Source organism: Capra hircus, chromosome 27 (genome assembly GCF_001704415.2).
Source record: "Capra hircus breed San Clemente chromosome 27, ASM170441v1, whole genome shotgun sequence".
In the NCBI taxonomy this organism is placed as follows: domain Eukaryota; kingdom Metazoa; phylum Chordata; class Mammalia; order Artiodactyla; family Bovidae; genus Capra; species Capra hircus.
In genome coordinates, this window is record NC_030834.1 from 7854857 (window position 1) to 8079547 (window position 224691).

Genomic DNA, 224691 nt, shown 5'->3' on the forward strand with positions numbered 1-224691 from the left:
AGAGCTACCCCTGCTCTCCTTTGGCTTCCATGTGCATGGAATATCTTTTTCCATCCCTTTACTTTGAGCCTACGTGTGCTCTTAAAATGGAAGTGAGTTTAACACAGCAGAAAGCTGGGTCTTTCTTTTCCTCTTATGCTTCTGCGGTTCTGTTACTGAAGATAGAAACTGAAGGGCCAGGGCCAGCTTAGCGCCTGGCACTGGCACGATAAAGCATCATGGAGAACTCAGAGGAGCAGCAGAAGCTGGAAATGCCTCGCCGACTCTCTCACTTAGAAATACGTTTGTCTGAGACCACATGTGAGTCAGAGGCAGAGCTGGAACAGACGTCTTCTGATCCTGGCACTGTGTCCTTTCCAAATACCATGCTGTTCATTTTAGCTCTATCATCAATATTTAAACAGAAATTCATTTGAAACTGAAAGTTTTGTTCTAATGCAAAGTCCCAAAATCTAGGAAAACCCTCAATCCAGAATTACAACATGAAAAGAGTAACATCAGCTCAGCAGCTCCACACAGTAACTACTTCATCAAGTTTAAAAAGGGTCATGAGAGATACACGGGCCTGTGCAGAGGTGGGGTTTTCTCCCCAGCTTTATTGAGATATCATTCACAAACCGTAAACTTGCCCCCTTTATACAGCTCAGTGTTATTTAGTGTATTCAGAGCTGTGCAACTGTCACCATTTCTGGAAACTTCCGTCTCCCCCGAAGAAACCCTGTACCTATTAGCAAGCCCCAACTTCCCCCCAATTCTTCAACTCCATGCCCCTGCCAGCCCCTCTGGAACCACTGGGTTATTTTCCGTTTCTGTGGGTTTGTCAATTCTGGACATTTCCTACAAATGGAATCATACGGCACGTGGTCTTTCGTGACGGCTTCTTTCACTTAGTACCTTCATCCATGCTGGAGCACGACTAAGCGGTGCACTCCTTTCACGGCTGAATGTTACCCCTTTGTACGGAGGGACCACATTTTCTATTATCTGTTCACCAGCAAATGGACATCTTCACCCTTTGTCTATTATGAATAATGCTGCTATGAATATTTGTGTCCAGGTTCTTTTATGGACATGTTTTCAATTCTCATTGGTAAATACTGGGAACTGGAACTGCTGGGTCAAGGTAACTCTTAACCTTTTGAGGACAGTCAGACCGTTTCCCAAAGCAGCTGGGCCATTTTACGTTCCTACCAGCAACGTATGATGGCTCCAATTCTCTACATCCTTGCCGACATTTGTTACTATCCATCCTTTTGATTACAGCCATCCTAGTGGGTTCTGGCAGCATGTTTATAACAGACAACAGCAGTTAATATACTCTGGGCAAGCATATTCTCTGACCAACCATAGGACCCAATCACCATGGGAGGCAGAACAAGGATAATACTGACCACACTCCCTGTCTACTGCCTGGATAGGTAAGGACACTGGTTCTCAAAATGTGGTTCCCACACCGGCAGCACTGACTGGAGGGAAGCAGTGAGAAATGCGGATCCCACCCAGACACTGAGTCCGAGACTGCAGGGCGGGGCCAGCTCACTGTAATTCCAAGGACCACCAGGCCTGTGCACAGCCTTTCTGCCCTCAATGCCAGCTTTAACCCCCTTATTGGTAATGATGAATATGCACCAAATCCTTCCTCCCCTGCAAACAAGGATGACAAGGACCAAGAAAAGCTCTCTGAAGGATTCAATCATGCGACTCAAGTGGAAGGTCTTCAACGCCTTCTAGTAATGAGTGAGTGACAGACACTGTTGGCGTAAAATGTTCACGATAATTAACGCTGAGCACAGAATAAATATCCAGCTGGAAGGTAAAGGGGAATTTCACAAGCACCATCCAAGGCAGTAGTAACACAAATGGGATTTCCGTCATACATGATATTTTCAACGTTCCTTATCCACTCAAGGTTTCAGAGAGCATGCGTGCTAGCTCGCTGGGATGTGGATGACACAGGTGTGTCCCTGAGCAGTCACTTGAAACACAGTGGCGTCTCCCCGGTACCGTGAAGCACACTGCAGATACTCACCTGAGTATCTTCCCCACACTGCCACTTAGAAGCCTCTCCAGCACGTTTCTCATGAGCCTACAGGTTAGGCTGTTAGGACGCCTCTGTGTGGCTCCATGCTTGTTACTTCCTTCAGATACTCATCAGACTCACTGCTTCTCTCCGCCTTTGCTTGCAGTCAGGCTCACGGCAAGGCCGTGTGCTCCTGCTTAGCAACTCCCACCAGGCGGTCAGGAGAAGAATAATCTGGGGCAGAACCGCTAACACCTTCCATCAGCACAAAACCAGTGCAACTCCTCCAGCTGTTCCCTGACTCCCATCCGTCAGCGGCCACACTGGCTTTCACAGCATCTCTCTTGTCTGAGATGTCGCGGTATCTCTGAGGAGATTCAGAACCTTCTGGTAAGTGTCCAGGACTGCCTGAGCGGTGGGTCTCTCTGCAGGCACCTGGCTCTTACATGCCTTGTGAATGTCAAACAAGTGGAATCGGACCATGTCGCTCCCTTCCACGTGCCCCAGAAGGAAACTGGAGACGTCGGGAATCTTCCAGATGTCACTCTTCTCGTCATACGCGGGCATGAGGTCGTCCTGGAAGGGCACGTCCTCTCCGAAGGGCCACAGCTGCTCTGGGGCCACGAAGTCCCCACGGAGCTCCCGGTGGCCACACTTTACCAGGGCCCCGGAGCTGCGGTTCACCAGGGGCAGGGCGTCCAGGTCGTTGAGCACAATGCTGAAATTGGCGGTCAGCAGGTACTGGGACAGGGTCTTGGGCAGGTCGCTGGAGTCGCACATGACCAGCGTGCCCAGGGGGCTGCGGTGCAGGAAGTCGAGGATAGCCACGTAGCCCAGGGCCAGCTGCAGCCTGTGCTGCCACGTATTCAGGCTGCGGTACTTGGCGAGGTTCAACGTCGCCTCCAGGTTGCCCAGGGAGCCCAACGGGTGGTACTCGGTGAGGATGGTGTCGTCATCCTCACAGTAGCCCACCAGCGTGACCACGTGCTCGCTCTGCAGCGCCTGCAGCATCCGCAGCCCGTGCAGGAAGTCATCTCTCACCTCCGGCCTGGTGAGCCGCGACAAGGCCACCTTGCGTTCCTTCCACTCGGACAGAAACACCTGGAACAAAGCCACAGAAAACGTCAACCCGGAATCCTCGGCGGCTGGTGAGCCACGAAGCAGATGCCTTGAGGTGCTGGCTGCGGGGCAGAGGACGCACAGAGCCAAGCGTGGGCTGTTCTGCAGACTCACTTGGGAGCCAGAACAGATGCTGGGTGAAGGCTGGGCCTGCAGGCAGCGGGGCAGCTGGCCTGGGAGTGGGTCTGTGGGATGACGGGCTTGCAAAGCGGATGTGGAAAAGGGGGTTCATTCCCCGGAGAGGGGGCTGCACGTGCAAAGACTGGGAGGGAGAAGGCCAAGGACGGGGAGAGTGGAAAGCTGGAGAACCCCAAGTAGGGAGTGAGTCCAGCCAGCCCATCGCACACACCAGCACTGCCACTCGCTTTAAAGGTGCAGAGGAAACCACGAATAGCAACGGCTGTACGTAGGGAACACACTTTAACGTGGCCATGGTTTTCCGTGACTTTGGCTGCAACAGCAGGAGCTGAAATGACGCACACCTAGGCCAGCCGTCCTGACACCGCCAGCCAGCGAGCAGCTGCCCTGCACGGCTGTACACTCACACGTCTATCACGGGGAAAGAAGTAAGAACTGCTGACCTGCTGCTCGAGTCCCCAAAGGGAAGGCAGGGGTTGGAGAGGAGAAAACAGGCTCCAGCTCAGGACCCGGCTGCCCGGACCATGCTGGACCCCGTGGGCTGTGCCCCTCTGGCTTCCATGTCTTCACAGTTAAAATGAAGGTTATGGAAGCAACTTGGGGTGTAATTCTCAAGAGACTTTGGCACTTAAATCTAAGGCAATAACCTGAAATATATAAAAAGCTCCAGAAATAAAAATCTAGCATCATTTATAAAAGCCTAACTGGAACCTGTCCACCCATCAACAACTGGGAAGCAGTCCAGCTATGCAGGGCCACTCAGGGAAGGTTATGGGTGCAGCCAAATGCAGATGCTATCTGACGGGGTTTTCACAGGTACAAGCAATGTTACAGATGAAAAGGACACACAGTGTTTTTATATTATTGTTCTAACTGCATAAAACAAAACTACATAGAAATCTAAGGATGTTTTCTGTTCTCTTTACATGCTTCCCGCCCCCCCCCCCCTTATACCTTTTGGTATAACAAGAAAGAATATATACTAATCTAATATTTTAAAACATTTTTTTAAGAAACTAAAAAAATACATCAAATGGAGGAGGTAGGCTGGAAGACTATGAAAATTTACTGTGGGCCTGAGAAGGAAGGTTCATTAACAGAAAAACCCACAAAACTGTCGCTGTTGATCATTTATTCAAACAGTTGTCTTTCAAGACATTCTCCAAAACCCAAATCTGAGAAATTTCACTATAGATAATTTCTACTAAGAAGTCAAGTTGCCCTTGCTGCTGGAATCATTGTACATTTTGTGAGTACATTTCTTAGATTTTAATATGGAACACATTTTATTCTCTTCACAGAGCTATACAAGCACTGAATTTGATCTCTGACTCCAATAAAAAATCCTGTTTCTGTTGAGATCCATCACTCCCTTGGGCTCCCCTTCCCCTCACCGGCACTAGCTTTTTTTTCATATAAAATGGGGATCACTAAAGAGAAGCTGCTATGGTTTTTTTACACATTTATTCCACAAGAAATGCGGGAGAGCTTCAGCCACAGGCCTCATGACTTCCCCTCGAACCTCGCTTACGTCTCATTCACTTTTGTGCCTCAGATAAATGAAAAGATTAAATACTACTGATGTTTATTATCAAATATTATTAGTCTCTGGGATCTCTCACACGTATCTGAAACCTCCAATATTGCATATTTGCAAGTCAGGGGTTAAGAATCATTTCTCAGCAATCTACCTTTTTAAAAAATATTATAAAAATAATCATGAATACTCTTCTTGATAAAAGTTCAAATATAGAGGGAGTAGAACTCTTTCCTCTGAATTTAATCCCCAGCCCAAAGGAAACTAGTTAACTGTTTGACTAATAATGTTCCAGACATTTTTCTATGCTTTTACACGTATTAACATCCATTTATAAAACAGCATTTGAGTTATATAAAATGGGACTATAATATATATATGTATGTATATATATATGTCTCTCTCCAGGTCATTCTTTTTAAAGCTTCATAACATTTCATAGTATGGGTGCACAACCTATACTGGTGTATGTTAGGTAAGATTTTACAGAAGATCTTTGCTTTTTTTAAAAACTGAAGTATAATAAAAATTCATTAAATTTGGGACAGATGCTGTCAGGGTGGCTTAGGTTCACTTTTCTACACAGCTCTGTAATTTTACATGGGGCATTTAATATGACCTAATGTGATCTATTTTTAAGGAGTTGATGTATATCTAAATTATTTCCCACTTATTTCCTATTAACAGCAGTGCTACAGTGAATAGCCTTATATTCACATCTCTGTGCACATGTGCAGATGTTTTCGTAAGTTAGGGAAGCAGACGGATCACTGAATGAACACTATGTACCATCGGACCCTTCAGAGTCTGGGCCAACACGCGCTTTCACCAATCGTGTGGGAATCTTACGTTCTAGCCTCAGCCACACTGCTGCCGCTGCTGCTGCTAAGCCGCTTCAGTCATGTCTGACTCTCTGCGACCCCACAGACGGCAGCCCACCAAGCTCCTCTGTCCCTGGGATTCTCCAGGCAAGAACAGTGGAGTGGGTTGCCATTTCCTTTGCCAATTGCATGCATGCATGCTAAGTCACTTCAGTCGTGTCCGACTCTGTGCCACCCTATGGACAACAGCCCACCAGGCTCCTCTGTCCACAGGGTTCTCCAGGCAAGAATACTGGAGGGGGTTGCCATTTCCTTCAGCCTTACTGTTACCATTTCACTGGATGAAAAACCTTTCCCTGTTTTCACCTGTATTCTCCTGACTACGAATTCATCCCTGGCATTTCTGTGTGTCTGCTGTGGAAAGTCTGTTCACTATCCTTGATACCATCTCCTCTAGGATTGTTTGCTTCGTGCTTATTAATTTCTAGGAGCTCTTTATATATTATTCATGTGATCCTTATTATAAATGTAAAGACAAATTTTAGAAAATAGTATACGTGGTCCCTTGTAGTACAAAGTCTAATCTGTCTTCATTCATTTGACAAGTTACTTATGTCAATTAAAAAAACTGAAGTAAATCCCTGGCCACGTGAAATCTACATTCTAGCGCAGGAGGCAGACGATAAGAGAAAATAAACGGAAAGTGTGTAAAGTCCACTGGAAGGTAAAATACGCTTTGGAGAATAATTAAGCAGGGAAGGGGGAGAATTTACGACTTTTATTAGGGGAAGCTCTCGCTGGGGTGATGCTCAAACAGGAAGCTGACGGAGATGGAGCAAGGAGCCAAGGGGCTTCTGTGGACCACATCCCAGGCAGGGAGGACAGCGGGGCAATGGCCTCTGGAGATGCATCCACAGCCTGCAGTGGCAGAGCAGAGGGGGGGTCAGGGGGTGGGGAGTGGAGGCTGGGAGAGGCCTTCAGTCACTGAAAGGGCTGGAGAAGGACACAATGCCCTCCACTGAGGAGCCAGAGCAGAGGAGGGACACCGCTGCACGTGGCCACACACACGGCACTCCAGCTGCAGTGAGAGCAGCCGAGGCGGGCCAGGGCAGAGGCAGAGAGCCCCATCTGGAGGACATGGAGACAGGCAGGCGCTAGGCACAGAGCCCCGGCTTGAGAGGGCACAAGGCAGAAGCCTCGGAAAGGCCAACTCCTAGCTCTCTCCCATGTGCAGAGACACTGCACCCTGCTGAGGGGCTGAGCATGGGCATGGACGAAGGGGCACGACAGGGCTGCCTCCCGGGCTGGGGAAGAGATCACCTCTGGGATTAACACACATGTGCCACTAAATATAAAAGGGATAACCAACAAGACTCTACTGTAGAGCTCAGTATTCTGTAAGAAGCTATATGGGAAAAGAATCTGAAGGACAGATGAGTAACTGATTTCACTCTGCTGTACACATGAAATTAACACCGTACTGTAAATCAGTAATACCCCAATATAAAATTAAAGTTGAACTTAAAAGAAAATGGAGGCCTCCTGGCTGTGGTGTGAGTAGCTGGGTGATGGGGAGAGGGAGGAGGCTGAGGGGATGGTCTGCGACACACCTAGTGTGAGAAGTCTTTCAACAGCCAAGATGTGGGGGAGGCAGGGGATAGAAAAGTCCAGAGTTCACCAGGGGATAAAGGTAGGGACGGGGCCAGATGAAGCCACCCAGGCATCGGCACAGAGGAGAAAAGAGGTCCTGGATGAGGAGGTGGCCGAAGGGTGGACACTGCTTTTTCATACATCTGCGCTCCAGCCAGCCTTCCACATGGAAAACATCACCTCCAGCCCTTTCTGGGGTTACACAAAGCCAGAGGGCGACAGAGGAGGAGAAAGAACCGAAGCAGTTCTTCTGACGGGCACCAACCCGGACGCTCTGCCTCTGTAGAGGACCTTTCCGCACCGCTCGTGGGGTCCTCAAGGCAAGAACACTCAAGTGGCTTGCCATTCCTTTCTCCAGCGGACCACGGTTTGTCAGACGTCGCTACCATGACGGTCCGTCTTGGGCAGCCCTACACGGCATGGCTCATAGCTTCTCTGGGTTAGAGGCGGCTGTGGTCCATGTGATCAGTTTAATTAGTGTTCTGTGATTGCAGTTTTCAGCCTGTCTGCCCTCTGATGGAGAAGGATAAGAGGCTTATGGAAGCTTCCTGATGGGTGAGACTGACTGGGGGGGAAACTGGGATCACAGATAAAGCAAGGAAGTTCCAGATAAATATCTACTTCTGCTTTATTGACTATGGCAAAGCCTTTGACTGTGTGGATCACAACAAACTGTGGAAAATTCTTTAAGAGCAGGGAATACCAGACCACTTTACCTGCTTCCTGAGAAATCCGTATGCAGGTCAAGAAGCAACGGTTAGACCTGGACATGGAACAATGGACTGGTTCCAAACTGGGAAAGCAGCACATCAAGGCTGTACATTGTTGCCCTGCTTATTTAACTTATATGCAGAGTACATCATGCGAAATGTGAGGCTGGATGAAGCACAAGCTGGAATCAGGATTGCGGGAGAAAGATCAATAACCTCAGACATGCAGATGACACCACCCTTATGGCAGAAAGCGAAGAAGAACTAAAGAGCCTCTTGATGAAAGTAAAAGAGGGGAGTGAAAAAGTTGGCTTAAAGCTCAACATTCAGAAAACGAAGATCATGGCATCCAGTCCCATCACTTCATGGCAAATAGATGGGGAAACAGAGGAAACAGTGGCTGACTTTATTTTTTTGGGCTCCAGAATCACTGCAGATAGTGACTGCAGCCAAGAAATTAAAAGACACTTGCTCCTTAGAAGAAAAGCTATGACAAAACTAGACAGCATATTAAAAAGCAAAGACATTACTTTGCTGACAAAGGTCTATCTAATCAAAGCTATGGTTTTTCCCACAGTCATGTATGGATATGGACCATCAAGAAGCAGGAGCGCCAAAGAATTGATGTTTTTGAACTGTGGTGTTGGAGAAGACTCTTGAGAGTCCCGTGGACAGCAAGGAGATCCAACCAGTCCATCCTAAAGGAAATCAGTCCTGAATATTCATTAAAAGAACTGATGCTAAAGCTGAAACGCCAACACTTTGGCCACCTGATGCAAAGAACTGACTCATTAGAAAAGACCCTGATGCTGGGAAAGAATGAAGGCGGGAGGAGAAGGGGGCAACAGAGGATGAGATGGTTGGATGGTATCACCAACTTGATGGACACGAGTTTGAGCAAACTCTGGGAGTTGGTGATGGACAAAGGATTCACCTCTGACTCCTTCCTTGCATCCTGCCTCTGGTCCCCAGACAGCCAGGCACAGCCTCAGCTCGTCCCCGGGTTTCCTGCTGGACCCTTGTCCCCAGATACCCACTATCACCTTGACCCTCTGGGATGAGAAGCCCACGGCTCTCTTCCTTGCCCCAAGGGCAAGTTTCAGCCAAAGAAACAAAATCTCAGGGTAACAGCCTTTTGGTCGCCCTTCATTTTAATGAACAAGCCACACCCTTAACTGACTTCTAGAGTCATCCTGCCTCAGTTAACACGGGCACAACCGCTGCTGAAACACAGCCCATGAGATGGGGCTCTGGAGGCTTCTAATGAGAACTGAATTGGCCCCTTTGGTTTCTCTTTTTAAAGTATAAAAAAGTTTCTTAATCAATGTAATAGCATGCTGATATAAATCACAGCAATATCTTTTTCCATCTGTCTCCTAGAATAATGGAAACAAAACAGAAATAAACAAATGGGACCTACTTAAACTCAAAAACTTTTGAATGGCAAAGGAAACAATAAACAAAAGGAAAAGACAACCCACAGACTGGGAGAAAATATTTGCAAATGATATGACCCACGAGGGATTAAGTCTCCAAAATTTACAAACAGCTTGCTCGCATGACCGCCTAACGGCATCAAAACAAACCACCCGGTCCTCCTGGTGAATCAGTGGTAAAGAATCCATCTGCCAGAGCAGGGGACATGGGTTCGATCCCTGGTCTGGGTAGATTCCACAAGCCTCGGAGCAACTAAGCCCGCTGCGCCACAACTGCTGAGCCTGTGCTCTAGAGCCGGCGTGCCCAGACCTCTGCTCTGCAACAAGAGAAGCCACTACAAGAAGGCCATGCACCCCAACCAGAGCTGGCCCCCTCACCGGAACGAGAGAAAGCCCAGGCCCTGCAATGGAGACCCAGCGCAGCCCCCAAAATAAACAAAATGAATTTTTAAAAAAAGACATAGATAATAAACACATAAAACGGATAACAAGGACCTCCGGTCCAGCACAGGGAACTCTGCTCAGCGCTATGCGGCAGCCCGGACGGGAGGGGGGTTGGGGGAGAAGGGAAACATGCCCGTGGGCAGCTGAGTCCCTTTGGCGTTCATCTGAAACTGTCACAACGCTGCTAACTGTCTATACTCCAAAGTAAAATAAAAAGTTTTTAAAAAACAGCACTGTACAGTTGGAAAAGTAAGAACCGAAAAATGTGCCTCCTTCAGCATTGCACGATTTCTATCATTTTTATATTTTTTACGTATGTAATCTTGCAGATAGGAACAGCCTCTGGCACAGGTTTCCATTTTGCTTTTCTCCTTAGGGCAGCACTCTCAGGCTGTGACACAGGCTTCCTAACGACCCCTGCTGACCGCGGAACACCCTACAATGGGTGGGCCGCCCTTTACCAGGGTGGCATCCCTGCAGTGAGGTTTCTGGGGTGACGCCGGCCCTCCCCCGGGCCGCCCGCCCCCTCGATGGCGAGCGGGACTCACCGTCTTCACGGCTCCCTCCCCGACGCGCTTCAGAGGCCTCACTTCCGCCCTCAGCTGCTCGCAGGACAGCCACGGGGAGCAGGTGGCCGCCTGCCCCATGCTGAAGTGGCCGGGCGGGCAGCGGCCGGGGTGCGCCGTGGGGCTGCGGGGCGCGGTGACGAGCCGGTCGAGGCAGAGGTAGAGGAGGACGTTCATGAGCGCCATGGACAGCAGCAGCCCCACGGCCGGGGGCAGCTCCCTGGGCGCAGGCCCCTTCCTGCCCTCCGGGGGCCTCGTCTCCATGGCACTGCGCTCCGCCAGCCCCTCAGATGGAGACATGAGGCGCAGTCACAGCCCGGGCAGACTCAGGAAGGACGGAGGGGCCCGGGGCCGCCGTGAGCAGCCGCGGGCCGCGTGCCCGATGCCGGCTCCTCCCGGAGCCCCGGCTTTCGACTGCAGGGTCGAGCAGAAGGCAGTCTTGGGCCTGTCCGGCCGTGTCTCGTCTCCCCCACGGCCACCTGCAGTGAGGAAAGGCAAGCACCGCGCAGCTAGCAATGCTAAGAGGAAAGCAAAGCGCGGCTCTGGGAAGGCAAGGGAGAGAGAAGCTGGGCTGGGGGCCGTCCAGGATGCTGAGGGGCTGGGGTGCTCCTTGGGAGGTGCTCAGAAGCCCCCTGATGCTTTTAAGAAGCAAAGGTGTGAAAGGGTGCCCCGGGGGGTTGGTGGGGGGGCGGTGGTGGGAGAGGCTGGGTGGGGGCCCAGGCCAGAATCCAGGATGAGTGCTGATGAGAAGGCAGGTGGCCTGACAGGGGTGAGGTGGGGGGCGCAGGTGACTCTCAGCGGCCAGGGAGCAGGTGCCGGGCCGGTGCGAGGCAGGGGCTGCTGCCTGGCCACAGAGGGCTGGGAGGAACCTGGATGTCGGGCCCTCCAGGAGCCCGGGGTGGACACTGGTTGCCACCCACAGGGAGCGGCCAGAGCAGAGGGCACGGGCTTAGCCGCAGCACCGGGCACGTGAGACACAGTGCCTGACGGACCATGTCTCGGGGCCGAGGACACGGTGACACAAAGCCTTACCTGCCGGGAGGGCCTTCCTTCTCGCTCAGGTTTCTGGCCAGACTCCTGGATTGGTCAAGGCTCCAGCTGGCCCCACGTGCTGGTTTCAAACCACTCTTCCTCTAAGTACCAAAGAGGAGGTCTGTTGAATAAGACTTGTGACTCTGCACACAGACAAACGGCCACAGTCCGAGCAGCTCCCTTTCCCAGGCCCTCCCGGCTAGGGATCTCCCAGGCTCCCGATCTCCGGGTCGGTGCAAGCGGGCCGGGAGCCCAGGCCTCCCCGCCAGCCCCACTTCGCCCCCGGCCACCCCCATGACCCCCATCACTCCCTCCTGGAACCCACTCCTCCCACACGTCTTAGGCAGCCTGTACGTGCCCTGCTGCGGGCACTGCCAAGCGCCAGGCCATCCTCTTTGAAGGACGCCTGCCTTCTCACTGCAAACTGCTCTCTGCAAGCACAGACAAACAGAAAGTCTGCAGCCCCAGGACCTGGCGGGGAGCTCGACGCCTCCGCTCTTGTCTGGAGCAGCTAAGTCGCTCTGCCTGGAGAAGCCACTTCTGTCTCTGACCCAGAGTTGAGCACAGGGAATACAGCCATTATTTTGTAGTAACTTTTAAGTGGAACATAAGCTTTAAAAATACTGAGTCACCATGTTGTATGCTTAAAACTAACAAAACAGTGTAAATCACCTATAATTCAATTAAAAACTTAGGCTGAGATGTAATTCACACGCTGTAAATTTGAGGTTATCACCTCACACCTGTCAGAATGGCCATCAGCAAAAGAGACAAGAGATAACAAATGCTGGTGAGGAGGTGAAGAAAGAGGAGCACTCTGACACTGTTGGTGGGAACGTACATTGGCGCAGCTGCTAAGGAAAGCCAGGTGAAAGTGCCTCAAAACACTAAAATTAGAACCATCATATGATCCAGCAATCTCACTCCTGGGTGCATATCCAAAGAAAAACCAAAAAACCCCTATTAATTTGAAAAGATACATGTACCCCTATGTCCATAGCATCATTATTCACAATAGTCAAGACATGGAAGGAACAGTGTCTGTCAACAGAGAATGAATGAAGATGCTGTATGTATTTATGTATATACACACATATATATATATATATAAAATCTTAACACGAAAAGATAAAAAAAAAATACTTCCCAAACTCAACCCTCCCCCCTCAAATCCGCTCTTTTCAGTGCTCGCGATCTCAGAGGTGCCAGCTGTAATCTCCCAGTGACCAGGCTGCAGGGGTCAGCAGTGACAGCGCTTCTGCTGAGCAGGGACTGTCAGAGGGGAGGGACTCGTCTCAGCCACACCACCCTGGACACGCCAGACCACACCTCCCCTCCGAAGCTAAGCGGGGTCAGGCCAGGTTAGTAGGTGGATGGGAGAAGGGAGGACTCTTCCACGGGTCAGTGTACTTTGCCCTTATCGGAAGAGAACGCAGGGCTTTTATCATCTCTGCCGTCACCGCGAGGAGCTCAGGGACCCCCTCCTCTCTGGGACCAGGTGGGGTGCTCACCCATGGCCCAAGTCCTGCCAGCAGCACCCAGTGACGGCCTGGGTGCTGTCTGCTCGCCGTCCTCCAGATCCCAGGCCCGCATCTTTCTCTCCGGCGCCCTCCCTCCAGGCATCTCCCAGGACTCTGGTGGACGCAGCAACAACGTTCACCACTCCGGCCTCACAGTCTCCAGAGTGTCTTCCCCCAGTGCCTGATTCTTAGAAGCTGACCTGCAAGAAACAGGCAAAACTCCTGCCGTCTCTCCTCTGTGGCATTTAAAGTGACCAAGAGTGTCTCGACTTAGACCTGAGGTCAGAAGAACTTCTTCCCATAAAGGGCCAGACAGTAAAAGTTCAGCTTTAGGGGCCAGAGCAGTAATCGAGGGGCCACAGCACTGAGACGTGTGGGGCGTGCAGCGGCCGTGCAAAGCGACCGGGGGACGGTCACGGTCCCTCCATCCGGCCGCCAGAAGCAGCCAGGCCCTCCTGCACCAGTGGGGCGAGCACGGCTCTGCTAAAGCAAAACTCTGCTCACAGACACTGGGATTCGAGCCTCACATCACGAAAGACTGTTCCTTTGTTTCTTTCCCCCAGTATTTAAAAATGTGAAAGGGATCCTTAGCTCACGGGCCACCCGAGAATGGGTGGCGGGAGGAGCGGCTGGCCGGCCCGCCTCGGGGGATGGCATCCCTCGGGTGATGTCACGGGCTCCTCTTCCATTCCACGCCTTCCACGTGGTCTCATCCACACACACACACGGCTCAGGTGGCCGCGTACACGCCAATGGTTTCCAGTCTCTGCTGTGACCTGGCTCTTTCTCCTAAAGCATCACTTAGCCGGGGACCCCTCAAGGTCTGGGACGTCCACACCTGAATTCCCTCTCCTGTCGCCAGCATGCCTGCCACGCAGGGGTCCCCACTGTGAGGGGGACGCAACCGGGGAACTTGATGTCTCCATCCCCTAAGCACGACCGACCAGTCACCATGGACAGTCGCTTCTCCCCCTGAAAGCTCCCAAATCTGCTCACTCTCCGCTTCCCTTGCTCCCCGACCCCAGCCTAAGCATCTCCTACCTGCGCTTCTGCGACACTCTCCCACAGCCTCTACCACTGCTTTCTCTTTTCCAATCCATTCCCCACAGCAAACAGGATCTTTTTTCTTTCCTGAAATGCTGCAAGCACAGAAAAAGTGACAACGTAGACCACGAGCAGCTATCCAGCTCTGTCAGGTAACACTGCATCCCCCTTTGTAAAGAAATAATGCCAACAGGGTTGAAGCCATGCACCCGTTGCAGTCCTGTTCTGCTCCCTCCCAAGAAGTAACCCCCATCCTCAAGTGGGTGGGTCAGCGGTTCTTAAACTGTGTTCCCTGCACCTGCAGCAGCAGCAGGAGCATCTAGAACTTCTGAGAAACGCAAGTTGTTGAGTCCTCGCCCTGGACTTCCTGAATCAGGAACTCTGAGGTGGAGTCCAGACATTTGTGCTCACAAAGGTGATTCAGGCACCTGCTAAAGGTTCAGAGTTTCCACGCATGCTTTTTATTTTCACCACATAGATGTGTGCTCCTAAGTAACAACCCAGAACACACAAATGTTTCCAAGCTTTACACAAGCGGTCCTGTCCTTGTAACCACAGGGGCCTGGTTCCAGGACTCCCATCAACATCAACGTCTGTGGGGGCTCAAGTCCCTCCTCTGAAATGGCACAGTGTCCCCGCATCAGGGATGCAGAATTCAGGGAGCGCTGAGAGTATATCCTTGTAAACTTGCTTCTTTTAAAAGCCCAGCTTTACATTTCTGAGGTTTTATCCAAGTGCATACATGAAACTCTAGTTCACTCTTTGGACTGACTATACAACTGCTGGCGAAGCAGGTTTTGCACACACTTCCCGTGCCCGCGTGGAAGACGTCCTCTCTGGTATACACAATGAAGCACAAATTCTGTCACTCTTGGCTTTAAAAACATTTGACAGCCCTCTCTGCCCTCAGGGGTTTCCCAGGTGGCTCAGACAGTAAAGAACCTGCCTGCAATGCAGGAGACCTGGGTCGGGAAGATCCCCTGGAGAAGGGAATGGCAACCCACTCCAATATCCTTGCTGGAGAATTCCACGGATAAAGGGGGCTGGCGGCCTAGAGACCAGGGGGCTGCAAAGCGACAGACATGAGTGAGCAACGAATACTTTCACTTTCTCTGCCCTCAGGATAAACTCGACTCTTGATACCTACCCCGAAAAAGAGCAGCCTCAGTGCCCCTTCTCCAGACCCAGCCCTGCCCCGACACTGCCGCCCCCGGCTCTCCTCATCCCTGCAGGCCCCCTTGCAGGATGCAGGTTCCTTCCTCCTTGACTGTGAGGTCGAAGACCCCCTGCCTGCTGCGTGTACCCAGGTATCCCGGCGGCTGGGGGCGGCAGGCGCTGGATCCCTTATTCCCCGGTCCTCACGGGCTCAGGCGCCGCCTACCTCTTCTGCGTCACTCCTCCCGTGTCCGCGCTCGGCGCCCTGTCGCTCTCACTCACCACCCGCTCCGCGGAGTGGAGCAGCCCCTCACCTCCCACCAATCCTACCCTGCACCGCCAGGGGTAGAGTCAGATCTTACAAGGTCTGAAGCTTACTTTGTTTTCTTTTGGAGGGACGTCGGTTTCTTCCCTGCCCCTCAAGGCTGCCAACCTCAGGACACGTTCACATCTTCGAATCTGCGCTGGACTCTCATCATTACCCCTTTAACGTATTTCTTGTCCGCTTGACAGCCGTGTGCCTCAACAGCCTTTCAATGATCCCGAAGTCCCCTCAAGCACTTCTGAATCCCATCTCAGAAAGACACGCACCCCAAAGTTCAGCTACCATTTACAGTGTCAGTCTGATACAGATTCTGTGAGCTAGCTAGAACCGCTATTATTCCCATTTCACAGATAAGAAAAACTGAGGCAGAGTGAATTACCCAAGGTGACTTAAACTGTACACAGAGAAGTCAAGCTTTCTGGCCTCAAATTAACATTCCTCCTCTAAATCCTACAGCCTCAGACAATGGACTGAACTGAATACAGCTAGGTCACCGCAAGGATTAGGGGATCCACGCTGAGACCCTGAGACTGTCCATCCACTTATTAAAGAAGTCTTTTACTCACCCCATCACCTGATTTTTTTGTTTGTTTTAAACACATATTTCTGGAGTAGGCTGCCCAGAGTTAAGGGATAAGGTTGTACGCCTAAGGGAATGTTCTTGCCCAGAAAAGAGCAAACTGATACCGAAAGCGACTGCTTAGGCACTGCTTAAGACACACTGGATTTCTGACAATAATAAGAAAACACTGGTAACAGGAAAAGTGGAAACTACTGCTATACACTCACAGCTTAATTTTTAAAAAAGAGAGAGAGAGGGAGAAGCGTGAAGAAAAAGAAAAGCAATGGAACAAAACTGGTTTCTGCCATCTATAGAATATCTTTTACAACCAGAGAAGAAACGAATTCGTGCTCCACAATACAACTCTGGTTGTACCCCCACGTTGCCAACGAAGCACAGGTACATTAATTATTTTAAATATGCTGGATGCCTGCTTAGCCTTAAGGTTCTAAAGCAGACATCAAGGGTGGAGAAGACGAGACCACCGAAGAACACGGCTCAACCCTGTTTTTTAAAAGTGGGGCCAGCAGACGACTGCACCGGACCCAGAGCCGCCCCCGGAGGCAGGGGCAGCGCGGCGCCGACCACCTCCGCCGGAGGTGTCCGTCCGGGCGGAGTGTCCGTCGGCTCCAGTCCGGCTCCAGGCGCCGGGCAGTACGCGGACCAGCTGCCCTCGTTCTCGCCCGCAGCCCCTAGCCGCTCGCCGGCTGCACGCGCGGCTCCGAGTGCGGGCTGGCGCGGCGCCTCTGCCACCCTACCTGCGATCCCCTCCCCCGGCCCGCCGCCGCCCCTACCTGCGGTCCCTTCCACAGGCACGAGGGCTCCTGCGCCTGCGTGGCCGGAAGCGCGCCCGCTAGGACCAGCGCCAGGCTGCCCCCCGGGCTCCGTCTCCCGCTACGCACGCGGAAACGCCGGAGGCCGGAACGCAAAGCAGGAGTCGGAGCGCACCCGGAACCAGCCCCCGCGCACTGGGCCGGCCCTTGTTCCGGCTGGTACTCTCAAGTGCGCGAGGGTGGTGATGAAGCTGCGGGCCGGTGGTGCGAGGGCGGGGCGGGGCGGGAACAATGAGGACCGGTACGCTCTAGACCCGCCCAGCGAAAAGCCTGGCTTCCAAAGGGTGGTCCTTTAACCTGGTACCGAAGCTTCACGGCTCCAGGGAACTTTCTAGAAGTGCACATTCTGGCCTGCATCCCAGACCCAGGGCTGGAGCCCAGCGCTCTGGGCTTTGCAGGCCTCCGGGGATGCCCATGCTGGGCGGGCACGTTTGTTAAAGTGTGGCTTCATCCTGGAAAAACCCTAGGTGAATGCAGAAAAATGCACCCAGCTGAGCCGTGCACAGGAACGCACAGAACACACATGCGCACACACCTCAGCATCTCCCAGTGTCCTCAGTTCTTGTGTTAGGAGCCACACTTACCCACATCTGGGGTTACAGCTTTGCAATGGATTTCAGAGAACTCTCCATCACTTCACAATAATTAATAAGCTGCAACCCTTACAATGCCCATGTCTAGAACTGAAAAATAATCAAACTCACCGGAAAGGTTCTATAGCAAAGTGCAGATGACAGAAAAATGTCAGTGGACCTGGACAGATATATAGAAATGAATAGATATACAGAAATATAAATGAGCTAAGGTGACCAATAGAGAGAAAAAAAAATAGAAAAAAGAACAAAAGCCACCTGCTGGACAAGAACACTCTAACCTTCTTGCCATCGGAGTCCCACAGAAGATATTATTTGAAGGAATAATGCCTTAAAATAGCCTAAGTTTGGTGAAAATCACAAATCTACGGAGTCAAGAAGCTGAGCAAACAGAATGAACCCAAAGATCTCCATTTCCAGACACAGCAAAGTGAAATTGCTAACACAAACTAAAGATTTTGTAAGCAGAGAAAGGACATGTACCTGAACAACCATTCTAAAGACACAAGGTGGCATGACATTTCTTAAGTGCTGAAAGATCTGTAAACGCAGAATTCCATACCCTGAAAAAATATCCTTCAGGAATGAAGATGAAATAAAGACATTCTCAACTGAAGGAAAACTAAAGAGAATTTGCAATCATTGGAACTAATCTGAAAGAATTGCTGAAAGAAACTTCTTCAGACAAAAGAGAAATTATACCAGAAGGAAACTTGGAACATCAGGACTGAAAGAAAAATAACAAAAATGTTATGTCTTTGGGTAAATGTAATAGACTACTCTTACTGAGTGAATCAAAATATGCTTGGTGGCTGAATGCAAAAAGTACAGAATTATCTGATGGGGTTCTCAATGTAACTATGTGTAATATGGGCTTCCCAGGTGGCTCAGTGGTAATGAATCCACCTGCCAATGCTGGAGATGTAGGTTTGATCCCTAAGTTGGGAAGATACTCTGGAGAAGGAAGTGGCAACCCGCTCCAGTATTCTTGCCTGAAAAATTCCATAGACACAGGAGACTGGTGCACTACAGCCCATGGGGTCACAAAGAGTCAGCCACAACTGAGCAAGTGAGCACGCACACACGCTCGGTCTCTCTCAAAAGTTGGGGTCCCTGAGGTCAGAGATAGTAGCATCTTACTCGGTTTTCTAGGTCCAGATTTCCTTTAATGGGCATCCAAGCTAGTGCTGTTTACCATATTTGAAGTTAAAAAACTTTGTTCACTCATTAATAAAGCAATAAACCCGTCACACGTTGACAAAAATAACATTTTATAAAACTTACATTTTCCAAAAAACCAACCAACCAGGAAAATGGCGTTGCTTTACATTTTTGTGAATCTCTTTTGTCGGACTTAATAGAAGATACCCAGATTCTCCTATCTGGTGCTATATTCAATCTGGTGCAATGTGACGTTTTGGGTTAAAGTACATGAAGAAAATTCACTCATACACACATACATAGTCAGAAAGGCAGTATTTCCATAGTCTTTTATGAAGCTGTATATATCTTTGATACTACACCAAAACTTGACAAGTGGTAGTTTCTCAAAGGTTAGTTGCAGTGTGGAAATCTGCAACCTTATCAATGTACCTTTTGTGTTGTTACAGCTTGTAATATGAATGGATTGTTTACGCATGTGCAATATCATAGGTGGGTTATTGGAAAATGTGGGGTCTGTCGAGCTGTATGGACCCACCAATTGTTGACACGTTTAACTATTCATTCTTGACTCAACAATGAATTAATTCATTAATATCACTTTGATTTCATCAGAAGGGTCTGTAGGTACTGGGAAGCTGTCAGGCTCACTGTGGTAGATTACAATTTTCCCTTGAAAGCACAAATTTTATGATTGGCAGCAAACAGTTGTTCAAGTACAAATGGTGTAGCAAGAAGAGTGGCCTGTTTGGGGCCACAAAAAATGTTTTTCTTCAAGAGAACCAAAAAATATACCTTAGGCATGCTTCCATTCAGTCACAGAAAATACCTAAGACAGGAGTATTGTGAATAAAGTCTGTAATTACTGATGCATCAAGTACATTGTTCAATGAGTGCAGGCAGGGAAGAATACGATGACGACTCAGTGCCACCGCCTTGATGGAAGTTAAGGCACCAGCAGTGCAGATGGCAACACAGTCAGCGTATTACTGAACAATGAATTCTGAGCTAGCAGGCCCCTTAGAGGCTAACATGTTAATTGTTAATCGTCCAATGTTTATTAACATGTTAACAGTCCAATGTTTCATTGGACTAACATGTTGTCAGTCCAGTGAAAATGTACCCCCAGGTCTCTCTATCCAGCTGCCCATGAGGAGATGGCCCTCGTGAGGATTATCAAAATAAGTCACTGTACATTTTAACCATGGAGTCTCCTCACTTGACCCTATATTCACTAAGCAACCTTTTGATAAATGAATTGCCATCTAGTTAAACATCAGGCAGGAAATGCCAAGTGGCTAGGCTGATGGAACTGCTTGGTCTGCCTGTTACGTTTCTCAAAGTGAACTGCCATTATGCTTTTTATTAAAATCTCTTATGAGGCTGAGTCAGCAACCCTGAATCCAATCCATCTGGGGACACTGATGAGGTAGTTTCTGGGAACTTTTCTATACTTTTGTTCCTTATGACACCTTTGACCAGCATTCTTGCCTGGGAAATCCCATGGACAGAGGAGCCTGGCTGGCTACAGTCCATGGGGTTGCAAAAAGCCAGACACGACTTACTGACTAAAGGACGACACCTTTGAAACTGTCTATATAGGGATGATGCTTTATGAAAATTTCAAATATATCATCAGGGACTTTCGGAGTCTAAAACCAAAAACTGACAATAATACCCACAGAGTATTATTTCCTCCAGCAATTATGAAAATACTGTTATTGGCATTTCCCTGGCAGTCCAGTAGTTAGGACTTGGTACTTTCACTTCTGTGGCCAGGTGTAATCTTTGCTTGGGGAACTAATACCATACAAACTGACCCTTGGCCAAAAACAAAAAAATTATTTAAAAAAATATAGTTATCTTCTGAATTCTAAAGATGACTGTTCTTTTAGTTCTTTTGGTCATGCCTTGCAGCTTGTAGGATCTTAGTTCCCTAACCAGGGACTGAACTCAGGCCCCATTGAGTGAAAGCACCAAGTCCTAACCACTGGACCACCAAGGAATTCCCTGTTCTACACTATATAATTTCTTTAGTTTTAGTTTGGTGCTTTCAACACTGATCAAATTATTCTTTATTGGTGAGGTGAGATTTAATTATGTGCAGCTACAGAGAACTAGCTTGTTCAACTTTCAGCTCCTTTCTAGCGTGTCTCCTGAACTGTGGCGACTGCCTTCCCCAGATTCCTTTGCAGTTATGGGTGCTGGATGCCCTTTAGGTTCTTTCCAATCAGATGCACTAAAGGGAGCCTTCACGCTGGAGCTGCGTCCGTGGGAAGGGAAGCAGGTGAGCTGATGTGGAACGTGGCAGGGGTGGACACGGAGCTGGCTCCCTCACCCAGCAGTTCCGGATCCCAGCACAGGTACAGCAATGTGACGGCCCAGCTCTGCAGGGGGTGTGCTGGGATATATTTCTGAAAGACCGGGTGTATTCTGTGAGCTATCTATATACCTCAACAAACTCTATGAGTTTAAACCACCTTGAGTGAATTTTGTGGCTTGTAGTTGAGAACTGACCACTCCCCATTTTAATTACATTTCTTCTAACACAGTCATACTTCTGGTTTCTTCAGGTTTATAGCAATGTATTCTCTGCTTTTCTTAGCTGAGACAATGTGCCTTGTATACAGTTAAATGCTAGTTAAAAAATCAAACTACTATGGCATTGTTTTAGGATACATCTGTCATTTTATTACAAAACCATTCTTTTGGCATTAGTTGGTTACAGCGAGAGCATGATGCTGTGTGTGGCAGAGCAGCTCTGATCTAACAACTGCATTCCCTGTTTTCTGAACCGGAAGGTAAGTTACTTATATCCTTTACATACCTGCAAACATTAACGCTGCAAATCCTGACACACAAACCACTCAGGGAGGAGTTGATGCTAAGGGATTAGAGTAAATGTTGATAAGACTACAAAAGTTCCTTTATGTGACTTTCTGTTTTCTCTCCCTCCCCCAAATTCCCTGCTTAAAAAAAAATCAAGTTACTTGGAACTAGTCTGAATAGCAGCAGCACCCAAGGAGCATCACACTTAGTTCATGTTAAAAAGCAGTGCCTGTGCGTCGTATGCTTTACACCACAGGCCAAGGGAATGATCACTCTAGTTTTTAACTCCTTCATTAGAGTCTCTTAAAAAAATAAAAGCATCCCATCAAGTTCGTCGAGATGGTGTTATTGCTGTACGTTTGTAGGCGGGTCACTTTCTGTGCTGTGTTTGCTTTGAAGGGATCTTCCAATGTATCTCCAATATTCCTTTCTTATAGTGTCCTTTTCTTTAGCTAAGATTTCACATAACTAAAAATGAAAAACAAAAATTCATTAAAGGGAATGTGTAATTCAGTCCCTAGGGCAAACAGGGATTCTGGGCTAATACAGCTTAATTCAGGTCACGATCAAATGAAACAGACCATAGACCACGTGCACTAGTGATGTGGGTGTAGCCCTGAACAGCAAAAGAGCCCTACACGGAGTTCTGAGTAACCGTATTTTGAAAAGGGCATGCGTACTGGGGCACTGAGATTCCAGAAGAAAAGTGCTGTGTCCTGCCAGCTCACCTCTAACGCTTTATTAAGAACGTCCTCCTTGTTGTCACATTGGTTTTCTAGCATGTCTTCATAGATATCCACGAGAAAGGCAATTAGGTAGGGAGAGCTGTGACTTGGTTGTAAGTCAAGTAATTGATTTAACAGATTGGGATATTTGGAAAGACCACGATCCTGCAAAATCCTAAAAAATAAATAAAACTATTCTCAATTTCAACAAGGAAGAACAAGAATAGTAGAAAGATTAAGAGAAAATGAGCCCTGAAATATAAGCAAAAAAAGTATTTTGAGTGGGGTTGAAATGAAATTTTTATTAGAGTATAGCTGATTTACAATGTTGTATTTCTGCTATACAGCAAAGTGAATCAGTTATACATACACATATATCCATTCATTTTTAGATTCTTTCCTCATAGGTCATTAAAAGATTAGCAGGGCTCTAAAATGAAATTTTTAAATTAAATCTGAGCTTTATGATGGATAATTAAGAGCAGAGTAAAATTAGCTAAAAAGAATAACGAAGTTTAAAGATAATCATTTGTAACTCAAACTGTAACACACAAAACTAAAGGAAAAAAACAAAACAAAACCATCTCAAAATTTAAAAGCAAGGAAAAAAAGACAGGAGAGCTGTCTCTGTTCCCTGAGATGGTCGCGCATCCCTTCAGCTCCCCAGCCATCGCCGAGCCCGGCCTCTGACAGACGCAGACGCCACTGGGCTCCATACTCTGTGCTCTTTGGGCCTAGTGCCCTTGGAGACCTTTCAGTTCAACAAACGGCCTGCTGAGTCAGAGGCCAGGCAAGAGAGAGCATGCTGGCTTAAGGAGTGAGCTGTGTTACAGGAAATCTCCAGAAATGCAACAGAAAGAGTGGGTATGCATCTGTGCAATCTGCTTAGAAATGATGTATCTCATGTTCCTGTGATCCTGAGCTGAACAGAGACTGGTGTGTGTCTTCCGTTCTGTGACATAAAGACACAGGATTCATCAATACAGTTAAAATGGTACTACTGTTTACTCACGGACTACTCTAAAAACTGTGCTGGGATGTGCTTAAGAGGTAAAGAAAAGGGCAGAGGGCACTGTTCCTGGGTGCTGTCACAACACTCTTCCACTTACCTTCTTAGAGACAGAGAACTGGAGAATTCTTTAGTATCCTTCTGGATTCTGATGATGGAACACATTTTATGATCTCTCATATTAGGAGGTTAAAAAATAAAAGCAAAAACAACCTCTTACCCTTTCAAATAATTCCACGCACTTTCATTATGTGGGACTAGTTTGATCATTTCCAGAGTGTACCTGTAAGGAAAAGGTCACAAATAAACATGTATCACTTTATAAGAGCAATGACAATAATGAAGAACAGCTTCTGTACAGCTGCCTCACAACGCGGCTGTATGCTTCCACTGACCTCTCCTGGTGGACCTGGGACCTCCCTCGGTTATTGTATCTAAATTAGAGACTCCCTGAGGCTGCAGTGGTCAATGCTTATTTACTAGTAATATGAAGGCTCAATTGACAAATGGAAAAGAAGTTAATGTGGGAGATTTCCTTTCACTTAGGTATTCCCTATGAAGGAAATGTCAGCAAAATGACGAGACTTTCCTTTTTTCGCTAAAGCAACCTTGGGGAAAAAATCTTGTCTAACATCTACTTATACCAGAAAAATCATTACTCACTGAGAAAGGAGAACTAAATAATCTTCAAAGCTATAATAAAAAAATAGACAAGAAGATTATATAGTCAACTCCAAAACAAGATTACTAGTAAACTATCACTAGTGGTTCCCATTCCAAATGGCCACTCTCTACTTTTCTCTTCCCCTTAACAAGATTATTAATTTAAATCCAATCAGACAAAATTCCAAGGGAGTTACAGAACTCTGCTTCATTACATACTTGCTCAAATGAGTAAGTCACTGACTAAAGTTTAGTAATCTTAGTTTTGCTGCGGTGCAGTTTTAATAGCATTTTTTTCATAGAAAGTAATAAACTCATTCATCATTATGAAAATTATAAAGAAATCTGGAGAAGAGAATTAATGTAGGACACTGGATTGTAGACTCTGTGTGTGTGTATTAATTTAAATCACCAGACCCAGCTGCTTGGAACAGGTAAAATTACTGCCAGCTGCCCTGTTTCAAGTAGAAAAAGGGCAAGGGAGAGGCAGACGTACCATAAAATCAGCTCTTCCTAGGAGCTGCTCAAACAAATTTCACCATTACAATATGACTATGGTCTCATCAGGCTATAAAAACAATAAACTTTTTCAAATTTTAAACAGACAATGAGATAAAGCAGACAAAGACAGAAAAGATGGTTATGGATAAAATATAGAAATTCATGTCAATTCAGAACTTTGGAGATCTTCTGACAGGATTTTGTATGCTAGAGCATTTTTCAACCGGAGGTGATGGGACTTAGGATGGGGTTTACTACTGAGATCCAGGGCATCAAGGCAGAGAATGCGGCCACACAACGCAGAATGCACAGGACAATACAGACGCACTGGGCCCCAAACCCTGCACCAGAGTAAGTAACGGAGCATCAGGGACTGTTACCTAACGTTTAATGAGACAGTTTTAAAAAAAGCTCCTCAGACACTATGAAATATGATTTCTCCTCAATCTACAGTACCAACAATATTTCAAGAAACTTAAGACACTAAAAGTAAAGGTTTCCTATACACAGTATTAATTGTATATTTATCATTATAGGTTTCATCTAACTATCCTGCCCTATTTGTTCCATGAAGGGTAGGACTGGGGCAGTCTTCCTCTATGCTGTATCCTGATGCGTGAGACATGCAGGCACACAAATATTCTTTTAAGGAGTGAACAAGTGAAGATTACTAACTGGACTTCTCTCTCCAATATAGCACGATCACTGTAGCCCGTAGTGTTAGAAATTACGAAATATCTTTGGTTCCAGACAGAGTTATTTCTCACATCCTCTTTGAGAAGTTGGTCTACATACTGCAGCTCATTATCCCAAAGTTTAAATTCCTAAAAGAACATAAAAAAATAAAACATTCAATTAGGAATATCTTATTAGTTATAAACAATGAAAAGAAATAAGTAAGGACTTTCCTGGTAGCGAAGTGGACAGAAATCCACCTGTCAGTGCAGGAGACATGGGTTTGATCCCTCGTCCGGGAATATTCCACGTGCCACGGAGCAACTTAATAGTCTGTGCTCTAAAGCCCACAAGCCACCACTGCTGAGCCTGTGTGCTCCAACTACTGAAGCCCCCGAGCCTGTGCTCCGCAACAAGAAGCCTGCACATGAGCAAGACTAGCCCCTGCTAGAGAAACGCCCTATGCAGCAACAAAGACCCAGTGTAGCCATAAATAAATAATCAAAAATTTTTTAAAAAAAACAGAAATAAAATTTTAACAAAGTTAAGCAGGTAGAACTGAAGACACGGACTCATTACGTATTTGGAGGGGAGTGATGCTGCAGGTCAAGGAGACGGAGGGGAAGGAAAAGTCATCAAAGACAGGGGCATGGGGGACTTCCCTGCTGGTCCAGGGGTTAAGACTCTGCCTTCCACTGCAGGGGGCACAGGCTTGATCCTTGGTCTGGGAACTAAGATCCTGCACGCTTCATGGCGCAGCCACAAAGAAAGATAGGAAGGGCCATGAGGAATGAAAAATGAGGGAGTAAGAGTTAGCAGCCAAAGTGGCTGCAATTCAGTACCATCCTGTGGAAAACAATCTAGATACCTAGAAGGATGTTTTAACTACTTGACCCAACTTTTTAGAACGATTCTAAAGATTAAATCCAAAGGGAAAAAAAAGTATATCTAACTAAGTGCTTATGTACTGCTTTTTGGTTTGTTTCGGCTGTGTGGCTCTTAGCTGTGGCACACAGGAACTTTGGCTGTGGCATGTGGGATCTACTTCCCTAACCAGGGACTGAATCCAGGCCCCTGCATTGGGAGGGCGGAGTCTTAGCCACTGGACCACGAAGGAAGTCCTTATGCATTCTTTAAGCTGAAAATGTAGAAGAAAAAGCCAAACTCAGTAATAAGACAATGATTACCTATACTACTGTATATTAATTTTATGTGATTTGATATTATTACATATATTTAAAAGTATTCAAAAATGCACATATATGGTAATATTATATTAAAATATGTGTAGATAAATATACACAATTGGATTTAGATATAAATTTTTATGTTACAAAGCTGTTTTAATTTTTAAAATTATGGAAAGAAGAGAACTAACAAAGACAACTTGAAAATTTTTGGTGAAATACTCATGGTATAATAAATAGTGCAGAAAGCAGCAATCACTGGAAAAAATTCACAAGACACAACACTACAATTGTTTGATGGAACAAATAAAAATGCCCAGAGTGGGAGTTGTAACTATTTTCTTCTATTCAGGATTTAGCATAAAATTTTAACAAGTAGGCAGAAATAAAATACTCAATAGTTACTGTAAAATCAGATTACAAGGTTTATGTATGCAATACCTTAATACATAAAATGTCCTTGTTAATGAAAATAACACAGCTGTATTAAAACTTCACTGCCGGCAAAGACTGAAGGCAGGAGAAGGGGACGACAGAGGATGAGACGGCCAGATGGCATCACTGACTCGATGCAGATGAGTTTGTGCAAGCTCTGGGAGCTGGTGAAGCACAGGGAAGCCTGGCGTGCTGCAGAGTCGGACATGACTGAGCGACTGAACTGAACTGATCAAAAATTTACAACTACTTTTTCTATTCAATTTGCTAGCAAATATAATATGTGATGTAAACTCAATCAAAAACTATTTAAAAGTCACTATTATTATTCTTTAATGTGAAGTTACTCATCAACATATCCCAATAGATCATGAAAGTTAACCAACATGAAGGATGTCAGGTTTAATTAAGTATCTTGATAGTTCTTAATCATCTTAATCATTATTGTGTGTAATGATCTATATGTGTTTCAGTTTAAGTATACTTATAATCTGATAGTAATTTAAATTATTTGTTAAAAAAATTAAAATGTGAGTAACACTGTAATAAGAAGATGATACCTGAATAACCCACTGTCGGTGTTGCCAGGCATGGTAATTCTTTGCATCCTGAGTAAGAATATCCGCAATAAACTCAAGCTCCTGTGATGGGTCTCTCAGCCATTCCACCAGCACCCGCCTATGATGCCTGAATTCAACAGAAGGAAGTTTTATGTGAATTTACCCCAAAACCAAAGTATCAGCTGCATGTGTTGTACTAGGTGATGCAGAGGGACATGCAAGAAACTGAAATTCACCTCTAATTCTCAAGACTCTACTGGGGAGAAAAGGTACCACAGGGGAAACTCTAAGAGAAAAAATTTCAGAACGCTGAATAACAACTGAGAAACAGAAACAGTGATTTTCATGTAAAATAAATCCATGTACCAAGGGCTTAAAGGTTTAAATGCAGCTAAATCTGGAAGAACAGTAATCTCTCAACAACCACAATATCCTGTGAAAGACTTTTCAACATGCCCAGATGTCACAGCCTGACTATAGGGAGCATGATCCTGTCTCATCAAGTATGGAAGCCCCTCTGTGTACCAACAGACCGCCGGTTTTCCTTAAGGCCGAAGGGTGACCATTCAAGCAACTGCTTATTTCACCAGCTCATGGGCAAAACAGAATCCACGTCTACTCTGGCAAGCAGCTGTGACAAGTTGGTCAGAAGAGGAATTTCTGTACTAGGAAAATACTTTAAGAGTTCTCTGTTGGGTTCTATTTGTATAATTTCTTTTAGCTGAGATATTTATAATAATCTATTAGTGAAAATGTTCCAAAATTTACTGGACATATATGTAATGGCTGGACATATATACCCCTTAAATGGGTAAACAGTATGATATGTGAATTTTATCTCAATGGAGCTATTTTTAAAAAACCATTAATATTCATTATATTAAAATGACCAGAGATGATGGAGAAAATGGCTAAAGAAAGATTTAATGCTTAATGGATGACCTACTCTACATGCATGGAAAATTTAAAACTTCATCTTAGACAATATTAAGAAGCTAAGATTCTACCAAAAGGAAGATCCCAGAGGGAAAGTTTTCTACATAATTTATTTAAGAAGACTTATAAGTCGGTGAACACTAGTAACAATTTATTTTTCCAGGTTACTGATAAATTCTGCAATTCAGGAAAAACTTAAGAATTAGGTCCTCCACCATGTCAAAATGATTTATCAGAGCAAAATACTAAGATGTTCCATGATTTAAAGATTATTAATTAAATACAGGGGTTGATCTTACAGTGTAAGTTTTCATGGTGAAAATTTAATAAAAAGTGCAATTAATTGGCATACATGATTTGAATTACTTGTACTATCCTAGTTATGACAGCAACTAGTGGAGTGGGGAATTTAAAACGCACTGCAGGACTTCCCTGGTTTTAGAGTGGGTAAGAATCCGCTTGCCAATGCAGGGGACACAGGGCTGATCCCTGGCCTGGGAAGATCCCACATGCCGTGGAGGAGCTAAGCCTATGAGTCAACTATTGGGTCTGTGCTCTAGAATCCAGGAACTGCAAATATTGAGCCCTCCTGCTCGAGAGTCTGTACTGGGCAACAAGAGAAGCCACTGCTATAAGCCTGCACAGGGCAATGAAGAGCAGCCCTCGCCTGCCACAACTACAGAAAGCCCATGTGCAGCAGTGAAGACTCAGTGCAGTCAAAAATAAGTAAATATAAATTTTTAAAACTGAGTTTAGAAAATTAAAAAATAAAATGTACTGCAATTAAGAGCTCCTGGGTTTCCAAGAGCACTGCTCTGGGTAGCTCTGTATTTTGCTTTTCATAATGATAGATGGTAATGTGTTAATGAGAGTCTGCAGTGTCCAGAGAAGGCAGCTACTTCTCTTCAGCAAAAGCCAGATGCAGTCAAATCCTGAGAAAGCTTGTGATGTCTGGACACTTCTTTTTTTAAGATAAAATAGTACATAGTTTATACATCTCTTCAGGTAATTTTCTGTATTTTTTTTGGGGCGGGGCCATGCTGTATGGTTGTGCAACCTCAGTTCTCTGACTAGGGACTGAATCCAGGCCATGGCAGTGAAAGCCCCAAATCCTAACCACTAGACCACCAGGGAACTCCTGTCTGGACTTTTACAGCTTTTATATAAAAACACCTTATTACGAAGGATATAATAACTTTTAAAAGAGGGACTAAAACGGTCTAGTCACTTTTCTACTAAAATAACTTTTATAATGCAATTTCTCAGGAATATAACCATCATCTACTCAGAAAGAAAGAAGTGACAGAGGCAAAGCTGTTTAAAATTCTCCAGATGGAAATCCGCAATAGCTATCACTTCCATGCCTTGCCAAGTGCTACTTCCTCTCACATCTATTATGTTGTAACTGTTTGAGAAGATAAGTATCTATTTAGGGTTCATACTCCTTCTTAAGGACAGTATTGATTATGCAGATAATCATTATCCAATTGGGCCAGAGAGCAGTCCCCTCCACCACAGGTCTGCAGCTGAGAGCTGTTCCTTCTCCAAAGGCTAACCTGTGCACTGGGTCCCTTCCCAACTCCAAGCAAGCCCTGACTCTGTTCCCTTTTTCTCCAGATTTCTCGCCTTTTCCCTTTCATTAACACTTTTCCCCACATCATAAAGTCTTTACCGCTTGGGGAAAATAAAACCCAAAAGACACAGCCTGACCAGCTGCTTCCTCTGTCTCTTTTCCTAACAGCCTCCTGCGTCCCCTGTAGGTGCTGCGTGCTCGTTTCCTCTTCCTGCCCCTGCCACCCTTCCCTGACACCTCACCACCGCCCGGCTGCCCACCCCACCCTAGCGGGGGACTGCTCACTGACAACCGCCTGTGGAACAAACCCATGGGCTGTCTCCAACTCCTGCTCTCCTGGACCTCTCAGCAGGAAGAGATACTCTCATCTACTCCTTTCTTCCTGAAACTCCCTTCTCTTGGTTTCTGTGAGCACACTAACATCTGGCTTCCTTCCTCTGTCATGCTGGAGCACTTCTCTGCCTCTCGAATGCCGATGCTCACCTGTGTTCTGTCCCCAGCCTCCTCTAATTCTCCCAGAGCATCCTCATCCGAAGCTGTGACTTCAACCACAGGGGAGCATGGTTCAACCACTCCCTGGGCAACTTCAGCCAGGTTTTCTATAAGCACATCAAAGCCCACTTGTCCAATCCTGAATCTACCCTTCTTTTCCAGAAATGTGCTGCTTTTTTCCCCCAAAATTCCCCAAGTGGCTGGCACCACCATTCTCACCCAATGGTCAAGCCAAAATACAGACAACACTCTTCGCCGCTGCTCCCCTGAGAAGTTTAACTTCTGTCTCCAAAGCCTCTCTCACATGTATCCCTCTACCTCCCTGGCCCTACCACACCCTCTCCCATAACCCCCACATGGCAACAGCCCGCCAGGACCCTGGGCCTACTCTGCTATCCTCCACCTGCTGGCAGAGTAAACCTCCTGAGACACACACCTAACCTACATTAAGATGTGTCAGAAGCTCTCCACTGCGGCTAAGGTCAAGTCCAAACCCTTGTCAATGTCCCTGAGGCTCTTGATGCTCCTACTGCAGGACTCCCCAAAGGCCCACCAGCCACATGGAACCACATGCAGCTCCCTGAGAGCATCACGCCCTTTCATGTTTCTCCCCACAGTCCTCTCTTGGCCTCAGCAGTCTTTCCTTTCAGAAATCATCCTCAACTCCAGGCATAACGATGGGGCAGTGTGTGTGCGTGTCGGTCACTATACACCGAGCGGTGGTGACCCTGAGGAAGAGCAGGCAGCCAGTGGTGCGGGGTGGGGACAGCTCCGGCGGGCGCCACGGGCCGCTCCTCCTGCACCAGGACCCGGCAGCCCGGTGCCCCCCACCCCCCCACAGCCGCCTCCCTGCATGCTCCCTGCATGCGGGCCCACTCAACGCTGGGAACTGTCCAGACTCTGCCTTTCTCTCCTATTTGTTCTCTGTCCTGCTGCTCCAAACTTCTCTCCTCCCTCCTTAATAAAACCCATACTCTTGTCTAAGTCAGGAGCTTCATTTTTAGAACACACACTGTAAGAGCCCTACTATCACACTTTCCACACTGCTCTGCAAAATAACTGGTTTCACTATCTGCTTTCCTTTTCAGACTTTCATTCATCTTTGTATCTCCAGCATCAATGAAAAAATTTTTAATAAACAAATGAACAAAAGACCAAATACCAGGGACTCGTTTTATAACACACTGAATAGAAAACTGAAAAGATTTTCTGCTCAAATTTTTTCCTGATTCTAGCAGTATTACAGTTAATGTCAAAGTCTTAAATCATATGGTGGCAAACATTTGTGTGTCAACTGTGGGTCAAGTGCCATTTCACACACTAAACAAAAAGTCACCTCAGTTCTAACAACACGTAAGACAGGTGACATTAGCTCCAGTGCAGCAACTATGATCATAAATGAAGGAACAATGCCTCATGGTTCGTCACCCACTGGCAGGCACCAACTGACTAGCACAGCAACTCATTTCCTTCTTGTGTTCATCTTACCACACTTGATAGTTTTTGGGCTGTTCCTCAATTATTGCTGAGATGTAGTTCATTTCCTCATGTAGATCCTTCTGAAGCGACTTTAAGAGAACTCTCCGGAAATGCCTACAGCAAATAATAAGTATTCATAGTGTCATTACTCCACGTACATGGCCAGGCACAGCATCAGATGAAGCCAGAAGATAACAACACAGACACATTTCTGGTAAGTATTCTATGTAACCAGTAAGGCAGGGATTTAACTGCTTGTGGTTGTCCAAACTTGTACAACTGGTGACTGGAAGAATCAAGAATTTTGAAGTAAAAATAGTGAAACGCAGCAAGTGTGAGACAGAAGAAAAGACAACCAATCAGTGATTATTTTCAGGTAATACTCTGGTTACTAGTTTCTACTGCACAAGCATCAACAACTTCTTTCCTCACATGGTATAACTCGCTCATTTAGATACATTATTCATATAATACACAAATTTCATTACAAATATTACCAAGTATTTTACTTTTAAAACCATCATAACAATGCTACTTATAACTGAAACAAGTTTCTCTTCAATTTCTTCATAGGTAAAGTCAAACCATTAAATAACACCTTTTCTCTAAAGACACAATTAGTTCTGGTCTATTTTTACTTCAAAATCTCAAAATATTTCAACTCAGTATATAAGAAGGGACAAAAAAACTATTCTAAGTTACCTTTTAAAATGAAGTGCTAAATAGAAGAAATGACAGAATTTCTATTATAATTTTAAAAATTAGGTTTCACAGAGCACATACATATTCAGTTTGGTTTATAAGGTAATTTCAGGTGTACTGTTTTTAAGAAAACAGCAAATAAGTTTAGGGATTTTAAATAAATCCTAATTTGTTCTGAGCTGTATACAGTAAAGAATTTCTTACAAGCTAAGAAGTGCGTATTAGAGACACAAAGTGAAGGAAGATGACACTTACAGTTCCAGACAAACTTCACCCTCTAATAAGGATCCTACTAAAATGACAATAAAGAAAAAGCATGCATCCACAGGGATGAGGGGATACCATAGCAACTGCAAGAGATCAACAAACTATGGAAAATGGCAAACTGACAGTTCTGAGTGACTTATAAAAACACCAAGTTCTCTTGAGGCAACTCTGGATGGGCTTCTGGTCCCCTGAAAGACCAGCTTTGATTCAGAAGCTTAGAACGTTCAGGCCCGCCTCCCGTACTCCAGACAGGGGAGGGAGAAGGACTGGAAATGGAGTCCCAAGCAATCATGCCCACATGAGGAGGCCGCCATCAGATCCCAGCAGGAGGGGTTCGGAGAGCTTCCACCTCGGTGAACGCATCCACACACCGGGAGGGTGACACCCCCCACTCCGCAGGCACAGAAGCTCCTGTACTCAGGACCCCCGCCCCCCGCCCCCCCGACCTTACCCTATGGACTTCTTCCCCTGGCTGCGTGTCTCCACCTTTTATCAGACCCTTTAATCAACTGGTGAACCTAAGTGTTTCCCTGACTTCTGTGAGCGGCTTTCAAAAATCAGTCGGCCCCAGGAGTGGATGCTGGAGCCTCTGATTTACAGCCCACCAGGCAGAAGCACAGGATTTGCGATTGGCCCCGGGTGGGGGTAGCTTGTGGAGCAGAGCCCTTAACCTGCGGAATCCAACACTACCTCCAAGTGGATAGCATTACAGTTAAGTTAAATTACAGGACACCTGTGGGCTGTCACAGAGAAGCACCTGGTAGGGGAAAATCCCACACACACTCGGGGACCAGAAGTGAAGTGCGCTACGCGCAAGTGAAGAAAACGTGCAGGAGAAGGAGGACTGGGGTTTTCCTAAAAAACCTCGACAACACACAAGTGGCTTTATTTTCTGGAAAAATCGGAAGCAGAAAGAAATATCAGACACAACGCAAAGCAGGGTGAGGTAAAGGCTGGAAACAAGGAAATTTAAAACAGTAACACAAATAACAGGCCAGAAACCCCACCCTACCTGACTTCCCTGCCAGAACTGACCCCCAGAACTGAGGAGCCAAACGGACACTCCTCTGATAGCTCTTCTTCAAAACCACAAACCAGCCAGGAGAAAAGACCCAGAAATGCTGACATACGAAGATTTCACACAGAACAGCCACACCTCCACTAACTTCACAGTGAAGCCCTCTCGGTGAGCAGTTCTGCAACACGCAGAGATGCCAAAGCAGGTTTTTCCTGCTTCCACTGTAGGTGTGAAAGGAGAGCCAAGAACTACCAGTCATTTGAGAGCAATGTGTACATGGAGGAAAGAGACCAAAACAAACAAATAGAAAAATGAAAATATATCCCATCCATGAAATTTAAAAAAAAAATGCTACTAAAAAGGACTACCCAGAGAACAGAAAAAGAGCTCTTGTAAAATAAAAATGAGTGCAGGGACTTCCCTGGTGGTTCAGTGGCTAAGACTCTATGCTCCCAATGCAGGGGGCATGGGTTTGATCCCTGGTCAGAGAACTAGAGCTGACATTCTGCAACTAAGACCCAGTGCAGCCGAATAAATAAATACATGTTAGGGAAAAAAAGAGTGCAGACCAAAGAGTTAGAAGATAAAGTTGGGGAAGTATCTCAAAAGCAGATAAAAAAGAGTTGAAAATAAGAAAAGACAAGTCTCAGAACTACAACATGCAACTAAAAGACACTTCAGAAAGAACAGAGGAGAGAAGTAATTATCCAAAGAATATAAAAAAACTCTACCCCCAAAGTTAAAGAAAAGGTTAAAATGAAGGAACAGGAATCTTCTCAACAGAGGCTGAAGGAGAGAGAAGGACAGTTTTGAAAACCTGAAGGAAAATGATTTCCAATCTTGAATTCTATTAGTAAAGCTGAGAAGGACTAAAGACACTCTAAAACATAAAAAAAAATCTCAATAACAATTTCCCATACGTCCTTTTATAAGTTTTCCTCTATTCGAGGATCTGATCTATAAAATGAGAGTAAATCAGGAAAGGGACAGGTGTGGGATCTCAAAGACAGGGACGAGACACAGAGGAGAGCTGCAGGCCTGACGTGACGGGCCCAAATCTGTGGAGAAGAGAGCTGAAGGGTCCCCACTGTGCTCAACAGGAACGAGACACTCGACAGGAACAGAGTTTGGAAGACAAGTTATTCCTTGGTAAAGAGAAAACAAACTGTGATGGAGACAGAATAGGAGATGGAATTCTGTGTCTTCCATGGCAAGACTAATATCTAAAATTAAAAAATTAAAAACAACCAAGTATGTTATTTATAGAGGAGATTTTAAGGAAAAACACCGAGGAGTTGTTACCTCAGGGAATGGGACCGTAAGTGAGAAAGAATGGGGCAGAGATTGCTATTTTTCATTCAATGTGACCTTTAAACTCACATGTAACTTATTATTTTGATAAAAATTAAAGTTAAAAAAAGCCATCCAAATGAAAACCTTAGACATTCAGACAGAGAATAGTGATGATGTGTCTTACCACACTGTGTAGTTGGCTGCATTTAACTCAATAGCATCTCTGGTTAATTTAAAAGCCCGCTCACTTCTCTCGTCGCGCTGCAGGACAGCCCGGAAATAATCATAGACGTCCTGAACTAAAAATGGAGCACACAACTGCATTAGGACGGTCTTTCTTGCTTAGAACTACCACTACAGTACAAAATGTTGTTTGTTTTCTATGTCTAGGAGGAAGATATCTTATTGCATGTATACGATTTACAACAATAAGCGAAAGAAAGCAAGCCCAGAGATGGTGACCACCAACCTGGGAATTTGTCACAGCCACAATGCATGTTACCGAGCTTACTGCACATTCGGGGTTGATGCCAGACTCCAGATTCCCCAATGATGTTGTGTATTAAGGAAAAACTAAGCATGCATATACTCAAATATTCACCTGGCTATTTTTTTCACATTTTATTTTGATCAGTTTCTTAAACTGAAAAAGGAATCCACACCATGACAGAAAACTCAAACAGTATAGAAAGTTCACACTAAGCTTCCATTCCACTCAATTTCCAGTCCTTCTCCCGAGAAGCAACTGCAGAGTGATTCTAGTATAGCTTTCTAAATATATCCTATCAAATATTAGGTGATTCTAATTCTAATTCTATCCTTTTTTTTTTTTTAATACAAATGAGTTCACATCACACTCTTATGCTCTGGGCTGTCTTTTTTTCACTAATACATATTCAGTTCAGCTGCTCAGTCGTGTCCAACTCTTGGCGACCCCATGGACTGCAGCACGCCAGGCTTCCCTGTCCATCACCAACTCCCAGAGCTTGCTCAAACTCATGTCCATCAAGGTGGTGACGTCATCCAACCATCTCATCCTCTGTCATCCTCTGCTCCTCCCGCCTTCAATCTTTCCCAGCATCAGGGTCTTTTCCAAGAAGTCAGTTCTTCACATCAGGTGGCCAAAGGATTGGAGTTTCAGCTTTCAGCATCAGTCCTTCCAATGAATATTCAAGACTGATTTCCTTTAGGATGGACTGGCTGGATCTCCTTGCAGTCCAAGGGACTCTCAAGAGTCTTTTCCAACACTACAGTTCAAAAGCATCAATTCTTTAGCACTCAGCTTTCTTTATAGTCCAACTCTCACATCCATACATGACCACTGGAAAAGCCATAGCTTTGACTAGATGGACCTTTGTTGGCAGAGTAATGTCTCTGCTTTTTAATACGCTGTCTAGGTTGGTCACAGCTTTTCTTCCAAGGAGTAAGCGTCTTTTAATTTCATGGCTGCAGTCACCATCTGCAGTGATTTTGGAGCCCCCCCCCCAAAAAAAACATCTGACACTGTTTCCACTGTTTCCCCATCTATTTCCCCTGAAGTGATGGGACGAGATGCCATGATCTTCGTTTTCTGAATGTTGAGCTTTAAGCCAACTTTTTCACTCTCCTCTTTTATCAAGAGGCTCCTTAGTTCTTCTTCTCTTTCTGCCATAAGGGTGGTGTCATCTGCGTATCTCAGGTTATTGATATTTTTCCCGGCAATCCTGATTCCAGCTTGTGCTTCATCCAACACGGCATTTCGCATGATGTACTCTGCATATACGTTAAATAAGCAGAGTGACAATATACAGCCTTGACCTATACTCCTTTCCTGATTTGGAACCAGGATGTTGTTCCATGTCCGGTTCTAACTGTTGCTTCTTGACCTGCATACAGATTTCTCAGGATCCAAGTCAGGTGGGCTGGTATTCTCAACTCTAATAATTTTCCACAGTCTGTTGTGATTCACACAGTGAAAGGCTTTGGTGTAGTCAATAAAGCAGATGTTTTTCTGGAACTCTTGTCCTTTTTCAATGATCCAACGGATATTGGCAATTTGATCTCTGGTTCCCCTGCCTTTTCTAAATCCAGAACATCTGAAAATTCACTAATACATTATTCAAGGTCATATAAACTAGTACATATCTCTACAGAAAACCACTTGGTAATTTCTATTAAAAATTAAAACTGACTACTCATTGACCCTAGTTCTTAATCCAGTTAAGTTTTCTTACAAATAAACTCCTGTATGTACCCAAAGCATCCAAGGACATTTATGAGAGTATTTGATAATATAAGAAATAAAAAGGCAAGAAAACTTGGAAACTGAAATTTCCATTAGTAAAGAATGAGGTAAGTCCCTCACGGTACACCCATACAACAAAACCCTGTGCAGCTATCAGTAACAATGCTGCTCTGTAATATACTGAAGTGGAGTAATTACTAAGATGCTGTTGAGTGAAAAAAGGAAGGTGTATAATAGCAGCTATTCATTTAAAATACATGCTTGTTAAAAAAATATGCTTGTTTATTTTTTATGGCTGTGCTGGGTCTTCACGCGGTTATGGTGCATGGGCTTCTCGTTGTGGCTACTCTTGCGGTGGAAGCTGGGTTCCAGAGCGCAAGGGCTTAGCTGCTCCATGGCATGCAGGATCCTCCCAGACCCACCTGCACCAGAAAATGGATTCTTATCTACTGGACCACCAGGGAAGCCCAATATATGCTTATTTATGAATGATACCAGTTGGAGGAACAAGAATGGGAAGAAGACATAATTTCCCACTGCATTCCACTACAAAGTTTACTGCATTTTTGAAACAGCTGCACAGCACTGCGTTGTATGGCCTCTGTATCTAATTCACCCTGTCAATGTATGTTCAAGTTGCTTTCCTTCTTTCACTGTCCTGTCACTGTATTCTGTGCACACGTGCAAATTCAGCACCTCCGTGGGCTGTACACGTGGATCAAGAGTACGTGCATTGTTGGTGCTGACAGACAGTGCCAGGCGAACCTCTCAAGAAAGGTCTGATCAACATGCAGTGCCTCCAGGAAGGCATGAAAACACCTGTACTTTCCACATCCTCACTGAGACAGTATCAGACTTTCTGATCTTTGCCATCCTCTCAACTGAAGGAACTTTAGACTGACAATTTTTATCCTGTTTTATTCTCATTTCCACAAGAGAAACTGAGGCTTAGAGAGATTCACAAGTTCACATGGCCCAGAGTACTTTGGAGGTAGAGGTTAAACATACAAATCCAGTCTGATACCCAAGACCATATCGCTAGTCACAATGAACTAGGTAGGAGGCACTGCAGTTGAACTGCCCTCATGTCACAGCACAGATTAATGTAAAGAACAGATTAAGGCCCCAGACAGACTGCTAAAATAACTCAGACATTAAATATTCCCATACTTATTTTGCCACAATTAAAAATCTATGTGGACATGCTATGCTATTTTTCTTATAGCATACAATTTTCCAGTTACTGACAAGAGCTCACAAACTTTTAGCCGGCTGCATGCAGTATGGATGTCAGTATATCCTAATCTGCCTAACCATTCTGCTGCTACTGCTGATGCAGCTTTTTTTCAATTTTGTTTTATAAAAATCACTACTTTAAGCATCCAATGACTTTTCATTAAAAAATAAACAATACACATGAATGTGTTTATGTGTGTGCCTTCCCCAGTGGCTCAGTGGTAAACAATACACCTGCAACACAGGAGACACAGGTTTAATCCCTGGGTTGGGAAGATCCCCTGGGGAGGAAATGGCAACCCACTCCAGTATTCTCGCCTGGAAATTCCCATGGGCAAGGAGCCTGGCGGGCTACAGTCCATGGGGTGGCAAGAGTCAGATGTGACTCAGCACGCACACCACACACAGGTATGTGTGTCCTTAGAATACAACCCCCAAAGTGAAATCAGAGGAGAGCATGAATAACTATAGTTCTTTCCAAGCATACATAGATCATCCTCCAGGGAATCTTCCCAACCCAGGGATCGAACCAGCATCTCCTGCGTATCTTGCATTGGCAGGTGGGTTCTTTACCACGAGCCCCACCTTGGAAGCCCATAGCAAGCACATGATACTTTAGAAAGCACCTGAAGTTTCTGGTATCCGGTGCCGCTGCCCACTGCACCAGATCTGTGTCAGTGGGAATGGCTGCTACCAGTTCAGTTTACATGTCTCTCCAGACATTTTTCCAAGCAGATAAATTGTAGCTCTGTTCTTGTTTATTTTTAATGAAGTTGGTATAACATTTTCATTCTGCTTTTTGGCATTTTCCCCCTCTGTGATGTGTCCTTTCATGCCTGTGTATATACATCTCTGTCATTCTTTGTTCACTTTTCCATACAGTGGACATGGCATAATTTACAGGTCAATGCTATTTTTTTTTAAAGTGGGACTAGGATACTCATTCTTAAGGTTATATATTTTAAATCGACAGAATCATAAATAAATTTTGGGTTAATAAATAGAATTTTATATTCATTAAATTTTTGATATTAAAATTTTTATATTAAAAGTCTTTTAATTAAAAATTACAAATTTAATATACTATCATACTCAAAGTTTCTAAAACTTATGTGCCCCCTTTTCACTCAATATTGTTTCCACAATCTGTCCCTATTATAACAGATCTAAGATCCTCTTAGGCTTCCCTGATGGCTCAGTTGGCAAAGAATCTGTCTGCAGTGTAGAAGACTTGGGTTTGATCTCTGGGTCAGGAAGATCCAATGGAGAAGGGGATGGTAACCCACTCCAGTATTCTTGCCTAGAGAATTCCATGCACAGAGGATCCTGGCAGACTATAGTCCATGGGGTCACAGTCGTACACGACTGAGCAACTCTCACACACACACTCACACACACACACACACACACACACACGATCCTCTTACTGGTTATACAGCATACAATTGTATGACAATACATTTATCTATTCTTCAAAACACAAATATATAGTTGGTTTCCAATATTTTCTTTTTTCAAAAATTACTATAAATTATAATAGTTATCAGCAATATTTCTTTATTTCACGTGCATAATTCACTCACTTATCTTCCCTGGTGGCTTATAAAGTAGTTATCTTCGCTAGTGGCTCAGATGGTAAACAATCAGCCTGCAATGCAGGAGACCCAGGTTCAATCCCTGGGTTGGGAAGATTCCCTGGAGAAAGGAATGGCAACCCACTCCAGTATTCTTGCCTGGGAAATCCCATGGACAGAGGAGCCTGGCCGGCTATAGTCCATGGGGTTGCAAAGAGTCAGACATGACTGAGTGACACACACACACACACACACACACGTGGTTGTAGTGTTCGGGCTATTCATCACAGGGGCTTCTCCTATTGCTGAGCTTGAAATCCCATGGACAGAGGAGCCTGGCCGGCTATAGTCCATGGGGTTGCAAAGAGTCAGACATGACTGAGTGACACACACACACACACACACACACACACACACACACACACACGGTTGTAGTGTTCGGGCTATTCATCACAGGGGCTTCTCCTATTGCTGAGCTTTAGACACAGGCTCAGTAGCTACAGCTCAGGCCGGGCCCTAGAGCGTGGGATCAGTAGTTGTGGCACATGGGCTTAGTTGTTCTGAGATATGTAAGATCTCCCTTGCACTGGCAGGCACATTCTCATCCACTGCACCACCAGGGGAAGTCCAGGGACATGTCTTTGAAGCCATAAGCCAGAGTGAACCCCGAACGAATCATGAGAAGCAGCACTTAAAGGTTGTAAGATGTGAGAATTTCCCACTTTCACTAAATATATACATGACAGTGCTTTCTAAAATGGCTAAACATACAAAAATTTCCAACTGAACACTATAGATCTGTTCATACTTCTCAATTATCTGACATCACAAAATAGCTTAAATTATTTTTCATTTCTAATGATAATGGATTTTTTCCCCCTTATTTAATGGTCAATGAAATTACGTCTTCTATGAAGTGCCACTTCACACCCTTTGTCTTTTTTTGATTAGTCTGCCAGTTTCTTTAACTTTCTTTAGAAATTCCTTATAAGGTTCTGAGTATCAACCTTCTGTTTATACATCTTCTCTCACACTGCTGACTGCCTTTTAACTTACTCATGGTGTCTTCTGTTGCACAAAGGAAAATATTCTGATACACTCATAGATCAGTTTTGATTGATGGGTCATTTTCCTCTTTTCCTTTGTGCTTTCTAATAATGATATATTTAAGAATTAAAAATGTTATCTTTTTTAAACCTGAAAAAAAGATTTTATTATTTTTAACTGAAAGAGAAATGTATGGCTTTGTAAGTTTCCATAAAGTGCCTTACAAATCTGGAAAAGTTGCAGTTTTCATTTATCTGATCACTGGTGAGGTTAATAGCTCTTCACCGACATTTCTATTTCTTCCAGTTAATTATCTCTTCACGTATAAGCCCTCTCATAATTTGGAAGCTTTTCAGTTTCATACCTTCTGATCTTTTTCTCAATCAATTCTGGGTTTTACATCTTCCCTAATAATTCTTTCTTTACCCTAAGAATGAAAGATTACACTATTTGCTCCTAGTATGTTTACAGTTCTGTTTTAGAACTTAAATCCACATGTAATCTATTTTATGTGAGATATGATACAGGGATATAACTTTATTTACAGCCAAATGCACATCATTATTTGATTAATCCATCTTTCATACAGATATGAAATGTCCTTTTTATCAAGTATTAAGTTCTTACCTACATTGATAATTTTTAATTATTTATTAATCTATTTATTTCTACACCAGTTCCACATGTTAATTATTAAGTTGAGTAGTACACTTTCATATTTGGTAAGGCAAAGTCTCATACCATTATTCTTTCTTTACAAACATTTCTTGACATTATCTTATAATCAGAAAAAACAAGTGGTTTTTGTAAAAGAGGAATGACTTCGGATAACAGAGCCTTAACTGAAAGAAACATACACACATACACACACACACACACAAAACTACAAAACAAGCATTCTCTCTTGTTTATCCTTTCCTTGAAGAATAACATCTGCATGATCTTCAATTTACAAAGCATTTCACATTCATTATGAAAGAACACTTTGTCAAAGAAAATAATCCACTCACTTTAATATCAGAAATGCATTCAAACTGAGTCAAACATTTCATAGTTAAAATATAGTTTAAAATGCTCATGCTTCAACAACCAAAGTTTATTCTAAACGAAACAGTGAATCATTTATCCACATGTAATTTATTTTATGTAAGATATGATATAGGGATACAATACCAATTTTATGTGCAGATTAAATAGTAAATGAAAAGCACAATCACATAGTAACCACTATGTATTATAAAACAACATTTAGGACTTACATTTACACTATGTCCATTCTTAAGACAAAATGAAATTTGTTATCATGAAAGTAAATTACAAAACACCCACAAGATTAGTTTAAGTCATTTATACTTTTATCAGACAAAAATCTGTCATCTATCTATAGTTGTGAATTTCAATTTTGCTACTAATTTGACTTACAGGCCTTTTCCCAATAAATAAACTTACATTTCTCACTATAAATGATCTGGACCACTGGATTTGGGCCATCATTCTGCGGCACTGGATCTATATCAGCCCATTCTGCTCTGTCCCTGAAAATATAGATATTTTTCAGTGATTATATTCAAGCATGTAAAGAAAAAATGAAATTTGATGTACTTTAAAATGTCAATGATTACACTTTAACAAAGCTAATGTAATCATGGTGAGATTCTTCATGAACAAGTCTATCACTTTGTTTTACAATATTAAACTTTAAAATAAAGTGAATAATTTTCCAATTAAAGTAATTTAAATCAATAGTTTTCAAATCTAAAGTTTTACATAAATGCAAAAGTAGGTTTCTGTAGCAAGTACCCAATAGTTTTAAATTAGAAATCAATCCAATTCATTGGTCTAATAAGACTCTTTGGAGTCAATCAACATTTTTTAAAAATTTAAATAATGCTTTTTTATTTGAATAATCTGAAAAACTAGAAACTGATATTTAAAATAAAAGTAACCACTATCATTTGCTTGTACACGGAGAGGTGGCCCAGGTGGTCAGTAGAGCTTGGAATCTGTGGAACACTGGCTCTACCACTAAGCTAGCCACTGTGACCTTGAGAAAGTTACTTACACTCTCTGGGCAGCAATTTTGTCATTTATAAAATGGAGATGATACTATTACCAACCAACTTTAGAAGGCTATCTGGAGGTCTGAGACACTGAAAACGTGCATAATAGTAAGTAATATGCCTATATACACTATACAATTAGCATGTATTATACACTAGACACACTAAATGTACCATATAATATTACTATATGCTTAAGTATATATGCTGTACGTTATAAACACAGCACCTAAAAACGCATATAGCAAACATTCAGTGACTACTACTTCTCATTATCAAAGCTAAAACAGATTATAGTGGCAACAATGGGTGCCTATAGACACTTCTGTGTAAACTGCTCAGTGGGACCAAATTTTCTTTAACCACTCTTTTACTTACATTCTTACCCTATTGCCCATTTCTCAGTTCTGTGTACTCATCAGCTATGGACAGCAAAAATTCTGTGGTATGTAGACAAATCCTAAAATTGTGTCCATTTTATAAGGAGAAACGCAGGGGAAAGCATGCATTTCCTGAGGTGTGAGACCTCGGTGTGGAGCGGTATGAGAAAACTATAGAGATTGGGGGCAGGAGAAGGGGACGACCCAGGATGAGATGGCCGGATGGCATCATGGACTCGATGGACGTGAGTCTGAGTGAACTCCGGGAGATGGTGATGGACAGGGAGGCCTGGCGTGCTGCGATTCATGGGGTCGCAAAGAGTCGGACACGACTGAGCGACTGAACTGAACTGAACTGAGGCCTTCGCTGGTACCTCAGCTGGTAAAGAATCCCCCCGCAATGAGGAAGACCGGGGGCTGGATCCCTCCATTGGAAAGATCCCCTGGAGAAGGCACAGGCTACCCACTCCAGTATTTTTGGGCTTCCCTGGTGGTTCAGCTGGTAAAGAATCTGCCTGCAATGCAGGAGACCGGGGTTCGACCCCTGAGTTGGGAAGATTCGATGGAGAAGGGAAAGGCTATCCACTCCAGTACTCTTGGGCTTCCCTGGTGGCTCAGCTGGTAAAGAATCCGCCCGCAATGTGGGTTCGATCCCTGGGTTGGGAAGATCCCGTGGAGAAGGGAAGGCTACCCACTCCAGTGTTCTGGCCTGGAGAATCCCATGGACTAAACAGTCCATGGGGTCGCAAAGGGCCGGACACGACTGAGCGACTTTCACTTTCACTTCACGAGAAAGCTTCGGGGGCAGGGGAATCTGACACAGCTCAGGGAGGAAACCCGACTATCGCACGGCTCGGGGAGGAGCTCTGAGGGCTGTGGGGGCCACCTCCACCAACGGAGAGCTCGAACACATTAACTTCGAGGACGCAACCTGGAGGGGTGCCTTTCAAACTCGGTTCGTAAGATCTAGGCAAATCAGCTATCGGATGGGGTTTTTACCTAGAATTACGGGAGGGAAAATAAGACACGCGAGCAAAGTTAAAAATTTGTCATTCGACTCTGCAGGTTCAAGTGGAGTTTGGAGGGATGGAATGAGCATGTCCGATAGAAAGCGACTGATGCGGATGGGGACGGACCGAGTGCCAGGCAAAAGTCGGGGACGAAAAGGCGAGAAAGTTGCGGCAGCGCCTACACCGCGCGCCGCTGGCACCGCGGTCCGGGCGGCGAGGGGACGCGTAACGGGGTTTGTTACCCTCTTTTCACCCTCAGAGCCTAACTCGGCGCTAAAACCGCTGAAAGACAACGCTGAAGGGAAACGTCCCGGGGTCCCTAAGATTTTCAGGCGAGCTCTCTGCGTGTCGGCAGGACAAAACCACAAGGAAGACCCGTCCCCAAATCGAGCCAGCCTGGGACTTTGAGGAAATCACTCCCTGCCAGCAGCCCCGCCGCACACGAGCCCTCAGGCTCGGGACCACGGCAGGCCAGCGCCGCGGACAACCTCTGCCCGCCCGGCGCAGGGCTGGCGCGGGCCCCACCCCCGCCGCGGACTCCCGAGGCCGCGCCACAGTGCCGGCCGCGGCCGCCCCGCCAGCCAGCCCGGCGCGGGCGACTGGGGTCTGCGGCGCCAGACGGCCTGCCGTGGGCGTTACCTGTACAGGACATAGGTGGGCGAGTCCAGGCTCAGGAACCCGTCGTCCATAGGGGACACAGCCGCCGCCGCCGCCGCCTCTTCCTGCGGCGCCTGGGGAGGCGGCGGAGGAGGATGAGGCTGAGGAGGCGGCGGCGGCTCCGGCTGACCAGGCTCCCCGCCCTGCGCTGCCTCCCCAACCCCGTCGGCGGCCGCCATCACTGCTCTACCCCGAGCTGAGAAGGTGGCTGAGGCCCCGCCCCCGGGCCCGCCCCCAGCCCCGCCCCCTCAACAGAGGCCACTTCCGGTGTCCCGCGCCTACCATAGAGACGCGGGCCAGAGGGCCCCGCGCCCGGGCCCGGCGGTCTTCGGTATACGGCGCTGCGCGCCGGCGGCTCTGCGTCTCGCTCGCTTGGACGTTGGTTTCCCCCACGCCCGGTCCGCGGGTATGACTGAATGCCTGTGGGTGGTGCCCCGAACGTGCTCGTACTGTTCGGTGGTTGTTGGTGCCGCCGGGGGAGCCTCGGAAGCCTGGATGAGCGGCTGGCGCCCATGCTCCGCGTTAGCCTTCCAACGGCATTGGCATTTACATTCCTCATACACCTTTTTTTTTTTTTCTTTTGGATGCTAAGAGTTTAGACTGAAGAATTCCGGTAGACCAGGGCTTTGTCTTTTGAAATTAAAGTTCTGATTATACAAGGAAGATGTGTGTACGTTATAGGAAAGGTAACCATTCATTTAACACACACTGACTACCAAGTGTAGGCAGGGCTTGCTCGTGATCAAAATAAAGTCTCTGCTCTAAAATATTCCTGTAAGAGAAGTCCAGGACGAGCCACTCCACAGATGGTGCTTTCGTGTTTTGGTTGTTTTGAGCTGCAGGCACTTAAACAGCAAATGCGGGAGAAGCTTTCCCAGAACTCCCTCACCTGCCTAAACACAGACCCTCCAAAGAAGAGCTCAATGAAACTAAGCCCTCTCCCAGGGAGTTTCAAGAGTAGGAGTGGATGCCACACCCAGACAAGTTTTGTTCCACTCTCATATCTCCAACCTATTCTTCTAAGGGCCCATTCGTCCACTTTCATTGTTCCTAAAAACCTTTTACTCTCCCCACAAGAGGTCTTCAACTCTCCTAAGCCTGAATTCGTTTTTGTTTCTTTTTGGCCATGCTGCCCAGCTTGTGGGATCTTATTTCCCCCAGCCAGGGACTGACCCATCCTCTCAGTGAAAGTTAGGTCCTAAGTCTAGAGCTCCAGGGAATTCCCTAAGCCTGAATTCTAAGCCATCTCAGTTCAGTTCAGTTCAGTCGCTCAGTCGTGTCCGACTCTTTGCGACCCCAGGAATGGCAGCACTCCAGGCCTCCCTGTCCATCACCAACTCCCGGAGATCACCCGAACTCACGTGCATCGAGTAGGTGATGCCATCCAGCCATCTCATCCTCTGTCGTCCCCTTCTCCTCCTGCCCCCAATCCCTCCCAGCATCAGGGTCTTTTCCAATGAGTCAACTCTTCGCATGAGGTGGCCAAAGTACTGGAGTTTCAGCTTCAGCATCAGTCCTTTCAATGAACACCCAGGACTGATCTCCTTTAGAATGGACTGGTTGGATCTCCTTGCAGTCCAAGGGACTCTCAAGAGTCTTCTCCAACACCACAGTTTAAAAGCATCCATTTATCGGCACTCAACTTTCTTCACAGACCAATTCTCACATCCATACATGACCACTGGAAAAACCATAGCCTTGACTAGATAGACCTTTGTTGGTAAAGTAATGTCTCTGCTTTTTAATATGCTGTTTAAGTTGGTCATAACTTTCCTTCCAAGGAGTAAATGTCTTTTAATTTCATGACTGCAGTCACCATCTGCAGTGATTTTGGAGCCCCCAAAAATAAAGTGTGACACTTTTTCCACTGTTTCCCCATCTATTTCCCATGGAGTGATGGGACCAGATGCCATGATCTTAGTTTTCTGAATGTTGAGCTTTAAGCCAACTTTTTCACTCTCCACTTTCATCAAGAGGCTTTTTAGTTCCTCTTCACTTTCTGCCATAAGGGTGGTGTCATCTGCATATCTGAGGTCATTGATATTTCTCCCGGCAAACTTGATTCCAGCTTGTGCTTCTTTCAGCCCAGCGTTTCTCATGATGTACTCTGCATATAAATCAAATAAGCAGGGTGACAGTATACAGCCTTGATGTACTCCTTTTCCTATTTGGAACCAGTCTGTTGTTCCATGTCCAGTTCTAACTGTTGCTTCCTGACCTGCATATAAGTTTCTCAAGAGGCAGGTCAGGTAGTCTGGTATTCCCATTTCTTTCAGAATTTTCCACAGTTTATTGTGATCCACACAGGCAAAGGCTTTGGCATAGTCAATAAAGCAGAAATAGATGTTTTTCTGGAACTCTCTTGCTTTTTAGATGATCCAGCGGATGTTGGCAATTTGATCTCTGGTTCCTCTGCCTTTTCTAAAACCTGGTCATAGCAAACACCCTCTTCCAACAACACAAGAGAAGACTCTACACATGGACATCACCAGATGGTCAACACCGAAATCAGATTGATTATATTCTTTGCAGGAAAGATGGAGAAGCTCTATACAGTCAGCAAAAACAAGACTGGGAGCTGACTGTGGCTCAGATCATGAACTCCTTATTGCCAAATTCAGACTTAAATTGAAGAAAGTAGAGAAAACCACTAGACCATTCAGGTATGACCTAAATCAAATCCCTTATGATTATACAGTGGAAGTGAGAAATAGATTTAAGGAACTAGATCTGACAGACAGAGTCCCTGATGAACTATGGATGGAGGTTTATGACATTGTACAGGAGACAGGGATCAAGACCATCCCCATGGAAAAGAAATGCAAAAAGCAAAATGGCTGTCTGAGGAGGCCTTACAAATAGTTGTGAAAAGAAGAGAAGCAAAAAGCAAAGAAGAAAAGGAAAGATGTAAACATCTGAATGCAGAGTTCCAAAGGATAGCAAGAAGAGATAAGAAAGCCTTCCTCGGCGATCAATGCCAAAAAATAGAGGAAAACAACAGAATGAGAAAGACTAGAGATCTCTTCAAGAAAATTAGAGATACCAAGGGAACATTTCATGCTAAGATGGGCTCGATAAAGGACAGAAATGGTATGGACCTAATAGAAGCAGAAGATATTAAGAGGTGGCAAGAATACACAGAAGAATTGTACAAAAAAGATCTTCATGACCCAGATAATCATGATGGTGTGATCACTCGCCTAGAGCCAGACATCTCAGAATGTGAAGTCAAGTTGCCCTCAGGAAGCACCACTAGGAACAAAGCTAGTGGAAGTGATGGAATTCCGGTGGAGCTGTTTCAAATCCTGAAGGATGAAGACGTGAAAGTGCTGCACTCAATATGCCAGCAAGTTTGGAAAACTCAGCAGTGGCCACAGGACTGGAAAAGGTCCATTTTCATTCCAATTCCAAAGAAAAGCAATGCCAAAGAATGCTCAAACTACCACACAATTGTACTCATCTCACACGCTAGCAAAGTAATGCTCAAAATTCTCCAAGCCAGGCTTCAGCAGTACATGAACCGTGAACTTCCAGATGTTCAAGCAACCTCAGGGAGTTGTTAGTTTTCCTTTGGGTATCTATAGGTATTTCTGTATTTTCTCTAGGTGTACACAAGATATACATATTAATATATACCATGTTTTTCTCTTGTTAATTGGTCTTTTGTTGCTGGGGGTCTCAACCAAGAACTCAGAAGGGTGGAGGAAAAATTACTCTTCACCCTCCACAGTAGATGGTCTGGAGGCTTTTCAGGGGCTGTTTGAGCAGAGACCTGTGAGAAGGAAAAGCACAGCAATCAGAGAACAGGAGTGCATTCTTGGTCTTGGTTCAGAAAGGATGCCAGCAGGGCTGAAGGCCTGTGAGTGAGGGGAAGGAACTGGAGGTGCTAAGTCTTGCCCTAGACCTGATGCTGGGGAAGATTGAAGGCAGGAGGAGAAGGGGACAACAGAGAACGAGATGGTTGGATAGCATCACTCATGTCCACCTCAATGGACATGAGTTTGATTAATTTCCAGGAAATAGTGAAGGACAGGGAAGCCTGGCACACTGCAGTCCATGGGGTCACAAAGAGTCAGACATGACTGAGCGACTGAACAACAAGGACTGCAGCAGCAGCCGGGGACTGTGGTAAGAATTTGGATTTTTATTTTTATTGTTTTAAAATAGTTATAGCATAAAACTTACCTTTGCCCTCATTTTTTAGTGTGTAGTTTGGTGGTGGTAAGTGCATGCACACAGCTGTATAACCATCTCTACCATCAGCTTCCAAAACTTGATCATCCTCCTCCCAAACTGAAACTATCTCCATCAAGTGCTCCCTGTCCCCCACACCCAGCCCTTGTAACTACTATTCTACATTCTTTCTCTGTAACTGTGACTGTTCTACATCCTCCCACAGAAGTGGAATCATGTAGTATTTGTCCTTTCATACCTGGCCCGTTCAATTTGTGTAACAGCCTCCAGGTTTATCCATGTTGTACTGTGTGTCAGAATTTCCTTCTTTTTTTGAGGCTGAATAATATTCCATTGCGTGGATGGGCCACATTTTTTTAATCCGTTCATTTATTAATGAACATTTGGGTTGTTTCCACCTTTTTGCTGTTGTGATCAATGGAATATCTGTTAAGAGTCCCTGCTTTCACTTTTGAGTGTTTACCGTGGGTGGGATTGCTTGACATCCGGTAATTCTTAGTTTTTTTGAGGAACTGCTTTCCACAGCATGTGTGCAAGGGTTCCCTTTCTTTGCATACTCCCACAGGCTTGTTGTTTCCTGGTTTTGTTTTCATAACCATCTGAATGAGTGTGAACTGGTATCATCACTTGTGGTTTTGATTTGTGTTTCCCTAATGTTTAGTGATGTTGAGCATTTTTCACGTGCTTTTTGACCATTTGTGGGACTGGATTTTAAGTGGAAATTAGTGGACGGTTTTGAGTAAGGGAGAAACATGTGATTTACGTTTTTAAAGGACTCCTTTAGCTACTGTGTGTGAAATACACGCAATAGAAAGGCAAGAATGGAAACAGATGAATGTAAAGCTATTGTAGCAGTCCGGGCCAAAGGTCAGAGTGTTTAAATTACGGTTCACAATTCACCAATAGATAATATAATCATTTGAGTGGATCCTATGAGGACAAGGTGACCCACCAGTCTCCTCCAAGTAACGACTTGCTGCCCAGCTTTGGGGAGTGCAGTCAGCGGTCAGCCTCCTGCATCGTGGCCTGAGGACAGCCCACTGAGAGAGGCAGAGCCAGGGAGGACTGGCCATTGCAGCCTGACGGGGAACACTGACAGACACCCCCACACTCGCAAGGCTAAGGCTGCCCAGTGCCTGCCTTGCTGTTTGACCCTCGGGTATTTGTCCCTAATCTTACATCCCAAGGTCCCTCTTGGTATCTGATCCCACGACCAGCATTTTTTGGTGTGTGTGACCAGCATTTAAAAAAATGAAACATAATGGAATGGGAAATAGTGCACAGTGCACTTAGAAAAAGAAAGTAATTTGGGGGTGAAGTTTTGTTAATTTCTACATGTTGAGGAGTAATAGATCATGTTGTGAAATGTACTTCTTACCCTGGGTCATGATTAACAGTTTTGGAAAGCAATGGACTGTATCAGTTGAGGTGGAGGTGATGAGTAGTGGATGGATTCTGGATGTTCTTTGAAGGTTAATCTGATAGGATTTGCTGACGGCTTGGATGGATTAGCTGGATGGAGAATGCAAGACCCAAAAATAGTTAAGAATGACACCAAGGTCAGTGTTCCTTTTGATCAGAGTAGACAAAACCCTTTGACCATCCAGTCCTGTTTTAGTTCAGTAGTCCACCGTGTTCTTTCTCTATGGTTCTACATCCACACGTAAGTATTTCTAATGACTTAAAAACAAAAGTCATTTTTATATGGCAGACTTTAGTATTGAATGAAAAAATATATATATATATGTGGTCATAATATATCCTCTCTGTCCTTGATCCGGTGATATGTACCTCTCCAAACCCCAATAAGGTAATGATTCCTCCAAAATACAATGAATTACAGAACATATTGTTTCAAGTTGTTAGTCATAGGAAGGGAAAATCAATGACTGTTGCCACTCTTTCAAGGTAGGTACACTACACTCTATTAGCTCCGCCCACAAATCAGTCCAAATAGGAATACAGTCTGAGTAAGAAGACTGGCTGAGCCTTCTTCAAGACAGCTGGATGCCTGGCAGCACATGGACCGTCTCAACATGTCCTTGTCTTCTCGATCCTTGCAATATGCTTGGAATTGTGCACTAACAATATCCACTAACACCCCCTGCCTTCATACCAGTCCCTGAGGTTATATGAGAAGCAGCCTAAAGACGCTTGGTGAAAATATGATCAAAGAGCTGGAAGTCAGAGAAAGGAAGCTGTAAGACGGGGTAGAAGAAAGTCATCACCAAAGAGGAGGAGGGACAGATGGGATCCGGACGAATATCCGTAAGGACAGGGGCTTGCGGGACACACAGACATCTCAGATGAGAAGAACCCTGGGGAGAAGCAGGGCAGTTGTTGGTCCCCCACTTTACAAATGAGAACCTGGGCCAGACCTGATGCACTTGTTACAGGACATGGAGAAGGTCAAGAGTAAGGCGCCAACACTCATGAAACCCGGCCAGCCAACCCTGTTTCAAAGGATGCCTTCTTCAGTCCAGTATTTCTTTTTTTTTTTCTTAAGAAAAAAAAAAATTATTTGGCTGCATCAGGTCTTAGTTGTGGTACCCAAGAGCTTCCGTTTCCATGGCAGCATGCAAACCTTTCATCGTGGCAGGCAATCTTAGGTGTCCCGCGGCATGTGGGATATTAGCTCCTTGACCAGGGATTGAACCTGTGCCCCAGCAGTGGAAGCACGGTCTTAACCATTGGACAACCAGGGAAGGCCCACCTGGACAGTTTTACTCAAACTCCAGTGGCTGAGCCCCAGCCTCAGGAATCCTAATTTCACTGGTCAAGGGTGAGGGCATGGCATCAGTGTATTTTCAAAGCTCCCCTCATGATTCTGAGATGCAGCCCAGGTTGAAAACAACTGCCCTGCTGAGTCCGTGGTGCAGTCTGCTACTTTGTTGTCAGGTTTCCTGGGGATGTTAAGATGCTGTAACACTAGGGAGAGTGTCTAGGCAGGGTTGCTTAGCAACCAGTATGGTATTCTTGCCTGGAGAATTCATGGACCAAAGAACCTGACGGGCTGCAGTCCATGCGGTCACAAAGAGTTGGACACGACTGAACAACTTACACACACACAGCTGTGCTAAATGTAGAAATCAGCCAATCAATAAACAACTTTAAAATAGTTTTGTTGTTTTTGTTTAATCACTAAGGCGGGTCTGACTCTTGGCAACCTCATGGACTGCAGCATGTCAAGCTTCCCTGTCCTTCACCATCTCTTGGAGTATGCTCAAACTCATGTCCATTGAGTCGGTGATGCCATCCAACCATCTCATCCTCTGTCGTCCCCTTCTCCTCCTGCCCTCAACCTTTCCCAGCATCAGGGTCTTTTCCAAAGAGTCAGCTCTTCCCATCAGGTGGCCAGATATTGGAGTTTCAGCATCAGTCCTTCCAATGAATATTCAGGGTTATTCAATGAATATTTAAGATTAACTGGTTGGATCTCCTTGCAGTCCAAGGGACTGTCAAGAGTCTTGTCCAACACCACAGTTCAAAAGCATCAGTTCTTCAATGCTCAGCCTTCTTTATGGTCCAACTTAAAATGGATTACCATTTATTATATAAATAAACTAAGTCACACGTGTGTGTAAATAAAACTACTTAAGTGATATAAATCGTGCAAATTGTTCATCAGTTCTTTTATTATTATTACTAATTTTTTGGTTGCATTGGGTCTTTGTTGCTGCACTTGGGCCTTCTCCAGTTGTGGTGAGCAGGGGCTACTGTTTGCTGTGGAGTGCAAGCTTTAGGCAAAAGGACTTCAGTAGTTGTGGCTCATGGGTGCTAGAGCTGGGGGCTCAGCGGGTATGGCCCATGGGCTTAGCTGCTGTGCAGCATGAGAAATCTTCCCCAACCAGGGATTGAACCTGTGTCCTCTGCACTTGCAGGCAGATTTTTATCCACTGTGCCATCAAGGAAGGCCCATCAGCTTTTTTATTGAGGTATATTTTACTTGTTGCAAAATTTACTTTTTTCATATGTCCAATTCATCATCAGTTTATTTCTGACTTTTAGGGATTGTTCATATGAGCTTTTCACTGGTATGGCTAAATGACACTCTCACGTATTTTCGGTTGTGCCAGGTTTAATTGCAGTATGCGGGATCTTTAGTTGTGTCATGGGAAGTCTTGGTTGCCACATGTGGGATTTAGTTCCCTGACCAGGGATCAAACCTAGGCCCCCCTGCATGGGGAACTTGGAGTCTTAGCCCTTGGGCCACCCCAGGAGTCCTGATGCTCTCAGTTTTATTGCACTCTTCCAGAAGTTTCCCCATCAGTTGGATAGTCATTAGGTGCCCGGGGACTGTGTTAAATGCTTGAGCTTTCAACTTCCCCAAGGCAGTGACCAAGTGGAGCCCAGTCACTACATGAGATAGTGACCCGGGCAGGGCAGGATGTCCTCAAGGTGCTGAAAGAGGACCCCTGCTAAGGTAGAAGTCTGTGGCCAGTAGAAGTATCCTTCAAGAAAGAAAGCAAAGTAATGAATTTTCAGATAAGCAAAAATTGAGTGGTTTGCCACTAGTAGACACTCAAAAGTAGGATTTTTTTAAAAATAATTTTTAAAATGTATTTATTGGCTGTGCTGGGTCTGTGTTGCCGCTCGGGCTTCTCTGTAGTTGCGGAGCGCAGGGCCACGCTCTAGTTGTGGTGCGCAGGCTTCTCACTGCAGTAGCTTCTTTTATTGCTGAGCACAGGCTCTAGGGCGCTTGGGCTTCAACTGTGGCTCCCAAGCTCTGGAACACAGGCTCAGTAGTTGTGGCCCGTGGCGCTTAGTTGCTCTGCAGCATGTGGAATCAGCATGTGGGATTGATCTCGTGTCTCCCGCATTGGCGGGTGGACTGTATACCACTGAGCCACCAGAGAAGCCTCTAAATGTAGGATTTTCTAAATCGTGAATTTTAGGCAGAAGGGAAATATCCCCAGATGAAAGTATCAGAGATGGAGGAGGGAAAAAAGAGCAAAGAAAACGCACTATGTGAATACTGATGACATTAGAGTCATGGTATTAATGGTAAAGTATTGTGCAATTTACTAATATATAGACTTAGAATGCATGCAAACAATAGCATAAAAGTTCATTAGGGGGTTAATAGACTCTTTGAAATTCTTACGCTTCCCAGGAGAAGGGTAAAGGTATTTAGTTTGTATGTCTCTCCCTTTCCATCTGACAGCCTATCAACTTCTCAAATCAAAGAGCAAACCCAAAACCCAGCATCTCAATGAGAGCTTGATTGGGAGTGTAATAAAGCTGTAGATCAATCTTGGGGTAACAGACAATTCTACTACGTTAAATCTTCCAGTCCATGAATGTGGCATATGTTTGCTAATTTAGCTTTTTATTGTCTCCCATGAAGTTTTATAGCTTCTGTGTATGTTGTTAGATTTAGAGCTCTCTTTTCTGTTTCTGGGATATAAAAGTAAAATTGACTTTTATATGTAAGCACTTTGCTGTTGCTGCTGCTCCTAAGTCGCTTCAGTCGTGTCCGACTCTGTGTGACCCCATAGATGGCAGCCCACCAGGCTCCCCCGTCCCTGGGATTCTCTAGGCAAGAACACTGGTGTGGGTTGCCATTTCCTTCTCCAATGCATGAAAGTGAAAAGTGAAAGTGAAGTCGCTCAGTCGTGTCTGACTCTTAGCGACTCCATGGACTGCAGCCCACCAGGCTCCCCAGTCCATGGGATTTTCCAGGCAAGAGTACTGGAATGGGGTGCCATTGCCTTCTAAGCACTTTGCTAATTTTTATTAATTCAAATACTTGAAGAGATTAAGATTTAGAGATTAAGAAATAGGCAAATCAAGAGACAGAACATGGTGGAGAACTCAGAAGAAACCCATGAATATACATGGATGCTAGAGACATGATGAAGCCTTCGCTGCAGAGAAGCGAGAAACCAACAGTGTTCTGAATAATGGTGAGTGCGTGCTAAATCGCTCTCAGTTGTGTCCAGTTCTTTGTGACCCTATGGACCATAGCCTGCCAGGCTCCTCTGTTCATAGGATTCTCCAGACCAGAACATTGAAGTGGGTTGCCGTGTGCTCCTCCAGGGGATCTTCCAGACCCAGGGATCGAACCTGTGACTCTTACATCTCCTGCATTGGCAGGCAGGTTCTTTACCACTAGTGCCACCTGGGAAGACCCTGAATAACGGTACTTGTTCAATTAGGCATCAACACAGGAAAAAAAAAAAAAAAGAAAGAAACTGTATCCCTGTGTATGTGTGTATGCTATCTCACATCTTACCCTTTGTTCTTAAATGTGAGATGCAAATGATAAAGCTCTTAGATGATAATATAGGTGGAAATCTTCAGTCTTTAGAGTCAGAAAAAATTTCTTAAACAAGGCATAAATATTATAATTATTATAATAAAATATAATAAGAAAAAGTAATAAACCTGATTATGTTAAAATTAAGAACTTTCTATTCATCAGAATACACCCTGAAGAGAAGACAAACTACAGAGGATTTAAATCCAAAATAGCTATTCAGTTCAGTTCAGTTCAGTTGCTCAGTCGTGTCCAACTCTGCGACCCCATGAATCGCAGCACGCCAGGCCTCCCTGTCCATCACCAACTCCCGGAGTTCACTCAGACTCACGTCCATCGAGTCAGTGATGCCATCCAGCCATCTCATCCTCTGTCGTCCCCTTCTCCTCCTGCCCCCAATCCCTCCCAGCATCAAAGTCTTTTCCAATGAGTCAACTCTTCGCATGAGGTGGCCAAAGTACTGGAGTTTCAGCTTCAGCATCATTCCTTCCAAAGAAATCCCAGGGTTGATCTCCTTCGGAATGGACTGGTTGGATCTCCTTGCAGTCCAAGGGACTCTCAAGAGTCTTCTCCAACACCACAGTTCAAACACATCAATTCTTCGGCGCTCAGCCTTCTTCACAGTCCAACTCTCACATCCATACACGACTACTGGAAAAACCATAGCCTTGACTAGACGGACCTTAGTCGGCAATGTAATGTCTCTGCTTTTGAATATGCTATCTAGGTTGCTCATAACTTTTCTTCCAAGGAGTAAGTGTCTTTTAACTTCATGGCTGCAATCACCATCTGCAGTGATTTTGGAGCCGAAAAAAATAAAGTCTGACACTGTTTCCACTGTTTCCCCATCTATTTCCCATGAAGTGATGGGACCGGATGCCATGATCTTTGTTTTCTGAATGTTGAGCTTTAAGTCAACTTTTTCACTCTCCTCTTTTAGATTCCTACAAAGAAAAATACAGTAAGTCTAAAAATTGATTGGAACAGATCCTGTACAAAGGGAGAAACCCAAATGGCAAGTAAATACACGACAAAGTAACCAATCTTATTAGTTACCAGGAAAATGCAAATTAAAGACATGTTTATATAACACCCCAGTGACTGATCTGCTCTGGGAAAAGTTTGGCATTAACTAGGAAAGTTGAACTGTGGTGCTGGAGAAGACTCTTGAGAGTCCTTTGGACAGCAAGGAGATCAAACCACTCAATCCTAAAGAAAATCAGTCCTGAATATTCATTGGAAAGACTGATGCTGAAGCTGAAACTCCAGTACTTTGGCCACCTGATGCAAAGAACTGACTCACTGGAAAAGACCCTGATGCTGGGAAAGACTGAAGGCGGGAGGAGAAGGGGATGACAGAGGATGCGATGCTTGGATGGCATCACCAACTCGATGGACATGAGTTTAAGTAAGCTCTGGGAGTTGGTGATGGACAGGGAAGCCTGGTGTGCTACAGTCCATGGGGTCGCAAAGAGTCGGACATGACTGAGTGACTTAACTGAGGACAGCTGAAGGTGCCTATCCTACTGACCCAGTAATTCTACTCTTACATCCCAAAGAAATGCAACTCCTATGGATCAGAATATATGAACGCTGTCTGCAGTTGCCACAGACTGGAAACAATCAAAGTGCTCACCAACGCTGTGAAGTGTATGGTATAAATGGAATGCTATGGGCTTCCCTGGTAGCTCAGTGATAAAGAATCTGCCTGCAGTGCAGGAGACCCTGGTTGGATCCCTGGGTCGGGAAGATCCCCTGGAGAAGGAAATGGCAACCCACTCCAGTATTCTCGCCTGGAAAATCCTTTGGACAGAGGAGCCTGGAGGGCTACAGTCCATGGGGTCGTGAGAATTAGACACGACTTAGTGACGAAACCACCACCACCATTCAGAAATTAAATTAACAAGAGCTCACATGATAATAAGGATGACTGTATAAACAAAATGCTGAGCAAAGGAAACCAGACTGTATAGTTCTATTTACTCCAAGTTTGGAACAAGCAACATTATACCATCTTGTTTTTACTTAACAGTGAAACTATAAACAGACTGGGAATCATTACCATAGTCAGGCTATTGGTTACCTCTGGGGAAGGAGGAGATTGAGAAGGGACATATGTGGAGATTCTCAGGCACCTGCAATATTTAATTGCCCTGGGATCGGGACGATCCCCTAGAGAAGGGATGGGCTGCCCACTCCAGTATTCTTGCCTGGGGAATTCCATGGACAGAGGAGCCTTGTGGGCTACAGTCCACGGAATCACAAAGACACAGACACGACTGAGCGACTGACACTTTCACTTTTTTCTGGGATGTGGTACATTGGTATTCACCATAGGACAACTTGTAAAACTGTACTCTGTACTATAGTAAGTATATTTTCAACCTATGTATTTTTATGTTTTTGTATTATATTTTAGAATAAAAAATATTTTAAGGAAACAAAATTGGAGTAAAATGGTGAGAAGCCCCAAAGGAAAACAAATTACATTTGACAGTTGAAAAACCCAGGGGTTGGGGTGCCAACACCTGTGCAATAGAAAACCTACATATAAGTTTACAGTTGACTCTTGGCATTGGTTCTTTCTGCATCTGTGGATTCAACCAACCATAGATCCCATAGTACTGCAGTCTCTATTTATTAAAAAAAAATCTGTGTATAAGTGGACCCATGCAGTTAAAACCCTGTCATTCAAGCATCAACTGTCATTCAATTTATACACATACAAGTGTGACGAAGATGGTGCTGGGAAAAAAATACCAAAGGCGAGGAATGTAGAACCCTGTTTTTCTGGAGTTTCATATAAGTCAAACCAACTCTAGCTAAAGGTTTTGTGCTAGGTTGATTTGAAAGTGATGACTTTTGTAGAAAATTGTGTAAAAACTGCACTGTGTTAAAACAATTTTCTGTTATGCAAGAAAGCTGTACCTTGCCTTTTTGTGAAGGCTGCATGAAATTATGTGAGGGAAGAGACACAGCTTTAATTTAATTAAGGCAGCTTGCTTCTGTCTGAACACTCAGACAACTGTTAAAATACATTGGCCAAATATAATGTATAACTTGGCTTCTTCCACGGAACAGAGTTTTTAATGAATGATATTCCTTTTAGATATTATACTTTATATAATACTTAGTAACTTATCCATGGTTGAGTATTTAACATTGTTTATAATTTTCTCCTGTTATTTCAGTCAATGAATATCTTCGTTTTAATACACATTATCTAGTAAATGTTCATTTTGTGACTTCAATGGACCAGTTTCTATTCTCAACTGCAAGGGAAAAAACTCAACAAAATTCCTGCTCTTATGGTATTTTCATCCTAAAGAGAGAGATAAAAAATGATAAACGTAATATTTATTGAATAGTGATAAATGCAAAAGAAAAAAACTCAGGCGAGGGGGTACAGAGTGTAGGGGTGGGTTCTTATGGATGTTGCTAAGGAAGCCCTCAGGTCATAAGTGACGTGTGAATAAAGAACCGGGGGAAATAAAATAGTGGTTCAGTGTGATTGTGTGTGCAGAGGACCACTCCTGGCAGAAGTCCAGACTCCGAAGAAAGACAGGCTGATGGGCTGACCGGCCTGGGAGGCCAGCGTGGCTGGAGTGGAGTGAGTAGGTCGGGTAATAAGCGAGGAGTCAGAGGGTTAAGCAGAGCAGAACACGCAGGGGTGGCGGAATTTTGGCTTTCACTCTGGAGTTGGTTGAGAGGTCCCTGAAGGATTCTGAGGAGTGGAGGGCCGTGACACAACCTGTGCCTTCAGTGATGAGAACGGGCTGTCTTTCAGCTCTTCAAAAACAGGGGGAGAGTGGGGCGAGGTAAAAGCAGGGAAGGCCAGAGAGGAGGCTGCTGCCTTGACTAGGAGAGAGAGTGATGTAGACTAGGGTGGAAATGGAAGAAGAGGTCAAAATCTGGCTAAAATTTGGAGGGAGAATTGTTGAGTTGTTGACCTATTGGATATGAGAGTGGGATGACCAAAAGGGCAGGGCAGGAATGACGCCAAGGCCTGAGCAGCGACAAGAATGGAGCTGACGTGTGCAGACGTGGAAATTCTGCTGCGACAGCAGAAATTCTGTTTCTTCACGTGTACACGCGCGGTGACTGGGGTGGCGATGGTTAGGAGCTGTTTCGGAGGTGTTAGGATTCAGAAACCTCTTACAAATCCAAGTCTATAGACTGAGTAGGCATAGGAGTTCTGGCGTTCTGGTCAATGCTGGAGATTCGAATTTGGGAATCTTTAGTCCAAAGATGTTATAGAACTGGCATGAAACTGAATGAGATCCCCCGCGGAGAGAGTAAAGAGAACGGGGCTAAGGGCCAATACTGGGGCATTTCAAAACTGGAAGCTGAGGAGAAGGGGCAGCTCCAGTAAAAGAACCAAACGAGAACCCTGTAGACGGGGTATCAGTGGAATAACTAAGAAAACATTGTGTCCTGATGGTCAGTGTTTGACGGAAGCGAGGGTGATCCACTGCCAACAAGACTGACTTCTGTGTTTTCCTTCTAAGTTTCACAATGAACTCCTAAATTTAGGTGTATCATTGAACTTGATTTCATCTTTATATATGGTGTGAGCTAGGGGTCCACTTTTACTAAAAAGCTTCCCCGGTGGCTCAGATTGTAAAGAATCTGCCTGCAACGCGGGAGACCTGGGTTCAATCCCTGGGTTGGGAAGATCCCCTGGAAGAGGGCATGGCAACCCGCTCCAATATTCTTGCCTGGAGAATTCCATGGGCGGAAGAGCCCGGCGGGCTACAGTCCATGAAGTTGCAGAGCCGGACATGACTGGACGACTAAGCACAGTACGGGGGTCCACCTCCTCTCTTCCGCATGTGTAACCGCTTGTCCTAGAACACTTTGTTGAAAATAATTTTCTTGCCCCATTGGAGGGTCTTGATACCTTTGTCAAAAAGCAATTAACCATAAATATAATGGTTGTTTCTGGACTCTCACTTCTATTCCCTGATGTCTATGTATAACTTTTCTAAGTATCACATTGGTTTGATTACTATTGATTTGTAGTAAATTTTAAAATTAGCATGCATGAGTACTTTATTTTTCATAATTGAACATTTCAAATATACACAAATACAGAGGAAAAATAATACAGCGGAACCACCATTTTTACCTGTCAGGCAAATACTGAAATCATCCCCTCAGGGAAACCCGTTTCATCCATATCCCTCATTTGATTTCACAGTCTAGTGGATCATTTTGAAGCAAATCCAAGCATCATATAATTTTATTATAACATAAAAAATACAACTCTAGTGCAATTATCCTGCCTACATTTTTAACAGTGAGAATTTCAGCTACAGCAAACACAGAGTATCAGGGACTGGATTTACCCTTCAACATGAAACAACTAGAAAACTAGGTCAAAAAAGTGAGGCAAACGGTCCTCAGATCACTGGACCTCAGGAAAATGACCATGATTCCTGGGTGATGGGAGACACACAAGGCAAATCCAGTGACTGTCCCAGCTTCCAGGCCAGGAAACACCTCCAGGTCATGGCGTGGTGAGGGGAGACCAGGCCAGCTTCCAGGCCAGGAAACACCTCCAGGTCACGGTGTGGTGAGGGGAGACCAGGCCAGCTTCCAGGCCAGGAAACACCTCCAGGTCACGGCGTGGTGAGGGGAGACGAGGCCAGCTTCCAGGCCAGGAAACACCTCCAGGTCTTGGCGTGGTGAGGGGAGACGAGGCCAGCTTCCAGGCCAGGAAACACCTCCAGGTCATGGCATGGTGAGGGGAGACCAGGCAAGACACAGTGGTCATCCGGAGACGAGACGCTCAGTTTTGCAGAGCAGAGTATCTGAACAGAAATACTACAAAGAGAGCTCTGAAGCCTTGCAGAGGATCTGTGTATGCAGATATAGTGATCAGTGTATGCATGAGAGGAAAGTAACCAAAGCTGGACAAGGTGTCACACAAAAGGTTCAGTTCAGTTCAGTTCAGCCGCGCAGTCGTGTCCGACTCTTTGTGACCCCATGGACTGCAGCACGGCCTCCCTGTCCATCACCAACTCCCAGACCTTACTCAAACTCATGTCCATTGAGTCAGTGATGCCATCCAGCCATCTCATCCTCTGTCATCCCCTTCTCCTCCCGCCTTCAATCTTTCCCAGCATCAGGGTCTTTTCAGAAGAGTCAGTTCTTCTCACCAGGTGGCCAAAGTACTGGAGTTTCAGCTTCAGCATCAGTCCTTCCAATGAATATTCAGGACTGATTTCCTTCAGGATGGACTGGTTGGATCTCCTTGCAGTCCAAGGAATCTCAAGAATCTTCTCCAACACCACAAAAGATAAGAGAGAATTCCCCAGGCAAACACAGGCTCAGAAATACTACCTGATTTCCCTTTCTAGAGTAAAAATCTCATAACCCACAAGGGCACTGGGTGGGGCACTCAGAAGGATCTTGCCTTGAAACAGCACTGAGACACCAGTACACACCTACTAGAATGGCCAGAATCCAGAACACCAACACCATCAAACATTGATGAGGGTGTGGAGCCACAGGAACTCTCATTCACTGCTGCTGGGAATGCAAAACGGCTCAGCCACCGTGGAAGACGAGCTTGGTAGTTTCTTACAAACTAAACATACTTTTACTATATGATCCAGAAATTGCACTGGATTTACCCACAGAAGTTGAAAACTTAGCTCTATACAAAAACTTGCACAGGACTGTTTATGCGGCTTCCCAGATGGCTCAGACGGTAAAGCGTCTGCCTGCAATGCAGGAGACCCAGGTTCGATCCCTGGGTCAGGAAGATTCCTTGGAGAAGGAAATGGCAACCCACTCCAGTACTCTTGCCTGGAAAATTCTATGGACAGAGGAGCCTGGTGGGCTATAGTCCATGGAGTCGCAAAGAATCGGACACGTCTGAACGACTTCACTTTCTTTCTTTATTCATAATTACCAAAGCCTGGAAGCAACCAAGATGTCTTTTAGTTGGATTAAATGAATTAAATGTATTTCAGATGGATTAAAAAAAAACTGTAGTTCATCCCAGACAATGGAATATTATTCAGTGCCGTAAGAAACGAGCTATCAAGCCTTGAAAATACAGAGGAAACTTACATGCATATTACTAAGGGAAAGGGGCCAGTCTGAAAAGGCTACATATTGGACAACTCCAACTATATGACATTCTGGAAGTCAAACTATAGAGACTATAAGAAGATCAGCGGCTGCTAGAGGTTAGCGGGGGGGAAAGGGAGAACCAGCAGGAACACAGAGGAGTTTTGGAAGTCAGTGACAGTACACTGTATGGTACCACACCGTCATATACCCATCATGACACGTTTGGCCAGACCCATAGAATGTACATGACCAGCTGGGAGCCTTGATGTAAACTGTGGACCTTGAGTGATAACCCTGTGTCAATGTAGGTCCCTCATTTGCAACAAATGTACCCTCTCGTGGAGACGTTGATAATGCAGGAGGCTGTGCATGAGTGGAGACAGAGGGTATATGGGAAACCTCTATACCTTCTGCTTGGTTTTGCTATGAACATAAAACTGCACTAAAAAAGCCTGTTTTTTTTTTAAAAAAGGTTCTTGCCTCAGTGATGGGACAAAATGATCCTAGACTAAGCTCTGCTCTGTTTGGGCAAGACCCAAAGGGATCAAACTGTTTCCAGTGAACTTTACCCATAAACAAATTCAACAACTGCTACAGAAATTTAAAAAATATTCAGCACTCACCACAATAAAATTCACAGTGTATAGTATCCAATTAAAAATTAGCAGGCATGCAAAGAAGCAGGAAAATTTGACTCATAATGAAAACAAAAACCTATGAATTGACCCAGAACTGACACAGATATTATAATCAACAGATATCGATATTAATATAGGTATAATTGTGTTCTATATTGGTCAAGAAGCGACAGGAGAGATTAAACAGGTAGAGACATGGAAAAAAATATATAGTATATAGAATAATAAAAACATTAGAGCTTTTAGAAATGAAAAGTATACTGTATGATATTAATGGCAAATTAGACATTACAGAAGAAAAGTGAATTTGAAGACACAGCAGTAGAAACTACCCAGAATGAAAGAGAGAGAGATTAACAGCACCAATGAACTGCAAGGACTTCAGCTCACTAATACATGTGTAACTGGGGCTCCCAATGGGGAAGAGCAGGGAGACAGATAAGTATTTGCATAAATAAGGGTTGCAATTTTTATAAGCTGGAGGAAAAGTATATACTTAGGGATCCATGAGGCTCAATGAAAGCCAAACTCAAGAAATGTGAAAAAAAAAAAAAGACATAATGGCAAATCAAAGTCAAGTTGCTTAAAACCAGTGATGCTCTTAAAATTAGCCAGAGCAACAAGACACACCACATGCAGAACAAACAGGTTGAGCAGATGGCTCACTGGAAGCTGCCACCTCCAGATGGTTCCTAGTGACCCCACCGCCTGTCACTCACTCCCCGAGCTGGACTTCAGGACTAGCTTTTTAGAAGTAGAATAGAGGCAATAATGATAACTTGTTTTATTGCTCTTTGCTCTATTGCACTTCATAGATACTGTGTTTTTCACAAGTTGAAGGGGTGTGGCAACCCTGTATTGAGCAAGTCTATTGGCACCATTTTTCCAACACTATTTGCTCAGTTTGTGTCTCTGTGTCACAATTTGGTAATTCTCACAATATTTCAAACTTTTTCACTCTTATTATATTTGTTATGATGATCTATGGTCACCGATCTTTGGTGATATATATATATATATCAGGTTTTGAAACACCATTGAAGTAACACGAAAAATGCCCACATAAATTAGTGACCTTAATTGATAAATGTGTGTGTTCTGGTTCCATCAATTGACTGTTCCCCCATCTCCTGGGCCTCCCGGTTCCCCAAGACACAACAATTTTGAAATTAGGCCAGCTAGTACCATACATTGATCTCTAAGTGTTTAAATAAAAGGAAGTGTTTAAGTCAAAGGATGAGTCATACATCTACTTTAAATCGAAAGCTAGAAATGATTAAGCTTTGTGAGGAAGGTATGCTGAAAGCCAAGACAGGCTAAAAGCTAGGCCTCTTGTATCAGTTAGCCGAGTTGTGAATGCAGAGGAAAGCTTCTTGGAGATCACAAGTGTTCCTCCAGTGAACACATGAATGAAAAGACAGTGAAACAGCCTTCCTGTTGACGTGGAGAAGGTTTAGTGGTCTGGATAGATTGTCAAAGCAGGCAGAACATTCCCCTAAGCCAAAGGCTAATCCACAGTAAGGCCCCAATTCTCTTCAATTCTGTGAAGGCTGAGAGAGGTGAGCAGGCTGCAAAGGAAAAGTTTGAAGCAGCAGGGTTTAATCATCAGGTTTAAGGAAAGAAGCTATTTGTATAGCATAAAAATGAAAAAGTGCTGATACAGAAGGTGTAGCAAGTTACCAGAAGATCTAGCTAAGGTAATTCGTGAAGGTGGCTGTGCTGAACAACAGATACTCAAGTGCAGACAAAACAGTCTTCTGGAAGCAGATACCACCTAGGACTTCCATAGCTAGAGAGAAGTCGGTGCCTGGCTTCAAAGCTTCACACGACAGGTGGGGGCTTCCCAGGTGGTCCAGTGGTTAGGAATCCACCTTGCAATGTGGCTCAGGTAGTAATGAGAAGGAAATTTTTTAGCATTAAGGGCCTATATTAGAAAAAAGAAAGGTTTCAAGCTAATTACCTCAGTTTTTACTGGAGAAACTAGAGAAAGAAGAGCAAATTAAGACCAAAATAAGTTTAAGGAGGGAAATAATAAATATCAGAATAGGTATCAATGAACTAGAAATCAAAAGCAAAAAAATAAAGAAAATTAAGCATCCAAGAGATAGTTCAAATCTATCTCTATGTGTCAGCATGGAACTGGAAATTCAAACGGAAAGATAATATTGTTTATAAAAGCATCAAAAAGATGACATATATACTTAGGATAAATCTGAAAAAAAAAAAAAGAAAAAATGTACACTGAAAACTATAAAACACTGATGAGAGAAATTAAGGAAGACCTAAATAGATGAAAAACTTGAGGTGCCAACTCTCCCAAACTGATCTATAGATTTAATACTATCCCAATCAAAATCCCACCAGGCTTTCTTCTGTAGAAATTGATGAGCTGATTCTAAAACTCATACGGTAGGATTTTCCTGGTGGTCCAGTGGTTAAGACTCTGCTTCCACTGTAGAGGCAGGGTTCCAATTCCTGGTTGGTAACTAAGATCCCACTTGCCACATCATGGGGCCAGACAATAATAAACAAAATGGAAAAAAAAAAAAAAAGAGTATCAGGAAAAACTAACATTTAAAAAAAATAAATAAAATTCATATGGTAAGTAATGCAAAGGACCTAAACAGTTAAAGCAACTTTGAAATAGGAAAAAGATGGAGGGTTTACATTATGTGGCTTCAACACTTCTTATAAAGCTGCAATAATCAAGATGGGGTATTGCCGGTGTCAAGACAGACCAATGTAACAGCTGACATCCAGAAATAAGACACATATAGACAACAGATGTTCAACAAAAGTGTAAAATGCATTTCAGTGGAGAAAAGATAATTTCACCAAATGGTGCTGAATCATTCTATCTGGCTATCCAAATAAACCAAAAACTCCTACAATTCATACCTTGCACTTGCACTATATAAAAAAACTAAGTCAAAATTGGTAATACGTATATAGTATCTAAACCTACCATATGACCTAGCCGTTCCACTCTAGGTGTTTAACCGAGAGAAATGAAGCATGCATCCAGAGCTTCACTTGGAATAGCCAGCCGCAAATTGGAAACATTCAAATGAAATGAACAGGTGAATGAATAAACTAATTATAGCGTATCTGTCCAATGGGACACCACTCAGCAATAAAAAGAGCTATGGGTACACACAATATGGGTAAACCTCTAATTATGCTGAGTAAAAGTAGCCAGATAAAAATGAGCAAACACCGCAGGATTCTGTTTACATAGAATTGTACACTATGCAGAACAGGCCACAGTGTCAGAATGCATAGGTATCGTCGAGGGATATAGAGGGATGGAGGGGAGCTAGAGGGCTGGGAGAGATCACCAGGGGGCCTGAGAGAACCTTCTGGGGTGATGGAAGTACTTGGTCATTATTTTGATCGTTGTGATCAAAAATTATTGACCTGCACACTTAAGAATACACAGTTTAAAAATGAACAATTCATTAATAAAGACAGGCTGGAGATATGAGAAAAAAAACAGCACCCTTGTATGTTAACAGGAAGGATTCAGGAGAGTGGAAAACACTGACAATGCCAGCCTGGGACATGGGGGAGGTGTCTGAAAACGTCCTTTAGGAGGAGCCACTGTGCAGACGAAGGACTCCGGCAAGGAACACGGACAGTTCCTCACCTCACAGAGGCATTCATATTTTGGGCAGATTCCTTAAAATATCATCCCAGAAGTTAACTGTCAAAGTAGGGAGTGGAAACATTTTATAGCTCATGGTACATGCAATCTGCCTGCAATGAAGAAGACTGGGGTTCAGTCCCTGGGTCAGCAAGATCCCCTGGAGAGGGAAATGGCAAGCCACTCCAGTATTCTGGCCTGGAGAATCCCATGGACGGAGGAGCCAGGTGGGCTACAGTCCATGGGGTTGCAAAGAGTCAGGCACGACTGAGCAACTAACACTTTTGACTTTTCACATACAACTAGATACCTTCAAAAGAAGTCTGAGTGTTTTTTTGTGGCTTCAAGCTTTGCAGGTATTGTTCAGTTTAGCTACACACCTGCTGGTTCTGCACCCCTGGAGATGCATTTGGCTCAGGGATTAGAAAACTGGAAAATTGACTTCAGAAGTATGACCTTCATAGCAACAGTCTTCCTGCTCTTTGACTCCAGAACAACGCAGCTAGAGTAACTGCGAAGTGGAGGGTCAGCCCCTTGGACCTGGTCTCGTTCGGGACAATTCTGACACGTAAAGGAGAACTGATGCTTGCAGTTTCGGAGGCTAGGTCCTGACAAGCTTCGGAGCTCTCTCTCGGGCTTCTCAGGCCTCCTGCTTGCGGGAAGCAGCTGCGTCATGCAAGTCCCTCTCCCCCCGAGACTCCACCGGGTGAGTGGCCCTCCTGGCCACGTGAGGAGTTTGTGTGAGGAGTGGTCTGATCCCTCCCGGGTGCTCTGTGCACCCCAGTCTGGGTGCCACACGGGAGAACAGTCTGCAGACATCCCTAACCATGGCCATCACCAGAACTGTGAGTGAGCGAGGGGCTCCGATGGAGACAGGCTGGCCTGTCCCAGCCCCGGGGAGGGCACGGCATTGCCAAAGCCACGTGGTCGTGCTGCACTCTGCGCTTCAAGGATGACCGGATGCCGCTAACCATCCCCACGGCTGGCCGGGGTCTGGCGGCTGGACCATGCTAGGTGGGAAGTTTCCTGTTTTGGGCCCCATTTGATCACACAGCTGTCTGAAGGCAAAATATATATATTTTGCTTCTAGTTTTGTGATTCAACCTACCTTCTTACTCCCTTCACCTTTGCTTCAATATTCAGTCCTTAGGGCAGACAGTCAATAAAGGCTAAATTTAACATGGTTGCATCCAGGCTGGTAAAGGAAGAACACTTTTATTTTGCTTTCTGACACTTGTCATATTTAAATGCACATAAAATGGGCACTATTCTGGCCAGGTGCAGAACAGGGTTTGTTTAATTCTGGTGCTAACTTCACTTTGCTGCTGCTGCTGCTAAGTCACTTCAGTCGTGTCTGACTCTGTGTGACCCCATAGACGGCAGCCACCAGGCTCCCCCATCCCTGGGATTCTCCAGGAAAGAACACTGGAGTGGGTTGCCATTTCCTTCTCCAGTGCACAAAAGTGAAAAGCGAAAGGTGAAGTCGCTCAGTCATGTCTGACTCTTAGCGACCCCATGGACTGCAGCCCACTAGGCTCCCCCGTCCCTGGGATTCTCCAGGCAAGAACACTGGAGTGGGTTGCCATGACCTTCCCCAGGGGATCTTCCCAACCCAGGGATGAAATCCAGGTCTTTCACACTGCAGGCAGATTCTTTACTGTCTGAGCCACCAGGGAAGCTCAGGAACACTGGAGTGGGTAGCCTATCCCTTCTCCAGGGGATCTTCCTGACCCAGGAATCGAACCAGGGTCTCCTGCATTGTAGGTGGATTCTTTACCAGCTGAGATACCAGGGAAGTCCTGCTACAATCTACTTAACACTGAACATGCCACACAGTTCAGTCATGTTGAGGGTGGACGTGGCGGACAGGGTTGAATTTTAAAGGTCTACAGGCAGGAAAAGGGACACTTATGGTCTAAATTTTGGTGTTGCTGTTGTTTAGTCACTAAGTTGTGTCCGACTCTTTGCAACTCCCTGGACTGTAGTCGCTGCCAGGCTCCTCTGCCCTGGGGTCTCCCAGCCAAGAATACTAGAGTGGGTTGTCATGCCCTCCTCCAGGGGATCTTCCTGAGCCAGGGCAAACCCACGTCTCCTGCTTGGCAGCTGATTTCTTTACCAAAGAGCCACCTGGGAAGCCCCATGGCCTAAATAGGATGCTTCCAGAATAATATATTGTGAAAGAAGGTAAAGTACCTACTGTGGTTCCTCTTGGACTGTCTGTGAAGAGGGGAGAAGCTAGGTTTTTCTTTTATCCCTCAGAACTTTGGACAGTCAACTTACACACGTTATGTACCAGCCTAAATCAAAAGAGAACCCATCCTAGGTACTGCAAAAAAGTTCAAAGAACATTCCTGATATACAGTAAGTCAGTGGCATAATATTTAAATTGACAGGACATGAATACTATTAAGACAATTATTAAACATGTTTGTGTTGGGGTTTAAGAGAACAAAAAATAATCTAAGCTGAATTTTTATACAAGTCTTTATTTACAACTTGTTTAACAACTGTACACTTTTTGCAGCCTTGAAAACATTTTTGTACTTGAATGGGAAAATATAGTTTGACCAAATCTTAACTTTATTCTTCATATACATATACATATATTATATGCATACATATAAACATATACATATAATTAATACCATAACAAGTTGGCAGTCATAAAATTAAAATGAATAAGTGACATCAAAAGGAAATACAATATAAGATTTCAAAAAATTAAAAATCTGTCTTCTGGTGATTTCTTGGACTTCATGTTTTTGTGAGTTTGGTGAAAATTTCTCACTGAGGCTCTCTAACAAGCCATTTATCTCAGAGAAACAGTGAGAAAACTCACGAATCTAACAGAGTCAATGACTGGTAAACAGGTGTGACATTGCTTGGATGCATTTTTGTACGAGGTTGCTAAAACTTGTGAGGTGAAAAAGTTAGTCCTACATGGGTTTCCTTTTTGGATTACAATGACTCAGAAAGAAATTGTGAAATTACAAATTCAATAGTCAACCAGAAATAAGAACATACCTAGCAATATCCTTTTTGCAAAGGCGAAACTGCAAGTGGAAAACTACAATGTCAAATGTCAAACTAACAATTCATAGAACAATCAGTAATACTTAAGACATGAGTATAAGGCTATAGAGCTGGGACTGTAACCAATACAACGCCAACTCCAATGTACTAAAGTGTTTTCCAGCTCATCTGAAAAGTTTAAAAAATACTGTAGAAAAAAAAAAAAAGCCTCTTTCCATCCCCAAATCTTTGATAGAATTTGTTAATCAAAATAAAGCAAATTATTAAACTATTAGATATGTTTGAATTTTACCATTCATTACACAACCAAAAATTGGGTGCTATAAATGGTGGGGCAAATTTCAAACCACAAAATTGCAAAACAAGATTAAACTTGGAAATTATTCTTCTGAGCACAAAGCATTATGAATTACATATAATCTGTAAACAGCAAAGTTAGTGACAGCAATGGCATATTAGTGCATCTGAATTTTAATAACTATTAAAAAAACAAAAGACTACTATCAAAAAAAATTAAAAGGCCCCAAATCATTGATTGGCATTTGTGTACAGTCACTTCCTGTATTTATACTAGCATGTTCTTTCTTATTTCAAGCATCTTGAAAATTTCCCTTAACTAAGAATATGAGTCTCTGCAGAATATAGAGTTAAATTCTGCCACCAAAAAATAATAAACTCAAATCATGCCATTTACTCATCGTTACTTGAATAAGAATTTCTTTACAGTTGTTTGTAATTTGACACTACTGGATCAAGTCTGCAGCTTGATTAAAAAGACTGAAAAGGCAAAGGAAAGTATCTGACTTCCTGACAGTACAGTTTTCACTAAATACCAAGCTGACTCCAAAGAGTTACAATTAGTCTCTTCTATTCATTAAAAAAATTCAAAGATGCATTTGTATAGATCTGTTTAGTCATGCTAAGTGCTTTAGTAATAAGCCAAGGCAATTAATAAACCTTAAAAAAATGTTTCATTAACTAAGTCGCTGGAATAAAATCTGCTTCATACTTGATTCGTAATCTAAGTAGTTAAGAGCAAGAAACTAGGAAGAAGATCAAAGAAACTATTTAGATCTTGATATGCCTTTCAGGTGACAGATGATCAAAGGTGATTTTGGGGGCAGAAATGAAAAACTGTTGGCAAATCTCCTTAGATCTACATAGATGTAAAAGAAACAGAACAGAGATTTAAAAGTAACAGAACAGAGGACTATGATGTCTATCGACTTTTACTTGTAAATAAATAAGCATTCATCAGTTTCTGCTGGGTAAGTGTTAGAAACTATCATCAATTTTAAGAGACTGCTTAAAAAAGGGAAGAACCTGAAGATACTAAGTTATGATTTATGGAGTTATTTAATTATACCACTTAAAAAGTAAAGTGCTAAGAATCTGTTCAAAAAAATATATTGAAAACTCGTTTCAAAGAATGGGGTTTTGATTTTTCAAGGTCTTTAAAAAGGGCTGGTATTAATTTTTATATAAAAAAAATACCTTTCTTTAATGATGCCAGAAAAATCTATAAGTGTATCATAAGTTAACCGAACGTCTTTATTTCATCCTTATGCTCTCTTTGGGCACCAAATGTCAAAAGCGCCTTTTTCAATGACAGACGCATTCTGGATCTGTGCTGCCTGGTATGGTAACTGCTTTCCACGGGGGGCTTCTGATGAAACATGGCTGGGGGACTGGGGAACTGGATTCTTAATTTTACTTGAATTTAAATCAGCACATGTGGCTGTGAATTGGCTAGTGGACTGGACAATGCAGGTCTAGTATCTGCTCTTAACTAGATCATCAAGAAGCCAAAGGATGCTCAAGACATTTAGAAGGTGATTTATCCGTTCAACGTTCTGTCCCCATGTGTGAGAGTGACTGTGTTTAATTTTTTTACTCTGGGAGGATAAAAAGTGGCTCTCCTCTCACAAGTTAGAGTCTGGCCTTCTCTACTTGTGCTTCTGTCTTCCAGGTGACCTGCCTATGCCAAGCACATCAGCAGAACAGAGGGTAACATGGAAGAAAGCACTGCAGAAACTGTTCACACTCTAAAAGCCCTCCTCGCATCTAAACATCAGACAAAACTCTTAGGAGCATGTTCTTACCGAGCACATCTTCCTGTTCTTTGGCAGTAATCACTGTGTTAATGTTTATGTAACAACAAATATTTCAGTATGTTTTGACTATGATTTGAATACAAATATATTCAAGTACAAATGAAAAGAGTCCTGACTCCCCAAAACATCTCTCAACAGAAAAAGCGGAAAACTTTGCCATATTTGAACTTAAGAAAACGGCCAAGTTCATAAGGCATACGTCATAGTAAAACTAAGACCACTTTTGTAGCATCCTGCCAAGGTTGGTACCTGCTTTTTCCCATCACCTCACCCCCAGCGTTTTCCAGATTCTTGGACATCACCGCTCCTGGAGTCTGGCTTGCTTTCTCCTGTGTCTGAGTACATGCAATGATGAAGAAGCTGTGAACGTGGAGGAGAGTTTGCCAGTCTGTATTTTAGGAGACAGGTAAATGAAAGGGGAGAGCATCTTCTGATTAACCAGAAGACTGTTCATTTTTTATTAATGCAACTCCAGGAAACAAGGAGTTTACAGTGTGTCTGTATATGAGAGACCTTAGCTTTGTAAGTATTAACTTCATGAGTCTTATTAACATGACATATAAAGTATAATTAATGACTCGCAGCCACAACCCAGCTTCAGATAGAGTTCTAGACTCAGAACTTCAAATCAGACTTTAAACATTTCAGGAAGAGAGCACAGCCCATTTATTTGGGCTGTCTTGTACGGCTTCCTTAGTGAGTCTTCCAAAATAAGGAGAAGAACCCCGGTGGAAAAGATGTACATGGAAAATGCCACAGAAAGGTAGAAGGAAAATACTTATCTAATGTTAGTAAGTAAAGTGCTGTGACTCTTGCAGTAAAGTATAAATTATACACAAGTGAGTAGAAGTAGCAAATAATATTAAGACATTCAACTCTAATACTGACATATATAAAATACACACACTATATATATATTCTACATATATAGAATGTATATACAGTAATCACTGTCCACAGGCTGACAAATTACACCGAGAATAAACACGAGTCCCTTTTATAAGTTTTACAGTATCAAGGCTAATCTAATTATTTTCCTTTGTCAGTTCAGAGATCTCTAAAGCAATGATGACTGCTCAGAAGTCTCCCACATGCATTAAAGCCTCAGCATGCTTTGGTGAATTTCTTTTTCTCACTCTGAGCTTGAAACTTACTTATCCTTTTAAGCTCTGAGTTGATATAATTTAGGGTATTTGATAGCCCCATCGTCCTTACATTCCGAGGCTACCTACACACCTTCTCTGATGATTTCATCTTCAGACCCTGAACACCTAGTTCAGAGCCGGGCAGTCTGGTTACCAGGTATACAAAGGCTCTCCTTGAATACACACACATAGGAAGTCTACTCTTGCCTTCATTTTAAACAAGATTTTCTGCGGGGCCACTATGTGTAATTAAGGCAGACACAAAACTGAGTGTATGGTTTGTAAATCGCACACAGCAGCAGAGCCACGTTACTGCTAGGGAGCTGGTAGTGAGTTTCAGCCACCAGAGATGTCTCATCTCATCACACCATCCTATCTTCACAGTCTTAAAAGATCTATCTTAGATTGAGTAATGGGTTACCAGTTTCAAGATGAAAACTGATGCTTTCCTCTCCACTCACAAACATGTACAGTTAATCTATGCCCAGTGAGTGCCCACTGAAAGGAAGGACGATTAGAAAATAAATTATTTTTGTCTACTCTTTTTTAACAGAATGACCATGTAATAAAGTCAGATTTTATGTAAACTATTACTTTAGTATTACTATTCAGACCAAGTGTAGGCTGAATGGTGTCAGCACTTCCATCTTGTCTGGATGTTTGTTTATAATTAGGTCTTTTCTTCTTCCAATAATCGATCTACTCTCTAGGAATGGATCTGCCTTGGCAGCCTTAGATTACTTTCTCAGAGTTCTATGCAGTCTTACATGTAGCATTCAAATGCATCTCATAGGATATTAATGGAAAATGTTAGAAGGCAGAGAAGTACACAAGAGAGGCATAATTGCTGAAACAGAATTCTTGGGACACACTGACAGGCCGCAACTGCCAGACTCATATGCTTGCCATAATTAGGTTCGGGTCTCTTGTTTCTCAAACAATGTCCCTTCTCTATCATTTTAGGTTCAGTGTGAAGAATCCAAGTATATTTCAGGATAACATTAAATACAAATTTTAAAGCTTTTATATTTATAAATACATGGGAATTGGGTTGATAAAAGGCTGTTTTAAGACAAATTATTGGTACATATTTCTCAAGAACATAATCAGTGTCTGAAAAGAGATGGCGGTCATCACACCTGCCCTGTCCTTTACTTTATGAAAAAAGGGAGAAAAATTTTTGACCCTTCCATGATTTAGGGGAATGGGGAGGGGGAGCTGTGTCAGTAGCAAATTATTTTATGTTTTTTAGGCTTCTGAGAAATAAACATTATTTATTGCACAACTGAAGAACAGTAAAATTACCGTGCTTAAATTGGTCACTAAAACATTTTCAAAGTTTTCAACAGAATGATCATACACCAATTATTATTTAAATATGCTTTATAGAAAGTAAAAAACTGGATGACAGAGAACAGCCTCCCTCATATAAAAAGCATCATGATACAAAATATTCGAATCATTATAGTTACAAAGAATAAGCTCTGAAACTGCTTTCTCAACGTAGTGAGACTGGGCTGTACAGCTACTAAGATGAGCTGCCATTCTGACAGCTGGAACTAGGGGAACAGAGATGATCACTACAAAAAGGGAAAAAAATGGAAAAAGCACGCTAAAATAATTTTCAAAGATTCCGAGATCCCCTCTTAATTTTGTTCCTACCCTGTGGGGTACCACACAGACATCACTGCTGAGAAATGCACTTCATAGTTCCACAGCCATTTCTAGGCAGAGTCACTTTGTAATTTGAGGATAAAAAGTCAAAACGTGCGCCCACAGCTTAATGAACAGATAACAAAACTCATGTTGCTGTTTTGCTCTCAGCAAAAAAAGGAAAACACCAAACACTGTCCTCTCCCTTTAGGGTCACAGAAGTTCTTATCTAGGTGGCTCTGAACTAACGAGGTTTACAGTATCTGGGTTATGAGTGCTTTGTCAGATAAACCTCACGTGTTCCAACTGGGGAAAAGTTCTAATACTCCCGGAGTCTGAGATCTGGACCACTGGAGATTCAATGCAGGAAGTTAGGATATGTTCAAAAATTTAGAGTTTTGCTTCTAGACAATTCTTATATTGGGAAAAAGATTTTCAAACTTTTAACAGGGTGTTATCTTTAAAAGAAGAATGCTTGTCGGAGAGCAAGAGTCCAAAAAATATCTTCTATCATTAGATGTGAATAAATAAAACTGCAACTGAGGAGGAAGTGTGAGTAAAAGAATTCATAAATAAAAATGTCCCTCTCCTTCAACCTAAACCCCGCTTCCCTTCACATCGCTTACTGCCGCTTACTGCTGGTCTGTCCTTAACAGCACAGAGTCGCATGCCTTCCTGCCGCCTGCTGATGGAATGTGGGCGGATGCTTCTGAGTGGAAACATTTAGCTTAAATTTGTGCAGTTGAGCTGTTACTATACGGACAAAGCGCTTAAGACCTCAACAAAACAATAGCTGACAATATCATCCTTATTATAAAGAATCATCTCACTAGCCAGTTTTATCAAACAGAAATAATCCAATCCTGATTAGTGTTTAGAAAAGGAGACTTGGGACTACCCTGGTGGGCCAGTGGTTAAGACTCTCCTGCTCCCAATGCAGAGGACACGGGTTCGATCCATGGTCGGGAAACTAAGATCCCACATGCCATGTGGTATGGCCAAAAAAAAAAAAAAAGAAAGAAAATGGAGCCTTTGAGACTTCTTTTTTTCTTGGTTATTAGGTAATCAGACAAATACTAAAAAGATATGATGGAGTTTGTATGAGTTCTTGTAAGATATGTACAACTCTATTTTTTATTCTCTTTTAAAGATGCGGTAAATTGTAATATTTGCTGGATTTTCTCCCCCATTACAAACTTGTTAAATACACACTGCAGAATATAAAACTTAAGCTTTTGTGGTCTTTAATTATTAACTTTGTATTTTCTCACCCTGGTTAGAAGGAAAACAGAAAATAGTGTTTTTATTTAGAAGAATTCAGACCTGGGGTGACGCCTCGCCCCACCCTTAATGCAGTAACGCTGTGCTGACTCTGGTGCGTCAGGACCGGCTCCACTGCCCCAGAGCGCGCAGGCTTCAGGGAGCCACTGCACATGGGCATCCGTCCAGCACGGCCCAGCCCAGCTCCGCCCACCTAAGGCACCCAGTGTCTTGCAACCTGCAGAGAGACCGAGCGTTGGCAGACCTCCTGGAGATTAACAATCATCACTGAGGAAAGAGCAATTCATAAAACCCTGCCCAAAAGCTGGGCCAAGGAAAATAGGGTTCTTACTGGGACAGTGCAGTTTACTCCTGCTTTTCAAAAAACATCACAGAATGTTCAGAAATAAAATTCCTGCTATGGAATGAAAGCAATATGTTAAAACTTTAGGATACTATAAAGGTGAGTGAAGGTTATGAATGTAAACACCAAAATAATGGGATGCTCAAGAAAAATGGGACGAACATTTCCTTCCAGGAGCTTGGCTCTTTCCCATGTAGAGAAACAAATCTGGGTAAGCAGGTGGGTAGGAGGCCAGGACGGGGCTAGCAAACAGAGAATTAACATGACAACTCCTTATCTCATGGGATAGAATCCATGTAAGAAACAGCTCAGGGACTCTGGTTTTAGTCTATCTTATTCTGCAGGTGTATTTACCAGTTTTTTTTTTTTTTTTTTTACCAAGGTTAGTGTTCACGCCTTATTTTAAAACAGTTGGACCCATTCTCTAATTTGTAAAATGAGGGGATGGGAAGTGGTGGGGTGGGCGAGGCTGAACCATCTTAGATTTTAATCTTTTATTGTCAAAACAGTCTATGGGCTTGGGTCTGCCCAGCCTCCGGAAGCCCCAAGATGCACCTACTCACATGGTTCTGACCTTCACTGCCAAGTCCTCCCGCTTTTCTTCTTACCAGGTGCAGGCAGTCACACTGAGCTCAGACTTCTGTACTTAATGTAAAAAATTAGCTCAACGCATGGAGTCATTCCTGCACACTTTCTAATGCCTTTCTTTAGGTACAAGTTTCCGAGGACAAATGAAAACACCTAAAATAATTTTAGGTCCATTTTCTTAGAAAAAGGAAATAAGGATTTAAAATCAGACATCCAAATATAGTTTCTGAAAATTCTTAACTACATTTAGCTTGACTTAAAGTTACTCATTTATATTTAATATACAAAACTAAATGAAACCTGAACTTCCAAACAGCAAGTACAAGAAATACAATCTTCTTAATAGGTAACCTATCTAAAACCAAAACCAAACAAACAATCAACCTAATTTCAGCAAATTTTTGCTTTTAAAAAATGGGCTGTGGTGCAAAAGAAAGGCTGGAGGGGAATATATTTAATATAATTTGGGGCCAAATATGTAAGCCAATATGGAAAGCGAGCCAGAGACATTTCATGTTCAAATGAATGATATTTTGCATTTATAGCACCTTATACAGTCAAAGTGCTGCACAATCTCTGTTACTTGACAGCCATTCATCAATGTAAATAAACAGTTTATAATCTGTCAACAAATGTAAGCACTTTGGGGCAACCAAATACCCGAGAGAGAATCTGCTCAGCAGCAAATTCTTAGACTCGTCCACAGAATTAGGAAAGAGACCTGTCATAAACGTCACACACAGGAAGTCACTTACTGATCTTAACGACTGATATTAAGATGTTAAGTATTAGGAATTAGTAAGAAACAGAAGGGTCTATATTAAGGAATAAGTAAGACAAATGAGGTGCAAGTCAGCAAGGAAATTACCCCGAAGGTAAGGCTACCTGTGACTCGTAAGTATATAAAAAATAAATCATTTAGACGTGGAAGGTGGTTGAAATTCAGTGTTATCCCCATTGCTAGAATCTGATCCTCAGTTACTGTGGTATTCCAAAACAAGAAAAAAAAAATAAAGAATGTACTGCCTGATTTTTTTTCTTCTGTAACTTCTCCCAGAATAGCCTAACCAACACATTCACTTCTGCCAGCAAACAATATAGCAGGAAATAATGAAATTCTATTTATGTTTTAAAAATAGTTTCCAAATCTTCAGACAAATTTAATTTCCTATAAAACAATGTGAAAACTCATTTTTTCCCTCTAAATAATTCTCTCAGGTGCCTTGGGTGAGAGCTGATTAGCACCTCTGCCGATGTATTTATGTCTTTGCAAAAAGTGCACTTGCCAACCATTTTATATAGTAAATATGTAAGTTATTTGAAGTGCATTTGGAAAACAATTGAAAACACAGATTAATACATCATAAAAAGATTAATTCCCTTTAAACAAAGACATTCTTAGAAAGCATGGTAACACAGAGGCACGATAAAGAATATAAATTGTATATCAATTATTGGCAGAAAATCTAATTCATTACAAAGCCTACAACGTTGGGGAAAGGACATTTTCATACAAAGAAAAGTACTACACTAATATACAACACGTTTAATTGGGCATTTAAAAAGTTTTTGGCACATTAAAAGGAACTAACAGGACTACAAAATAAAGGACTGAGAAACTAAAGCATCATAGATACAGAAGAGAAAGTCCTCAAATGAGACACGACTAAATGGTAACATAAAATAGAGACGAAATACAAGCTGGCTGAATTTCCTGAAACGCCGTGACATGTAACAGAAGTGTGTTGAACGCGGGTGTTTTTATCCCAGCGGCGGGACTCGTCTACCTTGCGGTGGCCGGCTGGACGTGGCCCGGGTAAGACCTCCGCGTGCTGGTGGCCTGCCTCTGCCTCGCCAGGAATGACTGCCCCGACCCTGTGCTAGCAAGCCTGTCTTCAGCCGCCTTTTTGTGCAGAGTCATCCCCTACATCACAGGGAAAAGAAATCATCAGAAAACAGGGGAACACACTTTCACAGGGGAAAACGATCATGCAGAATTTGTTACGTGGGGTCAAAAGGCACAATTTAATCTGCAATTCTGTTCATTACAGATTAAGGTCTTAGACACATTTGAGTTCCAACAGTTAGGTACAAATCTTCCTGTGGAGAAATGAAGGCTGAATTTTCTGAATTTACAAATAATCCAGATGATAGATAATAAGAGATGGATCTTTGGAATTACATCACCCACACGAAATCATACACCCTTCCCTTTCAGATCAGATGTATAAAGTGATTTTCCAAGGCAGAAAAAGGGCAGTTGATTGGTAGCGGCTGATTCAGGTGGGGGGACGGAAATCACAGGGTTCAGGGAGAACTGAAGACCACACAGCACTTGTCCTTTGTGAAGGCGGAGAGTCACACCAGGTACAATACATACCACTGCGCTGCTTTCTTCCCAGGCAGACTTGCGTTCTCAAGTTAAGGGAAGCTCTTGACGGCCCCCGACAGAGGGCCCACTGAGCGCAGGGGGCTTTCCTGAGGACTGGAGAGGAGCCCACCCGCCGGGCCCAGGACCTCCGAACAGGAGGGAGGCAGGCTGCGGCCCTCTCTAAACTGGGATGAGGCAACAGTGAGCACTCTGAGCAGATGGGGAAAGACGGCTTCGGTGCTCATTGAATGAGCCGGAGAGAACCCTGGCCAGAGAAACGGGAGGAGCCGAGGGCGGCTGGCTCCTCTCGCCAGTGACTGCAGACAAGATGATGGGAGCAAGTGGACGCTGGCGACAAGGAGATGGAAGGACCAGGGCCAGAAGGAGAGGCAGAGAGACGCCCAGAGGAGCTGGGCAACCAGCACAGAAGACGAGATACACCTCCCATCACCGGTCAGCTCCATAGAAACAGGGGTCAGGGCTCAGCGTTTTAGGTAGGCCCAAGGACACAACATCCTCCATTTCCCCAATGAGAAAATCCAGGATGTGCTTTCCACTCAGTTTGAAACTAAACCATTTAAGGATCTGAAGAAAATGGACAAGTATCTATTGGCAATATTTAACCTATTGATTTGCCTAATATATTAATAACTATATTTTATTTAAAATATACCTTTTTTAAAAAAAAACTTTCATAATCGAAACAACTTATTCAACTTCTTGACACAATGTTTAAGATCTCAGGATCCATCACAAGACCATTCTCTGAGATACTTAATACCTGTCACCAGGTACTAAGCTACTCATCACCTTCATTTCCATTTCAGTTGTCTGAGATGCAGAACTTTCTGAATGTATTTATGAAGTTTTTATTGTTGTTGTTGCTTTAATCACTTAGTTACATCGACTCTTTGTGACTCCATGGACTGTAGCCCACCAGGCTCCTCTGTCCATGGAATTCTCTAGGCAAGAATACTAGAGTGGGCTGCCATTTCCTTCTCCAGGGGATCTTTCCGGCCCAGGGATTGAATCCTCGTCTCCTGCGCTGGCAGGTAGATTCTTTACCACTAAGCCACCAGGGGAGCCCTATGAAGCTTTCCCAGCTATCTTATCTGAACGTAACTTGTGAGATCCTACTGGGAGATATCCCTTCATTCTCTGTGGAGTTGAAAACTATCAATAGGATTCTTTTTTAATACCATATCGGAGTAAGTCAGTTTGGTTCCATAATATGCAAAGTCATAAAAATCAATCAGCTACATGAAATTACTAGCAAGGACTGAAGAACCGAGCTCCAAGGCTGCTGCTAACTAACCCTGACGGAGGACAGAGAGGAAATAGCACGGGTGGAGTCAGGACCAGTTCCCAGAGACCTCCCTTAAATACAGTTTTTTCTTGTTTTTTTTTACATTTTATTTTCAATTAATCTGTGTTAACAGTAGCGGTACCATAAACCCAGTAAGATTCCCTCTTTTCTTTTTTAAAATTGGGATAAAATCTTAAATATGTAGCTTTAACCAAGGCAAATAAATAAAAATGTGGACATGGCATAAAATTGTGTGAATTTCTGACAAAAGCTCAAATCACACTATTAGCAGACCTGGGACACTAACCTTTAAGACACAGTACCAACTGTAACTGTGAAATGGTATCATTCACAATTATAATTGTAAAATGGTATTGTGTTATGAACCCAACTACAGGGTCAAATGGATATGGGGGAAAGGAATCTGTCTCAGGCAACTAACCTCACATCTTAAAAAGGCAGAAGTAGTCGTGTTGGGAAGAAGAACAAGAAAAAGATGGGCTGCCCTGGTTGGCTCGGTGGTTAAGAATCCGCCTGTCAATGCAGGAGACATGGGCTCGATCCCTGGTCCGGGGAGACCCCACATGCTGCGGGGCAACTCAGCCCGTGTGCCACAACCGCTGAGTCTGTGCTCTAGAGCCCGGGAACGGCAACTGCTGAGCCCACGGGCCCTAGAGTCGGTGCTCCCAACAAGAGAAGCCACGGCAGTAAGAAGCCTGCACACCCCAACTACAGAGAGCCCCCCACCCCCCGCACTGCAGCTAGAGAAGAGCCCACACCGCAACAAAGACCCAACGCAGCCCGAAAGGAAATAATAAAGTTATTAACAAGAAGACGAAAAGGGTCTAGGAAAAAAAATGTTGAAGAAAAGTACAGCATTTGTCAAAATCCATAGCTCTTCATATCTGGAAAAATCTCACTGAAAGTCAAAATGCTGGTGAGCATTTATTTCCCCCTGCCATACGTACATTTTTTATGTGTTGGAAAATTCAATTTCAAAGCCTGCATTTGTTCAGGGTCCCACACTGAACATTTATCAAATCCTGTGAGACAATTAAACTATCTTTGTTATAAGAACCAGTCCTGCAAAGCCAGTGAAACAGTCCCACAAAAAAAACCTAGTCCATCTGTATTTAGGTATGACTGAAGTCACTATGCCCAAGGACAAATGGTTCTGAGAGAGAGAAATTTTTCCATCCTTCAGGACAGTGCCCACAGTGTTCTAACCCCGTTTATGGGGGGTTCTCGTATCTGCTGTCCGGCCCTAAGATCAGCGTTAGGGTTTTGTTAGTGTGTTAGGACGGCAATTACTTTTCAGATTCATTCGGTAGAAGGACTTCTACACTAAAGGGAGTATAACAAATAATACATATTCACTGAACTTTGCAAAGTGCTTTGATGTGTTATTTTCTTACCATGTTGTACCAGGCACTGACAATGTATTTCTCTTCCATCTCTCTTTGACTCTTTGTTTTCTCATATTCTTTCTAAAAAGCAAGCACATGTAAGCATGTAAACATGAAAAACATTCAACATTAGTAAAAACCTAGTTCATGCCCATCTAAATTCACGGGCACAGCTGTGCAGCTGGCCCTCTATATCCACAGGGTCCACATCCACAGAGTCAACCCACTCCAGGCCCAAAACAGTAAACACAGGGCTTCCCAGGTGGCTCAGTAGTAAAGAACCCTCTTGCTAAGGCAAGAGACACGGGTTCCATCCCTTGGTTGGGAAGATCCCCCTGGAGAAGGAAACGGCAACCCACTCCAGTGTTCTTGCCTGAGAGATTCCATGGACAGAGGAGCCTGGGGGGCTACAATCCATGAGGTCAGGGGCCACAAAGAGTTGGACACAACTTAGCGACTAAACAATGACAAAAGAAACAAAAAGCCATATATTCCAAAATAGAAAAAAACACAAAAAAATCCATAGCATTTACAGTGCATTAGGTATTACATTGCAGGCAGATTCGTTACTGCCTGAGCAACCAGGGAAGACCTTGCATAACTAATCTGGAGATGGTTTAGAGCACATGGATGATGCGCAGAGACTGTCTGCAAATAACCACATTCACTACTGTCTACAAGGGACTTACGCATCCACAGACTTTGGTAACTGTGCCTTACAGATGTGGAGACTGTACACAGCAAGGCTTCTAGAATCAAAATTAAAAAATCAAATGTCTTATCATATTATAGTAAACTACCTCCAATGAATGGAACTGCCGGTCCCGCTCCTGGAGCTGATTTTTAAGAGCTTGTATTTCTGGTGCTGCTCCTTGATTTTGTTTAGGATCTAAAGTACGGATAACCTGCAAAAAGGAATAAAAGAGAAAAACTTGAGTCTCAAATCTACAGTGTGTAACATCTACGGCAGCAGTTATTAAAAAAAAAAAAAAAAGATAAACATTATGAGAGTCCAAAACTATCTCATGAGGATACATTAAAGTTTGAATGTATGAAATGATGTTCTGTTGTTACAACTTTTAATTACAGAAAAATTTAAAATTAAGTGAAAGAGTCCATTACAAGAAGTAATTCTGGCTTAAAATTCATCAACCACAGTACAGTAGACACGACTAACGGCAGTCTTCCCCTTTCTGGTCCTCTGACTTGATTCAGGGGCCTCTGCCTCTGACCAGGTGTGTGAGCAGGGAGCAGGACTCGATGTCCACATGCTGGTCACTGTGACCGTCTCCTCTGCCAGAGGCTGGGGTTTGTACTTGGGCGGGGGACACAAGTCTAGCAGGGACACCTGCGGGCTTCCGGGAAGGGTCTTTTTTGTCCAACAGTTTTACTATCAAAACCAGTCAAGCCTGCAGAGAGATGATCAAGTCTACAGAACACTGGAAAGAGCAGGACAGCGAAACCGCATTTCCTTTACCACAGACTTCGCAGGCTCCCCTCCACTCTAGTGGCTACTTCTACTTTTCATAACATGGATTTTCATCCCCAAATCTGGATTTATCTGATGACTTTCTAAAGGTAATCTATTTAACTGGTTCCAGTAACCTCATTCTCCCTGGGAACTGCCAGCTAGGCCCAGAAGCCAGTTTAGATTCAGGCTGACCATAGCTGAGGCTCTTCGGGAGGCAGAGGTTGGTCCTCCTAGGGCGTGCAGCTCATCTTTTTGTTTTGGCCGCACAGTGCGGCATGTGGGATCTTAGTTCCCTGACCAGGGAAGGAACCCACGCCTCCTGGCCTTGGAAGTGTGGAGTCCTAACGGCTGGACCACCAGGGGGGTTGCTCATGCAGCTAATGTGAACTATTAGGCGAGGTGAGGACTGTCCCTCCTCTCCTATGTGGAAAGGTGCTTTCCTCTTGATAATCGGAAGTAGCCCGGGGCTGGGGCACATTTCGGTCACTGCCTCCTGCTCGGGCGCTTCTGGTCCGGTCTCCTCGTGGTCTGAGAGGTCATGGTTCAGGCGTGTATCACGAGACGTCACTGAACCACGATCGGAAAGCAGTGAGACCCGCCGACTCACACTTACACTTTTGGCTTTCTCCAGGTACTTCTTGTACCGTTCTTCCATTTGCTTCATCTCCTCCTCTTTCTTCCGTAAAGCTTCTTGTAATTCTTCGATTTTTAAGGCTATTGATGAGATAGTAGACCATAACAACTTTAAAAATACTTCAACTGACAAAACAGTAAATAGTTTAACAGCTTTGAGAGACTGTTTGGTCTATTCTTATATATATAATTTTATTTTTAAAAATTCACAATCTTTTTTTTTTAACAGAAAGTTTTTCTTAGAAATAAAAACTACACTATGGAAGTACACAAATTATAAAAAGCATTCATTGAAGGCTAAAGGGATAACAAAATGCGGTCTATGTATACGAATAGTTGAATATTATTCAGCTTCAATCCTGATACACGCTACAGCATGGAGGCATTATACCAAGCGAAAATGAAAGCCATTATGTGAAGTGAAATAAGCCAGAAAAAAAGGGACAAATATTGTATGATTCCACTTATACGAGTTGTATACAAAAGTCAAGTGCAAGGGACTGAAAGCAGAATGGAGGAGACCAGGGGCTGGGAAGAGAGGAGGCGAGGAGTGGGTGTTTAATTAGTAGAGAGTTTCAGTTTAGGCAGATGAACAAGTTTGAGAGATAGACAGTGGCTGTATGACACTGAAAATGTACTTATATGTCACTTAACTGTATACTTAAAAATGGTTAAAACGGTCATTTTTATGGTATGTATATTTCACAACATGAAAAAAGTAAAAGTCTGTATTGCTCCCACCTCCACACAAAAGAACTGATAAAGTCAAGTTACCTACATGTGCAAATATCGACAAAAGTGAGAAAAGTCTGGCTGACATACCGCAACTGCGCTACGAAAATGATTTCATAAAATACACATTAGCATTCACAGTTAAGGGAAAATCACAATGGAATTAGAAATCTAAGCACTAATGCATAGATGACCATACACACACACACACACACACACACACACACACACTCTCTTTCTGTGCTTTCTGTGAACAGGGCACATTCCTTAATTGCTAGAAAATATAATAGGGCCTATTTCTAAAAAAACAAAATTTTACATAAACTTAATTACTATGAGAGTAATGCATGGCGAACCAACTGAAAACTGATCATCAGGAAAAACTCACAGCTGTTGTTAAATCTGGGCTCAAGATCTTCGATGATGGCCCTCTTCTTCTGCAGCTCGTTGTTGGCTTCGTGCAGCTTCTCTCTGTGACAAAATATGTAACTCTGTCACCTACTACTGTACTTTCTCCACTTGGAAGATGTAAGTTCCTTACTCTTAGGGTACGGTAGCATATAGCACACAAAGGCTATGAAACAAAGATGCAAAGACTTAACCAACATAACCATATTCATATTTTCTACACTAAAAATAGAGACAAAAATCCCAGAGTCTGAGATAGCAGCCATCCTTTCAGATAAACCTTCAGCCCGGGGGGCCGAGTTCAGCTCGTGGCCCGTTTCTGTGTAGAAAGCTGTTAGGACACAGAGCCTTGGTTTACATACTGTCTACAGTTGCTCTCAAATCAGAACTCAGTGGTTGTGACACAGACTATGGTTTGTAAAACCTAAAGCCATTGCTTTCTGTTCCTTATAGAAAACGTTTCTGATTCCTGACCCTGAGGGTCGCAGAGTCTGGGACTGTAAATACTACTGTCAAGACTGTTGTTTTTCCCCTTGCAGCTTGTGCTAATTTGTCATGGGAGCCATGGGGAACTAAATACAGGCCTCCCCTTCACTAATAAGGTGTTTTTGATGAAGACTTTCACCATGTAAATGACTGAATACAGAACCATGGTCAGACAGTAGTTTTATGAAACAACAGGTATTCTATTTTCTGCAACAAAGGGGTGGGAAATGACAAAAGGATAGACTTCAGCATAAAATTCTCCCTGCAGGTAACCTCCCAGTGGCTGGGAGGCGATAGGTGCTGTTCTAGAAGTTTAAGAACTGCCCAGGGTTAGACTTGCTACCAAGTGTCAGTGGCTCAGAGCACTCGCTTTCCCCACGTTGAAGAAGGAAATGGACAGCACGCAGCAAACTGCCAGCCCAGAGAATTCTTTCCAATCCCCTCAGGACAAGCACACGAGCTCTGTGGCACCCAGGGTGTCTGGTTCACCACAGCCCACCAATGGAACACTCCACCAGGCTGGCAACCCATGGGCACCCACACTCAACGTCTGTAAGGACAGAGTCTGGCCAGGGTACGACAGAGAGAAGGACTCAAGTTGATACTAGGTGTGAGAGAAATCACAAAACACGCCTAACACTGTCAACCTCCGATAAAGAGGGGCAAACACTTCTTCATGAGAAAACAAATGTATTTTAAAATGGAATCTTCTAGATTAAAAAGTCGTGTTTGGGTATGCTTGCAATGCAAGCAAGTGTTTGAAAAGCTGCTACTGTGACAAGCTTAATGATACTTTAAAACATTTATATAAAAAGAAAGGTTCAGCTGGCCACAGGCTCCAGAGCTGGCAGAGTGCAGTCTGGGGGGCCAAATTCAGCCTGTGGCCGGTTTCAGGGTAGAAAGCTCTGGGGACACAGTCAGAGCACTGGTTTATATACTATCCACGGCTGCCTTCGAACCACAGCTAAGTGGCTGTGGCTCAGAGCATGGTCTGCAGAACCTAAAGCAACTGCTCTCTGTTGTTATAGGAAACACTTCTGCCTCCTGATCTGGAGGGTCACACAGTCCTACCTGGGACCATAAACACTACTGTGAAGACAGAAAACTCTGGAAGCTCACGTGTGAGTGTTAGTCGCTCAGTCATGCCCGACTCTTTGCGACCCCATGGACTGCAGCCCACCAGGCTCTTCTGTCCATGAGATTTTCCAGGCAAGGATATTGGAGTGAGTTGCCATTTCCTTCTCCAGGGGATCTTCCCAACCCAGGGACTGAACCCAGGTCTCCTGCACTGCAGGCAGATTCTTTACCGACTGAGTTACACGGTCCTAATGCAGCAACTGGTTTGATTCAAGGACCTTGGGTGCAGATGACCCTTCAGACCAGGAGACCCCCAACCCCGGGGCCACAGGCTGGCACCAGTCCGTGGCCGGTTAGGAACCAGGCGGCACAGCAGGAGGTGAGCAGCCAGCGAGCAAGCTTCATCTGTATTTACGGCCGCTCCCTGCTGGTCGCATCCACACCTGAGCCCCGCCTCCCATCAGATCAGCAGGGGCGTTAATAACTGTCACGTGCTTGAATCATCCCGAAGCCATCTCCCCTGTCTGTGGAAAAACTGTCTTCCATGAAAAACAGTCTCTATTAACACGTCTCATGATTGTCTCTACCTTGAGGGCCACCCAGGCCCCCACCTAGATGCTCTGTAACCACCAACACAAAACACTTCTGCTTCTCTGGACAACCCGACAGTGGGCCGCAACAGCTTTGATACTCACAGATGCTCTTCAAGCTTCTTCTTTAGAAGGACTGACTGAAAATGGAAAATAGAAAATAGTTTATTACTTGGCATTTTAACGAATACATTAATTACTTTTTTTTTTTTTAATGAAGAGTACTTGTTCAGGGTAGCAAGTAACTCTGAGCAAGCCCTCAGTAAGTTCTCTGGCCAAAGTCTGAAAATACATGATGTACCCAAGTTTGTTTCTCTCTGATAAGGGAGACAGCAGCTCATAAGTGATAGCAATCAGTATAAAAACCCCAAAACTGCATATCTGAATTCTCTATTTATAGCCAGGGAAATGAATAAAAAAGTCCTTCAGGTACAGACCCAATATTCCTGGACACAATAGGCAGGTAAAGTCTCATAATAGCAACAGACTTTCCCTAAGACTTTTTGGGATTCCCTGGTGGCTCAGACCATACAGAATCTGCCTGCAAAGCAGGAGACACAGGTTTGATCCCTGGGTCGGGAAGATCTCCTGTAAACGGCAATGCACTCCAGTATTCTCGCCTGGGAAAATCCCATGGACAGAGGATCCTGGTAGGCTACAGTCCAGGGTCACGAAGTCAGACACAACTAAGTGACAAACACATACACAAGATACTTTTTATCTACTATATTGTTTTCTGTGTCATGGGATCAACTTATGCAAACAGTGACTTAATCAGAGATTTCTGATATGCACAGGCTGCAAGTAACATATGATGGAATGGGAAAATGAAAGAAAAGTTAGCCACAGCATTTAACATGCTGGGGAATGCAGCTTTGACTGGGTATTAAAAAAAAAAGTCTCCTGAGATGCAGGAGATCAGAACGTACGCAAAATAAGCAACGAATAATGGCATTCCATACAGGACTGCCAGGTTTCATAATCAAACCCACCACTAGCGGGGTACACATTATGAATGAATTTTATGAAGCATATGTTGAGATACATGGTCACATAATTAATTCGGCCGAATTCAAATAATACGGACTTAGAAAACAGACTGTCCAATTAGTGCAGAGCCGTACGGGGGGACACACCCCTCACACCGGGCCCTTCCAGTTTCAGCCCCGACTCAATAATGATTGCTGTAATCGCTTACTCCAGCCCATTCCGAGCCAGCCCTGGAATATTCAGATGCCCTGCTCTGCTGAGTGTGTCAACTGCAGCCAGGTGAATGGGCCACAGCGTTCTCCACCACTGCGTCCCCCAGGCGGAGAGAATGCCGACAATCCTGCTGGCTTTTGATTACTGCTGTCCCTTATCCAGTGCCAAGGGTGAAATGAAGGCATTTTTAAAAAACATCTTAGTTTTCATTTTGCATTTATGTTTTGATTAGGCTCTAAGCAAAATTCATTGTCAATGTTTATTCTGAGACAGTATGCAGGAAGTAAGATGATGATTTAATGAGCGGTTACCAGGCCGGGCAAGGCACTGAAGCTTGTCGCGGGCATTGACTCACCACAGTGGGTGTTAACCTCACCACAGTGGGTGCCACCAACCCCTCTCAGGGCTGAGGAAGGTGAGGCTCGGGGGACGCCCAGGCGTTTCCAGAGGCCAAGCCTGCACCAGGGCCCAGGCCTGCAGACCCCAGCGTCTATGCACGGCCTTCATGCCCCTGCATCCTGGGCCGCAAGCCTCCCCAGCTGAAGACTGGTACTCTCATAGCGTGGCAGGAGGGGGCCAGACTGTGGCAGCAAGCTCACATCAGAACACTTTATAAAGACAAACTAGTTATGACACTGGGGTGGGAGCGCAGTGGGGAGAGAAAGGAGCCAAGTTCCTTTCAGTCTGACTTGTTAGGTTTTTGATATCCTTCAAGTATCTTAATTGTGAAGGACATAAAAGCCTGTAGGTAATATTGGTTATCTTCATTTTGCATAGAAGCCCCGTAATTTAAAACTCCAACATTGTCAACTATGATGGCAGATAATGCATAAATCAAAACACTGCTCAATATATAGAAATGAATAGGAAGCCATACTTACAATAGCCTTGAGCAGAGACCATGCCAAGAGACAGAGAGGACACATTAGTATGAAGCATACACAGCAGCCAACAGGAGGAACGACTTAGTAATTCGTGAACAGAAGTAAAAGACATGCATTTTGTTCAAAAAATGTACATTTTCCTTTCTTCTATGATCTCATCCTGTCCTGTTCTCTGGAGTTTTATACACTGTGGCTAGCTCAAATTATCCATATGCCTGGATAGAACCAATGCTTTTCTGCTTCCACGCTAAAAATAAATGACATAAAAATACTAATAAAAATGTGCAAACCATGCCACTCTGCCTTAAGGTCACACGCCTGCGCTTTTGATAACAGAAATGGGGGGAAATTGTTTTGGGTCTTCAGAGAGGACCCATCTCACTCGGCAGGTGGTTCTGTGTACTGCACGTTTGTTGAGGCAACGCTGTAGGCTGAGAGACAGAGGCAAATGCATGAAACATCTGCTGGGGAAGAACCGCACGGCGGGGACCGCATCTTCCTCCAGGTCGTGAGCAGCCAGCCTATCCTCAGCGTGAGGAAAGCTTCTATCTGAATCTGTATAGAGTACAGAGCTCTGAGAGGAATTTCAGGAATTTACAGCAACACGTCTCATTAGCACCTCAACAGTCAAATAAACTAATTTATGCTAACAGTACTTTTAGGGTTGGCAACTCATTTCTGAAATATCATCTCTTGAAGTAGTGACACGCAGCATATTTAATTAGAGTTCATTCCCACAGCGGTATCTAATCAGGCCACGTAAAACTATTTTTTGTCTCTTTCTGTATGTTTTAATATTAGAGAAACAAGTATAGCGGTGATTGCTCTGAGGCTGAGCAGATACTGATGTTATACCATGTTTGCTTCCAATGACCCACACATTCTTCTCCCCTGTGCAGATCAACAGGAAATCTCCTCAAAGTTTCCAAGACCAAAACCAAGACTACATTTACCTCAGTTTAAGGGACCTAGTGGTGCTGAATGTCACTTCGGCTCGCCTCTAAGATCCTCTTGGAGAGGTTTACTAGTACTCTCACAACTGAATGGCGGCTCTGCTTGGCACTTAGCCTTCTGGATAAAGGCATGTGTAAAAAGTAAACTAGTTCCATTTTAATAAGGGAATGAGGTAGTTTAAATGCTGGTGAGAATCTGCGGAACTGGGAATCCACGTGGGGAGCTAAGAAGGACAACACATTAGAGAATAAGCTGCAACCTGTGACCCCAGAGGACACGTAACCCAGACGGTGATTAAGGAACCCAAGAAATCAGGTCACAGATGAGCTTTCGGATCTCACACTCTTAGGCCTTGAGCAATATTGTTTTGTCTTCACACTCTGTTACATTACTAAGGCTGGATGGAACTGGATGGGTCTACAGTTTTGATGCGGAGCGCCTAGAGCGACTCCAACAATGAGAACAACCAAATAGGTTTATACTCAAAAGCCAGCAGATTACGCTGGCAATGGGGAAAAAATCACTAATTGACGGAAGCAAAGATTGGTCATGAACATTCAGTTTTTATCCCCTCTTCACGTTAGTTTTGAGCACTCTGCAAGTGTAGCTCTATTGTACACAGCTCATTAAATGTACAGGATTTGCAAAACACGACTGCTGCACTCCTTCATCAGACCCTGATGGCCGGGGAGCGGGAGGAGGTGGAGGAGGAGCTGTTTCTGCCTCCACATTCGTGCTGTATCCTAGGCGAGCAGGCAGGGGTGTGACAGACGGGCAAAGGGAAAAAAGGTCAGTGAGCTTCTATCTGAGTGTGTGTGTGGCCAAGGGCAGGGGCAGAAAGAGGGACTCATAAACCTGGAGAGGGTAGGATTCTAGGAAGGGCATTATTTTCGTAAAACCAAATTTACATCAAACAGTGCTACTTGAACAGGCTAAGATTGTGTCAGCACTTTTTTTTTTTGACCAGAAGGAAAATCAATACTCTGAAAACTGAGCTGAGCATTCGTGGAACACAAAAGCCCAATTCCTTAGCTAAAAACTACAAATGAACTTCTAATTCCTAGCAGGGTGGATCTGAGACAAAAAGCACTGTCTGGTCTTTTTATAAGCGATGTAAGTAAAAGGAAAACAGTTTCTTTTCTATAACCAATATCATCACAATTACGTTGATAGAGACCATAAAAAAAAAGTCACAGCTTTTCTAAACATTATGAAACTACTGGACCATCACTGTATAAGTAAGACTTACATCTTCTGCCTTTGAGCCTTGATCTTGTAAAGACTTTTGCAGTTCTTCCACTTGTGACTGTACTTCTAGGAGTCTTTGATTCACCAGCCTAGAAATCAAACGTACATTAATTTTCCAAGTTCTGACTGAACTTATACCTTTTCCCTTAGGTTTTCATATAATGAGCAAAACAAAGTCTCACATTACAGTCGGAGCAATTCACTTTTCTCATTATTTTTTGTGTAGCTTGAAATTTTGACGATGACATCCAATGCAGTGTTTTTGACAGACACATTGTGTTGAGCTGGTATACCTGTGCACATATATTCATTTGAAATTCACTTCAATATGCATTTATTTAAATGAGTGCTCAGTGTAGTGCTAAAGACCCTCGTGGGATGTCCCTGGCGGTCCAGGGGTTAGGATTCAGCACTTTCACTCCCAGGGACCCGGGTTCAGTCCCTGGTCAGGGAACCAAGGTCGGGCAAGTCTCCGGGTGCAGCCAAAACACAAAAACAAAAACACTGCACCTGGGGAAGCAAGCTGTAAACAAATAATATACGAGATAAATACTTCAACACAGCAGACAGAAGTACAGGGAGGAGTGAGAACTGCTCAAAGAAGCGAGGACCACACCTAATAGCGTGGAGGAGTCAGGCCTCACCTGAGCCGAGACCAGAACAAGAAATAAAATGCTTGTGTGGTGAATGGTGGAAAGGGGATCCGAGACCGAGACTTCAGCATGTAAACAGCACACAGAAAGGGAGCAGGCACGATGAGTTTGGGAATGATATGGCTGAATTCTACGTTATGAGGGGAAGGAGGGCTGCAGAGGAAACCAGAGGAGAGGCTGGGCCACCCTGTGTGAAATTCAAGTGTGTTTTCATTTATCCTATGCTCAGTCGCTCAGCTGTGTCTGACTCTTTGCTATCCCATGGACTGTAGCCCGCCAGGCTCCTCTGTCCATGGGATTTCCCAAGCAAGAATATTGGAGCGGGCTGCCATTTCCTATAATTGGGCCTAAAATTTGGTTGCAAGGGAATAGCCCAGCCAGCCTCTAAAAATGCTGACTCTGGAGCGCTGTCTCCATAAATTCTCTATAGATCATTAGGCTGCAAGGGTCAGGGGACTAGTGGGTCTTGGGTGATGCTGAAGGAGCCGACAGTATTTCAGAAAGACCACGGTGCTGTGCTAGTTGAAGAGATCATTTTGGAAGGCGGAAAGCGGCAGGAAAGCAGGAAGCCCGGGCGGAGGCCACCGCAGTGATGACCCCGCTTCCCTGAAACAGAAGGGGTCCGAGGAGGAGACGTGCAGAAAACAAACGAACAGAAGGAGCAAAAAACAAGCGAGGATTTTACTCTCAGTGACCAAGAGCCATTCACCGCGAAAGGGAACACAGGAGGAGCAGGCTGAGCCGCAGCACAAAGAAACCTGCTCACTGTTTGTTGAAAATGGAGCGACGGGAAATGCCTGTTACAACGGCTGGACCCGTGCAACTGGTGCCCAGCAGGAGGGCGCAGTGGACCCTACAGACCCGAGGGCCGTCTGGCGACGACTGGAGCCGTGAGCATGAATGACAGTGGCTGCAGAAAGTGCGGCCCGGTGCACGAGAGACCAGGAAGGCCCCCGGCAGATCGCCAAGCAGAGGGCGGAAGGGACGGCTCACCCTGGAGAGGAACCAGGGACTCAGAAGGAACGAGCCAGGGCTGCTCCTGAAGCCGAGAAGAACTGAGGAGGGGGAAGTGATCAGCAATGAACACGGTAAAAAGGGGAGGAGGAGAAGTCCAGGAGGCTCCCACGGGGCTGGCGGGTCTAGTAATAAACATTTTATGAAAAGACAGATGCCCCCCAATTAAGGACGAAACAGGGCAATGACTATTTAGAATCCAAACGGCCAAGAATTTCAGCATGAAACTTTTTACACTCAACAAGAAATTCTTACTATAAACCTCCAGGTGCTATAATTTAGTGAGAATCACAGTAAAGATATAAGAAACCCATAGTTATAACTGATATTTTTCACACAAAGGAGTCTGCTCTTACACTCAGTGAAAGAATTATCTGAAAATTCATATTCAACAAGGGAACAGAGGGACACAAGTACATTACTGACTGTAACTTTCTTTCATCTTCTCAGGAAGCAATACGGAAAATACATCAAACTCTGAGACTATTTCAACCTCCCATCCTAGCGATTTTTGAAATTTATTTAGTCAACAATTATTACTACCAGTGGAGGCCACTGTAAATGTCGTAACACATAGTCTAAAATACTGGTTAAAGTACGGATCAAGCATGCACACACATGTACGAAGCTGTAACATGTATGTGAATACACATGAAAAAGTTCACCGCAAAAGAAGTGAGGACTATAATGCCGACCTCGTGGGTGAGAGATTCTGATGTGGCTCTACTCCAGATCCTTTGTGCCTCTCCTAACAGTCAGAGGTCAGCAGGAAGGTCAGGAGGTATCACGGATTTTAACAAATGCCAGCTTACTGGAAAAACCAACTGGAAAGGACTTTGGAGGCTGAGCTCTCCTTCTAAGGTGAGGTATGGTGTGAGCAAATTGGATTTACGGTCACAGAGCTGTAAGACTCAGCGGGACTGAAACTCTGCTTGCACGGTTCTAGTCCAGGGCTGTCAACTACTAGGAGGTTAAGGTAGAGACCAGGTAATGTAAGTACTTATTAAACTCAGCAAGACAACATGATAATCCACCTAAGAGGAAAAGCATCCAGTGAGGGGGAGGATGTGAAAGAAAATGTTTTACAAATAGGGCAGAAGATAAACTGGCTGACTAGAGGCTTTGCAGTCAGGTAGCCTGGGTCTCAGTCCAAATTCCTCCATCTGCAAAACTTTAGTAAGTAAGACCACATGTTTAAAATACTCAGCACAGTGTTTGGAACAAACAGTGGCTTAAATAAATGCTAGCTGCTATTATTATTATTATTACTGTGGCAGGTCATAAAACCCACAGATGGCTATGACCTACAGGTAAGTTATTGGTGTTGCAATCTGATAAACCAACACAGCGGTAAAATAACAGGCACTTGGGAGGTAACCAGTCATCTGGACGTACAAGTGCTATAGTACGAGTGACAACTAGGTGTTCTGTTTTTAAGGAGAAAAGGGCAAAAGCTGTAGGAAGGCCTGTGAAAGACACGGCAGAGTGTTATAGATGTAGCAGGTGCTGATTCCCTGACAAGAAATTAGTGTCGGGAGTAGGCTCTCCTGACTAAGACGCTAAGATGCAGCGGAGGCCGAGGATGGAGGGGTAATCCCCGGTGCCCTCACCTGGGCTCTGCATGATTGCCACCTATTTTCCACTGTTCTTATTCCTCTCCCTTCTCTTTTCCCACTTTTTCTAAGTATTTTTTTAATAAAGTACTCATTATCTATGCTCCTGAGAGCTGATGTGCAAATGTCTCCTTCTGTTTATATTCAATTGTGCTCTAATAAATCACCCTACTGTGCACACTGTTTGCTGGGTCTCCCTCAGCAGATTTAAAAATTAAAGTCACAGGAAGAAAGGTGGAGTACGTAAAGCTGTCATAACAATTTTGACTCTCCAGACTGACTCATACCTGGAAAATGCCAAATCTATCAGGCATAATAAGCAAAGAATCTGTAATATCATATAAACTATGAAACTATTTATAAAAATGTCAAATCCCTCAAAAAATGACGGAATATCACAGCTCTAAGAGAAAGAAAAGACACCATATGTTTGGGATGTAAGAAACGTTTCCAAAAAGGAGAAGAATCAGAAGACTGTCACAACAAAATATAAAAGTAATCCTTGCCAGAGTAAGAACTGCTTTTAAAAGTAGTTGGAATGACTGCCTACTGCAATACTCTGAAAACTTACAAGCAGGAAAGTGATGTGCTTATTAGATTTGCAGATTCTAAATTCTCAAAATAATTGAATTATTCATAAGATGGATGATTTCCAACTAGAGTAGCAAGGATTAACAGATTAAAAAAAGAAAGCTCTATCAATTCATTATGAGGGTTCCCACTATTTTCCTTACACCAACTGATTCTTTGAAACATCAGCTTGTCTAAACAAGGCAAACTTATTAATCTGATCATGACGACAAAGTAAAAGTGTCTCCAAAGACTGTCAATGAATGGTGACATTATTTTATCCTCTAAGTTTTTTTTAAAGATTTTATTTATCTTTAACGAATTAATTTTGCTTTCGGCTGCACTGGGTCCTCGTTGCTGCGTGGGGGCTTTCTCTAACTGTGGCGAGTGCGGGCTACTCTCCAGTTGTGGTGTGTGGGCTTCTCATTGCCAACCTTCTCTGCTGCTCTGGGGCGTTCGGGCTTCAGTAGCCATGTCCCCAGGCCCTAGAGCAGGGGTTCGGGGGCCGTGTCCCCCGGGCTCTAGACCATGGGCTCAGGAGTCACGTCCCCCGGGCTCTAGAGCACGGGCTCAGGAGCCACATCCCCCGGGCTCTAGAGCACGGGCTCAGGAGCCACATCCCCCGGGCTCTAGAGCACGGGCTCAGGAGCTGTGCTGCACGGGCTTCACTGATCCTCAGCACATGGGGGCTTCCTGGACCAGGGACTGAAACCATGTCTCCTGCACTGCCAGGCTGTTTAAGCTTCTAGTTTTAATTAGTGATTAGGAAGGGGGAATGGCAGGACTTTGGTATCGTTTTGCCTGAAGAACTGGAGATGGGGCTTCTATCACAGAGACACAGCCTTTTTGGGCAAATCTGCCCGTAAGTGGGAAAAAGGACTCATGAAATGCAATGGAGGAGAACGCTCTCACTTGCGCCTACAGCTCGGATCTGTGTTTGAAGGGATCAGATCACAGCGAGCGGAGTGGCCGCCGTGCCCTCACCTGTTCTCCGTCTCCAGCTCGTTCTTGCGGAGGTTGGCGTCATCCAGAAGGCTCTGCAGCAAGGCGATCTTCTCGTTGTCGGAACCCTCCTGGTTGATTTTCAACATCTTATTCTCATGCTGAAGACGAATGAGCTTCTCCCTGAGAGCCGAAGAAAAACTGATTAACATGGTTATCAAAATCCAGCAAGGCACCATTACAGATTTAATACATAGAACAGAAATGAAAAAAAAAGAAGAACCTGCAAGAAATTTAGCTCCTAACTGGCTGAGACAGCACATCTCAGGTCTCAAGCTCTTTCTTTTTATAATAGAATTGATGGTCTGAAGATAAACAATCTCCAAATATCATGATGTGTAATGAATGAGGTTTCAAAATCCTATTTTCTTTCTAATTTAAACATTTACACATTCTGCCAAACTGCTTAAAAGAAAAGCTGTATAACTGCAAGAAAAAAAAAATTTTTTGTAGTTCTGTGTGGCGATGGATACTAACTGAACTTACTCTGGTGATCATTTCCCAACATATATGTATCCTTCATTCACAGGTCAAATCATTATGTTGTATACCTAAACATACTACAGAGTTATATGTCAATTATATCTCAATTAAAAAATTGTATCTCTTTTATTTTTAGTTTATGAGGTTTCTAACTTTTCCACACCCTTAACATTAGTGAAAATTATCACTTTTAATAGATTTTTGCAAACTGGAAAAGAAAATCTCACTATGTGTCAAGAATACTGACCTATGTCAATACTGGTCTATTAACGTATTGAGAAGTTTCACACCTTGCACTGTTTCACCTTGGTAGCTCTTGTAGACACAGAGCATATTTTAATTTGTACTGAGTAATACTCAATAAAAGCCATTTTGTTGAATTTTCATCATTGTTCTCTCCTCTCAGTTTAAAAATCCAACCTCATTACCTACAAACTTCCTTAAAATTTGTTTTTTGGACATAACCGTTTATTTACAGGGGCTTCCCACGTGGCACCAGTGGTAAAGAGCCTGCCTGCCAATGCAGGAGACATAAGAGATGCAGGTTTCACCCCTGGGTTGGGAAGACCCCCTGGAGAAGGAAATGGCAACCCCCTGCAGTATCCTCGCCTAGAGAATCCCATGGTCAGCCTGGTGGGCCACAGTCCATAGGGTTGCAGAATCGGACACGACTGAAGCGACTTAGCATGCAGCATGCATTTATTTATAAATATTCATAAAAAAGTATTTATTTGTGAAACAAATTTTATTGGTCCAATAATAAAGTATCATATCAGATGGCAAAAAAGTAAAAGGTATCCAAGATGCTTCCAAAATTGGTGTTGCATTACACACCTTCTGTACTTAAACAATTGCTAACCATAATAAATACTGTCTTCCTTTATTCAACAAATGTTTGAATGCTTATGGCAACTTTCACAGTTTATAAAACTTTTAATAACTGTTATTTTAGCTAATACCTCCAAGGATGCTATCAAGAATCAGGGCTGGTGTCAACTTAAAAAGGGGGCAAATTAGCCCAAATAAGGTAAAAGCAATATTGAGGATTAATCATTAACCTTTTGCTGAACAGCTGATGCTTTCCAATCACTCATTCGTATACATAAAGCCAGGCATACACTAAAATAAACGGAATATTTAAAATACAAATGAAAGGAACTACGGAGGGAAGAGCAATAGAGACAGGGCGATATTTCCTGCTGTCTCTGCTTCTGTCTTCCCCAGACCATTCCTTGCACTTAGGTAATAAATCTCAGCGACTAAGTATTTTGCAGGCTGAAGGCTAAGCATAACCTTTGTCTTTGGGCCAAGTGGTTTCACGGCTAAATGTCTGCTGAGGATACCCAAACAGAGATGTGTTTGTCTGCTGTGTATGTGTGAGACCCTGTCCTCCCCAAGAGAGAAACCAAGCTTCTGTATGGCCAGCTGAGAAGGTCTCTAAGGTGCTGAAATCAAGGACACAGAACCTTGAGTTCAGGTTGAAAGCGTTAGTGATAAAGAGTAAGGAACTGGTCTTCTATATCACAGAGGAGAAAGGTTTCTACAACAGTACTGTGAAGTGCGACTGGACTTCACCATCTCCTTACCTGATTTCCGGTGTGACGATCTCTGCTGCAAGACTGTCTGAAGACTCCTGACTTCCCAGAGGCATCAACCCTATAAACACACAAGCATTGACTCAAGGTCAAGAGAGACCACAACTACCTCCTTTAGTCCCTATATGAACCCTACTTTGAGCATTAAAGTACAAAAACTACATCACAGTTGCCTTCCACCATCATCATCATTATCATTTTAACATTTTTAAGTGTACAGTTGAGTAACGCGAAGTCCTGTGCTGACACCAAGGCACCATTTTGTGGAACCATCACTACCATCTATTTCCAAATGCTTCCATCACTCAATACACAAAATCTGTAACCATTAAGCAGTAACTACTCCCCAGTGCTTTCTCCTTTAGCCCCTTGTAACTTTAATTCCAATGTCTGGCCATTCTAGATACCTCATATCAGCATCTGTCCTTTGGTGCCTGGCTCACTTCACCTAACATGCTGCTTTCAATATTCATCTACATTGCAGCATTAATCAGAATTTCATCTCTTTATACGGCCCAATAATATTCCATTATACATACATACCGCGTTTTCTTTATTCATTTATCTGTTGACGGACACATGGGTTGTCCCTGCCTTTTGGCTACTGTGAATGATGCTGCTGTGAACACTGGCGTACCAGGATCTAGTTGAGTCCTTGCTTTGATTCTTTTGGGTGTATACTTAGGAACAGAATTTTTAGATCATATTGTAACTTTAACTTTTTATTATAAAGAACCACCAAACTCTTCCACAGTGGCTGACCCATCTTACATTCCCACCAGCAGTCTCTCCACATTCTCATCAACACTTGTTGTCTCCCTTTTCCTTCTTTTTTGATGACAGCCATCCTAATGGGTATGAAGTGGGACCTCACTGTGGGTTTGACCTGCATTTCTCTAATGACTAACGATGTTGAGCACTGTTTCATATACAAATACTGGCCATCTGGATATCTTCTTTGGAGAAACGTGTCCTTAAGTCCTTTGCTTGTTTGCTGCTAAGTTGCAGAAGTCCATTATACTCTCTGGACATCAATCACTTGTCAGATAAAGGATCTGCAAATATCCCCTCCCATCTTGCACACCACCTTTTCACTCTACTGACAGTGTTGTTTGACACAGAGAAGATTTTAATTTTGATGAAGTCCAGTGTACCTGTGACTCCTTTTGCTGCCTGCGCTTTTGGTATCAATTCCAAGGAATCCCTGCTGAATCCAACAGCATGATGATTTTCTTCTTAAAGTTTTACAGTTGTAGTCCTTACATTTAGGGTTCCATTTTGACTTCTTTTTCGTATATGGTATAAGGGTGGACACCTTCCTTCTTCTGGATGTGGACATCCAGCTTTCCTAGCACTATCTGCTTGAAAGACTTTCCTTTCCCGCACTAAGTTGTCTTGATGCTCCTCTTGAAAATCAACTGTCTGTCCATGGGAAGGTTTATTTCCAGGCTTTTTATATTCTACTCCATTGGTCTATACATCTGTCCTTGCACCTACACATGCTATTTGGATTACTCTAACATTTTACTAGGTTTTACAATCAGGAAGTGTAAGTCCTCAAGCTAAATTTTTCCTTTTTCAAGATTGTTTTTGCTTTTCAGGATCCCTTGAAAGTCTATGTAAACTTTAGGCTGGGTTTTTCTATTTCTGCAAAAAATACTATCAGCATTTTGATAAGAATTGCACTGAAATCTGCAGATTGTTTTGGTGATGTCATCTTAACAATATTAAGTTTCAAATGAACATGGATATCTTCCCGTTTAGGTTTTGATTTTTTTCAGCAGTGTTTTGTACTTTTCAGGGTACAAGTGTCTTCCTGGTTAGATTTATTCCCAACTATTTTATTCTTTTTAATCCTATTATAAATCAAATTGTTTTCTTAATTTACTTTCCATATTGTTCACTGCTAGTGTGTAGAAATGCAACTCATTTTTGTGGTTTGATTTTATATCCAGTAAATTTGCTGAATTCATTTTATTAGTTCTCACAGTTTTTTTTCCTGTGTGTAGTTTTTAAAGGGTTTCAACATATAAGAGCATGTCATCTGCAAACAGAAATATTTTTGGTTCTTCCTTCCCAATTTAGATTTTTTTTTTCTTTGTCCAATTGCTCTGGCTAGAACTTCCCGTAGCATGTTGAACAAAAGTATAGAAGTGGTGGTAGCAGGCATCACTGTCTTATTTCTGATCTTAGAAGAAAAGCTTCTAGTTCTTCATCACTGAGTGTGCCGTTAGCTGTGGGTTTTTCGTACGACCTATCTCATGCTGCGGAAGTTTCCTTTCTAGTTTACATTAATTTTTTAAAGAAAGGGTTTTGGACTTTGTCAGTTGCCTCTTCTGCATCAATTGAGACGATGATGTGGTTTTTTCCTTCATTCTATTAATGTGGTATATACTACACTGATCTCTATGTCTCTATCCTATGCGAGTTTCACCTTGTTCAATTATAGCAGTTTTACAGTAACTCTTTTTTTTCTGTTTTTTGACATGGACCATTTTTATAGTCTTTATGGAATTTATTACAATATTGCTTTTGTTTTTTACGTTTGCATTTTTTGGCCCTGAGGCATGAGGGATCTGAGCTCCCTGACCAGGGATTCAATTTGCACAGCCTGTGTTGGAAGGTGAAGTCTTAACCACTGGACCACTAGGGAAGTCCCTAAAGTAACTCTTGAAATCAGGATGTGTAAGCTCTCCAACTTTTTATTTTTTAAGGTTTTTTTTTTTTGGTTATAGTGGACCCTTTCTTTTTTCATATAAATTGTATCAGTAGAATCACCTTGTCAATTGCTACAAAAAAGTCTGCTGAGACTGATTGGGATTGTATTGAATCTTTAGACCAATATGAAGAGAACTGCAGTCTCTCTCCACAACTGAATGTGGAATGTCTTTACATTTATTTATATCTTTATCTTAGTAATGATCCATAGTTTTCAGTGTAGAAGTCTTGCATTTCTTTGCTAAACTTGTTTGCAGTTTATTCCTTAAGATAACTACTGTAATTTCATTTTCAGATTATTTACTAATAGTACACAGAAATGTATTTATACACTGATCTTGGACATTGAGACCTTGCTGAACTCAGGGGTCAGATCTCCTTTCCAATCTGAATGCCCTTCATTTCTTTCTTCTTTTTCTTCCGTGACTGCACTGGCAAGAAACTCCAGGTTGAACACTGGTGGCTAGACTGAACAGCCTTGCCTTGTTCCTGGTCTTAGGGGAAAAGCACTTTGTCTTCCATCACTAAGTATGAGGTCAGTTGTAGGATGTTCACAGATGACCTTTACTAGGCTGCAGAAGTTTCCTTCTATTCCGAGATTGCTAAGAGTGTTTACCATGACTTATTTACAAAATGGAGATAGACTCACTGACACAGAAAACAAACTTATGGTTACCAAAGGGGAAAGTGGGTGGGTGGGGGGATAAATCAGGAGCTCAGGATTGGCAGATGCAAGCTACTGTGTATAAAGTAAACCACAGGACTTCCCTGGTGGGTCCAGTGGTTAAGAATCCACCTGCCAGTGCAGGGCACATGGGGTCGAGCCCTGGTCCAGGAAGATTCCACATACTGCAGAGCAGCTAAGCCCATGAACCTCCACTACCGAAGCCCACATGCAGAGAGCCCATGCTCTCCACCAAGAGAAGCCACGGCAATAAGCAGCTAGAGCACGCTAACGAAGAGCAGTCCTCGCTCACGCAACTAGATAAAAGCCCACACGCAGCAACAGAGACCCAGCACAGCAAGAAAATAAACAAACAGAGAAAAAAAATTATAAAAACAAAAACAAAAAACTGAGCTAGGGTTTGACAAGCTGGTTCAGAAACAGGTCAAGAGGATATTGAAATGCAGGTATGCAGGCTGGGTGAGCTGGGAAAGCAGGCGATCAGTATGGTCATTAGAGATCACAGAGGGGGCTGAAGGAGGATGGAGCTAACGAGCAGGTTTGGCAGAAAGAGGGCGCAGGGAAAAGCAGGCTGTAATCAGAGGAAAAGAGAGAGTCTAGTCTCTGGTAACAGGAAAGCCAGGGGCTGGAAACATGAGTGGGAGTGAACAGATGGTGAAGTGTACGAGTCCTCAGCCAGGCTCACGTGCTTCCCAATGGGTGGAAGGCAAACTCTCAGCAAAGCGCAGCTCCTTTCCTGTGAGGAGGAAAAGGTTTCTACTTTGGACGTTAAGCTCCCAAGTAGCGGGTGTTAGTGAACTGGTACCCACCTCACATCTCAGCTGAAAGAAAGATCATTGATTTAGAAAGTCTGATACACTTTTAAAGAGGTCACTAGAAACTTTTCAGGTTTACGATTAACACAAATGATTTAACAAATGATTTAATAAAACCCAAACATTTGAATGCATTCCCACGTGGCACTAGCGGTAGAAAGAACTGCTCGCCAATGCAGGAGACACAAGAGATGAGGGTTCAATCCCTGCGCTGGGAATATGGCAACCTACTCCAATATTCTTGCCTGGAAAATTTCATGGACGGAGGAGCCTGGCGGGCTACAGTCCACAGGGCTGCAGAGAGTTGGACACAACTAAGTGGCATATATATATATGTTATATATGAACATTTGAATATAATTAAAATTAAAAAGAAGGTAAATAAATTTGGTCTCATAACTATCGTCCATTTTCCATAAAATCTGGGTAACAGTTCAAAATTTGTATCAATCTCATGGCCTCTTCTCCAACTTGAAGTTCTTGTTTTTTTGGTGCAATCATCTTAAAATGAATCTTAACATTTTTCCTGATACTACCGAAACAAATAGTCTTGTTTGGGCTTTTGAAACATTAGTTACCTTGAGTTGTGAGCTGTCCTTCCTGAGCCTGAACACAGCGAAGCTCTTCAATGGTTTCCTTCAGAGAATCCCTTTCCGATCGCAACCTCTGGAGGGACATTAAGAACAAGGGAAGTCAGCTTCAACCTCCATGAATTTGCTCATTAGTGGTCTCTGCCTTACCTGACAGAATGATAAACAGTGCGGAACATGAACATGTTATAGCTTTTAATCTTTTACAGAACAATCACAGAAGGAAAAGATTAGATTTTTTCCAGTTTAACCATACTGAATATATTATATGGGCGAGGCAGTATTTTATCTAGTTAACTGTAAGAAACAAAACTATCTACTCCATTCTTAACAATGAGCATCTTATCATGTAAATAAAGTTCTTTTCATGAAACATAAAAATCACACAACAAAGACACAATTCATGAATTATGACAAAGTAAAAATATTTTTTTTAAAAGCTTCAAAATGTGCTGAACAACAACAAAAAGAATTGTGTCCTCTGTATTAAACATACAGGAAACAGAAAAGCTACATAAATTTATAGCAAATCACAAGTAAGATGATGGAAAAGAAGCAACAGTGGTATAAAAGTTAAATATATAGAAAATAAATTAGAGTGAACAGTCTCTCAATCTTTTATTTTAGATCTATTTCTGAAACACAAATATAAATCTTCTTTAATTTAAAAATCAACAGGTGCAGGGAGCTCAAATCCAATGCTCTGTGACAACCTAGAAGGGTGGGAGGCGGGAGAGAGGTTCAAGAGGGAGGGGACATGCATATACCTATAGCTGATTCATGCTGATAGACGGCAGAAACCAAGACAGTACTGTAAAGCAATTATCTGCCAATTAAAAATAAATAATTTAAAAAATCAATAGGGTCTCTAAACTTTAAATTTATAAACAGAAGAAGAAATTAACATACCCAAAGTAAGAATTAAATATCATTTTCTTAATTTCAGCACTGATCAAAACCAAAATGCCCATATATATACTCACATCCTTTTCTTTTTGAAGACTGTCAACTTTTTCTTTTAGCCGCTTATATTCAAAATCTAATTTATCGGCTTTCTTCGATTCTTCAGATAATCTATTTTGCAGTTCTACTACCTGGCATAGAAAGGTATCATTAATTTTTATAATTTGATACATTAGAAATTATCAAATGTTTTCTACGGATCTATGAGGATTATCTTCCCCATAGATACTCAAAAAAAAAAAAATAGATAAGTTACAGAAGCCTGACTCAATGGAGAGAACCTAGGTACAGAAATCTGCCTAGATACTGTGGTTCTAAAACCAGATCATCTGGAAGAACAAATGCTCAAACCTAGAAAAACCTACAGGACTTTTGTTTCCTGTAACACAGGTAACTGGGCAGTCTGGAAGTCCTTTCAGCATGAAGCAAAAGAAATGCTAAGGGGGGAAAGAGTCCGACGGCATTGCTGAGTTTATAAGAAAGTGTGGGAGGTCATCAGAGGCTAAAATTGGAGTGGAGGTTTGTGAGGAAGCTAAGGGCACTGTGAGATGCCACCAGAAGTACCAGGGATCCAGAACTTTAACATATGGGGAGACAGGTGGTGGTTGTTAAACTACCTTGGGTTTTGAAAGATGGTGAGTCAGTAGGTTAGGAAAAAAACCCCATCAGCTGGCAAAGTCAATAAGGAAACTTGCCTGCCTTAAAGTGAGTATAACTTGAAAATGTGTAACCATAGCCTGTGGATACATGGATTTGTGTTAGAATTTTTGCCATATGTCTTGTCTGGCAAACCCTAAACCAAGCAATTAATTTAAGTCACTCTGGTTGGTAACGCAGTGGTAAATCTGGCATACTAAACACACATATTGCCTGGAGGAACTCAGCCTCAACCAGGTCCCCGGTACTCTCAAAGCTAAAGATGAGAGCAAAACCCCAAATCACAAAAGTGTTAAAGAAATAAACCACTAAGAACAACAGTCAGCAGAAAAACATTAACAGTACGAACAAAAGCAAAACAGTAGAATAAGCCCTCCAAGGAAGTTAAATACTTAAAGAAAATAAAGAAAGAAACCTAAATTATAAAAGGAATAAAATACCACCAAATATGATCATGCAGGTGTGAATACCCACCAAAAGAGAAGTTGCAGAAAGAGAAGTATTACAACAAAAAATAAAATGACATTAAGCTCCAGATCAGAAACTAGTTCATGGGGTCGCAGAATTGGAGACGACTTAGTGACTGAACAAGATCAGAAACAGAGAAAACGAGTGTAATATTTCTATATTCTATAGCGCAATTTCACCATAATAATTATAGGTGTAGGATTCTTTTCTATTTATCCTGTTTGTAATTCATGGTTAATACTAAATCTGATGTCTTATGAATTCTGAAAAACACTCAGCCATTCTTTCCTTCAAATAATGTCTCTCTATAATTCTGTTCTTCTCTCTGGAACTCCGATAAAATCATTTCTTATTTTAACTTAATACCCTTTAATCCCATTTATAGCTTCTTTGGACTATATTTAACTTTCAGTAATTCTTTCAACTTAGTTGTATGTTGAAAATTTTCATAATGAAATGCGGAAAAATGTATTCACCAAATAACCCCACCAGCCATACATGGTGTACAGGGTTGGGGTGTTCTACTAAAACGTCTCTATTATATTAAGTGAATATAATTTTGATGCCAAAATCAGAAGACAAGGAAAGCACGAGATAGAAAACTTTGAGTAAACAAATTGTAGAGGTAAAATATTCCAAGTAAAATAAACCAAGTGAATCTAACAATGTGAAACAGCAAATAAACCTGCTGTGACTAAACTAAGCTTATCTCAGGAATGCAAGGATGGTTTAGGCACAGAGATCTACTAATATAATTCATCAGATTAACAGAAAGGAGAAGCAGCACAGGAGTCTCTCAACAGGTGTAGCTGATTAAATTCAACATCCGCTTACAAAAAATACCCATGAAATTAGGAATACAACGAAATTTTGTTACTCTTAAGAAAAGGTGGCTACCAAAACCTAAAGCAATCCTTATAATACACTGGCAAAACATTTAAAGTACTGCATGAAAAATCAACAACAAGAAATGGTTGTCTATTATTATTGCTTCTGTTCAAGACTATAGTAAAGGTCAGGTGCGCTGATTAAGAAGGAAAAAAAGGGCATGCTGTAAAAAGAAAGAAACAAAAAAAGATTTTTATTTGTGTAAAATATGGCTTCTGACAAGAAAACTAACAGACATCATTAGAAGTAATATGGGGGATTTCCATGGTGGTCCAGGGATTAAGACCCTGCCTTCCAGCGCAGGGGATTCAGGTTCCATCCCTGGTCAGGGGGCTAAGATCTCACATGCTTTATGGCCAAAAAGTCAAAGCATAGAAGCAATATCAAAACAAATTTAATAAAGACTTTAAAAATCCACCCCCCCCCCCAAAAAAAAAGTAGTAGTATGGGAATTTGACAAGATTGTAAAATCAGCATATAGGACTTCCCTGGTGGTCCAACATTTAAGAATCTGCCTGCCAACGCAGGGCACGTGGGCTCAGTTCTTGGTTTGGGAAGATCCCATACGCTGCAGGGCAACTAAGCCCATGTGCCACAACCACTGAGCCCAGGTGCCAGTTACTGAAGCCTGTGCTCCTAGAGCCCAGGCTCTGCAGCAAGAGAGGCCACCTCAGGGATAAACCTGTGCACCTCAACCAAGAGGAGCCCCCGACTGCTGCAACCAGAGGCAGTCTGAGCACAGCGGCCAAGACGCAGTGCAATACATTAAGACATAACAGAAGCATCTGCTGCAGGGACCCATCAATAACCTCCGGAGAAGAACCAAGTTTCAGAGGTGAAAAACCGAATACTGTGAAAACAAGTCGGTGGACTCTGGTGAGCCGGTGTGACTCCGGGGAATTCAGCTGCAAAAGACGTTAAGAAACCACGCCACTCTTCTCACCTGTCTCTTATACGTCTCGAGTTGACTTCGAGCCGCATTGGCTTTTCGCAGCTCCTCCTCCAGACTGACTGTGTTCTGCATATACATAGTATTCTTTTCTTCTAAGAGCTTAACTTGCCGCCTCAAATCGCCTAGATCTTCTAGCTTCTTCTTATATGATTCTACTTGGCCTTCTAGTTTAGAAACTTTATCAGAAGAATGTCTAGAACGAGATGGGAAATCAGGAATCACAAACACACCCACAGCTGTAGAGCTGCTGCAGACAGGGCTAAGCCAGGAAGGTCGCCAGGAAGTACCACGTTCTAATGAAACGACAAGACCAAAGGTTGAGTCCAGCTTAGCTTTTTGGGCAGGTTCAAAAGTGTGACCAGAGTGACAGCGAAATTCGTAATGAAGAGCATCACATAAAATTTGAGGAATGCAAGCAGGAGCAGGTAGTCACAGAGTTCCATGCAGCACAAAAGCAAAATAAACTGAACGATGTCCAAATAATTTGGCAAGTGGATGTTATCAGTGACCAGAGGAACAGCTGTTTCAGAGGAGCAGTGGGGGCGGGCGGTAGCGAACGCTAGTGGGCGAAGGAGAGAATGTAACTCTGACCCTGTGTAATCTAAATCTGTTCTGGAGAGAAGCAGAGAGTCGTACTTCTCTCACGATTTGTAAGAAGACAGGGACTGAAACACAAATAGATGCTTGGGGGTAGCGGGTGGTGGGGGGGGATTCAAATGGGAAGAGAGGTGATAACTGGTGCGGCACTGGTCCCTGCAGAGCCAAGAAGGGCTGCGACCAGAGCACCAGGAGTCAGCAGTGGACGGGGCGATGGGCACCAGTCTGCATGCAGGCAGCAGAGGCCAAAGACGGTGGGGATGCGGGAGACAGCACGCAGCAGGTCCACGGGTCACGACCCCGCCCCTCGGTGCAGGGGGCAACGTCATCCACCGAGACTGCAGCTCAGGAGGGGTGGGGGCGGGGGGACAGACAGGTGAGAAGAGTCAGGAAAACTCAGAGCAGCGACAAGCTAAGTGGGGACAGAGCCGTTCGTGGGTGGGCAGCAGAATGGGGGACCAGTGGGGGGAGCCCAGAGGAGGGCGAGGATCGTTAGTTAGTCTGTGGGAGGACAAAAATGACATCACTATGTGATTTTCTCTATTCGTTCTCAGCATTTAAGCGCCAAAGGGTAAGATACAGATGGTTGGAATGATCCGACGGAGGACAGATCATACAGGCAGAACGGTGGAGAACTGAAGAGGCAGGGAGCAAGAGGCCTGGTGAGAGCGCAGTTGAATCCAGCGAGGAAATGAGCCTCGTGGGGAGACAGGATCTGAGCAAGCAGACAACCGATCAGCCGGACGACGCAGAATGACAACCCAGGAGCAGCAGAGAGAACGCTCACAGCTACGCAAGCAGGAAGTGCTGGTCAGAGATTAGTCCTACTTAACCAGCATTCATATGCAGTGCTGATCTACCAGATACTGTCCCGAGGGCCTAGAAACAGACTCACCCAGTTCCACACGTCAGCCTCAGTGGGCGTGTGTGCTGTTCCCACTCTACAGATGAGAAATGGTTCCGTGGAGGTGAACCCCGGGGGCCTGGCGGGTCTGAGATCCCAGGGGGATGGGGGGTCGGTTACCTAAGAACATCTATTTCGTCCTTCAGAGACTGAGCATCGTCTGCCAGAGTGGTCAGCTCGTCGTTCTGCTGCCGAAGTTCAGAGATCTCCTTCTCCAGCTCTTCGCAGCGTATTCGATAGTCATCTTTGGCTGCCTCCAGCCTGTCATCGAAACGAAACAGACCCAGAAAGCTCTGCTGTCTAATAATTCTGCTTAGAACAGCAAAAGTAAGTTAAAAACAATGACAGTACGTTCTTCTTGAACTTGCCTCCCACTTTTGTGACCGTATGCTGCATTTCCAAGTTTTCACTATCCTGGAAACAGATCCTGCCGTTCTAAGACTTGAAGAAAGACAACAACCAACTGCCATTCCTCTACTCAGAAAGTCAGACACCAAGTGGTATGCTTCAAAATGTATCAGCTATTAAGTTTTATTTTTAATTAGGAAATAAACATACTCCTTCTGAAAGCTTAAAAAATGCAGAAAAACAAGGAAGAAAAAAATCACGCATTATTCTCTAGATGGGTCCCTACTGTTAACACTTATGGAGTGTATCTTCTAGCCTGACTTCTTTTCACAGATCTTTTCACCTCTAAAATATGGATAATATGGTTCCTAATTTATTTTAATTCGTTGTTGCTTTTTTGGCTGAACCTCACGGCTTGTGGGATTGAACTTAGCCCCTCTGCAATAAAAGTGCAGAGTCCTAACCACTGGGCTGCTGGGGAATTCCATGTATGAATTTGTTTTGCTTAATACATACACCTTTCCTTTGGATTTACAGGATTCTCTCTCACGTCACAAATCTTTATCACTGGTTATTTTAATTTTGTTTATGTATTTAATGTATAAAGATTCTTAGTTTTTATCCAATTCAACTAATGAATCTTACACTTCATAGTTTTTGCTTCTAATGCACAATTAGAACTTCTTTCTTCTAATTCATTATTTTCTGTTAGTATTTATAGGGTTTCATTTTTTAACATTAAAGTTTTCAATTTCTCTGGAAACCATTTGGGTATATGATACAGTGCAGGAATCTAACTTTTCCTGTCATAATACCTACCAATCTTTCCCAAACTATTTAACAAATAACCTTTCCCTATTGATTAGAAAATGCCACTTTTATCATATTACAAATGTTTACATATGCTTGGACTGGTTTATGGATCCTTTGTGTCACCGGGTCTGTATTTTGCTGCACGGGTGCCAGGCTGTTTCCATCAGGGTAAGCATTACAATTCTTTCTTCATTTATACACTTATAAGCAGAATGTTCCCGGTGATACTAGTTACTGTTAGAGAGGCTTGCAACATAAGCAAAGGTGTCACATAACCCTCTCTCTCTTAAATGTTTACTGGTTCTGAGGACTTCTCAGCTGGTTCTCTTCTAGCTTCTGGATGGACACGCATTATCTATAAATAATGATCATTTACTTTTTGTCTTTCCAGTATTCTCATCTCATTTCTTTTTCTTATTTCATGTTCTAGAAAAGTAACAACAGCTAAATCTTATGTAGCTTCTATGTGCCAGGAAATATTCTTAAAATACTTTACATATGTTAAATCATTTAATGCTCACAAAAATTCTAGACGGTAGACAAAACTATTAGACCATCTTAGAGAAATGGAGGTATGCCGAAGGTTATACAGCTAGTAAGGGGCAAAGCCAGGAATTTTAGAGTATCAAGAAAAAAGTCAAATAATATTAATAGATTAACACTCATCTTCATCTTATATTCTTAACTTTACTGATAATTTCACGTACCAAGCTTATTTTTTATTCTTCCTTCTTTAACTTATGGATTGGAGGCAGCATAATACATTTATCTACTGTAATAGATTTAACAGTTACTATAACAGATTTAATAATATTTCTGGGATAAAGCTTATTTTTACTATAGCACCGGATTGAGTTTGCTACTCTTCTTTTCAGAATTGTTTAAAGAATACTTATAAATGAGATGTTAGTCATTTGAAAATAATAGTAATAAACCCATTATGTTAATACAATATATAGTTTATGAAACACAACCACTTTCTAAAAACGGTGATGGCAATGTTTTTTACATTCTGTGATTCAAATCACTGGTTTACTAGAAGACAGCTGGGTTCTCCTGTTTCTACATGCGTCTGATGTGAGGGTTTTTTTGGCTGAGGTTCATGAAGGAAATTTAGTCTAACACAGATATGCAGCTGGAAGAGAGAGGGCCTGAAGACTCTCCGAAAGGGTCCTCAGATCACAGTCTAAACTGCAGTTGCAGACCATAAGCAATGGACTATTTGTCTTAGGTTTCTGGGAATACTAAGATAAAGTGCACTTTTTTCCGGTCAAGGCAAACAAAACAAAACAAAACATCACATCACTGGAGAAAAATAAAGACTGGTAGATATGTAACCATATTAAGTTAGTGGATAAGTAATGATACTTAATTTTACCCACAGTTTTAACACTGAAAATCTATGGCTAGGTAAGAAATTGGTCATGATACATTTTCTAGAAATTCGTAACATAGTATTTTTATCACCCTGCCAGGTCCTTAGACTTTGCCGCTCTGTTCTGTCTTGCAGGACAGCTGATTTTCTTTTTTACCACCCAACTGCTCGTGGGCCCTCTTCCTTTTTGGCCCTTTCCTCCTTAAGAAGATGTGTTAAAGGAGGACTCCTTTACATCGGCTTGCCCTTTAACTACATCTGTCTCTATAAACTTCACCCCGGGCCTTTCTCTTATGCCCTTAAACTGTGCCCTGGAAGGCACAATCGCTAAATTCCACGCCTGGTTAAATTTTTTTTTTTTTTTTTTGCATCTGGCCCTTTAAGAAGATAGACTTAATTTGAAACCCTATCCCTGCAGTTTGTGATCTAACTTCCTTTTTTTCGTTTTAAATTTGATTTCCAGTTTTGCAGGAAGTTAATCTTTCCAGTGACTGTTCCAACTCACCCTCAGGCCCCTTTGCTACTTCTTCCTGGTGTTTTTCTCAGTCTGACTTTAGCTGTCTCCAGGCACCTGGTGGGGTGGGGGTGGGATGGTAAAGAATGCTCCTTCCCTTCATCCACACTCAGGGTTCAACTGGGGCGTTCTGTCTGCAAGTCAGGTTGAGGGCGAGAACTTTCGTGGACGTGTGCTTATTTCACGGTGTGTGGGAGGACTTTTGGGAAGTGGCTAATCACAGAGCCACCTTGGTCTGCAGTTACCCGGAAGCCCTAACACTATATTCTTAACTGCAAAAGACATTACCAGATTTTAAAGGATTAGGTCTGAGTGAGGGGTCCTTTACCTGAATGTTTCTTCCTGGAGCTGCTCTAACTGAGTCTGGAGCTGCAGATGCCTCCTTCCTGCTGGACTGTTAGGATCTTCTATAGAATCTGACTGATTAAGTCTTTCCATTAATACCTGATTCTCTGCCAACAGACTGCTTTTCTCCTCCTGCAGTGCTGCGACCTGTTAGAACGTAGGAAGACAGGAGCTGTTTTTTCCAATTACACTGGAATCCGCATTAACCACTTGTAAATTACCATTATGAATTGTGTGTGTGTCAGTCGCTCAGTTGTGTCCAACTCTTTGTGACCCCGCAGACTGCAGCGTACCAGGATCCTCTGTTCATGGAACCCTCCAGGCAAGAGATACTTGAGGGGGGTGGCCATTCCCTTCTCCAGGGGATCTTCCCAACCTAGGGATCAAACCCAGGTCTCCTACACTGCAGGCAGATTCTTTACCATCTGAGCCACCAGGGAAGCCAGTATGAATTAAAGCCTGTCTTTAAAGAAGTACAAGTAACCTCCACTTAAAACATTTATATTATTTAGGAATATTGCATAGACAGAGCAGTATGTAAAAGCAAGCAATAATTCATTTTAAAAATTTCAGATTTGAAAAGATAATTCACCAAAGAAGACATGTAAAAGGCTTCACAGGTGGCTCAGTGGTAAGGAATCCACCTGCCAATGAAGGAGACACAAGAGATGCAGGTTTGATCCCTGGGTCAGGAAGATCCCCTGGAGTAGGAAATGGCAACCCACTCCAGTCTTCCTCCTGGGAAAATTCCATGGACAGAAGACCTGCTGTGCTATGTACATGTGGCCGCAGAGAGTAGGGCAGGACTGAGTGAGAAAGCAGATACACACCCAATGGCAACTAAGTACACAAAAAGACACTCACGATTATTCACTAAGGAAAAGAAAAGTGAGACCATAATGTTATAGCCACACACCACTCCCACTAGGAGGCCGGACATTAGAGAGACTGGCTGTACCAAATGCTGGCGAAGATGCATGCAAGTGGGATTCAACACACCTGGTGAGAATGTGTAATGTTCTGAACGCTGTGAATACCTCGTCTGCATTTTCCTAAAAAATTAATCATGGAACTACCACATGACACAGGCAGTTTACTCTTAGGTATTTATTTACCACAGAGAAACAAAACATATGTTCACAGAGATGCAGAATGTTAATAGCAGCTTCGTTTGTAATGGCTTCCCTGGCGGCTCAGATGGCAAAAAATCTGCCTGTAATGCAAGAGACCCAGGTTCGATCCCTGGGTCGGGAAGATCCCCTGGAGAAGGGAATGGCAACCCTCGCCAGTTTTCTTGTCTGGAAAATCCCATGGACAGAGGAGCCTGGCGAGCTACAGTCCACGGGGTCGCAAAGAGTCGGACATGAGTGACTAACACAAACACAGAAAAACAAAGATTTATCGACAGGTGAACAGCTAAATAACAGCACATCCATTCAACAGAACACTGCTTGACAGCAAAAGAATCAACTACTGCTACCAGCAATATGAACGAATCTCAAAGAAAGAAAAAGAGGCCAGGCAGAAAAAGGGTACAGTGTGTGTGACTCCTTTCATATGTGATTCTAGAAGATACAAGCTAATCCAGAGACAGAAAGCAGAGCCGGGGCTGGAGGAAGATGACAGAGAACGCGTTATCCTGACTGTGGTGATGCCAACAGGCAGCAGAATTGTACACTTCAAAAGTGGGCAGTTTACTGCAGGTCAACTACATCTCAAGAACCTGGAAAAGCAGAAGCCGCCTCCACTTCCAGTTCTCCATCTCCGCCCCCATTTCCTCTCGAACCTGTTCCAGAAGGGCTCCTGCCCCACTGCCCCCAGGACCAGCAGAGCTCTGCTTCCTGCAGCTCCTGGAACACCTCCCTCTCCTGGTCCTCTCCATGGCCCTGCCTTGGGGCACCCGCGGCTTTTCCTTCCTAAATACACTGATGTCTTTCAGTAGCTGGGCTGTAAACACCACGTATTCACTGAGAGCTTGCACGTTTCTATTTCCAGCCTGGGATCCCAAACTGGGCATCACGCCCACGAGGCGTTTGACTTCAGCCTATGCAGGTGGGACTCTCACCTGTACCCCGGCCAGCCCGCCTGCTGTCTCCGCATCTCAGCAGTGCTGACTCTGTCCTTCCACTTGCTTGGTTAGGACCTGTCACAGCTCATCCTCACATCCACTCTTTCAGCAAACATCAGCAGCTCTGCCTTCAAAGAGATTCCCGCCACTTCTCACCACCCCTCAATTCTGATTTAAGCCAACCTAAGTTTTCACCTGATTGTCCCAAAGGCGTCTGAATCAGTCTCCATGAGTTGGCCCTCACCCTCAGTCTAGTCTCCACCGAGGAGCCATCAAAACCCAAGAAAATAAAACTCGGATCACAGGATGACTCTGCTCGCAAGCCTGCAATGGCCTCCCCCTTACTGAGCCTTTCCCAAGGCCTCTGTGGACAGTTCCTCTCTCCAGCTCCAATCAGGTGCGCTGATCTGGATGCCCCTCTGGGGAAGACTGGGAGGCCAGCTCCTCCACGTTCTTAGGATCTCTTACAAACTCGCTGCCTCCGCTGGCAGGCTTTGCTGAGGACCCATCAGAACAAATTCCTCCCACCTTGCTCCCCCGAGTCTCCCTCTCTCTAGAACCCTTATCGGTACACGACAGACTGATTCTTATCCTGTTTATGGTCTGTCTTCTTCATGTGCACCTAAGCACCTGGGGGCAAGGATATTTTATCCAGTTCTGTGTCTCCCCTCAACTTCACTGTATCCACAGCAGCTACAGAGCAGGGGAAGGTCTGGAGTGGGTGCTCCATGTCTGCTGAATAAGCAAATGAGTCTGAAATGCCAGCTCTCTCTCTTGTCAGATTCCCATAACCGCATGGGTGTTTTCTCAGAATAGAGCAACAGCTCAATTCTATACTGTGGGTCTATTTCTGTTCTTGTATTCTTTTTAAAGTAAATATTTAAGGCTTTAAATCTTAAAAACTCATTTCTTTGTTGCTAATTTCTTTTTATTTATGTACTCATTTTAACTGGAGGATAATTGCTTTGCAATGTTGTATTGGTTTCTGCTATACAACATTGTAATCAGTTCATGAAAGTAAAAGTCGCTCAGTCGTGTCTGACTGTTTGTGACCCCATGGACTATGTATGGCTCGTGGAATTCTCCAGGCCAGAGTACAGGTTGCGAACAGCTCAGCCCTTCAGAGCCACGGGGCTCACCATGGGTCCTCAGCCCTGATTCCGCAGCACAAAAGCACCACAGACAACACACCGAGCAATGAGCCGGCCTCTGCCGCCACTTCACTCCTGAGACAGGGGGCCAATCCCAGAGCACGACTGAATGCTATGCTCTGCTGCTGCTGAGTTGCTTCAGTCGTGTCTGACTCTGTGTGACCCCAGACGGCAGCCCACCAGGCTCCCCCGTCCCTGGGATTCTCCAGGCAAGAACACTGGAGTGGGTTGCCATTGCCTTCTCCAATGCATGAAAGTGAAAAGTGAAAGGGAAGTCGCTCAGTCCTGTCCGACTCTTAGCGACCCCATGGACTGCAGCCCACCAGGCTCCTCTGTCCATGGGATTTTCCAGGCAAGAGTACTGGAGTGGGGTGCCATCGCCTTCTCCGGTTATGCTACCAAGGATACTACTTACATTCTGCTTGTAAAAACAACCAATCTTATTATCGTGAATAATTTATGCATAGCTAAATTTTAAAATCTGAAAAGCAATTAACAACACTTACACTGTGTGCACGCTCAGTCGCTCAGTCATGTCCAACTCTTTGCGACCCCATGGACTGTAGCCCACAAGGCTCCTCTGTCCATGGGATTTCCCAGGCAAGAATCCTGGAGTGGGTTGCCATTACCTTCTCCAAGGGCACTTACATTTGACTAGGTATTATTTACTATATAACCCAACAAGTGTGCTCTCATCACAATTCTACCTGCATCCAAAGCAATGACCAACTATTAATGCCTTCAGAGTAAAATGCTTCTGGCGGAAAATACCATGAACTGAGTGCCCACTACCCAGCTTTAGGAAGTATCAATATGCAGCCAATCATGCGCCATCTGGACCTCGTGCACTCTCTCCTCCCCTATGGTTTTGTTGTAAATCCAAGACAAATACATTTTATTTCTTATTCTCTTTTTATCTATGAAAGATTTCTCCAACTTCTTTTTTAACTATTCTACTGGATTTTTATTTTGACAATTCTAATTTACTTAAGTGTTTCTCTCAGTCTGAGGGGCCTCCCTGGTGGCTCAAAGGGGAAAGAATCTGCCTGTAATGCAGGAAACCTGGGTTTAATCCCTGGGTCAGGAAGATCCTCTGGAACAGTAAATGGCACCCCACTCCAGTATTCCTGCCTGGAGAATCCCATGGAAAGAAGAGCCTGGGGGACTACAGTCCATGGGGTCACAAAGTGTCAGACATGACTGAGCGACTAATACTTCACGTGTTTCTTCATCTCTGACTTTTTTCTTTTTAAAACAGCATCTTGCCCTTACTTTAGAGATGCAGCATCTTTGCCAGTTTCACAGGGGCATTAAATAATCAAAGAGAAAACTTTTTTACTACCCCAATTTCTCCACTTCCTCCAGGGCTAGTTTCCTGTTACCTTGACGCTGCTCTTTTTCGCTTTGCATTTTTCCTTCCTTGCTCTCTGTAAATTTGAGAACCTGGAAAGGTCAAAATGCAAATAGCCTAACCCTGCGATACTAACACTGAGTCTATCCTCCCATACTTCTGTTTGCTTAACTCTTTAGAAGAGAACTCTCCGGTAGCAAGCCCGCTTCAGGTCAGGGTGTCTGCAGCGGGTGACGGGCGCTGGGGGCACTCTCCTACAGGAGACCCCGTTGCACCTTGCTGCAGCCTTCTGCCACGTGGGGGTGGGGGGGGGCTCCCTGCAGTTCTCTGGGTTTAAAACTATTTATTTTTATTTTGGGGGCCACTGGACCTCTGTTGTTGCGCTTGGGCTTACCAGTTGCAGCAAGTGGGTGCTCCTCTCCAGTTGGGGTGCACGGCCATCTTATTTGGTGGCTTCTCTTATTGCAGAGCAGGGGCTGCAGGCGCCCAGGCTCAGTAACTACAGCCCTCAGGCCCTACAGTGCGGACTCAGAGGTTGCGGGGCACAGGCTTAGCTGCCCCGCAGCATGTGGAACCTTCAGGGCCAGGGACTGAACCCACATTCCCTGGGTTGGCAGGCAGATTCTTACCTATTGGAACACCAGAGAAGTCCCCATCCCCTTTTATAGGAGGTGTGGTCACTGCATTCTTTACTCCTCTTAGGCCATTCAGCACTTTTCCCAACTGTCTTTGGCCTTCAGAAGTGGATAACGAGTGTGGTGTGCTATTGCTGGCTGAAACCAAGCTGCTTGTTAAATACTCAAGAGACAGGTGAGCCGACTGTTAAACCGTTAGCAACTGATACTGGTCACTGGGAGTGTGTATACCGTGGAGACTGGCGAACACTACAAAAGTCAGGACTTTTAAAAAAATCTCCCCCAGTCTCCTGAGTGCTGGTCTCCCTCCTCTTTCTCTTTTTGTGGGCTTATCCCATTTTAAATCATTTATTGTGAATTTAATAGAGTTGTGAGAAGCAAGGAAAACTCTGATCTTTGCTAGGTCTGCACTCTTTTTCCAGGATTTTTCTTCTCTAATTAGGCTGTGTTATAGTCAAACTGAACTGCAAGCGGGACCCGCTGTGTGTGGTGGGACTCACAGAGCGCGTTTCAGACAGGTGGTCCGGGAACAGCCCTCTTACCTGCAGATCCAACTCATGGCACCTTTGAGCAATTTCTTCCTTGGCCGACAAAGCTTCATTTAGTTCTTCTGAAGTTTTCTTCAGCTGGGTAGAAACAAAGAGCTACAGTCAACACTGGAATATGACAGGGCAACAGCTAGTAACCACACATGTAGAGCACAGAACTCCCTTCTCTTTCTGGGGACAGCAGAAATCAAGAACCCTCTTGCAGGAGTCAAAACAAGACATTTCTTTTTTTTTTTCTGATGCTTGATAAATGCTCAATGTACAAATTTGCAAATTTATAAATAAACTTTGCGTTGCTTGGAAACGATTTAGACCAAATTTCTGTTGTTACGGCACCACTTCTAACTGTGAATATCTTTTAGTCCTAAGCTTTGTCTTTTCTGAACTTGGAATTTGGTTCTCTTATACATGTTTTCTTATCTGGGCTACCTGGTTCTTGGTAATGTTTTGATTCTGTAATAACTGGGAAATTTTACTTTGGTAAAATCTATACATGCTAGAACAGGGGTTCAACTGTTAAAATAAACAGCTAGTGTATTTCAACACAAATGTTCCATCATATTAAACCTCTGTGTTAATTTTGTTTATCAGTTTCAAAATGAAAGGTTTTTATTATTCTGATTCTCAGCACAAACCAAACAGTCCCGACCTGGGTCCCAATTAACTCTGTTAGCTGTGTATGAAAACATTAAAGTTAACTGACTTTTTAGAAGAAAAAAATTGATGAAAATAAAATTATATTGGCTTTTCATTTCATGTGATCAAATCTCTGTGTAATGGATACAAAAACAAAATGTGCATTCAAGGTAACAAGTTTAAACTCAGATGCCACAGAGTCAGGAAAAGACAAATTACAATTTGGGCTAAAATTATAGCATACCCGAAGATTTTCCTGCAAAACACTTAGAAACCATGGGGAAGAAATGAGAGAAGACAAAGAACACAAAGATTTCTATTCATGCTATGGAACAGATGTCCCAGAATAGCAGAATACAGCAATGACAACGTAACAAAATTTTATTAAAAAGCAGTAATTAAAATTACAAATCAACTTTTCTGTTAAAAACCATAAGAATATATTGCAGAGTTCCTTAAAAAAATATAGTAGCTCCTTAGCGAGTTTAAATATCTCCTGACAGACTTTACATCTTCAGAAAGATGAAAGGAAAAAGAAACTTTTTCCATTGAAGAGTAACATGAAATAAAAGGCAAAATATCTTTTGTGTTCGAAATAAATCATAGGACTAAATGCATGCCATGTTCCAGGACTGCGTCTGTTTTCTTAAATGTGGCATACAGAAAGCTATCACTAACAGAAAAAGAAAAACCATGACTAGAAAACACAAAATATAATAAATTACAGAAGCTAATTTATTTAATAAATTATGTTAGTTGCAAGTTACAAGTTTTATTACAAATGTTTACTGGTGGGCTTCTGTCTATGGGGTCGCACAGAGTTGGACACGACTGAAGCGACTTAGCAGCAGCAGCAGCAGGAAAGTGGCTTTAAAAAAAAAAAAAGTGTAATTCTTGCATGTTAGGTAAAAAATAAAGAATTACACCAATATATTTCAAGAGTTGAAACACCCTTTTCATTAACATCCAAAGTTTACCCTTTAACCTCCGCACATAGAGAAACAATGTAAAACCAGGTACCTGGCGATCAAGGTCAACATAGGCGTCATTCCCAGCAGACACAGGGGACTCTTTACTCATCAGCTGAAATCAAGATTTAAATGATTACAACCAGGAGACAAAAATGACATTCGACATAATACACTTACAATAAACGTGAACGCCTGGCTGCCGGAGAATTGTAAAAATTACAATGACAAACACAAATGTAAAAGGAACATTTCCTTATGCATCGAAGCTTTGTTTTGCAGCAGGATTAGCCTTCACCTAAAATTATACGTGTGCAACTTCAGGGCGGGGCCAGTCATGAGAATCAAGTGTTACCTATCCTCACCACGAAAAAAAGACAAGGCTTTAAGCTGAAATGTGGCTAAATATTTTAAAACATTGGCTTTTCAGTACAAAAAAATAGCATTGCTGGGGAACTATTTCTGAAGAATAAATGTGGGTCAGATCAGTGTCAGCCCAAATGAACTGCTGATGCTCAGAGATGACACGCGTACAAACACAAATCTACCTCTCAGCCTCTCCCACCCTTGTGCTGCTCACAGAGAACACCCAGGCGGTGCGAGAGGGTTTGGGGAGAAAGGGTAAAATTCTGACTGTGACAAATGTTGGGGGCAGACAAAAAATGTCCCCATTTTCTCCTGTTTCCTGTCTTACATTCTGTAAAAAGGACAAAAGAGAGGGATGATTAGAAAGGTGGGAACATCTTTTGAGAGATCTTGTCACCTCAGCCTTTATCCCACTCTTTACAGAGCTGCTCTGCTCTGCTCCACCTTCTTCTCTGTATCAGTGTTTCTCCAAGTGAGGTCCCCACACCAACACCAGCAGCATCCTAAGAACTTGCCAGAAACGCACATTCTTGGGTCCCCAGCTCAGATTTACTGAATCAGAGACTCTGGGGTTAGGGTCCAGGATGCACACTGAAGTTTGAGAACCACTGCTCTCTAATCCTGTCGTGAGAAGAGCCAAAGTCCCTTAGCATAATTAGGGGAAAAAAAAAAAAATCCCAGGTAGTATAAAAAATATTGGCTTCAATTTTTTTATGCTTTCATGGTAAGAATATTAATAAAAAGATGATCCAAAGGGCTTTCGTCCAATTGGGAAAAAAAGAAACAACCCAACATAGAGAAGATTAAATTCAGAAAAAAAATATATATAAAAATATATCCATTCTTCTACCATCTGGAAATAACCACTTCTGTAATTCTGAACTATGTAAGAACCCACCTGTACTACGGGCCACACACAGCTCACGTAAGAAAGGCAGCTCAGTGATAAGGGCTGTGAGGGATCTGATTCAGGGCAGGGGCAGAGGGGGTGGCTAGAAGCGTTTTCCTGCGGTCTTCTTCCCGTCCCCACTGTTACATGTTAGTCCACGCCTGGCACCCCACGCCCAACACCGCCTTCTCCAGGGCACTCACAGACAGGGGGCCCTGCGCCTCCGTACTGCCCTCTGGTTTTCACTCTTACAGGCACTTCCCACCTCGCTCTGCTCAGGCTCTCCGGTGAACGTCTCTAATGTGCCTGCCCAGAGTTTACTCTTTTGTCGCCTTCTCTTTGGCAATCGCCTCACCCCGGACGTCGGCTGACACAGTTCAGTTCAATTCAGTCGCTCAGTCGTGTCCGACTCTTTGCAACCCCATGAATCACAGCACGCCAGGACTCCCTGTCCATCACCAACTCCCGGAGTTCACTCAGACTCACGTCTATCGAGTCCGTGATGCCATCCAGCCATCTCACCCTCTGTCATCCCCTTCTCCTCCTGCCCCCAATCCCTCCCAGCATCAGTCTTTTCCAATGAGTCAACTCTTCGCAAGAGGTGGCCAAATTACTGGAGTTTCAGCTTCAGCATCATTCCCTCCAAAGAAATCCCAGGGCTGATCTCCTTCAGAATGGACTGGTTCAGCATCTGTTTAATCAGTTACCTTCTCCTTCTGGCCTAGACTTCGTGGTCTATTATTTGGTTTTAATATAATCAATTCTCTTACCTTAGTACCTTCTCCTGAGGAAAATCTCAATCCAAAACCAACCCAACCACCTTTCTCTTCTGGCTGTAAACCCTGACCGCTAAGTACGGAGACAGTTAAGATATTTTTTAAACCACAAAACATGACGTACAGTTTCCAGGGTCAGCTAGGCCTTCAAAGTTGCCCCAAAGTACAGCTGCTTCCCCATCAGCAGCCTCTTTATTCCATTAGAGATTATTCCAAACCGTTCCTGTTTCTCAAACCTCAGCAACTCTCCCTACTCTTTATGACCAGACTTTGCCTTCAGGTAAGAAATTCCTCAGTTTCCTGTAGAACAGACAACATTCATGCCCACCCTTCCTCCTTCAATCTGGTTAAAATGGAAGTGCTGTTCCTCCCACTCCAGGCTGATCCCTCTACTTAACGCTCCCAACCCTGTCTCTTCCCAGCTTCTCAGACCATGGACCACTTACCATTCTCTTGTGTTATCTCAACCTCTCTCTTGCTCTCTCCTGTGGCTTCCTCCTATTAGCATTTAAAGAACTGAAGGACCATTATGTATTTGACTACCATTCACATTTCTCCAAAGAAGATACTATAACACGGCCAGGAAACACATGAAAAGAAGCTCAACATCACTAGCCTGGAGGGAAATACAAATAGGCCACGATGAGAAAACACCTCCTTATCCACTCGGATGAGGGGCAGTTACAAAGGCCGACCATGGGGCAGAGGAACCAGAATCCGCGGCACTGCTGGGGGGAGTGGACAGCGATGCCAGCACCCATGGGAAGCACCCTGGCACTTCCTCAAAGTTATACACAGGGTCACCACATGCCCTAGCAATTCAGTTTCTCGGTATAGATTCAGAAAAATTAAAAACAGGTGTTCAAAAAAAAAAAACCAACCCCATACACACATTCATAGCAGCACTACTCACAACACCCCAAAGGTGGAGACAGCTCAAGTGTCCACTGACAATGCATAAACATGGTGAGGCCCACCCGCACCGGGGACGACCATTCAAACACAAACGGAGCTGAATATTGAGACGTGCTACAAAATAACCTTGAAAATGGCAAAGTTTATAATTATGTGTATTTTACCACAATAGAAAAACAAAATCGCCATCAGCAGCACCTGAATAAAGACAATACAATCATCTTACAAAACTCCTTCTTCAACTCCACACATCTGTCCAGCCCCCAGGCCCTCCTCCAAGGCCTGATCAGCCACCAGGCCTGCTGACCACAGCTCTGGTAGCACGCAGTCAGCCCACGCTCAACCCGACCCTGTAACCCAGGTCAGCTCCCATCCTTCTCAGCAGACAGTTAACTGAGGTCGAGCCTGCTCTCCTGTTTCTGGCCATGTTTTCCTCCAATCCATCCTTTTCATTGCCTAGAGTTTCTCAGATACAGACTTCACTGTGTTTTCTCCTTGAAAGTCTATTCACTGGTTTCCAAAATTCCAACTCATTCAACATCCTACTGATTTTAGGGCTCTCCTGCCTCACCTCCAGCCCCCGTCACCTCCCACGTCTGCTGAGCGAAAGCAAACTTTCCAGAATGTTAACAGTCTCTGGATGGCTGGAGGCTTTCTCTTCTGCATTCTCCTATTTCTCTATAACAAAAGGTACTGTATCTTTAGCCAGGTTTGCAGCTCCTGTGTCCACCACTCCCCCCCCCCCCCCCGAGGACTGCACCTCATCTCCTCCCACAGGGCTCAGCTGAGATGCCACGTCCTCTAGTAAGCCCTCCTCACTGTCCCCATACCAACTGACTTTTCCCCACGACGGTGATTTTCACTCTGAACACTGGAGGTGTCTGAACTCCTTGTCTGGCCAGCTCTTCCTCTAGACTCGTGCCCTTTGTGGCAGGAGACCACGTCTTGGCAGGCTGCTACTGTCCCTCTGCATTCTAAACACCCAATGGGTATCTGCTAAGTGAACAAGATGAATATGCACAGAACAGATATCACCTGAACATCCACCTGTACATACCTTTTCATACATTGCTTCGTTCACTTGACGTTTTAAAGGTCTTCCCTTTGCCGGAAGATACCTTTTTTTTGGTGACAAATTTTTATCAGTTCAGTTCAGTCGCTCAGTCGTGTCCGACTCTTTGCGACCCCATGAATCGCAGCATGCCAGGCCTCCCTGTCCATCACCAACTCCCAGAGTTCACTCAGACTCACGTCCATAGAGTCAGTGATGCCATCCAGCCATCTCATCCTCTGTCGTCCCCTTCTCCTCCTGCCCCCAATCCTTCCCAGCATCAGAGTCTTTTCCAATGAGTCAACTCTTTGCGTGAGGTAGCCAAAGTACTGGAGTTTCAGCTTTAGCATCAGTCCTTCCAAAGAAACCCCAGGTGGAGGTGCTATAATGTCACCTTCTTGCCAATGGAAATACACTATTTTCACATTTTCGTTAATATAAAATAGGCTGATAAAGCTGTGCCCAATCATGGCCTGAATTTCTACATAATTCCTTGGGATAAGATTCACAGAATGAAAATCACTCAGTTACAGATTTCAGTGAAAAAGAAAAACCCAATTAAAGATACCTTTTATTACAGAAAAATTTTAGAATGCAGAATAGAAAACATCCAACCATGTGGAGACAGTTAACATTTTGGAAAGTTTGTTCTCACACATCTTAATTTTTACCGTTTAACAAAAATGAGATTATACTGCTTGCGTGTTCTGTATACTACCTTTTTAAACCTAATATGTTATAAACTTGGCCCATGTCATTACTTTTCAAAAAATATGCTTTAATGCTTACATAAAATGCCAACATATGGTTGAATCATACTTCATTTGTCCTTCCCTTGTTGCCGGGCAGTGAGGTTATTGCCGGTGTTTCAGTCCCAGAAAGTAAGGCTGAATAAACAGACCTGGGGTGACAGAGCACAGCCTACGGTGTGGGCTCTGCGTTATCTGAGTTCTAACTCTGCCGCTGCTTCTGGTGTGGACCTGAGCTGGTTGCTCACACTGTCGAGGCCTCTGTCTCCTCTCTTCTAAAATGGGGACAGTGACAGTACATACTTCAAAGGATGAGATGTAACCTTTTAAAAAGGCTTTAAATTGTGGTAAAATATCTATAACATAAAAGCTGTCATTCTAACGACTGTTATGCGCACACTTTAGCAGCATTAATCTCGGCTGCAGTGACTGTTGAGTGAGTTAGTATTAACAGATGTGACGTGTTTACTGAGTACCAGCAAAGAGCGGGTGTGGATACACGCTTGCTATTACTATTATCGCTGTCTATCTTTGTACTTCGGACTTCCTCAGGATAAATTCCTAACAGTGGAATCACAGGATCAACCACAGGAAGGCAGGACAGTTAGCGACCCCCCCTATTATTTCTTCCTGTTTTTGCTTAGTAACAGGACCCTCACGTTCTGACTCAGTCCGTGACCACCTGGAATAAAGAACACATTCTCCAGCTTCCCCGAGTGCCAATGCGAGAAACAGCTGGATAACAAGCGTGAGAATTCCTAGATGTTTTCTAAGAGGCGGTGGAGAACCATCCTTCGGGCCCGGCTGCTGGCCAGGATGCGATGTGAGGACTGGTGCACACGCCGCCAGGGCACACCACAGGGATGGAATTACATGTTAGGGATGGCAGACAAGGAGCGGCACAGAGCCGGGCTCCTGACGCCCACAGAGCCAACCCGAGACCACTTAAGGGCAATTCAGATTCGCCTCGCTTTGGTGACTGCCGCTGTGTTATCTGAACACCCACGACCCTGAATCTTACTTTCCTACCCCGATCAGTGCTAGACTGCCAACCGATCCTTTGTTAAAAGCTTCACTTTGTAGCAAGGTCCTGTGTAATAAAGAATACTCTGGCTGACCTCTGTCCCCACGTATTAGAGGGAGGGTTGGGGCTTGGAGCCCCTGGGTATCAGTCTGACTTCTGGGGAGGAGGGTGGGGGGAGGGGGCTGGAAATTTCATTCAACCTCATGGCCAACGATCCAATCATTCATATTTATAAAACGAAGCCCCACCAAAACTCTGGACACGAAAGCGCAGGTGAACTTCCCCGGTTGGCAGCAGCACTCTGCGTACCGTGACACATTTATGTGCCAGAGGTAACAGCCCTTGATTCCACAGGGAGGGACAACAGGGACTGAGTTAAGGACCCTCGCAGACCTCCACTGTAGGCAGTCGTCATCATCACTGAGCTCTACAAGTCATTCCAGCAAATGATCTCATGTGAAGGTGAGCGGGAACCTCTGCATTCACAGTCGGTCAGCTGGACTGAATAGAAGGTACTTAATTTGCATTTAGCGTTTCTCCTGGTTGCTTGCTGTGTTTTCTCCTGTTACTTACTTACATTCTACAGTTCCTTTAAAAGTCTCTCCCGTTGCTTTTATGATTAAAAACTTCTCCCCTCCTAAGACCCACCAGTTATTAATCTATATTTCATTTACAATACTGCAGTTCTATGTTTAACATCTGATGGAGTTAAGAACATGCTGCCCCAAAATATGCACCCTGACCTGTTGACTACTTCAAGCTGAAGGAATTGAGAAAGAACAGGGACAGGAAAGATTTCCTGACCTTCCTCGGAAGCAGGTCTTAAGCTCCTCTCGGGAGAGGTACCCTCCCAACGTCAGAGGAGATGTATCCAAGCCTCCAAGGTCACAGGGATGCGAGAGGAACCTGAATACCAGGACCCGTTGCTGCCCTTTTTCCGCCCTGTCACACTTTCCCGCAAGACTCTCCACTCTTTCATCAAATCCACGCAGGCTGAAACACTTCTTCAGCCTTCATTTCTTCACAAAGCTTCTTGTGTTGTGTAAAACTTACATTAAATACGGTTGTATGCTTCGCTGTTGTTAATGCTTTTGTTGTTTTTTAGAGGCCCCAGCAGACAACTTGGAAGGGTAGAGGAAAGAAGTATTTTTCCTCTCCTACAGCTGCAAATAAACATTCATCTAGAAATTGCTTTGAGTCTGGCAGGAGTTGAAGACCGATTTTCTTCCAAACAAGAGACCCATACTTAGGTGTGAGGCAGTCTGCAGGTTAAGACAGATACTACCTAAAATGGTTTTAAGAATCAGTCAGTCTACTATTCTTAATTCATCAGTGTATTAAAAAAAAAATTAAGAATAGTTACCAAATATCTGCACCTGCAAGAGGAATGTTTACCATTTAAAACAAAAATGAGATAAGCCAGAGCATAAGTATAAAGAAAAGATTCTCAGAAACTAAGTAGGAGAACGTCTCTAAAATTTCTAACTCAGACACTCAAACTGAGGTTTGCTCCTTTAGTTCCTCACGAACTGTAAGCACGAAGGTCCACGTACCTCCTGGATGGCTGTCATGACAACGTGCTGGACAGACTCCTCCATCACCATGATGGCTTGGATGTACTCTGAAAGCAAGAACAACCTGGAATGTCAGTGTTCGAGTGACAGACGACCAAGGGAGTAAAGGCTAAGACTTCATCAGTTCTGGTGAGAAGTGTCCCGTGTTTTGATTCTTCCTCAGGATTTCTCGTATGTGGTTAAGTACATGTGTTGCAGGTAAAGTGAAAACTGAAAATCAGCACGTTTCTTTCCTGAAACTGACTCTCCCCTTCCCCATAAAGTTGAGGCTGCAGCTCAAAGTCCCAGGAATGGAGGATTTCAGGATTGTAAAGCAATGAAATGGTAAAGCCTAAGGCCAAGAAGGAAAGGACTCTGAATTCTGTTCCTAAAATTTAAACATCTTTCACATTGTTCTGTGTTACATGTTATAAAACTTTGATGTCTATATTTTATTCTTATGTGACATCAAAGTATTGTATTGTATTGAACTGTATAATTTCTTGTTGTTGTTCAGTTGCTAAGTCATGTCCAACTCTTTGCGACCCTATGGACTGCAGCATGCCAGGCTTCCCTGTCCCTTCACTATTTCCTGGAGTTTGTTCAGAAGCGTGTCCGTTGAGTCGGTGATGCTATCTAACCGTCTCATAATGGTAATTTTTACCTTAATATTTTCTACAATTAAAAAAAAAAACAAAACTTAGGGAATCTGAGAGCTGCTTAGAACAAAGAATTAAGATGGTTTTAAGATAGAAACTGATATCATAGTTTAAAAATACTGTATAACCCTGGGCTTTAAATTAATGATCCACATCTTTAAAAAGCGAAAGCACCAATTTCATCAATCTTGTCCTCACCACTGCCAAAAAAGAGAAGAATCCCTGAGTTGTTAGTAGTGACATAGTTGGAAAAAAAATTTTTTTTCTTGCCTTGTAAAAAAGCCCTGAAGTAGTTTTATTTTCAGATCCAATAATAGATGAAAAAGTGAGGATGAAGCATAAAAAACCAATAGGCCAGGTGGGTTTCAACAAATATGGTAAATATATTTTAATAAGAAATGTTTCAAAAATTAAAATCATTAGGAAATTTTAGCCTTAATCTGCTTCTCTCCACTTTATATCCATAAAAACACCAAAAAAACTGTCTCAACATTCTAATATGAGATAAACGGAGTCCGACCGTGCAATTGTTATAGTGATCTTTTGGCAAGAGACTCCTGGATCTTTAATGCCAAACTATAATCCTTTGCTTGACAGGTAACTTGTTTTTTTTTTTTAATGTGACCGCATTATTAAATCATGACATTCTAGTTGTTAATGCCGAAGCTTCTAGTTAAACAAAACACGTTTTTAAGGAAGTACTGCCCTAAGGATACTTGTACTCCAGCAGATGTGCGGCGGCGCACTCAGACATACACAACACCTTACATGCGTAAACCACAGGCGCCGTCAGAGGCAGGAATCGTGGACGTCGTAACTGAGTCACTCTCTCTGGTCAAGAAAGAAATCCCTTTAGTCTGAGCTCAAGATTTCGTTCGTTTGGTTTGTCACGAGGCACTGTCTACGAGCGCTGGGAACAAGGCATGTTATTTCCCGGCTACGGGGCCGCAGCCGCGCGGCTGGGAGCAGAACGGAAGGCTGAGACTGGGGGCGGGGCCCAGTCGGTGGGGAAACGGGCGGCAGCCCCGGGGGGGCGTGCAGAGGGGGCGGGTGGGGGGTTAGTCAGGTGTGAGAGGGGAAGCGTTAGTTAAGAAGCGGTGTTGCCACGTCAAGGCCCTTCCCCGCGAACACCGTAAAATGCTGGATGACATAAAATGACGTGAGAACCAGGTTAGTGCACGCTTTTTCAAAAGTAGAAAAAAAAAAACAAAAAAAAAGGAAGTTAAATCTTAAAAGTTAAAAATCCAAGCATGTACGATTGCTGGGCGCAGACTCAGGAGCAGTGGAAAATGAGGCGGGCTTTATCAGAGAGCTTATCCTGAAAAGCGAGTTGTCTACGTCCAGACCTTACAGCGCAGTTTAGCACAAAGAGTACCAAAGTCTCATGTGGACGAGACACAGGGTTTTGTCCTCACTGTCCTCCCACGAGCAAGAGATCTGGGGTGAATAATACTTATGTGAGTCTCGGTTTCCCAGTCTACAAAAAGTGTTCTTTGTTGGGTTACCCGGCAGAAGGGAGACATTCAATTAAGTATTATTATTAGTGTGTTTTTACTGCTAATCTTTGCTTTTTCAAATCCACCACTGTGTATTTGCCCTGGTTTGAGAAGTCAGGTAGCCGAGATAAATGGATGCTGAGCAAACGCTCTGAGCAGTGGCTCTTCACTCTAGGAACTGAAAAACATCCTCTGAACAGAAAGCACGTGTTTCTGCCACGCTTTACGGATTACAGAGCAAACACACACACACGGATTCACTGACTCCTCACAACAACCGGGTGTCACGCCCTCACTTTGGCCACGAGGAAGCAGGCTGAGCACCGAATCCCGGAGCGGGAGGTAGACGGCAAAGCCCCCTGGCCAGCCTCACAGCCTGTGTCCCGCATGCTCAGGACAGGGACACTCAGCAACCCAGAGATTCACAGCATTTGATGCAAGCTCTCAGCTGCACTCCTGAGGACAGAGAATGCCCTCCGGACAGTGGGGTGTTAAAATCCTGTTCAGAGTGTTCACTGCTCACATAAGTTTCAGGGAAGTACTCAATCTAGGTGTTACACAGAACACGTGGTCTGTGTGAGAAGCTCAATGAATGCTATGATTTCTTTCCCACAGACTACAGATATAGGTAACATTTTCATCTTTTCCTATTTGGACCCTGTAACCAGCCACTCTTGATGGTTACACACTTCCAAGAGCTGAGAACGCTCCTAACAGAATTTATCTGAATTTAATGAACTATGCTAAATAATTTTCATCTGCCTTTTAAAATCAAAGCGCCTTAGAAATGCCCGTCCCACTCAACTTAGAGTTCTATGAGGGCAGGTACTCGGTCGACTGTCTGACACTGTCCCAAACCCGAGCATGATGCATATATTCAGTTAAGTGTCTATGAAATAAATCCTTCAATCTAAATTATCTAATTTTAGGTAAATTATATATCTTGCCATCTAAAATATCAAATTTTAAGTTCCCATAGCTGAACTGATCATAGGTATTAATTACTATTAATCAGTAATTAATTTGGCTGGACCTTGTCCAATTAACAGTAAATTTCATCAGACTTGGTGTAGTTAAAAATAATCTACTCAAAGAATTAGGCAGCCTTGCAGAAAGGGGAAGGACATCATTGTAATCAAATTTGTTCTAACCTGTAAAACTCTTTTTAAGCTTGAAAACAGATTACTGGCAAAATCACAGAAAAGGGCATTCCTCATGAGTGGCCTTAAGATGTTCTCATTTGAACATGTGATCTGTATACACGTATGATATGAACTGCTTTCCTCGGTTATTTTACATGCATGCGCTAACTTCAAATATGTTACCTTGCTTCTGTTCGCAGTTCACAGCACAGCCTAAAATGAGCTGAAGCATCCTTCCCAGCTCTGCGGCGTCGGAGTGCTCCGCAATCAGGTTCACGTCGGGAAGGGTAAAGTCATTGATCTGCTGCCCTAGAACCTGGCCAGAGAGAAACGCTTGAAAGATGCAATGACATCCACACGGCCAAATAAAATATCAGATGAGAGAGCAGTCGTCACACCAGAAACTCCCAGCTCAGAGCAGAGCTGGCTGGTCGGCCTCACTCCCAGTGCCTAGTTCTACCTCCCATGCGTAAGTTAATAACCCTCCTGAGTCAACTTAGTCTCTAATCTCCTATGTGGTGTGGACACTACTGAGCCCCCCAGCTCCCCCAGACGACTGGCTGTGCACTCTCTAGAAAAGTGGAGCCCAGGAGGCTCTGAAACCTGGGGAGCAGCGGAAAGAGCAAAAACTGAATATAGGTTCTTGCCGGCAGCAGCAGGATTCCCCTGGTCACTTTCACTCCACGTGACTCCAAAATGCTAACAGCAAGACGCCCTTATCAGGAAAGAGAAGGGAGACTGGCCCCAAATGAAGTATCTGAGGACAACTGGGTAGGTTTCTGTCCGATGATGGTATGGTGAAGAAGACCCTAAAAGCACGAAAGCAAGACCACTGTGGCCGCAGTTGGGAGGTGAGCAAAGAGCTGTGAAAGAGGAGGAGAGGGGGTCACGTGGCACCCGGCGATTCCTGGTGAGAAGTGAGGGTTTCATTTTCAACACAACAGGGAGACCAAGGGGGACGATGTGGGGGATGAGAGTGATGGAACTGAATTTCCATTAAAAAAAAAAAAAAGCAGCCTGGCTTGAGAGTGGAGAACAGATGGCAGAGGGGCAAGAGTGAGGCCAGCGCTGCCAGCTCGGCTACACCAGCGACCCGAGCAAAAGCTGACGACGGCCTGGTGTAGGGCGCTGGCAGCAGAGACGGAGAAAATGGCATTCTGGAGAGTTAACCAACAGGCCTTGCTGAGGGCATCAGGAGGAGGAGGACTGTAAGATGGCTTGCAGGGCTTGGACTCAGACAGGAGGGTGGATGGCGGGGTCACGTGCTGAGATGATGAGGACAGGTAACCTAAGCACAGATGTAGGCTTAAATGCAAGTCGGTTTGTGGAAAAACACAGGAAGGAAATAACAGGTGTTTCTAGGCTGTGCTGTGTTCATTTTCTATCTGTGATCACGAAATTTAAAGAAAAACTAGTTCCACTGCCTGATTCTTTTCTCCATCGATGTCCTGACTATCCTGATACAGACTCAGTGGATAAACTGAGTTAATCTTAGGATGGGAGTCTGCCAAGGAATAAGACGGAAGCAGGGAAGGGACTTGTGAGTAATTTTGCACCTTCATGAGTCAGGAAAGTGAGGAAAGAGTTAACATATAGAAGAAAGGAATGCTTACATAAATGAGTAAACCCTCACAAACTATCCATATTACAGTGAAAAACATTATTTATATAAAAATCTAGCTGGTTTCCTGAACCAACATCATAAAGACTATACATTGGAAAATAAAGCTGATTATTAATTCTGAGTTAATTTTTCCTTTACCTGAAACTATTTTCAAGTACTGTAAAATTAAACTATCCTATAGTAATACTTCCAATGAAAATGAAAAAAATGCCCTTACCTCATGATTGTAATCCAGGATTCCTTTCAAAATTTTCTTTAAGTTGCTTATCTGTTTAAAGAGAGAAAAAAATCAACTGGGTAAAAGCCAACCGCAGATGAAAACATACTCTGAGCTAAAAAATTTCTGAATCAACCAGTCATTCTTGTTAATCATAAAGTAAACATAAAAAATAAATTCAACAGTACATCTGAATCACCATCATAAAAAAGGACTCTGGTTTATTTGATCTAAGAGATTTATAAAGCAAATTAATTAAGCTTCCAATTATTAAATTTAATTTTCAATGTTCTGACCACATTGACAGAATCAGAAGGTAATTGTAGAAGACTTAACAGTAGGATCAGAGTATGTAGATTTTCTGCAGGGAAATTAAAAAAAAAAAAAAAATGTGGCATCCTTACTGAAGACTTGAGTTCAGGGCCGTTTTCCCCAGAAAAGCAGAGTTACATCTTACACAGAGGTTAAGTTCTAAAGTTAGAGAATTAAGCAAAAATTATAGTCAAAATTATCCTCGCAAAGCAACCTATGAAAGAATGTCTCAAAGCAACCTATGAAACAGGTTGTCACCTATGAAAGAATGTCTCTAAGCTTCTCCATCGGAGAAGACAATGGCATCCCACTCCAGTACTCTTGCCTGGAAACTCCCATGGACGGAGTAGCCTGGTAGGCTGCAGTCCATGGGGTCACTAAGAGTCGGACAGGACTGAGTGACTTCACTTTCACTTTTCACTTTCATGCACTGGAGAAGGAAATGGCAACCCACTCCAGTGTTCTTGCCTGGAGAATCCCAGGGACGGCAGAGCCCAATGGGCTGCCGTCTGTGGGGCTGCACAGAGTGGGACACGACTGAAGCGACTTAGCAGCAGCAGCAGCAGCAGCAGCAGCAAGCTTCTCCATGGTCAGAAAAAGAGTGTGTTCATTCAGCTGAGACCAAGGAAATATTTAGGAGCCATTAAGTTAAAAAAAAAAAAAAAAGACTGTATCTTTAAATGTTTGTACAATACTCAGCATTGCAAGACAACAATGCTATCAGGAGCGTCTCAGAAACAAGACAGGCTGAGGGACTAACAGCCACTCAGCTCCGGGTGTAGGCTCCTGCTTTTGCCGCCTGGGTGAAATCACAGGCACAGTCACCTGCACTATTTCCTACAGACTTGCATTTCCCCCCTTGTTTTTTGGACCCAACTCGTACGGCTGGATCTGTGTCGGGACGCACATACAGCAGGATTCCTTTGATCATCCACCTGGCTGCCCCTGCTGGATGCTCCTAGCGGAAGACATTCTAGGACAGAGGGCAGGAGCAGGGGGCGCCATCAAAGAAGATTCCACAGCAGTGGGGTTCGGGGTCATCGAAGCCATACTTAGTTTTAAGGGAAGACAATAAACTGAAAACATCATCCTTAAAAAAAAAAAAAACAACTCATAAATAAAACATGTTCGCATCCCTAAGAAAATGTGGAGTCATGGGAAATATATACTTTCTTTGGTTCTATGGTGTTCATTTATCTTTTAACATTTTAACTTAGAAAAAGTCTTAAAGATCAATGCATTCATTTAAAACGGTAGTTTATTCTCCACTGGAAAAACTACAAGTCTTATTATTCATTCATCAACGGTATCGTAAAATCAATGGCATCTTAAAATTGAAGAAATACAGCTGAAGAAATAGACCACAGGATGTGATACAGAGAACAGGAATGCAAATCGCAGGGGCGCCGTTCAGTTCTGAACATGGAGAACGCGCTAAACACTCCCCCTTCTCTAGGTTTCTGCCCTGCCACCCTCCCGACACTGACGACCGTGTGGGTTTGTGTGTGTGTCTGTGTACAAACCATGTACACAGGCGTGGGGCACACAGCTCCTTCAGTAGCAAACATGAGCTGATGAGCAGCCTGATTTCTATGTCATGACACTAAAGAGCCACCTCTGTAACTGCCTATTCTTCAAAGGCTATTTCGAAATGAAACCAGTGCCATTAAACAGCATCCGTTAACTTGAGTTTAGTGAAAAAGAGGAATTAGATTCTGTCACACCCAGTGTCTAGTCAATGAATAAATATTTTCCTCAAACATGTGCTTTATGGAAAGATAAAAACTAACCAAGCTTGGCCCATCGTTAAGTCCAGGGATTTCACAAGCTCATTCATCTGCATTTGAGTCCCTACTAAGCTGTATCACGGGCTTCGTGGCTCAGGGGTAAAGAACCCGCCTGCCAACGCAGAAGATGCAGGTTTGATCCCTGGGTCAGGAAGATCCCCTGGAGAAGGGCACGGCAACCCACTCCAGTATTCTTGCCTGGAGAATCCCATGGACAGAGGAGCCTGGTCATGGGGCTGCAAAGACTTTTAGTGGACACGACTTTTAGCGAGTAAAAAACAACAAGCTGTGTCAAAAATAAATGATTCTAGAGTTCTCCACACTGCCAGTTACGACCACAGAATGATTTTGTATAACAAGATTAGAGATGGACAGGGAGCAGCAGTAGCCGAGGGCCCGGGTGATGCGGGTGGTGTGTGCGGATGTGGGGACATGCACGTGGACAGAGGCAGGCAGGGCGGCATACACTGCGCAGTACACCCACGTCAGTCCTTAGGTTTCACAAAAACCGGGGGATCAGTATGTGGAAATTCTCTGTACTTTTCTTTTCCCAACCTATTATGAGTCTATAATCATTTCAAGACAGAAAGGTAAAAAAAATAATTTACAGATGGGCTGCGATCTGTATTTTTAAAAATAAAATAAAAACATTACTGCATAGACCAAGATTACATGCACATACACTTAGGCGGGTGGGAGGCTTCCCTGTGAACTGCATTTCTCACTGTGGGTTTCGGTCAAAGATGCTTAAGAAGTACTGAAAACTAAGGTTATTAGGGTGGAAATAAAAATAATTCATTCTCTGAGTGCTGTGGACACAGTTAATAGTGATCACTATTTTCTCATCTTTAATAACAATACTAGTAACTAACATGACTGTCCTAAGTACATTACATGTGTTAACTCATTTATTTCTGTGGGGTAGACCTTGTCACAATCCTCATTTTACAAACGGGAAACTCAGGCTCTGGAGGGCTGAAGACTTGGCCGGGGTCGTGAGCACTGGGCTGGGCTGTGGACACAGGCAGCCCGGCTCTGGAGCCTGGTCACGGTGCTTCACTAGACGGCACTGTGGTGAGCTGTTTCAGCTCACCCCCATCTTTAGTTCTAGATTATTCACCAAACGCTATTTCAGACACATCAGATCAAAAGTCAACAAGTGTCACAGTCACCCAAGCAAAAGACATAAAAATAAAATACCTTTAGCCTCCAGTTATCTCCTACTTCAGTTTTGATTCTGTTTAACCAATTTTCATCAAAATATGCAGGATCTCTGCAAATAAGAAAAAGCTAGCATATTAAGATCATGTAGCTCTCAAGCTAAAACAAAACACACACACAAACACAACTGAAATTCATTTTGCATCATCACTTAATTGCTGTGTAAAAATGTATTTGACACATGTAAGTTACAAAATAACTCAATACATGAGACTGAATGCAATTACAGTAAGTTTCTCTAAAATCAACCCTTATCAGCTCGTTAAAAACATTTTTTAATCAAAAACAAGCTAAAAGGTGAAAAGTGATAACATAAAGTTAAATATATTTTTAAAATTATACACTAATCTGGAATTAGTAGATACCACACTAATATCTAAAAGCAGTCAAAGTTACTGACGATTGTTTTAAAAAGGTCAATGAAATATATTAGGAAGAAGGTTAAAATAAGCTATTCAGTTAATATTTCAATGTCTTTCATCCCCTACTACTTTGAAGGTCACCAACAACATTACTAAAGTTTTAATGTGCTTAAATAATATAAACAGAGACCTGTTTATGTAATAGTAGGCATCAGACAAAACTGGATACTGTTTCTGTTTGCAGAAGCCCTAAATCTAAGATAACACTTGGATTCGGTGTGGACAAACAAACCGAAACAAGGATATAACCTGAATATACTTATGTTTATTTTTCTTAGGAAAACCTCCAAAACTTCTATAAATACTATAAAGAAAGAAAGAAAAAGTTTTAGCCTGGCATGATATTTACCTTGAAGTTCTTGACACAGATCCTCTAAGAAATTAGATTGTAGGTTGAACACCTCTGCCCTGCTCTAGCAAGTGCTGAGTTGAAAGATCTATTCACAACATAACTGTCTCCATTCACCCAAAAAATGTAACAGCAACCAGAAAAACATGTTAGGACAAAATCAGCAGTCTCAGTTTAAACTATCACTCAAACTGATAATGCACAATCAGTACTAAATTTCAAGTTACCTTTAAATGAAATAACATGCTCTCTAGAGTTTCAAAATTTTATTATTAAAAAAGAAAGGTACTTATTTAGGCATATGTATTTATGAGAAAAGTTACGGATAAGTTATCTCTACAGAAATCTACTATGATTATTTTTGAAGCTTGTACCAAGGTTAACATATTCACTTTACTCTCTTTAATTTTTTTAACTGAGATATAATTCACAGACCATACAATTCACCTGTCTGAAGTGGATTTTAGTATATTCCATTACCACAATCGAATTTTAGAACTTCTCCATCATCCCCCAAAGAAATCCTTTATTCATTTAGCCATCACTCCTGTTTCTCTTTTTGGCCGCTAGGAATCACTAATCTGCTTTTCACCTTCGTGAGTTTGCAGTTTTGTACGTTTCACGAAATTATGCACTGTGTGGTTTTTTGTGTCTGCTTTCCTTCATTCAGCACGTTTTTTAAAGTTCATCCGTGTTGCAGCATGTGTCATCCCTTCTTTCCTTTTCAAGGCTCAATAATATTCCATTTATGGATGCACTATAATCTATTCATCAGCTGATATACACGCTTCACTTGGGTATGTGCCTAGGAACGGAATTGCTGGGTCCCCTATCAACCCTGTTTAACACGTGAAAGATGACTAAACTGTTTCCCAAAGCAGCTGTACCACTTTACATTCTCAGCAGCAGCACACATCAGCCCCACTTTTTCCAGTCTTGCTCTTTGGTGCTATCCCTCTTTTTAGCTACATCTGTCAGAATGGATGCAAAGTACTGTTTCACTGTGGCTGTGATCTGCATCGTCTTAATAACTAACAATGTGGGGCATCTCTTCACGTGTTTATTGGCTGTCTGTATATCCTCTTTGGACAAGTCTATTCAGAGTCTTTCCAATTTAACAACTGGGTTTTTGGTTTTGAGTTGTTAGTTTTGGGTTTTGCTTTTTTTTTTTTCAGTATTCAGGATAAAAGCCCTTTATCAGACATAAGATGTGTAAATACTTTCTCGCATTCTGTGAGTTATCTTTCTACAACTTCTTGATGGCACAATTTGTGGCACAATTGTTTTTTAATCTTGCTGCTGCTGCTAAGTCGCTTCAGTCATGTCCGACTCTGTGCAACCCCAGACGGAAGCCCACCAGGCTCCCCCGTCCCTGGGATTCTCCAGGCAAGAACACTGGAGTGGGTTGCCATTTCCTTCTCCAATGCATGAAAGTGAAAAGTGAAAGTGAAGTCACTCAGTGCTGTCCGACTCTTAGCGACCCCATGGACTGCAGCCTACCAGACTCCTTTAATCTTGATAAAGTTCAATTTCATCTATGCCTACTTTTTGTATTATATCTAAGAAGCTTTTGCCTAATTCAAGGTCAGGAGGACTTATTCCTATGTCTTCATCTATGATTTTCAACAGCTTCAGTTTTAAATGTAGGTGTGTTTTCAGTAGGATATGACCCATGTGCGTAGTGTTAAGTAAAGGGTCTAACTTCATTCTTCTGCATGTAGATGTTCACACTCAACTATTTTTCTTCCAAGCTTAATGTAGCTTCTTTAGTCGAAACTAATTTGAGTAAAACTGTAAAAAGAAGGAACTTGCGGAGGTACGCTGCAGTACAGAAAAGCAGTGGGGCCTCCTCGAGAACTAGACTGAGGACAGGAAGGCTGTTAGGAGTCTGGATGGTACTCGCCTGACTTTCCCCTTCGCTTCCACCCATCCATACATTTTCTCTCTGAAGACCAGCTTTTCCTGTGTCTCCACACATGCTCCAAGTCTTCACCATGCCAGTTCAAGGAGTGAGTTTTGATGAGCAGCCCCCAGCCAATCCCAATTCTAAATTCCCAGGAAACTGCAAGCAATGAAGCCAGAGTCTGTTTCCATCCCCAGTCTGACTTTCATGTGACCAGAAGGATGGAGTGGGACACACACTGGGCAGACAACCCCTCAAAAAAAAGAGGGGCCTTTGGGCTTAAAACCTCTTGCAACAATAGATTATGCAAAAAAAAAAAAAAAAAGAAAATGTAAGTGAATTCTACTAAAATATTAAAGAATTATCATGAAAATAATTCAGAAAATAAAAAATTCTGTATTTTTAATACTTAAATCATTGAAAAAAACATAGTCTAAAAATCATTATCACTGCCAGCCAAGTAACAGTCTTTCCAAATAAGAAGGACTCATGAGCAGGGCAACTTGTGAGTCTGGTGCTAAGTGGGGGATACTCACCCAAAGCCAAAGGCACACTAGACTTACTGGTTGAGTTGTGATTCAGGGTCACACAGCTAAAAGAGACTTCCATCTCAACAGGAAATCCCTTAACTTATAAAAAAGATCGCTTTACAATGCTTAAGAAACTATACACTCTGAGGACTCCAAGACTATGAAATACTTCATTTACAATTTAGAATAACACAAATCGAAGAACTTGGGAAAATCTGAATAAAACGTTTCAAGCCAAGCACTATGACACAGTTTGTTTCTTCCTAAAAGGACCACCGCATCAGAACCCCGAAACGGTGCCTGAGCAGAGAAGGACAGCCCAGGCGGCTGTTACTACCCCAAACAGCACCGGGAGCGTCCGCGTTCACGGTGACTCTGCAGGAAGGTCATCAGCGCCCCCGCGTGGCACTGCGGAGCATCAGACGCAGGAGGTGAGTGACCGCCCCCCATTCACGCGGTTAACGTGCTGGTACTGACATGAGTAGGCCCGGCCACGGCTGTCCGCCGAGCACCTCTGACACACGGCAGTCCCCAGCGATACCTGTGCACCGAACATCGCTTGGAAAAAGTCGCAGCGCTTTTACTGAATAAGCTTCCAATCTGCCACTTGGGTGGAACACAACAACAGGAGCCCACAGATCTAAACTACGACACAAATGAACAATCCGTGAAACAGAATGGAACCACGGAGGCAGAGAGCAGACTGGGCGGGGCGGAAGGAAGTGGCGGAGGTCGGGGTTGGCGAGGGAAACCGTTGTACAGAGAATGGATAAACAGCGAGGTCCTCCTGCACAGCCCAGGGGACTGTATTCAATATCCTGGGAGAAATCATAATGGAAAAGAGTGTTTTTTTAAAAAGAACGTGTATGTAAAATGAATCACTTGGCTGCAGAGCAGTAATTAACACCACCATAAATCAGCTATACTTCAATTAAAAAAAAAAAAAAAAAAGGAACAGTGGTCCCCAGCCAGCTTCCACTTAAAGTGACATTTTGTAGTCATGAACTTTGACTCAACGTGCCGCCATCTAGCCACAACTCTGTTTCTCTATGTAGTTGACAATTTCCAGTGTTTTCTTAAAAACCCTAATTAACGTTTTCAGGCTAGGATCAAAGAACATAAAGGCAATCTTCTCTAAAATCGTTAACAGATTATAGTTCTGCATAGATATGTAACCAACAAGGGATAATCTTACTGGGAGTGTTCCTTGTGAGTAAGGGACTATCTTTAGCTTCTTACTACATTCTGACTCTGCTAAGAAAACACAAACCAACCACAAAACATACAAAGCCATTTCCTCGACTTTTCCAGTAACACATCTACTTGGCTGTAGCTTCTTTGTCACAGCTTAAGCTAAAGGAAAAGCCCATTAATTTTAATCCTTCGTGTAATTCCACAAATAACACTGCCTTCCTGCAGTCAACTGCCTCCACAGAAACCAAAACACTGAATTTTATTTCTACCGCTGCAATTATTAAAGTACCATAATATTCTTCCTGAATCTCCCAAATGAAGACGAGGTCTGAAACAAACACTGCAGTTTGATTTCTTAGTAAGGCATTTAAAAAAAACGGGGTACAGTTCCTTTACAGTGTGTCAGTTTCTACTATACAACAAAGCGAATCAGCTACATTACACAAATATCCTTGATATGGCATTTTTAGCAGCAAACTTTACTATTTTTTAAAACAGATATGTTGATTCTTAGGTCTATTTTCTCATCATCTTTTCATTACATAAAACAATCATTCTGGTCCTCTGCCATTAAATGGATATTGAAGAGTTAGCTATGATATTTATATTTGACATCCTTAATGACAACAAAAATAAAGTGAACTATGCTTTAGCCCTGGCTGTGTCCGAATGAGCAACACAGGCTCAGAAGGGACAGGCTCTATCTAAACTAAGGCAGGCGATCCGGTCCCACAGGCCCAAAGAGCCCTTCCACCACTGTCCACAGCTTGACCATCATTTCACCTCCTTCCTTTTCCCTCGTTCTTGGTCTCTGAAATATAAAACCTGGTGGCACTGAGCGGCACCTCTTACAGCTTCTGATCTGGCTCTTTCACCCAACATGTGGCTGCGGCAGAGCAAGAAACAGGTTTGGTCTTTGTCTCTGATTCCTGGGGCTGAACTCCTAAAACCCTGTGAGTTTCCTGAGTGATGCGGTGTCTCTCACAATTCATCATGAGCTGTTTCCAGCCATACTAATGCTAAGGGGGTGTCTCACTGTGGGACCCCTAGACAGCTTTAGGACCATGGCTGGTCCCAGAGGAACGTACAGCCCCATGCCCATCCTCCAGGAAGGAATGGAGATAAAGTTCAAACTCCCCTGAGGCTAATGACTTCACTTACGGCTCTGTAGTGAAACCCCCAAATAAACTCCATACAACAGGGTTCAGGAGCCTCGGGGTGGGTGAGCACAGCCCTGTGCTGGGAGGGCATAGGGCCGGGGGCATGGAGCTCTGCCCTGCCCTCAACCCCACGCTCCCCTGGGTATCTCTTTCATTTGGTTCCTGAGTTGGATCTTTTACAATAAAACTGTTATCGTAAGCACAGGGCTTCTCTGAGTTCTGTGTCATTCTCGCAAATATCAAACACGAGGGGGTTCATAGGAACTCCAGCATTTGCAGTTGGCTGGGCAGGAATATGGTGCCCCAGGACCCCGCCCACATCCACCTGGTGTCTGCAGTGGGGGCGGTCCTGTAGGACTGGGCCTTAACGCTAAGTCTGCCCTAAGTGTCAGAATCAAAGGGGTTCAGTCTCAACTTGTGGGGCCTCAGTCTCCTTGGGGTGTTGGCATCAGGGAAACTTGATGGAAAATGACATAAAAGTGGGGAACTCTTCTTGGAGATAAACAATAAAAGAAGATGAAAGTTGCTTTCTTTTCTATTTCAAAGTCAACGTTTGTAATTCCAGATTCATTCATTCAGCTAACGTTTACAGAACTCCTACTGCAGAGCCGGACAAGTGGGTCTGGAAGGTGAGGGCAGCAGCAACTTAAACGGCTGGTGGGGGGGCGGGGGTGGTAAATGGGGAGACGGACGGCTATCGGGGGGCCTGGCGGCTGGTGAGGAGGAGCGGCATTTGGAGGTCTGGCTGATAAACACTGGAGGCAGTGGCCCGGCCGTGCAAAAGCCCTGGGGTGGGACACACGTGAGGATGAGCCTGGAGCCGGTGCGGGAGAGAACACAGGGAAGTGAGGTCAGGACGGTGCCAAGTGTGCAGGCCACGTGGGCTCTGATGTGTCACTGTGGGCCCGCGGTGTTCACCCCGAGTGACCTGGGGCGCCAGGGCCGGCCTGAAGCTGGACACCTGACCAAGAAACCCTCTGGCTGCTGCACGCACGTCAGCCTGCAGGCAAGCAACTGCAGAGACACCGACGCTAGCCTGGAAATTAACACGATCAGGGCGGCTAGACCAATAAATACAGTAGCGGCAAACCGAATAATTTTCATCATAAAATTTCTAGTCCTAAAAATTCCACAATACACCTCTGATAAGTGAGGCACTTACCTGCACCTCACCCACCACGGTTCTGATGCTACACCTAACAAAGAAACGCTCCCAGAATACCATCTGATATTCAGTCTACACTCAAATCTCCTCCATTACATCACTGAGGTCTATTTGTTCAAACAAAACCCAAGAGTCATGCACTGCACTTGCTTTTTTGTTTTTGAAGCTGTGGTAAGAACACTTAACATGAGCTCTGCCCTCTCAAGAGACATTCAAGGTCAGGGTTCAGTCCTGTTGGCCGCAGGTGCAGCGCAGCATGGCAGACCTAGGGCTTGTGCGTCGCGTGGAATGGAAACTCTATACTTGCAGAATAGCAACTCCTCGTTTCCCCAAATCCCAGTCCCTGGCAGCCACCGCTCCACAAGTCTGACCACTTCAGACACCTCCTGGAAATCACGGGTGGAGTCTGGCCTCCTGGTAGCCGGTCGGCTATCGCCTGGCACAACGTCCTTGGGGGTGTCTGCGCTGCTGGCCACGGTAGGTCTTCCAAGAAGAGTCATCGGACGTGTTCGGTCAGTGTCTATCTGTCCGGGCTCTCTGATCTAGAACCGTTCCCCCCTTTCTTGCGGAACAGTCCACTTTCTGGATTTGTCTGGCCCTTTACTTGTGACTTAGTTCCACCTCTTCCTCTGTAGCTCTCTGTAACCTGGAAGTCAGATCTAAAGGCTAGATATAGCGACAGTTTAAAAATGTAGCCATCAGTATCTGCTATGGGTTGGATGTGGGATGTGGAGAAATCCGAGAGGGAGGTTTTAAGGTCTGAGCAGCTCAAGGCCAGCAATGCCAACCACTGAAACGAGAGGACGTCTGACTGAGTGGGTCTGGGTAGAAGGCAGGGCTTAGCTTTAGATGTGATGACTCTGAGATGTCTTTCAGATCTGACCGGAGATGCTGAGCCTAAACCAAGTCCGGCTGCCAGAGGAGAGATTCACGCTGGAGATAAAACCTGAGCATCATCAGGATAGGGATGATATTCCAGGCTGTGAGACGAATCACCAAGAGGTGAAGCAAACCAAAGAGAAGGGAAGAGGGGTGAGGCCTGAGTCTAACGCTCTGCACCCCAAGGAGGGAGCACAGGAGAGGGAGACCAGCCCAGGAAATGCAGACCACCCAGCGAAACAGGAGAGCAACCCGGCGGCCACAGTACCCTGGAGGCCAAATGCGAGGGAGTGTCACAAGGAAGAAGCAGTAAGCAGATGAGCAGCTGTCCCTGGAGCGCTCTCATCGGTCCCGGCGAGGACTGAGAGATCCTTGGAGCGTTCCTGCTGGTCCAGGCGAGGACAGAGAACGGCATCAGCAGCACGCAGATAACTGATGTCCCCAACAAGAGCGGCTCCAACGTGATGGTGGGGACACTCTGCCGAAGTGGATGTGAGAGAGGTTGGCGGGGGCGGGGGGGTGGTCCGGGACAGACGCTCCGCCGGGAGGACAACCGGCATGCTAGGGGACAGGAGCAGGGCCCTGCGAAGTCTGTTTAAAGACACAGAAGCCTGTTGGTGGATGTGACCTCGCAGAGCAGGGGAGAGGTGGTGGGAGCCAGCACAGGGTCCACAGGGGTGGGCGAGATGGTGGGACTGCAGGCCCCAGCCCAGCCTGCAGGTGGCCATGGGCAGCGAGGCGGCCACACGCGTGCTGGCGATGGTGGTGGGGGCGGGGATGGAGTCGGGGATGCCAGGGAGATTTTCCTGTGTCTCAACTTTCTCAGAAGTATGGTGGCCCCTACCTTGGAAGGTGATCAGAGGAGAGGTGAGGGTGCAGTGCTGGGGGTCTCCCAGAAGAAGGAGACGGCAGGGCTGGGGCAGCACCGATACCGGGTGATCAAGGGCTCGTGCCGGGGAATGCAGAATGACGCATCCCAGCATGTTGGTGTTTTTACCAGCCAGGTTCAGCTGCATCACAGACCTAAACATAAGCACTGAAACTATAAAACTTCTAGAGGAAAACACAGGAGAAAATCTTAGTGACCCTGGCTCTGGTAAAGGTTTCTTAATACAGTTTAAAAAACAAAACAAAACAGATGAACTAAAAAAATATTATTATTAAATCGTAATTATTTAATAATAAAAAGTTCAAAAACATTTGCTCTGCAGAGACACTATTGATAAAGTTAAAAGGGAAGCCTCAGGCTGGGAGAAAATATTTTAAAACCTACATCTGAGAGAGAACATGTATTTAAAATAAAGAACTATAAATTCAATAAGACAGACAATTCAATTAAAAAAATAGGCAAAAGGGGCTTCCCTGCTGGCTCAGTGGTAAAGAATCCACTTGCCAAAGCAGGAGACATGGGTTTGATCCCTGGGCCAGGAAGACCCCACATGCCGCGGAGCAACTAAGCCTGTGCACCACAACTAGTGAGTCTGCACTCTAGAGCCCAGGAGACGCGACTCCTGAGTCCACGGGCCGCAGCGACTGAAGCCGGCAGGCCCCAGAGCCCGGGCCCCGCAACAGGGAGGCCACCGCGGAGAGAAGCTCCCGCACCGCGAGGAAGAGCACCTCCTGCGCTCCCCAACGAAAGAAAAGCCTACGCGGCAACAAAGCCCCAGCACAGCCGATAAATGAATAAAAGTATCAAAAAAAGAAAAGGCAGACAGGAGAGGGGACGGAGAAAAGGGAACCCTTTCACACTGCTGGTGGGAATGCAAACTGGAGCGGCCCCTATGGCGAGGAGTATGGAGGTTCCTTAAAAAACTAAAAAAACACAGCTACCGTATGATCCTGCAATCCCATTCCTGGGTATGTATCTGGGGAAAAAAAAAAAAAAACTCTAACTGGAAAAGATACACGCAGCCCAATGTTCACAGCAGCACAATTTATAATAACCAAGACATGGAAGCAACCTGCATGTCCATCAACAGAGGAAAGGGTCAAGAAGATGTACATATATACAAAGTAATATTACTCAGCCACGAAAAGGAAGGAAATAACACCATGTGCAGCAACATGGATACTAGAGATTAATTATCATACTAAGTGAAGGAAGGCAAAGAGAAAGACAAATACTACATGCTATCACTAATACGTGGAATCTAAAACATGGCACAAATGAACCTGTCCGTGAAACGGAAATGGATGCAGACACGCAAAACAAACCTATGCTTACCAAAGGGGAAAGAGGGTGGACGACAGATAAATTAGGAGTTTGGGGTTAGCAGATATAAATTACCATATGTAAAATAAAGTCCTACTGTGTAGCACAGGGACTTATAAAAACTGTAATAAACTCTGATAGAAAAGAATATTTTAAATCTATGTATAACTGAATCACCCTGCTGTACACCAAAAGCTAACACAGCTTTGTGAATCAATTATATTCAGTTTTAAAAAATTTAAAAAAGACTACCACAAACTGTTCACCAAAGGAGATACAGACGTGTGTATACACACACACACACACGAAAGACGCCCAACGTCACTAGTCATCATATCAAGAGAAATACAAATAAACCCTACAGTGATGTACCCCTAGACAGCCACTAGAATGGCTATAATGAAAAATACCGGCTTCAGCAAGTGTTGCTGAGGCCGCAGGGCAACCGGAAGACTCACACACTGCTTGTGGAAACATGAATGGTGCACTCACTTCGGAAACAGACTGGCCGCTTCTTGAACATTAAACATACAACCAGTCATTTCACCATTACATGGAATTTTGCCCAAGAGAAACGAAAGTGCATGTGCATACAAAGATGCGGACACCAGTGCTCCCAGCATCTGTGATCGACTGTGATGCTAACAGAGCCTCACTCTACCTGTAACAGCCTGGACTACAGTAGCCCAGGAGTGGAGGGACGGACTACAGCGTGCCTGAACAACGGAACGCCGTGCACTCCAGGGACACGGGCAGCAACACGGATGAATCTCAGATTGCGCTGCAGGAAAAGCAGCCACCACCTCTCCCTCTCAAAGCAAAACATACTATCAGCCTATTTACATAACTCTCTATAAAATGCAAATTAATTGACAAGAAGCAAATCTGTGGTTGCCCTGGGGATGTGGAAGGGTGGAGGGGGGTTGCTGGAAGGAGGGGCTCAGAAAAATCTTTTGAACTGATTGATATGCTCATTATCTTGACAGTTTCCTGGGCATCTCCATCAGTTAAAAAAAAAAAAAAAACCATCAAATTCAACTCTACAAATGTGTGATTCAAAGCATGTCACCTTGATTTCAACAAAGCTATTTAAAAAATGAGGGGTAAGCCCTCAAAAGAAATGAACAGATGAGCCAGGAAGAGACAAGGAGGAATCTTAAATGCGCATTATTAAGTGAAAGAAACCAGTCTACATCCCGTGTGACCAGAAAAGGCCAAACAGTGGAGACAATAAGATCCGTGACTGGGGGGTGGGGGGTGACTAGGCAGAGCTCTGGGATTTTCAGGGCAGATGCTATTCTCTGCGCTGTAATGAAACTCAAGAGTGCACGACATGGAGTGAACACTGCCGTAAACTCGGGGCTGGGTGATGACGATGCTTCCACGCAGGCTCAGCAATGGTAACAAACGTCCCACGCGGTGGGGACTCTGACAGCCGGGGAGGGTCTGTGTGGGGTACGGCACGGAGCAGATGGGAACTCACCAGACTGTTGGCTCAGTTTTTAAAAACTTCTCTTATTGTAGTGAAATATACGTATGATTTATCATCCAGACATCCGACCATCACCACCATCCACCTCCAGAACTTTCTCATTGTCTCGTACTGAAACTTTCTTCCACTCAGTTTTGCTGTGAAACTAAAACTGCTCCAAAAAACAAAGTCTACTGATTAAAAACAAAAAACAGGGAGAGGTGAACCTACGTGGGCAAACAGCGAGAGAGGAGGCAGCAACAAGATGCTGGAAGCAGAAAAGCCGATGAGCAGAAAATGACTTACAAGAGGAGAGAGGAAAATAAGCTGTACTAACAATAAGGATACTATGAATATATTTGATAAAATCTCTACTAAAACAACAGGAAAGATCCATGTTTTACCGCTCAGCTCAGACAAATGAAGAGACCTGCCCTTTCTCTGGGCACCCACATTTCACGGGCATTCCTGGGGTCGTCCTGGTCCCTCTGCTGGTAGATGTTCTGACCAACAGCTGAACATCGAAGGTCTTCACGGTTCATGTACACGTGTTCTTCTTACTCCATATTCTTCCCTGAGTGATGTAATTAATCCACACTCACGGCTTCCATTGAGAGACACCCAAATGCACATCTCCCTCTTGGACTCTTCTGAATGTGAGCTCTGCTGAGTTGCCTGCCTGCTAACTTCGAAACTTTCACAACTTTCTCTGCAGCGCTTGTTATATTAGCAAGTTTGTTTCCATAGTTATTTAAAAATCCGTTTCTCCGCAGGTTATAAACTCTCAGAACACAACTACCCTGCGGTCTGTGCTTTGCCCTTGTGTCACCAGCGCTGGACACAGAGTAGCTGTTCAGGAAGTATCAAACTGACAGAGGAGGAAGCTTCTGCGAAGCTGTATGACGCAATTATTTAAAACAGATAATACAGAACAACATGGATGAGTCACGCAGACATTATGTTGAAATAATCAGGCACAAAACAGTATCAACTGTAAGATTCCACTTGTAAGAAGGATGGTGTGGAACTCAGAATCATGGCTAACTTGGAGACAAGAGGTTACTGATTACGGAAGGGCACGCGGGGGAACCATCTGGGAGCCTGAAATGTTATACAGTTCTACCTGGGAGGTGGGCACACCGATGTGTGCACACATCCATGCATACCCATACAATACATACAAACACACACACAAAATGTCACCTTTTTTTTGGTATGCTTTTTGCTCTGTGTTATACCATAACAAAGTGACAAAAGGGATTCAGTTTGAGAAAAAAAAGTGAAATCTTGATGAGAAACACATCTACAAGACTACAGTAAACTAGAACCACCACTTGGCAGAACAGCGTGTATGTCAGGATCTTGGTTTGGTAAAAGAATACGTACAAACAGGCTTTCTCCTGGTTTCTACAATTGAGAGGAATCCTACCCAAAGTAACTTAAACAAAGAACTCCTTTACTGACACCGACTTGGAAAGCTCACGTAGCTATGCTCACTTGCCCACAAATAAATCTTACCAAGAATTTGAGTGAAACCCTCACTATTAGGGCACCACTTAAAGGTGACCATGGAAATCACAGGCCCCACTCCTCTCAGCATCAGAACCAGGGCTGGTCAGGTTTTAGGCAAGCCTCCTGCAGTTCCACCAAAAAGCCTACATGCCTGTGTATCAGGAGGGATGTGCCACGTGAGTGCAGAAGAAAGACGGCAAGCTATAGTTCTTAGGCACGGACCCCTAACGTGAAAGGCAGGCAGATTCCCTGAAATGCAGGCATCTGAGTTGCTTCTCAGACAAGCAGCTCTACACAGCTCCCTGCAAGGCGAGCATCAGCAAGACGCCTTCAGTGATGACACTGGTGCTCAACCCAGCTGCAGGAAACCTCAGCAAGTCACCGGCAAATCTCTGTCTCAGGCTTCAGTAGACAACCGTGTCCCCCAGATCACGTCACACTTAATGACATCGTGAATTCACAGGTAACCCTTTATTTGAAAATTCCTAGGTCAAAAGTTCCAGACAACCTAACAATATCAATTTTATAACCAATTTGCTTTCAAAGTGCTTAGAAGGAAAGAACTGGGATTATTTTATATCATATATCTCAAACGAGTATCTCACTCCTTCCATGAGTCAGTAAACAGAGCACCCGTGATACAGACGGAACCAGAGATGCTGACATTTGACTATTTTAGATCCACAAAGAAGGGCATTTTCAGATGGCTTACTCCAAAACCAGGTACTGTCGTAGGTGCCAGGATACGGCAACAAACAAACGAAACCTCCCACCTCCAAGGGGAGCTTACGTGTGTGTGTGTGTCTCTACAGATGTGTGTCTGCATGTGTGTGTCTCCGCAGACGTGTGTCTGCGAAAGCAGCAGATAACAAATAAACAAGCAAAATACATGGCATATGAGACGGTGCTACCTAACTCTAGAAGCAACCAGAAGGTTAACAGGGACACAGAACATGGGGCATGCCTTTCCTTTATTCTATAAAGGAAACATATTTATAAAATATAAAAATATAAGCCTTGCTGATGAGACATCTGGGCAGAGTCCTACAGAAAGAGGAAGCCTCTTAAGAGCGTTCTAGAATGGCAAAATTGGGATGCTTACATGAAAATGTCTGCCATACTTGCTGAAAACACACACGAAGAATTCCAAACCTGCTGGAGTATTGTAACATTGCAGCCTTAACTGCCCTGCAGCTGAAATAAGCATGGACCACCAAAACCACGTGCTGCTCAGTTCTCAGGCTACAGGCAACTCGTGTGTCATGCGAACACTTTATTTTTTGGCCATGTTTTCAATCTAATAAATATCCATGTACATAACACAGAAAAAGATAAAGCAATTTATTCTTACATCTTTTGAAGAACCTGGGCCATCACAACCCCATTTGTTAAATCTTCCACGGTCTGGCATGGCGCGTCCACGTTAAACGTCTGGATCTGGAAAAAAGGGGGGAAAAAAAGAGAGAGAGAGAAAAGAAAGATTTCACGGTTAACCATACAGCAGAATTCTCAGGATTCTTTACCTCATCTTGGAGTTGAATACATTTTTAAAAAGCGGAACAGATCTTTCCTTCTCTCTGGCATTAGCCGCCCTGAAGGTGGAGCTGGGCCATTTCAGCGGGTTCAAGATCTACCCAGGGCATGGGGGGGGGGGGGGTGCTACGCCTGGACTGATGGGAAGGTTTTCCAGTTTCTTGATGCAAAATGTGAGCTGGCATTCCTCTCCAAGAGGAGTCCTCATCAGATCAACTGGACTGTCCTCTTCAGAAGCAAGCACAGAAAGGGACAGTCAGAAGAAATTCAAAAGAAAAGAACCTGCTGTGCACTCAAATTCCAGAGGGCTGAAACGGGTGCATCTCTTGCTGATGTGATGGCCAAGAGGAAATCAGAACCTGAACTTCGGAAGGCTCAATGAGAAGAAACCAGCAGGGCCGCCAAGGAAGCAAAAAAGGCTCAGCAAGCATCTAAAAGGGCAGCGATGGCTGCTGCAAAGGCTCCCACGAAGGCAGCCTCTCAGCAGAAGGCTGGGAAGCCTGTGAAGGCTTCTGCTCCCTGAGCTAGTGGAAAACACTAAGCTGGCAGATTGGAGTTTTAAATAAAGATCTGACTATTAAAAAAAAAAAGGCAGAACAGTAAGAAATGTTTTCCCTTCTGGGGAATTTACTGCAGGCTGCACTGCCAGTTTTTCCTTTTGGTAAAAGGAGCTGTGGCGGATGCTGGCCAGCTTCCCCACATTCAACATCCTCCCTAAGAAAGTCAGGGCACCTGCACTCACTCTGCCAGTGACTGGCTCACAGGCGCTCAGGCAAAGACAATCTGGACCAAACGGACGCAGAGAGAGGCTTACGTGGGCTTCCAGGGAAGGAACGCCAACCTCCCCTGGTGTGAATAAGGATGCTGGCGGCCTCAATGGCCATGAGCAGGCATCTTGTGACTGTTAGGATGAGGCCAACGCAGTAAATGGCAAAGAAGAGGAACAGAAGAATGAGGTCCTGCAGGCCAAAACTGAGCAACCGAACTAAACCTCAGAGTCTCCTGTGATGCGAGATCCATCTCTTCTTTACATCTGGCCAAGCTGAGATTTCTTTTACTCAGAACCAAAGTATTGTGGGAGACTTCCTGGTGGTCCAGGGGTTAAGACTCTGCATGTCCACGGCTGGGGGCACGGGTTTGATCCCTGATTGGGGAACCAGGATCCTGCATGCTGCAAGGGGCTCAGCCAGAAAAAAGAAAGAACCAAATCAGCTTTATACGTATGTAGAAATCACAGCTACAGCTGAGTTATATCCTCAATTCACTTTGATTTGAAACATATCATGAATTACCACTAACATGATGTAGCTGAGAATCAGTAGCCACATTTGTTATTTCTGAGCAAGATACCACACTGAGCCAACAATGACTCTACTCAGTAGTGCAACCAGGACTTGGAAAGAAATAATCTCTAAGAACAGATAAAGGCTGTGCTCTGCAGTTTATAGGTTAGTAAAATGGAAGAGTTCGGGCATCAGAGGATAGAACAGGGAAAAGGGTAAACGGTGGAAGACACGGTTAAAGAAGGAAGCATCATCCTGCAAATCCTCACAAGCCACGTTAGGATTTTATCCTCAGAGCAAGGGAAACAGGCAAAGGATTCTAAGCAGGAGAGGGAGGCTGAGCCATCTGCATAGTACAAGGATTGCAGCAGCTGCAGCGTGAAGAAAGGCCTGCACGGAGGAGGCAGGGAGGCCTGTGTTAACATAACAGGTTTATATGTTCACACAGTTCAATTCAGTTCAGTCACTCAGTCGTGTCCAACTCTTTGCGACCCCACGGACTGCAGCACGCCAGGCTTCTCTGTCCATCTCCAACTCCCAGAGCTTGCTCACACTCACGTCCATTGAGTCGGTGATGCTATCCAACCATCTCATCCTCTGTTGTCCCCATCTCCTCTGGCCTTCAATCTTTCTTAGCATCAGGGTCTTTTCCAGTGAGTCAGTTCTTCGCATCAGGTGGCCAAAGTATTGGAGCTTCAGCTTCAGCATCAATCCTGCCAATGAATATTCAGGACTGATTTCCTTTAGGATAGACTGGTTTGATCTCCTTGCAGTCCAAGGGACTCTCAAGAGTCTTCTCCAACACCACAGTTCAAAAGCATCAATTCTTCGGTGCTCAGCTTTCTTTATGGTTCAACTCTCACATCCATACATGACTACTGGAAAAACCATAGCCTTGACTGCATGTTAACACAGCTGAGGTCAAACCAGGTAACGACCATGGAAACAATGCAAATAATGTTCAGGGGACCATCTGCCTCCAATATGTTTTACTTATGGGGTCATATTCCTAGAAGTAAATTTGCTGGACAAAAGTGTACGAACGTTTTAAAGTTTCTGATAAATATCGCCAAGCTGCCCCTGACGAATGCTGCAGCAATCTACTGTCCCACAGCGGGGCAGTGTCCACGTCTCTGTGCCGTGCCATCTATCAAATCTTTAAACCAAGAGCTATGAACAAGTGCAGTCAGTAGCTTCTTCACATTTTCTGCAAAGTCTGGTGGGCGGAGATGGTTACACAGTGGGAACTAAGGAAATGACTTAAAAGATCTCGTAGTGAGTGGTTTTCACTTGGATGTCTATTTGGGAGAGGTGATGAAAGAGCGCCTGCCAGGCCCCCTGACATTAATCCTATGGGAGGCAGAGGCTCAATATGTTGTTAGTAAATGAATAAATGGACCCGATAAACATCACCTGTAGGAAACGACACTGAATTTTACTCCACGCCCTCAAGTGCCTGTCGCCTTCTCAATGATAATGTGGTGGTAACAATGTATTGAATAGTTTAAAAAGAACTAAATACGCACTGTCATCCTACAGTTGCTGAATACATCTCTTTCTTGTAGGCTTACAATAAAAAAGAGCAGCGGGTGAGTGCACACCTCACTCATCTTCTGACCCCCAGTCTGACCCAGAAGACCTCTCACTGAACATGCTTGGAAGGTAAACAGTAACTACAGCGACTTCACTGGCAGTCCCGCGGTTAAGGCTCCACGCTTCCAAAGCAGGGGGTGCAGGGGGTGCAGGGGGCACTGGTCTGATCCCTAGTTGGGGAAAAAGGATCCCACCTGCCGCGTGGGCGTCCCCCTCCCCTCAAAAAACAAAACAACTAACTCCACCTCCAGGCTGGCGCCTAATCTGCTGGCTGTGTGACCTTGGATATGCCAGTTTACCTCTTGTAATACCAGGTTTTCAACCTGGGAATTGGGGAAAATAGCTTCTGGAGGGATGCGGTAAGAATGAATTAGAAAACAAGCGCACATCAGGTACCTGTAAAAGCCTTAAGCAATAGTTCCCAGACCTAGGTGTACACTGAATCAATTGGGAAGTTGGAGGGGACTGGGAGTCTTATTTTTAACAAGTTCATCAAATAATCTTCGTTGCTAGAGCACCGGTTTGGCAGGTGGAGCCCTCTGATCCAAAGCGTTACCAAATGCAAAGGATGAAAGATCAGAAAACTGCCACTGGGCAATCAGAAGAAAAAAACTCAATAAAGCAGGCAATTCAGTAATGCAAGTAATTTACTTGTAAGACTGTATCTGTTTCTCTCCTGGGACTTAAAACTATTTTCATTTTAATTTTTTAAATGTGGCTTCCAAAAAATTATTTTCTGAGTTGGCTCTTGAGGTTTTTTAGCTGCTTGTGAAGGTGTCCATCTCTGCCTTGAGATAAAATAATGCAGGTCCCAGACAGACTCTCTCTGTGGAATTCCCTTCAGAGGCGATAAAAATGTTCTTGGAATTAGATAGCAGTGATGGTTGCACAATCTGTGATCACACCACAGAGCACTGAATTGTGCACCTCAAAAGAACTTTGTGGTATGGGTATTTTAATTAAAAAAAAAAAAAAATCTGTCACCTACCAGTTCTCGTAAACTCTTGAGTTAACATCTGCAGGGTGTTTCAGGATAGTAATAGACTAAAATTTAAAGGTAATTGCAGTCAACCACATTAGGGCATGAAACTCTGCCTCAAGGGTCATAACCTCTCTTTTAATTCCAAGAAGCTCTATTAATACCAACTGGAGCTCCAACTCACCACCCCCACAAAATCATGAGAAGGGGAAAGCTCGAGCTCACCTGGAATGACTGTCTCCACAGCAGTGATTCTCAACCGGGGGAGATCTCGCTCCCTATGAGAAACTTCTAGTTGTAACAACTGAGTGGGAGCTATTGGTATCCAGGAGGTACACACCAGGGATGCTACTATCAAACCTCCTGCAGGAAGCACAGGGCAGTGCCCACAACGAATGTGATCCAGTCCCGACCGGCCACAATGCTAAGGCTAACAAACCCTGCTCTGGAGCAGTGGTTCTCAGTGTGGGGGCTCAGGTCACTAACAGCACCACCTGGAAACCTGTTGGAAATGCAGAGCAGCAGATCCTAGCCCAGCCCTCCCGAATTACAGGCTCTGGAATCCAGACCAGGCAACCAGTAGTTCGACAAGCCCTGCAATTATGCTGATCCATACTAAATGCATAGGAAACACTTCTCAGTGTCACCCTGAATATAATCTGAACACAGGTGAAGTTCCTCGTCCAAAGTTACCCACAGTTAGTATGCAACCAAGTCAGGATTTGAAGCCAGGTGGTCAAATTTCAGAACCTATACTCTAAACAGGTTAAACTGGCCCTCGACTTAGGAAGAAAGAAAATAAGAAAGTTAAAGCTTTTAAAAACTATGTCTTTTTGTACATCTGACTCCTTTATTCCTCCAGTAGAGGACACCAATGGTAAGTAGAACAGAGTTAGAAGGGCAGAGCGAGTGGAATGGGGGAGAGATCACCACAGAAACACACCCTTCCTAACTGTAAGCACCAGTGCACTGTTTCATAGGCCACTGCATACGAAAATTCACAAGGGTGTGTGGATGTCACTGTGTGGGGTGGTTCCTGCTCCACTTAGCTTCCTGCCATTAATTGGGGGCATTCCTGACTCTTTCTAGTTTCTCAGTCTCTTAACCCTAGGAAAGAGCAATAGTTTCCTGCACTGGTTGAGAAAGGAGGCCTGACAGGTGTACCAGGTAGGGCAGACTTTTTCTAACAGGTAAGAGTGCATTTTGACTCAGAGGGTGGGGAGACAGGGAGAGTAGAAATTTTCCAGCACGTCCTGCTGAACTTGCTTGGTGCATCCACTTTGATTTGGAATTTAAGCTTCAACTATTTTTCCGAGGTAGGATGATACTTTGTCTCTTAACAAACATTGCTCTTTCAACAAAAATGTGGAACGTATGGTTCTGGGACTAACCTCTCTGATACAACAGTGAATTTAGCCAACATTTGGGGCAATCAGACGTCCCACAGAATTGAATTCTGTACAGGTGGCTACAGTTATCCTTTCAAGTGCCTTGATGCTATTCAGTTCAGTTCAGTCGCTCAGTCGTGTCCGACTCTTTGCGACCCCATAAATCGCAGCACGCCAGGCCTCCCTGTCCATCACCAACTCCCAGAGTTCACTCAAACTCATGTCCATCGAGTCAGTGATGCCATCCAGCCATCTCATCCTCTGTCGTATCCCTCCCAGCATCAGAGTCTTTTCCAATGAGTCAACTCTTCGCATGAGGTGGCCAAAGTATTGGAGTTTCAGCCTCAGCTTCAATCTTTCCAATGAACACCCAGGAGTGATCTCCTTCAAGATGGACTGGCTGGATCTCCTTGCAGTCCAAGGGACTCTCAAGAGTCTTCTCCAACACCACAGTACAAAAGCATCAATTCTTCGGCACTCAGCTTTCTTCACAGTCCAACTTTCACATCCACACATGACCACTGGAAAAACCATAGCCTTGACTAGACGGACCTTTGTTGGCAAAGTAATGTCTCTGCTTTTAAATATGCTATCTAGGTTGGCCATAACTTTCCTTCCAAGGAGTAAGCATCTTTTAATTTCATGGCTGCAATCACCATCTGCAGTGATTTTGCAGCCCCCCAAAATAAAGTCTGACACTGTTTCCACTGTTTCCCCATCTATTTCCCATGAAGTGATGGGACCAGACGCCATGATCTTAGTTTTCTGCATTAGTTCAACTATTTCTGGTGGAAGAACTTCTAATATGTACTATATACCTCTAGTCTCAACCTAAATGCTGTGGAGTGAAAATAAGCTCTTATTCGATATTCGGGACCATAATTACAATCTTCAGTGATTGAATGTGGAGGCTGTAGCCATATATGAAGCTCAAGGACTGAATGACCTGGGCTGAACTTTCAGCTCTCTGTGTCACTGAGAACAACTGCCTGCATCTTGCTGAGCGGGGCAGTTACCTTTCCACCTGCTGTGCGCGGAGCAATTGCACAACCAGGTTGGCTAGAACTTTGTACAAAATAGAGCAAATTATTTCAAATGTCAGGGGAGGTCTTTTCCGGGGAATGAACAGTATACATTTTCTTTCCTCACTTTTCATTTTGGAATTGTCTTTGGCATTAATCCGGCCTTCAGACAGGAGGGGAGCTACTGGAGTAGATGCACATTTTCAGCTACTTCAGACATTTTCCACATTTGTATTAACAACTAGAAGAACAAACCCAGCGTTTAAAACTCAACTTTACTCGGAAAGGATTCAACCGTACCATGTTTTCAAATGTTTCCAAGTCTTAGAATTGATTATCTTTGTTTGGACTCTGCCCTCCAGTTTTGTCATTGATTATCTCTTATCTTCCCTCTAGAGACTTTCCTTGATGAGCCTTCCAGTGAAATTTCAAAAAGGCTCTTTTCTACAAAGCCAGATCCCTTGACCACTCTGTGGAGCTGATCACCTTGATGATCTGTTTTCTTAACAACTTACCAGATTTTAAACAGATGCTGCCATGATGTACCCCTTCAAACTTCTCTCTGTGATTCTTCTTCTGTTACTTTTATTAGCACTTCTCACCCAAATTACTGCACTGATCACCGCCTTTTGGCAGATGCCCTTCAAACACACCTTTTCTCCGTGACTTGTCTTTCCAAACTTTAAACAATGTAGCCCTACTTCAGATTTAATACCTTTCTTCATCTTTGCCCTCTTGGCTTTTTTCTTTCTAGCACTGAGGGAGGCACAGACCAAAAATGCTCATTTTCAGATCCTCTACCTTCTGTTTACAACCTCTGCCAAATCCAGTCCTTCCACAAAATCAAAGAATGTGGTGATTCTTTCCTTTATCTCTGTCCTCCCAGTCAAACTCTGGCCACATTATACACTTTATCAGCTTTGTCTTTGCCCTAAAATACGGCTGTGAAACCCATTTCCCCAAGTGAAGTTGCACCTCACTCTAGCTGTAAGCTGTGTGTTAACTAGATACTACTGCAAACAATTTGAAATTCCAAGAATGGCCTCATGCAAAAGTCACTGAACAGACCCCTCTATCGCGGTACATACTGTTTCAGAAAACACAACTTGATCTGTGACGAAAGACAAATTATGACAACCTCAGACGATTTTCACTACATTTGTTACAACCAGCCTAGGGCAGTGTCCCAGTAACCCTTCCGCTCAAAGGTCCCACGTAGGAGACTCAAGTCCACAATCCAAGCTCGTCACCCAAGGCACCGCTAAATATAATCCGTTTGGCATCTGTTTCTTACCTTTAGCATTAATACATATGCTGTAGTCACCTCCATAAATGTTAGTGCTTCTTCTAAAAGTGATACTGAAAGTGATAGTTAACGTTTTTTAGCAGTGAGTGAAATAAAATCTCCCCAAAAGAAGCACCGGGTTTATCCCGTGGCTCTGCAGATACACACACACACGCACGCACGCACAACCCAGGTACTGACACCACACTCAAGAGAAACACACAAGCTTGGGTGTTAATGTTCAGCTGTAGAAAAGGCTGCTACAGGCACGGTTTTTGGCTTGAGAACGGAACACCTTTACAGGCACATGTAAGAATTTCCATCAACATTTAATAATTGAAAATTGAGAATGCCACAGCGTGGCGCTCACCCCCACCCCTCCGCAAATGTCGACTCCCACTACTGACGCCCGGATCCCCCAGCCTTGCGGATTTATTTCCATCCCAAGCACCTTCCCCCGGCACCTCTCCCTTCCTCCCGGATGCCCGGAATGGGCCTCCGTGGAAGCCCCCCTGCCCGCCTCCCCGCGCGGCTCCGCCCGCCCCGCCCCGCCCCGCCCGGGGCTGCGCCGTCCTGCCAGCGTGACAACAAAGGCGGGAGCTTCGGGCCGGGGTCCCGGGAGCCCCCCCACCCCCCGTCCCCGCGGCGGGCCCCGGCCTCCGCCCAGCACCGGGGGCCCCGCGCCCCGGATGTGACGGCAGCGTCGGCCGGGCGCGGGGTGGGGGGGGTGGGGGACCCCGGGACGGCGGCCTGGCGGAGGTCGGGGCCCCCCATCCGGAGCGCGTCGCCCACCTACCCAAGTGAGGAGGCTCTCGCACAGCTCCGCCCGCTCCAGGGTCTCCACGTTGAACATCTTCCCGCCGCGGCTCCGGCCGCCCCGCCCCGCCTGAAGGCCCGCGGCGCGGCCCGGGCTGCGTCCTCCGCGCGGCCGCCGACTCCGCCCGGCGCTGGAGGCCGCCGCGGCTCCCGCAGCGTCACCGGCGCGCCGCCGCCGCCTCGCCCGGCCCCCGCCCCGCCCGCCGGCCCGCGCCGCGCACGGCCCAGCCCGCCGGCCGCCCCCGTGCACGGAAGCGCGCAGCGCGCGTGCGCCGCGCCCGCGCCCGGGGCCGCGGGAGGAGGAGGAGGCGGGGGCCGCGGCCAGTGGTGCCCGCGGGGGCGGCGGGCGGCCCCGGAAACACTCCGCGCCTCGGTCGCCGGGAGCTGCGAGGCGTCCCCGGCGCTGCAGAGGTACGCGCGGCTGAGCGCCGGCGGGGCCCCGGGCCCGGGCGGGACGGCGGGCGGCCCCGGGCGCCCGCGCCGGACGACCGACGTGGCGAGCTCGGGGCGCGCGGACCTCGCGGCCTGGGGAGGCGGGGGACTTGAGGGGCGGCGGGGGGCGGGGAGGGTGGTGCCGCCGGTCCCCCGCACCCTGCCGGAGCACCGCGGCCTGGCCCTCCTTGCCCAGTGGCCAGGGGACTGGCCTTCACCCCCACCCCCCGCCCCGTTCCAGAGCATGCACCCTCTGCAGCGTTACCGATGAATCATTAGGCGAGGCGTGTGCAGGAAAGCGCACACACAGTGCGTGCCTGAAGACTAGTTAGTAATAAACAGGCAGGTGAAAAAACAGCATTGCCTCCCCCACCTCCTGTTCCCTTTCTGAGCACCTTCCCTCCTCCGTCCACTGACTTCTGTGATACTCACTTTCTTACTTTTCCTTATAGCTTTCCCACCGGCGTCTGCATGCCTAGACCACGCCGTTTTTACTCTGCCTGCTTTTGAACTTCTGCGAAATTGTGCGTGTCATTTCGTGGCTTTCAATTCCTAGTAAGTTTGTGTAGATACATAGATAGTTTTCACTGCTGTCTAGTACTCCGCTGTATGAATATAACCGTCTGTCCGTGCTACTGTCGATGGGCAAATTTTGCTTTTCTAGTTTGCGGCTAAGAACAATACTCTAACATTCTTATCTCTATAGACTGATGCCACGTGTAAGTTTTTTGGGGGAATAGATGCCTTTGGCGGAGAAGGCAATGGCAACCCACTCCAGTACTCTTGCCTGGAAAATCCTATGGACGGAGGAGCCTCTTAGGCTGCAGTCCATGGGGTCACAGAGTCCCCCACGACTGAGTGACTTCACTTTCACTTTCCTGCATTGGAGAAGGAAATGGCAACCCACTCCAGTATTCTTGCCTGGAGAATCCCAGGGACAGAGGAGCCTAGTGGGCTGCCGTCTACGGGGTCGGCACAGAGTTGGACACAACTGAAGCGCCTTAGCAGCAGTAGCAGCAGATGCCTTTGAATCCTAGAATTTTTGAGGTATAGGGTATGCATAACTTTACTGCATGATGCCAGACTTTTATTTGTGGTGCAGCAAAATTAGCTTCCCAGCACACACCTTTCTTTGGTTTGCAGTTCCTGGAGCCCCCTTTTCCCATTAAGACTAGGTTTTGGAGCCCCCTTTATCCATTAAGACTAGGTTTTGTCATAGAGCTTTCAGAACTGCCAAGACACCATTGAGTTTGTTTGTTTGTTTGTTTTCCATATATGTAGATTTGGCTGCATCAGGTTTTCGCTGCAGCACAGGGAATCTTGTTGAGGCAAGCAGGATCTCTAGTTATGGCACGCTAGTTTGTGTTAGTTGCCCTGTGGCCTGTAGTGTCTTAGTTCCCTGACCAGGGATTGAACCAGCGTCCCCTGTACTGCAAGGCAAATTCTTAATCAGTGGACCACCAGGGAAGTCCCAGCATTGAGGTTTTAGTGATGCTTTTCAGAGTACCGGTTATCAGATTTTTCATTTTGTGAATGTAGAAAATCTTACCGGAAGTCTTCTCAGCGGCCTTTTAAATATTCTCCCCTACAGCATTTTATTTTAAAGGCAGAGAAACCTTTAGAAGTATAAAATGTACCTCATCTGCCCTTGTTTCCTCTGTTGGTACCTCTGGACCTTTGTGGAACCAGAGTTTCTACATTCTGAGCTAGGTTATTTCTGTAGGCTCCCTGGCGCTTTTAAGTGACCGTTTGCCTTGTTAGGCAAGTGAAGTCAGCAAGTCGGTCTGCCCTCCCATGCAGCCGATTCTTGGAATGTGGATCCTTTCTGGAAGGCCTGTCCAGTGTGAGCATCTTTGCTCCACCTGCTCCCTTTCTCAGGCCTTTGACCTCGGCCTCCCAGGTCTCAGGTTTGAGGGCTCACCCACAATGCCCTTGTGTGTGATGTGTTCTTGAGCTTTCCATTCGGTAGCTGCAGTTCCCCTCCATGAAGGAAATCGTATTAGAAACTTCTCGCATGTGAGTAGTTGTCTGCAAAAGCCGTGTTTCTACATGAATTTGGGTAAAAAGGCATTGAGTTTTCTCCTTTGAAGTTATGGAATTTCCTACACTTCCTCTGTTTGTCTGTGCTGGTTTTTTTCCTGAAAGCTTTGGAAAAGACGAAAGGGAAGCGAGTGGGACTTGTCTTAGCTCTCTCCTTTCTCTGGTTACTTGGAAGTTAGTTCTCATCTGCAGCTGTTTTATCAGCTTCACGTAAACACGGTGGTGTCCTTCGTGGCAATGTGCCAAGTTTATCCAGTCCTCCCAAGAAATACATACTTAGAGCTCTGATTAAAGAGGGCTTGGATGCTACTTAATGCAGTTGTGGGGAAGGCGTGGCTAAGTTTTATCATGGTTCCCTGGACTCCTTGAAGATGGTTAATAATAGTAATCAAAGTATCGTAGCTTCCATTTATTGAGAGCCTGCCAACATGCCACATGTTTTTCCTTTATTATCTCATCACCTCCACAAACCAAGGGTTGGTTTTTTTGCCAAAAAAGTTCAACATAGTTTGTTAATTTTATGTATTTTATTTACGAGGAAGCTGAGACCCAGATTTTGCACGAGTACGCAGTTGTCTGACTGCAAAACTCGTTCTTCTTCAATATATTAAGCTACTCGATAAGACTTGGCCAGCTAAGCAGTAATGAAGGCCAGTGCGGAAATCAGTTCCTCTTCTATCACTTAGCAACACCATTCCCAAGATCAATGTGTTTTGTTTCTGTAAATCTCAAATAGTTAAAGACAGGGTACTAATTGCTTATTTTCATTTAACAGGCTCCTATGAAATAGATGAGATACTATGTTTTATAAATTTCATACCCTTTCCTTGGGGTTTCAAGCAAGTGGTGCGTTCAGTGCATTTAGTGTGAGGCCCTGCAGTGCCAGTCACTGAGGTCTTCAGAAGGTGCCCACCTCCTGGAAACCAGCAGTCTCTAAGGTGCTTGGTAGGAATGGTAGCTGTCTTAAATCTTTGCGCACTTAAGCCTAATTTTCATCCCTGAAGGAAGGAAGCAGGCACTGGCCTTTGTGTTTATTGTTAAAGTAATACATCCTGGGAAAGATTTCAGACTGTAGAATTTTATCCTGGGAAAGATATGAATCTGGCTCTCCCAGGCCAGCTGCCCACTTGTAAGTGTTTTAACCTTTGCTATTTACCTTTCCTGCCTCTTATTGATTTTTTTTTTTTAATTCCAAAAAACTCTGAATCAGAGAAGTGTGGTGGTAAAAGGAAATTAAGAAATCCTCAAATCCCAGCCTTTTCCTTTTGCAGAAAATGAGCGGTCCTGAGAGATTTAAGTGACAGCAGAATCGGAGCCGAACTCTGGGCCGCCAGGCCTCCCCACGGTGCCTGGGCTCAAGCTGAGAACCCGCGCCCTTGGTCACAATCAGCAGCACCGTTTTGTCTCAGGCCAGTAGAACCTGGAGGACTGGAGTTCAGGTTGACATTGGAACTCATTTTCAAGTCATCTCTTCAAGTAGATAATTTCTTTTTATTGTTTATCCCCTGTAGTCTTAGATGGGCCTCTTTCCAAACTGAAGTGGTGGTATCAATACCTCATTTCTGAGCCATTAACTCCTACAGGTCCTTTTTTGACTTTGATGATAAGAGAGGCTGCTGGCGGAAGTTAACTATTGAAACCCCCAACAAGCCAATCAGACACCGTTAGGAGTTGTCCGTTCCAGGGCTGGGGTTTCCACATGACAGGGAAAGGCAGCCGAAAGGACCACAGGTTCCTCTGTGAAACTTCCCAGCTGTCTCTGCCCTTCCCACCGTCTCTCAGCCCAGGCACCTTCTTCAGTAACACTAGAATTTGTGGAAATAAAAAGTGACTCTTCGTTTCAACAACATTGGACACTTTTGCTATAAGATGGTGCAAATAACTTTACAGGATCTTGCAACACGCAAAGTATCCTGGATCTCTGAGCTCTCGGAAATGTGAAGAAAGCAGTATCTTAAGAGTGTCATTGGTAGAAGGCATGTATTTATTCGGTAGAGTGTGTGCATATATATACATTTTTTATTGAACTGTAGTTGATTTGCAGTGTTTCGTTAGTTTCAGGGGTACAGCAGAGTGATTCAGTTATAGGGAAGAGTGGGATGAGTTGGGAGATTGGGCTTGACATACATACACTGCTGTGTGTAAAACAGCTAGTGGCAAACCTGCTGTATAGCACAGCCGATCCTAGGGCTTTGTGATGACCTAGAGGAGGGGGATGGGGGTGGGGGGAGGGAGGCTCAAGAGGGAAAGAGGGAGAGGGTATAGGTATGCTTATAGCTGAGTCACATCATTGTATAGCAGAAACTGACAGCATTATAAAGCAGCATACTCCAATAAAAAAGGGATATATAGTGTGTGTGTGTACATATATACACACAAATATATATGTATAGTTTATACAGTAGAATTTAGTCACATTATCACTGACTACACCTGGAAGAACACAGAAACAAATGCAACCCGTATATATATTTTTCTAAGTACAAAGTAATAAACTCTCTACACGTACAGCATATGAGGGAATCCTCGCAACCTGATTGAGTAATTAGAGGCTGGGAATCTTGACGTGGGATAACATTTGCTTATCTCTGAGCAGATGTGAGTCATCCTTACTGCCCTTAGGACTTATGACACGGCCCAGCATCTCAATTTAAACAGAGGCAACCTGACCATAATAAAAATGTAAATTGTCCGCATAATTTTCCCGAGATTGTTGGAGGCTGTTTTCTTCAGTTGGCTGTTTATCTGAGTGTTCTTTTGAATAAAATCCTGAGGTGAAAACTCCTTCTCTGAGTTCGTGGTGTGTGCTTTCATTAAGGGTACTCAAAACCTGTCATTAGAAAGTTCCTGATGCATCAGGCCATTACTATGTGTAAAGCCAATGAAAGCTGTCTTTGATCTGTTTGTTTGCTTAAGTTTCTTCCATGAGAGGTCATTCATTTTCTTACTAGTTTTTCAGGTCCTTTTCTAAAGTGTTAAGAGTTTCACACTCAAAGTTTCCTTTTAACAGAAGCTCACCTGATTAACGATGACATTGAATAAAAGCTATTTTCAGGGCAGTACATTATACAAATAGAGGATTTTATTTATAAATAGTTGTATATATGTCATTGAATATTTATTGCCTTTATTTCCCTTTAGATGTCTTATAAGATTTTAAGTAACTTCAGTGTTTGTCATCTGAAAGAAATAGGAATTACCTGTGATATTTGAACTCTGATGTGGTCTGGCTAATTTCCCTCATACTTACAGAAATCAGGTATTATTTTCCTCCAGTTGAGTGATAACTTTCTCAACTGGGAAGGACCCTTTCATATGTTCCCTTGTCTCCTCATAAGGAAATTCAACCTGAGAGTCATTCTGACTTCAAGCAGTTCACAGAATTCTGAACCATAAGCTAAGCTTAGTCCCAGGTGAGACCAATAGTTTTCCCAGCACCAGAGTTTGTATTAATTCAAGCAGTCTCAGGATAGCTATAAAAGGTCATATGTTCAATGGTCTTTTTAACTTTTCAAATTACTATCACCGTAAGTAAGGTAAGTTGCTCCTGTTTATTAGGTCCTGCTGTGTACAGCACAGCGTGCCAGGTAATGCAGGAATGTTTGCAGAAGCAGACTGTCTTTCCTCCCCTGTCCGTGCGTGGCACATTCCATGATGCACATTCAGTGGCGTGAGAGACAGGATGGGGTGTGATGTATGGGGAATGCATGTGGTGTGCAGGAGTAAGCAAAGAGCCTCTAGGCATGAGGAATGTCTTTTATCCCTTAACAGTTTTATTTTTTATTTTTGCCTGTGCTGGGCCTTCGTTGCTGTGTGCGGGCTTTCTCTGGTTGCAGCAAGTAGGGGCTACTCTCTCGTCGCAGAGCACGGGCCCTAGGCTCGCGGGCTCAGTAGTTGTGGCTCAGCGGACTTAGTTGCCCTGAGGCGGGTGGGATCTTCCCAGATCAAAGATTGGACCCCTGTCCCCTGCATTGGCAGGTGGATTTTTAACCAGTAAACCAGCAGGGAAGTCCTATTCTTTAATAATTAAAAAAAAAAACAAAAAACACCTCATTGCTGGAGTTATCCTCTAATGCAACCTACTGCAAGTGGGCACTAAAAATAACTATATCAGAGGTCAGCTACATTTGTGTTGTTTTTAATGGATATATTTCATTTTCACTGTACTGTTTGTAATCTTCGTCTTGTTTCTTTTCCTTTTAGACCTGGAATGGCCAGATACCAAGGTGAAGTTCAGAGTTTGAAACTGGATGATGATTCAGTCATAGAAGGAGTAAGTGACCAAGTACTTGCGGCGGTTGTGGTCAGTTTCGCTTTGGTTGCTACCCTGGTATATGCACTTTTCAGGTGAGACTAAAGGACAAAAAATTGAAATAATGCATATTTCCAAGGGCAACTGACTTGCTGACTGTGCCTAGTAATGTTTAATACTTACTGTGAAAAGGAAGTACTAGACTTCAGTGACTGTGAATATGTATTAAGGTATTTTATTTTCCTGCCATCAACGTTTTCCAGTCAAAAAAAAACATTTAAATTTGTCATCCATATTTTGAATGAAATGTTAATATTTTCTGTTGGACTGTCACAGTTTTAACATGTAATTTTCATAATTGAATTCATCAACTTGCAGCTGATAATAATAGGCGCAAATATATTTTCATGTTTAAATGAAAAAACCTGGGGCCAAAAAATACCTTGGACAATGTAGAGGGACTTAAAATTAGAATTAAAGTTACTGTTGTAGAATCAGGAATAATACTTAAAAGATCTCAGATGTCTATATGCCAGTACAGAGACAAGGTAATAAACAAGAAATGTAAATACTGACAAATAGAGGTTAATTTCATATGTATCACTGAAAACAGAAATGAGCAAAAAAGTATAAAATAGAAAAGAGATTAATTCTAAAAACTACAGATCTTTTTGTTTCTTATAAAAATTAAGAAAGGATTATTGAACAGGGTGTGAGCATTCTCTTCTACTTCCGCATGGTTAGTTTCTGAGTTAGGGTGACATTATGTTGATTTCAGTAGAACACTTTCACAGTACTTGGCGACGCACTTGTGGGCATAGTGGGGAAAAGATGACCAGATGATAGCGGATTTACTATCTGCTGAGTTTATAACTGATTGACAGGTCATTCCCAGGAGTACTGACTAATGTTTTAATATAAACCAAAAAAGGACACTGAATTTCTGCAGGGCTCTGACCTTTGAGCTTGTTCTACTCACCTCCATTAGCAAGTGGGTTGAAGAAGAAAACAGAAGCGCATTTATTAGATCGTTCATTGAGAAGGATAGCTGATACACTGATAAAACAGAATCAAGATTCAAAAATGGGTCATCGTATACCTCTGTGGTAGGCTGGTGTTTGACAGTGGCACCAACACCTTTCAGTAGGGAAAGAGTTCAACAAATGATGTTGGGACAAGGTTCAGTTCAGTTCAGTCTCTCAGTCATGTCTGACGGCTCTTTGCCACCCCATGAATTGCAGCACACCAGGCCTCCCTGTCCATCACCAACTCCCGGAGTTCACTCAAACTCATGTCCATCGAGTCAGTGATGCCATCCAGCCATCTCATCCTCCCGGCATCAGAGTCTTTTCCAATGAGTCAACGCTTCACATGAGGTGGCCAAAGTACTGGAGCTTCAGCTTTAGTATCATTCCTTCCAAAGAAATCCCAGGACTGATCTCCTTTAGAATGGACTGGTTGGATCTCCTTGCAGTCCAAGGGACTCTCAAGTCTTCTCTAACACCACAGTTCAAAAGCATCAATTCTTTGGCGCTCAGCTTTCTTCACAGTCCAACTTTCACATCCATACATGACCATAGGAAAAACCATAGCCTTGACTAGACGGACCTTTGTTGGCAAGGTTACCTACATGCAAAAGAGTAAAGTTGACTATATCATATACACAAATTAACTCAAGATGAATCAAAGATTTAAATGTAAGAGCTAAAACTATAAAACTCTAGGAGTAAATCATGGAGATTCTTAGATATGATGCCACAGGCATGATCAACAAAAGAAAATAGATAAATTGGAATTCATCAAAAGTAACAACTTTTTTTTGCTTCAAAGACCGTCATCAAGACAATGAAAAGTCAGTTCACTGAATGGGAGAAAGTTCAGATCACATGTCTGATCTAAAATATTTCAGACATAGGCTCTTATGTCTGAATATGTAGAGAACTCAAAACTCGCTAACAAAAAAAAAAATAACACAGTTAATAAATGGGCAAAGGATCAGAATAGGCATTCCTCCAAAGATGTATAAACGGCCAACAAGTATGTAAACACATGCCTGACATCGTTAGTCATTCAAGGAAATGCAAACGAAACCACAGTGAGATACAGCTTCACACCCACTTCACTGGGATGGCTGGGTTCAAAAAGTGAAATAATAATGATTGTTGGGGATGTGGGGAAATTGGAACCCTCATACACTGGTAGTGCAGGCACTTTGGAAAGCCATTGGTTCCTGAAATGACTAAACACAGTGTTGCTGTGTGTCCTAGCAGTTTCACTCCCATGAATATGTACAGTGAGAAATGAAAGCATATCTCCATGTAAAAATGCCTATAGGAGTGTTTACAGCAGGATTGTTCCTAATATCCAAAAAGTGGAAACAGATGACTGGATCCATCAGCAGGAAAATGGATGAACAAAACGTGGTAGGTCCATGCAAAGGAATATCGTTCAGCTATGAAAAGAAACGGCACACTGATGTATGCATGCTGCCTTATGGAGGAAAGTTGAAAACACTGCGCTAAGGGACATAAGCCAGACACAAAAGGCCGTGTGTTGGAGTCTGTTTGTGTGTCCACAGTAGGAGAATCTGCAGGGACAGAAAGTGGATTCGTGGTAGATTGTAGATTCTAGAGGGACTAGAGTGGAAGGTGGAGGTGGGGAGTGACAGCTGAATGTTTCTTTTTGAAGTGATGGAAGGATTCTAAAATTGACTGTGGTGATTAATTGTATCTCAATAAAGCTGCTTTTAAAATGAGTTGTGGCTAGGTAAATTCCAAAAAAAATTTGTTCCTTACCTATTAAGAGTGCGGTATAGATACGAATTTATCGTCATTTGAAAGTATCCATGGTAAACTGTTGAGGAGAAGGCAACGGCACCCCGCTCCAGTACTCTTGCCTGGAAAATCCCATGGACGGAGGAGTCTGGTGGGCTGCAGTCCGTGGGGTTGCTCAGAGTCAGGACTGAGCGACTTCACTTTCACTTTTCATCTTCATGCATTGGAGAAGGAAATGGCAGCCACTCCAGTGTTCTTGCCTGGAGAATCCCATGGACAGGGGAGCCTGGTGGGCTGCCATCTGTGGGGTCGCACAGAGTCAGACACGACTGAAGCGACTTAGCATCAGCAGCAGCAGCAGCAGCAGGATAAGTTGTTGAGTGGGAATTAAGTGCAAGACACCTCACAAAACCATAGGTCAAGTAGCCCATTTTGTTTTTAAGACGGATTTTTATAAATTAATTTTATTGAAAAATAGTTTTATTTTTCTAATTTCTCTACTAGGGATAATTATTACTTGTAAGTAAAAGTTATTTCCTCACAGGCTGCAGTGATGGGAAACGCAAAATAAGTTTCTATTAGTAAGGCAGTCGTATATTGTAGATGCCAAAAGCTTACCAGCATTAGAGTGTGTTAATCAGAATAATCAGATAAAGTTCGCCTATAGATTATATTCAGCTTGGGTCAAGCATTTTAAACTGGAAAAGATTCAGGGGAGGTTATCAAAATGGCCAAAGCTACGGAAACAAACCATATAAAGATGCCTGAAAGAACTGGGGATATCTCGCTTAGGGGAAAGACTGTAGGATGTGCAGGCCCTCCATATGGCAAGGGTGTGTTTTGTTGAAGAAGAGAAAGGTTTATTCTGTGTAGCTTCACGGGCTGCACTGGGGTGTCCAGGAAAGACCTGTGGACATTTCCTGCTTCTGCAGTGAAGGGACCTGTTCCTCCGGTCTGTGTCTTCTGTGTCTCCTCATTCTTACACGGAACTCTTTACTTCTGGTCACCAAATGTATGTGGCTTTTCCCCTGCCAAGCAGTTCTTCTTGACACCATCTGGGTGTCCCACAGTTTAACTCAGTTCTGACCCTGTCTGCCTGGAGACACTGTCAGGTCGTCGCACAGGTTAGGGGCTCCATCCCACCACACTGCAGATGCCAACAGCCAGTAATAGGTCCCCAGGTTACCCACAGCCTCTGTCTGATTCCTGTCCCCAGGTTCTCCACCAGAAATCGGAGACTCTCATAACCCCCACCTCAGGTTCGATTACCTTGCCAGAGCAGCTCACAGAAGTCGGGGAAGCAGTGGGCTTACCAGTTTATTCAGGGGTGTGATGAAGGATACAGATACTCAGACAGGTGACGAGGTGCACTGGGCAAGGCCTGGGGGGGTGTCCTGAGTGCAGGAGCCTCTGTCCCTGTGGGGTTGGGGTGTGGGGTCATCCCCCTCCTGGGGTGGACGTGTTCACCTGCATGAAGCTCTCCAGGGATTTTTGTGGAGGCATCTTCATGTAGACGCGATCCGTTATTAACTCTGTTTCTGGGCCCTCTCCTCTTTTTGGAGAATGGGGCCAGGAGTCAGGGGGTGGGGGACACTGAAAATTCCAACCTTCTAATCCTGTCCTTGTTGTTCTGGTGACCAGCCCTCAACCGGGTGCCCACCCAGAGTCACCTGCTGAGAACAAAAGATATTCCTGTCACCCAGGAATTTACAAGGGTTTCAGGAGCTCTGTGCCAGGGACCAGGGCAGAGACCAAATATTACGGAATACAGGGTGCTCCCAGTGTACTTCTCACTTAGGGATTTACAAGTGTTTCTGGAGGTCTGTGCCAGGGACCAGGGCAGAGACCAGTGTATGTACTTCCTGCTATATAGGGCCAGCAGGTGGGCATGAATGCCGAGGTTTCAGCTTAAGATACAACTTTTCAAATAACATAAGGTGCTCTCCCAGTGCGCAATGCTGTATTGAACCTGTCACACGATTGGACTTGGTTAGGAAGGTCAGTTTAAGGTGCCGTCTGGCTCTTCAGATTCAAATTCAGTTCGCAGCTGTAATCCTGTCCCTTCCAACTGGAGTCACCAATAAGTTGGAGGAGAGGCAGCATGCATAGAATAAGAGTCGAACAAAGAAACCTTTTACCTATTTTCTGTAATTTCTTGGATGTTTTTAATCTTTATGATTCATTCTTTCTTCACATTGTAGTGAAATACCCGTAACATAAAAGTCGTCATTTAAGTGCTCTTTGGCATTAAGAACATTCACAGTGCTGTGTAACCATCACCACTGTCTATTTCTAGAGCTTTCTCACCATTCGAAACAGAAACTCTACCAGTTAAATAAGAGCTCCCTGTTCCCCCTCTCCCAGTCCCTGGTAACCTTTATTCCACCTTCTGTCTCAAGATATTAGGCTAGTCTACATACCTCATAAACAGGAATTGGACCGTATTTTGTCCTTTTGTGTCTGGCTTATTTCTCTTGGTGTAATGCATTCTAGGTTCACCTATGTTGTATCATCCACCAGAATTTTATTCCTTTTTTATGGCCAAATAGTATTCCATGGCACGTGTATACTATATTTATTCATCTGTTGATGGATGTTTGGGTTGTTCCCACCTTCTGGCTGTTATGAATGGCACTCTGTGAACGAGGGGCTACAAGAAAGTGTTTGAGTCCGTGCTTTCGACTGGAATTGCTGGATCACACAGTAACGCTGTGTTTAACTTTTTGAGGAGCATTTAATCTGCTTTTCACAGCAACTGCCGCCTCTTCCATTCCCCCCAGCCACGCCCGACCGCTCCAGCATCCCTGCATCCTGGCCAGCAGGCGATACTTTGTTTTTTTGATGGTCCTCCTCGTGGGTGTGAATTGGTATCTCATTGTGGTTTTGGTTTGCGTTTCACTAATGACTAATGATGTTGGACATCATTTCATGTGCTTGTTGGCGATTTGTGTATCTTCTTTAGAGAAATGGTTTATTCCAGTCCTTCATGCATATTTGAATTAGGTTGTTGGCTGTTTGGTGTTTGAGTCATGAGTTCTTTCTATATTCCGTCTCAATCACTTATCAAATATATGACTTATTAATATTCTGTTTCATTCGATGGTTGTCCTTTTGGCCTCTTTTTTTACTTCTTCTTTCCCTTGGTTTACCGTATTTATTATGTATTTATTTGTTTTGCTGTGCCGGGTCTTTGTCGCTGGGCGCATGGGCTTCCTTTATTGTGGAGAGCGGGGGCTCCTCTCTAGTTTGGGTGCCCAGGCTTCTTGTGGAGCCCGGACGTCAGGGCGTCAGTGGTTGCTGCCCCTGGCTCTGGACTGCAGGCTCAGTAGTTGTGGTGCGTGGACTTAGTTGCTCCGAGGCGTGTGGGATCCTCCCAGATCAGGGATTGAACCCATGTCTCCTGCATCGGCAGGAGGATTCTTTACCACTGAGCCGCCAGGGAAGCCCTGCTTTTATCCTCTTGATAGTGTTCCTTGATGCACAAAATTTTTTAAAATTTTGATGAAGTCCAATTTATCTTTTTTGTTTTTCCTCTTTTGTTGCCCGTGTTTTGGTGTCACGGTTAAGAAGTTATTGTTAAGTTGAAGGTCACAAAGATTTCCATCTGTTTTTTCTAAGATGTTTATAGTTTTAGCTTGTAAGTTCAGGGGCTAGATCCATTTTGAGTTAATTTTTGTATATGATATGAGGTAAGGGTCCAGAGTCATTCTTTTGCATGTGGATATCCAGTTTTTCCAACATCTTTTGTTGCAAAGGCTGTCCTTACTCCACTATAGGGCCTCAGCATCCTTGTCAAAAGCCAATGAACCGTATATATCTAAGCGTTTCTCTCTGGTCTCTGTGGCCTGCTCCCTTGGTTTATACATTTGTCCTTGTTACCGGTACCCCATTGATTTCACTATAACTCTGCAACAAGTTTTGAAATCAGGAAGTGTCTTACAACTTCTTTTCCTCTCTTTCAAGATTATTTTGGCTCTTTGGAGTCCCTGGAGATACTGTGTAAATTTTAGGATGCGTTTTTCTATTTCTGCCAAGAATGCTGTTGGGATTTTGATAGAAGTGGCACTGAATCTGTAGCTAGGTCACTTCCTAGTATTGACACCTTAACAGTGTTGTCTTCCCGTCTGTGAACATGGGGTGTCTTCTTTAATATTTCTCAGCAGTGCTTTGTAGTTTAATTAATTTCTTTAAAAATATTTTCTATTTGTTCTTCCTTCTTAAGCCATTAATAATAGCTGCCATGTGTTGATGGACCAGAAGCCAGTGACAAGGGCCTGGTATGCAGCTTAACCCATGCTTGCATATCAGTAAACTTTGATTCCAGTTTCATTTCTTGACCCAGGCTTTGGGTATCATTGCTTTCCTCACCAGAGAGGTTCCTGGCTCCTTTCCAGGGCTGTGTGTAACTTAACTAGTTTGACAGTTGTGGTTTCTCCTTTCAAAGAACCTAGAAGGACCATAAATCGTTGGATAGATAAAACAACAGGTGTTCCTCTGTTCCATCGTAGAGCCACTCACTTTGGCATCTCAGACCTTCTTCGTGTCAAATGCAATCATTTTCTCATCGCTAAGGTGATCATAGTATTAAAGAACAAAAATTCAGCCAGTTCATTTGAAGATCTAATTGGCTTTACTAAGCCATTCATGAATCAGGCAGCCTCTTGTCCAGCAAGTAGAGAGGTGCCCTGAAGAGCTGTATGAAATGGAAGGGTTTCATAGGCAGAAGGAGGGTGGGGCAAGGAAGTTATTCGAGAAAGTAGGGATTATTTCAGGCCAGGACTACTACTTCTTCGGGAAGGAAGTGATAGGGGTCTTACCATTGCAGACCAGCTCCTTGGTGCTGCCCCAGAAACCCCAGGTTGGCTGATTCACGTCACCTGGGGAAGGTGGGCCAGGTGTGAAATCTGGGTTTGGTGTCATGGGCTGCAGAAGAAGTGGCAAATGACTAACCTGCAGTTTTCTCTGCCACAGTATGTTCCAGGTTTTCTAATCTAGCTCTCAGTCTATCTTGATCATCCCATTTTCTGGATTTTTGGTTCTGTACCCAAAGTTGCCAGTCACATTTAGTTACCTGAACTCACACCACGATCAGAATCTTGGGCTGTTTTTTCTTATTCTTTGACTGCACCTTGACTTTCTAATATTCCATCAGATTTAAGAGTTTCAATATCTTTTATGGAAAGAAAGTAAAAGAAACACCTTCCAGTGACATGGGTTTTATATATATATAAATATTTATATTTATATATAATCACATTTGTGTTTATATATCATATATATCTATATAATAAATATATATAATATATAAATGTATATAATATAAAATAATGGAGAAGGCAATGGCACCCCACTCCAGTACTCTTGCCTAGAAAATCCCATGGACAGAGGAGCCTGGTAGGTTGCAGTCCATGGGGTCGCTCAGAGTCAGACACGACTGAGCGACTTCCCTTTCACTTTTCACTTTCATGCATTGGAGAAGGAAATGGCAACCCACTCCAGCATTCTTGCCTGGCGGATCCTAGGGACAGGGGAGCCTAGTGGGCTGCTGTCTGTGGGGTCGAACAGAGTTGGACATGACTGAAGCGACTTAGCATAGCATATATAATAAATATATATATATATACACACACTCTGAAACTCATGACTTTTTTTTCAATGAAAGGAAATGAATAGTTCTGCAGTGTCAAAGAGTCAAGAATTTCCAGTTAACTGTGTGTTTAAAAAAGTGAAAATGTTAGTTGCTCAGTCATGTTTGACTCTCTGCAACCCCATGGACTGTAGCCCACCAGGGTCCTCTGTCCATGGGATTCTCCAGGCAAGAATTTCCAACCTAGGGATCCAGGCTGGGTTTCTTGCATTGCAGCCAGATTCTTTATCATCTGGACCACCAGGGGGGCCCATACTGGTGTGTAAATGAGACAGTTCCTAGCCTGTTCCTGGATAGGTTGTTTTTCCCACAGAGTAGGATCAGTTTCTTTCACTGATTCATTCATTCAATCATAAGAACATAACATTGAAAAATAAATAATCTACCAAAATTTAAGATGTTTAAACAGAGTTCAAGCAGTTTCATTACATTGATGTCAAGCTTCTGATTAGATATTTGACTTTAAATTGCTTTTTTGTCATCTCTGAAATAATGGTTATATTTTTTCAGCTTTCTTTTCTAAAATTTAAATGTTTTACTAAAAATTAAGTAACCATAGGATGGAGATCTGTAATTTTTCTTATCCCATTGAAATGCTGTTCTAGGTGCTGGGGAATATTGATTCAGCCAGAGAGTAAAGGTCCTTCTATAGATTAACACCGATGCTGAGTGGACTTGAAATATTGCCGTTAAAAGAGATTTAGGTTTAGAAAAAACTGCTACAGCCAAATGAAATTAAACCGATTCAGATGTAAATCTGCGCTTCCCACCCTGCAGCCTGAACTAGCGCTTCTGATTTTCAGTCCTCTCGTGTCTTGTCCTTTTGTATCAGCCACTAACATCTTACCTTTGATTTTTTTTTTTTTAAATTGGCGTATAATTGCTTACAGTGTGTTAGTTTCTGCTGTACAGTGTTACGAATCAGCCGTATATATGCATCCACCCCAGCCCTCCAGGCCGTCGCAGAGCGCAGCGCTGAGCTCCCTGTGCGCTTCAGCAGGTCCCCTCTAGCTGTCTGCCTGCACATGGTGGTGTGTAGACGTCAGTGCACTCTCTCAATTCACGCCACCCTCTCCCTCCCCCGCTGTGCCCACAAGTCTGTTCGCTGCGTCTGCGCCTCTGTCCCTACCTTGGAAGCAGATTCATTTGTGCCATTTTTCTAGATGCCACATATAGACGTTAACATGCAGTATTTGTTTTTCTCTTTCTGCCTTCACTCTGTATGACACACTCTAGGTCCATCCACATCTTGTTAATGTTTTAAGATATTTGTGGTATGATAGGTTTGGGCTTTTCTACATCATACATTTTGGTTTGGGTGTTTTTCTGTCCCGGTGTCTTTATGGGTGAAAAGTTGGGCGAAAGACCTGATTAGATATGGAAAAGATATGTCTTGCATAATAATACAAGACATTTTACAGAAAAAGTAAACATGTTAATTGTTCTCTATATGCTGTGTAAGTCTGCAATTACATTCAGTCCCCAAGGCACTAGGCCTGTGGGTTTCATCATTTGCTAGTTAAACCTGATCAGCGCACTCAGAATGGCCTGGAACGTTGAGTCCTGCAGCTGGAGTACAGGTGTTGGCCATCATCTCTGCTTCTCACGTTACCAGAAGTCTAGGTCAAAAGTTAGATCGAGAAGGAAAACTGATTCATCAGACAGTATTTTATATTGAAACTTTACTATGTTTTTCTTCAACAGAAATGCACATCAAAATATTCACCCAGAAAACCAAGAGCTAGTGAGGGTGCTTCGGGAACAGCTTCAAACAGAACAGGTACTGTCGTGATACAAGTCTGTGCGTTTGTGTGAGGAGGGCATAGTCTTACTCCTTTTGCGGAAGAAATAGTGATGAAATATCAGTAAATTCCTTCCACAGAAGCATGGGCTTCTCTCCTACTTGGAGTTACCTTTCCTTATCCTATTGATTGTACATTTTCAGATTAGGCAAATGATTAGCCTTAATCTAATTTAAGATATTTTCATGTGCTAATTTTAATTTGCTTTAAAAGACAGCAGTTTCCTATTTAACTGAAAAGGAAAAAAATCACTGTCTCATTGACTTTAATGAAATGTGAAAAAACTACTCTTTCTGAAATACCTTCCCCTAAGACCTTCAATTGGAGAAGGAAATGGCAACCCACTCCGGTATTCTTGCCTGGAGAATCCCAGGGACGGGGGAGCCTGGTGGGCTGCCGTCTATGGGGTCGCACAGAGTCGGACACGACTGAAGCGACTTAGCAAGACCTTCAAATAAATAACTGTAATGGGTGGGTTTTTTCCTTTTTTTTTTCTCCTTCTCTGATCAAAATGAACAAAACTAGCTAGGCAGAGAGGAGAACTCTCTTCTGCCTGCCTCGTCTTTGTTTTTAGGTGTATGGACTCACCAGGAACCAGAAATATATTTCATGAAGGCCGGGTTAAATAGGATATTATACACCTTCATGGGGCTTCCCAGGTGGCGTTAGTGATAAAGAACCCACCTGCCAGTGCAGGAGTTGTTAAGAGACGCGGGTTTGATCCCTGGGTCGGGAAGATCCCCTGGAGAAGGGCACGGCAACCCACTCCAGTATTCTTGCCTGGAGAATCCCATGGACAGAGAAGGCTAGTGGGCTACCGTCCATAGGGTCGCAAAGAGTCAGACACGACTGAAGCACAGCACACCTTCACCTGAGATAGCGAACATAAAATTAAAAAAAAAAAAACATTAAAAATTGATTGCCTACCCACCAATCCCAACTTTAATTCCAAAGGGAGTTTTTGTGATATATCCATTTACCTCTTATTTATTAACCATCTACCATATGCCAGATATTGTTCCAGGCATTGGAAATTCATTCATGAACTAAATGGACAAGAATTCTTGCTTCAGAGATCTTAATTCCATTGACACAGAAATAGTGTAAACATATCCGTAGTATTGTGTTCCGGAGCTCTTGTTATCAGTAATTCACGCAGGGATGCCGTTTTATAATTTACAAAGTGATTTCACATATAACTATGTCATTTAATCTCCAAACATGTAACACGGTCAGGGATGTATGAATGAAACAGATGTTAGAAACAGAAGAAAGTAAACACTTGGAGAGTTGCTTGGCCTACCGGATTCTTCACTGAATGAAGGCTTGAGCTCAGCCTGCAGAGTAATTCACAATAACTGAATGCTTTCTAGTGGAGTAACTCCAGGCTTCGTCCAGGCGTTCATCTTTAGACTGTGTTCAGGAAGAAAGGCAGAGCCCGTGCAGGGTAAGGGGAACAGCAGTGGAGGCTCGTGAGTTTATCAAATCTGTAAGGCTTGAACCGAGTACCCGTCGGAGATTTTGAGGATTGCGCAGTCCTGACTGTATCCTCACCTGTGCTTGAGCAAGCAGCTGATTTTGCAACGCCCGTGTGTGTCGTGTCTCAACGTGCTCGCGTTTTTCTCGCCAGGATGCACCTGCTGCTGCCCGACAGCAGTTCTACACTGACATGTACTGTCCGATCTGCTTACACCAAGCTTCCCTCCCCGTGGAGACCAACTGTGGACATCTCTTTTGCGGTGAGCAAACGGTTCTGCTCCTCTGGGTGAAAGGGACTGTTTAGACCGAGACCTGTGTGTGTGTGCGTGTGAGCGGGAGTCCTAATTTTCTCTCTACCACCGTCTGTATTTTTATGAGTAGGATGGATTGCTTCTGGGATCCTACTCTTCTTTTCAGCCACTTTTATTGAGTGTCCGTGGGCTTAAAAAAAAAACCTAGTTATTCACCTCCCCAGTAAACAGCACTGTGTTTCTTTGACTAGTAAGTGTATTAGCGCCATGAGGGAGTCGCTGAAGCCCTCCTTTCTTATCACCTTTCGCGTGTCTTCGTTTGTTACTTCTTCTTTCCAAAGGGTCAGGAAGGGTCTTGTCTCAGGGACCTTGCCCGAGACCTTCCCTCAGCTCTGCTACCCCTTTCTCACTCTGAGTCAACGCAGAGGTGCTTCCCTCTGTTCCTGCGTGACCCCCCGAGGCTCGCGAACCCTGGAGCATGTGGAGGAACGAGACGGAAAGTTGATGTCACCCTTAGTGTCTGGGCAGGCGCTGTCTACCCCTGGGTGTTCTTCCCGACCTTCCAGAAAGAGTTCATCGAGAACAGCGGGGTGTCCTGTAGCTGTTTGCTGGCTGTGGTCATGGGAGATGGGGGAAGTTCAGTTATTTCCATGCCTGCTGTGTGCTGGACACAACATACCCGCGTCTCCTCCAAGCCCACAGACAAGGAGACTGAGGTGCAGCTGTGCTGAGGTTTGGCAGAGGGCATCCCAGCTGCAGGCGGACAGAGCTCGATTTTAAACCCAGTCTAACGTCAAAGCCAGGGCTGAATTCTGCATGATCGCTGGTTTATACCGAGACTCGCTACTTAAGGTTTCTGTCATCACTAGACCTGATTTTTATTGGGACTGTTTCCGTTTGAACCAGGATAGGGTTCTGATTGCTCCCCGGCTGTCCCCAGTTTCCACGTCCAGACTGATTAAAACTGTAGCGTACATTGATCTGCATATTGCTCTCTCCCCTTGGTATCTTTTGTGTGAGACTGAGAATTCTGAGGTATACCGTGTTCCTGTTGATGCTGTCAGGGTTGAAATAGAATTTGGAACCTGTCCAGGTGACGCAGGGTTTTCTATACCTCGTGCTCCTTCCGTCAGTGCTTGCCAGTCCCGTTATTGCCTCACCCGTTAATTTCAGCCTCTTCCTCAGGTTTTAGCCTTAAGGAGCTACCGAATTGTAAAACACTAGTTCAGTGTGTACCCTTAGTTACCTATTGGAAGTGCTGGTGAGCAGCAAAGTAATGCAGGATCAGAGGGGTGGGGGGAATTAAGCGGCCATCAGAGGAAACAGCTGCTCCCTGCTCGGAGCTCTGGTTGCTGGTCCTTGCAGCTGGAGCCCCTCGCCGAGTCTGGCCGTGGCCCCGGCCGTCCTCTCACCCGAGACCCCAGGCCGGCACTGGGAATCTGGGAGGTCTGGCTGGCTAGTTGGAGTCTGTTTGCCAGGCCGGGCCCTGGCGATTCACTGAGCAGATAACCCAGGCAGCCGAAAGATGGCTGTGCTGTGCTCTTGGTTTTTCACCTCTGGGTCTGAGGTAATAGGTTAGACTCCTCCTGTTACCCTGCTCTACTTGTCGGACAGATTTATTTATTTACTGTCTGTGGGTCCAAAGGTTAAAAAAAAAAATAGCACCTAGTTATTCAACTTCACAGTAAACAGGAGCGTGTCTCTTAGAATAGCAGTTCAAGGATATTGACATGAGGTGTGTGAGGGGCACTCCAGCTCAGCTCCGGGTGTGGACCTGTAGTTCTGTGCCTTTACAGAGCCAAGGATACCAGCAGCCCCCCCACATCCCCTTCCTTGCATTTGTAACCCACGTCATTGTACTTAATTCTCCAGAGATCTTGTGGGGTCTCGTTCCCATTTTACAAAAAGATCTGCAGAGATGGTGGCCTGACTTCAGGTCATTGACTCATCTCTCCCATCATCCAGTTGAGGTGGATCGCCCTTTTATTTATTTGTTTTAACTTTTTTTTTTTTAATGTGGACTATTGCTGAAGTCTTGATTGAGTTTGTTACAATATTGCTCCTGTTGTGTATGTTCTGGTGGTGTTTTTTTTTTTTTTGGCCACAAGGCATGTGGCCAAACCTCCCCAACCAGGGTTTCAACCCATACCCTCTTCATTGGAAGGTGAAATCTTACCCTCTGGACCACAGGGACGTCCCAGATCTCCCGTTTAAAGAGAGGAAAAGTTGAGGAAGCAAGAAAAAGCATCAGGCACATCCCAACAGATGTGTGTGAACCGAGTGTTTATTAGTTGGCCCATGGTTTTCAAGTGTAGGCGAGCGGCAGTTACGTAACGTGCAAACAAGGACGCCTGCATTCCGATTTGTGGAAATAAGATTAAATCAGTCAACATGTGTCAAAGCACACTGGACTTTCTGGGTGAAAAGGTACTAGATAGATCTGAGGCGTCGTTACCGATGGTGGTAATACTCACAGATTACGATCCTTTGCTTTCACGTAGTTTCCATGTGACATTAGATTGCTCAGAGTATTTAGTAAATATTATCTAACACAGCACTCTGAGAACAGAAGAAAATCCCAGATACAGGCGGTTTGGCATTTAAATTCCTCTTTAAATTGAGCCAGTTTCCCCTACAGTCACTAATATCCAGGTGGGCCAACTGTGGCTTGCTCACCAGGCCCCTCAGGTACCACTGTTTCTGCCTCTGGCACGTATTCTTTTTTTATTGTAAAACCTGGAGCATCCTCCCCTCCTATGTTCTGCCAAACTAAATCTTAGCAATCCCACAAAGTTGGGTTCAAATTCTGTACTCCTTTTGTACCAAAAGTTAACATGACACAGTTCAGGATTTAACTACCTTCTGATTGATTTGAATGTGTTGCCTTGGTATCCTCAGTCTGATTGTCAGTGCTCGCTCTGAATTGTGGACATGTGTTTGATCTGGAAGAATCAGAACAAGGAACACAGAGGCCTAAGCTGGGTGGCTGAGGCGAGAGGAAGAAAACAGAAGGCCCTGGAGGTAGCAGGAGCCAGGAAGCCCTTAGTTCGATGCACAGTGGAACCTGGACAATCCGAGAAACGGAGGCCTGCAGAGAGGAACATGAACTGGCCCCGTAAACATCAGCCAATGTTAAAAAATGTTCCTTCTGCGTTTGTTACTAGTCTGAGCTTGAGTGCATATACATGGAGCTTAATGACCACCATTTTTTAGAGTCTGTGAATCCAAATCTTCGCATTAGGCTGTGTTTACCTGTTTCACTGCTTGTCAACACCTGCAAGCAGAGAAGTCCAATCCACCCAGTATAAAAACTGACTTAATTACTTAACTGGATTATCAACTTTCTTTGGGCAGGAAGCATGTAATCTTTGTATCCTTTGGTTCCTTACTCATATTACCTAATTACTGTTACTTAAGCAGCTTGGTAAACTTTTAAAAATATGGAACTTATGTTTTTAGAACATATGCACCAAATTTGGAATGGAAAATTGACACTGATTTGTCAGTTATCATGTTTACAATCATGTTCAGTTGCTTTATTTATTTTGCATAAGAAGTGCAATAATTTCTGTTAAGCCTTATAGCACTGAAGCAGTTTATGCTGGCTTTGTTTTTTTTTAATTGGAAGATAATTGCTTTACAGCGTTATATTGGTTTCTGCTATTCAGCAATGTGAATCAGTCATGTAGATATGTATACTTCCTCCCTTCTGAGCCTCCCGGCCTTCCCTCACCACACCCCACGAGGTCATCACAGAGCACCAAGCTGGGTCCCCTGTGATTCCAGCAGTTTTCTGCTCACTACTGAGCTGACACGTGGGCTGAGTATATGTTGGTGCTACTGGCTCAATTTGGCCCATCCTTCCCACGCCATGCCCACGGGTCTCTTCTCTATGTCTGCATCTCTGTTCCTGCCCTGCGTGGAGGTTCATTGGTACCATTTTTCTAGATTCCATATATATGCATTAATATACGATCTTTGTTTTTTTTTTTTTTTTTTTTTACTTCACTATGTATAACAGGCTCTAGGTTCATCCACCTCAGTAGAACTGACTCAAATGTCATATTCTATTGTGTGTATATACATATGTACCACAGCTGCTCTATCTATTCTTCTGTTGATGGACATCTGAGTTGCTTCCATGCCCTAGCTGTTGTAAATAGTGCTGCTCTGAACGTAGGGGTACGTGTGTCATTTTCAATTACGATTTCCCTAGGGTGTATGCCCAGTAGTGGGATTGCTGGGTCATATGGTAGTGTTATTACTAGTTTTTTGTTTGTTTGTTTTTTTAAGCAGTCTTCATACTGTTCTCCATAGAAGCTGTATCAATTTACCTTCCCACCAACAGTGCAAGAGGATTCCCTTTCTCCTACATCCTCACCTGCATTAAATGTAGTATTTTTGATGATGACTGTTCTGACTGGTACGAGGCGATACCTCACCAGAGTTTTGATTTGAATTTCTCTTAGTAATGCAAATGTTGAGCATCTTTTCATGTGTGTGTTGGCCATCTGTGTATGTTTCTTTGGAGAAATGTCTGTTTAGATCTTCTGCCTATGTTTGGATCGGGTTGTTCATTTTTCTGATACTGAGCTGCATGAGCTGCCTGTATGTTTTGTGCAGTAATCATCAGTTGCTTGGTTTACGATTGTTTTCTCCCGTTCTGAAGGTTTTCTTTTCCTCTTGCTGTGCAAAAGCTTTTATGTTTAATTAGGTCCAATTGGTTTATTTTTGTTTTTATTTCCATTACTCTGGGAGGTGGGTCAAAGAGGACTTGTTGCGATTTATGTCAGAGTGTTCTGCCTATGTTTTCCTCTAAGAGTTTTATAGTTTCTGGCTTCATGCTTGCTTTTGATTGTAAAAATGCTTGTATCATAGCTTGTAATTTAAATTTAAATTAAAATATATTTCAGTGGCTAGGAATTGTTATTAGATTTGAATTTGCCTGAAGAGTTGGTTGGATGAAGTAAAAAACATTCTAAAGTAGGTGATGATGTTAAAATATTTCAAATATATGAAACTTTCTTGGGATATATGGGCTTAACAACATCAGTATCGATCTTTTCTTCCCATTAGGTACCTGCATTGTGGCATACTGGCGATACGGTTCGTGGCTTGGGGCCATCAGTTGTCCAATCTGTCGACAAACGGTAATGTTGGTGTCCAGAAAACATCATTTATACAAGTCCATTTTGTAAATTGGGCTTCCCTGGTGTCTCAGCTGGTAAAGAATCCACCTGCAATGCAGGAGGCCCCAGTTCAATTCCTGGGTTGAGAAGATCTGCTGGAGAAAGCATCAGCTACCCACTCCAGTATTCTTGGGCTTCCCTGGTGTCTCAGCTGGTAAAAAAATCTGCCTTCAGTGTGGGAGACCTGGGCTTGATCCCTGGTTTGGGAAGATCCCCTGAAGAAGGGAAAGACTACCACTCCAGTATTCTGGCCTGGCGAATTCTATGGACTGTATAGTCCATGGGGTCAGAAAGAGTCAGACACGATTATATAGTTTCTGTATCTGACTCTTGTATTATTATTATATTTTTAGCAGGACTTCATTTATCCAAAGCTTCTATGATGTTTTTCCATTTTTTTTTAAAATGTCTGTAAGATGCCCCAAAGAAGGGAATTCCCTCTGATATCCCTTTAGTTGTTGTGAGAAAAAAACTGAGTCTCCCACCCTGCACCCCAAATCCTAAGACGTCTTTGCTGTAACTCCAGCAAAGGAATAACTGAACTAGCAATCAGGCTTAAGCAAATATCCCCCACATAGACTTCTTTTGAAAAAAACTGTTCTTTGGTTGTACTTTATTTTTAATCTACCCTTCCATGCTGAGGATCCAAATAGCTTTAAATGATGAACAATGCTTTTTAAAAAAAAAAAGTCTCTTTTGGCAACAGCAGCCACATTGCATTATCAGAACAGATTAGACCATCCTAGTTGATCTAGAAACTACATTAGGAGGACGGCAGTGAGCTTTTATAAACACATATTTAAGGCAGAAAAGTTAGGACACATGAGATGCGCCAAATGGTCTCCATTCCTTTGACACACCGGAGACGCAAAATACTGAAAACTCTGGGAAACTGAAGTTCTTTGTTTTTAAATTAATAAATATAGCAAAGTGGGGTGTTCTATCAATTGTGCATGGTTTTTCAAAATTTCCTTTATATTTAATTTTCCATTTAAAATACACTCCTGAAAATGAGTCCTGAACGTGTGGGAGGTCTTCTAGGGCAAATGGAAGTCCTGACCAGGACAAAGAGCTTCCAAGTCGAGACGCCAGACTTGAGCGCCTCCATTTGCTCACTCTGGCAGCCCCACTGAGATGGGAAAGGTGTCAACCCAGAGAGAGCACAGAACAGAACCAGAGAAGGAGCAGCAGGTTTTCAAAAATTCTTCGTCAACTCTAACGGACATAAAGAAAAGCACGCAAATAAAGTATAGCTCACCGACTTACCACAAAGCCATACCTGCGTAACCAACAAAGGTCTGTCCAGTCAAGGCTATGGTGTTTCCAATAGTCATGTATAGATATGAGAGTTGGACCATAAAGAAAGCTGAGCACCGAAGAATTGATGCTTTTGAGTTGTGATGTTGGAGAAGAGTCTTGAGAGTCCCTTGGACTGCAAAAAGATCAAACCAGTCCATCCTAAAGGAAATCAGTCCTGAATATTCATTGGAAGGACTGATGCTGAAACTGAAACTCCAATACTTCGGCCGCCTGATGTGAAGAACTGACTTATTGGAAAAGACCCTGATGCTGGGAAAGATTGAAGGCAGGAGAAGGGTTAGGGTTAGGGTTGAAGGCAGGAGATGGTTGGATGGCATCACCAACTTGATGGACATGAGGTTGGGTAAACTCCGGGAGTTGGTGATGGACAGGGAGGCCTGGCGTGCTGCAGTCCATGGGGTCGCAAAGAGTCGGACACGACCGAGCAACTGAACTGAAGGGAGTAACCACCGCCTCGATGAAGAACTGGAAACTGGCTGCAGCCCCAGAAGCCTCTGCAGTGCCTCGTCCAAGTCTCTGCCCTCCTCGCCACCTTTCTCTCCTAGAGGTGACCACCATGTGACTGTCAGGACTGCTGTCGTAACGACCCTAATAGTCCTCATCTGGACCAGCCTAATTGGACCATGCTAATAGTTTATAGTTCCATCGCTTCAGGATGCTCGTCTGGATTACTGTTTCATTTTGCCTGATTTTTGGACGTTGTATAAATAAAACCATGTAGAATGTATTGTGAGACACAAACACACAGAAACGTACACACACGTGTGTGCCTCTCCGCCGTCGTTCTGGCTTATCCACTCCCCTCTGTCACTTCTTTCTTTTTTGGTCAGAGAGACAGAGGTTCAAGGCTTCTCTGCTTCTTGCCTCTTCATCTCCAGATTCTGCCTCTGTCATCTTTTTTGTCATGTGATTAGGAGAAAAGGGAGTTTTTGGTCCCACCTCTCCGGCTGATTTCACAAGGCGGTCAACGCAGAAGCTTCCCTGCCGGCGCACCTCTCATCTCTACCAGCAACATGGAGGCCAGGCCGAAGCTCTGCACTGAAGACTTAGATCCAGCACCTGTTCCCTCTTCCTGCCACCCCACGTGGCTTTTCATAAGGCATATGTATATTTGCATCCTTTGGAACACACCTATGTTGACTAGAGGCTAGAAGATGGAGATACAGTTCTTTTAATACAATAGCTTGTAGGTTCCCCAACTGCAGAGGAAGCAGCCCCCTTCATCTACCTGCCTGACCACCTGCTTCACTGGGGATGGCACGCAGGCTGCTGCCCGTGACTGCAGCAGGCTCACACATTTCCCCTGGGCGTGCACACTTGATACACCAGCAGTCCAGCCACGTTCCTCGGGCAAGCCCCCGTGTCAGGCGTTGTAGACACCCCAGACAGAGGAAGTCCTTGCCCTCTGGCACCATTGTAATGCCTACCCCAGTGCTTTATGAACGCTGCGTTCAAGCCTGCCTCCCTTTCTGTCTAGGGGACTGTGAGCACCGGGGACAAGGCCACATCTTCACTTTTTTGTATCTAGCATTTAGCACAGTGCCTTGCCCAGAGTAAGTGTTAGCTGCTCAGTCGAGTCCGACTCTGCAGCCCCGTGGGTTGTAGTCCACCTATCTCCTCTGTCCATGGGATTTCCCAGGCAAGAATACTGGAGTGGGTTGCCATTCCCTTCTCCAGGAGATCTTCCTGACCCAGGGATCCAACGCAGGTCTCCTGCATAACAGGCGGATTCTTCACTGTCTGAGCCACCAGGAAAGCCTGGCCCAGAGCAGGTGCTCAGTTAATGTTCAGTGAAGAATTCACTGTGTTAACAAGCGGCTGCGGCTGCTGTTCCTGTCCCCTGCTGCTCTCTCTCAGTGGCTCCTGTGTTTTGCTGCTTGGGACGCATCCGAGCAGTCAAGTCCTGGTTCTGTAGCTGAGCTGAGGAAGGGTCAAAAACACAGCGAGATGATTGAAACCCAGATCTATCCTGACTGCTTCCCATTTCTCTGGGAGCTCTTACATTTTAAATGTACTTGTTTTTGAGGTTCCATCATCTTCAGATTACACAAGTGTAGCCCCGGGACGTTTGTGATCCTCCTTACCTCTCCACAGAGGAAACAGGGTTAAACGTAGTACTTTATACGAGAGTGTCAAGAATTACCTTTTTGATTGTAGTAGAGATGGGTGCAGTAACTTCATGTCTCTCTTTTAGTTGGTGGCATTCAAAGAGAATTCAGATGCCAGTGAGGATAAGGAGTCATGATTTTAATTGAAGATGAAATCCCTAATTTTTATCTTTCAAAATAATTAGTATATATATTTTTTATGTCACTTTGCTCCTGAGTATTTTCTCATCATTCTCGTATCTTCAAATATCCGTTAGCCCAAAGAGAGAACCACTGACTTGCTCCCTGGTGTGGATTGAAAAGTCTTTGAACCATTGTTCATTTTATTTTATAGGAGTGCAAACAACATTTTGAATTGGATTTTATTGTAAGGAAACAATAACTTATTTTCCTCTCCTGTGTGACCTTTGTTAAAAGAAATGAGCGAAATCTAAATTCAGGAGCTTACCTCATTTTACTAAATATAAATACTAATACAAGATGAAAAAAATTAATGCTCCAGAAAGGTGTGCCAACTTTTTTTTTTTTTTCCTGTAATATCCAGGTGACTTTACTGCTACCAGTATTTGGTGAAAATGACCAGTCTCAGGATGTTGTCTCATTGCATCAGGATATCAGTGATTATAACCGGAGATTCTCAGGGCAGCCCAGATCTGTAAGTAATGTTGCAGCGGTTGCAGAGTTAGAGTGGAGTGATACTTGTCTTTTGTGAAGTGAGATTTACCAGCAAATACTCTCTACCTGTGAAAAGTCTGGATGTGTTGGGTAAATTCTTCACCTTCATCGTTGTTGTTTACAGCTCTCCCAAGGACTAGTTTTCTTATCTCTAAAAAATGGCGTTATAAAACTTGTTAGAAAGCAGCACCAGCCAAAACAAAGCAGCAGAAAACATTGGAGGGAAAGGTGAAATTATCAGACTCTTACACGATTCTAAAACAGGGGTTGTTCATGGGAAACTTACAACCGAGAACTTCCGGAGGGAGTTCTCTAGTTGTGATTCCTCTGTTTATTTACCGTTTGAATTGTTTCCTTAAGGAATCCTAAGTTTTGAGGGTTTCGTATGTCAGGTATTTAAAAGCATTCAGTTTTTAAAAGAAATAGTGTTAATTCTACAGCTGCCCCTCCTCCCCCAAAAGGCACCTGATAGATTAAAAACTCACACTTTACTCACTCATCCCAGTGTTCTTCAAATGCAACAGAGGATTCTAGAAGTGCATGTGTGACTGAATATGTACTTCGAAACCCAGAACACAGTACAAACCCATACAGGACGCTCCAGGCGCCGACGTCCACGTGCTCAGCAAGCCTCCCCACGGGATGTTCCTGGCCTCTCAGCCACGAGAAGTAACATGAAGGGCACTGCCCAGAACGCATGTCCCTCTGCTTGTCTCCTGGCTTACTTCTCATCCTTCGGGTTGTCCCTAAACAGACCTTCCTCGGAGAGGCTGTCCCTAATCAACTGGGTGGTCTCTGTCCTCACCCTCCGACTTTGTTCATTACCATTCTCTCAGGAGACAGTTTCCCGAGGGTGAGGACCGTGTTTGTTTAGTCACTACTGTAATCTCAGTGCCTGGGATACGGTCAGCCTTACTGTCTGTAGAACTTCAGTCGGTACAGTTCAGTTGCTCAGTCGTGTCTGACTCTCTGCAACCCCATGGACTGCAGCACAGCCTCCCTGTCCATCACCAACTCCCGGAGTTCACTCAAACTCATGTCCATCGAGTCAGTGATGCCTTCCAACCATCTCATCCTCTGTCGTCCCCTTCTCCTCCTGCCTTCAGTCTTTCCCAGCTTCAGGGTCTTTTCCAATGAGTCAGCTCTTTGCTCAGGTGGCCCAAGTATTGGAGCTTCAGCATCAGTCCTTCCAGTGAGTATTCAGATCTGATTTCCTTTAGGATGGACTGGTTGGATCTCCTTGCAGTCCAAGGGACCCTCAAGAGTCTTCTCCAACACCACAGTTCAAAAGCATCAATTCTTTGGCACTCAGCTTTCTTTATGGTCCAACTCTCACATCCATACATGACTACTGGAAAAACCATAGCTTTGACTGGGCAGACCTCTGTTGACAAAGTAATGTCTCTGCTTTTTAATATGCTGTCTAGCATATAACTTACTGTTATCCTTAAGATAGAAATGATACTACACCTCTGTATTAAACTCCTGTGTAGACTTGTGCTCCCATGTACATACTGTGTAGATGTGTGCTCCCACGTACGTACTGTTCCTCATTTGTGATGGCAGGTACATTTAAAGGCATACATATAGTTTGCCTGTTGTGGATGGTGATGGGCCAGTCTTTTAGATGTCTAAGGTGCAAGAAAAGCTTGACCAGGTCACTACTATCCTCCTTGGGTATTTGGGAGCCTCTTCTGCTGTTTCTTATCTAGCAATTTTCTTACGTATCCTCCACAGGCATCTTAGGATGATTCTTTGAAAATCAGTGTTTCAAATTCAGGAACTACCACTGAGGTTAAAAAAATTTCATTTAAAGATTTTCATTGATATTTTAAAGTGTGAAGCATACCATTGCTCAATTATTTTCTGTGTGTCAGAGATATACTTTAATGAGTAAGAAAGCTTGGTGTGTGATGAAATTACAATTTAATAAAGATATTTAGCTCTTAGTTTGGGATTTTACCTCAGAGTTGGAGTCATACCGTGATTAATGTACAAATATTTCTTGATGGCCCATTTCATATTTTCTTGTCTAATCACTACAGATTTTGTGTAAATGATAACGGTATGAGAACTGAACAGAATAGCTCTGATAAAGGACAGAGAAGTATTCAAAGGATGTACCAGCTGGTCATTAGAATATTTGAAGTAATTTTCCATAGACCTTGTGAGAGCTGTATAGCTGATTTACTTTAAATATTAGTTTCTTCTATAGAGAACAGAAAATTGACCTAGGAAGTGATTCTAAAAAACACCATTTCTATTTTTTTGTGACCAGTTTTCCAAAAGGAGTTACAAGATTTTATCTAGAGGGGTTTTTAAAACTGTTCTCTCATCACTAGCTCAGTTCTTCCCATTTTCATCTCCATTTCCCTCTCAACTTAGATGGCACTTGTTAGACAAATAAAATACATACTCAGTGTTGGATTTATGATATTTATGCAGATAGCTAGCAGTAGGCGAACTGTGGGCAGCGGAATGACCACAGGAAGTGACGTCCTTCCCCTGGCCAGTTTCTCTTGCATCTCCCAGCCCCTCAGAAATGAGACCTCAAGGGAGGGACTGAAGGGTGCTCATTACTACACAGGACCTTACGGGTCGCGCAGGCAGCCAGCAGCTGCACAGAGCGAGCGACAAGGCTGCAGTCCGATAGTCAGCTGACTCACTCAAGGTCACACAAATAGGTGCGGGTGCTTTTCTTTTTCACACAGTTTTATTTGCATGTGATTTACATGCCAGAAAGTAAACCTGTTTCAATTATATAATTCAGTGGTTTTCAGTATATTTACAGAGTAAATATAATCTAATTATTAGTCTGTATATATTCAGAAAAATAATCATTTCCAGATAAGGGTAAGGCCTGGCATTCCAGAAATCACTGTGGCAATTAGTAATTCACTTGAACTCAAGTTCAACAGAATAAACATCCTAAGAAGGAAATCAGTTTCATTGATACTCTTAGATGGTCAAAGCCATCCAAGTTGATGTGTCTATATATTTCTATAATATATATATATACTTATATGTTCTATATATATTGTCTGACAATTTATAAAGGTCTTTTATAACAATATCTTTTCTAGGTCTTAATATTCCTTGTGGCATATATTCAGTTAGATGCTGACTTATCTCGAGTAGGTTAAACAACTTCCCTCAAGGTCACCTGGCTAATAAGGGATTGAGTTTGAGTTCAAGCCCAGATCTGTCCAACCTTAAAGTTGAGACTTGAGCTCAAGCCTCAGCTTAATGCTACACACAGGTTCTTCGTTAGTTTATTTTACTAACTCAAAGTAGAGATAACTTGAATTTTGTATTACTAATACTATATCCTGTATTTTAAGTTTGTTGATACTTTAGTTGCTTTTCAGTTATCTGTAATAAGACCTATTTTATAAAAACCTACTGATCAAAGAACTGTGTTTTAAATAAAATGAGTAAGTAGAACATACTGTGTTCCATCAGTACGTGAAACTCCCTCATTTATGTTAATAACTGTCTGCACGTTTTAAGAAAACTGTATTATTTTGAAGTCTGACACCTTCCATACCCAATCATAATATTTGTTCTTCTTCTGCCAGATTATGGAAAGAATTATGGACCTCCCCACTTTACTGAGGCATGCATTCAGAGAGATGTTTTCAGTCGGGGGCCTTTTCTGGATGTTCCGTATCAGGATAATACTTTGTTTGATGGGAGCGTTTTTCTATCTTATATCACCTCTAGATTTTGTACCCGAAGCCTTGTTTGGAATTCTCGGCTTTCTCGATGATTTCTTTGTCATCTTTTTGTTACTCATCTACATCTCTATTATGTATCGAGAAGTGATAACACAGAGACTAAACAGATGAAAAAACGAGTTTACTAAAGCATCTGAGCTGATGTATAACATCAGACAAAAGGACCATGGCAGTATGCAGCATCTGAATATTATCCAATGAGCTTAAAACCACTTTATGACAAACATTTGATTATCATTTGGCAAATACCTAGCAATATATGACTGGAATTTTTACATGTCACAGATTCTAATATTAAGGTTAGAATTAGAATGATTTACAACCGTATCTTGAGTCTGTGTTGTCTATAAACTCTGTGGAAAAATATGGAATTACATAAAATGGGATGCTTCTTTTTCTTGTATCTTCTCCGCCCCACCCCCAAATTACTCAGATTAATTGAATGTTTAGTGGGATATTGTCAGATGTAAAGTTTATCAGATTCATCCTCCTCAGTGAGTTACCTACATGATAATACACTGCTATGAGCCTCACCTAAATATTTTTGTTACAATAAAATATTGTACAATATTGGGGAAAAGTCAGTGTTTCTTTGAGTATTAGCTAACTTTTGTGCATTTGAAGCATTTCTGCTTTTCCACTCCAATATAATTCTTAGTTATCAGCTGAAAGTGAAAGAAGAAACTTGAACTTTGTTAATTTGCTTTCATCATCTTGGTTTAATCAATAGAAGAATTAAGAAACTGTAAGACATCTGTCTGCAGACAGCACACTTGATACTCTGTTACGGCATTTCCGTAAGAGTTTGGTCCTTTTATAGGCATAGCATTTAAAAGTTTCAATAACTTCTAAAGGGAATTTCATTTTTCAGGAACCTGGGTGATACTGCAGACACATGGCAGCTCAGTGCCTCCCTCGGGAGGGTGGTTCTCATGACTGTGAGCACCAAAGACCTTAGGAGGGGACTCTCTTCTGCTTTGTGTTAGTTGCTCGGTCGTGTCCAACTTTTTGTGACCCCATGGACTGTAGCCCAACAGGCTCCTCTGTCTGTGGGATTCTTCAGGCAAGAGTACTGGAGTGGGTAGCCATTCCCTTCTCCAGAGGATCTTCCCAACCTAAAGATCAAACCTGGGTCTCTTGAATTGCAGGTGATTCTTTACCATTTGAGCCACTAGGGATGCTTATAAGGAGGGTACTAGGAGCACGATTTAAATCTGACAAGAGAAATTAACAGTGGGCTGTAGCAACAGGTGGACAGATCTGGTTAATTTTCTGGCAGAAAACTGTTGTAGTACTGTCCCTAGATGGCAGGATATAGCCCAGATTCATCAGGCCTCGTGCAGAAGGCGATGAGTATGGAAGTTATCTCGGTGTTTGGATGACTATGGCATAAGTAGCTAAGCTCCCCTCTCCTCTGCAGTTTTCTGTTTGCGAAGAATCAAAACTGCAAGTATTATGATATCTTAAGTCCCTCGGCTGGCACTGCTCGTGAGTGACCTGGGCTGCAGGGTGGTCTCTGATCCCCAGGGCTTGGGCAGTGTCAGCTCTGCCCCTGCAGTCCCCGCTGGTCTTCCGATCCACCCACACGTCAGGGGGCCTCGCTGTGGACAGACTGGGAGAAATGTAGGTCAGTCCCAGTCTTCCAGGTGAGCCAGATGCTATCAGCTGATGAGATGCTTAGTGATATGTCAACAACAGCGTCTTGTCATTTGGGCCTAAGACCAAACTGCTGCTTGTCAGAGAGGAAAACAAAATTCTTAAGTACAGCACAGTGTATTTAAAGCAATTTCTTGCACACTTTTCATTTTACCCTCAAGACAGTTATGTGAAGGAGGCAGGGCATTACCTTCCTCTTCACAGATGAAACTCCGGCTATAGATAAAAGGGTTTTTTGTTTGTTTGTTTGTTTGTTTTTGTCTGAAGCCAGGTGCAAATAAGTGACTGCACTGGTATCAGATGACTAGGATTCCTATATGGGGAGAAACTGGGATCCTTTGGAAGATGTTTGGAACATCTTCCTATACAGAGGCATCCTATACAGAGGCATAGGAAAGGTCTAGAAAGATGCTACATCACAGCTGCACGAATCCTGACTCTACAGTTGCCAGTCTGCTGCTCACAGGGTGGCACATTTCACAGGGAAACATTTCAGCTGCACTGACTTGAAAAGCAGCGAGTAGGAGTTTGTAACACCACCATTCACTAGTCTCGAAATGCATCTCCTAACAACTGCACGTTTGGTGTGGGGCTACAGCCGTGTCGTTTGTGAAAGGGTTTCATTTTCTGTGCACGTGTTCTGCTTCAAGTATCACACTTAGCCGCGCTTTTATTGTAATATCTGGAACTCCTACAGCTTTCCTGGTAGAGGTGTATTGTACCAACTTTTGTAACACACAACACTGTGTGAAGTCTTACCCAATTGAAAAGGGAACATGCTGGCATCTCAGAATTCTAGAGCTGTTTATTATGTCACCTTGATTGATCAGTGATGGTAAATGTAAAGGGATCTGAGTATATAAAGCAGGCAGAGTCAATCAGTATTTTAAACATCATAGTAGTACTTCTGTGATTCAGAGAGCTTATAAATCAAAGCAACAATTTGGATTTTTATAAACAATAATACTGTAACTTTCACAAAAACAGATGGTCCAACCCCACGAGCAGGTGATAACTTGGGCAGCTCTGTGGGGAGCGAGACGGAGGAAACAGTTGTCTAACTGCCCAGTAGACCAGTGGTTCAAGCGACCACCGTTCTCAGCACCTGAAAGCAAGCAACACAAGAAATGGCTGTGTTGGTCCCTGTGGTTGCAGATACCTACCTCACAGAGTTGTTTCAGAGGATTGACAGTTTGGTTCAAACGTTATGGTTTAAGAGTTTGTCAAGCAGTTATTCTTTTGAATAAAAGCAACATGTGTAAAATTTACAAGTGGCTGTTACTGTCTGGTTTGTTTGATACTGTTTGCTTTAATTTCAGAACTCCTGAAATAGCATTCAACATAATGGTTGTGATGACTTTCTTTTTTTACCAATTTTGCTTTGATATTTAAAATAATTTCAAACATAGAAATGTTTTTGAGGAGTATTATTTAATCAGGGCAATCTATATTAATTCTAGACAGTTAAGGGTGAAATTGGAATGAGAGTTAAGACTTGTACCCTGATTCCCACCCGATGAGTGTCTATCTTATTGAAATGGTATGGTTGTAAGTGAAATGAGTGAGGCCTAGGAAGGGCACTCAAGGTGTTCAGTCCCTAAAACCTAAGAATCTCCCGAGCAGGCAGGTGGGCTTTAGGGGCTGCTGACAGGAGGTGATCCTGTCGCAGAGGTAAAGACAGTGCTTGAGCTTTTGTCGTAGCATCAGAACCAGACCACCGGCGTGGCGTCCGTGTCTGTTCTGAGCATGGCCTTCTTGACGGCAAGCACATCAGAGGTGCTGTCAGTCACCGTCGCCCCCATCCACTGCCGCGCCTATCTCGTCCCAATCCAGACGGGGTACCAGGGCAGTACACTGCTGTCAGACGACACTGAGCCTGTCTGCACGCTGTCCTTCTCCTTCCAGACGATCACCTCTTGAGGGGAATGTAGTATGTGACACTGAAGAGGGCGAAACACTAAATAAAGATGTTTAGTTACAGCCAAGAGTTTAATTAATTTCAAAACAAAATTTAAAAATTACTTTAAAATATCTAATAATTCAGATCAAAACATTCACTCTGCTAATCAGTATTACAGAAAACCTATAATTTATATCTACATGAAAATCTTGTTTCACGAACCCTATAATGTCAGAGCTATAAGGGACCTTAGAAACTGATGAATTTTTGTGTTTTCTCTGTGAAAACCAGACAGAAACTATGGATAGCTCCCCAGCTACACAGAGGTATAGTTTTGGTTCATTTTCAGGGGATTCAAAGAGCTGACCATTCGTGGATTCCAAATTAAGAATTCTTCAGTCCTACAACCTCACCCTACGGATGAAAAGAATGAGGCCCAGAGGGAATGAATGTGGGGGTATTTTAATATAAAAATTTTATAGAAAAAGTAGCATAGCTGGATAGAAACTAAAACCTAAACTATTGGAGATCAGTAATAGCCTTAGCCTTCTCCAACACCAAAACAAGTGGCTTATTTTTCTTCAGTGTACCCTTCTAGAAAAACTGAGACAAAACTTACTCTTTTCAGCTTAAGGGGTAAATGTTCTGTGTTCCTTAAAAAAATGTTCTATTAGTAAACAAATTAGCCTCTTAAGACTTTGAAGAACATCAATTAACAGTATCCTTCAGTTTATCCCTATTTATTCTTAGATGGTCATATAAAGCTATGCATGTATTCACCTTTTGATATTTATTGAAGGGGTCAAATGAAGAGATCACATGACCATATAAACAGCTTTCTCTAAAAAAAAAAAAAAAAAAAGTGCAGTTTTGCCTATCTTGTGTGGCCCGTTTGCTTAATAAGCTATTTTATTGAAGTCAAACAAATACCAAACATAAGTCATCAGGGTTAGATGATGCCTTATCATGATGTGAACACACCGTTCAACCATGACTTCAGTCAACAGAGGTGTCACCACCATCCTATAATTCCCTTCATGTACCTGATTTCTTCAACATTATGTTTGTAAGAACTATCCATGTGGTGGGGCTGCTTTATTGTGCTTGCCATATAGTTTTCCCTTTATGACTGTGCCACAACTTATTCAACTATTAATGGACATTTGGGTGGCTTCCATTAACATTTTTAAAAAGCAGACAATCATCTTTGAAAGTATGATGAAGTCTTTGAAAGACTTCCTCGAAGTTATCCCTTGACAAGTAAGGAACAGTTAATCCTAGCCTTAGGACATGTTAAGAAACGGACAAAGTAATAAAGAAAAACTGGTGATGGGTTAGAGGTAGTGAAAATTATTTCTCTATTAAGCAAATAAATTGGTTTGCAGACCACACAGTGAAAATTTAGTTTGGGGGGATTGTTTTTACAAAGAAAAATACAACACTCAGTTCAATTCAATAATATGTATTTTTAAATTACATGCAATTCACTTTACCAGTACATTCACCATTTTGAAGTAAGGAAACATTAGGATAATATTCAACAAATAATAGTGTTTATTTCATTTCCAAATTATGGATAGCTGGAAGACAGAAGAGGAGGGAAGAACAGAATTTGGGAGGGAAATTCAACTAAATGGAATGACCAGATCACAGACCTCAAAAGCACAAGTTGGACTGGCTGGGATCTTTCACGCTTCTTTAGTAGCCTGCATTTCAGGCCCTGAGAACTGCTTATTCTTTCACTTCTTATACTCCTCACTCCTACAACTCCAATGACCCAGCTTCCAAAACCAAGTCCTCTCCTCTGCTGAGACACAGCTCTTTTTTTTTTAATTTTACTTTATTTTACTTTAGTGTATTGGTTTTGCCATACATCAACATGAATCTGCCACGGATGTACACGTTCCCAATCCTGAACCCCCCTCCCACTTCCCTCCCCATACCATCTCTCTGGGTCATCCCAGTGCACCAGCCCCAAGCATCCTGTATCCTGCATTGAACCTAGACTGGCGATTCATTTCTTATATATTATACATGTTTCAATGCCATTCTCCCAAATCATCCCACCCTCTCCCTCTCCCACAGAGTCAAAAAGTCTGTTCTGTACATCTGTGTCTCTTTTGCTGTCTCGCATACAGGGTTATCGTTACCATCTTTCTAAATTCCATATATATGTGTTAGTATACTGTATTGGTGTTTTTCTTTCTGGCTTACTTCACTCTGTATAATCGGCTCCAGTTTCATCCACCTCATTAGAACTGAGTCAAATGTATTCTTTTTAATGGCTGAGTAATACTCCATTGTGTATATGTACCACAGCTTTTTTATCCATTCATCTGCTGATGGACATCTAGGTTGCTTCCATGTCGTGGCTTTTTTTTTTAAGACCATCAGCAACCCTCCAAGTCCTCTCTTCTGCTGGGACACAGATTTTTTTTTTTTTTTTTTAAGGCCATCAGCATCTCAGTAAAAGGCACTGCCATCAATCTTACGTGCTCAAGCCAGAAACTCAGGCTCGTGTCTGCCTGCGTGCACAGCTGTGTCTGATGCTGCCATCCCATGGACTGTAATCAGCCAGGCTCCTCTGCCTATGAATTTTCTAGGCAGGAACACTGGGATGCGTTGCCATTTTCTACTCCACCTTGATTCTTCTCTTCCTCCTTTCCATCTAGCAGCAGGCCCTGGCGTTTCTACCTCTTACATACTTAGCCCCTGCCACCACCTTAGACCAAAGGAACCATTCTCTTCCTTGCCTCTTAATTGGTCTGCTCACTTTCTCTGTTACCCCTTTCTGATACACAGTCACAATGACCTTTTAAATATGTTTATCACATCTCCCTGAGGCCTAAAATGACTCCGTGGCTTCACACTGCGCTACCATCCAGACCAACAACTTACGAGCCTTCCCCTCACTTCATGCCCTTCTCCCCTGGCTCACTGGGCTCTACCCACAGCCTCCATTCCGTTCCCAGAAAAGACAGAACTCTACTGCCTGATCGCCTTAGTTAGCACCCATTCCCTTTTTCCCATTCTTTGGTTAAATATTCCCTTCTCAGACATTAGGCAATGACCCTCTCCTCTACCCTCAGCCTTACAGCATTCTAATGTATTCAGATTCAGACATCTTGGCACAATGTGATTTTATTTACCTTTTTATTGTCTGTCTTCCCCTTACTAGAACAGCTGCTCTATGAAGATGTGCCAGCTTTGCTCACCGATTAAAAAAAAAGAGAGCGAGCCATGAGATGACAACAGTTAGCCATCAGCACCGACGAAAGGAGCAAGCCAAGGAGGGAAAACGTCCCTCAGACGGATTTTCCCAACACAGCACCTGGGGACCGTTAGGATTATTACAGCAGCCAAGGACTTAGTCTCGGCCTCCCGGGAAGACTGGGCCTGGCGTGTGTGCGGGTGTCCGCTTTTACTGTTCCGATCTCTTCCCCGAGCTCCTCAGAGTTCTGAATACCTAAAGAGGCAGGTACCGGGATGGAGAGGAGCCCAGCACGTTCTACAAATCACTCCAACTGGGGCTCCCCTTTTAAAGAGACGAACCCAATTACCCGACCACCTCAGCTTTGCACCTGTCCTGCTTCAGGTTGGGCCAGCGGACCCAACAGAATCACCTAATTCTCCAACCTCAGCCGCACGGGATACATAAGCCAGGGAAGCATCGAAGAAGGCAGGACTGGTCCTGCGCTCCCGCCCCTCTCCTCCCAGCTAGTTCCTTCTTCCTTCCGGAGACTCGGGGGCCCCGCCCACTTCCGCAACGCCGGGCCTCAGCCAATGGCCTGCGTCCCAGGGAACGTTACCTCTGACCTCAGGGCTAATCAGAAACAGTAGGACGAACTCCTCGCGAGAGGTGAGGTTGAAGCTGCCTCCGCCATCTTGGAGATGGGAGACGGGCGATGGCTGTGGTCTTTCCGCTAATGCAAACAACAAAACGGGCACATTAGTGACTCCCGAGTGAGGCCCTCATCAGTCTGACTGTTGGCCAAAGCTACAGAAGAAGCGAGGGTGTCAAAGCAGAGCGCGGCGACACTGATAACAGCCTCAACTGCCTGCTGGGGCGGCAGAAGTGAGGTAACTGAGGACCGGAAGGATGGTACAGTCCTGTTCCGCCTACGGCTGCAAGAATCGATACGACAAGGATAAACCCGTTTCTTTTCACAAGTAAGGACCCCGCGTAGCTCGCGGGGCTGGGCCCTAGTGGGGCCGCGGGGGGCGCGCGGCCGCGCTCGGGGGGGCGGAGCCAGGCGTTTTTCCGCGCAAGACCTGTGAGAGGGGCGGGGCCGGGCGCGGGCCTGCGCGAGACCCAGTGCTAAGGCCGCGCTCGGGCAGCGGAGCCAGGCGCGTTTCCGCGCCAGACCGGTGAGAGGGGCGGGGCCGGGCGGGGGCGTGCGCAAGACCCGGTACGAAGGGCGCGCTCGGGGGCGGAGCCAGGCGCGTTTCCACGCGAGACCTGTGAGAGGGGCGGGAACGGGCGCGGGCCTGCACGAGACCCAGTGCGATGGCCGCGCTTGGGGGCGGAGCCAGGCGCGTTTCCGCGCGAGACTGGTGAGAGGGGCGGGGCCGGACAGTGGGCGTGTCCCCAAGCCGCCGCCTCAGGCTCGAGTTGCGCGTCCCCGCGGCTGCCCGCCCTCGCGCTCAGGCTGGCGAGCTTCTCTGGGTGGCGGGTTCGAAGCTCGCGGGCTCTGTGTGGAGCCCCCGCTGGTTGTGAAGGTGCCACACCCGGGCCGCGGAGAAGGCAGGTGGTAATAACTCTTAGAAGGGAAGTTGAAGCAGAAGCAAAGTCCCGCCTTTCCCACCCTGCTGGTCCGGCATCGGTGAGGTGAGGACTCACCTTGCGGTGTCAGGGAGCACGTCTTGGACTCAGCTTCTGGGACCCCACCGTTAAGGACGGCTGAGCTCCGGAGAAAGCCTCAGGGACTGCCAAGATGCGCAGTGTAGCCCGGGCGGTGACAGTGAGTCTTGCGTGGTGAGAGGGGCCCTCAGGGTCAGGGTTAGCGCGACCCCGCCCTCGGGGCTGCTTCTCCTAGACGCTGCTGCGGCCAGAGCCCAAGAAGAAAGAAGCCTCACTGAAAAGAGCCGCACAACGGAATAATGATCTGATGTCCGCACGATGCCATTTTCAATCGGCCAAATTCAATATTTACAAATTCTGTTAGGTTTAAAGTGTCTTGCAAAAATTTCCTACTGTAAATGGGTGATAGCTAACGGAGAATCTGTGGTAGAGTATACAAATTGTTTGTAGGTGGTTGTTAAGTTGCTAAGTAGTGTCCCGCTCTTTGCGACCCCGTGGACCGTAGCGCGCCAGGCTTCCCTGTCCTTCACTGCCTCCCGGAGTTTGCTCAAACTGATGATCTTTAAGTGGGTGATGCCAATCAACCATCTTATCCGCTGTCGCCCCCTTCTGTTGCCCGCAGTCTTCCCCAGTATCAGGATCTTTTCCAGTCAGTCAGCTCTTCACACCATGTGAGCAAAGTATTGGAGCTTCAGCTTCAGCATCTTCCAGTGAATATTGAGGGTTGATTTCCTTTACTGTTGATTGGTTTGCTCTCCTAGTCCAAGGGACTCTCAAGAGTCTTCTCCAACACACAGTTCAAAGGCATCAATTCTTCAGCGCTCATCCTTCTTTATGGTCCAACTCTCACATCCACAGGCTGCTAGAAAAACCATAGGTTTGACTAGACGGACCTTTGTCGGCAAAGGGATGTCGCTGCCTTTTTATATATTGTCTAGGTTTTGTCGTGGCTTTTTTTCCAGGGAGCAAGCATCTATTTTTTCACACCTTTTAATTTCATGGCTGCAGTCACCATCCACAGTGATTTTGGAGCCCAAGAAAATAAAATCTGCCACGATTTCCTTTTTTTTTTTTTGCCTCATCTATTTGCCATGAAGTGATGGGACCAGATGCCATGATCTTAGTTTTTGAATGCTGTTTTAAATTAGCTTTTTCACTCTCCTCTTTCACCTTCCTCAAGAGGCTCTTTAGTTTCTCTTCACATTCTGCCATTAGGGTGGTATTATCTGCATTATCTGAGGTTGATATTTCTCCGGCAATCTTGATCCGCAGCTTGTGATTCATCCAGCCTGACATTTCACATGATGTATTCTGTGTATAAGTCAAATAAGCAGGGTGACAGTATAACTCCTTTCCAGTTTTGAACCAGTCAGTTGTTCCATGTCCAGCTCTAACTGTTGCTTCTTGACCTGCACTACAGGTTTCTCTGGCGGCAGGAAAGTCTGGTGGTCTGGTATTCCCATCTCTTTGAAAATTTTCCACAGTTTGTTGTGATCCACACATCCACACATTTATAGGTAAATAATTACTAAAGCAAAATCTTAAATTTGGGGGGAATAAGGACCTTCCATGTTTAACAGTGAATGTGGGTGCATTTTTATACATTTGGTATGAGAACAAAAATCAGAGTGTGTAGGGTATAGAGAGGTCTTGAGAATGTTGATTTTTTTTTTCCCCTTCTAAGAAACAGATAGAACACTTAACACTTCCTAATGTTGCCTCTTGATTTATTAGAATTTCTGAAAGCTAATAGGGGAACTCCAGCACTTCCAATGTGAAAGAACAGATCTGGAGATGGTGACGTGATCACAGACTTTCAGCTCCCCGCCCCCCCCCATTTCTAATGATGTGGCTGATGGAATACAGACATAAGGAAAACCCTTCACTGGCACTGGTTAAGGATGACATTCACACGTTTCAGAAATACTGAGTTTCTCTTGTGGTTAAATAATTGATTTGACCAAAAGAAGAGCTAATCTGCATCTTATCCCTTATCTAAAAGAACAATTTTGGGAAGGCTCTTGACCTCAGAAATAAGCTGCATTGTAATCCTTGGTCAGGAGGCCCTGGGTGTTGAGTTTCCCAGCAGTTGCTGCTGTGTCTACTTCTAGAGGCACTTCCAGCAGGAACATTCTAGGAGTCTTTCTCAGCTTCTACATGGTAGTGGGAACAGATGTTCTGGGCAGAGAGAAGGGTAGATTAGGGCTCCACGACCACAGCAGAGTCAGGCTCGAGCATATCTCACTTGGTAGAGAAACTGGGACACAGAGTCGAAAGACCCTTTTTTGGCTTTTTTTCAATGCCCCCCAACTCACTGAATCTTTTACCTGGAAAAATAAAATAAGTTTAAAAGCTTCATATCTCTCTTTATCTGGGCCTAATGGATGTATTTCAGTCAATTAAGAGGTAAATTAAAATGAATACTTTTTTTCCTTATCATTATGATTTGGCTACAGTTTGATTCATATTTGTCAAGATGATTCTCAAAACAAAAAGCTTCTTTGTCTCGGTACATAGTTATAAACGTGCAGTTTTGTTTTACAGTACACAGAGGATCACTGGTAAAAAATAATAATACAAATTCAGTCTATACCATGTGTATTTTACCCCAGATTTTAGTGTCTTCAGTATAAAAAGTTAAGCATTAAAGACTGAGATAGGTGGATGGTGGAGCTATATGGTTTACCCTTGTATCTTAGATGTGTCTGTTTGCAAAGGTTATTTACTGCAAAAGAGGGGAAAACATCACATGGGCCCTTGAACCTACCCTCCTATCACCTGCTCTGCCAGCTGCGTGCATCTGTCCACGTGGCTGCCTTTTAATAAGTATGTTTTTGCATAACGTAAATCCTAATGAGCCTGACGTATTTAGATTGTATACATCATTATATCTGACATTCTTATAAGTGCTTTGTGATCAATAAGATTCTTATAAGAAATCCTGCTTTAAAAAATACCATGCTAGGAGGGGTGACTTATTTTTCACACTAGTGATGCTCACTTTAGTTACAGGATTTTAAAACAAGTCCATTTTTTAAAAAGTTTACTTTAGGTATAGCTGATGTACAGCGTTTCGTTGGTTTCTGCTGTACACCAAAGTGATTCAGTTATACATAGCTCTGCATTTTTTTTCCATGTTCTTTTCCATTTGGGTTTATCTCAGGATTTTGACTACGGTTCACTGTGCTACACGGTAGGACCTTGTTGTTTATCCCTTCTCTTATGTAACTCCAAACTCTCAGTCCCGCTCTTCCCCACTCCCCTCCCCCTTGGCAACCACAGGCCTGTTCTCTATGTCCAGACAAGTACATCTGTAACATCTAGGGTGATAAGGGTACACCTGAAAAACTGTCGAAAAAGGATTAGTGGGAGCAGGTGCGTTAAGCAAACGCCCGTGGCGTGTGAACACCGGTGGTTGTAAGCTAATTCTTTTCTAAGCAGGAACGCCTGGGTGTGCCTTTTTGTTTTTGAGTAAGGCTAGAAAACGGAATCATTTCATCTTCTTAGGTTTCCTCTTACTCGACCCAGTCTTTGTAAGAAATGGGAGGCAGCTGTCAGAAGGAAAAACTTTAAGCCCACCAAGTACAGCAGCATCTGCTCGGACCACTTTACCCCGGACTGCTTTAAGCGGGAGTGCAACAACAAGCTGCTGAAAGAGGATGCTGTCCCCACGATATTTCTGTGTACCGAGCCGCACGACAAGGTGAGGGGCGTGTAAAGTACTGGGCGGGTCTCTTTCCATAGTTAATGTGTTCAGTGGAAAATCTGGAAAAGCCACAGTAGTGTTAAGAATATAAATGTTACCTGGAACCCATCCCTTGTAAATGACCCCTGTTCACAGCAAAATACTTCAAAAAATACAAAGTGTTTAGTAAAGTTAAATATTCTCACACTAAGACACTTCAGCCTAGCTTTTAACTTACTTTAAGATCAGTCTGTATTCCTGCTTGTGTGTTTATGTAGCCCACCAGGATCCTCTATCCATGGGATTCTGCAACCCAGGAGTGGGTTGCCATTTCCTTCTCCAGGGGATCTTCCTGACCCAGGGATTGAACCCACGTCTCTTACATCTCCTGCGTAAGCAAGCAGGTTCTTTACCACAAGCACCACCTGGAAAGCCCCATGTTCCTGCTTGAAAGTGAAAGTGAAGTCGCTCAGTGTCCGACTCTTTGCGACCCCATGGACTGTAGCCTATCAGGCTCCTCCGTCCATGGGATTTTCCAGGCAAGAGTGCTGGAGTGGATTGCCATTTCCTTCTCCAGGGGATCTTCCCTACCCAGGAATCGAACCCAGGTCTCCCGCATTGCAGGCAGACGCTTTACTGTCTGAGCCACCAGGGAATCTGGTGTTCCTGCTTATATGTTCATAAGTTTTGATTTTCCTTAATGATGATAGTTAACTTTCAGAGTATTTTCCCCCTCAGTTTTCAGTGCTAGTGTTTAATTAGATCCAATTAATCATTTTGTCTTTTTTGCATCCCATTTCTACTTCAGGTAAAAAAGGAAAATTAAAACTTTTCATTTTAGACTGTTTCTATACCAAGGAGGCAGAACTAAGTCTAACATTCTTATATTGCACAGGTGCGGAATTTAGTGTGTTCTTTTAATCTGTTACTTTTAATAATGAAGCTCAAACACGCTCTGCGTCTTTGTTCCAGAAGGAAGATCTCCTGGAGCCACAGGAACAGCCCCCGCCGCCTCCTTTAACGCCCCCCATTTCCCAGGTTGATGCTGCGATCGGGTTGCTCATGCCTCCTCTTCAGACCCCGGATAACCTCTCCGTCTTCTGTGACCACAACTACACCGTGGAGGACACCATGCACCAGCGGAAGAGGATCCACCAGCTGGAGCAGCAAGTGGAGAAGCTCCGGAAGAAGCTCAAGACTGCGCAGCAGCGGTGCCGCAGACAGGAGAGGCAGCTGGAGAAGTTGAAGGAGGTGGTGCACTTCCAGAAGGAGAAGGACGGCGCCTCCGAGAGGGGCTACGTCATTCTCCCCAATGACTACTTCGAGATAGTTGAAGTCCCAGCGTGAAAACGTGAGATTTGTATTGGTTTTTCATGGGGCAATACCACCTACCCTCTTCTACCCTAGAGAGGAGTTTCATTTGAAAAGAGATTACACTTGATAACTTGTACAAAAGCAATTCAGAATATTTTTTTAAAAGAATAAATTAGATATATACTGTAAAACTGTAAATTTTTTGTTTGTAATTTCAGGGTTTTTACATTTTAGCAAAATATTTTAAAAGTGATAAACTAACCTCAGAGCTTCAGTGTCAGTTGGTTTCAAGATTGGGGATTTTTGTTTTTCAATTCAAGTATTTATAGACACGATATGAAAATAAAAAGTAAAGAGAATGAGAACAGTGCAGTAAGGATGATTTAAGTTTCAAGTTAAAAAAATTTAGTGCAGTTTATTGAAAGAACTTCATCATGTTTTAAATCAGAAGCATAGGACATGATGTCTCAGAATATATATATTTACACATTCTTATTTGTAAAGTCGACAGATTAATTTACCTTAATCCCTTATCAGAGTTAACTTGGCAAGTTGTGTCATTCCATACCTAATCATAATGGTTAAATTATGTTAAAGAAGGAATTTTTTTGAAGAGTGGGGCCCTTCCTTTCTCACCCCCATCCAGCGTTATAGAGTTAGAAGTGTGTCTCCAGCGGAAGACACACTCTCCAGTAAGCACACTATACATCGTTACCAGTGAGCTGAGCAGCGGCCACTGGGGCTGACCCCGGGCTCACCTTTTCTCTCACTGCTCTGAGGTCGGGCATCCGGTCCCCACTGGAGGTGTGTGCACCCACCCAGGTCTCTGCCAGCTGTGTCATGTGGGTAGAGTGTGACTCATTGCATCAGGTGGGAATCTTGCTCTTGACGAATTGATTGTCAAGACATCACACAAAAGACAATTTCTTCACTTTTACCACAAGCAAGAAGTCACATCCTGTTTACCTAAATGAGTGATTTGTATTCCGAGGCATCCTAATAGGTAATGCTTATTTTACTCAAAATTGAGACTCAAATGCTGCGGTTTCTGTTCAGACTGAGTTGTACTTTCTAACTTTGTGAGAAATTTTACATAGGTTTGAAATGAAAACATTTCTGAGTAAACAAGCACTGCCATAGGAATTACCTACTTAGATTTAGAATAACTGCTCCAACTATAATTATTTTGTATTTCAAAGTGCTGCACAGACCTTTGAAGGCAGTATTAAAGATTGGCAGTCATCAGTCCAGGAGTGTCTTTTGTAGACCTGATTCTCAGTGTAGTTCACTGCCATCTTGCCAGTGCTTTGATTCATGGAGATTTGATTTTTTTTTTTTTTATGAACCAGTATTTCAAAAGTAGAAAATTATGACTACTTGAAATTTTATCATCTGATAAAACTTGGAACTAACTCTAAGGAATCAGAGGACTTTTTCTAGTTATTCATGTGTCTCATCACTGTTTTTGGAAGCTACAAAATCTCTTAAGTAGTTTGTTTTTACATTTCATCTCTCTAGCAATTCCTGGAGGATATGTGGGTAAATATTTTACAAAATATATATGTGAAAACTAAACTGTCATGGACGTAAAAGAAATCTCTGTGTATGTGTGTGTGTGTGTCTGTGTGTGTGTGTGTGTCCCTATGTCATCAGAACCAGGAATCCAACATTAATTGTATAAGTGACCATCATAATCAGTTAGCATCTTAGTATTATGAATTAACCTGAAGCTACTTTTTTTCATGGGACAGACATCCCTAATTGGAGAGAACTGAGCAACAGCATGTGTACCAACTATTTGCATTTAGATCACTTACTATGTTTAACACAGAATTTGAAGTACAGGTGCTTATTTCTGAATTTGAAATGTAATGTTTGTTGAAATGTTTTAAAAATTCATTTTGTCTGTTGTAGTGTTTATGGTATTGCCAAGAGAAGGAGAACATTCAGGCTAAAATAGGTCCTGTTTAATCACAGTGACACACGGTCAGAAACAGCAGGCAAGGTCTCCATCTGGAACAAGTGGGGAGAAGACCGCTGTGAGTTTCATCATAGTATGAAAGATGACGTTTATTTTAAGCACAGATAGTAACATCCTGAAGTTTCCATCTATGAATGATATAATCTGGCAATAATAGAAAAAATAACTTTTTCCTGATTAGAACTACTAGGAAAACTGTAGAATTTTAGACTTAGAAGGGAGCTAGAAATGACTGAACACTTGCATCACTTCGAAAGCCTGCAGAATCCCCTTGTGAAATATCCCTGACAACTGGACATCTGTTCTCTGTATACCGTTGATGTGTAAGCAGTGCTGTTTAGATTCTCTGAAATGAGTTTCTGGAATAGAGTAGCATTTGTTGCCACTTTTAAAAATACTTGTTTATAACACAACTATAAACTTCACTTTGAACTGCTGCATAGTTTGAACTATCAAATTCCAAATTAAAGAAGTTTTAAAATTTTGTAAAATAATTTAAATGTTTATTGTGTGCCTGCTACATGTGCTAAAAATAATTCTGTCATTACAGTTAAGAAACAGTGGTGTCTAAAGTTAACTAGCAAAACTTTTTACTTGGAAACCTAAATACATGAGATTGTCTCTTTTAACTATAATTTGTGTAATCCCTTTCTTAGAAGGTATAGCCATAATGGTGAAGGCAGATGAAAGTTCCACTTGACACGGGTTTTGTTGTTGTTGTTTTTTTAAAGATCAAAGTCCTATTTTCTGATCATCTTTAGTTATTTAAAAAATTATGTACACACACATACCCCAAACCTATGGCTTTTATAAAGTCAGTCGTGACCCTTATTATATAAAAGTCCCCTTGATCTATAGAAGGAAAACTTGCAGTTGTGTTCCACACTCTTAAAAGGCCAACCATGAATAGCATTTAAAGGAGAAAGAACAGTTTTGCCTGTTTGGTTATTACTCTTCTGGTACTGGGGACCATGCGAATCTGATTCCACTGAATGAAGAAGTATTGCTCTTGATATGGTAACCAATGTTTCTGGACATTATTTTTTCTATGATTGTGTATTAAAATATCAATACAGTCCTTGATGTGGAAGAAAAATATCAAAGCAAACAGTGATTTGCACACAAGCAAAAAAAGAATTGTAAGTTTGTCCTTAAAATAACAATAATTTGCTTGAAGTAATAATATTCTCTTTCAATTCCATGTCTTAATATATTATTTTTACCTTGGATGTGGCTTTGGTTTACTCAGTTTTCTCCTGAAAAATATTTGTTTAAACTCTCAGAATCTTCAAAATTTTTATTCATCACCAAATTCATAGCAGTTTGAGTTTTAAGATGATCATAATTTCATTTTTTTAATGTCATAAGGGATAGGAATAAACTTGGATTTTTAAAAACTATTTTTGGTGAGAGAAGCTACAGTATTAACGATCAGTTCAGTTCAGTTCAGTCGCTCAGTTGTGTCTGACTCTTTGCAATCCCCTGAACCGCAGCACACCAGGCCCCCCTGTCCATCACCATCTCCCGGAGTTCACTCAGACTCACGTCCATCGAGTCTGTGATGCCATCCTGGGTCGTCCCCTTCTCCTCCTGCCCCCAATCCCTCCCAGAATCAGAGTCTTTTCCAATGAGTCAACTCTTCGCATGAGGTGGCCAAAGTACTGGAGCTTCTGCTTTAGCATCATTCCTTCCAAAGAAATCCCAGGGCTGATCTCCTTCAGAAAGGACTGGTTGGATCTCCTTGCAGTCCAAGGGACTCTCAGGAGTCTTCTCCAACACCACACTTCAAAAGCATCAATTCTTTGGCACTCAGCCTTCTTCACAGTCAACCTCTCACATCCATACATGACCACAGGAAAAACCATAGCCTTGACTAGACAGACCTTAGTCGGCAAAGTAATGTCTCTGCTTTTGAATATGCTGTCTAGGTTGGTCATAACTTTTCTTCCAAGGAGTAAGCGTCTTTTAATCTCATGGCTGCAGTCACCATCTGCAGTGATTTTGGAGCCCAAAAAATAAAATCTGACACTGTTTCTACTGTTTCCCCATCTATTTCCCATGAAGTGATGGGACCAGATGCCATGATCTTCGTTTTCTGAATGTTGAGCTTTAAGCCAACTTTTTCACTCTCCTCTTTCACTTTCATCAAGAGGCTTTTTAGTTCCTCTTTACTTTCTGCCATAAGGGTGGTGTCATCTGCATATCTGAGGTTATTTATATTTCTCCTGGCAATCTTGATTCCAGCTTGTGTTTCTTCCAGTCCAGCATTTCTCATAATGTACTCTGCATATAAGTTAAATAAGCAGGGTGACAATATACAGCCTTGACGTCCTCCTTTTCCTATTTGGAACCAGTCTGTTGTTCCATGTCCAGTTCTAATTGTTGCTTCCTGACCTGCATACAGATTTCTCAAGAGGCAGGTCAGGTGGTTTGGTATTCCCATCTCTTTCAGAATTTTCCACAGTTTATTGTGATCCACACAGTCAAAGGCTTTGGCATAGTCAATGAAGCAGAAATAGATGTTTTTCTGGAACTCTCTTGCTTTTTCCATGATCCAGTGGATGTTGGCAATTTGATCTCTGGTTCCTCTGCCTTTTCTAAATCCAGCTTGAACATCAGGGAGTTCACATTCACGTATTGCTGAAGTCTGGCTTGGAGAATTTTGAGCATGACTTTACTAGCATGTAAGATGAGTGTAATTGTGCGGTAGTTTGAGCATTCTTTGGGATTGGAATGAAAACTGACCTTTTCCAGTCTTGTGGCCACTGCTGAGTTTTCCAAACTTGCTGGCATATTGAGTGCAGCACTTTCACAGCATCATCTTTCAGGATTTGAAATAGCTCAACTGGAATTCCATCACCGCCACTAGCTTTGTTCGTAGTGATGCTTTCTAAGGCCCACTTGACTTCACATTCCAAGATGTCTGGCTCTAGGCGAGTGATCACATCATCATGATTATCTGGGTCGTAAGATCTTTTTTGTACAGTTCCTCCATGTATTCTTGCCACCTCTTCTTAATATCTTCTGCTTCTCTTAGGTACAGACCATTTCTGTCCTTTATCGAGCTCATCTTTGCATGAAATGTTCCCTTGGTATCTCTAATTTTCTTGAAGAGATCTCTAGTCTTTCCCATTTTGTTGTTTTCCTTTATTTCTTTGCATTGATCACTGAAGAAGGCTTTCTTATCTCTTCTTGCTATTCTTTGGAACTCTGCATTCAGATGCTTATATCTTTCCTTTTGTCCATTGCTTTTCACCTCTCTTCTTTTCACAGCTATTTGTAAGGCCTCCCCAGACAGCCATTTTGCTTTTTTGCATTTCTTTCCCATGGGGATTGTCTTGGTCCCTGTCTCTTGTACAATGTCACAAACCTCATTCTATAGTTCATCAGGCACTCTAGCTATCAGATCTAGATCCTTAAATCTATTTCTCACTTCCACTGTGTAATCATAAGGGATTTGATTTAGGTCATACCTGAATGGTCTAGCGGTTTTCCCTACTTTCTTCAATTTAGGTCTGAATTTGGCAATAAGGAGTTCATGATCTGAGCCACAGTCAGCTCCCGGTCTTGTTTTTGTTGACTGTATAGAGCTTCTCCATCTTTGGCTGCAAAGAAAAGTAGGAAATGATTTTTGGAATGACTCTGAAAGGAGCTCTAACCTCCCCACCGTAACTACCATAAGTGGAGAAAAACAACCATTTAATGTCTGCCTGTTGTCCTAAGGGCGTACAGCACATGAACCTTCAGGAACATTGAATCTCATAAGAAAGTCAAGACTGGCGTTTATGTCTCCTCTCCAGCCTGTTCCCAATTGTGGCCTACAGTATGTGTCTCCCAGGAGGGGAGGCTGCCAGTATTTCTTAGGACCCTCTAGTGTAGCAAAGGCTAAATAAACTCCAGGTAAGTACAGCCAAGAGATCAGGACTCCCCTCCTCCACCCAGCTCCCATTTACAGGATGGAGGCTCCACCCCAGGTCCCCAGGTGTAGCAGGCCAAGAATCCCAGGACCCTGATGCCGTTCCAAAGGGCGAAGTTTCCATGCCAGGAGAGGCAAGTCAAACAGCTCTACTCCTAACGCAGGCATATCAGTCCTAGAGAAGCAGGCCTTGGGGCCACTTGCCAGCTCCAGAACAGCGATTCAGGTGTTTTTTTCCCCACTGATGTGGCGGGCTGTGAGCACTCTGAAGTTCTGCCCAAAGGAAACTATTTTATTTGGAGGAGTGTCGGGGGGAGTCCAAGCCTCAGGGTGCTCTCAAGAGTGGGGGACCTGGTGGTTAGCAGCTAGGAGGCTGGTAGCACCAAAAGGGCAGTGAGCCAAGTTGTACCAGCGAGTGCCAGGCAAAGTGCCAGGTAGGAAGAGCCCTCCTGGCATCCTGACTCAAAGACTAGCCTCACACATTGCCTCTGCAGCTCTGCAAAAGGGACCCAAATTTAACTGGATCCAATTGCAGAGCAATTCATGCCCCAGGCCATCATCAAAAACAAAGCAGTCCGCCAACAATTGGAGCTGATTTCTGAGTATGCCACCAAGAAAGGCAGATCATTGAACAGATCGGGAAATTGTTAAAGAAAGATCGGTTAAAATCTGTCACCCCACCTGACTGCCCAAGGCTGCACCTTCTAAGGAATGAAACCAGAGACGTCACTAGAGAGACAGGAACAGAAAGAGGATTTGAAGAAATATTGGCTGAAAATTTCCCAACTTTGAGGAAAAACACTAATCTACCTGGTGACGCATATAGTAAAGAGTCTGCCTGCAATGCAGGAGACCTGTGTTCAATCCTTGGATCGGAAATACCCCCTGGAGAAGGAAATGGCAGCCCACTCCAGTATTCTTATTGGAGAATTCCATGGAAAGAGGAGCCTGGTGGCCTACAGTCCACGGGGTTGCAAAGAGTCGGACACAACTGAGTGATACTTTCTTTCACACACACGAGAAGCTCAACAAATACCATTAGAATAACACAGAGATCGACCGCCAGACACGTCATAGTAAAAATGATCAAAACCAAAGATAGAAAAATTAGAAAGCAGCAAGAGAAAAATGACTATTTATATACAAAGGAACACAGCTAAATTCTCATTAGGAAAAATAAAGGCCAGGAGACAGAGGTGGAAGAAAAAACCTATCACCTTGCTGTACAGTAGAAGCTAACACAACATTGTAAAGCAATTATATTCCACTAAAAATTAATTTAAAAAACTTTTAACCAAGAATGTAATTATGTAACTACATGATGTAACAAAACTATCTTTCAAAAATGAAGAAAGCTTTCTGGGAAGATGGTAGAGTAGGCAGAACCAAGAATCAGTCTCCCAACCAAAGCAACTATAGTACTAGCAGACTCTCTGATACAAGCGATCGGAACTCGAATCTGATAAAGGCCTTGTAACTTCCAGAGGAAGGCTTGGATGGTAAACAGTGGTTCATTTTGGTCAATTTCAACTTTAGTTTGTTATGCCCAAGTTGCGAAATCTCCCAGTGACCACCAGGGAGCTGATACCCGACGCAAAAGCAAGAGAGTTTTTATTACCAAGCGTGAGCTGGGGCTCCCACCGTTACCGACGCAGCAGCTAAGGAGAGGAGCCCCAAGTTTTGGGCTACACTGCTTATATAGGGAATATCTAGGTAAAAGGGTAAAAAGGCGGTGTTCAGGCTGAAGAACCACTGATTGGTTACCCTCTTCTATAGGGTTGTGTGTGGATTTCTGATTTTTTTTTTTTTACTTCCATGGTACTTCATTACTTTCAAGGTAAATCACAAAGGTAACTCATTACTTCCAAGGTAAATCACAAAGGTAAATCATTACTTCCAAGGTAAATCACAAATTCTTGAACTTAAAGTCAGGAGGTTTAACCTAAGGGCTGTTTGGCTCGCGCACAGTGGGGCAAGTTTAGGCAATATCCAAAGTCTAAGTCTGTTTGCCCGGTACCTTTGCAAAATGGAGTTCTTTTACAAGATGGAGTAGCTTAGGCTCTTCAAGTTCAGTGAAGACTACCCGTGTCACTCCCCCAGCCCATGCAGGTGGAGGAGGAGCTGCAGGAGACCTTGCAAACAGCTTGTGAGAGGTGGGCAAGAAGGATCCTTTCCTCCAAATGTCGGAAGTCTGTGTTCTGACCGCTGATTACTGCTTCTGATCACGAAGGTGCAGGAATAGTGGGCAGCTGTCGGTGCATGCACCTCACTGCTCTGGCAGACGTGCCATCAGAGGATTTAAAAGACTGGTGCCTTCTCTCCACTTCATTTTTTCTCCCCTTGGAGCCAGGCATTAAAGACTAAGGCACTCAAAAGCAACCTCACATACAGTGAAATCAGAAAGTCACTATGCATACCCAGGGAAAGGTTCAGGTTCAGAAAAGACCTGAAAAGACCTTAGGTTTACACGTCATGCTAATCCTTGGCAGATCCTTAGAAGACCGCCTACAACAATAAAAAACAAAAACCATAAACCCTGAGGAGAGAGTACAATTGATGCCGTGCAGGGCCCTGTGGGGCTTCCAGACATGGAGGTCTTTTTGTCCCCGATTTCTTGTAGGCAAGACTTCAGCCTCCACGACCTTCTCTGAGCTCCAAAGAGCAGGTTTGAACAGTTGCTGATGGAAGGAGCGGACAGCCAGGAAACCACCTGAGGCAGGATTAAAGGGATCAGAGAAGTGAAAGTTGCTCAGTCGTGTCCAACTCTTTGCGACCCCGTGGACTGTATGGTCCATGGAATTCTCCAGGCCAGAGTACTTTTTCCCTCCTCCAGCGGATCTTCTCATCCCAGGAATAGAACCGGGGTCTCCTGCATTGCAGGCGGATTCTAGAGAAGCCCATCAAAATTAGAAGACCTGAATAAAGCAGGGCAAAGGCTAAGAGAGTTTTGCCAAGAGAATGCACTGGTCATAGCAAACACCCTCTTCCAACAACACAAGAGAAGATGCTACACATGGACATCACCAGATGGTCAATACCAAAACTGGATTGATTATATTCTTTGCAGCCAAAGATGAAAAAGCTCTATACAGTCAGCAAAAAACAAGACTGGGAGCTGACTGTGTCTCAGATCATGAAATCCTTACTGCAAAATTCAGACTTAAACTGAAGAAAGTTGGGAAAGCCACTAGACCATTCAGGTATGAATAAATCAAATCCTTTATGATTGTACAGTGGAAGTGATAAATAGATTCAAGGGATTAGATCTGATATAGAGTGCCTGAAGAACAATTGACCGAGGTTTGTGACATTGTACAGGAGGCAGTGGTCAAGACCATCCCCAAGAAAAAGAAATACAAAAAAGGCAAACTGGTTGTCTGAGGAGGCCTTAAAAATAGTTGAGAAAAGAGGAGAAGCGAAAAGTGAAGGAGAAAAGAAAAGATATGCCTATTTGAATGCAGAGTTCCAAAGAATAGCAAGGAGAGATAAGAAGGCCTTCCTCAGTGATCAATGCAAAGAAATAGAGGAAAACAATAGAATAGAAATAGAGGAAAATAATAAAAAACAAAAGACTAGAGATCTCTTCAAGGAAATTAGAGATACCAAGGGAACACTTCATGCAAAGATGGGCACAATAAAGGACAGAAATGGTATGGACCTAACAGAAGCAGAAGATATTAAGAGGTGGCAAGAATACACAGAAGAAATATACAAAAAAGATCTTCATGACCCAGATAACCACAATGGTGTGATCACTCATCTACAGCCATACATCCTGGAATGAGAAGTCAAGTGGGCCTTAGGAAGCATCACTACGAACAAAGCTAGTGGCGGTGATGGAATTCCAGTTGACCTGTTTCAAAGATGATGCTGTGAAAGTGCTGCACTCAGTATGCCAGCAAATCTGGAAAACTCTGCAGTGGCCACAGGACCAGAAAAGTTCAGTTTTCATTCCCACCCCAAAGAAAGGCAATGTCAAAGAATGCTCAAACTACCACACAGTTGCACTCATCTCACACGCTAGTAAAGTAATGCTCAAAATTCTCCAAGCCAGGCTTCAACAATACATGAAGCATGAACTTCCAGATGTTCAAGCTGGATTTAGAAAAGGCAGAGGAACCAGAGATCAAATTGCCAACATCCGTTGGATCATCAGAAAAGCAAGAGAGTTCCAGAAAAACATCTACTTCTGCTTTATTGACTATGCCAAAGCCTTTGACTGTGTGGATCACAACAAACTGGAAAATTCTTAAGAAGATGGGAATACCAGACCACCTGACCTGCCTCCTGAGAAATCTGTATGCAGGCCAAAAAGCAACGGTTAGAACTGGACATGGAACAATAGGCTGGTTCCAAATCTGGAAAGGAGTACGTCAAGGCTGTATATTGTCACCCTGCTTATTTAACTTACATGCAGAGTACATCATGGGAAATCCCAGGCAGGATGAAGCACAAGCTGGAATCAAGATTGCCAGGAGAAATACCAATAACCTCAGATATGCAGATGACATTACCCTTTTGGCAGAAAGTGAAGAAGAACTAAAGGGCCTCTTGATGAAAGTGAAAGTGGAGAGTGAAAAAGTTGGCTTAAAGCTCTACATTCAGAAAACTAAGATCATGGCATCTGGTCTCATCACTTCATGGGAAATAGATGGGGAAACAGTGAAAACAGTGACAGACTTCATTTTGGGGGGGGGGGGGCTCCGAAATCACTGCAGATGGTGAGTGCAGCCATGCAATTAAAAGATGCTTGCTCCTTGGAAGAAAAGCTATGACCAACCTAGACATCATATTCAAAAGCAGAGACATTACTTTGCCAACAAAGATCCGTCTAGTCAAAGCTATGGTTTTTCCAGTAGTTATGTGTGGATGTGAGAGTTGGACTATAAAGAAAGCTGAGAGCTGAAGAATTGATGCTTTTGAATTGTGTTGGAGAAGACTCTTGAGGGTCCCTTGGACTGCAAGGAGATCCAACCAGTCCATCCTAAAGGAAATCAGTCCTGAATATTCATTGGAAGGACTGATGCTGAAGCTGAAACTCCACCTGATTTGGCCACCTGATGTGAAGAACTGACTCCTTGGAAATGCCCCTGATGCTGGGAAAGATTGAAGGCAGGAGGAGAAGGGGACAACAGTGGATGAGATAGTTAGATGGCATCACCAACTCGATGGACATGAGTTTGAGTAAACTCCAGGAGTTGGTGATGGACAGGGAGGCCTGGCGTGCTGCAGTCCATGGGATCACAAAGAGTCAGTCAAGACTGAGTGACTGAAATGAACTGAACTGAACTGACTATATAAACTCCTATTCTTCAGAGAGTTCTCCCAGTTCTTGGGGCTCTAGCCTACTGTGATCCCTAGCAAAGAAATAAGGTCACTCTTTCTTCTCCATAACTCTGTCTCTGCATTTCTGTTCAGCATTGGTGCACGGAGAGCCAAGATTTTGTCAGCAGAATCTGATTCTCATAGTTACCACATCATTAGATTCAAATGTCCAGTTTTCAACAACAACAAAAAAATCATTAAAAAAGTCAGTGTAATGAAGTAATGCCATTTGCAGCAACACGGATGTTGAGTCACTCAGTTGTGTCCAACTCTTTGCAGCCCATGGGCTGTAGTCCACCAGGCTCCACTGTCCGTGGGATTCTCCAGGCAAGAATACTGGAGTGGGTTGCCATGCCCTTCTCCAGGGGATCTTCCCAGCCCAAAGATCAAACTGCTTCTCTTGTGTCTCCTGCACAGGCAGGTGGACTCTTTACCACTAGCACTACCTGGAAAGCCAAAAAGAAAAAGAAAAAAAAGGCATTCCAAGCAAAGGAAAAAATAAACCTATATAACTCTCCCTGAGAAGGACAAGAAAGCTAACCTACCAAAGACTTTACAACTGTGTTAAAGGTGCTCAAGAACTAGAAACGAAGGTATGGAGAAAGTAAGAAGACTATGTCTGAGCGAAATATAAACGTCAGGAGGTAGAAAACATTCACGGAGAAGGCGATGGCACCCCACTCCAGTGCTCTTGCCTGGGGAATCCCATGGGCGGAGGAGCCTGGTGGGCTGCAGTCCATGGGGTCACTAAGAGTCAGATATGACTGAGCGACTTCACTTTCACTCTTCACTTTCACGCGCTAGGGAAGGAAATGGCAACCCACTCCAGTGTTCTTGCCTGGAGAATCCCAGGGACGGGGGAGCCTGGTGGGCTGCCGTCTATGGGGTCACACAGAGTCGGACACGACTGAAGTGTCTGCAGCAGCAGCAGCAGAAAACCTTCAAAGAAACCAAGCATAAACTCTGTAGCTGAAAAGTACAATAAGAGAAATGAAAAATTAACTAGAGGAGTTAAAGGCAGATTTAAGTAGGTTAAAGAAAGATTCAGCAAGCATGAAGCTAGGACAATTGAAATGACCAAGTCTGAAGAAGACAAAGAAAAAAGACTGAGGAAAAGTGAACAGAGCCTAGGAGACCTGTGAGATGAGAACTATTAGACCAACATATGCGCAGCAAGCACCCCAGAAAGAGACAAGAGAAATCAGGCCTGAGACAGAGAAAACAGAAAGCAAAACGCTGGACAAAAAAATCCAGCCACATCAATAATAGAATTTAATGTGAATGAATGGATTAAACAACCCAGTCAAGAGGCAAAGCTTGTCAGAGTGGATAAGAAAAATAAGCTCCAGGTACAAGCTGTCCCTGGTGGCTCAGATGGTAGTCTGCCTGCAGTGCATGAGACCCAGGTTTGATCCCTGGGTCAGAAAGAAGATCCCCTGGAAGAGGGCATGGTGGACAATATAGTCCATGGAGTCACAAAGAGTCAGACATAACTGAGCGACTAACACTTCACTGTCATAGGCTGCCTACAGGAGACATGCATGCGTGCTGAGATGCTTTGCTTGTGTCTGACTCTGTGTGACCCTGGATATTTTTGTGCATTGTAAAAACATGCAAAACACCAACATCACGTGTGTGTGTGTGTGTGTGTGCACTGTAAAGTGCGTTAGGATGGCATACATATAAATCAAGCTAATGAGTACTTCCGAAGAGAAGGGAGATGCAGTCTGGGAGGGGGAGACAGGAGATTTCAAGGTTTACTCATGGTATTTTGCTTCAAAAGCTGGCACACTAGTGTTTGTGGTGCTTCTCTTTAGTCTTAGATTTTTCTTTAAATTGCAACCAACAACCAGTAGGTGGCAGGGGAAGCCTGGTATCTGCAGCCTCTGAAAGACACATAAAGATGCCTCCTTTAAAGGTCCCATGATCAACATGTCGCTCTCCAGAGTAAAATGAATTAACTGAAACCTTTATTTTCCTTTTTAGTACACACTTGCATTCTGGTATGTGCGTGCTCAGTCACTCAGTCGTGTCCGACTCTGTGCAACCCTATGGACTGTGGCCCGCCAGGCTCCTCTGTCCATGGGATTCTCCAGGCAAGAATACAGCAGTGAGTTGCCATGCCGTCCTCCAGGGGATCTTCCCAACCCTGGGATCGAACCCAGGTCCCCTGCATTGCAGGCACTTCCTAATAATAACACTTTCTTTCAAAACTTATTTAACTTCTCAAGGAGGCCACTCTGGCTTTTACTCTCCTGGTGTCATTACTGCAATGCGTGGGTGAAACAGGCTCGCTCGGTCCATGCTAACAAGGGTGTGGCAGCAAGCGCGTGCCGCGTGTACACACGCACAGTGACACCACACAGACACACAGCCCACCTATACACACACCACATGCTACATATGCACACACACACTGCAAACATACCACACCACACATACACCCATACACACACCACACCCATACACACACCACATGCTACATATACACACACACACACTGCAAACACAGCCCACCCATACACACACCACATGCTACATATACACACACACTGCAAACACACCACACCACACATACACACACACATACACACACACCACACCACACATACACACACACATACACACACACCACCCATACACAAACCACATGCTACATATACACACACACACACACTGCAAACACACCACACCACACACACACACACACCACCCATACACACACCACACCCATACACACACCACATTCTATATATACACACACACTGCAAACACACCACACCACACATACACACACCCATACACAAACCACATGCTACATATACACACACACACACACTGCAAACACACCACACCACACACACACACACACCACCCATACACACACCACACCCATACACACACCACATTCTATATATACACACACACTGCAAACACACCACACCACACATACACACACACACACACACACCACATGCTACATAGATACACATACACACACTGCAAAGACACCACACCACACCCACAACACACATGCAACCACACACCGCACATACTATGCACACACTGTGCATATAATACACACACACCACATGCAACATATATACACATACACACACTACAAACATATCACACATGCAAGCACACACTACACACACACCACACATATAATACATACACATATTCACACACCATATACACACAATAACACCACACATACACATACACACCACCCATACACACACCACATGCTACATATATACACCTACACACACTGCAAACACACCATACCACACATGCAACACACACAACCACACACCACACATACATACTACACACACACTGCACACATAATGCATACACATATTCACACACTATATACACACATACCACACATATACAACACACACTGCACACACACCACACACACACTACACACACACTGCACATAAATACAGTACGCATACACACATTGACACACTGTATACACACACACTCATACCACACACACACACAACGCACACTGCACATACACTGCATATACACACCACACACAACATGCATACTCACTACACACAGAGTAAATCTGCAGCTGTCTTATCACCACCAGTTTCTCAGCACCTTCCTCTCCCCAGGTGCTGAAATCTGCTTTCATGCTCACTTCCAAGAGCTTATCTTCTCTCTGTTTCTTGGCTCCCAAACTGCACAGAATTCAGGCTTTTATCTTACTTGGTTACGAAGGACAGCCAGGCAGTGCAGCCTGGCTCAGCACTGCAATCCAGCTGTGATTTCTTGAGTGACTCAGCAAACCTCCCCTTGGCAGACACTCTGCTTCCCCTAAGAGCAGAAGTGAAGAAATCGAGGGTTACCATCTGATTCTGCCCAGCAGGTATGTTTTGTGGGGCCAGAAACTATTTTACATGTTTAACGTGTCCAAACTAAAAATCAAGAGTGATCATATAGAACTGGCATGTGGTGTTTCTTTTGAACAATCAGAAATGCTGACAACTTCATTCCATGTGACCCAAGGGACAGGGCCAAGGAGGATGGTGTGCAGCCTGGTGGGGCCAGAACAGGTCAGTCTGGCCCTTTGCCTTTTGGCTCTAAAGGTGTTTGTGTGGCAGCTCTTGCCTGGAGCAACAGGCTTGAAAACAGTAAATGTTTTTACTCAGCCATAGAAAAGAATGAAATAATGCCACTTGCCGCAACATGGATGGACTAGAGACGATCATACTAAGTGAAGTAAGTCAGAGAGAGACAAATATAACGTGATATCACATATGTGGAATCTAAAAAAAAAATGATACAACTGAAATTATTCACAAAACAGAAGTAGACTCTCACAACAGAGCAAACAAACCTATGGTTCGTTGGTGTTGTTCAGTCACTAGATCATGTCTGACCCTTTGCGACCCCACAGACTGCAGCACACCAGGCTCCTCTGTTCTCCACTGTATCCTGGAGTTTGCTCAGATTCCTGTCCATCGAGTCAGCCATGCCATCCAACCATCTCATCCTCTGTCACTCCCTTTTCCTTTTGCCTTCAATCTTTCCCAGCAGCAGCAGGGCAGCAGGGTCTTTTCCGATAAGTCAACTCTTGACATCAGGTGTCCAAAGTACTGTAGCTTCAGCTTCGGCGTCAGTCCTTCCAGTGAATATTCAGGGCTGATTTCCTTTAGGATTGACTGGTGTTTCCTTTAGGACTGACTGGTCCTTGTAGACCAAGGGACTCTCAAGAGTTTTCTTCAGCACCACAATTTGAAAGCATCAATTCCTCGGCGCTCAGCCTTCTTTATGGTCCATTCTTTAAAAAGAATGGATTATATGTGTATGTATAATGAGATCACTTAGCTGTATACCTGAAACTAACATAACATTATACATTAACTATAAGTAAAAATTAAAAACCAGTAGAAAGGTAGATATCTGCTTGCTTTTAAAAATAGTAAGCATTTTCTCCCCACCACCATACATTTCCCTCAAGAACCCTGTGGAATGCAGCAGGTGGATTCTGTACAGGTGGATTCTGTACAGGCTGTCCTCTGTCTTTCTGTCTCTATTAGCCAAGATATGAACAGCTGAAGAATATCGGATCAGGATTTTCAACTGTCTTCCAGTTTTGTTGCCTTAAAAGAAACTCATCTTTTTTAAAAAAAAACCCAAAGAGTGTAATACAGGTTTCTTCTTTTCTCAGATCACCCATCAACTTTAAAAGCTTAAAAGATTTCCTGTATTCTTTTCTTCTATGAAACTGTGAGTCAGTTCCCCCAGGATGAGGCCTTAAACTCATGAGTTTGCTGGTGACAGGCAGCATATTTAGGAATGCCTTATTTTGTTGTACATAAAAACTTGGATGTTGCAGAAAAGTACATTTTAGCATCAAGGTAAGGGACATTTGTGGGAAAATGTACTTAAGTGTTTGCACTACTTTTTTGTGTGTAATTTAAGTGTAACCTATTGAGCACTTCTTTTTAAAAAAGGAGCCTCTTCATTTCCTTATATTCTTTCTCAGAGTACAAGGTTTTTATAGCAGGCAATTCAATAACTATGCCCCCCATGTTTTTTTGCTTGCTTATTTTTTAAGGCAGTTCGACCATGTTCTCTGTTTAACAAATTGGCCTTCTCTTAAGATTTTATATTAAGTCCAAAGCTTAATGTATGACAAATTTTAATTTCAGACATAAATGTCACTTAATTAAGTTTGTTAGAGGGTCTACTTAATGTCTTATAGAATAAAACTACGTGTGCTAAGTCGCTTCAGTCATGCCCGGCTCTTTGCAACACTATGGACTGTAGCCCGCCACACTCTGCTGTCCATGGGATTCTCCAGGCAAGGATACTGGCGTGGTTGCCATGCCCTCCTCCAGGGGATCTTCCTGAAAACCCAGGGAGTGAATCTGGGTCTCCTGTGTCTCCTGTGTCTCCCGCGTTGCGGGTGCATTCTTTATAGCTGAGTCACCAGGGAAGCCCATAGAGTAAAATCGGGGGTTTTCAAATGACTATTCCATATACATCTCACATAGACACACACGCATGCATATACGTATATATATATATGAATTCCACAGTAAACCAAATAACCCAACTTTTTGGTCTAGTCCATTTTGGCCATTGTTGGATCAAAGACTGGAGTCTTTGAAGTAATTTGATTCAGTATTTAGCTTGAGAGCTATCCTAAGCCTGTCTTGCAGCTCCTTGACAGTTAAAATGCCTCTTTACACAGAAGGAAAGGGTCACTGGCCCACTCAGCAGGATTCAGGCCATGTAACCACAAGCTCTAAAGCTTTCTTCCTGTGATTCCAGGTCTTGTCTGGGTGGAGCACCTTTACAATTCTCTTGCCTTTACCATCTCTCTGGTTTATGCATGAATGTAATCTCCATACATTGCATTTACACATTAGATCTTTCCCTTGGTCAAATAAACACCCATGCTCACTGCTAAAGGCAGAGCTGTGAAACATGACCACAGCGTTTAAAAGGGTGTCTTCTAGTTTGGGTAAGTGTTTGAAGTTGGTGTTTCCAAGCCCTAATTAAGGTTCTTGAGGGTGGATGCTGTGATCTCAAACACCCATCTTGGATCAGGTTCTGAGTCACTAGTCAGTTCCACCTTCTTGCAGTGATGGGTTTAGGGTTGGGTGGGTGACTTGGTTCTTTTGGCCAAGGTGAAGGGGGAAGCCTGCTGGGGGGTGGGGATCTCTCCTCAAGAGTCACGGGAGACAGGCCTCTGAAAGTGAAAGAAAGTGAAGTCGCTCAGTCGTGTCCAACTCTTTGCGATCCCATGGCCTGTAGCCTACCAGGCTTCTCAGTCCATGGCATTTTCCAGGCAAGAATACTGGAGTGGGTTACCATTTCCTTCTCAAGGAGATCTTCTCAACCCAGGGATTGAACCCGGGTCTCCCACATTGTAGGCAGACGCTTTACCATCAGAGCCACCAGAGAAGGCCTCTCAGTTCATTTCAGTCGCTCAGTTCAGTTCAGTTAAGTCGCTCAGTCGTGTCCGACTCTTTGCGACCCCATGAGTCACAGCACGCCAGGCCTCAGTGTCCATCACCATCTCCCGGAGTTCACTCAGACTCACGTCCATCAAGTCCGTGATGCCATCCAGCCATCTCATCCTCTGACGTCACCTTCTCCACCTGCCCACAATTCCTCCCAGCATCAGAGTCTTTTCCAATGAGTCAACTCTTCGCATCAGGTGGCCAAAATACTGGAGTTTCAGCTTTAGCATCATTCCTTCCAAAGAAATCCCAGGGCTGATCTTCTTCAGAATGGACTGGTTGGATCTCCTTGCAGTCCAAGGGACTCTCATGAGTCTTCTCCAACACCACACTTCAAAAGCATCAATTCTTCGGCGCTCAGCCTTCTTCACAGTCCAACTCTCACATCCATACATGACCACAGGAAAAACCATAGCCTTGACTAGACAGACCTTAGTCGGCAAAGTAATGTCTCTGCTTTTGAATATACTATCTAGGTTGGTCATAACTTTTCTTCCAAGGAGTAAGCATCTTTTAATTTCATGGCTGCAGTCACCATCTGCAGTGATTTTGGAGCCCCCCAAAAATAAAGTCTGACACTGTTTCTACTGTTTCCCCATCTATTTCCCATGAAGTGATGGGACCAGATGCCATGATCTTCGTTTTCTGAATGTTGAGCTTTAAGCCAACTTTTTCGCTCTCCTCTTTCACTTTCATCAAGAGGCTTTTTAGTTCCTCTTCACTTTCTGCCATTAAGGTGGTGTCATCTGCATATCTGAGGTTATTGATATTTCTCCTGGCAATCTTGATTCCAGCTTGTGTTTCATCCAGTCCAGCGTTTCTCATGATGTACTCTGCATATAAGTTAAATAAGCAGGGTGACAATATACAGCCTTGACGTCCTCCTTTTCCTATTTGGAACCAGTCTGTTGTTCCATGTCCAGTTCTAATTGTTGCTTCCTGACCTGCATACAGATTTCTCAAGAGGCAGGCAGGTGGTCTGGTATTCCCATCTCTTTCAGAATTTTCCACAGTTTATTGTGATCCACACAGTCAAAGGCTTTGGCATAGTCAATGAAGCAGAAATAGATGTTTTTCTGGAACTCTCTTGCTTTTTCCATGATCCAGCAGATGTTGGCAATTTGATCTCTGGTTCCTCTGCCTTTTCTAAAACCAGCTTGAACATCAGGGAGTTCACAGTTCACATATTGCTGAAGCCTGGCTTGGAGAATTTTGAGCATTACTTTACTAGCATGTGAGATGAGTGCAATTGTGCAGTAGTTTGAGCATTCTTTGGCATTGCCTTTCTTTGGAATTGGAATGAAAACTAATCTTTTCCAGTCCTGTGGCCACTGCTGAGTTTTCCAAACTTGCTGGCATATTGAGTGCAGCACTTTCACAGCATCATCTTTCAGGATTTGAAACAGCTCAACTGGAATTCCATCACCTCCACTAGCTTTGTTCGTAGTGATGCTTTCTAAGGCCCACTTGACTTCACATTCCAAGATGTCTGGCTCTAGATGAGTGATCACATCATCATGATTATCTGGGTCGTGAAGATCTTTTTTGTACAGTTCTTCTGTGTATTCTTGCCACCTCTTCTTAATGTCTTCTGCTTCTGTTAGGTCCAGACCATTTCTGTCCTTTATTGAGCCCAGAAATGTTCCCTTGGTATCTCTAATTTTCTTGAGGAGATCTCTAGTCTTTCTCATTCTGTTGTTTTCCTCTATTTCTTTGCATTGATCACTGAAGAAGGCTTTCTTATCTCTTCTTGCTATTCTTTGGAACTCTGCATTCAGATGCTTATATCTTTCCTTTTGTCCATTGCTTTTCACCTCTCTTCTTTTCACAGCTATTTGTAAGGCCTTCCTAGACAGCCATTTTGCTTTTTTGCATTTCTTTTCCATGGGGATGGTCTTGGTCCCTGTCTCCTGTACAGTATCACAAACCTCATTCCATAGTTCATCAGGCACTCTATCTATCAGATCTAGACCCTTAAATCTATTTCTCACTTCCACTGTGTAATCATAAGGGATTTGATTTAGGTCATACCTGAATGGTCTAGCAGTTTTCCCTACTTTCTTCAATTTAAGTCTGAATTTGGTAATAAGGAGTTCATGATCTGAGCCACAGTCAGCTCCTGGTCTTGTTTTTGCTGACTGTATAGAGCTTCTCCATCTTTGGCTGCAAAGAATATAATCAATCTGATTTCAGTGTTGACCATCTGGTGATGTTCATGTGTAGAGTCTTCTCTTGTGTTGTTGGAAGAGGGTGTTTGCTATGACCAGTGCATTCTTGGCAAAACTCTTTACCCTGCTTCATTCCGCATTCCAAGGCCAAATTTGCCTGTTACTCTAGGTGTTTCTTGACTTCCTACTTTTGCATTCCAGTCCCCTATAATGAAAAGGACATCTTTTTTGGGTGTTAGTTCTAAAAGATCTTGTAGGTCTTCATAAAACCATTCAACTTCAGTTTCTTCAGCATTACTGGTTGGGGCATAGACTTGGATAACTGTGATATTGAATGGTTTGCCTTGGAGACGAACAGATCATTCTGTCATTTTTGAGATTGCATCCAAGTACTGCATTTCAGACTCTTTTGTTGACCATGATGGCTACTCCATTTCTTCTGAGGGATTCCTGCCCGAAGTAGTAGATGTAATGGTCATCTGAGTTAAATTCACCCATTCAGTTGCTCAGTTGTGTCCAACTCTTTGCGACCCCATGAATTGCAGCATGCCAGGCCTCCCTGTCCATCACCAACTCCTGGAGTTCACTCAGACTCACGTTCATCGAGTCAGTGATGCCATCCAGCCATCTCATCCTCTGTTGTCTCCTTCTCCTCCTGCCCCCAATCCCTCCCAGCATCAGAGTCTTTTCCAATGAGTCAACTCTTTGCGTGAGGTGACCAAAGTACTGGAGTTTCAGCTTTAGCATCATTAGTGGTGGGTTAAAATATGCCTCTCATCCAACTGAAACTCCATTAAAATACTAAAAGGGGTTAAAAATTATATAAGCTCATAAGGGCAAAGATGATGGAAGAAAAGGACAACATTTTAGAAACGAGAAGAGAGACAGATGGGTGATAACTGAA

The 224691-nt window shown here is 43.9% G+C and overlaps 5 protein-coding genes and 1 pseudogene across 20 annotated transcripts; 3 read left to right on the forward strand and 3 right to left on the reverse strand.

The window, feature by feature from the left end:
* Positions 565-17005, reverse strand: POMK (protein-O-mannose kinase). Of its 7 annotated transcripts, none has more exons than XM_018041926.1 (5): positions 16874-17005; positions 12985-13193; positions 11474-11574; positions 10424-10920; positions 565-3121 (listed from the first exon to the last, which is right to left on the reverse strand). In XM_018041926.1, the coding sequence occupies exons 4-5, from the start codon at positions 10739-10741 to the stop codon at positions 2351-2353; spliced, it is 1089 nt and encodes a 362-aa protein (XP_017897415.1). In that variant the 5' UTR covers positions 10742-10920; positions 11474-11574; positions 12985-13193; positions 16874-17005; the 3' UTR covers positions 565-2350. The 7 variants fall into 7 exon arrangements, with proteins under 7 accessions (XP_017897415.1, XP_017897417.1, XP_017897418.1 ...); XM_018041928.1 differs by lacking the exon at positions 16874-17005 and adding an exon at positions 15571-16841; XM_018041929.1 differs by lacking the exon at positions 16874-17005 and adding an exon at positions 14035-14964.
* On the reverse strand, positions 21332-45415 carry FNTA (farnesyltransferase, CAAX box, alpha). Of its 2 annotated transcripts, XM_018042081.1 has the most exons (10): positions 45323-45413; positions 45181-45250; positions 42541-42626; positions 35195-35309; positions 31740-31844; positions 27251-27377; positions 25069-25217; positions 23450-23512; positions 22224-22395; positions 21332-21963 (listed from the first exon to the last, which is right to left on the reverse strand). In XM_018042081.1, the coding sequence occupies exons 1-10, from the start codon at positions 45375-45377 to the stop codon at positions 21841-21843; spliced, it is 1065 nt and encodes a 354-aa protein (XP_017897570.1). In that variant the 5' UTR covers positions 45378-45413; the 3' UTR covers positions 21332-21840. The 2 variants fall into 2 exon arrangements, with proteins under 2 accessions (XP_017897570.1, XP_017897569.1); XM_018042080.1 differs by having other exon boundaries at positions 45181-45415.
* Positions 69482-158470, reverse strand: HOOK3 (hook microtubule tethering protein 3). Of its 5 annotated transcripts, none has more exons than XM_018041820.1 (24): positions 158318-158470; positions 149790-149875; positions 135621-135693; positions 132322-132372; positions 130664-130796; positions 127184-127251; positions 119913-119975; positions 118251-118334; positions 112487-112650; positions 109229-109369; positions 107599-107800; positions 104663-104773; positions 103668-103755; positions 98863-98932; positions 96776-96916; positions 91943-92030; positions 89737-89742; positions 87758-87792; positions 85480-85562; positions 84340-84440; positions 83056-83160; positions 82265-82336; positions 78960-79096; positions 69482-72550 (listed from the first exon to the last, which is right to left on the reverse strand). In XM_018041820.1, the coding sequence occupies exons 1-24, from the start codon at positions 158372-158374 to the stop codon at positions 72430-72432; spliced, it is 2280 nt and encodes a 759-aa protein (XP_017897309.1). In that variant the 5' UTR covers positions 158375-158470; the 3' UTR covers positions 69482-72429. The 5 variants fall into 5 exon arrangements, with proteins under 5 accessions (XP_017897309.1, XP_017897311.1, XP_017897312.1 ...); XM_018041822.1 differs by lacking the exon at positions 158318-158470 and adding an exon at positions 151813-151854; XM_018041823.1 differs by lacking the exon at positions 158318-158470 and adding an exon at positions 150786-151221.
* On the forward strand, positions 149932-150494 carry LOC108634065 (annotated as a pseudogene).
* RNF170 (ring finger protein 170) lies at positions 158603-192967 on the forward strand. Of its 5 annotated transcripts, none has more exons than XM_018041826.1 (8): positions 158604-158748; positions 159222-159324; positions 165013-165156; positions 175187-175262; positions 176915-177023; positions 182091-182164; positions 186176-186286; positions 189885-192967. In XM_018041826.1, exons 3-8 carry the CDS (start codon positions 165020-165022, stop codon positions 190152-190154), a joined length of 777 nt encoding a protein of 258 aa, XP_017897315.1. In that variant the 5' UTR covers positions 158604-158748; positions 159222-159324; positions 165013-165019; the 3' UTR covers positions 190155-192967. The 5 variants fall into 5 exon arrangements, with proteins under 5 accessions (XP_017897317.1, XP_017897315.1, XP_017897316.1 ...); XM_018041827.1 differs by having other exon boundaries at positions 159222-159293; XM_018041828.1 differs by lacking the exons at positions 159222-159324; positions 189885-192967 and adding an exon at positions 186812-187297 and having other exon boundaries at positions 158603-158748.
* THAP1 (THAP domain containing 1) lies at positions 197440-206606 on the forward strand. Its single transcript, XM_005698895.3, has 3 exons — positions 197440-197769; positions 201908-202103; positions 203058-206606. The coding sequence occupies exons 1-3, from the start codon at positions 197699-197701 to the stop codon at positions 203430-203432; spliced, it is 642 nt and encodes a 213-aa protein (XP_005698952.1). The 5' UTR covers positions 197440-197698; the 3' UTR covers positions 203433-206606.

Coding starts and splice junctions, on each gene's coding strand:
- POMK (XM_018041927.1), bottom strand. CDS start 10,741: ATGTCTCCATCTGAGGGGCTGGCGGAGCGCAGTGCCATGGAGACGAGG. Junction 3,122..10,423: donor GGGAGGGAGCCGTGAAGACG/GTGAGTCCCGCT, acceptor GCTTTGTTCCAG/GTGTTTCTGTCCGAGTGGAA.
- FNTA (XM_018042080.1), bottom strand. CDS start 45,377: ATGGCGGCCGCCGACGGGGTTGGGGAGGCAGCGCAGGGCGGGGAGCCT. Junction 27,378..31,739: donor CCCAAAAACTATCAAGTGTG/GTAAGATGAACA, acceptor TGTTGAATTCAG/GCATCATAGGCGGGTGCTGG. Junction 21,964..22,223: donor TTCTTAATAAAGCGTTAGAG/GTGAGCTGGCAG, acceptor TTTCATTTTTAG/TTATGTGAAATCTTAGCTAA.
- HOOK3 (XM_018041820.1), bottom strand. CDS start 158,374: ATGTTCAACGTGGAGACCCTGGAGCGGGCGGAGCTGTGCGAGAGCCTC. Junction 149,876..158,317: donor GCGAGAGCCTCCTCACTTGG/GTAGGTGGGCGA, acceptor CCTTTTTTCCAG/ATCCAGACGTTTAACGTGGA. Junction 79,097..82,264: donor TCAGTGCCTGGTACAACATG/GTAAGAAAATAA, acceptor CCTGTGATGTAG/GGGATGACTCTGCACAAAAA.
- RNF170 (XM_018041826.1), top strand. CDS start 165,020: ATGGCCAGATACCAAGGTGAAGTTCAGAGTTTGAAACTGGATGATGAT. Junction 165,157..175,186: donor CTGGTATATGCACTTTTCAG/GTGAGACTAAAG, acceptor TTTCTTCAACAG/AAATGCACATCAAAATATTC. Junction 182,165..186,175: donor GTCCAATCTGTCGACAAACG/GTAATGTTGGTG, acceptor TGTAATATCCAG/GTGACTTTACTGCTACCAGT.
- THAP1 (XM_005698895.3), top strand. CDS start 197,699: ATGGTACAGTCCTGTTCCGCCTACGGCTGCAAGAATCGATACGACAAG. Junction 197,770..201,907: donor AAACCCGTTTCTTTTCACAA/GTAAGGACCCCG, acceptor TCATCTTCTTAG/GTTTCCTCTTACTCGACCCA. Junction 202,104..203,057: donor GTACCGAGCCGCACGACAAG/GTGAGGGGCGTG, acceptor TCTTTGTTCCAG/AAGGAAGATCTCCTGGAGCC.